The 285,604-nt window shown below is 39.4% G+C and overlaps 15 protein-coding genes, 1 long non-coding RNA gene, 1 other non-coding gene and 1 pseudogene across 37 annotated transcripts; 10 read left to right on the top strand and 8 right to left on the bottom strand.

Moving 5' to 3' along the window:
- Positions 1–4,856: 4,856 nt before the first annotated feature.
- Positions 4,857–11,677, top strand: LOC101175530 (visual system homeobox 2). Its single transcript, XM_004083874.5, has 5 exons — positions 4,857–5,384; positions 5,726–5,813; positions 6,325–6,448; positions 8,513–8,693; positions 9,440–11,677. Exons 1-5 carry the CDS (start codon positions 4,961–4,963, stop codon positions 9,736–9,738), a joined length of 1,116 nt encoding a protein of 371 aa, XP_004083922.1. The 5' UTR covers positions 4,857–4,960; the 3' UTR covers positions 9,739–11,677.
- Positions 11,678–15,708: 4,031 nt separating this feature from the next.
- Positions 15,709–31,343, top strand: acss1 (acyl-CoA synthetase short chain family member 1). Its single transcript, XM_023952971.2, has 14 exons — positions 15,709–16,180; positions 16,337–16,433; positions 16,958–17,157; positions 18,965–19,140; positions 19,362–19,514; positions 19,694–19,841; positions 21,927–22,064; positions 24,849–24,941; positions 29,869–29,981; positions 30,187–30,313; positions 30,399–30,526; positions 30,609–30,672; positions 30,756–30,877; positions 30,964–31,343. Exons 1-14 carry the CDS (start codon positions 15,847–15,849, stop codon positions 31,126–31,128), a joined length of 2,058 nt encoding a protein of 685 aa, XP_023808739.1. The 5' UTR covers positions 15,709–15,846; the 3' UTR covers positions 31,129–31,343.
- abcd4 (ATP-binding cassette, sub-family D (ALD), member 4) lies at positions 29,507–42,722 on the bottom strand. 2 transcript variants are annotated; one of them, XM_011491957.3, is made up of 19 exons: positions 42,329–42,722; positions 42,034–42,152; positions 41,675–41,802; positions 36,360–36,499; positions 36,138–36,254; positions 35,888–36,013; positions 35,462–35,512; positions 35,184–35,278; positions 34,961–35,082; positions 33,354–33,445; positions 33,180–33,269; positions 32,901–33,106; positions 32,679–32,770; positions 32,546–32,582; positions 32,416–32,465; positions 32,035–32,087; positions 31,878–31,954; positions 31,660–31,775; positions 29,507–31,580 (listed from the first exon to the last, which is right to left on the bottom strand). In XM_011491957.3, the coding sequence occupies exons 1-19, from the start codon at positions 42,364–42,366 to the stop codon at positions 31,479–31,481; spliced, it is 1,851 nt and encodes a 616-aa protein (XP_011490259.1). In that variant the 5' UTR covers positions 42,367–42,722; the 3' UTR covers positions 29,507–31,478. The 2 variants fall into 2 exon arrangements, with proteins under 2 accessions (XP_011490259.1, XP_011490258.1); XM_011491956.3 differs by having other exon boundaries at positions 32,901–33,109.
- Positions 42,723–42,866: 144 nt separating this feature from the next.
- On the bottom strand, positions 42,867–49,738 carry LOC101166766 (sphingosine-1-phosphate phosphatase 1). Its single transcript, XM_004083760.5, has 3 exons — positions 47,873–49,738; positions 45,638–45,727; positions 42,867–44,962 (listed from the first exon to the last, which is right to left on the bottom strand). Exons 1-3 carry the CDS (start codon positions 48,539–48,541, stop codon positions 44,411–44,413), a joined length of 1,311 nt encoding a protein of 436 aa, XP_004083808.1. The 5' UTR covers positions 48,542–49,738; the 3' UTR covers positions 42,867–44,410.
- On the top strand, positions 48,722–53,068 carry LOC101175043 (stathmin pseudogene; annotated as a pseudogene).
- Positions 53,069–53,623: 555 nt separating this feature from the next.
- Positions 53,624–70,628, top strand: LOC101174795 (voltage-gated delayed rectifier potassium channel KCNH5-like). Of its 2 annotated transcripts, XM_011491954.4 has the most exons (12): positions 53,637–53,795; positions 54,916–55,039; positions 55,804–55,910; positions 56,003–56,131; positions 57,721–57,836; positions 57,943–58,335; positions 58,597–58,689; positions 60,366–60,795; positions 65,440–65,639; positions 65,733–65,985; positions 66,064–66,260; positions 68,330–70,628. In XM_011491954.4, exons 1-12 carry the CDS (start codon positions 53,723–53,725, stop codon positions 69,353–69,355), a joined length of 3,141 nt encoding a protein of 1,046 aa, XP_011490256.1. In that variant the 5' UTR covers positions 53,637–53,722; the 3' UTR covers positions 69,356–70,628. The 2 variants fall into 2 exon arrangements, with proteins under 2 accessions (XP_078798941.1, XP_011490256.1); XM_078942815.1 differs by having other exon boundaries at positions 53,624–53,795; positions 65,440–65,985; positions 68,330–69,501.
- Positions 70,629–70,967: 339 nt separating this feature from the next.
- l3hypdh (trans-L-3-hydroxyproline dehydratase) lies at positions 70,968–75,815 on the top strand. 2 transcript variants are annotated; one of them, XM_004083759.5, is made up of 6 exons: positions 70,968–71,081; positions 71,939–72,422; positions 72,489–72,658; positions 72,764–72,886; positions 72,983–73,120; positions 75,406–75,815. In XM_004083759.5, exons 2-6 carry the CDS (start codon positions 71,939–71,941, stop codon positions 75,529–75,531), a joined length of 1,041 nt encoding a protein of 346 aa, XP_004083807.1. In that variant the 5' UTR covers positions 70,968–71,081; the 3' UTR covers positions 75,532–75,815. The 2 variants fall into 2 exon arrangements, with proteins under 2 accessions (XP_004083807.1, XP_078798942.1); XM_078942816.1 differs by having other exon boundaries at positions 71,055–71,177.
- Positions 75,816–124,295, bottom strand: daam1b (dishevelled associated activator of morphogenesis 1b). 4 transcript variants are annotated; one of them, XM_023952725.2, is made up of 26 exons: positions 124,113–124,295; positions 97,837–98,147; positions 93,051–93,140; positions 88,721–88,792; positions 88,556–88,650; positions 87,210–87,543; positions 87,027–87,137; positions 86,826–86,929; positions 86,122–86,188; positions 85,924–86,041; positions 84,911–85,049; positions 84,708–84,766; positions 84,417–84,604; positions 82,414–82,719; positions 82,233–82,340; positions 81,730–81,759; positions 81,493–81,590; positions 80,804–80,888; positions 80,585–80,691; positions 80,017–80,105; positions 79,762–79,930; positions 79,201–79,308; positions 78,818–78,878; positions 78,603–78,737; positions 76,821–76,991; positions 75,816–76,736 (listed from the first exon to the last, which is right to left on the bottom strand). In XM_023952725.2, the coding sequence occupies exons 2-26, from the start codon at positions 98,032–98,034 to the stop codon at positions 76,524–76,526; spliced, it is 3,255 nt and encodes a 1,084-aa protein (XP_023808493.1). In that variant the 5' UTR covers positions 98,035–98,147; positions 124,113–124,295; the 3' UTR covers positions 75,816–76,523. The 4 variants fall into 4 exon arrangements, with proteins under 4 accessions (XP_023808493.1, XP_023808494.1, XP_023808495.1 ...); XM_023952726.2 differs by lacking the exon at positions 124,113–124,295 and adding an exon at positions 108,424–108,780; XM_023952727.2 differs by lacking the exon at positions 81,730–81,759.
- Positions 124,296–125,584: 1,289 nt separating this feature from the next.
- Positions 125,585–152,795, bottom strand: ppp1r13bb (protein phosphatase 1, regulatory subunit 13Bb). Of its 8 annotated transcripts, none has more exons than XM_078942809.1 (19): positions 152,439–152,795; positions 152,072–152,224; positions 143,876–144,023; positions 142,248–142,367; positions 141,575–141,645; positions 137,723–137,824; positions 136,686–136,851; positions 136,358–136,557; positions 135,940–136,080; positions 135,017–135,209; positions 133,585–133,713; positions 132,670–132,803; positions 132,124–132,574; positions 131,268–132,040; positions 131,049–131,186; positions 129,759–129,892; positions 129,511–129,677; positions 129,229–129,428; positions 125,585–128,166 (listed from the first exon to the last, which is right to left on the bottom strand). In XM_078942809.1, the coding sequence occupies exons 2-19, from the start codon at positions 152,078–152,080 to the stop codon at positions 128,125–128,127; spliced, it is 3,318 nt and encodes a 1,105-aa protein (XP_078798935.1). In that variant the 5' UTR covers positions 152,081–152,224; positions 152,439–152,795; the 3' UTR covers positions 125,585–128,124. The 8 variants fall into 8 exon arrangements, with proteins under 8 accessions (XP_078798935.1, XP_011490254.1, XP_011490255.1 ...); XM_011491952.4 differs by having other exon boundaries at positions 135,916–136,080; XM_011491953.4 differs by having other exon boundaries at positions 136,677–136,851.
- Positions 152,796–154,380: 1,585 nt separating this feature from the next.
- LOC101174317 (adenosine 5'-monophosphoramidase HINT3) lies at positions 154,381–159,960 on the bottom strand. 2 transcript variants are annotated; one of them, XM_011491950.4, is made up of 5 exons: positions 159,802–159,960; positions 158,933–159,050; positions 157,625–157,694; positions 156,131–156,257; positions 154,381–155,983 (listed from the first exon to the last, which is right to left on the bottom strand). In XM_011491950.4, exons 1-5 carry the CDS (start codon positions 159,892–159,894, stop codon positions 155,957–155,959), a joined length of 435 nt encoding a protein of 144 aa, XP_011490252.1. In that variant the 5' UTR covers positions 159,895–159,960; the 3' UTR covers positions 154,381–155,956. The 2 variants fall into 2 exon arrangements, with proteins under 2 accessions (XP_011490252.1, XP_011490250.1); XM_011491948.4 differs by having other exon boundaries at positions 155,739–155,969.
- A 1,607-nt stretch (positions 159,961–161,567) lies between these two features.
- On the bottom strand, positions 161,568–177,546 carry ncoa7b (nuclear receptor coactivator 7b). 4 transcript variants are annotated; one of them, XM_011491945.4, is made up of 17 exons: positions 177,375–177,546; positions 176,544–176,701; positions 172,698–172,810; positions 170,026–170,096; positions 169,842–169,949; positions 169,660–169,761; positions 169,430–169,555; positions 168,626–168,810; positions 168,223–168,377; positions 165,939–166,499; positions 165,698–165,869; positions 165,467–165,614; positions 165,148–165,273; positions 164,908–165,060; positions 163,260–163,355; positions 163,109–163,182; positions 161,568–163,010 (listed from the first exon to the last, which is right to left on the bottom strand). In XM_011491945.4, the coding sequence occupies exons 2-17, from the start codon at positions 176,579–176,581 to the stop codon at positions 162,875–162,877; spliced, it is 2,364 nt and encodes a 787-aa protein (XP_011490247.1). In that variant the 5' UTR covers positions 176,582–176,701; positions 177,375–177,546; the 3' UTR covers positions 161,568–162,874. The 4 variants fall into 4 exon arrangements, with proteins under 4 accessions (XP_011490247.1, XP_078798944.1, XP_011490248.1 ...); XM_078942818.1 differs by having other exon boundaries at positions 168,223–168,344; positions 177,375–177,514; XM_011491946.4 differs by having other exon boundaries at positions 168,223–168,344; positions 177,005–177,430.
- Positions 177,547–177,622: 76 nt separating this feature from the next.
- On the top strand, positions 177,623–177,694 carry trnae-cuc (transfer RNA glutamic acid (anticodon CUC)). The gene has a single exon. It is a non-coding gene; the product is annotated as a tRNA-Glu (tRNA).
- Positions 177,695–192,125: 14,431 nt separating this feature from the next.
- Positions 192,126–200,617, top strand: gata4 (GATA binding protein 4). Of its 2 annotated transcripts, none has more exons than XM_023952821.2 (6): positions 192,126–193,793; positions 197,386–197,567; positions 197,651–197,776; positions 198,777–198,858; positions 199,010–199,152; positions 199,262–200,617. In XM_023952821.2, exons 1-6 carry the CDS (start codon positions 193,271–193,273, stop codon positions 199,385–199,387), a joined length of 1,182 nt encoding a protein of 393 aa, XP_023808589.1. In that variant the 5' UTR covers positions 192,126–193,270; the 3' UTR covers positions 199,388–200,617. The 2 variants fall into 2 exon arrangements, with proteins under 2 accessions (XP_023808589.1, XP_004083805.2); XM_004083757.5 differs by having other exon boundaries at positions 197,386–197,552.
- A 352-nt stretch (positions 200,618–200,969) lies between these two features.
- Positions 200,970–203,946, bottom strand: LOC105357213 (uncharacterized). The gene is made up of 3 exons (XM_011491942.4): positions 203,805–203,946; positions 203,559–203,648; positions 200,970–202,200 (listed from the first exon to the last, which is right to left on the bottom strand). The coding sequence occupies exons 1-3, from the start codon at positions 203,816–203,818 to the stop codon at positions 201,078–201,080; spliced, it is 1,227 nt and encodes a 408-aa protein (XP_011490244.1). The 5' UTR covers positions 203,819–203,946; the 3' UTR covers positions 200,970–201,077.
- A 2,203-nt stretch (positions 203,947–206,149) lies between these two features.
- On the top strand, positions 206,150–211,028 carry fdft1 (farnesyl-diphosphate farnesyltransferase 1). Of its 2 annotated transcripts, XM_004083756.5 has the most exons (8): positions 206,150–206,380; positions 208,150–208,247; positions 208,517–208,700; positions 208,776–208,904; positions 209,181–209,372; positions 209,452–209,628; positions 209,891–210,043; positions 210,123–211,028. In XM_004083756.5, the coding sequence occupies exons 1-8, from the start codon at positions 206,282–206,284 to the stop codon at positions 210,327–210,329; spliced, it is 1,239 nt and encodes a 412-aa protein (XP_004083804.1). In that variant the 5' UTR covers positions 206,150–206,281; the 3' UTR covers positions 210,330–211,028. The 2 variants fall into 2 exon arrangements, with proteins under 2 accessions (XP_004083804.1, XP_078798945.1); XM_078942819.1 differs by lacking the exon at positions 206,150–206,380 and having other exon boundaries at positions 207,397–208,247.
- A 3,482-nt stretch (positions 211,029–214,510) lies between these two features.
- prkg3 (protein kinase cGMP-dependent 3) lies at positions 214,511–237,654 on the top strand. Its single transcript, XM_078943240.1, has 33 exons — positions 214,511–214,572; positions 214,709–214,839; positions 214,930–215,015; positions 215,114–215,228; positions 215,315–215,430; positions 215,853–215,938; positions 216,013–216,156; positions 216,230–216,346; positions 216,434–216,562; positions 216,941–217,012; positions 224,556–224,629; positions 225,137–225,302; positions 227,343–227,432; positions 228,428–228,503; positions 228,614–228,729; positions 228,818–228,985; positions 229,054–229,167; positions 229,626–229,731; positions 229,852–229,915; positions 231,211–231,288; positions 231,369–231,457; positions 231,805–231,870; positions 231,995–232,042; positions 232,117–232,158; positions 232,243–232,354; positions 232,734–232,870; positions 232,955–233,044; positions 233,269–233,410; positions 233,990–234,153; positions 234,373–234,489; positions 234,652–234,714; positions 235,511–235,586; positions 237,428–237,654. Exons 2-33 carry the CDS (start codon positions 214,717–214,719, stop codon positions 237,512–237,514), a joined length of 3,273 nt encoding a protein of 1,090 aa, XP_078799366.1. The 5' UTR covers positions 214,511–214,572; positions 214,709–214,716; the 3' UTR covers positions 237,515–237,654.
- Positions 221,832–222,431, top strand: LOC105357212 (uncharacterized). Its single transcript, XR_911238.4, has 2 exons — positions 221,832–222,115; positions 222,192–222,431. It is a non-coding gene; the product is annotated as an uncharacterized LOC105357212 (long non-coding RNA).
- Positions 237,655–252,504: 14,850 nt separating the features above from the next.
- On the bottom strand, positions 252,505–274,884 carry kcnk2b (potassium channel, subfamily K, member 2b). 2 transcript variants are annotated; one of them, XM_011491938.4, is made up of 7 exons: positions 274,501–274,884; positions 273,709–274,022; positions 267,808–267,925; positions 265,514–265,692; positions 262,384–262,594; positions 258,902–259,044; positions 252,505–255,786 (listed from the first exon to the last, which is right to left on the bottom strand). In XM_011491938.4, coding segments are annotated over exons 1-7 (1,323 nt in total). In that variant the 5' UTR covers positions 274,502–274,884; the 3' UTR covers positions 252,505–255,429. The 2 variants fall into 2 exon arrangements, with proteins under 2 accessions (XP_011490240.1, XP_004083802.2); XM_004083754.5 differs by having other exon boundaries at positions 252,802–255,786; positions 265,532–265,692; positions 274,501–274,829.
- Positions 274,885–285,604: the final 10,720 nt, after the last annotated feature.

The following is a 285,604-nucleotide window of genomic DNA, read 5'->3' on the forward strand; positions in this document are numbered from 1 at the left end:
CACAGAGAGGGAGTTATGAAATGTTGAACCCTTTGGGAACCACCTGCCATCACACCCCAGGACATATGGAGCAATGTAAATGTGTTTGGTCAAACGCGTTTCAGTGTGTTGAAATGCAGCGTGCTCGTGGTTTTTAGCAGTGCAAATACATCCAAAACTGTGTGTGAATTTCATGAAGGAAAACTTTTATATAAAGAGTGCAAACTTTTTGGTCACTTAAACCTTTTTTCACAACTTTTGTTGTTTTTTTGTCAATTTTTAGACAGATTTTGGACTTTAACATGCAAAAACAAACTTGAATTTAAACCGCTTTTGGATTTTGACAGTTTTTTTAAGAATCTTGACTTTCCTTTGAACAAAAGTTATACATTCAAATACATGTCTTAATTTCCCAATTTTTAAAATCAAGTTTTAGTACAAAAATGTTTTTCTAGGAATCTCTTTATGCTCTCTTTCTCTTTTTTCTCTCTCTCTCTCTCTCTCTCTCTCTCTCTCTCTCTATTTTTTAGGTACTCAGAAAAAAGGGCAAATGTTGTGGTAATGAAATTGGTACAACCTGAAAACCAAAGGTTTTGAAGGTATATAGAAAAAATAGATGTGAAGTGATAGTCATGAGGTACAAGGAAACCAGAAATAACCAAAAATAGTCTGCAAATGACGGAACTTCTTGTGCTCTTTTTCATCCAGAGGTGCAGATGTTTGATTTCTGTAGTTTTTCTGATGCTGCTGCTGATTTTTAGAATAAAAAAAAGTGAACTTGTGGGTTGGTTTGCCATCTTGTAGGCCCCTCCAGGACGTCACCCACAGGGTTGGATGTTTGGGGAGGGGAGCAGCTCGACCCCTGTCCACCTCTCCACTGTCTGGGACGGCACTCTGCAGGAGTCCAGCAATAGGCTGTCTTCATGTCTGCTGGTGTTACCCATGTGAATCAAAAAAGACAATTAGGGGCTTATTAGGGTCCTGGGTAGATGCACCTCACGGGGCATCCACTCGCCAGCTTGGCCCCGGCTCTAGGCCGCTGCCGTAGCTCAAAACAGTCAGGGGCATTGTCTCAACTAATTATACTGAAAGTAGTGGCTCCTTTTTGTGTTGCTGCTGCCATGCCTGTCCAGTTCCCCTCTCCTGCCTAACTGCTCGTCCCTGTCCACCATGGAAGTTTGCTAATTAGACAAGAAATGGGCCCAAGTAATTATGTCAATTCTTGTTAGGAACCGCCGCCATGAGGAATATTATTTTGTCAAAGTTTTGGTGTTGGGGCCCTTTCTCCCACATTTCCCACAGTGTTTTCCTCATTACGCCAATAACACATCTGCACACACAATAGGGGAATGTAGCAGCAACAAACTTCAGAGCATAAATAGATGCACTCATACAGAAATGGAGACTAAAGAATGGCAACAGCATGAAATTATTGCCCTAATTAATGCTTTGTGCACAGAGAGCAAACTGTTGAGTTACCGGTGGCGCTTTGTTAGGATTGTGAGAGCTTTTTTGTTTCTTCACCCTAATGGGATGTTTTGATCAACGGCTGTTTGGTGACCCAGCTCCTCTTCTTAAATGCCGTGCTCTGGGAAACGGCAATTAGCTAGATTAGGAGAGCCATTTCTGGAGCCTTCAACAAAGACAAAGATGGAGCAGAGAGAGACGAGCCGGGTCAGGAACAGGCGATCCGGATCCATTCCTTCATGCAGATTGAGCTGGATCACTTATCCATTACCAGATGAAGCTGCTTTTATTTCTATGCTGCATTTGAATTTGGAAATTTGTTGTTGCGTGTTTGAAGTTTCACTCATTTATTAAATGATATTGACAGAAAACCGAGGGGAAATTGACCATTTGGGGCTAACAGTGGAGAATAAAAAGCACAACTGTAATGTGTGAGTCAAAATAAATCTCTTAAAAAGTTTGATCAAAAGACCTAATGTTCAATGTGTTTACAGTATCTTTACGAAGCAACAGTTTATATTTGTTTTATTTCTTTTGGACATGTTCATCTAAATTAAATAGAACCCAAAATAAGTGAAAATGTTCCAAACAATAAATCACAAATTATAGAAGGTATACTCTGACTTTTGGTTGATCAAATCCATCATTTTCAAAGTAAAGTCATGTAGTTTTAGATTTGAATGTTTAAACTGTTGCTACAGAATATGCTGATGGGAATCAAGAATTTAAATGGACTTTTTCTTCTAAGTATGTGTACCTTAGTGTAGCCTACAGCAGATAGATGCACAAAACAAAAGTTTTCCCCCTTAAACATATTGGTTCGTATAGATTGGTTGAATAATTAATGTAACAATTATGAGAAGTTTGGTGATTTCTTCCTAAAAAAAGATTTCAGATTTTCAGCAACAATTTTTTTTATTTCTTAAGAATCACACGAAAGAGAGGCTGATATGGAAACCTTTTTCTGTTTTTTTTTAAATTCAGGATTCAAACTGCTTTTATTTAATCCAGATCTCTTCTTAAAAGCAAAATAGTTGCCTAGAAAAGTGTCCTGCTTTTCAAACAACTATGTCATTTTAAAGGATTATAAGTTTTTGCTTTTTTATTGTCCCTCTCATGAGAACTTCTCCCAATTGACCTCTTCTGTGGTGAAATGCCTTTGATCTTAAATGTTATAATCATCAGGGAAATTGAGGCAATAACCTCAGTGCCTAACAACAGTGATTGTCCTCTTGTGTTTTGCTCATGTATAAAATGAAATAAAAATATTACCTGTAATATTCATGTGATGGAGAGACAAAGATCTCCATCTAACATCTAAAATGAAATAAAACCAAATTTTTGTATTAAAACGTTAAAAAAATCTTGACACTCTTTCCTGTTTAAATAAAAAAACACAATTTCCCGGATGTTTCTGTCCTCTGCAATTAAAAATTATGTTTGAATTTAATATTTACTTTAAAACGTTTTGTAAGAACCTTTTTAGAGAACATGTGGCTTCTTGTTTTGTTGGACAGACCTTTCTGTCTTTCCTTCTTCTTTCAGTTACCAAACTGTCCTCACATTTAAATCAGCATGAGTTTGGTGGAAGTCATGATCATGAGATGAACCCTGATCTGCTGATATTTATCCTAACAGCCTCTGATGAATACAAGTATTCTGATCTTTATTGATACAAGCAGCATCAGGGAAAGTGCTTTAGATTAAGAAGACGGATACAAAAAGAGAAAATAACAACTGAACAAGTCAAAAATATAAGTGAAAAATGACAGCATAAAATACAAAGAGCAAACAAAATATTAAATAAAAAGAGTAAAAGAAAAGAAGATGTTAAAAATAAAATAACTTCCGTCCTGAACCAAAGTGATACATGAAATTTAACTCTAATAAAGCCTGTCTTTATTTGGCTGATATTCCGTCTATATTTGGCTGATATTCTGTCTTTTTTTCATTAATGTGCTGATTTGGCCAATAATTAACTCCATAGATTTGCTTTTTGAGCGGATCCGCAGGTCTGTTGCGGCCAAACTGTCCCTCAGGACATTTGTTGATGTATTTATTCATCTGCGCACATGTCCCATTCATGTCCGCGCGCCTCCGCTTTTACGCAGCGCGTCCTCTCATCTCCATAAAGGCTCCTCCGCCCATTTTCCCGCAGATGTCCAGAAGCGTGCCGCGCATTATCTCCGAACCAATGAAGGTTCGCGCAGAAGGACTGATTAGGAAAAAAAAACGAAAGTTGAAGAAATCCCTTCTGCAGTTCAGATGCTGTAATTTCAGTTTTAATCTCTGGATGTTTATAGAAATGTCTGTCTTTTTCCCAATCGACAGAATACCTTTATACATCTCCTTTTTTCTCCCTGTCATGCTCCAAACTTCCCCTCCTGGCTGATGGATGAATCTGTCTGCGTCGTGAGCCGCGTTTCCGCGTGCATTCTCGTGTTTAATTGCCACCCCAGTGTGTCCTAAATAGCTTACCCTAACTGGGACACTGTATGATGTTTATCATGTGACCACCAGAGAATAATAAAAATCCCTTTAAGACCAAACAGATGCACAGACATGCTCACAAAGACAAAACGTTTGTAATTAGAATATGCAAATGAGGGGATGGAGTCTGGAAGCCGATCAATACGTTCACTCATACTAATAATGGAAGAAATAATTAATGAGCTGTAAGTTTACATATTTATTTACAGTTATTTTACACAATCAACAGTTTTGAAAACAAACTGATGACATTTAATGCAATTTTACTTAAAAAAAGTCACTTTTTAAAATTCTTAGTATACTGACCAAAAATGAAATAACTTGAACAATTTATTACATGCTTTTTTTACTTATTTTCAAAAAATGTAAAGAGAAATACATTAATTTAACAGATTGTCTGTTTTGTGTAAGTTAAAAGTGTAAAACCTTTTAGTTTAAAGAATTTTAAGCAGATTGTTTAAAAACAGACATCGAGTGGATCCATCAGAATTGAGCGGAGCTTGAGGGGTGAAGACATAGTTTGACAACTATACAGGATTTTATTTTATTTTGCTCCTGATTCACTGTGATTTGAATAAAGAAATATTCAGAAAAGCAGTTTTAACCTTAAATTATAATTTTTATGTTCTACATTATGAGAAAAAACAAGAACACCTTAAAAACACCAAAAACACAGTTTTCATTGGAGTGGGTTTTTTTTAAATTGTCTTATTTGGTGGAACAAAATTTCAAAAGGTATTATCATTATTGAACTCAATGAAGTTAGAACTTTAAAAATCCACTGGAGGAGAAACACCGGCGCAAAGATGTTGCTGCTTTCTGCAAACATAGTAGAAAATCTGGCATAATGAGGACATCAGAGGACGTTTATTGGCTCTCCTCTCGCCTGTGATTGGCTGCCGCCTGTTGCCTGCTGCATAAAAAGCGCTGCAGCGAGGAAAAGCATCAAATAAGTCGGACTGGATCGTTTTATTTTTCTGGAGAGACAGGAAGATTATTTCAATAAATAAAGAACTGAAGGAGCATGACGGGCAAAGAGGAGGCCGTCCTTTCAGACTCTGAAAATAAGCAGAGAGTTGCTCCACTCAGTTTTCACGCCGGATCGCAGCTGCAGCCCCCTGTCTGGAAGATGGCCCCCACGGCGCAGCGACGCACCGGCTTCGGCATCCAGGAGCTGCTCGGCCTCAACAAGGAACCGCCGACGGTCACGCCTCGGCGGCCGCTGGAGGCTTTGCCGCCGAGGGCGCACGTCCTGGCCCACAAATCGGCTATCGGACACGCGGGCCTCGGAATGGGTTTGCTGGGCCCGGAGGGGGTGCACCCTTTTTACAGCCAGCCTGCGTTTTTGGAGGTGCTGTCCAAGGCGCAAAACGTGCACCTGCAACCGCTGCACACCGCGACGCACGTGGACGCGCAGATGGACGCGCAGCACTCAGGTGCGAGTTCAGGTGAGTTGTTTTTTTCTTTTTATCATTAACAATTAGTTAATTAAATATTTTCTTTTACTTTATGATTCTGTTTGAAAAAAAAACTAGCCATTCAGACTTGTTGCAAGTACAAGGCTTTGTTTGTGGAAAAAAAACACAAAAAACATTTTTACCCAATTGTTTTAAGAAATTCGTTGTAATAATTTTAGGGCAAACAATTTTGCAATACATAATTACTAAAATAAATAATTATAATGTGTATTTGTTTATTTTAACATTTTCCCATTAATTTTTTCCAATTTTATTATTGTAAAAAAGAAAAAGAATAAAAATTAGGTATGTATTATTATTTTTTTCCACAGATTCAGATGATTTGAGCTCCTCTGGTGATCAGAAATTTTCTTCATCCTCCATGAGTCAAAGCAAGAAAAGAAAGAAAAGGAGACACAGGTGACTGTCACAATAATAATGTTTTTCATGCTCCTTATAATTGGAAACTTTTATGTTTTTGTGTTTTTTCTAGTTTGGTTATTCATGTATGATTGCAATTTTTGTTGAAAAATCAACTGTAAATTTTTTCTTTTGCAAAATTGTTTTTTATTTTCAATTTGAGATTTTTATTTTTACAAAATTGTCATTTGATTAAAAAAATCACAATACGTTTTTGTTTTACTATGAAAAAAATATCTTTAGTCTTTAAATGCATGAATATAACTAATCAATTGGCTTATTGTTAAATACAAAATGGGGCAAAAATACATTAAAAAAAAGAAACTAAGTCAAATGTGCCATTGTTAGTCTATTTTTGAAAATACATAAATGTGTGTTTTATTAAGAAAAATAAGATTTGTTTTGTTAACAACTAAAAAGGGCTTGAATGACCAAAAAGAATGAAGGAAACAGTGATTTTAAAAAAAGGAAAACAAGCAAAAGATGCCTTCAATTCTGTTATTTTTTTCAGGACCATTTTTACATCGTATCAGCTGGAGGAGCTGGAGAAAGCTTTTAACGAAGCTCATTATCCAGATGTGTACGCTCGAGAAATGCTCTCCATAAAGACGGAGCTGCCAGAGGACAGGATACAGGTGCGAACAGATGTCATTGTCTCCATACAGCATTTTACCACCTTGACTCTCATCATCCCAACACCTTAAGAATCCTGTCTTGTTCAGCTCAAAGCAGCAAACACTTTCAGTTTCAGGTGGTTCACTGCAGCAGCCAAACAAACGTGTTCTTCGCAGGGAGGGGCAGGCCTGAAATGAAATGAAAACTGCATATAAATTAATTAGCAGAGGCCTGCAGCTGGGCAAAGGGGTGCGCCTGAGCATTTTAATTTCCCGTGATATTTGAGCGCCTGCCTCCCATCGACCAGGTCTGGAAATTAACTTGTTTTTCAATCAGCCTCTTTGCCCCCCTCCACAGGTCACCTCTCACAGGAAGCAAAAGACAGGCACGAGTCATGCACACTCACACTCTGGCTGTGTGGGGAAAAGGCTTGATTGCTCATCTGGGGCTCATCTTTTTATGAAATAGAGGTTATAGTCAGATCTACCTGAATAGCTTTTGAGGACTGGCTTTGGTCCGGTTTAATTCCAGCTCTGCAGAACACAGACACACATTTCTTTTTATATTTTTGCAAGGCCATAGATACGTTTGGCAGGATTCTATGTTTTATGTTCTATGTCTCACCTTGGAACAAATGATTTTAGTCCCCATGTTCACAGGAAGGCCTTGTATTACGGTGTGCTGTCAAGCTTCAGTCCCCACAAAAACAAAAAGGCCTCCCTACAGGAGTCCTTCCAGTACAAATTTCCATGGATGATTGTTTTCTCTATTTTTCTATATTCACAAAACCATCACCAAGCAGTGGAAATCAATTTCCCGCTAAGGAACCAGAGGCCTCATCCTCACACTAACACATGCTGAGGCTAGATGAAGCAAGGTTGCTTTGACACTACGGGGGTTCTGTGGAACTGCTTTAGTTGGGCAGAACTGCTAATAATCAGATTTGGTTTGCTTTCTAACAGGAGAGAATCAAATTCTGAAAGGTACCAAAAATATTGCAGTTCCAGCAGACACTCAATTGGGGGTGCTATAGCCTGAAATGAGCTCTGACCAGGACAGAAAAGAATACAGAAAATTACACTGTTGTGCTTGTCTGCACCTCCTTCATGATTTCTGCTTCTTCAGATTCAAGCCTTACAACCTATGAAAATGCATGGTGAAAGTTCACTTGTTTGGTGTGAACTATAGCATAAGACTACCAAAGTGCTGAACTGTCAGAGGAAACGAGCACTGTTGGAAATCACAAGGACTAAGCCTACCACTCTTAAAGTGGCTTTAGAAAGGCTGAAAGCAGACTTACAAAAAATGTGTCCGCAAATATAAGAGGTTAGGTAAAATCTGCGATTAAAAATTATGTTTTTGGGGTGTTTAACATGTTCTTATGGCTTTTTTCTGATGATGGAGAACATATGTATAAAATAGTTAGTATAAAATGGCGTTTCTGAATATTTCTTTACTCAAATGGTTGTGAATCAGGAGCAGACGCAAAATTCCTGTTTGAAAATGAGTATATTTTCGATGTGGAAAATACCACGATACACAAGCTTCCTGCTCCGCTCCATTCTGATGCATTTACTTGCAGACAAATAAATCCATGTACGTCTTAATTTTCCTCATCTGAGCTGGAATCTGGATCAAAACTGTACTGCTAGCTCCAAGTTTTTTTTTGTTGATAGCTTGGGGGTGTGAGGGGCTGTAGGCTAGTGGAAGAGCGTGTAAACAGATAGCTCAGTTATGGGTGATGGGAAGGGGGCCAACAGTCCCACCCACAACTCAGGTGAATTTCTAATGAACTACTGCCGCTCTGCAGAAACTATGCACTAGAAAATAACAGTTTCTTATATATTGACTTAAAAACGCAATCATATTCAAAAGACCACTGGGAACACTTTTACAATACATCAAAAGATGATCAGAGTGGGACTTTAAGGATAAACTACTTTAAAAATGTTCAAAAGCCTTTCAACCAGCTGCTGTCTTTCTTTATTATTATCCTGGAAACCCAATTTTTTTAAAAACAGAATAACTAAAGATGGATCCTCACGTTAAACACATGTTCGACACATATGATGGTTTGTTTGCAGGTTTGGTTTCAGAATCGCAGAGCCAAGTGGAGGAAGAGGGAGAAGTGCTGGGGACGCAGCAGCGTCATGGCAGAGTATGGCCTGTATGGAGCCATGGTCCGTCACTCCATCCCGCTGCCAGAATCCATCCTCAAGTCGGCCAAGGAGGGAGTCACGGACTCTTATGCTCCGTGGTTACTGGGTACAGTAAGATCCGTTGTTGCAGGACAATTTAGTTTTGAACAGAGAAAGACATGTAGAGTGTCTACACAAAAACAATGCATTTCTGTATTGTTTAGGCTTTATATTAAAAACATTAACCCCCTAATCGTGGAAAACCTATAGTTCTTATATTATTAAACTGGAATCTTTGACAGTATATTCAATACAGCTCATCTTTTAGCATGTCATTCCATAAATTCCTAAATAATTGCTGCTGCTTTTTGGGGTTTTGAAGCCTTCATTTAATCTATTCCCCGACTCCTCACAAATAAACTAAAACTTTTTTTTTTCTCCATAACAACATGTTGTTTTCCAAATTGGATTATAAAACCATACTCATAAATAAGTGATAAGCTCAGAAATACAAAAACTATAAGGTGGTGTACTTGCTTACAGTTTTGGTAAGCTTTGATCAATTCTGCAGTTTCTGGTTGAAAAAGAGAAAACACTTGTAAGTTTATGCTGATTCCAGGTAGGAGGAGGCTCAAAAAGAGCATCTGTCAATAAAATGTAGGAGTCGATAAAGTGATAATCCCACATCAGTACAGATTAACTTGGGTGTTCTCTCTGAACTCATGTCAATTGATTAGTTTAGATCAATACAGTAACTCCGATTGAATATTAGGTTGGATTCTGTTGTACCCCCACACTTGTTTTAGCATCAAGCTCATCACATGACAAGATTTCAATGTTTTCGGCTGAAGTTCTTCTCTATTTTTCTATCAGGTATGCACAAGAAGTCAGTAGAAACATCTCAGCCATCCACAGGGAAGCCCTGCAGTCTCACCCCACCACCAGTGCAGGAGCTTGACAAAACAGTCCATGCTGAGAAGCAGAAACAGAGCAAACACACCAGCTCTCCAATATCTAAAGAGGAACTGCGGGAAAACAGTATTGCTGTTCTGCGAGCAAAGGCGCTGGAACACAACGCCAAGATGCTGGGGAGCGTTTCTGAGAAAACAGATGACCACGCAATGCAGAAAGAGGAGGCTGAGGATGAGCAGGCTGAGGAAAAGAGCACTTAAAAAAAGATTGAAAGATACAGACTGACTTTAAAACCCTGCAGAGACCAGCTGTCTCCAAAGTCCTTTCATTTGGTTAATCTGATACTGCTCAAGCACTTGACTGTAAAGCTACGTTCCCACCGCCCCTCGACAACACATGTTCAATTTTCCCACTTTCAATGAAAAAATCTATGTAAACACACATTTGGGGCTTCTTTGTGCAAAACTCTTGCGTTCTACCACAGTTTTCAGGCTGCACGTACTAACCACATGGCCATTGAACGTAAGTTGCTGGTCAAACTTTGCTCAGTCAGGGACTCAGATTTGGTAGTGACGTATGGGTGGCGTACCTTTTACTCCACAGAAGTTCCAACCCTTAGAAAATCGATCATGGAGGAAAAATTTACAACTGTGGTTTGTGCAGCTGAAAGAAAAAGCCTGGAGCAAGATTCACAAGATTTGCACCGTTTCAACATACCTCTTATAAACGTAGGTGGAGGACATGCACTAGTAAAAAGTAGAAAAAGAAGAAGAAGCCCCTTCCTGCTTGTCCAACGTGAATACCAAGAGCAGAACGAGGGTATAAGCGCCTCCATTTACCGTGTTCTTGAATGTGCGTCACATGCCCGGTGTGTCCGTAGTTTAAAAGTTTTGCAGCTACTCATATTTTTATTTGAGGAGAAACTTGCTTTTTGACTCAGTAAATAGAGCTCATGAAATGTAGGGCTGTGTTTACATTTTCTCATTTTATTGAATCCAATTTTTAATTACAAGATGCAATGATAACTCATAAAATTGAGATTTTCCCTTCATGACTTTTCTTGTACTTCTGCAATGGAAAACTGCCTCGATGTTAGTTTTCGTTCCACCTTGGTTCCATATAAACCACAAAGTATATCAGAATTATTATTTCAATACCCAAGCATTTGGTTTAAAAGGCCACTATCATGCTTTTCTTAAGCCTTTCAGAGTAAACTGCATACATGTGATCATATATTACCTTTGGCACACTGAAGAATGAATTTCTTTATGAAATATTCGTTTTTTTCACAGCTCATTTTCCTACCTGGAAGTAAGATGGCTTGATCTCTTGGCCACCGCTTTCGCTCCATGTGGCTGCTGCCCATGTCATGATGTCAATCTAGAGGCTGTCTCAGCAGAGTGTCTGCGTTTTGCCCACAAAAACAAACAACATCCGAACTTTTACAAAGATGGATGTGCTCATAGTGCATATAAAAGGAAAGGGTTTTAGGCGATCACCGCTAGCTCTGTGGAGAAAGTAGGTGTTTGTGTTAGCCTGGTGCTGGCAGCGCAGACGCTCCCTGGAAGGGGCTGTTTTCACTTTCAAACACATGAATATGAGCTCCTGCTCTTTTTCATGGGTTGGGAGGGGCTGGTGCTCAGAAAACAGGTATTTAGAGAAATACTCAGAGACACATGGATGGAGCAAAATACCATTTTGGGGTTGTTTTCCGTGATAAATTAACATAATGCTACATTTTAAATCTCAAAACGTTTAAGAAACTAAATGAAGGCAGCTGGCTGCAATGTGCTGCCATGATTGAATGTGCTTGTAATGAAAAAGTTCTCCTTTTGTGGTGTTGGACCAAAGTTTTGTTCTGATTGAGTCAGATCAAAACTTTGGTCTTTCTTGGGTAGAATTTAAGGACAAAAACAATGCAGACATGCTTTTAAAGACAAAGTATGGAGTCTAAAAGCATCTCTGAAGACTTCTCAAAAGCTGAAGAAAGTTTCCTTTCACCGTTGAATCTTTGATGACAGCTGGCTCCTGCATTAGTTGCCAATGAAAACTGTTGGTACCAAATCCTTTAAAAACTGGCGGCGAAGCGGCTTGACCTGTCATGTAAAATATGTATAGGTGTTTAACACAAACTATTACATGTTTTTCTCTGTATGAATGTAACTGTAGTCAAATTAAAAGTTACTTTTATTTAAAACTCAACTGGTTTGGTGAAAATGTTTTGTCCTAACATGCACTGTAAATTATAAGTAAAAGCAAGTGATGTATAATTTATGATCCATTGAATTCATTTGGAGGTTGGCCCACCCTCTGCTGTACAGCTTCAACTGTTCTTGAAGGCTATCCCCAGGTCCAGGAGTTTGATTATAAAGATGTTTGACTGGTCTTTCAGTACCATGTTAGTGAGATCAGAGAATGATTTCGGACAGAAGGACTGGATTGCAGTCTTTGCTCGTATTCATCCAAAAATAGTTCCATTGGTTCAATGATGGATCTGTGCAGGGGAGCAAAGTTCATCCACATCAAACAGTCTCATACATGTTTTTATGGACCTTCTCTGTGCACAGACATCTTAAGAGACAAAAAGGTAGTTCTCAAAATGCTCCTATAAGGTTTGGAGCTTGGACTGGTCCAAACTCCTACCCATCTTAGTTAGAATGTGTGCTGCAAGCAGCACTGTTTATTTCCTCTGTCAGTTGCAAGACGATTCAGAACTTGCACCAACATGGAACCAAGTTTGTGGTCTATCATGTTGAGAGCAACAAATACTTCAGGTCCAGAGTTGCTAGAATCTTTGTCCCAATCCAGTCCTAACCCAAGTGGTCATGTAAGACCAGTACCCTGTAGTTTGCAATGCATTGGCCAAAAATTTACATCATGATGCACTCTGATTTGTTATGTGCTCACAGCACAATCGCACCATGCTTACGGCCAAAAGACTATCCAGAACAGCTGCACTGGACAAGCATTCAGTGCCTTGCATGGAATGAATGATGTACTGTAAAGGTCCTTAGGGGACAAGCCATGTTCCTGAAAAACGAGCCCACACTGTAATCACCCCTTCACCAAACTTTAGATTTGTCCCAATCCAGTCAGACATGTTCTCTTGGCAACCACCAAATTCAGACTTGTCTGTCAGATTCCTAGATGGAGAATCATGATTCTTCACTCCAGAAAAGTCATCCTCACTGCTTTGGAGTTCATTAGTGTGCTGTACTGTCGTGTGCCTTGTACTGCACTTGATGATGTAAAGTTTGAATGCAGCTGCTTGGCCATAAAAACCCATTCTACACTGTTTTTGAGCTGATATCAGACAACACAAACTTTGGAGTCTGACTCTGCAGAAAGTTGGTGACCTCTATGCACTACTTGCCTCAGCATTTGATGACTGTGCTGTCAGTTTACGTGGCTGAATATCTATCATTCCCACTCATTTCCTCTTGGTGTAAAGAACTGACTCTGGAATATTTGGCTGTGTAGAAATTTCACAATGGGACTTGATGCACAAAAGGCATATTCATCATGGAACCAGGCTGGAATTCACTATGCTCCAGAGGGTAGACGCTTTGGTAACCAAAGTATGGCACAAGATTTGAAACTGAGATTTTGAAAGATGCAGGTTGAATCAGTGATACATCTGAGGAACAGACCTTACTGAGACTAAAGATCAAAGGAAATTTGAAATGAAATTTTACCCAAATCTGGTGCTAAACTAACGGTTACGAAAAGATATTGCAAATAGAAGCCCAAACCTAAATGTTTACAGAAAAGTGGCACAATTTATAATAAAAAATGACTATTGTTACTCTTCCAAGGAATTTCATCTCTTGTTTTTTTTACCAGAATAAAGTATGAAGAAATGTACACATTCAGTGAAATAATCTGTTAATTTCATACAAAAACAATTTTGCAGCCATAATTCTATCAATCATTAAATTAGAACTTTTTTTATCTTATCTATAAGGACACAACACAATCAACTGTTGAATATTTCCTTATTCAACGCCAAGTTTTTTCTTTTTCAAGGCATTGATTTACAAAATGCCTTTTTAAAAAGTGGGACTAAGACTAACTACAACCATGACATACTGATAAATCTACTAATAATAAGAGGTTTGGCAGAATTTGGTATTGTTTGCCAAAACTATAAAAAAAAGTTATTTTTATCATCTTTAAATGATTTATCTGTAATTGCAAATAGGCAGGACCGGTCTAAAAATATGAAAAACATTTAACCATAAAAGAGCAGGGCTTTAACTGCATTCAGCTGTCAACCTAATAAACACATTACATTGGTGTAATTGCAGGATAATTACATACTAATAAAAAAAGTGTCTCACATGCAAACAGAAATATCCAAAGGCAATCCTGCAGCTGTGTCACAATCTAACAGCCAGAATATCATTTCTCAAATCAAATGGTAACTTAAAGCTCTTTAATCAAATGTTTTTCACGTAAGCTTTCCTATCAGTCAGAGATCCACTCTTCAAATCCACCGTCTGAATTTATATGAGTGAATTGTTCAAAAACAAGTTCCCTTTCTTCAGAAAGGCGTGGAAATGGTCCCCACGCCCTTCCTGGGTTAATGTTCGAGCCGCAGAGATAATGCAATGGTTTTCATGTGAGTCAAAGCTGCCGCAGTATATCCTAAACTTGAGGAGAGGACTATTGTGGTGCGCGATTCTCCAAAACAACTTTAATTCGGATATAAAAATTGTTGAAAATACCAAAATAACTGTCAAAAATACATTACACGATTGTGCTTTAATAACACATTTTATGGCACAACTAGGGTATAAAGGTTACATAAGAGAAAACCATTCAATAAAAACCACACTGAAAACAATTTATTTGACAACATATGGAATGCCATAAGTGCCATAGTTTTGTAAAAGTCAGTTTAAAGCAACAGTTATAAAATACAATAAAATATTATGTGGTCATGTGTGTTAGATGTGCCATACTGTTTATTGTAATTATCATTTTAATTAATACCTTTAAATATAATATCATAAATGTATAACTTCAGCAGTGTCCAATCATGCTTTCTTTCTTTAGTTAAAAGACTGTTTAAGTACTTACTAACCCATAATAGTCAACGTTGTTGTTTTTAGTGCCCAAACACGTAGGCATGTGCGAATGAGTATCTTAGCCACCGGAGATTTCTTCTTAACCAGCAATCAGATCTGTGCACGAGGCTGCAGACTTTCTCTTTGAATAAACATTGCTTGATCGGTAGGTAGCATAAATTTGAACGCATCTAGTAATAACATAGTATATACATTTGTCTTTGTCTTTAATAAACCTCTTTTCAGATTTTTAAGTTAAGTTAGTTGGTGTCTAATTTTGATACTAGACGATTTTTATTGTTGTATTCTCCACCTCCTGCAAGTTTCACGAAACAATAAAAGTTAGCAGGTACTGCTTTTTTCGTTCCCAAGCTTCTGTGTCCAAGCATTGAATGCTGAAACATGAGGTCATGTGACCGGTTTGTCCACAAACATACAGGAGCAGATGTGGTTCAATGATGTGGTCTTTTTAATAAATAACTGTTTAATTATTGTTGTATTATTTAAAAAAAATCAATCATGACTTTTTAAAAATATTTCATGGTATTTTTACCGTTTAGTTTAATATTTTTGTAGACTTGTAGGCATTGTTTTCATTTTTTCAGACTTTCTCTTTATATCGTTGAGTTAAATTGTAAAAAAAAAAATCTAGTGTAAGTAAGATGTCTGCGATAAAAGGTGTTTTTTAAAGCGAAATAATTTAATAAACATTAGTTGTCATGCTGAAGATGTCAGTGTTTACTCTGCCTCACAGCATCTGTGTAGCTTCTAATTGAACTGTACCCTTTTCATGATTATATTCCTAATTAACTATTATTTAATAATAAGGAAATAAAAATTGATAAGTCCTATCGACCAGCTCTGCAATGATGCCTCCCTTTCTTGGATTGGATAAGAATTGAGAAAGTTATGACAATCTCATCTTTGATTTTAGTCACAAAAATTTGGTTGTCTTCATTATATTTTAGGAATTAAATTACGCCCTACATGTGATCACTTAAAATACCATCGGAAAGGTTTCAGTAAGCACTTTCCAGTGACATAAAGATTAGGCCAATCCAATGAATTTTAAAATTTTAGTTAAAGAGTTGTGTTTTAAGACATTGTGTTTAGTTTAGGGGGAGAAAAATCGAGCACGCTCGGCGTTCCATAGACTTTGTTACCGCCCTTTAACGCATCACTCCTTCCAGCTCTTCCTCTCAGACTTTTCAAGATTTTGACCCAAAACACGCGCAAAGCATCTGACCCAAACTTTTTCCTGGGCGGAAATGGTTTGTGCACATGATCTGAACGCTGCAGATGACTTTCACTAGCGCGATCATGTGGCTTCCGTCCAGATTCTCTTTCAAGTTTTCAGTTTCTGCCTTGAGACGTGGCGTCCCGCCGTCTTATCCCCATGTTGTGCGTCGAGGCGGCTGCAACACCGCGGCGTTCATGCCGGAGGCTGCGGGCTTCGAGGGAGTGTCAGGCCGCGCTGCGTTGCAGGAGTTCTCGGTCTCCAACAGCGAGGACTTCTGGGCAGCTGTGGCCCGCCACAGGCTGAGCTGGATGCAGCCTTTCCACACGGTGCAGGACTGTGACCTGAGCCGAGGCAGGATCAAGTGGTTCCAGGGAGGAATGTTGAACGTGTCGGGTGAGCTTACCCCCATTTTTTGTGAATCGTTCATGAGAGGACAGGGTCGTCTAGGGACAAGGAGCGATAGATGTAATCAATCGTCCAGAGCAGGACCCTGAACGCATCGCGCGGTGATGGGGGGGGCTCTGAACTGTGTTTACGCGTCACCCGCAGTGAACTGTTTGGACCGCCAGGTGCACATCCGTCCAGAGAGGGTGGCGTTGATCTGGGAGAGGGATGAGAGGGGGTCAGAGGTCAGGTACACCTACAGGTGAGTGCCTCCCCTGCAGGTGAGCAGGTCGGGGTTTCCATCAGTAGATTTATCGTGGGTGTGCTGAGAATTGGGGTGTCATTTTCCACCAAGTCCTTAACCCTTGTGCTATCTTATGGGGTCCAGATGACCCGATCCTTACATTGATGTGTTCTCCCTATCACGACAAAGGTGGATAAAGGTGGAAAGATTTCATGTAATCCATGGACACCAGTGAAGATCACAAATCATTAAAGAAAAAAGGTTCAGAGCACTGTCTAGTGGGTCTAGATGACCCAACTCCCGATGTTAAAGTGCCTAGGATAGTACAAGGGCTAAAAGTAAAAGTCTTTTATATTCATTTTTAACTGTTCTTTGTGGGTCTTTGTTGGAGGAGAGTGTTATTCTTTGGTCATTTTTATTTCTTTACTTTATTAAGGAATTTTCACAAGTGACCACGTTTGGGGGCAATTCCCAGCATCTGAGCCCCCCCACGCCCTGGCCATGGCTTTATCAGACCTTGGTTGATGGTTATGCATTCACAGAGAACTCCTGGAGATGACCTGTCGCGTGGGCAACCTGCTGAAGCGTCATGGAGTCCGGAAGGGGGACTGCGTCACCATCTACATGCCAACCTGTCCTTTGGCTGTGGCGTCCATGTTGGCCTGCGCCCGCATTGGTGCAGCGCACAACGTGGTGTTCGCAGGCTTCAGTGCAGACGCCCTTGCAGAGCGGATCAGAGATGGTGAGATTTTTTTATTTACACAACAAATGTTGGAGCTGCAGTTTGATCTCAACCACAGGGGGATATGTTCCTTTTCTAGAGGCAAAACATGAAGTGTTTTTACTTCAGGAAATGTGAAATATGAAACTGTAGATTTTAGGCCCATTAGGGACCATTGATTAAATATGAATTGAATCAGTTTTGTCTTATATTCCCGTACCTGAAGAGACATAATATACTGTTTTCTTTATGTTCTGGGATTTGCTACTAACCACTGATGCTCAGAAGTCTATTTTTTGTGCAAATTCAAGTATATTCAACTTAAGTTTCATTGTTTAATCAGTGTTTTGTTAGCTTTTTTGAGCCAAGGTACAGGTTTTCCTTGACACATTGTTTACTTACAACGCACACCAACAACCAAAAATGTAAAAAATGAGAAACTCTGTAGTCTGTGTTGGTGAACCATATTTCCTCGATCTCGCATGGATATTTTTGTAATAATTAAGACACAAAAAGCTTAAAGTTGCACCTGTTTTCCTAAAAGTTGCAATAGTTTTCAGTAATATATTTCAACTAAATTAGTTAAAAGGTAGTGGTTTTACCGTTCATCTTATCGAAATGCAAGTTTATGTTACGTAAAAAAAATAGAAACAATAATCATTATTATTTATTTTAACGTCTGTGCAGGAGTAACTGTAATTTTTGATCAAGTTAGCTAAATAACAGTTTCAATTCTAGTAATGTGTACTGGAGACATAATCTCTGACATCACACATTAGATTCTGCTAAATATTTAGTAAAAATGACTCTTAATGTGGGGTTGGAACATTAACAGGAGTTTGTTGACCACTTCAACAATGTTTCCAAACACCCTAACTTAAATTACAAGGTTCCTAACTGAGAAGACTAAATGCAACTACAGTCCAAGTAATCTCTGGTATCCAAGTATCTTTTTAGTTTGGTTTTATCTAACATTACTTAATACCTATCAAGGTTACCATCACATGAATAGTAAACATGTTCAGGTCCACACACGTGTGCCATGTGGCTCATATTACCACATTCATAAACATAATTTCAATAGAAAAATGAGGTAATCTTTACTTATCATATGATTCTTTCTAATTAAATCTCTGTCTGCCTTTTATTATATTTACCAAATGTTTCCTTTAAAAAACACATTTAGGTCAGTTTATTCCCATCTGTCACTCTACACGTTATCACAAGTGTTTCCTTAAAGTTTTTTGTTTTTAACAATTTTTCAGACCTATGAGACAAGGCCCATTTTAAAGAGACTGCTAACAGTACAAAAAAAGTTTACTGGAGTTATTGGAAAATTCCAGAGGTTTTGATGAGGCAGATGTTATTTTCCTTCATCTCAACAATCAGCTGAGGCTGCAGTCAGTGACTCAGCCCCTCCCACAGACAGATGAATCAGTTCTTACACACATTTCTGCAGTCTGGCTTGCAGCTGGGGGTAAAGAAGAGGAATTTTGGTGTATTTTCTCTGAATATTTATATCAATCTAATTAGACTTTTTTGAACATTTTATGAAAAAATAAAAACAACAACTGCAAGTCTGAACTGCCAAAGTTGAACAGACTGGAGAGTAAAATGATGAATCAGCTTCAGGTCCAAATTTTTTTTCAAGATAAGAAAAAACAAAGAACAAACATTATTTTGTAACAGTAATGATAAATTCATGTATATTATAAAAGGGGAAAAGTTGCCACAGCTGCTAAATGTAACTATTACCCAGGTTTCGTGGTATTTGATGCACACATCAACGATGAAGAATCTTTTTTAGTTTAATCTTTATCATTTGCAGCCCAGTCCAGTATTGTCATCACTATGAACCAGGGGGTCAGGGGGGGCAAAGTCACAGAGCTGAAGAAGACTGTGGATACGGCGGTGCAAAGCTGTCCGACAGTGCGGCACGTGTTTGTTGCCATGAGAACAGAAACGTTGGTGCCCATGACAGACAGAGACGTCCTCATGGATGAGGTGAGAAGGGTTCCATGTTCAAAAAAAAAAAAAAAAAATGTGTTAAGATTGATCTGAAGTTGTCATTTTCAGATGTCGCATAGGATCATTTTGACCCACAAAGGCTTCTAGAAGCCTCTTTGAATGATTTAGTGTCATTGAGACAGTCATACCATGAGCGAAGGATGAAAAATCTCAGTGTTGATCAGATTTGTGTGTTTGGAACTGACCTCACACTGCAGGAGATGCTGAAGGAGGACGTGGTGTGTGAACCAGCAGCCATGAACAGCGAGGATGTCTTGTTCTTGCTGTACACGTCAGGCAGCACGGGGAAGCCCAAAGGCCTCGTTCACACTCAGGCTGGATACCTGCTGTACGCCGCTCTCACCCAGCGGGTAAAACTCCTCTTTTTGCACAGACATTCTACTAAAGGGTCAAAATATTGTAATTCGTTCAATCAGGAAACGCCTTCGCCCAACAGTAGCTGGGACAGGCTCCAGCAACCCCATGACCCCTAAAGAGATTCAGCGGGTTCAGAAGTCTGAGATAAGTTTTGTTGTGTTTATCTCACCAGTATGTCTTCAGCTATCATGATGGGGATGTGTTCGGCTGTGTGGCAGACATCGGCTGGATAACAGGACACAGTTACATTGTCTATGGACCTCTGGCCAATGGGGCAACTACAGTCCTGTTTGAGAGCACCCCTGTTTACCCTGACCCAGGTATGACCTTTAAAGGCCTGAATACTACATGCAACCACTTTATTTCTGTTAAAATACAACAAAAATCATCTGATGGCTGTAGTTGATTACTCATTAAGCTCAAGACTTGAGCAGGTAAGCTGTCCTGTTAATCATCAAACCTCAGTGGACGGACCACCAGCAGGTGTTCAGGTCTTTAGGGTTTCTTCATTTTCCTGTTCGGAAGCGTTGTGTTAAAACAGAATAAAGCGAGATGACCTGAGGAGCGGCCTTTTCTGCACATGGACCTGAACCTAATTCAGAAAATATTGGCAAATATTTGGAACTATGATGGGAAAAGAGATTATACTTGTTCTTGGAAAACTTTAACGCAGTTGTTAGTTTTCCCATGAGCCCCTGTCACAGCCAGTTTACTCGAGGTCAAACCAACCCTATATGACTTTAAGGAGCCATTTCTGCACATATTCGCCCAATTCTTTGCTCAGAATGTAGGATAAGACTTAAAGCATAACCTATGACCATCTATTTAAACCACCATTAAAAAGTATTAATATAGTTTGGGTTTATTGAACTGAAATGGAAAAAATGGTTCAAATAATTGTAAATAAATTCCTTTGGTTTGCTTTTCTCTTTTTTCTGTGTGGCGCCTCAAGAAAGTAAAGTAGGAGAAGGTCAAAAGGTTAGGAGCAGTACTTTGCATTTATTGAATTTAGCATGGAAAGACGGGCAAAAGTTCCTTCATAACAAAAGAGATCAAGGAAACAGCGGCTTAAAGTCATTCCTGCTAGAGGTGGACCAGCAAAGAGGGGACTTTGTACCGTTTTAGGGTTTTACACCCTCTTCAGGTTCACATGAACATCCCCTGTTAGTTTTACAACTCTGGAAAAATAATCTGCTTGAAACTTAGCTGTGATAAAGATCTGCTCATCTTCATAACCCTATGACTCCAAAATGTAAAATAAAACTTTCACCAAATGTTTTATTGTTTCTAGAAGGTAAATTGTCTAAATATTAGGATCAGCAACAATCAGATAATTTTCTTATCCATAAATTCCTATTTCTGAGAGGAGGAGGCAGAAGGTTCCAGGGAAGATTAGAGCTTTAATAACATGAGCTAAAACTACAAAACAAAACCACTGCAACAGGCAGGCAAAACTCGAAATCTACAACCACACATGAGCTCAGGGAATAACATAATATGGACCAGCACAGGAGGAAGGGAATGACAAAACTTAAATACATACAGGACAGACGAGACACAGGTGAAACCAATCAGGAAAGATGGGGACCAAAGCAAAACTCGAAACAACAACAACAACACAACAGGAACACCTACACAATAAAACAGGAAGTTAAATTCAGAACGCCACAGAACAAAAAACAACTAGAACACAAAAGCAAAGAACCTAAAACCGTGACGGTAAACTGTTTATACATAAACAGTTTATCACACAACCATATCTGGTGTTGTGCAAGTTACTTCCAAACTGTAATATACTCCAGCTCACTTGTTAATGTAATGTTAAAGTTATCCCTTACTTTGCAATGTTACTCTCTCAGGACTTGTAAAATGACTTTTGCTTTGCTTGAAGTTACAAAATACCGATTTGTTGTTTTTTTCTCACGAGGATTGAACATTTTAATACACTTAAAAGCTGAAAAAGTAGATTTTGCATGATATAGGCCCTTTAAGCATAAAGAGACCAACCACACCCAGAGAAACATTAAAACCGCTGTTGTTTGGAGCCTTTTTTTAAATCTGTTGGTCTTGCTGTTTTGAACAATTACTTCTTGGTTGGTTAGTTTGATGTAAAGTACAAGATACTGAACCAATAATGAAAACATTTGACCCCAAATTCATTAGTAATGCTTTAGACTCCTCTATTAAAGATGAAATCATATATTAGTGTAACACATGACTTTTGTCACATGACTCTTGAGTTCAAACTGAATTAGAATCTCAGTGGAGGGTCAGCAGTGCAGGTAGAGGTTAACCTCTCTTGGTTTCTGACTCCAACCCTTGTTTTAGGAACTCAAGCCTCACCAGATAACTGCAGTGACTTTCACAATGCTCCCCTCCTGACATAAAATGTGTTTCAACTGCAGGAAGATACTGGGAAACGGTGGAGAGGCTGAAGATCAACCAGTTCTACGGGGCCCCCACTGCCATCCGCCTCCTTCTCAAATATGGAGACCAGTGGGTGAACAAATATGACCGCTCCTCCCTCAAGACTCTGGGATCTGGTATGTGAAACCTGATGCTGCAAAAACTGACCGGTTAACATGTTTCTGTAAATTCCAGCAAGAAAAACACAAGTTTACGGTGGTGACACAAAAAAAAACCCTCAACAACCAGAAGTTCATGTCAATTATGGTCATCCAATAATCTGTGACAGCTGTGTCAAGTGTGAGAGGTTCTTTGAATGGGTTTTAGTGGGGATTCATCAGAAGTTCCTAAATGGACACAGCAGGAAACAGTTAAATTTAACACATTTTTGTGTCAGTTGTTGTCTTTAAAAATCAAATGCAAATGTTTCTTCATTTTCTGAGGTGGTCTTCTTAAAGGCTCACTCCCGATCTATTGTAAAAATGTTCCCAGTGGTCTTTTAATGATAATTATGCTGTTTTTAGCCAACATACAGAAAACTGTTGTTTTCTAGGACAGTTTTTGCAGAGCGTAGAGTTTATTAGCTTAGAGCCCCTCACACCCCGCAACTGACATTATCTGTGTGACAAAATGTTTATTATTAAGCAAACATGTTTATTATTAAGCATATTGCTTATTATTATTAGCAATATTGGAGCTATCCAGCCGTACAGTTTTGAGACAAATTCCAGTTCGGATGAGGAAAACAAAGACGTACATGGATCTATTTTTCTGCAAGTGGATCCATCAGAACGGAGCGGAGCAGGGAGCTTGAGGCCCAGAAATTGTAGTTTGTACATTACAACTACAAGCTTTTTCCACCATCATTATTTGTATAGCACCTTTCAAGATAAAAATCACAAAGTGCATTACAGTAAGTAACACCAAATATAAAAAAGAATTATGAAAAAGCAATTTTAAGAAGATAGGTTTTTAACTGCTTTTTAAAGAAAAACTGAGTCGTAAGATCTACTCCTGATTCACAACGATTTGAATAAAGAAATTCTCAGAAATGTTATTTTAAACTTAATTCTCTTTATAAATGTCCTCCATCATTTGAAAAAGGCCACAAGAACACCAAAAACCCAATTTTCTTGGGTGGGTCTTTAAAGCTGCCTTCAGCTTGGAGGGGCTGCAGCAAAGCAGGATGCTGTCACTAAGGTCACCCTTGTCATTTGTTCTATTTATTCAAATCATTGGTAATTGGGAGCAGTTGAAAAAATGCCTGTAGCAGTGACGTAGGTGCTACAGTCATTGGGCAGCAAACTCCCTGCTCCTCTCCACACTGATACATACACCTATAGACAAATAGATCCATGATTTTCTTTGTTTTCCTTGTCTGAGCTGGAATTGAGATCTAAACTGTACAACTGACAGCTATGATATTGCTCAACATTGTTGTTTCTAGCCCTTGTGCTATCCAAGTCACTTTACTATTGGGAGTGGGGTCATCTAGACCCACTAGACAGTGCTCTGAACCTTTTTTCTTCAATGATTTGTGATCTTCACTGGTGTCCATGGATTACATGAAATCCTCTCCACCCTTATCCACCTTTGTCATGGTAGGGAGAACACCTCAATGTAAGGGTGGGGTCATCTAAGACAGCACAAGGGTAAAGGGAGTCAACAAGGGGATGATGGGAAATGGGGAACAGCTCAGAAGTGAATTTCTGATGAACTACTGCTGCTCTGCAGAAATTATGTCCTAGAAAATGACAGATTTCTTAGAATTTGGCTGAAAACGGCACAATCATAATTAAAAGACCGCCTAGAAATGCTTTGATTATAGATCAAAAGACAACTGGAATGGCACTTTAAACATCAGAAATCATGACAAAATGAGTCTGTGAAAAGGTTTCTATGAACGCCTCTGAAGATAAGGAAGTCTAAAGTTATCAAATTGATCAAAACAAACCAACTATTGTTGCTTGAACTATGCTTCCCCCTTGAAATGTAAATCTAAATCATTAGATTCTAAAAAATGAGCGAGAAACAATCAAAGCAACCTTTATGAGCAGGCAAATTCCAGGCAGGGTTGTAAAGAGGGAATTCTAAAAGTCTTGGCTCTCAAACATGAGTCTGTTCATGGACATCTTCAAAGAACCTTTAAAAAAATATCTGAGTCTCATCGTCTTGTGTGATAGCTCCTATTGATGCCATTGGAGGGGTAGGTTTTAAGCCGATTCCTGCCCCGGAATGCTCCTTTTATTGTGTTGAAGAGTCACCGAGGGCATCTTGATCAGTGAGGGGTCAACACAGTTCAGAGGACCGTGCATTGTTGTCAGGCAAAAGCTGTGACAGGTAAATGTGGACACTCCCAGGACTCACAACCCTTGTGCTATCTTAGATGACCCCATCACAGCAGCTCAGGTTCACAGTCAAATCATATTCAAGTGAGAAAAAAATTACATTTTTATCCAATATAAACTCAACATTATTTCTAATTTTTGTAATCGAAGTTGTTCCTGGTCTTTTCATTTAGGTCTTTTTATTCTGATTCACTCTCTTATGTTAATTACCGTAAATTAGTTAAGCTGTTTAACCTCTTCAGACCTGGCGTCCACATATGTGGACATCACATTTTATTAGTGCAGTAGTTAATTCTGCTTTACTGGGGCCCTGTGACTATGTGTGGAAAGGGTTAGGTCAAATATTAGCTCAGGTCTTTAAATATGAAACCACATTTAAAAAAAAAAGAGCTTGACTGTCTTCTGGACTGACAGTAAGGATTCTTTGATCTCAGACCTCCTGTGAATCCTTAGGAAATATGGTTTTAATGCTCACTTTAAATAACAAAACACATTCTAAACATGTTACATATTAGTAATATGGCCCATTTCCTTCAACAAATTGATTTATTGAAGCTGTGACTGACTCTGCAGTTGGGGAGCCCATCAACACCGAAGCGTGGGAGTGGTACCATCGGGTCGTTGGGGAGGGACGATGTCCTGTGGTGGACACCTGGTGGCAAACTGGTATGTGTGAACACTATCAAGGATGGAGATCGGATTTTTTTTTCTGCCTCAGACGTCATCACCGTTTAACCCTTTCAATGCATGCTCTGTACTACAGAGTACATATTTTTAAACCATTAGAGTTAAAGTTCTCCCAAAGCTTTGGGCACAATTACAGATTAAAAGTTTCAAACACGTTAAAATAGTGGATGAAATTTGAATTTTAACAAGTGCCTCTTAAATAAGAATTAAATTTTAGTTTTTTTTCATCTACATTTGATTGAAGAAAACCTTTTGTTAGGTTTTAGGCAGTATTTTCATTTTACAACGGTTTCTGTGGAAGAACGTACACCTGTCCACTTCAGTGTAAATATAAAAGATATTTCATCTTCAAATACTTTTGAAACTCCACTCTGTTGTACTTGCAGGTTGATTTCACAGTGGTAACATTTTATTTTCTGTGGAAGGCTTTTGAACTAACTTTAAGTAGAAAATATTACAAGCAATGTACAGGATTTTTCCCTGACTAGAAAAAATACATATTTTATGCAGAAACTTTTTTTTGGCCTCAATTATGTAAAACCCCAGCAGTTTGTGAAACTGATCCAAGTTCCTCTTCAATAGGAAGTTCATGTCACATCTGCAACTGTCTTTAACTACAGAGTGTTGCGCAACCTCCATGTGTGCCTTCTCCACCCACACAACATTTAACCTATGATGCTTACATAAGGTATTGTTTACCACAGACTGTAAATAATAAAGTTTTTTTTATGCTAAAGCTTAGTGCCAGAGCTTCCTACACACTTCCTTTTTATGCAAAAAAAGTGGCACTTGGAAGGATTCAAAGAGCAGGATGCAGATCAACACAATCCTAAAGAAAAGCTGGCTTCCATTTTGATAACTTCTGACTTGGCAGCATGAGAAAATTGAAATAATCCATGGCACAGCAGTAGATGACAAATGGTAACAGGTTGTAAATCAGCTGATTTTGCTAATAACATCAATTTGAGGATGACGAATGGAACAGACCGACATTGTGTTTTGTCCCTCATCCATCCTAATCAGCTTGAGCAATAACCAAATGCAAAGCCATGGTAATTACCATACAAATGGCAAAACTCTATAATTAATTGATGATGATTGAACATCAGAGCATCATGAGCTTGAGAATTACAGACACAGATATGACCCAAATACCCTACTTCAGCAAAAAGGATTATGCTGGTCGGTTATTTTTTGCTTTCAATTAGGACTAAGTGGCATTATTCATACATGCCATTTGGTTGATCTGGAAGCGAGTAGCCTGTTGAGAGAGGAAAAAGTCGATTTTGATCTGCTGCTGGAATGCAGCCCGAGAACTAACTAACCCAGGGCAGCAGAGGTCAGAGGAATGCATGGAAATCATACAAAACAAGAACTCAACGAAAAAGATAAATTATTCTCTTTCATTTAGACAATACTGAATATTAAATTTATTGGAATAACAAGTATTAAGCGTATGACTGATTATTTCTGGGAGTGTGTGTCGAATCCATGTCCCACAGTCGCCGTTGAGATCAGCAGGATGTCTGTCCCTAATGCTATTGTGAGATTGTCTGTTGTGTCCTACTTTATAATGGGTTCCCTCAGTTCTGTCCAGCCTCGGCGCCACCAGCATCACCAAGCGGATTACAGGGGTCCTCCAGGCCTTTCCAGACCTAATAGCATTTGATTCATTTACTACTGCTGTAATACCACAGAGTACATCTGGAGCAACGAGCAGGGCTTATGCTGCATTCAAAAACACAAGGCAGCTCAGTATTTTTTTTAATCAATCAAAAATTCATACAAAGGCTTATTAAGTGCTTACGGTTGTTTGGACCACTTTGCCAAAAAAAAAGCATAGAGATGGCAAAATGGGGTTAAACGTATAGCAGTTTTTACAAAACATATAAAGGTAAAAATAATGCTTGAATATATTTGCATGTACATTTACAGTGGGGCAAAAAAGTATTTAGTCAGCCACCGATTGTGCAACTTCTCCCACTTAAAAAGACGAGAGAGGCCTGTAATTTTCCTCATAGGTGGACCTCAACTATGAGAGACAAAATGAGATGGAATGTGAATGATTTGTTATTTAGCATTAGTTGGCAATGACAGCAGTCAAACATTTTCTATAAGTCTTCACAAGGTTTTCACAAACGGTATTTTGGCCCATTCATCCATGCAGATCTCCTCTAGAGCAGTGATGTTTTGGGGCTGTTCCTGGGCAACACAGACACTCAACTCCCTCCAAAGATTTTCTATGGGATTGAGATCTGGAGACTAGCTAAGCCACTCCAGGACCCTGAAATGCTTCTTATGAAATCACTCCTTCGTTATCCGGGCGTTTGTGTTTGGGATGGTTATCATGCTGAAAGACCCAGCCATGTTTCATCTTCAATGTCTTTGCTGATGGAGGGAGGTTTTCACTCAAAATCTGACGATACATGGCCCCATTCATTCTTCCTTTACATGAATTGTCCCTTTGCTGAAAAACAGTCCCAAAGCATGATGCTTCCACCCCCATGCTATACACTAGCTATGGTGTCCTTTGGATGCAACTCAGCATTCTTTCTCCTCCAAACACAATGAGTAGAGTTCTTACAAAATTTTTTTATTTTGGTTTTATCTGACCATAGGACAATCTCCCAATCCTCTTCTGGATCATCCAAATACTCTAGTTAACCTTAGACGGGCCTGCACATGTACTGGCTTTAACAGGGGGACACGTCTGGCTCTGCAGGATTTGAGTGGTGTAGTGCAGGGGTTCCCAACATTTATTGCGCCACGGACTGGTTTAATGTCTGGCAATATTCTCACGGACCGGAATATTACATGTGGCGGACACACATTGAAGTAAAGCTACAATAGAGGCAGTGACACGTGGTAAGATGTGCACTGTGCTTTTATTTTGACACGCAAAGCATTGTACATCGCACAGGTGTCATCATCCCCTCCGCTTCCCACACTCATGATGCTAAACAGAAATAAACACAACAGGAAGAAATAACTGCGGGTGAAACAACATAACTGCCAGATGAAAGGACCCGTAGGCAAAAAGAAACACCCGTGCTAAACCCTATTTTGACCAAAGGGGATTGATTTAATTCCCTGTGATGCCAGTTCTGACAGTAACCCCTGCAGCCTGTGGAACTCCGAAAGCAGACCAAACGTGCACGTGACCGACACTACAGTACAACAAAATAATATGACTTGCATGAAAACTGTGGTATTTTCTTAACATAACAATAAACACGAATTATGACATGAGCAACGTCCTCTCTGCCCACAACACTCCCTGGTCGCTATTATTATAAAATTTAAACATGCCTTCAAAATAAGTTGGGATAAATCCATATTTTAAGTAGAACACCTGATACTGTCTATTAAATGTAGCTTTCTTTTTTTTGGAAGTGGAAGGCTCCTCTTCTGTCTCCTGGCTGGGTCTTTTCCACTTGGCAAAGAAACTTTCCAGAGACGTTTGTTTTTATTCATTTTGCTAGTTCCTGGGTTTTATTTTAGTAACCTGTCACGTGACAGAGAAGAGCGAATAGGCCTGCGTTACAGATGGAACAGAGAATATTTCAGATTCCTAAATAAATAAAACGCAAGGAATGTAAGTTATTTTATTCTTTCTGTGCGGCCCGGTACCAAATGACCCACGGACTGGTACTGATCCGCGGCCCGGGGACCGCTGGTGTAGTGGTAGCCTTTGTTGCTTTGGTCCCGGCTCTCTGCAGTTCATTCACTAAATCCCCCCGTGTGATTCTGGGAGTTTTCCTCACCGATCTTGTGATCATTTTGACCCCACGGGGTGAGATCTTATACTGTAGATGGAGGGAGATTATTAGTGGTCTTGTTTGTCTTCCATGTCTAATAATTGATTTCTTCCCACCAAGCTGCTCATCCATTGCAGATTCAGTCTTCACAGCCTGGTGCAGGTCAACAATTTGGTTTCTGGTGTCCTTAGACAGCTCTTTGGTCTTGGCCATAGTGGAGTTTGGAGTGTGACTGTTTGAGGTTGTGGACAGGTGTGTTTTCTATAGATAACCAGTTCAAACAGGGTTATTAAAACAGGTAAAGAGTGGAGGACAGAAGATCCTTTTACAGAAGAAGTTACAGTCAGAAATCTTGCCCGTTTGTAGGTAACCAAATTCTTATTTTCCACCATAATTTACAAATAAATTCTTTAAAAATCAGCCTTTTTATTGGGAGGACTTTCACAATTGGTGGCTGACTAAATAATTTTTTTGCCCCACTGTATGTGCTTATGCATGCATGTTATTGGAATTATTAATGCCCAAATTAAACAGCATAGAGTTCAAATGAATTGAAAAAATTAGTCCACAAATTGATGAAAATAAAACTTTTAAACCCAGCCCTTTTAACAAAGTTATCTTTGTTCAATTTGAAAATACTCAGAAATTAATTTAATTTAAAACATACAGAACCTCTTATTTCATATCCTGTGCTTGCAAAAGCATTTCTTCCTTTGGATGTTTTGTCCTTTTTTGCCTGCATAATTCACTCATGGTCAATAAAATTAGTTCTTTCAAACAAAAAGGTTTTTGAAAAAAAGCCTTTAATGTCACAGTGAAAACTACATTTTTACAAAGTAATCGCAAAGAAAGAAAATACAGTTTATGTAATATTTGGAACCGATTAATAAAGACTTTCACATAAACTGTAAGGGTTCTTTGCGATAAATACAGAAACCCAAATATAGATTCCCAAGGAACACAATTAATTGTCTTTGGAAAAGTCTTAGTTTTTCATGTTTCCCTTTTTCCTACTGACTATAACTTGATCACAAAATTAGTTCATGCAAATAAATTAAAGCTGGAGAAGATGAACACATTTTTCTATGGCTCCTCGTTAAAAGATCTGCCTTTAACGACACTGTGCTCGTCTTTTTTTGGTGCTTTAGAAACAGGTGGCATCTGTATTGCCCCAAAGCCATCAGAACCAGATGAAGAGATTGTTCCAGGAATGGCCATGAGACCTTTCTTTGGGATAAAGCCAGTTCTCATGGACACTGAGGTGAGCCGCCTGACATTTTATGTGAGAGTTCCCTCAAGGTGAGGGTTAGATTAGGATTATAAAGCAGGAACCAGCTGCGCAAACTGTGCAGACAGCTGATCTCTCTAATGCGGTTGCAGGAGAGGATAATATGCATTGTTAGCTCCAATTGAACTACTTGTATCTCTGCTGTCTGCAACACATAGCCCTGTTTTTGTTCCTCCAGGGGAAGGTGCTGACCGCCAACAACACATCTGGAGCTCTGTGTATAGCGCAGCCTTGGCCTGGAATGGCTAGAACTATTCACAATAACCACGAGAGATTCATTGAAACTTACTGTCAGCCTTATCCTGGTATGATTTGGGTTTGGAAACATTTTTTCAGCTTTTTAACCATTAAAAGTAACCATTTTTCCTTCCTGTTTTGCATCTGATAAAGGTTACTTTTTCACGGGTGATGGTGCGTACCGTTCTCCAAAGGGATACTACCAGATCACAGGGCGTCTAGATGATGTCATCAATGTGAGCGGTCACAGAATTGGGACAGCTGAGATTGAAGACGTGGTTGTAAGTTAATAATGGAAAAGTACTACATCTTATTTTAAACCTACTCCACGTCATGAAAACCTAAACTTAATTTCTTTCACAGAATCAGTGTTCTGCTGTGGCAGAATCTGCGGTCATCGGATACTCGCATGACATCAAAGGACAAGGTTGGTACAGTTTGATCCAAAACGCTAACTTTATTTTGAAATGATCCATAAAAAAAAAAAAATCATCCATTCTCTATTTTTAGGAATTTATGCTTTTGTGGTGTTAAAGAAAAATATGAAGATTAAAGAGGAGGATTTGTACAAGCAGCTGAACAGCGTGGTGTCTGAAAAAATTGCCAAGTACGCTTGTCCGGACTTCATTTTGGTAAATCCACCCCCTTAATTCGGGAGAGGAAATGCCAATGTTTGAGTCAAAGCACACCTGGTAAAAGTTGACTCTTTGTGTCACAGCTCGTCAAGCGTCTCCCTAAAACCCGCTCGGGAAAGATTATGCGCCGGGTGCTGCGCAAAGTTGTGGAGAGCGACCTGGACAGTTTGGGAGACCTGAGCACCCTGGATGATCCTGCAGCGGTTCAGGAGATCATCGAAGGCCACTCCAAGATCTCCATGAAGTGATGGTCACAGGAACAAGTTCTACTGAAGGATGTGAAAGTTACTCCCTTCTACACCGCTTGTGCCTTTGTTTTTTTTTATAGAAAAAAAAAAAGGTTTTTAACTGTGAAATATTTTAGTATTAATTACATATATTAAAACTTTATGTAAGTAATTGTTTAAAAACACAAATCAACACTTTTTTTGTAGAAATAAATCAAAAAATGTTCACATGTAAATTGAATTTGTGTCATTTTCTCTGTGATGGCGGCGGCATCATTGGCAGATTTTCCAGTTTTCATCCACAAACCAGGAACTGAAGGACTTGAATATTCTAGCAGATGAATTGAGAGGTTTTCTGCACGTTAGTGAGGTCAAACGTCTTCTTCAGTGTGGTCAGAGCTCCAGCCAGCTCCTTTTAACTTCGTTAACTCCCAGCGGCCTCCTCCGCACAGCCTCAGCTGCATGTCGTGGTACTGAGAAAACCAGCAACACATAATGGTTTCATGAAGCATCAAAGCGGTTAGGATGTTTCCTCCCAGGATGTTCACCAACCTTCTCCAAGCTGCTGCGGTGTCCAAGACTGACTAACGTCATCCCCAGCTGCTTACATGTCCGGTACAGCTGTGCCTCCGCGTCTTCAGTCAAAGCGCTGGTGGCCTCGTCTAAAACTGATCCAGGAGGTGAATGTTAGCACTGTGACGCATCATTCCAAAAATAAAGCTGTGCATTCCTGAGATCTTATGTTGTTGGTTTTCAAGAAAAGCACACACCAGCGTACTGCGGCTGCAGGTAGAAAAGCCGTGCAAAACAGAGGCGCTGCATTTCACCAGGAGACAGAACGTCATACCTACGGTGGAAAATTAAACGTTTCAGAAGACGCGCGATTGTTTCCACCACTTTGGTTGCATTAGGTTTAGTCCCCCCTACCAGTTCCAGTCCACGTCCTCATCCAGTCCCCCAGTCCGTTTCAGCAGACTAGACTAAATTACAGACATGACACGTGTATTATCACTATATACACTTTTTTGGACAGTATTTGAAGTCAAATTAATTTTGTTTCTAAAGCACCTTTCATGAAAAGAAAACAACTCAAGGTGCTGTGCATAAAAACAAACAAAACGCAAAAACACCAATCCCCGCTTATGCAATCAAATAATTATATAAGCCCCTCATAATAAAATCCACAAAAAGAAACAAAAGTAAAAGAGAAATGACTATAAAAAGCTAAAGAAGCATAACTCATCCCCAGCACCTCCCACCCCACACACCCCCAACCCCTGGGTCCCCCGGTATTTAAATGGTACCCACCACTCCGGCCAACTCCAAAAACCGTATGATTCTGTCATCATCCACCGACCCTGGAAGAAAACAAAACATTGCATCCTAGTGATGATAAACTAGCACACACCCTAATCACAGTTACTTCAAGTATTCTCACCTGATGCAGGGTAGTTGTCTTTAAGTGGGTAAATCACCTGTTGGAAAGAGACAGTACATGTACACTCGTTGGTTGAGAAGCTGCAGACTGTGTGAGGCTCAAATGTGGAGCGATAACGGCATTAAACAGTGACCTGCTCTCGCAGCGTGCCGTCTGTCAGGTAGGGTTTCTGCGGGAGGAAGAGGGTTCCCCTGGGCCCAAAACACGTGGTCATCTGAACCAAACCTGCGAGACAGAAGCAGCCAGGAAAGCCATCTCTAATCAGTTCTATTTCTTGTTTTATGGTGGGATAAAGTCTTTTAAAATCTCCAGTTTTCCAGAAATGAAAGCTGTAAAAACTGCTCCGTCATCTTACCGCTGTCTGCTTCCCAAAGGCGGTTCAGGATGCGTAGCAGTGACGTCTTCCCCGTTCCCGTGTTCCCCACGACCAGCAGATGGGTTCCTTGGCTGATTTTCATACTCAGATCTTCCACCAACAGCTGGTCTGAGTATGGCGATTTGTATGAGAGATGCTCCACAACGAAGGCTGTGTCCACGGGGCCTCCATGAACGTTAAAGTCACTGCTTAGGAAGAAACCATACGATTTTTTGTTCTGCAAAATGCATGGATTAAGGTAAACCTGCTGATGCAAACCTGTCAAAGTCGTAGCTCTGCCCTGACGTGGGGTCATAGTCACACTGCTTGTGCAGTATGTCATCCATCACCTCCCTCAGCTCCTCGATCCTGAACAAAACACGGATTCGGTGAGCTGGATGCAAGAGCATCATTAATCCTGCAGGTGGGGAGTTTAAGCATGCAGCCTCACACCTGTGGGTGTATCCGGCCACATCTGACAGAGTTGTTGACAGGTCTATTAGCTGTGTGAATCCATTTATCAGGTAGATGCAAACAAAGGCATTCTGCATACAAACGAGGGGACAGAAAACGAGACGCACATTTTGGAATACAGGATAAAATACAGCAAAAAGCAAACGGCAGCAAAAAATGACACACGGAAGGTTTATAGTGAATTCAGACATGAATCTGTAACAAAACTGCAACACTTCAGACGTGTAGAGGGAAAAAAAACAACTTTAAGCTTTTGCTACCACCTAGTGGCTAAAACAAGAACTTCATTTTCTACTATTACTACGAAATTCTAACATTTCACTTCCATCTTGGATATCCTTTAAATTGTTCTTACATTTAGTCACTCAAGTGCTGCACCTGATTTAAAAATAATAATGAACAATAAAATGAAGAAACCAAAAGTAGAAACAATTGAATCAAAGAGGGAATAAAATAAAATAAATGAAGTATGATAAAAATTATTATTTTTAATTAATGATATTTCTTTTCATTTTTATGCAGGTGATATTCAGCTTTATGTCTCTTTTAAACCCCAGGATTTTTTTAAAACAAAGATTTTACGCAGGTGTCTGAATTCAGTCAAGAGATGGATGAATGATAATTTTCTCCAACTTAATGAAGCCAAACCTGAGGTTGTAGTCTGTGCTCCTGACAGTTGCCTCCCCCAGATAGTCCAGGTCCACTTGCTTCCCTTATCAACCCTCTGTCAGGAGTCTTGGGGTAACTGACCCGGTTTTACCCCTTGACTCTCACGTCAGGTCACCTGTCCTTGTTTTTATCATCTTAAAAGTATTGCAAAGCTGAGTCCAATTGTGTCGCGTTCTGAGTTGGAGATGCTCATCCACGCTTTTATATCATCTCGTCTTGATTACTGCAACTCCATCTTCACATGTTTAAGCAAAAAATCTTTAGAACGGCTCCAGGTTGCTGCTGCAAGGCTTTTAACTAATTCATCCAAGTTTTCACACGTCACCAATCCAGCTGCACGGGCTCCCTATCAGTTACAGAGTGCATTTTAAAATCCTGGTTTTAACATACACAGCTCTTAATACCCAAGCGCCAGGTAACATAAACGACCTCCTGCAGCCGTATACTCCCAGCAGGTCCCTGAGGTCATGTGACCAGGGTCTGCTGGTTGTGAAGAGAACCCGGTTAAAAACTAAAGGGGACAGAGCCTTTGCAGCAGTGGCTCCATCCCTCTGGAACTCCCTACCTCTCAGCCTCAGATCTGCAGACTCAGTGTTTTCTTTTAAAAAACAGCTAAAAGCCTATCTTTTAAATTGACTTTTTCTTATTTTTTTTTATTTCTGTGTTTTACTATGTTTTATTGTGTTTTATCGTGTTTGTGTTTTATCGTCTTTAATTGTGAAGCACTTTGTGATTTTTATCTTGATAGGTGCTATACAAATTAAGTTTATTATTATTATTATTATTTGATAAGAGGGGGAAAAAGGACATTTAAGTAAAACACGTAAAATTCCATTTCAGAACCACAAAACAATTTGCTTTAAAGTGGAAAAAGATTTAAATAGAAAATAATTTGAAAAAAAAAAAAAACGTCCTACCTTACTTATAAGAGCACTAAGTTCACCTGGAGTGAGCCCGTCATAAATACCACTGAAGATGGGAATGGCGATGATGATGTAGCTGAGAAAACCTCCCAGGTAATCAAAGGTGTTCACCCCGACTGAGAAAAGGGAAATTACGGGTTGGGGCAGCTGATTTCACCAAAAAATAAAAAAATAAAAACAAAGGTAGTAAATGTCAGATGCAAGTGAGTTTTCTCACTGTACAGCCAAAGCTCTTTGTTTATGAGGCTCTTCTGCGTCCACAGCAGGGCCTGCAGCCTTCGGTCTGTCCGCATGTGCTCCACTTTACCGGCTCTGATGGAGAACAGCAGAATTTCTGCTATCTGCTCCAATTTCATGACAAGTTAAAAGAAAATACTTCATAGCGTCTAATTTCATTTATTTGTTGGAGTGATTACTCTTGGCATCTATACATTTATTTAACTCGTGTCTCTAGGCTAAAATGACCTTAGCATGTTTTTATATCTGCTAACTCACCTGAAAAAAGCTGCAGATTCTGCGTTGACACGGATTTGCATGTGTTTGAATCTGGCAATTCAAAGAAAAACAAATCGTTTTAATATTTCTTTACAAATGGCTTCAAATAAACTTTAAAGACCCGCTCCAATCATCTTTTGTTAAAGTGTTCCCATTAGTCTTTTAATTATGATTATGCCTGTTTGTGTATTTTCTGCATCACAAATGAGTTCTTTTTCCAAACATAACTTTACATCTGCTCCGGATTTACAATGATTTGAATAAACAAAAACTCAAATGCAGTTTTTAGCTTAATTTTCCTAATAAATGTCCTACATCATCCGAAAAATGCCACAAGAACATGTTAAAAACTTAAAAAACTCTCTTTTTCAATCGCAGCGGGTGCTTAAGATTTTCCTCCTGCAAAAAGAGTTCAATGGGAATTACCTGAAGTCTCCTTCCAGCTTTTCTTGCTCAAACAGAGTTGACACAATTGGGCCCATGAGGATTTTATTGGTAACAGTTCCAACTAGAAAGTATCCAAAGATGCTCGCAGGACCGATCCAGCCGGTGCTGCACAGACAGGAAACATCTATGTTACAGTCTCCAAACTCAACAAGAGAGAGTAAGAAAACATAAAAGCATCTGTACAAATAATAAAAGCGAGGGAGTTGTGTTTCATCCTGACATGTTTTACCTGTGAAAACACTGATAAGTGTAGTAGGACAGTGTGAACGGTGAGACGATGAGGCGACTTGCCATGCTGCTCATCTGTTTACACAGTCGCTCCGCATCCTGACTGATGCGCTGGTCTCTGCAGGTAACAACAAGCCAATGAGAGACTAATCCATAGGCAAATAATCAGAGATTCACATTTGTAGCTATGATCATATAAATGTAAAAAGTCTCTCTCTCTTACGGATTATCTATGTCCTCTCTGAGAACATTGAGAGTGTAGTAGACTCTGCCCTGGAAGTAGGCCGAGTGGAGGCTCTCAGTGAGCGTCTTTCTCCAGTTAACATACATCAGGTTGCAAATGTACTGATCCACACTTTTCAGCTGCAGGAAAGAAAAAAAGTGATTTTCAGAAGCTTTGATGAACTACGGTTTCAGACAGTTTTTCAAAACATTAGGAGATTCTTATACAGCAGCACTGATGGTGATGGGTGGGACGTGCAACATGGTTTGTAGTCAACGTTTTGTTTAATTCATTCTCAGCTTTAAAAATGATGTTTTATCACCATAAAAATAAAAGTTACATTTTCAAATCACCAAGTAGTATCTGCAGTTATCAGTGTACCAGATGTCATCTACAAAAATCTGAAATTATGCAACCCTTTTGGGATACTTTGTGAGAAACTTTATTTCGGTTATGTTAAACAAACAAACTTAAAAACATCAACATAAACATTGACACTGATCAATGTCAACATAAACATTAAAAATAATAATAATAATAATAAATAAATAAACATAACATAAACATTGAACAAAATTAACCGAAAAAGGTGTTGGGTGAAGCCAAGGCTTATTTCCCCAACCCTGAATACAAACATTACATCTACCTACAAACTGTTAGAACCTTAAATCAGAAAATAAAAAAGATGAAAAAACCAAAAACCAAAAACAAAACAAACACTTCTCAAAATGACCTCACAACCACCAAAGTCTCTCAGTCCAGAAGGTATTTTTGAAACATTTTAACTTTATACATTTTCTTAAAGTGCAGTATGGATTTTGCATTTTTCAGTTCGTCTGATAATAAATTCCACATGTTGACCCCCTGAACAAAAACACTATTTCTTAATGCGTTAGTTCTGACCACTTTCTTTTTAAACATATCTTTACCTCGAAAATCATAATTATCAACTTTTATTTCGAACAAACTCAGTATTTTGGCAGGTACACATTGTTTTTTAACTTTAAACATAAAAATTCCAGTAATAAGATAAACTAAATCATAAAATTTTATTGCCCTTAATTTAGGAAATATTTGTTTTGTGGATTGATTGTATGAAGAGTGGTTTACAATTCTAATTGCTTTTTTTTGCAGAATAAAAATAGGTTTTGTATTTGACTTGTAACTATGCCCCCAGATTTCTAAACAATAGGTCAAATAAGGAATCATGAAGGAACAATATAGAATATACAATGTAGCTGTGTTTAAAAAATATTTGACTTTATGTAGGATGGCTAATGATTTGGACAATTTAGAGAGAATATAAGTTATGTGTGGTTTCCATGATAATGTATGATTCAAGATTACTCCCAGAAATTTTATTTCATTTACTCTTTCAAGAACAACATCCTCAATTTTTAACTCAGAGATGTTTTCCCGTTTTCTATAGCCAAATATAATGTACTTGGTTTTATTTTGATTTAAAGACAGTTTGTTTGAATCAAACCATTGTTTGATTATGGATAATTCTTTTGTTATGTCTGAAAGAAGCTTTTCCAGGTTATCTCCAGATAAATACAAAGTAGTGTCGTCAGCATATAAAACACAATTTAACAAATCAGAAACTTTACAAAGGTCGTTTATGTATAAAATAAATAATATAGGACCCAATAGGGACCCCTGGGGTACTCCACATGTAACAGGACACATATCAGATTTTTCGTTATTGAAATAAACATACTGACATCTGTTAATAAGATAACTTTCTAACCAGGAATATGCTATTCCTCTAAAACCATATTTCTGTAACCTACTAAGTAACATAGTGTGATTTAATGTATCAAATGCTTTTTGAAGATCAACAAAAACGCCTACAGTAAATTTCTTCTTCTCTATCGAGGAAGAAATATGATCAACTAGATGCATTATCGCCATTGAAGTAGATCTACCAGCCCTAAAACCATATTGATCCTCATGCAATAAATTAAACTTTCCAATAAAATTATTCATTCTTTTAACAAAAAGTTTTTCTAATATCTTGGAGAATTGGGATAATAATGAAATTGGTCTGTAATTTGTAAATATATGGCGATCTCCATTTTTAAAAATGGGAATAATTTTTGCTATTTTCATGTTATTTGGAAAAATGCCCTCCCTAAAAGACATGTTAAATATATGAGTTAGTGGTTCAACAATGAACTCAATTGTGTTTTTAATTAATGACATATCAATGTCATTCCAATCTTTGGATCTTTTATTTTGAAATGTTCTTACAATTTCTAGTATTTCATTTGAACTAACCTCAGACAGAAACATTGAGAACTTGTTTGATTGGATACTAAGTTCTTTCAATTTCTTTATTGGCTCTTTTATTTCCATTGCAAGTTTATTTCCAACATTAGCAAAGTATTCATTTAATTCATTTGCAATAAGCATTGGGTTTCTGATCTGAATATCATTTTTTTTAAAATAACTTGGATACTCTTGTTTCTTATTGTTTTTTTTGGTTAATTTGTTTATTATTTTCCAAGTCTCTTGCATGTGTAATTTGTGTTGCTCAATTAAATTATGATAATACTGTTTTTTAGAATTTCTTATTATATTCACCAATTTATTTTTATAATTTTTATATGTATTTTCTGCTTCTTTACTTTTTTCTCTTACAAACTGTCTGTATAGTGCATTTTTCTTTTTACAAGCCTTTTCAATACCTTTGGTTATCCAAGGCTTTTCGTTATTTTTTTTATGACTAATTTTAATTTTTGGACAGTTTAAATTATAAAGCTCTATGTATCGATGCAGAAAGGCATCATAAGCCTCATTCACATTGGTAGAAGCATAGATTTCATTCCATGTTTGATTACATAGAGCCCTCCTAAATGAATCAATGTTATCAGAACTGCAACACCTTATCCATTTTCCCTGGGTCTGTGTATACATTTTCTTTGAAGACACATTTTTCAACACTGCAAACACAGGCAAGTGATCAGTAATATCACAAAACAGAAGGCCTCCCAAAATTTCTTTATCAGTTCTATTTGTGAATATGTTATCTAGCAACGTTGCTGATTCTGTGGTTATACGTGTAGGCTTATTAATTATTGGGCATAAACAGTTGCCATACATTGAGTTGATAAACTCTCTTGTTTGATTTAAACCAGTTGGATTGATTAAATCTATGTTAAAGTCACCACATACTATTTTTATTTTATTTGTGCCCATAGTATTTAAAACTTCAGACATTTTTTCATTGAAGTTGGCCATATTTGTTCCCGGTGGTCTATACACACAACTAATCCATATCTTTTTTGAAAGACCATCTTCTATTTCTACTGTGATACATTCCAGAACATTATCAATAGTGTAAGATAATTCATCGACAATTTTGCTATTTATTGTTTGTTCAATGTATAGAGCCACTCCTCCACCTTTTCTTTTATTTCTATTGGTAGTATAAAGCTCGTACCCCTCAAGGTTGACTTCCACCATCTTGTTATCATCAAGCCAAGTTTCTGATACAGCAATCACATTAAATCTTTTTAAAGATTTAAGAAACAATTCTATAGAAGAAAAATTCTTATATAAACTTCTGCTGTTGAAGTGAATAACTGATAAGCCTTCTTGAGTGTCCACATTGCTGTTAAACTGTTCCACTGTATAATAATTACAACTAATTTCAAGATCATTATAATAGTTTGAGTCCGGGTCAATGTCATTTTCAAAGTCATGCTTTGTGTTTTCAGATTGATCTTGGATGTATGAATCAGACTGATTTTCTGTACACAGCAATAAGTGATCCTTTGTAGCTGAGTTAACTTTGCAACTTGTTTTATTTTTCATTGTATTGTCTGTCATAATTATCAGGCATCCAGTCCAGTTTGAACAGTCCCAAACCCGATCCCAGCATACCTTCTTATTTCAGTCATTTGAAACGGTCCAGTTCTTTCATGTTCCTTATCATCATTGAGCGTGTAGATTCCACCCCGTTGGGTCTGATGTAAATTTTCCCATTCCTGGTCCAAGTTGCTTGAATTTTGTTTTGCTTCTTTAGCAGTCGAGCACATCTTGCTATTTCTGCATTTTTTTTTGTAAGACTTTCGTTTATGTAAACTCCAGAGCCTTTTAATTTTTTTGATTGTCTCAGTAGCTCAATTTTTTGCTTTACAGAGATTACCTGCACAACAACAGATGGTTTCATTTTAGGATTTTTGTTTGGAATCGTGTAGCAGCTGGAGATGTTTTGCTTTTCCAGAGTGATATTCTTTGTGTTCAGAAATTGCAGGAGTTGTTGTTCCAGTGACTTTAATTCCTCTGTAGGAGCGTCCTCACCTTCATTCACTCCAGATGCTACTTTGGCATAACTGCGATGTTTAGTTTCAAATCCAGTGATGATAACATCTTTGTTTTTTGCTAGTTGTTCCAGATCATCAATCCTTTGCTCCAGGAGTTCAATCTTGTGGTCTTTTTGAATAATTATTTCTTTCAGTTGCCTGATATCCTCAGGGAGATCCATGAGACTTTTTTGCTGAGTCACAACTTTACTTATCTCAGAACTCATAAAGGATAGTGATTTTTTAATTTCCTCCATCTCTTCTGACAATTTTTTGGTTGCCATTGTTTTTACAGTCCAAACTACTCACACGTGTCCAAGTTAGTAGATAGGTTTGGTGAGGCTGCTTTGTCTTGATGGTTCAGGTGTTCTTCAGGCTGAACAGGCCTGTGGATTGATTCCCCAATATTCCACCGAATATCCAGCTTTAACTCGGAATATTCTTCAGATATTTTAAGAGTTTGTAAATTAGGCACTTGAAGGCTGTAGATCAGTGTAATTCCATTGGATCATGTAGATTTTAGTATGATTGTAGAAGGCCATTTAGCAGCAGCAGGCAGCAGCAGCAGCCATCTTGTTTGGACGTGCAGGAGCTTTTAATTGCCTAATCAGAACCCAGTAATGGGTCAAATGCAGAGACCAAACATTTTTCAGAAAAAAAGGACTGTACCACCTTAAAATGCAAGTAAACTGTCACATAAGGCTACAAAATAAACATAATAAGCCAATTCCTTGAAACTACAGCTTTTGAAACAGTTTTTCAAAAATAAAATCTGGTAATAAATAAATTAAACATGGAAAAAAACACCAAAAACGTAATATTCTGAAACCAAATCTTTGAATTCTTAAATGTAAAGCTGCAATCTCTAGGTAAAACCCGATCAGGAGGGTGGAGGACCAGGCAAAGGATGTTACAAAAAAATCTAAAAAGTGGTAAATCCTCACAATTGAAACATGACTTCTAGAGTAAATCTAAAGGTTTTTTTTTTTATCCCTTTCAACTTACAGTGGAGTTAAGTATGATGAGCACCATGGATGCTCCCACCAGGCTCCTGAAGCCAGAGGAATCTTTGTCTGCCAGCACATTGTAGAAGTGACTGGGAAGGACGCCCACCTGGTAAATGATCAGCTGCTCTGATGACACAGAAAGAGTGTGTAGGCACAATGCAGTCCAGACCCGGTCTAGTAAAACAATGCAGAGCTGAAAGGTCAGCGAGAAAACGTCGACTCTGCCAGATTAAGACAGATCACAAAGGAATTGCTCAAGAAGAAACAGAGTGATGAGCTTAACATCATTGCAACATGTTTCCTCTTTTGTTTTCATCACTCTAACTCCCATGATGCATTTGCTTTTGTAACTTTTACCTGTCAGAGTGACTACGAGCAGTGTCCCAAACATCAGAACGCTCTGACTGGTCCATGATGGGAACAGAACCTTCTGGATGCTGCAGAACCTCTGCACAAACCTCCAGTCTAGTTTGGGTCTTTCAAGGAGAAAAAATAAGGGGAAAAAAATACATATTTAACAACTTCGAATTTGAAAAACTGTATTTATGTATTCAGTCACATTCAACTAAAAAAAATACGTTTCGTAGTAGGTATTTGTAGTCAAACACTGATAAAACTGTAAGGAAATTTTACCCTGGAGGTAAGTTTTTACCTTTTTGTCCCTTTTCCAGTTTTTTCCAGACGAGGCATCTCCTCCGGGGGACGATTATAATTCCCCTAAAAGTAAACTTTTACTACCCCTGTTGCTAATTCATACAGTCAAACTGTCAACGAGCAACCCCAGCAACTGAGGGGTTTGACCAGCAACTGTATCACGAGGGTCCTCCGAGTTGTAACATCCGTCAACAAGCAAAATAAGCTAGCTAAGTCAGCAAAATACAAATATGAATAACACGATCCTTGCTAGTTCCCTTAAAAATATATGAATAATATTTTTTGTTGAAAAGCTAATCATAACCTACAGATTTGTTTGCTGTATTTGAATGTAAGCTACCCTGAAGATATTTTTTTTAACCGGTTGCTGTCAAATACCGGACTTCCGGTTTATTTGCCCCGCCCCTTTTCAAAATAAAACTTCTGAATCCCGACATCCCTACCTAATTGAGATCCTCTGTGCTAGTCCAAAAACAATAAATGTCTTTTCTTATTTATTAATAATCTTAATTATGGAAACAGATAATACATATTAATTTCGTTTTTTAAGTGTTTTTATTTAACATAACAATTGAAACAACTTTTTTTCTTAGTAATATATATCAATTCAGCTAAGACTCCAAAAATGTTATTCATAGAGATTTCAAACAAAGATGTTATTTTATGATATAACACAAGTGGTATTTATTTGCAAGAAGAAAAAAAAAATAGTAAAAATATTTGTCATGTTTTGTACAAGGATAACAATAAATCAGAGCAATGATAAAGACTTATTTAACTTTTGGCCTCCCAAAAAGGAGAAAGGGTATTCTGAGTTTAATATTAATCAATACTGAAACACAAATCACACAGTCACTATAATCACAGACATCTTGTACGTTTTCAGGAGTACAAATGTTCATAAGAAAAACTCATTTACAGTGTTTAAATATTATCTCTAGCAACAATTTAGAACGAAAATAATTAAAGCAAAACAACAATTTATCAAATATAATTGTTTTTCTTAAATCTCTTTGTTCACAATACAATTTCAGAGTGCAGCCAACGTGGGATAGGAGACAGAGTGATGCTGAGTGTATACAAAAACAAAAATAACTGATCTGTTAGGCCAATTTTTTTTAAAATACACCTGATTGTTTTAATACATATGAAAGAAGATAAGTGGTTATACAATCTGTTACTTGTAGCAGAGAAATCTAACCAAAAAGTTTATTTTGGTGAACAGAAAAGTTCCGTTGATAAGTTCAAGCAATGCTTTTGTATTTGTAAAAGTTTAGTTTTCAGACCCTCTGCGGTAACTAGTGGATCTATTGACCCACATCGAGCCTCACATTTGACACAAACATTACTTTGGTTTAAACGGCGAACCTCAAATCCGAGACTGCAACCTCTCCAGGTCCCAGTCTGTGCAAAACAAATCACAGAACATCACTGCAATGGGATCCAGGTTTTGTCTTTCTCTGTTAAGTTTGGTTTTGATGTTTCAGAAATGCTAAGATGCATCTTTACAGAGTAAAATGTGTCTTTTGAGAAGCTTCCAAACATGCATTAGTTGGATTCACCTGCTGGCTGAGGTCTGTAGAGTCTGAGATGCAGCGTCCGTTTGACCGTTTTTTTCCTATTAAAATAAACGTTTCCCTTCCTACTATTTTGCACCTGAAGTAAATAAAACATGATTTTTTTTTTTTTCAAAAGCTTGGACAGATAACACCTTAACTGCCATGTTGCCTTTTCCACATGAAAATCCTGCACATTCTTCCTTTCCTGATACAGCTGGAATCTTCTTTTCCAATGCAGACAAGCTGATAAAACAAACCATAGAAGAACATCGGAATGGTGCCGTTCTCAGTCCTGCACTAATACATGATACTTTAGTGTATTCATAACACCACTTCTGTATGTGCAGAAGTCGTTGTCAAACTGTTTTCTGAAACTGGGCCGGCTTTGGCAAAGAAAATACAGAGATTGATGCATCTCGTTTAACGTCTGATTCCACTGTGATCATGCAAAAACTAAACTGTCTGTTTATCAAAAGTGGTAGCATGTTTCCAAGACACAGTGCACTTCAGGAAGACATGATTCATGCTAGGTTGAAGATGATAAAGAGCTGAGGCACAAAGAAGACACAACTGAAGCCCACCACGCTGTAGACAATGTAACGATACGGCAGCTCGACCCTCATCTGCTGCCGCGCTTGTCTGACCTCGTCCGCCGGAAACCCAAACAGCCGGCACAGGAAAGGAATGGTCACCGCCTTCATCATCATTCTGGTGAGGAGGAGGACGGCGACTCCGATGAGGAAACGCAGCAGGGAGCGCAGCACCAAGCCAGCACTGAGGGCCGGCAGAGTCAGAGGAAGTGAGGACAGCGGCGGGTCTTGCAGCAGACCCAGCTGATAGTTCATGTGGGAGGCCAGCGCAGCACCCGCCGCCGTGCCCAGAGCTTGAGCTGTGTCGCCCCGAGAGGTGCTCCACGAATCCAGAGAGAAGGCCACGAGTCCCAGGCTGACGTGCGACACGAGAACCACAAGCGGCGAATACTGTCCCATCATGTAGTAGCTGTCAATCTTGTGCAAGAGCGGACAGAAGAAGGCAAGAACCAGAAGGCTGTACAGGAAGCCAGTGATTACTTCCTGCAACAAAAACATGTGCATCTATGAAAACATCATTTCTGCATCAGTTTTCCGCCACATCATAAAAATTCAGAGGGAAAAAAAAAAAATCAGGTGAGTGGCTTGATTGCTAAGCTTGTGATCTGATTGGTCGGAGCGGATCATCCAGCGTGTCTGCCGAAAGCTGCGGTCAGGTCACACAATCTAATCTGGCGTTATCTTCTGTGACTTTTTACGGTCTTAATAAGAATGTGATATTCCAAGAAGCAAAAGCACTATCACCAGAGCAAACAAAAAAGGTAATATTCCATTGAAAATCATTTCTACGCAATCATAAATAAAGTGTGCGGTTAGGTTTGTATTCAAACATTTATCAAAAGATCCAAACTGGACCAACTTCATTTAACAAAATACCTTCAAGAAGCTGTTTTTATAAGGTAAATGACTTTTTTTTAATGAATCTCCTGGAGTGGATCAGCCACATCGGCTGATGGGAGCAGACTCCAAGACCTCCAGTGCAGGTCAGGTTGCACAAGCAAGGACTGCAGTTCAAGGCCATGAGCGCCTCTGAGCATCCAAAGGTGGACAGTAAATCCGCTGAGCTGCAATAGCGGAGCGACCGGCTGATATGTGGCAGAGGTCCGAGGCTCTAGGGGAGCTTAATTCGCTTTGATTTTGGTTTTAGAAGCTGCTTACCAGAATAGAGTGCATGCCCATGTAGACTCGGCTCACGCAGACTAAGACGCTCCAGCTCAGAGCCACGCTGAAGCCCAACAGGAAGGGGTACTGAGCGGAAAAAACATGGAGAAGTTTATCAGGAAGACACAATGCAGCTTTTAATCACCAAACAACATTTTTAAATATATGTGTAAAACAAAAACACTTTCAAATCAGTATTTTTAAATAATTTTTAAGACGTTCTTGGTTGAGTCTAAATTCTCTCCCTAATTCTCCTAACTACCCAAAAACTGTATAGTGCAGGACTATCTAGCCCTGGATTTTAAAAGCAATTCGGACACCATCCTCATTGCTTTTTTCCTTTAAATGTCAAATATGACGTCACCAATTTCTCAAAGTAAAAATCTAACAAATATAAACATTTTACGAAGACTATGTTCAAATCCAGTGTGTTCTGATGATGAAAGCTTGAAAGGTTTATTATGGAAATACTTTTTCTCATGAAAAATCTTTCTAGGGATGCATTGAGGTCTACATTCACCAATCTAGTGAACACTAGGGCACTGGATTCTGGAATTGTAGATTCGAACAGCTCTACAAAACGCACCAAGTAGTGAAGGAATTCAGACACAACCTTTCTGGACTGCACTTTGTCTCCACTATGGATCAAACTAAATGCTAGCATCAGCAGACTCCTCACAAAAACTGTTTAGTAAGTCTGTTTACTGATTGCCCCCTCAGCTTCTGCGGTCTTCCTCAAAACTCACTTAGTGAGTCACAGTTTCTCGTTTGTGCCTGGATGACAAACAGGAGTCCAACAGTCAGCGAGCTCCTTCTTCCTCAGGATCACTTCTTCCTTTACAAAGGAAGAAGTGACCTCTTCCTCTCTCTCTTTTAGCTTCCTTTAGTCGACCCTTCCTCCAATCCAACAACTTGTTTTCATTTCCTAACTGGTAAAACCCAAAAATTCCCTACCGACATGCTGCTTTTAGGCAGTCGGAATCGATCGAGACAGAAATAAGACTTTAAACTCTTCAGTATTTCAGATAATCTATGATTTACAACACTTCTATTTGAGTATGTTGCATTTTTCTGCAAAATGCACGTGTGGTTTAAAGTTCTCTATATGTAGGAGTGGAGGGGGAAAACGTTTCTCCGTTGCTGCATTTGTGTGACAGAATTTAGCAGCAAGACTTCCTTTAAAGAGGACATTCTCTTCCTGAGTCGCCCTTACTTCTTAGAAAGACAAAAACATTTTTAGTTTTTAAAGACCCAAAAGACAAAGCAGGGTGGTGCTCTCGGATAAAACCTGTCAAACCACCTAAACGGAGGAATGTTTGCTGTTCTGGTTGAACTCTATAGGAAGCAGGGCGAACTTTAATCCACATGCTCTTCCTGTTTTTAGTAAATGAAACATTCGAGTTCTGTGGGACTTTCTTTATGAGCAGTGATGTCTCTGTGTGGATTAAACCCCATTTTACCCACTGTAGATGCATTCAAATGTAAAACAAAACGCTCTTTAAACAGCTGGTTAGGCTGAAAAGATAATAAAATACATTCTTTATCATACAAGTCATTATTTGGGAGTCCTTTTTATGGGTTTTTTCATTTGAAAAATATTTAGGCATCAGATATAAATCGTATTTTTTTTTTGTTATTCCATTATTTCTTTTTTCTTTCTTCAGTCAAATTAATTTATTGCTGCAGTTTAAAATATAGATTTTTATGCAACAATTTACTGAAATAAAATGACCTGTTGTCCAGCGGTATAGCTTGTTTAAAGTGACATTTTTACCATTTAATAAGAAAAATGCTTTCAATGAAACACGTTTGCAAAGAAATTACTTTAATACACTTGCTTGAAAGAGTTTTTGAAGATTTAAGAAATTACAAATTGACTTTCGTTAACCGGGAATAACCCACACAGCGCCAAATTTGGCTTTTCCTTTCTTTAAGGGAATGTTGGGTTTGCATTACAGACAGATTTAAAATAAATTGGGTTTATGCGACATTGAAATAAAGCTGAAGCAGCAGTTCTTTCTAAAGCCTTTAAAGATGGATGGATGCCAAAAACAGGACAGGTTTATCTTGTGTTTTCGGAGGCCCCGTCTGCTAATGTTTGCCCTCAAGCTGCACCTACAGGTGGATTTGAATGCTTTATTCCATGCTTGTGATGCTTCAGGCCCCAATCAGGTCACAGACTAGAACCAGTCTGTTTTGGACCAGGTTTCTGTGAAGAAGAGGCTCCCTCACCTGCCATCGGCCGTAGGTCAGCATGAAGAGGCAGAAGGGGATGGCCGTCCCCGTCATGGCGTGAGTGGAGGGCATGCTGTACTCCGTGTTGTAGAAGACCTCCACCTTCACCACAGGCGGGGAAGCCGGCCGAGACCAGCGGACCATGTCTTTGGTGGACTGTCCCACAAACAGGTTCCAGGCCCATACCACGATGAGCCTCCTGCTCACCAGGGCATCAATGTTCCACAGGAGGAAGGGGAAGAAGATGATGAAGAACATCTCGTTGCCCAGCTCGGTCCCAAACGTGAACAGGTAGAAGAGGATCTTGTTGTGGATCAGGAACTCCTGACCCACATCCCCGGTCAGGGAGTTCCTCCGGAGGGGCTTGGCTCTGCTGGAGGTTCCCTCTGACAGGGCACCCGGCTTGCCGGGCTCGGCGCCCTGCAGACCGTTAACCTGCTGCACGGCGGCATCTTCTCCGGCTCCGGACCCAACTCCTTCATCTGAGCTTTGGTTCCTCCTCCTCAGTCCGGGACGGTCCGAGTCCGGACTTCCTCTGTCCGGCTTGGTCCGTTTCTCCGGAAACGTCCCCCTGACCCCGCAGAGATGTTGAAACCTGGCTACATGGCGGGGGTCCTGGAGATAATTACACATCTGCACGAACCTCTTCACGACCACGTCCGCCATTTCTATACAAGCACTTTTCTTACAAGCCTGCTTTAGGTCAGAAAACGCTCATCCTCGAGGAACTAGACAGCGGCGCGCACGAGGCAACATCTGTAATCTGCACTACAAACACAAACCTTGTATAGCAGCGAGCACGAAGCGCAAAGTCCGGCGCAGTTAACTATTACTCCGCCGCGCCAGATGCCGAATAACTGCGTCAGCCAGGCGGGCTCGGGGCCGTTATCGCCGCCTTCTTCGTCGATGATTCAATGTCCGCCGGTCAACGAGAAAGCACCGCCTCCTGCCGACCGAACGCAGTGCGCATGTCCAAACCCAGAACCAGCATCAGAATAAAACTTTATTGATACTACAAGGACCTCCATCTCAAACCGTCTGTTACTCTCAGTTCAGACATCTTTTTAATTGAAATATAATCATTGCAAATTCTTGTAGACACAACCATACAATGACGCAAGGCACAGCTTTCCAATAAAAACAAATGTATACATATTTGAAAATATATAAATATTTCCACATAAATAAAATTTCAAGGCAATGAACAAGCTGGACCTTAGATCAGTAACCATTCTGTAGCACATTTACAAATCTCACCAACAAAAGGATTTAAGTTCTGGATACATTTCAAGGAGGATTTCGGATTTCATTTTTAAAACACAGAAAATTCAGCCGTTCAATTTTTCCTTTTTTGTGACTATGATATTTCACCAAAATCAGGAGGATGTTCACTAATTTTGTTGTTTCATTTGATAACTTATTGTCATAAAACAAAATATTTTTTTCTGTGAATTGCATGAGGTTAATTTTCTGACTAAGCCAGTTATGAAAATCTTGCCAGAAGCTTTGGATCACTGGACATGAAAAAAACAGATGTTGGGTTGTTTCTGAGGCTGTATGAAAGACATCACAAGGATCAACTGGGTAAAAATTGTTTATTATTTTGAATTGCATTTCTTTCATCTTGGAGACTAAGGGCCATTATATGAATTTCCATTGTTGGGCACCCGATGTGACAGGTGTCTTAGTTATTTTATATTTAACTTTTCCATTAAAGTCATGGTATAATTGACCTTTAAAGGATTTGTTTAGATGTTTATTATCACTTTTTTCCCCTGTACGTTTTATTTCACCTATTACTAAATGTGTTAGTTTAACTTGAACGTTGGAAGACAATATTGTATTTTATTATTAAATGTGTCAAAGCAATTGGAATTTCTCTGCAGGTTTTTTAAATTCCTTGATTGAACATTTAATATCATATTTGCTTTTAGATTATGAACCTCCCAGAACAGCCTGCCTGAGGATGTGAGGGCCTCATCCACTGTTGAGGTTTTTAAAAAGAAATTAAATACTCATCTATTTAACGTAGCTTTTAATTAGATCTTATATGTGGTATCTTTACTCTTATATTTTAAATGCTATTTTATCACTTATTTATTTGTTTAATGGCTTTTAGTCCTTTTATATCTTAACTTGTTCTAATTTATATTTTAGACTTTTTTTATGCACTAAATCACCTTATCTTATTTTATTTTAATTAATATTTTTATATTTTACCTGTATTTATATTTTAACTTTCTTATTTTATTACTTTTACATTTTAGACTGTTTTTTTTAGACTGTTTATAAGTGTTTTCTCACCCTTAGCTGGGGTGTTCGTGTTCGGGCTCCAAGGGATTTTGACCGTGCTTGTCCTCTGGCATCTCTTGTTCCGGCTCCTCCGGGCTGCCGGGCCGGGTGTGCCCATGTTGGGTGCACTGGGCCTGGGGGTTGGGGGTCTCTGGGGCGGGAGGTGCTGGGGATGAGTTGTGCTAGTGCTGCATATATGCTGACACCCCGGCCAACAGGAGGACAGGGCGGACGGCGCCTTCTGGGTTCTCTTTTCTTAAGCTCTGTCATTTCTCTTTTACTTGTGCTTGTTTTTGTGTATTTTATTATGAGGGGCTTATTTAATTATTTTATTACATGTGTGGGGATTGGTTTTATTGTATTCTTGTTTGTTTTTATGGAAAGCACCTTGAGCTGTCTGTTTGACATGAAAGGTGCTTTATAAATAAAATTAATTTCAATTTGAATTTGAATATTTGTTTTTGAAGTCTCTTAATTGAAGAATTTCACCACTCGACTCAAGAATATCTCGTACAAAAATAATCTTGTGGTCAAACCAATTCTGATTAAACATTGTCTTCTTGTTTGTGGTCATTACTCTGTTGTTCCACAGGATGGCGCAATACCTCCCAAATTAAATTTCTTAATTAGTTGAGATTTTCTGATGTAATGGGTCTTATTTCTCCAAATAAATTTATAAATAATTGAGTTAATTTTTTGACATACTTTGGGTTCTCAGTCCATCTGTTTGCTTCAAAATAGCACTCTTACTCATTGCTTTATCATCATTTGTATTGAAGCAAACCACATGCTGATCAGTCCGCCACGTCTGGCTGCACTTTTCCTCCCAGGTCATTTATTTTCAACCAACTTCATATGAGAGCCTTTTAGAAAAGTGGAACTCAAAGGTTTGTCTATTTGCAAATACATTTTCATGTGATCGTGTGGACTGTATACAATTATTCAAGAATTTGAATGTTTTCACCCTGCATTCTTATTTTTAAGCATTTATTGTTATCTATTTCTGCTTGGTGACAATAAAGCTTTTGAATTTACTCTAAACATAAGAAATCAAGCTCATGTTATGCGTCTTCTTTAATCCAGAAATGACAGTGTAGTTGAAAACTATTGAGATAAAAGTGTGATTATTCTCATAAAAGTATTATTACAAAACTTTATATATATATATATATATATATATATATATATATATATATATATATATATATATATATATATATATATATATATATATATATATATATATATATATATATATATATATATATATATAAAACGTTCCTCTCACCCTCCGCGGGTGTTTTCTCCTCCAAGCTCGGGTCCTCTACCAGAGGCCTGGGAGCTTGAGGGTCCTGCAGTATCTTAGCTGTTCCTAGCACTGCGCTTTTCTGGACTGAGAGGTCTGAGGTCTTTCCAGGTATCTGTTGTAGCCACTCCTCCAGCTTGGGGGTTACTGCCCCGAGTGCTCCAATTACCACAGGCACCACTGTCACCTTCACTTTCCAGGCTTTCTCCAGTTCTTCTCTGAGTCCCTGGTATTTCTCCAGTTTCTCATGTTCCTTCTTCCTGATGTTCCCATCGCTTGGCACTGCCACATCCACCACAACGGCTTTCCTCTGTTCTTTATCCACCACTACAATGTCTGGTTGGTTCGCCATTACCATCCTATCAGTCTGGATCTGGAAGTCCCACAGGATCTTTGCCCTCTCATTTTCTACTACCTTCGGAGGTGTTTCCAATTTTGACCTTGGGGTTTCCAGTTCATATTCTGCACACATGTTCCTGTATATTATTCCAGCCACTTGATTGTGGCGCTCCATGTATGCTTTACCTGCCAGCATCTTACATCCTGCAGTTATGTGCTGGATCGTTTCAGGCGCCTCTTTGCACAGCCTACACCTTGGGTCTTGTCTGGTGTGGTAGATCTACACCTCGGGTCTTGTCTGGTGTGGTAGATCTGAGCCTCTATTGCTCTGGTGCTCAGGGCTTGTTCCTGAGCTGCCAGGATGAGCGCTTCAGTACTGTCCTGTAGACCAGCCCTTTCTAGCCATTGGTAGGACTTCTTGATATCAGCCACTTCAGTAATGGTCCGGTGGTACATCCCATGCAGGGGTTTGTCCTCCCAAGAGGATCTGTCCTCCAGCACTGTATCCTCTGCTCTCCATTGCCTGAGCCATTCACTGAGCACACTGTCAGTTGGGGCCTTGAGCTTGATGTACTCATGCATCTTGGATGTTTCATCCTGGATAGTGGCTTCTACGCTCACTAGTCCACGGCCTCTTCCCTCCTCAGGGTGCTGGATTTGGGATGGAACCCTCCATGCATGGTGAGAATCTTTCGTGTTTTAACATCCGTGGTCCTCAGTCCAGAAAAGAGCAGTGCTAGGAACAGCTAAGATACTGCAGGACCCTCAAGCTCCCAGGCCTCTGGTAGAGGACCCGAGCTTGGAGGAGAAAACACCCGCGGAGGGTGAGAGAGGCGTTTTTTTTGTATACATATGAGGGGGGGGTGTCTCCTCCCAAAAAGAAGGACATCTCCCTGGAGGAGATTCAGAGAAAGCTGGATGCCGCAGAGGGAAGACGCAAGAACCATGAAGCCGAGGTTCTGAAGCACCTAGCTGAGAAGCGAGAGCACGAAAAGGAGGTGCCACAGAAAGCAATGGAGAAGAACAACAACTTCAGCAAGATGGCAGAGGAGAAGCTCAACCAAAAGATGGAGGCCAACAAGAAGAACCGCAGCTGCCATCATGGCAGCCATTAACGAGAAGTTCATGGAGAAGGACAAGAAGTTGGAAGAGGTGCGAAAGAACAAGGAGACCAAAGATCAGAACTCGGAAGAGGGCATCTCAGAAAACTGAAGGCTGCGGATGGGGGGAGGGGGTGTACAGGGTTTTTTACGTATCCAAAGTGTGTGTGTGTGGGGGGGTGTAAACCCAGCATAACTAGCTGAAAAACATACTTTTTATTTATGTTTATCTAACTTTTTAAAAATATATTCCGTTAATGTTTAAAGTATGGCCAAAATCCGTAAAGCAGTTCACAGTTATATTTTGTATTTTCAAAATTACTGGCTAAAAATGTAACATTTACAACATGTGTACATTAAACATCCAGAGTGGAAGTTTCAATCTCTCATCCTTTCAGCATAAAGTCATGTCCGTTTCATTCTGCTGTGTCTGAAGGAAGACTATCCAACAGTCTTTTTCTCTGCCAGACTTCATTTCAAATGGCTCAAGCATGATGACAATATCAAAACTCACAGGCTTGTTGCCTGAAAGCCTTTCTTTAGTGAGAAAGTAGTTCTAAACTAATTGTATTTTATGCACTCCAAAGGATCGAAGTGTGTTTTTGGTTTTAAAATGGATTCAGGAACAAACGAACAAACAGAAGCCTTCTGATCTGGCGCTGAGGCTTTTATTTTTACAGCCTGTTTCCGGAGACGCTCTCTCGCGCAGCCCGCCTGCTGTGCTGCGCGCTGCTGCCTGCACACAGAGAGGCAGCTCCAGACGCACAGCAGCACCGCTCCGCTTCCAGTCTCTGTCCGGGAGCCCACATCATGCATGGAGGCAAGAGAGGACTGGTGGCTCCGCAGAACACCTTCCTGGAGAACATCGTCCGGCGCTCCAGCGGTGAAAATAACATCCATTTCAATTATTATCAACAGATGCATTTTAAAAAAATGTTTTTATTTATACTTATTATACTTAGTATAGCTTAATTTCACATATTTTTCAAAAAGTTAATGTATTATTGCTTTTGTATGAGTGTAAAACATTTTTTAAACCTGCATGTTATATGATGTGTGAGAAGCAGGTTGTTTCTTTTGTCTGTTATTTTAAATATAGGTTTTGATTTTCACTTTCCCAAAAAAATGTAAATGTGTGTATTTTTTAGAGGTTAACGCTGTTAAATTCATGTGCAAAGTAAACACCATACAGTAGTAGAAGAGATTATGGATTTTTTTAGTGCGGCACTCAGACAGTAAATATGAGAACATGCTTTTCCATACCTTTAACGATTGGATGATTGGAAGTTAATGTCGTTTTTGAACATTACATTTTGTGATTTTTATCTCCTCCTTGTGCATACATGTCTTAAAATGAGGAGTGCGAATTTGCTTTTTTCTGGAAAAAACACTGGCACATTTTGAACAGGATTTATCTAGAGAGACAAACGAAAAAATGCAAGGATTGCAAAAAAAAATAATTCAAAGACTAGACACCTTTGTCAGGCTCTTCTTAGAAAAATGAAAATTCTATGCAAAGAAAACAAAAAGTGCTTTCACTTAATGCTGTTTTCCATAAGAATAGACATGATGATGACATGCATGATCAGTCAATCAATGTTACTTTTCAGATAATCTTAATGCCTTTAATGTTGTGTTCAGTTGTAGACAAATGAAACATTTTTACTTTTACCCCTCCACGCCGTCTATAGTGTCTTAAATCTCGTAAAGCTGAGGAACTTTTCAGCTCCCCATCAATATTTAATTTGCATTAAAGGCGGACAATCCAGTGTCGAGTTGCTCCAAATAGTGATGACTTGGCTTGATGCCTCAGTTCGATGTGGCAATAAGCATATTGAGGTCAGGATTTTGTTTATTGTGATTTTTCATTTTACGGACTCCTATTAATAAGAATGCAGACACAGATGTTCCAACTGGTTTGCAGAAGGGTCACTTTTATATGTAAAGACGCGCCACAGCTCCATCCCCCGGTGGTGTCATCCTTCCCGTGTCTCTGCTCGCAGAAACCAGTTTCCTGTTGGGGAATGCACAGATTGTGGAGTGGCCGGTCGTATACAGCAATGATGGATTCTGCAAGCTGTCCGGATACCACAGAGCTGAGGTCATGCACAAGAGCAGCACATGCAAGTAAGAGGCCATCTGTGCCACGAGAAGACTGAATGTGAAGGTGCAGCGGATGCTTTTCTTCACATGGTCCAGTGGCACATTCATTTTGCATCAAGACTCTTTTATTGAAGCTTGATTGCGCAGATTGTTTTACATAATAAATGAGAGCCAAAGAGTTTAGAAATCTTTTAAGTCCTGACTACTTTTTAGGTGAAAGAAAAACATCTTCACATTTAGCCTCTATTGTCGACTTTAATTACCACTCCAATCATCCTCAGTTTTTGAGTCACATATTTTTTCTTTAATTCAATTCAATTTTCAATTCAATTTTATTTGTATAGCCCAAATTCACAACAACAGTCGTTTCATTGGGCTTCGTAAAGGTAATTGAAAAAGTTAAACATAAGATCAAAAGGATCATGAATACATAGAATTCAATAGGAAAATACTAAATTGAACTAACTAAACACTGACACATGACAAGTTAGTCATGTAGGGGTGGCTGTGGTGCAGAGGCAGAGCGGTTGACCTCTGAATGGGAGATCGCAGGTTTGATTCGCACTCTGTGCGCCTATGTGTTGAAGTGTCCTTGAGCAAGACACTGAAGTTACACATGGCTCCTGGTGGTTACAGCTTGGCGCCAGTGTGCGGCAGCGGTGTGTGAATGTGTGCGTGCATGGATGATGGGACTGTAAAGTGCTTTGGGCCTTCTAAGAAGGTAGTAAAGCATCATATAAATAAATACACGCCAATAACCATTTTAGCATGATGTTTTTGTCTTGCAGCTTTATGTTTGGTGACTTGACCGATGCAAAGACCATCGATAATATCAGACAAACCTTTGACAACTATGAGTCCAATTTCTACGAGGTACTTCTCTACACAAAGCACAGTAAGTCTGACTTCAAAGGTACTAATATCATTTTCTCCCCCTTTCGTCTGCCAATCTCACAACCAAAGTTCCGTTTTGTTTGTGTCCAACAGGAAAACCAATATGGCTTTACATGCAGATAGCTCCTATCAGAAATGAAAACGACAAGGTTGTGCTTTTTCTCTGCACCTTCAGAGACATCACACTTTTCAAGCAGCCCATTGAAGACGAATCAGCTAGAGGTAAAAAAAGAACTTCATCATGAACTATTACACAATGTTTTACTTTGGAACATCAGGGTCGATCTAAAAATAGCTTGATAATTTGATGTAAAGACAGTGGAGGGAAAGCGCGGCCAAAGCTCGAGTGCACATGGTTTAGCAGGCGGTTTCTTCTGTTAAGCAGAACTGTCCAGGTGTCGTGTTTACAGCTCAGTGCACACCTTTCTGAGGGTCTTTGCCGCGTCATGTCCCCAGAGGGTTCAAGAACCCACCGAGAGTCTTCAAGGATGTTCAACAGAAAGGCACACGTCTGAAAAAAGAGGACAGGTCTTTAAAAGAAGACAAAATCACCAAAAAGATGATTCTGGCATTGAGTTGCTCAAATGGAATAAATATATGTTGCAGTGGCTGTATGATACATGTATTATAAACACCACTAAATGATGATAGTTATGTCTCAACAATCTTAATTTCTGTTTTCAACTCACAACTGGAAATTTGGGTTAACAATTTGAAATTCAAACAAATCAAAGCTAAAAGATACACACATTACATGATCAGTTACTTTAATCCTAACAGAACGCTGAGTGCTGTTACAGTAAATGAGAGCTTTTTAAATGTCTGCTGCTGAAGGTCTTACTGGTTGGACAGGACCATGGGTACCGTGGTGCAGCATCTTTCCTATTTCTCAGAACAGGATCACCTATAGAGGAGCAGTTGCTGTTCAAAAACATTCAAGTATTGATATTTCCTTCTAAACATAAAAGCTGCCTATACCATTTACCCTAATGTCCCCTGGCTTGGAACCAAATGAAGTTTAATTTCCCTCCCCTTTAGCCCGGTGGACATTGCATCCGTGATTACAGACAAGAACGTCACATTTGGACTTGTCTGAGCACAGAACACTGTCCCACTCTGAAACAGTGCGTCTGAAATGAGTCTTTTCCCACAGGAACCAGCAACACTTCTGGATCAGATTTAAAAATGGGTTCCTTTCTGCTTGACAGAGCTTTAACTGTCATTTTCAGATGGCACAAAGGTTCGTGCTAACTCACAGAAGTTGGGCATTTCAGAATCATTTAGTGATGCCATTGGCACCAACATGCCCTTGAGTGATGGCGAGTTGTTTGAGACCACAGACATCCAAACTGTACCTGACGCACAGGGATTTCTCCAGTTCATTCTGTTCTGTAGATGGTAAACTTTGAGAGCTTCCACAGCTGGACATCAAGAAACATTGTTTTCAAATAATTCAGCAATTTTTCAAACTATTTTTCAGGTTAAAGACATTATGTCTAAATTAACTTTCCCTTTTGAAGATATTCCTTAATAACTAATAACATTACTGAATTGATATAATTAAAGCTAACTAGTTGTTAGTTGTTCCCCCTATTTTTGTCTTTTAAAAAATACTTGGTATTTTGGCCCATTTGTTGAACCTGTCCAACCATGGACAACTGTGGACAATCAGATTTGAACACATTTACTGTTTGTAGTTACGTTTTTTGATTAATATTTAGAAATCTTTCAGTTTTTATGCTATTAAAAAACAAACATCTGGCCAACTTTTCTAGACTTCAAGTTGTAAAACTATACTTCTTGTTGGATAGGATGGACAAAGTTTGCTAGGCTCACCAGGGCTCTGACCAACAATCGCAATCTGGTGCAGCAGCTGGCCCCGCTGAACAAGACCGAGGTCAGCCACAAGCCCTCCAGACTGGCTGAGGTGAGCAGGTCTGACTCAGAGCGTGTTTCCTGAAAGAGTAGAATAAGAAAAGGGTCTTTGAGATGATTCTGCTCTAAAGCTGTAAAATCTTTTCTCTTAACAAAAGGCTCTCCAGTTGGGATCGGACATTCTCCCACAGTACAAGCAGGAGGCCCCCAAGACTCCCCCTCACATCATACTCCACTACTGCACCTTCAAGACCACCTGGGACTGGATCATCCTCATCCTGACCTTCTACACCGCCATCATGGTGCCGTATAACGTTTCCTTCAGGACCAAGCAGAACAACCTGGCGTGGCTGGTGGTGGACAGTGTGGTGGACGTGATCTTCCTGGTTGACATTGTACTCAACTTTCACACCACCTTTGTGGGTCCAGCTGGGGAGGTCATATCAGACGCCAAGCAGATCCGGATGAATTACCTAAAGACGTGGTTCGTCATTGATCTGCTGTCTTGTTTGCCATACGACATCATCAACGCCTTTGAACATGTGGAAGAGGTGAGGGTGCATCAAGATCAATTTATGCATTACCGGAATTTATCACCATAACATTTTAAATTGCTTATTTTTAATGTCAAAAGCGCTAAAACCCAAAGCAAAAGTAATGAGAAATACAATACATGTACTTTTACTTATCAACAAGGGTTTATTTATCTAACACCTTTACCAAAGAATGTTAATGTGAGATTATTTCTAGAATTTGTCTAGCTTTAAATGTGATTTTCTGAACATTCGTCCACTTTGATGCTCTTCCTTCAGGATCCGGTCCCACATCCATCCCCAGGGAGTCATCTCCGTGATTTTACCCACTTTCACAGGAATTTTACTCGAGCTGAAGACTCTGTTCTCCCGGTAAGTCTCTTTTCCAAAGCCATAAAAATACATTTTCAGTGACTCAAATTCTGAGAAACTTCTCATTACTGTTATGATATGTGGCATGTGATGTGCATTCTTGACCACGCTGTTAGCCCACGTTGGGCAAGCAGGGAGGGACTTCTTCTTCTTCTATTTCTAATGTCTACTAGCACATGCCCACTACCTACAGTTGGAAAAAGCTTGGTGCCAATTGTCAAAGCAGTGCAAATCTGGCAAATGAAGGCTTTTTCGTTTACATTTATTCCAATATGAAAGACTTGGTGTCACATAAGTACAGTCGGGCAGAGTTATTCATTTCTCCTCCATGATCAGTTTTCAAACGGTTAGTACTTCCATAAATTATAACCTGGTTTAAACTTTTAATGGCCGTGCATTTTTCAGAGCCTGAAAACGGTTGTAGAAACTTGCAACAAGTAGCTCTTGAACATGACATTTTTGAATACGGAAGCCCAAAATGCGCATTTACAAGCATTTACATAGACATAGATTTAAGCTGGAAGTGGCCACTTGAACCTGCGTTGCAGAGGACGGCGTGAAACGTAGATGAACATATTTCCGTCAGATGTTAAAAGAATCTGCATCTAAAACCAGCAGGTTACATATGAATCTTTTAGCTACTTCCCACTGTTTAGAGGTCACTTCAAGTGAAATAATTGTCAGTTTGCCGTTCGGTTTTTGGCTGGATGAAGCTGCATTGTGGCTCTGCTGAATGGACAGACTCTGTACACCCTGGGTTTTGCATTTTACAAGAGCAAAAATGTCATCAGTTCTTCTTGGAAAATCCCTTTAATAGTGGAGAATCTTTGCTTTAGGTGCACTTTGCTGTCTCAGTGCCTTAGTGCTTCATGGCACTGATTCAATAAAACGTTGGAAACATTCCCCAAAGATTTTGGTCTAAACTGTCATTATAGTCTAATGTATTTGCTTCACTTTAACATCAAATTGGCTGGATAATGCTTTCATAGTTCGACTGGGCAATTTCAAAGTTAAGACTCATCAAAGCAGCAGTTGTGTGTTCTGGTCAGACATGAGTGGAACCCGCTGCGGTCTTTGGCTGAATAACAGTCATCCTAAATCTTCTGTATACTTTGGTTGATTCCGAATTGTCTTTCTTTTAGTTCGTTCTCTGTAAACCCAGGAGAAGATTAAGTAGAAGAATTTTTGCAGATCAGCAAAAAAAAAAAAAAAAAAAAGACATGGTTCCAAAAAGCATTTAAAGTCACTTAAACCTCAGCAAGCTTAATTCGGTTTATGTATTGGTTATTCCTCCTTAATGAACTGACATGTGATGAGTTGGCATATAAATGGAAGCGGTTCAAGGCTTATAACTCAAAATAGCTGCAATAAACTGCAGTTTCATTTATCTATTGTGTGTAAAAAAGGAGCACTGACCTCCTAGAACTACTGCTGGGACTTTTTCAGGACCAGAATCATGTTCAGCCAACTTCTGGCTGATATTTGGTTTTTGAATGGATGTAAAACTGCTGACAAGATTTTGCTTCAGACATAAAGGTGCGTTTGAAGACGGGAAACTACAAATTTTTGTCTTGTTTCAGTAAGACTACTGAATGGACAGAAACCTTTTGGACTGTATTTTGTTTTTTTGAAAAGGAACAGACCTAAATGAGCTTTCCCATTCCTCCACCCTGCAGGGTCTCAGCAGCCTCTTCAGCTCCCTGAAAGTGATCCGCCTGCTGCGTTTGGGTCGAGTGGCACGAAAGCTGGATCACTATCTGGAGTACGGAGCAGCCGTCCTGGTTCTGCTGGTGTGCGTCTTTGGACTGGTGGCCCACTGGCTCGCCTGCATCTGGTACAGCATCGGGGACCATGAGGTCATCGATGAAACCACCAACAACATCAAGACGGACAGCTGGCTCTACCAGCTGGCTCTGAGCATGGGAACCCCGTACCGATACAACGTCAGTGGAAGGGGCCAGTGGGAAGGCGGGCCCAGCAAAGACACCCTGTACATTTCTTCTCTCTACTTCACCATGACAAGTCTCACCACCATCGGGTTTGGCAACATCGCTCCAACCACAGACGGAGAGAAGATTTTCTCTGTGGCGATGATGATGGTGGGCTGTAAGTACTCATCCACCAAAAAGCTCCAGAATCTTCTTTACTCCTCAAACCCACTTTCCAATGATCTGCAGCTGAAGTGGAAACAAATCCAGTAGATCTGAAATTACATAAGAGCACAGCGGGCTCTTCATTTCTATTCTGGGTATAAATGATTGTCAGCAGAGCAGTACGTGGAGATGGCATTATGATGACATTGAGACTTTCTTGATGTATAAACAAGACGATGCAGAAGATAAAATCATTTGGATGAATTTACTGCCCGTGTTACGAAGCAGAGGAGGGCAGTTTGCTCCAACTCAACAACATAGAATACAGTTCAATTGCATATAGATAGATTGACAGATAGAACTTTAATTAATCCCACGACGGGAAATTTATGTCACTATAGCTTAAACACAAGATTGTAAAAAAAAAAAAAAAAAACAGATACCATGGTGAACTGAGATATAGAGATAAATTAGAACAGACCTTTTTAAAAATACAAATCAGCAATTAGAACTGTATTTAAAGCCTACACAATAAAAAAACATATTTGGGACAGTAAAGTTAATAGTTAATTATGCTTGACTGAGACATTTGATTACTTTGATCTGATCAAATGAAGTTGATCAGTTTGTTAAGGACATTCATCTGCTGTTTGACCACCGGGGGAAAGTCTACCAGCTGTCCCCAACTTACCCCCTTCCTTATATAATCTCTTATTAGGGTGATGGGGGTTCAGCCTGCGATGCACCCCTTGGGGGGAGGAGGGGACTTGGCAGTGTCCCCCCTCCCATGGTTGTCGTATGAAATAGGCCCCCCCCCCTCTCGTTTTTAATTGCACCTTAGACATGTACGACCCTTGGTAGGGGGGGTACTTGGACATTACTGCCAGCAAGCAGGAGATGTCCTCTCACTCAGTGCCCTACCTGCCAATTTTAACTGCACCCCCTTAGTACACACACCCTTTACCCCTCAAAATATACACTCCAATGCAAACACACATACATGCACACACACACCTTCACAAACACACACACATGCATTTCACAAGGAAGGTGGGACCTCGGACCATCTGTCCCCTACCCCATCCCCGGTAGGGGGTATTGGGCCATGTGTTCCCTGGGTGCTGGCTTACTAGGCCCGGCAGCCCTCTCTCCATGCAAGGAAGGGGATCCCTGAGTTCTCTGGCAAGACCAAGAGCTGGGGATCACATTATATCTTAGCCTGGGGGGTGTCCGTGTCCCTTTGGGTGGGTTCTGGTCCTTGCCCTTGAGCGCTGGGCCTCGCCAAATTTCCAACTGTGGGCGAGCCTGGTCGGGTCATGTTTGCAACACTTTTTGTGGACCCCCTGTTTCCCTGGGTGTCCTCCCCCTGGGCGGGGATGGCTGGCCTCTGCCTTGCTCTCTCCTGGACCAGCCGTGGGCCGGGTGGGTGGCTGCCCGTACCTGGGGTTGGGGGGATGCCCAGAACTCCTGGGTGGTGATGAAGTGCTCCTCTAGGGCTGTGGGCGCTCTTTTGGGGCGGGGTCCCGCGTTGGGCCCTCCTGGCGGGGGGGCTGCTCTCCTGGTTGGGCTGGAGCTTGCACTCTCTGTCCCCCCATGCCTCCCTGCTCTCTGGCTTTGGGGGCCCCCGAGTCGGTCCTGCTGGCCCTGGCCTGGGTGGTGGATGTGATCGCCCGGGGGGGGGGGCGGTTGTTCTCTATCTGCTGCTGTGCGGGTGTTGGGGGGTTCTGGCTGCCACTGCTGCTGTGGCAGGGGTCTTGGTGTGGGGATGGCTGGGCACTCTCCCTCCTTTTTACATTCCATCATCCATTTTAGAAGAACATAAACTTGAGCACAGGGGTTAGTTCACCTAGTTTGCGTGATTGAATGAAATGTTTCACACTAGTTGGTTTGAAGGCACAAGTATGCGTGTGTGAACAGTATTTGCATTGTGTACATGTTGACATGTGAACATTTTTGGAGCCAACAGGTATGTCTGTAACAGTTGAGTGTGTGTGGACAGGCCCCGCCCTTATAGACTTTTATAACATCTGAACCTCACTGTAATGAGTATAACCATCCAGAAACTCGTTGCGTTATGCTGCTTCATGGTTTTACCCTCCTACCCCCCCTTCTATAATCACCCTCCTACCCCCCCTCTCTAACATCCCTCCCTCTTCTTCCCTCCTTTCCGTCCGGTCCAACACAAACATTTTTCAAATATGATTAAAATGAATAAAGTTTGGCCTCAATTACAAAAGGGGTTTATTCAGACATACCTCTGGTTTGTCAGAAGATTCATAACCCCTCTTGTTAGAATAAAATATGTCCAACACAGGAGGCCTTCAGCTCTCATCTGTTTGCCCAACTGTTGGACAGGACAAGTAAAAAAAAAAAAAAAAAATTCACCTCTGAGTTGTGGGCGAGACTGTTAACTTGAAGCAACCCCACCCCCCTCTTCTCCTCCAAAGCAGGGAGTGTGTGGCCCGTCCAGTGTATTTCCCATGTAACAAATAAGCTCCTTTTCAAATGGCATTTTGTTGTTTCCTCCTGATTCACAGTGATTTAAATAAAGAACACACAGCACAGAAATGCAGTTTTAATCTTAATTTTTTTATTCATGCCCTCCATCATAAGAAAAATGCCAAAAGAATATGTTAAAAACAACAACAACATGATTTTCATAAGAGTGGGTCTGTAAGGAAAATATGTAAGCTGATCAATTTTAGGAAGACCTTTTGTCTAGTAAGATCAAGAGTCTGACTGACTGATGACTGATCTGATATTTTTACTCCTGAAATAAGGCAGAAATGGACATTTTGTTTTAGAAAATGTTAACCTCCTAATGAATCCACAGTAGCTCCTTTTGCTCTCTGTGCGTTTCACTTTTGGTTGCAGCCTGGAACCACCATGCTGATTTTAGGAGCGGGTTTACGTGATAACACAAAGTGACATGTTCAGTTCTCCTGTGTGTCTCTCACATCCAAGAAAAAAAATGTTTTCCACTGAGTTTTACCTAAATCACTTCTCTGTCATTTTTATAATTAGCACACATACTTTCAATTCAAGATCTAGATTGAATTTTGGACATTTTTTACCTTTAAACAAGGAATTCTTTTTTCCTTTTATGAACTTATTCCCACAGTTTTACAGTTTGCATGCACACTTTGAGCTGCACTTGACTCTAAACTGGATCAGTATGAAGCTTCAATAATGTCATTTGTTGCCTGAACTCAGAGGAGGAAGAGCTCAGCATGTACTTCCCAGTTGTGTAACATCACTGCAAGGCAGTACACACCGACTCATGCCACCCCTCCATAATGAAGTTTATGGTGGGGATGTGATCAGTTGTTGGCTCTGTTAGGTGAAGTTATACTGGTTGCATTCTTGATCATGGCGTCTCTCGTGTAAAGCAGCATGGAAAGTGATGCAGCAAATCCACAGAAACAGCCTCGCTCACAGGTTTGTGCTTCTGGAAGCAAACGCACACGGCTGTGATGATGCCACGATTGCAAACGCATCTCAGTTGCACTGCTGTGTCGGCTTGAATTTGTGATCCATAAATCTTTTGCTACAGATACACTAATTATGTGGCAGGGGAGGGCGATCGGAGCAGGGAGATTTGCCTGCAGGCTGCAGGGGGATAAGTGGACAATGAGCCATCACGTTAGATATGCGCGGTAACTTCCGTGATCCTGCTGTGGAGACATTTTCTCCTTGAGTGGGTTCTGTGAAACCTCACAACACGAGATCCTGACTGACTCTTTGAGGTCACTGCAGCGCAGACTCTGACTCTGGAAATGTCCCAGTAAAATTTTGTTAAAGGCATTTATTGTGTGACCATGGCTCTTAATGCTGAACAGAACACAGCATAAAACAAGAGATTTAAAGAGAATAAATAGAAACGAGTTAAAAATGACCATATATAATTATTAAATCTTAAGCTTAAAAAGATTTTTTTCTAAAATAAAGATAACCCATACCAAAATTAACAATTGAAAATAAATTTTAAAAAGAATTAAATACTGTTCTCTGGACTTTGTATTATAGATTTTATCACCATCAGCTTTCAAAAGAAACTTAAAGTAAAGTTGAAACAAAATAAGGATAAAGCTCAACTTAAATACATTTTTTGGAAAAAAGGTTTGCTGTTTGAAAAATCTTTTACACTAAATAAATCTTATTTAAAACCTACACTGATGAAAACTGTGTTCTTGTCTGTTTTATGATGATGGAGGACAGAAATTAAGAAAAATTTGCATTTCTGAATTTATCTTTTTTCAAATCTTTTTGAATCAGTAAAAAGATTGATTAAAAAAAAGAGCTTATTGTTGACGTACATACAGTAATACGCCAGGCGAGCCACAATCTTCTTGCTCCTCTGTGTGACAGGAATGGGAAACGGGGAGGGGTTGCTCTGTGCCAAAAGAATTAAAAGTTTGTAAATATGTAAAAAAATGTGATCAGATTTTAAAGAATTCCAATGTACAAAAACCAAAGTGTGTCACTTGTATGTTTATGACTTAAAAAACATGATTTTGTCCCTCTAGTTAAAAAAATTACATTTTATGCCTAATATTTCTTCTAAAAAAGCTCCTCCACCCACCGTTGCATTGTGATGTGCTCTTCTCTGCGGTTCAGCTGCTTTTTACTCGACGTTCTCCTTTGACTTCCTTCACAGCGCTGCTGTACGCCACCATCTTTGGAAACGTCACCACCATCTTCCAGCAGATGTACACCAACACCAACCGCTACCATGAGATGCTCAACAACGTGCGCGACTTCCTTAAGCTTTATCAGGTTCCCAAAGGTCTGAGCGAGAGGGTCATGGACTTCATCGTCTCCACCTGGGCCATGTCTAAGGGCATCGACACGGACAGGGTGAGGACCAGACTAAAAGAGGAGAAGATGAAACTTTTGGAACTCATTTTTATCCAAACAAGTGACTGGATTATCTTGACTAATCTCCTTCAGGTTCTGTCCATCTGTCCCAAAGACATGCGTGCGGACATCTGTGTTCACCTGAACAGGCAGGTGTTCAACGACCATCCTGCTTTTCGTCTGGCGAGCGACGGCTGTCTGCGCTCCTTAGCCGTGGAGTTTCAGACCACGCACTGCGCACCTGGAGACCTCATCTTCCACATTGGAGAGAGCGTGGATACGCTCTGCTTCGTCGTCTCCGGTTCACTCGAAGTCATCCAGGACGATGAGGTCATCGCCATCCTTGGTGAGCTCGTGGCGTTTCTTCCTGTTTCACTGTAGGAGGAGGAAATGTGAGCCTCGCTTGATGTTTGGTCCCATCCAGGTAAAGGGGATGTGTTTGGAGATGTGTTCTGGAGGGAGACGACGCTGGCTCGGTCCTGTGCAAACGTGCGATCGCTGACTTACTGCGACCTCCACGTCATCAAGAGGGAAGCTCTGATGAGGGTGCTGGACTTCTACACAGCGTTCGCCAACTCCTTTTCCCGCAACCTCATCCTGACCTGCAATCTACGAAAACGGGTACAAAGTTTTCATGTGCTGCTAAATCCAAGAAAGAAATGAAGGAGCAATCATTTGAATGTTCCCTTAACCCTTTTGCTATCTTAGATGACCCCACCCTTACTTTGACGTTTTCTTCTTACCATGACAAAGGAGGATAAAGGTGGAAAGATTTCATGTAATCCATGGACACCAGTGAAGATCACAAATCATTGAAGAAAAAAGGTTCAGAGCACTGTCTAGTGGGTCTAGATGACCCAAATCCCAACATTTAAGTGCCTATGATAGCACAAGGGTTACAAGAGTAGTACACTTTATTTTAGTTGGCAGACTTGAGTAGTATAAGTACAAGTCTTCTATAGACCATGTATGTGTAGCATAGGAGGTACACTGTACTAACTGAATACTACAAACTAAATTGGAACATCTGCGACAGACTGGCGGACTGTCCAGGATGTCCCCTGCCTTTGCCCACAAGTGGCTGGGATAGGCTCCAACACCCCCGTGACCCCGAAAGGGTTAAAAACAGCAGAAGATAAATGAAATAAGATGAATGAATAGATTGGAACATTTTAAGTATAGTATAGTATAGTATATAAAAAAAATAAACTTCAAGTATATTTGTAGTACACGTACGCTTAAATAGACTACTTTTTTGCAAGGGCTAAATGTATCTCACAGTCTAAAGGCCCCAGAATTCCTTTTTTGGTCAAATGGCAAGCTTGAACAATTTCATTAAAGCAATAAATGAAAACCCCATGTCAACCCCAAACTGGATGCACCTCTTAAAGTTCAACTCCGATCGTCTTTTGAACTAGTTTCAAAGTTTTCCTAGTGGTCTTTTCATTATGATTATGCTGTTTTTAGACAAAAAAAGATAATAAATACATACCTGTGTTGTTTTCTAGGAGATAGTTTCTGCAGAGCGGCAGAAGTTCATTACAAATTTACTGCTGAGTTGTGGGCAGGACTGTTGGCACGGAGCACCGCCGCCCCCCTCCCCATTACGGAGGGGAGCAGGGAGCTTGTGGTCCGCTCAGAGTATTTTCTTCGTCACAAATGAGCTATTTTTCAAACTACATTTTTTCATCTGCTCCTGATTCACAATGATTTGAATGAAGAAATACTCTGAAATGCAATTTTGAGCTGAATTTTCTTAATATATGTTATCCATCATGGGAAATGGTGCAAGAACACGTTAAAAACACCAAAAGCACCATTTTTATTGGAGTGGGTCTTTAATTCTGATCAGGAGACCACAGAACTTCTTGCATTTGAGTCATTTATCCAGCTGTTAGGACCTTTTAAAAGTCAGATTAACTGTTCCAAAGAGCCTCCAGACAATCGGCAGCAATTCTCCAAACAAGATTGATCATTGAACAACATTACACCAGTGCAGCCTAAAAAACAAAAAAAACAGAAGCTGGTGCAGCTTTCTGAAACATCAAATCTCTGGAACTTAGGTAGAAGATTGTTTTAACGTTGAAAACACAATGCAAACATAAATAATCACTGGAGAAATTAAGTTAACATGGGTTGGGCTTGGCGATCCCTCTATTGATAGTTGGTTTGGTCCAGTAAGCTTTATCCACAAGACTTTATGAAATCTGATTCCCATATTTTCCAGTCCAAGCAGATCAACTTGTCTTTTAGTGTCTCTGCTGTGTCTTATGGGAGGAAAGCATTTCTATAATCTATTCTGCTGAGTGTGTGGGATGTTTCATCTTCGATGCTGAGGTTAAGATGTAGACCTGCGTCTGCGCAAACTGAATTCCACTTTGAAGTTTTATGCTCCATTCAACCAAACAGACACTTTCTAAGGAAGAATTGAACTAAAGAAGGTAAGAAACTGACCAAATAAAAAATTAAAGATGTTTTCTGCAATGAAAAGTCCTTTTTGTGCTTATTTTACTTTTTTTAGAGTTTAAAAAGATGAATAACTGAACAAATTACACTATATTACCAAGAAGTATTGGCTCATCTGCCTAGACTCGCATATGAACTGAAGTACCATCCCATTCCTAACTCATAGAGTTAATATGATGTCGCTCCTCATTGTTTTGAGACACAGTGTTCTCTACACCTCGCAGGTCATCTTCAGGAAGATCGCAGATGTGAAGAGGGAGCAGGAGCGGCAGAAGAGCGAGGTGGCGCTCTCCATCCCCGAAGACCATCCTGTTCGCAAACTGTTCCAGAAGTTCCGACAGCAGAGAGACGCTCAGACGACAGAAGAGTCACACTTTGATCACAATTGCATCCAGGTGGAGGCGCAGCATCACACCCCCCCAGACTTGGACTCCAGCCGTCAGCAGCAGCCGGCAGACACTCCATCTTCAGAGGAACAGATTGATAAAAATGCTCAACAGACTTTTGAGCATCCTGAGAAGAACAAGCGAAGCTGCATCCAGGTCACTGTGGAGTCTAGACCCAGACAGTGTCAGCAGAGCGGTACGGGTGGAGCTCCGGCGGGAGGCAGCAGCAGAGGCGCCCGAGGCTGGGCCAGGTTTAAAGTGGCCACTCCTGCAGAAGCAACACATCCCGCTGTGGAGGAGGAGACACAGGAGCAAGAAGCTTCACAGACCTCAGAACAGTTTGAGCCTGTCAGCAAGAGCCAAGAAACAGAGGAGGGTCCACACACGGAGGGCCTGGAGGGTGGGAGCACTGCAGGAGAGGCGGGGGACCAAACAGGTTTCATGCACAAAACAGACTCCTGTGACAGCGGCATTACCAAGAGCGACCTGCGCATCGACCGAGCAGGAGACTTGAGGAGCTCGTTTGAGAGGAGCCCGATGGAGAAGAGTCCCCTGGAGAGGAGTCCGTTTGAGCACAATCCGGGTGTTTACACCGAGGTCTCCATCAGACAGGCCTTCATGCAGCCAGCCTCTGAACAAACTCTGCTCCAAGCATCACTGCATGAAGCCAAACTGGAGCTGAAGGGAGACATTAAAAGACTGAGCAGTCGGCTTTCACTCCTGGAGTCGCAGGTGAGCGAGATCCTCAGACTGCTGTCGGTGAAACGCAGACTTTCACTGCCTCCAGTTTCTGCCAGAGCAAGGATGAAAAGTCAAGACTGTGTTACGTCTTCCAGGCCGGTTTCACCCAAAACGGAATATTGACTTTAAAAAAAACTGACATCTTCCATTCTTCACGCTGCATGTCTTGCTGAACAGAAGTGACAATAAAGACTCTTGTGCATGCAGAAACAGGGATTTTGTAAAACTAAGTCAGCTATGCAACCTTTACTCAAAACGAAGAGCAAATAAACAAATGCACGAAAACGCTAACTTGAGTCGCTAATACAGGGTAGATGATACCCTACAAAAGGTGCTTTTTGAAAAATGTCACATCCTGAGAACAAACGTTGATTTGTTTTTCCTGCTTTATTGTGAAAATCTTTAGAATCAGGTAATGTTTGTGCCTTACTGAAGTAAACCACCAAAAATTACTCCTATCAACGAAATTAACTCTTTGTCATTGTAAATATTCATGGGTTTTGTCTTTTTTCTTGCAAAATTTGTTTTTCCCGAAATAAATAAACACTTCAGCAGGTAATTACAGCAAAGTTACTGTACTTTCCTCAGGTATATTTGTTTGTAACAGACGATTTAAATAATTTATTGCTGCATTTGTTTTCTGTGTGACTGAATATAGCTTAGTATATACCGTAAGGATGACAGCATGTGACTGGTAGTGGATTTATGTTACTTATAGTCGTCTTGCACGCATCCGAATGAACCGTCAGCTGTAAAACAAATAACTAAAACTGATACCCGCTTATCTTTTGTTGATGTGGCACATAATCAGAGATGGGTTGGAACGAGTTACTTAAGTAAAAACTGTACTCTAACATGTAGTTTTGCTGCATCAACGGAATGCCTTGTTGCTGCTGTGAAAACTGTATATATGTTCAAAACTTTATTTAAAAATATCTGGAACTAGCAGAATTTTTCATTAATTTATTTATTTATTGTTTACCTGATTCCATAAGCTTTAGATTTGAAATCAAATGTCTTTAAAGTGCGACTTTGTACTTCGGTAATTTATTTTTCTTGTTATTTTTTTACTTTTATTTGAGTAAATATACCATTTTCTTTTTTACTTGTATCCGAGTTATATTGTCTTTAGGAAAAGCTACTCATATTTGAGTACAGTTTTTTGGACGCTCAACCCAGATCTGTACATTGTTTTTGTTTTCTGCATGTGAAAATTATGACATGTTAACTGCATTTTTGCAAATGGGTATTAACACCATATTTCAAAAATAAATAACCTCCTTAAGAGGTGAGTTGTGTGAAAAATTCTTAACAGTGAAGAGACCAGAAATAATATAAATATAAAAAAGTGTTTTTAAATTAATGCTGTTAGAAAATAAAATTAATTTCAAATGTGCATAGGGTTTCAGTATTATGGAAGTTTTTCCTGATAAAGACTTCAATATGCAGTACTGCTGTTCTTAAAATTTGATTTTTTTGAGAAACTTGAAAGAGAAATCAGAACATTGGCTTTAAAGACTTTATAATACTCTGTAACCGGATTTTAAAAAAAATCATAGAAAAACCTGCAATCTCATTGTTTAAGGCTTATGTGGGAAAAATAAAGGTATTTAAAAACAAGATGATATGTTTAAACACATTTTGTGCACTTGTCATGATTTGTAAGCGCAGAAAAGAACCACAGTCATGGCGTCAACCAGCAGAAAGTTGCTTCTTGAACGCATCAAACTGAACTCCGAAACAGCAGGGGGCGCTAGGCTCATAGGTTGATCTCCACGTCTGGTGTCCCTGACTGAAAAACAACAAACACATTTTTTTAATCAAAAACATAGCATTTTCTCTCTTTCAGGTAATAAGTACACTGTTTTTTTTATGTTTTAAGCTTCTATAGAGAACAATTCTAAAATGTTTAAATATCCTTTTGAAATTTTAGCCGTGTTTGTTCGTAAGTAAAACTTGTTGTGTTTATTCAAAAACTAATATGTCCTAAATTAAAAATCTGTTTTTAATTTGGTTTTAAATATGAAAAGAAGTCTTGCTTTTCTTTATAACAAGAACTACAATCTAAAGTGAATCATGATGGATACTTTTTTTTTTTAATTCTTGTATATTTTGAAAAACTAAACCGATCATAAATGGATACACAGCAAACAAATCACACGTTACTTTGTGATAGATTAAAATAATTCAGTAAATTAGTTAAGTTCAGTATTTTCACTGATGCAAAAGAGCAACAGATCTGACATAAAAAAGTTGCTGTAGGATGGAAAAAATAAGATAAAAATAAATAAATCATCTAATAGTAACTCTTTTAAACCTATACTGATTTTAAACGTGATTGAAAACTAACCAGGTAAAAGAAAAGTTTACATAATCTCCTTCAAAATTTTCTTTTGTCTAAAGATGGAAAAAAAATGCAAAAATGTTAGGTTATTTTGGTTAAACTTCAAGATTTTAAATGACTCTAAAATACAAATTTATTCTGTAAATATTCATTTTAGTTTTCAGGTTTGCTGTAGTAAAACCGTTGTTCCACACGGGGGCGCTGTGTGATTTGATTTTTTTTCTTCTCCCCCCTGACATGGAAAAAATGAGTTTTTTAGTATTGGAGTTTGGGAAATATAGAAGCCGATAAAACAAACGATGACATTAGTGACATCACAGATCCTCCAGTGTTGATCTAAACCATCACATGTTTATGTTAAGATGGAGATGGAGGTGCAGTCCCCCCCTCACCAGGGAGGTGAGTTCTCTGTGGTGGACATGCACACAGGCGGAGAGCCATTACGGATCATCGTCAGTGGTTATCCTGAGGTCAAAGGTGACACCATCCTCTCCAAGCGCCGCTACGCCCGGGAGCACCTGGACCACCTGCGGAGGGCGCTAATGTTCGAGCCACGGGGTCACGCCGACATGTATGGGGCTCTGATTGTGGACAGCGAGACGCCCAAGGCCGACCTGGCTGTGCTGTTCATGCACAATGAGGGCTACAGCACCATGTGTGGACACGCCGTCATCGCTCTGGGCCGCTTCGCCGTGGACTACAAGCTGGTGAAGGAGCCACAGACGCCCGAGACGCAAGTGAACATCCTCTGCCCCTGCGGCCTGGTCCAGGCTTTTGTTGAATATTCTGATGGCAAAACTGGAAGAGTGAGATTCCTGAGCGTGCCTGCGTTTGTTTTTGCAGAAGGTGCATTTCTTTCTACAGAAGGTGGCCCTGAACGTTTCCATATTGTGACTGAAACCTTTGTGGCAGATGTGCCGGTGGAAGTGGAGGGCTTTGGTGAGCTGACGGTTGACATCAGCTATGGGGGAGCCTTTTACGCCTTCATCGATGCGCAGAGGTTTGGTCTGGATGTGACAAAGTCCAGGACTCGAGATTTAGTGGATGCGGCCACGGCGGTGACCAAAGCTGTTAAATCTCAGGTTGGACGCTTTCCGCTCCTAATCAGCCTCATGAAAAGCTGCAATTTTTACTTGTTTATGAGGTCAGTTTAACAAAAAGATCTAAGATCAGGTAATCTCCCTTAGGTAAAGTTGTATCATCCATGCAGTGAAGATCTGGCCTTCCTCTACGGCACAATCCTCACCGACGGCAAAGAGGAATACTCCCCCGAGCCTACAGCCAACATGTGCGTGTTTGCAGAGGCTCAGGTACGCCACTCAATCATCCAGGAGCGCTTTGGGAGGTTTGCCAGAGCGCCGCAAAGGAGCAAAAGTTAAAGCAAAGCGGTTTGCTGGTTTTCACAGGTGGACAGAAGCCCCACCGGATCGGGAGTCACAGCTCGTGTGGCTCTGCAGTATCACAAAGGTCTCATCCAGATGAACCAGACCCGAACCTTTCAGAGCGGAGCCACCGGATCCCAGTTCACAGGAAAAGCCGTCCAGGTAAACAGACTTTATGGAAGGTGTGCTTTCGCTTTAGCGCCCTCATCTGGACTAACATGAAAGTGTTACAGAGCCACAGAACGTCCAAAACTGACAGAGAGGAACAGACACTGCTGTTCATCTGACGAAAACTTCTGGATCGTCGACAAAAACAAGTCAAACATGGCTGTGGTAGTGTGATGGTACGGAGCCCTGGACATGACATTAGAAAAATGTATCCCTGGACCAACCGTGGGCCGGGTGGGTGGCTGCCTGGAGTGCGGAGCGGGTCTCCCTTGGGGGGTCCTGGCTCGTACCTGGGGTCGGGGCGGGGGGATGCCCGGAACTCCTGGGTGGTGGTGGGGTGCTCGTCTGGGGCTGTGGGCGTCCCTCTCCGGTGGGGCCCTGCGTTGGGCTCTTCCGGCGCGGCGGGGGGCTGCTTTCCTGGCTGGGCTGGGGCGGCGCTCTCTTTCCCTCTGCGCCTCCCTGCTCTCTGGCTCTGGGGGCCTCGCGGCGGTCCTGCTGGCCCTGGCCTGGGTGGCGGTCTTGGTCGCCCGGGGGGCGGTTGTTCCCTGCCTGTTCCCGTGTGGCGTTGGGGGAATTCCGGCTGCCGCTGCTGCTGCGGCGGGGGTATGGGTGTGGGGGTGGCTGGGCGCTCCTCCTCCTTCTTTTCACATTCCACCATCCATTTTAGAAGAACATAAACACTCACCTGAGCACAGGTGTTAGCTCACCTTTGCACTAATAGTTTGCATGATTGAATGACTGAAAGATTTCACACTAGTTGGTTTAAAGGCATAGGTATGCGTTCGTGAACACTATCTGTTTTGTGTACATGTTGACATGTGGACATTTTTGCGGCTAGCAGGTGTGTTTATAACACTTGAGTGTGTGTGAACAGGCCCCGCCCTTTTTGTACTACATTTGAACCGTACCGTAACGATAAACAACCAGTAAACCTGTCTGCTCTATGCTGCTTCATGGTCTTACCCCCCTTCCCCTCCTATTATCACCCTCCTACCCCCCCCTCTCTCTAACGTCCCTCTCTCTTCTTCCCCTCTTTCCTTTTCCGTCCGGTCCAACACCAAAGATTTTCAAACATGATTGAAATTAATAAAGTTTGGCCTCAATTACAAAAGGGGTTTATTCAGACATACCTTTGGTTTGTCAGAAGATTAATAACCCCTCTTGTTAAAATAAAATATGTCCAACACAAGAGGCCCTCAGCTCTCATCTGTTTGCCTAGCTGTTGGACAGGACAAGTTAAAAAAAAAAAAAAAAAAAAAAAAAAAAAAAATGTATACGTTTTTCACTCACAATTAATAATTTGTGAGTATTAATTAGAATTTTTTGGCCAAAAATTAGCCTTTTATTGTCATTTTGTACGCACAAATTAATATTTTAGTGTCAACAATTCCTACTAATTTGTGTGTACTAAATGCTAATTTTGATCACAAAATGCTAATTTGTACACAAAATATTCATTTTGTTTGCAAAATACTATTTGTACACACAGAATGCTAACTTGTGTTCGCAAAATACTAATTTGCACATACAAAATGCTAATGAAATGCAAATTTTTGGCAACAAAATACTGATTTGTGTTCACAAAATGCTCATTTTCTCTCCCCACAAAATGCTAATCTATTGCCACAAAATATTAATTTTTATTTACAAAATGCAAATTAAAAAAACTATTTGCCTACAAAATGCTAATCAAATGCTAATTTGTGGCCACAAAATGCTAACTTGCATTTACAAAATACTGATTGTACACAAAATGCTATTTTATGGCCACAAAATACTGAATTGTGGCTACAAAAAGGTGAGTTCTGAGCACAGAATGCTCATTTGTGGCCACAATATACTGATACATTTTTTAATTTGTGGTCACAAATTAGTAATTTGGGGGAACTAGTTTTTTTGAATGTCCAGTTCTCTGTATGATGGTGCGAGTCTGCAAGGATACTGATCTCCACCATAAAATCCTAAAGGAAAGAATTAAGCTCAAGGTGGGGCTGTCCCCTCAACACTTATGATCTAGGTCTGCACGGATCAACAACCAACTGGCCCTCTATCTTTTGTGTGTTGATGTGAAATTAAAAATTTGTTTTAAGTGTGTATGGGGGGCACTGACAAGAAAAAATTGTATGCTCTGCTTTCTCCATTAATTTTGGTAGCTACACAGATTTTACATTTTGCTCTTAAACTAGAGTTTTCAAAATGCAGATGTTCAAACTGTGTATAACCTTTTTTTCTTCTGTTTCGTTTGAACCGTTATTTCCCGTTGTCTTGTTTTTCCTCAGGAGGTCGAGTGTGGAGACTTTAAGGCCGTGGTGGTGGAAGTCTCAGGCAGAGCTTTTTACACTGGAGTGTCGCGGTTTGTGCAGGAAACGGAGGACCAGCTGACCACTGGTTTTCTGCTGAAGTGACACTTTAAACTCCTCAAACATGCACCTTCAGGAACTTAACCAGCTCAGAAAGTGTGTTAGAAATTGTTGAAAAACTTAATTCTTGGTCTTCTTAGTTTGGAGTGAGAACTTCATTTTTTTTTTTTGCCTAGCCCTAGTAGAAAAACGTGGTCTATTAATTCAAATATGTAGAGTTGCAGAGGATACTTTTGTCCACTAGATGGAGCCATACATTTAGTTTCAATGAGGAAAATCAAAGTTTTTCAATAAAAACAAAGGTGGAAGTTAAAAACTTTGAAAAAAAATCATAATCAATATCTCCTGTTTATTTTCAAAAGGTCATTTTACAGTGGAAGGCAGTATTTAAATTATAAAAGGGGGAGGAGTCTGAGGCCTTACATCCTCATAAAGTTTGGTTTGGATGCAGCCAGCGCGCAGAAAACTGTTCCAGCACATGAAAGCAGAGAACTCTTCAAAGGGAAAGGAGACCAACATGTTTCAGTACATGATTACTCTTGCTTAGTCATGTGCCACAAGCACACTCCATATTGCTGCCACAAAGGAAAATCATGAGTTAAGGCCAGCTCTTAACATGACAATGTTCAAATAAAACATTCAGGGATCGTGTATTTATACATTTATATACTTTAGTTGACTGCGACAGAGCAGCAGCGTCAGAGTTCAGGCGGGCGAAAGCGCTTCCTCTCATCCTATGAAATCAGTAAAACTAAACAAAAAAAGGCCCCTTCCTCCTTTTTGCTTCAAATGGTCCAGTTTGGTCCAGCCGGCGGTGCGTTCTGCCCTGCATAGATTCTGACGGAAGAACACCTGCATGGTGGCTTTTCTCCTCGACGCTCACGTCTGCTTTAGTCAGCTCTGGCTTTTTCCCGCACAACAAAACTACAAGGAAGAAGCGTCTATTGTGCTGTGGTTTATTCAAGCCGAGCCGAGCGCCGATGAGGAGGGTGGAGAGGAATGTGCGGGTCACTTTGACCCAGAGCGTAAGGGTTTTCTTAGATGTTGACTTTTGTAATGGTGCGCTCTCTGCCCGAGTCTGTGCTCTGGTTGTTGATCCGCTTGCGGTTCCGCTTCATTTTGGACAAGTCCTTGTCGAAGACCTCGCCCGATCGCAGCGCCGACACCAGGTCGTCGAACTCGCCCCCGTTGTCCTCTCCGTTTGCCTTCGCCTTACGAGCCTTCCTCTCCTTCTCCCGCTGCTCCCTCAGCTAACGACAAAACACACAACTTTTATCGTCTTCTGAGGGAAAAAGAAAAAAAAAACGCTTTGGTGTGAACTCTGATGTGTTTACCTGAGCCTCCATTTTGGCCCTGCGCTCCTCCTCTTCCTTCCGCTTCCGGATGTTCTCGTTTTCCTGCTGAGCCTCGGTGAACGACTGCAGGAACTGGTCAAAGATGCCGAAGAACTCGTCCGGCTGCATCTTGCTGGCGTCTTCGCCGAAGTGCTTGACTGCCCTCAGGAACTGCGGAGAGCAGAGTGGCAGCGAGAGGGGCGGCAGGATGAGATTTACAGCAGCACTCTCAGGTTTTTACTGAGACTCATTAGGTCGGACTTCTTTGAAATCAGAGCGGGGGGGTAGTGGCGGTCGGAGGCTTTGAAGCTCATCTAAACCCAGATATGACCGGCTACTGACTGCAGCACAGCTCTGAGACTGGAGCCTGAGCCCAAATGAAAGCAATGTGTTTGTTTTTACAGCGACTTTAACGAGGAGGAGGAGCAAAAAGAAGAAATGATCGGAAACTTCTTGTTTTTCAAGTGTTTTTAAACACTCAAATGAAGCACTTTGGATATTCAGAAGTGCTTATTAAATGACAAAAGAAAGAAAAGGTTCCAGTGATGAGCACAAAGGAATGAGGCTCAAACCTAACGGTGGGATAACCGCAGTGATTCACGGACACTAATGGCTGCCATGTGAGCTTCAGATTAAGCTCCAGATAAAACTACAACCAATGTCAGGTTATAAACCCTCCTTTGAGCAAATGCATCTTCAGGTTTCAGCAGGTTTAAAGGATTTTAAAAAACGTTTGAACGGTGGATGAATCTCATCAGGAGATGGCAGCGGTAAGGAAACCATCTCAGAGTGGGAGCATCAGCTTTCTGCCGTCACCTTTGACCTACGTTCACATCGCCCTCGCCAACGCTTGTTCAAGCGGCCACTTCCAATGAAAGCTCGACATCAGTGGTCCCCAACCACCGGGCCGCAGACTGGTACCGGGCCGCGGGACACTTTTGGCACCGGGACGCACAGAAGGAAAAAATAATTTCAATTTTATTGTTTTTGTTCGAAAAAAACGTTTTATTTTGAAAAGTGACCGGATTCTCTCTGTTACATCAGTCACACTAAACGCACGTCAAAATCGCGACACCAAACGTCACGTGATACACACCTGGCGTTGCACCTCAACCCCCCACCCCCCCACCCCCACGGTCCGCGGTAAACGTGCCTTGCGTTGTACCTTTCCGGATAAAAAGGTTGGGGACCACTGCTCTACATGAACACGTGTTTTGGGCTTACGCAATCAAAACTGTGGCATTCACACATAGCTACGCACATTTTGGAGCGCTACATGCAAAATGCGCTGCCATAGAACTTGGTCGAAAGTTAAACCAGGCCGAACTTTGACCAATCAGGGACTCTGATTTGATAGTGATGCGTGGATGACGTCTCTTTTAATACACGGAAGTGCCAACCATTGGAAAAAAATGATCGTGACGGAGAAATGAGTGACTGCGGTTTGTCATAAAGTCTGTCATAAATCAGAATAGAGCTGAGAAAGAAAAAGCCTGGAACAAGAATCACAAGATTTGCACCAAGCCTCTCCCAACGGTAGGTGGTGGACATGCACTAGTACAGTAGAAAAAGAAGCCCCTTCCTGCCTGTCCAGTGTGAACAACATTAGCTACATTTAAAAAATGCCAGTTCTTGAAATTTGAGTCTGCACTTTAACACATACATGCAAGTAGGCTGACCAGAAAAGGGTCAAGCAGGAGCTGAAGGTCAAATATTTCTACAACAATAGCTGAGAGGAAGTGTAAGTGGGCCTCAAACCCCACTGGTGACCTCCACACTCACCAGGTCTTTGGCCTCGTTCAGGGAGTCCTCCACATCGGAGAAGCTGAAGCTGGCCACCGTGATGAACTGGCTCACCACCGACACAAACTTGTCCTCGAGCTGCTGCTGCGGCAGCTTCTTCTGGTACTCCAGCTCCTGGGATCAGAAAAGGAGAAGAGGAGTCAGCGGCACGCCGAGTCGGGGAATCTGCTCTCATCGACGTCAAGCAAACTCACACTCTCAACGCTCTTCAAGCCGCTGCGCAGGTTTCCAATGTCTTTCTCTAGCTCTGTCATACTGCAGACAACCACAGCAAAGAGATGAATGAGACGGGAGATTTCAAAATGAAAGGATTTGATCCTCCAAACTCCTGAGACAGAAATAGAACCTGAACAGTTTTGGCGAAAATTTTCCGTAAGAAATTATCTCAGCACATGTGAAAGCAGCTGAGTGAGATAAAACATGCTCTGCATGTCTGCATCAGCTTTAGGGTATGGGGGTGGGGGGGCTGATGGAAGCACCTACTGCTTCTTCAAAGAAACATGCTTTAAAGAGTCTGACATCAGCACAAAGATGAGTCTCAAGGGGGGCAGAAACCGCCTCTTCGGGTGTCACGTACTTCACTTTGGCCGCCTCTGGAACACTCTTTAGATCCTCCTGGAACTGAAGCACCTTTGGATACTTCTTCTCCAGGATGGTGATCAGGTAGTGCAGCAGAGTGATGTTTCTGAGAGCAAACAACAGATGTTTTATCCACAACATGCTGCACATTTATGCTGCCATCATGGAACATCAGACATGGACAAACTTCATCAGCAATCAACAGACAACACCATTCTTCTGTCCAAGTCCTTATTTCTGTGTGCACCATGATTAGAGACAAAAACAGAATAAACATGACAAAGATTCTGCCCTTTTCTTATATCTTTGTCAGCAATTTGAAATTAAAGTTTGAGTTTTATAGAAAAAGATCTTAGATTTAGGGAAACATTAGGAATTCTTTATAAAAAAAGTGACAATATTGAGTAAAAAAAGTAACTTTTTTTGTGGGTTATGCAATATAAATCTGATTTTTTTCTGAGTTTTTGACCAATTTAGTTCTCTAAATTATGTTAATAATCTAAGAAATGTCAGAATTTCCCGCTGCACTTTGATGGCACAGCTGGGAAAATGATCTTACTTGTCAATACTGGACTTGGTATCAGCGATCTTGTTGAGTGAGGACACCTTGAAGCCGTAAGCGTTTCCCCTCTGACCCTTGTTCATGTAGTTTCCAAAGGCCAGCACCACCTCCAGCAGCTGCTTCAGGCTTTTACTGTTCAACATCTGCTTGGAGGCTTTAGTTAGAGCTGCAATACAAGAGAAATCAGCCCAAATGCTCCAAATGGTTTGGTCTGAATGTAGTAAAGATGAGGTGGGAAAAAAACTATTTTACCTTCAATTTTGGGTTTGATCTCCGCTATCCTCTCTGCAAACTTCTTTTTGAAGTACAGAGACTGTAACCTCTGCTGGTAATGGTTTATTCTGATCACAACAAATACATAAAATGAGGAAAATCACATGTTTAAGTAAAAAAAAAAAAAAAAAAGACACAAACAGATACTCTTAGAGTCAAAGCTAAAAAAAAAATCCTTCTCAACAGCTCATAAAGTTTATCTGCAGTGCTGAAGATGATTTCTTTTGGCAAAGTTTATAAAGCGCCGTCTGGAAAGAGTGAACATCTTGATGACATCTGTTCTTCGGACTGACGACAGTGCAGGAAATTGTTAAAAACACTGCAGACATTTGTTATTCTGCCTCAACCAGAGCAAAAAGAATCCATTACTGTTCGTTCAGCATTGTTGCTCTAAACCTTCACAAACTGAATTTAGACAGAGGGATTCGCACAGACGACTATTGTTTGCAGTGGAGGAGGACGTCATGTGCTGCTGCTCTGACAGAAACAAAGGCGATTGTCTGCATCTCAGCCGTTAAGTGTGTGGGACCACAGGTGAGTGGATTACCTGCTCATCTCATAGAGGAAGCGGTCAGGTTTGGCCATCCGGTCGAGCTCGTGTTTGTGTTCCTCCAGCAGATCCACGTCACTCTTCTCTGGAATGAACTTCAGCAGCTGGAGGAGGGGGGCATAAAATGCCATTCTTACATCAAAGAAGTCAGGATTCAGATGGTTTCTGCAGCAGGAAGAGGTCAACAGCTTCCGTTTGCAGCTTTGCATAGCGTACCTGCTCCAGCATGTCTTTAGGGAGATCCTCGTGCTCGTCCATGGTCAGAATGGCTCTCTTGATCTCCTCATTTGAAAGCCTAAGTCTGAGGTGGAAAACATTCAAAAATAAAATGTTTTTCAGAAAAACTTTGAAGCTGCATTCCCACCAAATGCGATTCCTGGGTCAGGCCAGTGGGCCTGGGCCTGTTTAGAGAGTTCAGAATTCAAATATCTGAACTTTGGCGAAGAAGACACGTGCCATGAACCAATCAGGGACTCAGATTTGGCACATGAATCCAGGTGGAGGAGAAACTGATTGTTCTCCTCCTCCTCATTTGTATGAAGACAATAATAAAAAGATCTTCTCATTTTAAATGTTTCCTTTCTAGGGCTGACGCCGGACAGCAGTTACCAGAAGAGTCTGAATGATCTCATGAACTCAGACATAGTTGCCAATGCTTTAAAATAAATCAACCTGATCTCTAAACATTATTGGAGTCTTCCATTCTTTATAAATGAGTTTACAGTAAAAGCGATGAGGCCAAAAGTATTTGATGGTAGCTCCTCCCACACGCTTTTCGTGGGCCAAGTTTCTGAACACAGTTTTGGACAAGCAGCTAATTTGATGCACGTTGTAAAAAAGAGATTTCCGACGCGAACTTGACACGGGAACGGCATCCGGCATGAACGCAGCCTGACAGATCTCACCGTGAGAGTAGGATGTTGCAGTTCTGAGCTCGACGGCCGTCAATCACCGACAGCTCTTTGACTTTCTTGGAGCCGAGTGTGTCCTCCTCCGCCTCTTTCTGTGGATCCACAGGTTAAATCAGACCGTTGATTTGAAAAGGAAACGCGCAGATATGAATCCGGAGACAAACACGGACACCAAAACTACACACGGGACACAAAAACACAAAGATTTATCAACGCGGTTGGTGAACTCACCTGTTTGCTGCTACTGATCACTAAGAAGTCCTAAAATGCAGGCAAGAAGCAGGAAGATGGAAGCACTCGTTAGAATAAGTAAAGCAGTTATGTGATTGCAGCCCATAAGAACTGACAGCAAATCAACCAGAACATTGGTGGTGACGGATGAATATGCGCTTCTTCTCACATGCGTCTCTGCCGTGTGTTACCGAGATGCAGAAAATAAATCACTATTTAAAAACAGAAAAAACAACACATGCTGATGATTCACTGATGTGATATTAGAGCTTCAAAGAAACACGCTTCCTACTTCTATCAGTTAAGCAGATAAAAAATGTAAAAGAAATAAGTGATTTTCAGCACAAACTCATGCAATTAAAAAAAAAAGGAACAAGAAAAAGTTCAATACAAATGTAAAAAGAACCAGAACATTCAGATCCAAAGTTCTGCAAACATGTGTGTCTTCCTGCTATCTAACTTTGATGCTTTAGATCTTCAAGTTTCTGCTCCCTCCTCCCTACCTGCTGCCTCTGATAGGCTGAGAACGTCTTCTCGATGTCCTCCAGATCCAGGATTTTGAAAACTTTGGCATCATCCACCTCCATCCACACAGTTCCCTCCAGTTTATTCTGTTCACAGTAAGATAAACGTTTCAACACAGACGTCTACATAACTGAGTTCCTGTGCGTTCGCCGCTCTCACCTCCGCCAACTTTGACCAGTTAAAGGACTTGAGCGGGTTGGATGGTTGAGGAAGGTTCTTCCTCTTCAGAGAGGGCCCCAGAGGCGCTCCAGGTGGTGGGGGTACGCCGCTCATCGGTGGGCAACCGGGAGGAGGAGGAGGGCCACCAGGGGGAGGGGGTGGGGGAGGAGGGGGCATCAGGCCACCAGGAGGCGGTGGCGGAGGGGGCACGCCTGCGAATGATGGCACGGGGGGAGGGAACAGAGGGCCACCGGGGGGGCCGGGAGGAAGAGGAGGCCCGCCTGGGACAACAGCTGCCGCCTGCCTCTGCACAAGTGAGACGGAGGGGAGGAGGAGATGTGAGAACGAAGTTCTGATGAAAGAAAACTTCCAGGTTGAAAAGAAAAACCTTGAAATAATTTTCTCCCCATCATTTTGGGTTTTTTTCCTGCAAAATAAACGAGTAGAACACATTTGCTCTCATCGGTTTTGCCATTAAAGTCCCACTCCAATGGTCTTGATCTGTTGTAAAAGCGTTCCCATGATGCCGTTTGCAGCTAAAAACCTGTCGTTTTCTAGGACATCGTTTCTGCAGAGCGGCTGGAGTTTCTTAGAAATTCACCTCTGAGTTGCCAGCTCAGACGAGGAAATCAAAGGCGTACATGGATCTAGTCGTCTGCAAGAGAACGCATCAGAATGGAGCGGAGAAGGGAGCTTGCGGCACACCCAGCGTTGTCTCCACGTCACTAATACGATCTTTTTCAAACTGCATTTTTTCCATCTGCTCCTGATTCACAGTGATTTGAAATGAAAAACACTCAGAAACAGCGATGTACCGATCAGTACTTTTTGGCCTCGATCCGATTCAGAGTTATTTGATTTTGATATCGATACTGATGCAGAGTCTCGATCCAAAACATTTGCAAAACATAAAAAATGTTATAAACTGATATAGGTTGTCTCTTATTCCATTTTATTACCTTCTCTTACCTTTTTACACTTTAAACAGAGCACTTCTGTGAAGCAGTTTGATCAAAGATAAATAATGCAACTATCAAGCAGAAAAAATGATTATCTGTAAATTAGTAAAAATAAGTGATAGGTTGTGTGAGAAAGTTTAGAAACTGTAGCCTTAGTTCATTTAGAACTATAAGTTTTTTTTTTTAAATGAATTATAACTCATGTTTACATGAAGAATTCTTATAAAGTAGAATGATTTTCTCCAACAATCTTAGTTGCAGTACGATGGTGAGGTAATATTGAGTCATGTAACAAAGTTTGGTGACTGCAGCTTTAGTATCTTCACAACATTTTGGTTCTCATCTCCATTAAAAATGAAAAGCATGGACTTTCTCCTATAATCATTGTAGCATAAATATGATGATGAGTTTTCATGACTGGGTCATATCAGTGTAAACATTTATTAGTTTTGATTGTTTTTGAAAGATTATACATTTAATTTTTTTCCAATCAGCTCTTCCAGGAGCTTACACTCTGCAGCGTCTCACTTCCGCCTCTCTGTCGGCAGCAGGAAAGCGCTGTTCTCATTAAAAACCAAATCATTTTTCTTTTAAATGCCTTTGTAGGTTGTTGTTTGCGTTGAAGTTAGTTTTAACCATTAATTAAAAGAGTTTTTGAGCCCCGACGTCTGAATCTGTGAATGTCTTTTTAACTTTCCTGAACTGTTTTCGTGTGCCTCCTGCTCAAACTGCTGCCATGTTCCGCTTTGTTTTACGGCGATTCGTTCCCGATATTCAAACATCTACAAAGGCATTTTTATAAAATAACAAAGTAATAAATTAATAAAAAAATAAATATTTAATCCTAATCGGGGATTTTGACAGAGTCTAAAGCTATGTGATCGGATCAGGACATCCCTACTCAAAAATGTCATTTTAATCTAAATTTTCTTTACATGTCCTCCATCATCAGAAAAATGCTACAAAAACATGTTAAAAACACCATCTTGATCAGATCTTTAAAAGGCAGAACAGTTTTTGACTAAAGATAAAGGACCGACATACTGTGCTGAGTTCATGCAGCCGTGCAGTGAGATCCGCCACTTGCTGTTTGACATTTTTGTGCTCGGTGCTCTCCTTCTCCAGCTTCTCTTTCATCTTGTTAAGGGTCTGCATCATGTCCTCCTTTTCCTGTGTCTTGGCGTCACATTCTCGCTCTTTCTTCTCAAACTTCTGCTGGAGCTCTTGGTGTTCTAGGATAAAAACCAACAAAAAAAAATCAGTGATCTTGTCATATTATTGTCATTTTAGAATCAATTCCTTTCAGGTATTTTTTACGGCCGATACAAGGCACACCTTTCCTCATTTTCTCAGCCTGCTCCTTCCACTGTTTGACCTCATTTTCATTAACCAGCCTGCAGAGAGGAGGACACATAATTATTCTCAGGCTGTTCCTGAAAGGTCGTTTTCCTTCACTTGAAAGAGATGCCACTTTTAAGCCCAAACTATAAAACACAAGGCTTTGAACTTGAAACTCCAGTGTGTTTAGGTGCACTCACATTCTGACCACGTTCTTCACGTTAAAGTTCTCCAGCGGCGCCACATCTGGGTCGTGACCTTTGTCGTTCTGCAGAACCATCTGCTGCACGATCCGGTCCAGCAGCAGCCAGTATTGTACCGTGTTTCCGCTCCTCTTGTCTGAAATGGACCATCAAAGATGTTTTCAGGGTCCACGTTTATGTGTTTGTACGAATCCTTGAGGTCCTTTTAGGTTTGAATGTCTACTCAAACACTGGAGATTCAAAGCCAAACTACATTTGACTCATTCTGAAACAATATTTTACATTCAATGTGTGTCCAAAGTCCTACAAAGTAAGATTTAATTTAATTTAATTTATGGGAACTGCTTTTGAAATTTACTTGTGGATTTTATTTAATAGCAGTTTAAGGTTTATACAAATTTAGGAGCAAAATGTTGATCCCATTGATAATTTAACACAACTAAAATTCAAGTCTGCACATCAAATGAATCCTTTACAGCCTTCTCAGCATTTTAAAGTCATTTTTATCATCATAAGAATCGTTTTGTGGAGCACATTTTCCTCTTTTATGGATTTTCTTTTGAATAGTCATTTAATATCTTGGAGCCTTTTAACTTTCTTTAAATACTTTGTAGGGATTAGCGTTTTAAATGAAGAGCTCTCATATTTAAACGATTCCGGGAAAAGGTTACAAAAAATTAACAAATAAAAGCAGCTTGGCAAACTGCAGTCTTGAATATGTTAATTCATGAAAGGAAAAAAAGTCCTTTTATGGAAATAAGAAGCATCGGAACCCGACTACAGATTGTAGTTTGGAAAAGAATGTGTTTAATTTCTGGACAAAGCAACTTTCTTATCTGTTTGGCAGGAAACCAGAAAATGTATGAATTTTGTGGGAGTCCGGCTCCTGCTTTATATTTAGAAATCGTATTTCACGGCAGAAGAAAAAAATGAAAGAGTTTTAAAAATATTTATTCTGGCTGTTCTGCTATTGTTGAACAGGGCTGGAAGTAAATGTGAAAAGGACTCACGCGGCATCAGCAGACAGTGATGCAGCACCGACATAAAGTGTGGGTATGCTTCATGGTGGTTCAGCTTCTTACGGATGAGCTCAAACACTTGTGTGGCGCTTTTTGTGTCTATGTGTACCTGCAGAGGAAGAGGACGGACACGTGATCACAGTTTGTTTTTTCATTCAAAAGCGCTGGAATTAGAGAGCATTCACTCACCGATTCAAAGCGCTTCGACAGAGCCAGCTCATCTTCGTTCCGCAGCATCTCAAAGAAATCTAAATGCCTGTGAGGGTCACAGGAAGTGGATTTGACAATCAAAACTAAAAAGTTCAGAAACTTTGAGACCTTTTAAACCTCCCAAACATGTAATGCTATATTCACACCGGGCTCAGAAACGACCACTTCCATTGAAGAGTCTATGTAAACACTCACATTCGTTTTTCAGGATTCTGCATCCAAAACTCTCACGTCCACGTGTCACTACGCACGTTTTTGAGACAGCTTTCGGGCTCTGTGTGCAAAACGCACGGCACCTGAGCTAGCATCAAAAGTTAACCCAGGTAAATTTTGACCAATTAGGGATTCGGATTTGGTAGTGACGTATGGGTAGCGCCGAATTTAATTCACAGTAGTGCCAACTATTTGAAAAGTCATCATGGAGGAGATATAACAAATTGCGGTTTGTGTCCGGCTAAAATTCTATGACACCAAGTTTTTAATATATCGGAATAGAGCTGTGAAAGAAAAACCCTGGAGCAAAATTCACCACTTTGGCATTTTACACCAGGCCTCTTCCAAATGAGAGTCCATTTGCTGGTATCAGGTAGCAACAGTCTGTGTGAAGGGCTCAGGAAAGTTGTAAAACTGAAGACCGTAGGAGCAGGTGAGGAAGAGGAGGCTCAATTGGAAGATCATCTTACCTGTCTAACGTAGAGTTTTCATGAGAGCGCAGCTTATCAATGACGGGCTGGATTCCCAACATGAGGAACTCGTATCGGAGGTGGATTCGGAATTCCAAACTAGTCTAGAAAAAGGAAAAGAACGAAAAATACGCAGATGACAACAAAGACCTTAGTTTGTTTAAAAACTGCAACCCAACATGTAGAGTGTTTAAATGTTACCTCTCCAGCTCCTTGGCTTAGCACAGCATTGATGAAGGACATGATGGCTGTTTTTAGGTTGACCTCGTCTCTGTATCGCCCCGTCTTCCGGTCCAAATCGTTTATTAGTGTCTGAGAAAAACCATGGTAACTTTAGGAAGAGTCACAAAGCCTGATCTGAGAAAAAGGCCGGCCCCCACCCACCTGAAAGCGAGTTCTTTCACAGGCAAAGTGTTGATAGTGCAGCATGGACTCCAGGATTTTTTTGTGCCCGCCTGGTACGAGGCACACAGCCCCCATTATTTCCAGCACTGCAACTTTAGTCTTGATGTTTTCTGTGGCCAAGCTCTGAGCGATGATGTTGATGCTCTCGGAGTGAGACAGGACGTGGGCACGGCCCTGAGAGTTGTTCATCAGAGCCTTGATGCAGCCGATCAGAGACGTGTGGATCTGGGATTCGGTGGTGTCGTAGTCCATGCTCTTCAGGAAGTTCAGGATACACGTGAGGCCGTCCAGGTCGATGAAACGAGTCACAAACCTGGGAGGAAGGCAGGAAGTGGGAGAGCGTTTGAGTTTGGAGACAACCCCAATGACTTTAACCCAGAAAAATGAAGCGTCCTGAGATGAAGCGATAACACTGTGGTTTTATTTTTTTATAAAAAAAAAAACCAAAAACATTCATCTGCATTGCAGCAGCCTTTCTCTATGGTTCAAAAAGGGCTTTTTCCTGCTCTTAAGGGAGGGACAAATAGAAGCAGAAGCAACGATAGCTGAAAAAGAAATAAAAGGCAGTAACCCCAGGATTTTGCAAAGTTGCGATCGCAGCAATTTCTCTGAGTTGAACCCTTTAACACCAGGGCATTAGCTCCAGTGTTTACATTCTTCAACCATTACGCAATTATGTATGTATTCTAGAGTGGATCAAGGGAGTCTTACGCTGATATGCAGCACTTTGCAGTAGTAATGTGTCGCATATCACTTTAAAGTCTATATAAAAACCTCTTTTCTCCACGTCAGACCATCAGCAGATTCATGTTGATCATGTGAACGGTCAAGGAGTTTTGGTAGATCAAAGGCGGTGTGTTATTTCGATATCATAGGCAAGTTCAAAGTTAGTTGGAGCCCAAACCATGTTGAGCTATAAATTAAACTGAATTGATATTATAACCCAAAAAACTAAAACTCTCTATGCTAATTACATTTTTGATTTGAACATGAAAAAACTAGAAGAGAGAGAACTTGTATTTCTCTAGTTAAAAATGAGCTTTTCAGCATGAATATAATGTTCCTCATGTGTCAGCTAAGCCTCCCATTAATATATAATTGCTCGACTTTTACAATTCTTTTTGCACAAACATGAATATAAAATTGCTTTATTTCAAATACATCACTGCTTAATGAGGAATTTCAATGCTGAGCATTTCCTGTGGGGTTACAAACTGGAAAAAAAACGATCGCAACTTCAGGTTTATGTGCTGCAACAGTCATTAAAATATATATATATATATATATCAAGCAGGATTCTGAAGGGATAGAGAAAAGGTCGTCACCTCATTGGCTGAGTCCTCAGAGCCGTCTTCAAGTTCTCTATGGTTTTGTTCCTCTCCTCTTCCTCCTCCTTTTCCAGAGCGAGGAGTGTGATTCTCTAATAGACAAAAACATACGCTTCACTGACAGTCCAGTCTATCCATCAATAAATAAATGGCACTACTTACAGCTGCCATTGAATTAAGCTGATCTATGTAGTACTCTGGCCAACTTGTTGCACCTTTGTTTTCCTCTTGTTCCTGTAAAAGATTTTGTAGAAAACAAATTTGAGACTTTAATCCGACATTCTCAACCAGATCTCCTACAGCCAAGATTCTGTCTGCTTTATCATACTGTGGGTCAGAACAGAAAGCTACGTTTCATGTAGTCTGCTGCACCAAAACGGAAAAGGAAATGCTTTATGTTGAGTCTGAACGGGTCAAATTCAAAACTTCAAACCCGATGCAGAACTTTCCCCTCCATCTTCTGCTTTTGATCATTTGTCAGATCAATAGTCTTTGCAAACACACAGGGAGAAGACAGAAATAGCTGTAGATGAAGCACAAACTTAAAGTAGGCCAGCGCTGACATTCAACCCGTTTTCTGCTGCAGCTCTTTAGGGGGTGGAAGTGCCAAGAAAGAAAAAAAAAAAAAAAAAAAAAAAAAAAAGAGAGCACAGCTGCTGGAGGAAAATCTGCAGATTAACAAATGATTGTTAAAACTCTGGATTAAGGACATGGCATGACATATGGCAACATTAATCTCCCGAGACGGTTTGCAGACATATAGAAATCATGTTTTAACACAGGAAATCAGAGAATGGAACTTGGCATTGAGCTTTAGATAAAAGGCTTCCTGGCTCTGAGTTTTAGTCCTGCACCATTAGGCACAAGTGAACAGAAACTAATGGGCCGTTGGTTGTCTACTGAACAGACTTGGCTGCTCTTTGACAAACTGTGAGCCTTGGCAGCTTTGCACAGACCGTGCACTGACAAGAAGGCCCTATCCTGCTGTTCCACTAATGATCCGTGCCAGTCTGACCAGGCGGCTGCTGGAAAGCGTCCAGGGTTTTAAAGCAGCAGAGAAGGGCCCAGTTTCCTTTTTTAGGAGGTCATCATTGCAGCTGGACGTCTCCTGAAGGCCTTGAATTTGTTTAAGGTACACATAAGCAAGAGAAAAGCTAGAAAGGAAAGTGCATTTTGCAAAATGAAATTGCATTTTGCAAAATGAAATTTCATTTTGCAAACATTCCGGAAATAAAAGATCAAAGTTGCAGGCAGAAGCAGGAATCCCAGTCGGTTTTAGGGGAACAGTCTGCTTGAAGGAGAAGCTAAATTACAACTCAGAGGTTGGGATGAAACATAAACCTAGGCTCAAAATGTACAAACAACGGCATGAAGAAATCTTGGCAGATGATGGAGCCTTGAGGGGCGCTGAGAAGAAGCAGGAGAAAGATTGAATCTGTGCAGGATGATTTCATTAGCTCAGGTGTCTGGCCAAAGCAAGCAGCTCCAGCTTTGATGGACTTATCTCTTCCACGCCCAGGCAGGCTTTGGAAGCCAAGTAGCGATTAGTGACAAAGAGCGCCCTCATCACTGCCCCACCGGTCACCCCACCGGCACGCGGACCCCCACCCATGACTCCTATACCGAAGCTGCACCTGTGGAAATGAAGCCTTCCTGTTTGCTTTGGACAAACGCACAGCTTCCTTTGCCTCTGTTCTCCACATGCACACCCTTCCCCTCGGAGCGCTCATGGCGAGTTTGTATCTGTCTGGGTGACAGCCAGAACCTGCTGCAGACTCAGCAATATTCATGAATATCTGTCTTTTCTCCCTCCTCCCTGCTGCAGGTCCACGCCGCACTAAAAGCTCACGGTAATCTAAATCTTTCCCCACAGACAGAAACATTCTTCTGTGATTCCATCAGAAACAGAAAAAAAAAATGGGTTTAAAAAATGCTGCTGTATGTGAAAGAACTACCTATAAGGCACGAAAACAGGAAACTCTTCACTTAAACTTTAAAGCAGTAATAAACTTTGACAAGATTTCAAAACAAAAGAGTCAAAAAAAACTCCCTTCCACAAAAACCCAACTTTTCAAACATACAGAGCCTTGAAACTGCAAATCATGCAACTCAAGGGTACTTTCTGTGCCGCAATGCTGACCTATATAAACCATCTTTCTCAAAAGACTAAATCCAGACTCTTCATCCTCCAGCTTGTTTCCACATGCAGGAAAAGATGAGCAAATCTAAGCGGTCTGTCTGCACACCAGCAGAGGCAGGATTTCCGGACAAATATGAGGGCACATTCAGTGTTGGGATGACTTTAAATGATCTAAACCAGAGGAGGCGTCTGTATTTTCCTGTGAGCTGAGGGTGAGTTCACACACAGAAAGGCAGCTGAAGCACCTTTTATTCCAAAGAAAGAGTGTAATGAAACGTGACGCGGCCACAAACCTGCACATCGTGGCTGCAGGTTTTGTCTGAAAGGGGAGGTGGAATATCTAAAAAAATAAACCACTCGCTTATGAAAACTGTGGTTTTGAGGAAATGCGTAGTTGTTTTGAGCAAAGGTGTAAACTCTGTATAACCAGTTATGACTAGGTATATTCTAGCTCCTTAAAGAAAATAATCATCCCCTAGTTGTGATTCGAAGGTTTTGAAACATATCATTCCATGTTGGAACTGTAGGACTCCGCCCATTCAATTTAGTTATCATGGCGGCTGCTTAAAGATGGCCCTTTTCAGAGAAAAATGAAGAAAAAGCTACTTTGAAAAAGCACAATATTTGACCCACTACCTACAAAAATGGAAAATAAAAAGGTACATTTTTGCAGTGACTTCACACCCCTGTAGATGGCGCCACCTATCCCCACGATTGAATTCACAGCAATTTATTCCTCGACTTGACATGACAATATGCCATTCCGTTTTCAGCTATAATGTGGATCATGCAGAGACATGTAGCACTAAAGTTACAGACACACTGGACACGTGACGTGTGTTCTTGAACAAACTAAACGCACATTCTTGAACGCGCATTTTTAGCCAATGGTGAACGACCAGGGAGGGGCATCTTCTTCTTCATCTACTGCTTACTGGCGCATGTCCGCCACCTACAGTCAGAAGAGGCTTGGTGTGAAATGTCAGAGCGGTGCCAATCTTGTGAATTTTGCTCCACACTTTTTCTTTCACAGCTCTATTCCAATTTATGACAGCTTTTGGTGTCAAAGAGTTTCAGCCAGATACAAACTACAATTATTAAATTCTCCTTCATGATTAATTTTCAACCGTTGGCACTCTGAAATAAAAGGGATGCCGCTCACAATCAAATCAGAGTCCCTCATTGGTCAAAGTTTAACCTCTTTTAACTTTTAACGCACATCCAATTGTCACTCGTTTTGCCCAAAAACAGTCTTAAAAATGTGCGTAGCTATGTGTGAACGTAAGAGTTTTGAACGTGGAAGCCCGAAACACGCATGTACGTAAGTTTATGCAGAGTATTTATTGGAACAGTCTACTTGAACGCACATTTTCCGTCTGAACATAGTGCAACAAGACCTTGTTAACAATGTGGCTGTGGCATGCAAAAACTTTGGTTGTCAAGGAAACTCACGAAATGTAGTTTTGTGAATCGTGACCAAACTTTACACATAATTATATGCAAGCAAAAAATATAATGGTTTCGTTGGGCCTCTAAACTTCAAAACGGTGGTTACTGTGTTTCAAAGGGTCAGTTTTCTCCAGTGTTTGCTGTTTGACTGCTTGTGGGCATAGGCATTAAGAAATGACGGGGCGGAGCTAACACGGCAGCAATCCAGCTAAGACGGAGCCAAGATGGTGGGCTTACAATCACAAAATAGATGTCAACTATTTCAAACAGAGCTTAAAATGATTACACTAGATTGAGAATACCTTTTAAAAAACCAAACCCTGCCAGACAATTACAGTTAGAAGCCGAGGGCGGTAAAAGGAAAGGGCTGCTCGGCTAAATTCAACATAATTTTTTGTTTATGAATAAGCAAGTTTTTTCCACAGGATGTGACCTGGAATCATCATCATCGTCACATTCCAACTTTTAAATAAAGATAATAATCACACTCAAGAGTGAAACTATGAAGCATGATGCATTTTTAAAACACTTTCTTACATAACTTTTAGTTAGGAAGCGTGTCAAAGTAAAAAGCAGTGTTTTCTTTGAAACAAAAGAAGTGGCAGGGCCAGGGCAGGGGTGGGGCAGGCCGTCCTTTGCTCCTAACAAGTATCTGTTACATGCTTTTGTACTTAAGCCATCCGTAGTTAAAACTTAAGAGCACAACAAATGAAAAGATAGTAGAGTGCATCTGGTCTCCACGTTCTGACAAGTCACATGAAAAATGTAGAAATAAATAATAACACTTTTAATCAGATCTTCTGCTTTGAGGACAGAGATTTGCCATGTTTATCTGCGAGTTTCAGTCAGCCAACTGTGAAATTTGGCCGACTGCGATGAAACCAACAGATGTGCATTGCTTACCTTTTTCTTGCTGCAGTAGATTTGCCATTTCTTCTCTGCAGGCAGAGCAAACATGGCTTCTCTGTGCTTCTCTGTGAGGTCAAGTTCATCCTGCAAAGAAAAAAAAATACATTTTATTGACTGAATAAATATGAAAAATACCCAACTATCCCTATAATCCCATTCACAGTATGAGAGTGTTCTTCACAAGATATCAAATTACAGAAAAATAAATTTAGCAATGTGAAGAAAGCGGTTTGGTTTCTGCCAAAAGAGGTTTCAACAGAAGTCTAGTTTTAGGTTCAGATATGTCGATAATCACTGGTTGGGATCATCATAAACGTTTGATTCCGAATTAACTCATAGGACTTCAAGGTTTTGTGCATGTGGATGAAAGACGAGGCATTTGACATGTGGCAGCAAACATCTGGAAACAACATGTGTGGTGCTGCGCGACCTTCAGAAGGGAACAGCAATGGGAAATGTTGGACTAAACAGAGAACATTTGAAAAACACCAAACACACAATACGAAAATCTGCGAGTTACTTTAGGAACGTCTGAGCATTCAACTTTTCCTCTAAATCAGCCTCATGTGAAGTAGATGATGAGATTCATGAGAAACCACTTAAATAATTTAGTGCGGAAGTACAACATAACTGGTCATTTGGAATAAAAGCTTAAACAGGGGCTGACTGTTTTTAAAATCATGTTTTGATGATAGATAAAGATTGAATGTAAGTGTTTTATGACATCATGAGACTCGACATTTGGAGCTTTATCTGCAAACAGCAATTTCAACATAAGGGATTCATTATGACTAAAGATCACATCACCTACAGTGGGGCAAAAAAAGTATTTAGTCAGCCACCAATTGTGCAAGTTCTCCCACCTAAAACATGAGAGAGGCCTGTAACTTTCATCATAGGTAGACTTCAACTACGAGAGACAAAATGAGAAAAAAAAATGCAGAAAATATCATTGTCTGATTTTGAACGAATTCATTTGTAAATTACTGTGGAAAATAAATATTTTGTCAATAACAAAAGCTCAACTGGTATTTTGGCCCATTCCTCCACACAGATCTCCTCTAGAGCAGTGATGTTTTGGGGCTGTTGCTGGGTAACACAGACTTTCAACTCCTTCCAAAGATTTTCTACGTGGTTGAGATCTGGAGACTAGCTAGGCCCCTCCAGGACCCTGAAATGCTTCTTATGAAACCAGTCTGTTATTCGGGCGTTTGTGTTTGGGATGGTTGTCATGCTGAAAGACCCAGCCATGTTCAATCTTCAATGTCTTTGCTGATGGAGGGAGATTTTCACTCAAAATCTGACCATACATGGCTCCATTCATTCTTTCCTTTACACGGTTTAGTCATCCTGGTCCCTTTGCTGAAAAACAGCCCCAAAGCATGATGCTTCCACCCCCATGCTGTACAGTAGGTATGGTGATCTTTGGATGCAACTCAGCATGCCTTCTCCTCCAAACCTGATGAGTAGAGTTCTTACAAAATGTTTTTATTTTGGTTTTATCTGACTTTAGGACATTCTCCCAATCCTCTTCTGGATCATCCAGATGATCTCTAGCAAACTTTAGACAGTCCTGCACATGTACTGGCTTTAGCAGGGGAACACGTCTGGATCCCTGGCGGCGTAGTGTGATACTGATGCCGTTGTTACTTTGGTCCCAGCTCTCTGCAGGTCATTCACTAGATCAGACAATGTGATTTTCTGGATTTTTTTCCTCATTTTGTCTCTCATAGTTGAAGTCTATGATCAAAATTACAGGCCTCTCTCGTGTTTTTAAGTGGGAGAACCTGTACAATCGGTGGCTGACTAAAAACTTTTTTGCCCCATTGTATAAGATTAAAAGAAGATTATGCTTCATTGGGATGATCAGCATTTTCCTTCTGACCAAATGGAGTCCATTCAAGATCTCTTTCTGCACTAAAGAGATCTAAATGCAGAAAAATAAGCTTCGTCTCAACTCAAAAGTTAGACAGGAATGATGATAATAAAGGAAACATTTACGTTTTTTTCCCTTCTATTCTGCTTTGCTTTTTCCTTACAAACCTGTACTCTGTTTATATGCACACAAACTATCTGATATCATCTGGTTTCCTCCTATATTCTGATAACTTATGGACAGAATTATCTGATGTCCTTGGTCAATGAATGCAGATTTCTGATAATAAGTCATTGGATGTAGATTTCTCCTAATGAGCCAAAACATCCGAGCATGTATGCAATTTATCCAATATATGGTATCTAGGGTAAATGGTGTATACTTATATAGTGCTTTACTACCTTCTTAAAAAGCCTGAAGTGCTTACAGTCAGTCTTATTCAAACCCACACACACCCACTAGCGCCAACCTATAACCACCAGGAGCAGTGTGGGGTTTAGAGTCTTGCCCAACTATGACACATGCGTGGACAGGGAGGGAACTGAACCAGCGATCTTCCAATCAGAGGTTGACTGCTCTACCTCTGCACCAAATATTTTGTAGTTTTGTATCTGCAAATGTGTAAACATGAATAAACAGAAGTAATAGACATCATATATAATAATTATGGGGGAAGTCAGATGAAACTGCAGAGCAGAGTTGCATTTCCAAGGCAATGGTTGTTTCTTCCTCGTGAAGTACAAATGAAGAACAGTAGTGGCTTATTGTTCAGTTTGCAGAAAGCCAATGGTACCAGGGACATATGATTGGTATAGTATAATGCATTCATTATAGGTTTATGAACACGCGACTGTATGTGTGGCCAAGAACACCAAGAATCGTCTGGTTGGTAAAGTTATGCCATCAATCCATCCATCTTTAGAATTTCCTGAATCCTTTTCAGGGTCACTGGAGTACACCTAAGTACAGGTCACCAGTCTGTTGCAGGACAACACATTCACATACTCACATGCAAACCTAGGGATAATTTAGAGATACCAATGAATCTATGAAGAAGGTTTTAGGAGTGTTCTACAGAAGACCCATCCATGCCCAAGCCATCATGCAAATTCCACACAGAAAGAACCCAACTAGTATTTGAACCAGGGCCTTCTTGATATGAGGTGAAAGGCGCTACAATCCAGCCTGAAGTTATGTCAGTTTTTCAAAATAAATCAGATAATGGACTTCTGTGGATAGTAGGATTCTTAATTGATCACATTTCCTTGATCATTATTTACAGTTTTGATTAGTTCCAGTAATCCAATTACGGTAGACTTGTACACAGGCTCATTGTGGCTAATTGCTGACAGGAAGAGCGCGTGGCTGTTTTTGTTTCTAAGGATAAAGGAGCAACAGAAAGCTTTTTTTCCCCTCACATTCTGCTTTCCGAATTATGTCTTTATAAAGAATGTTTGACAAAAACAAGCCATTAGCGGCTGAAGGGGACTTAAGCGGGTCTTGAATGAGACCTATTGATGTGCAAAAATGCCAAGATTACTGTAGCAGCCATGAGGGGGCCGATGAGGCCAGAAGATTCAGGAGGGTACGACAAATTACAAGTGACAAAGAGACAAAAAGGGAAGCAGCTTGACCCTGTTTACAGAATCATGCAAGCGTGAAGGCTTACAATAATACAGTTTATTCGTTAATGCGTTAACACACGGTGTTACAGTTAAGGAATCTATAAACAAGTTAACATCCTTTTTGAGATAAACAATTATGCTTCTTCTCATCTGTTCTTCAGCCTTTGTATGCAGGGAGTCCTTAAACTGAAAATTGAAAAGAGGTACACTAATATAACTAATATAATATATATATAATATAATATAAAACTAATATAATCACACAGTGGTGCAGAGGTAGAGCGGTCGACCTCTGATTTGAAGATCGCAAGTTCCCTGAAGTCCTGTGTTGAAGTGTCCTTAGGAAAGACACTGAACCCATGTTGCTTTTAGTGGTTATAGGTTGGTTCCAGTGTTCAGCAGTGGAGCCGCCATCAGTGTGTGAATGTCTGTGTGTTTCTGGATAAATGGGAGTGTGACTGTAAATATGCCATTTACCAAAACTTACCAATAGGCCTGCACAACAAGTCACAAATTTACCATCACGATACATCAGCCTTTGCAACATGCAAAAGACGCACACATGCTAAAACAATCTTATGGCACCTTGAAGTAATCGGTGGGACAACTTATGTTAGATGCCTGCCTTCTATGTAAACAAGGTTCTTTTTGAGTACAAGTTTAGTTTTTTTGACCTTTATTTACCGTATTTTATATATGGCGTAATGTCAATGAATGGTCTATTTTCAATCTCATCTCATAAATAAGGCAACAAACGGACAAAAAGGCAGACTTTATTAACTGTGTTTATAATAATTCCAGCACTTGTTTGTAACAGGCTACATATCAGCCACGTTAGCATAGATAGTCACAATACCTGGAACTTCCAACTTTGTTTACAACACAAAAAAATGCTGATACTGCTAAAACAGACATTAACCTAACTCTTTGAAACCGAACTCCCCCTTGTAACGTAAAAACAAAAACAGTCAGACACCGCTACACGTTAGTATATTTACAGTAACACCCAAACTTGTTTGCAACTCCTTCCAAAAAACAGGCGTCCGTCTTAAAAATCACTTTGACATCAGTAAACACAACCATAAAGAATCTGTAAATAAGCTGCACTGTCGTTTGATGAAAAAAATGAAGGCTTTTAGGTGCGTCTCATAGTGCGGGAAATACATAAAGTAAACATGGAAATATGTATTAGTTGTTTTGCTTTTAGTTCATGTATCGGAAGTTATTTCGTCATTGTAATATTGATCACTAATACCACACATCGTGCAGCCCTACTTACCACCAACTCTGAGAACATGCCATCCAGCTCATCGTACCCTGGCATGGGGAGTGCCGGCTCCAAGGACTGCAGTGCGAAGTCCTCTCGCAGCTTGTAGGTGATCTCTGGGTGATCACTGCTGTTAAAACAGCAAAACATGAAGGAGAGTCCTCCACGTCCGCTGCCCCCGCCGCCACTCCCACGCTTCCGGGGAGCCATGGCTGTCAGATGAGTGATCACTAGTCAGGTACAGAGCGAGGGAGGGAGGGAGGCTCCCTCAGGGCCTCTTTACAGCCTCCTTCGCCTCAGATTTGGGCCTCCGTCAGTGAGAGCTGGGAAGACAAAACAAGGACAGAGAGCACTTTAAATACCAACTAACACAAAAACAACTCTAAGAAGAGCATCCTCAAAGAAAGAAATAAAAGCATACTGCTTGGTCAATCATGGCAGAAAGGGCGTTACATTTTCCAGTGGTTTACTTTGGAAATATACTGAAATGAGTCCTAATTTTAGATCCAAATGGTGTGGAGGGAGGCTGCCTGCAAAGGTACCAAACTATGCACAGTGGGAATAATGTCAGTTTACATTACAGAGTCTGAACACCACCAAATGCAGACACTAACACTTTGTTTTCTGCAACAAAATCCCCAAATCCACTCTAGCTGGATGCCAACTCCTCTAAAATATGAGTTTTGCAAACCAAGAACCTTGACCCTCTGCCCCTGCAACAGTTAATGACATTAGGTAATTATTATGAAAGGAGAGTACAGCGAACCTCTTCATGAGCCAAACTGAAAGGCTCAATTATAGCCTTTACACAATAGAGTCTGGCCACGAGGGAAACCTGATTGAAATGAAGACTGCAATTTGCCTGGATTAGTACATTCAGCATCTGTCCGATGCCCTTCCTTCCTGTTAACACTTGGCTAATAAGAATGAAGATTATAACAAGGGTGTGTTCACAATGACAGCCGTATGCGACTGCATCCCTTTGGAAACTGGTTAATGTGGTGAAAGAGCCAACACAAGGTTCTTCATTCATGCTAGGTCACATCCACCTTCTCATATTTGAAAAAAAAGCTGAATTTCTGAAAAGAAATCGTAAAAAAAAATATATATATATATATTCAGAAAGTTGCTTTTTTACCATTTTTATTAAATCAGGAATGAACAAAGGTGCACCAATGTCCCAGTAAGGTGTTCAAATTCCAATTTCTCATCATGGATACAATTACACCCATCAGCTGTTCTAAATGATCAGCATTTCCAAAAAGGGTTGAGCACATTCCCCAGAAGATGCCTTCATGATATTTAAGATAACTGATATTTGAGAGTGCTGTGTGTCTCAGACTGATGGCTAAACATGCTTTATGTTTGTGGTTTTACATTTATTGCATTCCATGTACACAGAGTCTCATTGCTTTCTTATTTAATCAAAACAAACCTGCTGTCTGGCAAATGAGGATGTATATAAAGCATTTTGTCAGTGTGTCAACACTGCAGCTCTACAGTTGCCATGCACCCAGCCAGCTCTAAAAACCATGGATGCCGTGGTGACTAGTAGGAGTTTTGTATGGCTGCACTCATGTGATCTTTCACAGTGATTTGCTACGAACCAAAGCTGCACCCGGACAGAATCAATCATCATCAGCGAGGTGGATATCCACATTTATCCCAGCCAGGTAAACGTCCTCAACTGTAATCGAAATTTCCGGCTCAATGCTCTCATGGAGCTGATGCAACAAAGTGCAGCTGCACTTTCCAATGGCTACCTCGTCCTAAAATAGTCCAATGTGAGGGAAAGTTTGGAACTGGAGTTTTTTCTAATCCACCAGTTGTTGATGGTACACCCACCCGAAACAGCCAACTCAACAACAAAGACCAAACAAATACCAAAGTTTGAAAAATCTAAACAAAATCAAATTATTTATCACAGGAGTTTTTCTATTGGTCAAATGAAAATCAATATCATTGCTGGAAATATAAACCTGCCAGAAGTCTGACATTAATCATACCATGTAACAACCAGGCAATCTGCCAATCAGAACTAAATCTCTTTTAAATACTTTTCACCAACCACACAAAGGTGTTAAACTTTGCATGTGAGACGGAGCACACAGCAGCTCTGTCTTACTTACAACCATGACTTGTGTATTTATTTTGACACTTTCTCAGTGTTTCCAGATTGACTACCGGGGGCCTCAGCAGCAGCTGGTTGGCTTCATGCATCTTCATGCATGGAGTGGAGACATAACTGAAAGCCCCCTTTGACCATATTAGTCCAAAAACCTGCACATCTTTTCCATTAGCTAAAGCCGGCAGTAAAGTCTGTATAAACTTGTGAGCCAGAAGGAGACAAGGTTGGTCCCTATCCAGCTAGCGGAACCTCTGGATGCATCTCTGTGAGGTCATCTGAGAACAGGTTTGGGGATTTTTTTTGACTTTGGAGTAATTATTTAACCTGAACTGTTCTTTATCAGCCCCTGCAGGTCGTCTGTCAGACGGTCGAGGTTTCCAACAGAACAGAGGTTTGTTGCAGCAGGACGACATTCCTCTCAGTCAGGCGAGAGTTGTGACCCTGAACAACACTCACACCTTCCAGTGTCAACTGCTGGAACAGACTCTCATATCGTAGTCATGAATGTCCACTCCAACCATTTACAGTGACCTTTAGCTGTCCAAGCAGTTGAACAGGATTGATGATATTTTGTGTGAATTCGTTGATACCTGAGGATAATCCCATGCAACAGAAGTAGTTCTCACATGACCGTGAAACTCAAACACCTGGAGAAACATCAAGTCTTTTAAGAGCTTACATTAAAAGACAGATCGTTTTCACTCCTCCATTCATACACTTCTGGTGATAAGACTCCGCCTGCCTCCAGTCAAACACTTCTGCCTTTGTTTGAGGAGATTTACATCTTTAGACGGTCTTGTTGTTTCTTGACCATGTGGTCTTGTGGGTGACCTGGCAGCAGTCCAGACTGTAAAAAGAATCCCACTGTTTGTAAAGTGTGTGTCAGGCCATGGACAGTGCCTGTCCAAGAGCTCACCAATTAAACCAGTGCCAGTGTTCACTGGAGGAGACGCAGAAGAAGAAAATGACCAAAGGAAAACAAAAAAATGGGGATACGAAAATACAGATGACCTTAAACTTTAGCCTTTTTTTATTTTTACTTTTTTCCTCTGCCCAATATATCGGCTTGCAATAATTCCTTTTATTGGTCTAATGAATGACAACCCAAAGTTGTGATCTTTTTAAGTAGATTGAATTTAGTGCTAAATGCGATTCTAGCACTAAAAGCAACCTTAAAATGTAAAAATAAGTTTTCCTGAAGCAACCCTTAAAAAATAAAGGACATTCCAAAACATACAAAAGAAGAAAAGTTGTCAAAGTTCTCATGGCATATCAAAAAGAACAACAGTTGGTTTTAATAGTGGCATAGCAAAAGTCTTTATAGACACACTCCAATCATCTTTTGATCTGTTTTGAAAACGTTCCCAGTTAACTTTTAATTAGGATTATTCTGTTTTTAAGACAAAATCAAAAACCTGTGTCGTTTTCTAGGACATACTTTCTGCAGAGCGGTAGGAGTTCATTAAAAAAAGACACCTCTCCGAGTTATGGGCAGGACCGTTGGCGTGGAGCAACCATGCTCCCCCTTCTCTCCCCTGTTGCTGAGAGTTCTCTGTTCACATGCTCTCCTGCTCCTTACAGCCCCTCCTCAAACCCCGACCAAACATTACTGGTGCAATGAAAACACCAAAAACATAATTTTCATCTTTGGGTCTTTAACAAATGAAAACTTTATAAAAACATCCAATTCATTCTGTTTAAGTCCAAAACATTACAAAGACATTTCAAGGTACAAATAACAGCACAAGTTGGCATCGCAAGCGGGACTTTCAAGCTCGGACAGAGACTACAGTGGACAGCTGGACATTGCACACAGATGTGTGAAATAGCTTCAGCACCAGCTGGTGTCTCCTGGCTGTCTTTGACAATGAGATGCATTCCTAATGTGACATCTACACCACAGAAAATTGGTCAAAGTCAAAGGCTGAATTAGTTTTGGCAGCAGAAATGTGAGGGATGAAAAGTCAGAGCAGGAGTGTAACAGTGTGAAGTCTGTACTGGTTTAGAAAAGTGAAAAATTTAAATTTGCACGCAGGGCTGTGGGAACAAAATGATGTCATTTACTTCTCAAAATCCTGATTTTGGGGCTACTTTCCACTTGTCCTAAACACACAATACTTAACGGTTTTGTTTCTCATGGAGGTTTGAAAATAAATGCCAATTTGGGGATTTGGAAGGAATTTTTTAACTAAATTGAAATGATGCAGAAAGCAAACATATTACATGCTAAACTCAAATATCTAACATGGACAAACCTTTCTTTTGTATTGGGCCCATTTGATATTCGCTCAATCGCCACACAATCACACCCGTACTTTTCCAAAATTGTCGGAATATGCCAAGTGAGCTGACATTGTAATATTCACATGCCAAACAAGTACACCCAAAATTTTAACACAATTTCAATCTCATATTTAAACACAACACTTAATACTTTACAACTTCAACCTCAGTAGGGTCATCTTCAATTTAAAAAGTGACAGTCTTGATTTTGTTCTGGCTCCAGCCTTTGAAATCAGAAAGCCCCTAAACTGCACAGAAAAGTCATTTTATAAAACCAACTTGACTCCAATATTTCAGACAATGTTTGTGTTTAAAACAAGATGGTCAACATAACTTGTTCCTTTATTGCTCTGAAAATGTCATCAAATCTTCGGTAAAGTGATATGACTCAAGCATGACCAAAAAAAGAAAAATTAAACTAGGGGTGGGTTTTTTTAATGGTTTTCTAAACGAATTTTACCCTTCCCAGCACTAATGTTAGTCCAAAGTGACCAAAAAACAAAATGTTGTTGTGTCCACTCAGGATTTCATACCAGCAGCTAACGCAAGGTAAAAAACAACATAACATTAAAACAAATATGCTTTCAGACTGAACTGCAGAGGCTGGATTAAGCGGGCCATGGGCATTTGGTCGCAGCCAGTTTAATCTTCTTTTCTGATTTAGCACTCAGAGAATAACCGAGGCATACATTTCAACACTGCTTCACACAACAGTACGAGGACACAAATCGACTAAACTATAATGAATTATGACGGCTCTAGATCCCATTAAAAACGATTCCAAGGTATGCATTAAAACTAAGGTTGGATATCTCTTTCTGGAATCCATCCAGTTTAGATCAATGTCAGTCTTACATTTGTATTAAAAATCTAGTTTGCTTGGTTCTAAGAAAGAATTTCTAATAATGCAAAACTTCCAGTGACATCATTTTTGAATGACTAAAAAAAATGCAAGAAATGGCATAAAAATACATTTTGTGATTGATAATTATTGAAGAGGTAGAATGTGTTCACTATTACTAGTAAAGAGTTCTTGAAACTCCATCTAAAATGTCCTCAATAGGTTGATCATTTTAAAAATAGATCTTTTGCGCTTTAGCTGTAAATGACACACTGGTGGTACCACATTGTTTTGCACAGCTGGATATCTTTCTCAGCTCTTATTCTATTAATAGCTTAACGGTGGACTTTAAACATAATGAGCAGACAGTCGGACTTAGACAGTCATCGAGAAATATTAGGGCCATGACGGTGAAATAGACAAGCAGGTTAAAAGGAGATTAGAACCGATCGATTCTCATTGGTAGGCATGTTAAATGTTCGTGATGAGGGAGCATCAGGGTTAGAGTCGCCAAACAGTTTGACTTAAAGGCGTCTCTGCTTAAATGCATTTAAACTTCAAGTCCAAAACACGGCACATCGCCTCTGGAGTATTAGACTCAGATTACAGGATTAGCCTGTGTAAAGGCAGGATAACCGGAGACAAAGTATTTCTTACAACAGGAAATACATTTTTCTACATGACAAACAATTTAGATCTTTTAAAAGTCCCGTGGTGAACAGTTTGGGATTTTATAAACAAAGTTCTTTTAGAGCTTTTATTCTGATTTATGACTATACAGTACATACAAGTGTATTACGAAAATTCATTGCATTCTAGAAAAATGTTTTTTTAAACATTTATTTTTAAACAAAGATTTAAAAAAATCTGACAAGTTGTGTTATGGTCATCATAACTCTCAAATGCTGCGTCATCTTTGATATTTATTAGAGTTAAAAACGGCTCTGTACTTTGTTGCCACGGTGATGCTGCGTCTGCTCCGAAACAAAAATAGCCAATTCAATTAGTCTTGTTGGATAAAGTTGATGACTTTTTTTTTCAAATCTGTCTTTATTACACTAACTCATGATCTCCACTTCTCCTCACCATACAGACACATAAACCCCTTCATCTGGTCAATATGCCCTCTAAACCTGGAGGAACTGCAGGCTAGTTAATTCACAAAGTTTACTGTCACGCTACAACTGAGCGCTCAAACAACAACCTCAATTGTAATCTGGACTGTTGACATGCTCCGTTTCTCAAACAGCAACATTGTTTGTTGAACAAAGCCGGTGTTGATAGAGATGTTTGTCGGAGCAGAGTTGGAAAGATCAATAACTGGTAAGTTGAACTCAGTTCAACCCTTGAAAAACAAAACCTGAACCAAGGAACGTAGAATGTTATCATTAATGATGAGTAGTACTCATCATAGTACGTTCCAAAGTGGATCATCTTGATTAGGTTCCTCAATACATCCCAGTGTTAGATGCATCACATCCTCCACGACAAATTCCCAACTTGCTCCTGCTTTTTACAAATCCGTAAAGGAAAATATGAGTAAAGATTTAGGATTGGGGAGTATGTGGTCAAATGGCAGGGAGGAGAGAGATTAAGAATCAGGTTAAAGGCCTGTTGCTCTTTTCACAAAACAAGGCTGTCAAACTTGTTCTGTAAAGATAATCACCAAGCCACCCCCCTACTCGTGTTAACATTCTTCCACAGGTCAGGCCTTTGAGTGGAGGTTAGACTTGGGGCAATGATGGAGAGCACTTGATGCTCGGTTTAAACTTTACCAACCAGGAGGCAAAGACTCCCTTTACTTCAAACATCTAAAAGATAGAGATTTGTTAGGAAAATAGAAGAACATGAGTCACTTAAAGACCAACTCCAATGGAAATCATAGTTTTGGTGTTTTTAATTGTTTCTTGTAACTTTTTTCCCTATTGATGGAGGACATATGTAAAGCTAATGTTAGCTTGAGGGTGTGAAGGGGTTTAAGTTAGCAGGAGAGAGTGTAAACAGATGGATGTTGGGAAGTGGGAGCAGGCTTACTACTCAGAGGTGAATTTCTAATTAACTCCTTCCGTTCAGAACAATAGATTAGGCTAAAAACGGCATAATCATAATTAAAAGACCACGTGGAATGCTTAAAATAGAGCAAAAGATGATCAGAGTGGGACTTTAACTCTTTAAGTTGGGATTTTAGGGAGTCTGGCCCTCTAACAACTTTTATGACCAATTTTACAAAGCAACAATTAAATTTAGGTCAAATATTACTATGTTTTCCAAAGTGCCACTATAAAATAAATATGCACATTAAAGCAACTAACATTGCAATGAATGGAACATATAGCAATATGCATCAATAAATTGATCAGGGGATAAAATTGTTTACCTTTCCATAAAGAACTGAAATGCCACATATGTTTGATCTGAAACGAGATTTTTCTCCTTTCTGCATGGGAATCAGTTTTCTGCATTTGTGCTTTGTCCGTTGGCAGTTTCAATACAGTCGTACGTAACGCTTGGCAACACAGACATGCACACACCCCAAAAAAAAAAAAGTTAAAATTGAAAACCAAGCCCAAATTTGGACCGTCTTGCTAAATGTGGCATTTTATGGTGACCAGCGACAAATTCTGCCACATTTTCTGGTGCAAGACTTCAATAATTTGAAATCAGGGTGAAAAACCTTTCAGCATCAAAGGAGGCAAGTGAAGCATCTTTCGTTATGCAATTAATGCACAAGCTAAAGGGCCTATACCATGCAAAATCAACTTTTTGAGCTTTTAAGTATAATGTTAATTCCTCATGAAAAACAACCCCAAAGTGGTATTTTAATCCATTCACGCATTTCTGAATATTCCTCTAAAAATCTGCCCTCTGAGCACCATCCCCTCCCAACCCACAAAAACGTTCGGATCCTCACAATGTGACGTAGATAAGTGAGAACAGCCCCTTCCAGGAAGATTCTGCACTGCCAGCTCCGCCTCCAGGCTAACAGACACGTCCACTTTCTCCACTGAGCTAGCAGTGATCGGCAGAATGCTTTCATTTTATATGCACAATATGAACATCCATCTTTGCAAGTTTTGGATGTTTGTTTTTGTGGGAGAAACGCAGACACTCTGCTGAGGCCGCCTCTAGGTTGACGTCATGAAATGGGGAGAGAAAGGCGGAGCCTCAGACATCAAATCGTCTTACTCCTTTTTCTACTCGTCTTACTTCCGAGTAGAAAAAGGAGCTGGGAAAATAATTTGTTTAAGTTTAAGTGTAAGTTTAATTTGTTTAAATTAAACTTAATAATAACTATTTCTTTTAAAAGGCTGCTAGAAGTTGAAGCTGGGGTAACTATGGTGCACTGGGGTTCTGTCCTCTTTCCTTTTTTCCTTTTTTACTTCTACCCTTCCTCTCCTCCATTCTTGATCATAATTTATCATTTAGTTCTCCATGCCTCTGTTTGGTGCAGTGCGATTCATGTATTGTCCCTTTTTTCCTCTCCCCTCCTGGGGAGTGGGAGTGCTTCCAGACTCCAGTTGGCTCATCCGTGCTCCAGTTCCTGACCGTTTACCTCGCCTTTGCTCCTGCTCCTACACCTGGCTGTGGTTCCTGTCTCCGGCTCGACTCGCGCCTTTGACTGTCCCCACAACCATGGCTGGATGAAGCTCGTCTGCTGGACTTTTATATATGTAGTTGTAGATTTAGATAAGTTAATTCTTCTCTAAGATTTCTGGTAAATCGCCTGTCCGTCGTGGGGGAGGATCCCTCCTTCATGTGGGCACCCCTGAGGTTTCTTCGTTTTTTCCGGAATCCGGTTTTTTGGGGAGTTTTTCCTTACCGCGAAGGGGGGTCTAAGGGCAGGGATGCCAGTATAGCTTAGTCAGTTTGTTAGTTCATTTTAGTATTTTTCTATTGAACTCTTTGTATTCGTGATCCTTTTGATTTCATGTTTTACTTCGAAGCCCATCGAGACGACTGTTGTTGTGATTTTGGGCTATACAAATAAAATTGAATTGAATTGAATTGAATAACTAATATTTTATAAAAAATTGTTGTTTAGTGTGCCAGAGGTAATATAATTTCATATACATGGATAGTTTACTCTGAAATGCTTAAGAATGAGATGATATAGGCCCTTTAACTGTCTATCATTTAAAAACTGAAAATAAAAAGATACATGAAAGTTAAAAACAAACTAAAGAGCAAACAATCATTTGGATTTTAAAAGCATAAAGCGGCATTTATCACAATCTTCCATTAAAACAGTAAACATGTACTCAGCTGCTCCGTGTCCCCAAATACTGACGCAGCCCGACAGATTATCAATAAAGCGGCATGAAGAGCACTCTAATCTTTTCCAGGATACCCAGAACTGCTGCAGCTTGTCCTTTAAAAAAATCCCTGCCTCTTCTCCAGTTGCTATGGTAACCAGAGCGGTAGGTAACCAGTGGAAGCTGGTTGGGTGGGTGATTTGATGTAAGCCCCTTGCAATGCACATTACCCTCCTTTTAATCTGTTTTTATGAAAAAAAAGCAAAGAAAATAGGATTGTCTCTTTAATTCAGATGACAAAAACAAATACGTATTCAGGATTACAGGGTAAAAATCTAGATTACCGTCACAATCCTGCCCCCTCCTATAAAGGCTTGGTGCAACTCATGCGACATGCAGAAGCTGACCCAACTGCAAAAGCAGAGGAGAACCTGAGACGGATGAGCAGCGGCAGGAAATGAATGAAGGCGATGAGCTTCCACGCTCAAGGTGACTTTCCATTTCATTGACCTGCTTATTTGCACTCCGCCTCCATCGAGGAAAAGTATGCCATCCTATTCCACACACCCACTTGACACTGATAACAGGCTGCGTTCAATCAATCTGGAGAGAGGGGCTGGTGGGTGTGTGGGTGTGAGAGAGGACACATATTTCCACCAGCACCTCACCCCATCACTGCCGCAGACCGCTCATTACGGGGCATTCCCGGCATAGAAAGGACACCTCTCCCACCATGAAATCGGCCCCTAAGGCTCTATCCGAGCACCTTGTCATCCCCCACTCCTCCTCCTCCTCCCCGTCACCACAGCAACCCGCTTTTCTGCGCCAGCACCTCATAATTAGACAGACATGACACAATCACCTACGTACTGGCGAGAGGAATCCAGCTCGCCTTCTCAGAAGTGATAAAACAAGCCGGCGTCCTGCGACTCCCCTCAGCCTCAACAACTGACTGATAGCCTTTAACCATCTGCTGGTCACATGCAGGCAGACATTCCAGTCAGCAGATAGCCAGCTCCGGCTTCTGCGCCTCATTTTCCTTACATTCATGTGATTATAGGGTAGAAAAGACAGATTCACGGAGCTCGTCTTACCCCGTCCTGCAGTCAGCGTGCCTCTGCGGCTGCGCTTTGGGCATTCCCTTTATGGTGCGAGCTCACTGCAGTATCCAGACATCAGAAAACTACGCTCGTACGCAGAAAGCACATTTCAACCACACGGTTTGTGATCCGCGCCGGTCCAAAGTCCTCCAACTACGAGCAGTGCTTCACAGGGAAATCCCAGTTGGATGGAGGATGCTTGAGTAAAGAGGAGATAAACTCTCCATTCAAAGTGAAACTGATGTAGGTCTTGCAGAGAGCCAGCTGGCCGACGATTCTTTTCTCTGCAGAGCGCCGTGAGGGCAAAGGGGAAAGGCACAGATGTTACTGACTCCATACCACACCCCTTTTCAACACTCCCCGTCCTAATAGGATGCAGCCGAGCGGGGCCACCGCCCAGCTCACTCCCTCCCCCCCCCAGACAGGCTGAGGAGCTTGTTTGGAGAGGGTTTGTTTGGAAAGCTGCGGGAACGCAATAAGCTAAGGTGCAAAGAGACGGGGAGTGTGGCAAGGCTGCTGGACATTCAAAATAAAGTCAGAAGCAGAAAACATAAAGGAGCTCGCTGTGTTCAGAGACTATAGAGTCCCAATGATCACATGACAACAGAAAAAAAAGCTTCAGATAGCAGTTCCTGTATTAACAGACACTCCCACGTGATTTACAGCATCCTCCATGCACCTCGGCTAATTGCTGTCTAACCAAATCCAGCATCCAAAAACATTCCTCCATTACAACACCGGCTTTTTCCGCTTGATCTTGGCAGAACAATAAAGCTTTCAAACTGAAGCCTGCTCATAAAATAAAACATTTTCTAACTTCATAGTATGTTTTTCAAAAAGAAGACAGAAAAGTTTAGAGAGATTCAAAAAGGTCATAAACAAACAACCTCTGTCAGCTTAAAATCTTTTGGCAAAAGCTGGGATTGAAACAATTAGAAAAATACTTTTCTTTCAAATTAAAATAAATCATTCCATCATGAAATAAAAAGATCCAAAAGTTTGGTATTTCAATAGAGTTTGAATAAGAAATTAAAAACTCAAATGTCCTCACTCCAACAAACTGCATTAGTCAGCAGAGAATTGAGCTCTGATGTAATCTTAAAAGTCATCTCATGTACTTTGAAAATAATATTTAGCGCCACAACAAGTGGGGAAAAGCAGACATGTTGTCATAAAAGAACAGACGTCAGACCTGTGCGGTTTACCTATGCAGGTGTTAAAAAAGAGGAGCCGTCAGTCAGTCACTTCATCACAGAAGTAGACATTATTCTGTGTTTGGATCATCTGAAGGAACAGACATAGGAATTTGGTTTTGCTAAATCTCCTTTTGAGTGGAAAACAACGTTACATGAAAAATTCCATCAATTAAAATGTCTGGACGGGTCCTCAAGAGTGTGGCCTGCCCTTTAAGTTAAACTGTAAATGCAGCTGGATTTAATGTAAGTCTGGGCTCAGACACTGTCCAGCCAAAAGGAAGTCATAAATCAAAGCTAAGAGCAAAATATAAACCTTTTATTTTTTAACAGCTTTCAGAGACCAAAAGGTCAGGAAATGGTGCCCATCTTCATCTCCTAAATTCAAAAGGCCACTATTCACAGCAGTATGGGTTTTGGAAATTTCCATGAATCCTGGGTTTCAAAGGTTCAAAAAGCTAACGGCAGTCAGAAATGCCAGGATGGAACGCTGCCTGCAGCTTTAAGATTTCTGAACTCATTCCAGGTCACATGTTTTGGCTGGCTGAGGGAATAGTTTACAATGAAAAGGCACTGCAACTTTCCACATATAGGCGTGCGCACTGGATCCCCAGAACCGCTGTGGAGTGCTGCGTCTCTGCAGGGCTGGCATAACAGACGTGAGTGGGAAGCCTTGCAGTGAAGTCACGACTGCAGCAGTGGAGGCTGCTCAGTCCTGGAGAGCTGCCTCTGAAAAGGTTGTTCTGCAGCTGGAATAACAGGCAGGAACCCGTTCTCAGAGCCGTCCTCTCCAGGTTAGACCTTTGTCCTGTGTCAAAACCCATTTACACTGAAAGGTACAATACGGCCCACTAAAATCAAAATAAGCCAGCATTTCTGACAAATATGCTTTGATTCTGTCTACATTTAACTTTGAAAGTTTCATCTGAAAGCTGCTTTCTTTCTATTTTAATAGACAAAAGGGACATTAAATGTTGTTTGAACAATTTTAAGCTCTTGCAATTGCAGAAGAGAATCATTTACACTGTTGAAAAATAAAAACTTTTACAATAAAATAACTGCCAACTGAAGTTGTCAAATTTCACCATTAAAACTGCATCCACGTGGTAAAAATAAAGTATTGCTTTAATGGTATTATGGTAAAAAAACGGTTATTTTTATGGTTCTTCTTGGGCAATTGTAAATTTTACTGTAATAACAAATGTGTTTATCCTTAAAAGGTGCAATTAGAAAAGACAAACATGAACTCTTACAGTAAAAAACTGACAGCTGAGGTTGCCAGAATTTTGCGATCTAAAGACAATGGCAGTACTTTGATTCATTTTAAATGCTCCACCCAGGAAACAAAAAACTATAGGTGTGTTTTAGAGTGATCAGAATTATCAAGGAGCAGGGGCAATTGAGCTTGAAGGACTGCAATTACACAGAACCTCAGGGCCTTTTCCTGACAAACGGGGGTATTTTAGTGTGAAGACTAAGGGTTGAACCAAAGCCGCAGATTCATGGAAAACCCGATCTGCTGTTTGAGGACATGCAAAGGACAGGCTTCCTATTAGGACCTACGTGATATGAGCCAGCAGAACTAAAGTGCATCCACATGTTCCCCTCAGGGTGGGGCAAAAATAAATCCATAAGCTTCCAGCGGGCTGCCCTTTACTTATAAGAGAGCTCCATCATTCACGAATGAAATGACGAGATTAGAAAGAGTTTCAGTGGTCTCCAACCCACCCTTTAATTACTCCCCTGAATTAGGTCCGGTCGCAGAAGCCCACACAACCTTCTGGATCCAAATATAAAACCAAACAAATGTAAACATTGGAAGGCAGTCAAGGAAAACAATTCGGGGCTCAAATGTTGAGCAAAAACACCAGCAGGAAAAGAAGCATCTGCAAAAAATAAAAAAATAAACATTTGGAAAAAGGTAGAATTACAACAAAGACACTTCAACAGAAAACGCACAAGTGTTGTGCAGGTGTCATAAAAAATCAAACCAGCACATCCTGACTCATTTGTTTGCTGTGGCATATAAAAAAAATGTTTTTTTTCTTTTCTTTTCAAAGAATCACGTTCTATAAAGAAACGTTTAATCTTAAAGAAAACAAACAAAAAGCTGTTTGACTGAGAACAATTTATACACATACAGCCACCTCTTCTTCTGAAAGACCCACTCCGATGAAAATTGTCTTTTTGGTGTTATTAACATGTTCTGGTGGGATTTTTCTGATGATAGGGCACATATAGAAAAAAAATTCAGATTGAAACTGCGTTTGAGTGTTTATTTTTTAAAACGTGGGGAATCAGAAACAGATGACAAAAATGTAGACTGAAAAAGCTTGTAGTTGTTACAAACCAACTATAAAGCGGTGGGCCACAAGCTCCCTGCTCCACTCTGAAGACAAATAGATCCATGAGCGTCTTTGTTTTCCTCATCTGAGCTGGAATCTGGATCAAAACAGTAATACTGGATAGCTCTGATATTGCTCAACATTTTTGTTGTACTGCTAATGTTAGGTTGGTGGTGTGAGGGGCTGTAAGCTAGTGGGAGAGAGTATAAACAGATGGACGACTGGAAATGAGTGGGATTACTCCGCACCAACAGTCCCGCCCACAATTTGGAGGCAAATTTCTAATGAACTCCTGCCGCTCTGCAGAAACTTTTTCCTAAAAATGACATTAATCGTACTAAAAGAACAAAGAGAACAGTTTGAAAAGAGATCAAAAGATGGGTCTTTAAAGATGGATGTGTATACTGTGCATATAAAAGGAAAGTGTTTGACCCAATCACCGCTAGCTCAAAGGAAAGTGTGAACAATATAAATCAATATATATGATAACATATTTGATAACATACTACTGTTCTCACGCGTCACAATGTGACAACTCACTCGTTTTCGTGGACTGGGAGGGGCTGGTGCTCAAGAGCGCAAAATGACGCTTATTTATAAGGAGGAATGAACATTACAATACCATAAAGTTGATTTTGCATGATATAGGTCCTTTGAAAGAGTACGAAACCTTGGTTACACTTCAAAAACCAGCACACAAATACATTACAGACATCACAAGAACAAACAGACAAACTAAAGAGAGTATTACTAATCCAACATAATCCAATCTCTGTTCTGTCGGCTCAGAAAGTGACGTGAATGTGCATATTTGCGTCTTTACAGCCGTGCTGGGACGCATGAATGACTCCTCCGTTCAAAGGTGAAGTTTAAGGTGAGGCAAAGTTGGCACACAACCCATGGCTCTTTTGAAAGGCAAGACAGATGATATACAAGCTGCTTATCTGCTGTCATAATCTCAGAGCAGGAAAACAACACAAGGCAGGACGCCGAAGATGTCATAGTCCCAAAAAACTCAACATTATATTAGGTAAAGTAGAACAAAGAGAATAAAGAAAAAAAAGATGAGACCACTTCTTAACATGATTGACTGAACAGCTTTTGCTGCCGGGGATGTCTGAGCCCTCTCAAGTTGGTTTATTCATTAAAAAGCCAAACACTGGGAATGTCTGAATGATTTACCTATCAGAGTGAGGAATCACAAAATCATAGAACATTGGTCTTTTGGAGGACAAACTATGTCCCTATACAGCAATATGAAATACCTACACAACCCTTTATGGTCTTTCTGGGCTGCAACCATTGACTGTTAAAGAGAACCAGACGTGACCCAAAGCAAATGGTTCACTTCCTGCTCCAACGACATGAAGTCAATTCAGTTGCCATTTTTTTTCACGATACAGATGCTGCCATGTTGAAGCCAAGACGACTTTGATTAACAATGATTGGTCCGAGTCAGCCTGAGTCTACATCTCTATGGCAACTACTCTCACAAATCAAGAATGAGTATGTTAGAAGGCCACACCCCCATCACTTGAAAGCAGGCTCAAGAGATTGAAGGTTTGAAGTGAGACCACATACGTTTGTAGAGGCTTTGATTGGCCGGTTTATAACATGAATAAATTGCACTACAGAAAAGTTGACCGCGACTCCTGCTGCTTCATCATCGCGTGATCAAAAATCCCACACCGTCACACCTCTAGTTTATTGTGGGACACAAAAAAAATGCAACTTCTCCAGTACCGATAGCAGAACCGTTGAGGTCAGATCTTACGGATACTGCTGTCTTGAAGAATGTTGCCCCAGGGCTCGTTCAATACCGGGGCTCGGTACCCATCCCTAGGAAAGGGGCACGGTGGTGAACAATCACCGAAGCGGTCGCTTTGCATATAGCCAAAGACATGGTACCCATTAGGCCTGCACAATATACCGCAAATTTATCGTTATCGCGACATCAAGCTGTGCAATATGCCTACCGCAAAAGACGGCGAAAATCGCAATAAATGGTTACCTTGACCCTTGTGCTATCCTAGACACTTTACCATTGGGAGTTGGGTCATCTAGACCCACTAGACAGTGCTCTGAACCTCTTTTCTACAATGATTTGTGATCTTCACTGGTGTCCATGGATTACATGAAATCTTTCCACCTTTATCCACCTTTGTCATGGTAGGGAGAACACGTCAATGTAAGAGGGGGGTCATCTAAGATAGCACAAGGGTTAAATGTGCTAAAACAAACTCATGGCAGCTTGAAATATTGAATAAATGAAATAAATCCCTTTATGCATTTAACCAATAGGAAGGACACGTTTACGCTGTTGATCAATCAAATGAGCCCTTTTATGTTTGAGGTTTGCCTCCTATGTCGACAAGAGTCATTTGGAGTATAATTTTTATGCTGTTGCAGTGAAATGGAAATTATGTCTTTGGTTGGTTTGATATTTGTTTATATACCGCAAATTATATCGTTATCGCAATATTAATCACCAATATCGCATATCGCAAGTTTTCCTCATATCGTGCAGCCCTAGTACCCATATATACCGTGGACAAGACAGGGTTTATTAATTGAATAAAACCTTAGACCCCAGATATGAGCTGTTTTGTTAATCCTTTATAAAATGGTGCTACTCTCAAGGTGAATGTTGGTGTCCTTTTAGTCTAGACAACAAAGTGTGACTTAAAACACAACTGGGACTTTGATTCCAAGAGTGAGTTCATTTATTTATTATTCATCCAAGAAATGAGGGTTACTTTTTTCTTGTGTTAAATAATGATGAAATAATGATTAAATAAAAGCAAAATCTGCTTTAAGTTGTCTGCCGTTTGTACTTATTGCTTTCCTTAAGTGTGTGTGTGTGTGTGGGGGGGGGCTCGGGGGAAAAAAAAAACGGAAATCGCATTAAAAAAATAAAAACCTGAGATTTTATTTTTATGCCATATCGCCTAGCCCTAATGTTTATCTGTTAGTTGTTTTTGATTGTTTGTTTGTGAACATTAATTTCAGTGTCCATCAATTTCAAGGCTGAAGCAAAAATAATCTATAATCTAGATTTTTGGGGCCTTTTTTTTTTTTAGGATTCTAAATGACCATGGAACAGATCAGAAGGGGTAACGCTGTCACTTCCTCCTTAAAGCTGGTTAAAAAAGGAAAGTGGATCCAATGCAATTCACAGAGTAACCATTACATGGATGACTACTAAAACACGCATGACCCAGTGCACTTCAATGTAATTCAGACAAATTCAGGAATTTCTTCTTGAGGTCACTTTTATCCCATTTATAACATTACCTTTGTCATAACAATTTGTAGGGATGAATTTCACCTACAAAATACTGAATTTATTTAAATTAGCTTCACAGGATTAAAATTTAATTACCAATATGATTAAATATTATTTTCTTAATTTTCCAAAACAGAATAACTTTTCAAAAATCTATTAAAAAATAAAGACATGTGGAAGTTTTTTTCCATACAGTTAGTAAGTCATCAAAAAATAAGTATAACAAGTATTTTCCTGAAAGAAATTCAGGAAAATACTTTGAAGTAAAATCATTGTTGGATTATTGTTGGTGCCGGTTCTTGAGACTGAAAATGATATGTTGCAATTTCTGAAACCCCCTTAACATTTTTATGTTTTATGAAGACTAACAAATACAGTTTACAGAAATGATCATTTCTTGAAAAACAGTTAAGGCGCATGTCGCTGATGAGGTGAGATTGCATGGCTCTTTCAAAGTCTGCATCCCAGCAATGCAGTCATACAGGATGCGACAGAGTGGAAACCAGTTCATCTATGGCCTGCAGCATAGCAACAAAACCACTGAAAACCAAACCAATAAACTGAAAATGTGCATTTGTTCCCTTGTGTTGTGCAGATGGCATAAGAGGGGATTTTGAAGGGAAGTTCAACATATAAATACTTCTGCTTGCCTCTCTGCACATTGATATTAATAAAGTCCTGAAAGACATTCTCTAAAATACTTTTTTTCTCTGCAGCATGTTGGAACCTGAGCAAACTTTCTGCAGGGCAGGAAAGCCTTGGCACTGCAGGAAGAAGCACGCTGCGCTTTGGCACGGCCTACTGCTGGATCCCATGTCGGCCTGTTAATCAACACAACCTTTTTTGGCCTGGAGGGGGGCCGTGGGATCAATTGACGAAAAGCGAGCGAGTGAATTCAACAAAGTCGAACGCCGACTGCAGCTCGGAGCTTAACGTCTGCAAAAGAAGGGTATCCATCCAGGGTTCATACACTAATGTAAAGCTGCTCATCCTCTTCACAGTGAACATGTAGCAGGTGTCTGGATTCATAACATTTGTTGACTCAACTTGACCCATGTTTAAAATGATCATTTTATTTTTTTTGTCCTGTCCAGCAAATGAATAGACAGATTGCAGCCAAGTGCCTGTTGTGATGGACACACACTCCTTCAAGTGTGTTCATGTAAACCCCTTTTGTAACTGAAGCTGAAGTTTATGTATTGGAAGACTTGGGAGAAACCTGTTCCGAGTCAAAGAACCAAAAAGGATGTGTCGCATATTTTCCCAAACGCATAAGCTTTGAGTGTGTCCCTTTCAGAGTTAACTCTGGGCATCCGTGATCTCATCAGAGTGGAATTGCAGGAAATTCCTACAGAAATTGGACATTTTATCTGAATTAAAGCAGGTTTAAGCAATTTTGTGCATTAAGATTAAAGCAAGTTGACGAGATATAACGCAGGAAACGATGTGAAGTTCATCTTTTTATGATGCATGAAGGGGAACTGATGTCTGACATAAAGCTACCATGGAGACAGTTGGAAACTTGACATAAAGAAATGTAAAAGGCAAAAAACTCACAGACGCAGAGAAATGTTAGTGCTTCATCCCACTTTCTACCACTTTGGAAATAAATATGAAGACAAACGTTTGTGTGTGTGTGTGGAGGGGGGGTGTAAGAGGTGGCCCCAGGACTGAAACATGAATCCACCCTGGCCTAGTGAACGCCTCCTCCCACCCTCTCAAACCAACAACTTTAGTCATGGGACTCCCCCCTCACACGTGCACACACACTAACACACTCAAGCGCAGGCAGGACGGGACCCGCATGCTCCCTTTGTTCAGACTCCCTTCATAGCAGCACTCTCTGCATATCTTGTGGCTGAGAAACCACACTGATCAGTTTTGATTCCCCATTGTCATGGTAATGGAGGTTGTTTTTTTTTTTTTCCACTTTGCCGGGACGGCAGGGCCTTTCTATGTTAATAACTGAAAACATCCGCAACACTAGTTTGCCTGCTGAACAATGACATGAACTAAACACTTCCATCAAAAAACAAAAAAAAAAAACAAAGCAGAAGAATAAACACGGTCCAAAAGTGGACGCATCATCCAGTACAAAAAGTAAACATTTAGTGGGGTAAAAATTGCTACGACTACAGAATGTAAAAGAATAAACGGGTCTTTTTCCTCTTTTTCTTAGATCAGAATCGCCTGTCCTGCGTGAAACCTGAGGCGACCTTCAAGCTCACAAAATACTAGCATATCTATCCAATTCCTCATCTCTGACCACAGCACAAGAAGTGCCGGCTCTTATTGTAAAAACCCATCGTCCTAATCTAACTGTTATTCTTTTGCAGATGGACAAACTATAGCCTCTAGTAATGAAAGTGACTGATCATTCAAATGTGACCGTTTGACTCTTTTGTTAGATTATGAACACCTTTTCAAGGAATGTAAAGATAAAAAGTCAGGTTTGACTGAAAAGTCTCAGAAAGTAGCTCAGCCTGTACTGTGGTCCTCTCATGGGTACATGTTCAGATGGCTCACAATCCAGCTTGATAGGTCACCCAGATCCAAATATAGAAGCAAAAGATCTGAGGCCAAGGCGGATTTCTCTAGAGGAAGAGCCACTTCATGCTGAGAGACCAAAATGTTGCAGTTTACACCCAAATAAACCTCAAAAAAACAGTTCTTGGAGTCTGTGAGGCAAATTCAGCTGTTTCAATGAAGAAAAGCAGGAAAGAAGACCGTGAAAAATCCATTATCCACAAAGACGGCTGAAATCTGTCAGCTCACAGCAGCTGGACGCAGACTGAGAGCCTTTTAACCTTTGAACAATCTTGGGGGGGGGGGTCAAGATCCAGCGCATTGGAAATGGATACTCAGTGTGCAACCACGTATGTCTGCATTTAAAGCAGATCGTATCATGTCACCAATCACCATCTTTTCTAAATGAATGCTTTCTCCTAAACAGAGAGATAAAAAACATCAACACACATTCATGTAAATCTACAACTTTGAGGAGAGGCTGCTTAGCTGTGACAGCAAACCAGCCGTATCCTGACATGTCTCGTCGTGTTTGCAGCTCCTTAAAAAGATGAACTCTGATGGTTATTTGGGATTCTTAACATTTTTGCTGTTGTTTTTGAACTTTTTATTCAGAAATCTGTTTAGCTCATGACAGGATGTTTTTGGTTTCAGGTAAAGTTTTTTTTAACCTTTTAACAAAAGATGTTCAGAACAAGAATTTCTTCAAAAGTAGGTCTGAACATACAGATCTACAGGACGGTTTGCCATGAAGACCCTCCAAAAATGAAGCTGGCTCATGGGTGGGGTCAACAATGGCTGTCCAGGCCAGTTGTCCTAATAGTGCGAACAAGTGCAAAGATGGGCCAGACTGGGGGGTGGGTGTGGCATGGCAGGGGTGCCATGGTGACAGGGCGGGCCTCAACAGAGAAGGGATGCTAAATGAGGCCATTGTCCAGCCCAAGTGAAGCACACCACCCAAAGAATGGTACATTGAATCAGCTAACGGGCCCATTGTGGCGGCACTGCTGCCGGCCCACGTTCATCCACAAGATCCACCGCTCATCAGACGGACATGGTGTGATGTTACAACATGAAACACACACACTGGCTGGGAATGGCAGGAATGACTATGACCTACAGTTCAAGATCGCTAACCAGAAGAACAGCTGGATAAATCCACCTGGGATCTCCAGCTCCTGTAGGCTTGACGAGTGATGCAGCTAAGATCAGGAAAGAGGATGAAAACTGCCAAGTCAACAAGCCCTAACAAAGGTGTAGTGTTTTTCTACGTTTACACCAGGCATGTGACACCCGTTCAAGAACGTGACAAAAGGGCATTCTTGAACCCACATCTCGTGAATCTTGCTCTAGATGTTCTCTTTTACAGCTCTATTCCAACATGTGAAAGTGTCATAATTCCAGCCGGACACATACCGCAAATATTAATTTCTCCCACATGATCAACTTTCTAGCGTTAGCATTGCGTGGATTAAAAGGGACCCCATCCTGAGGCACTAACCAATCCCTGTCCATGATTAGTCAAAGTTCAACTAGTTCCATTTTCAACCTGCAATCAATCACTTTGTTTCGATCGAGTCCTGAACCTTACGCTTGGTCTGTACTCAGACTGGCATCAAGCTGCCCATTCTGTTACAGACCAAAGCTTGTAAACAAAACCACGTACTGCTTCATGTGCCGCTCCTACACTTGTTTGTGGATCCAACCTCTGGCTCGTCTCGCGCCCCCAGGCTTCCGCCCACTCATCTGGATGAAGCCTATCTGCTGGACTATTCAGACATGTAGTTGTAGAGTTAGATACGCTAATTCTTCTCTAAGAGTCCTGGTACAATCACCAGTCTGACATCCCTGAGGTTTCTTCTTTTTTTTTTTCCAGAATCCGTTTTTTTAAAGGGGTTTGTCCTTACCGAGAAGAAGGGTCTGAGGGCAGGGATGCCCAGTTTAGTTTAGTCTGTTTGGTTTAGCAATTACCTATTCAATTCTATGACTTTATGTTTTTATGATTCATGTTTATTACACAGTTACTGGTGTGAAGCCCATTGAGATGACTATTGATGTAATATTGGGCTATATAAATAAAACTGAACTGAATTGAATTAAAGATCTCGTCAGTCATTGGCCATGAACTACGAGGGCGGGTTAAAACAACAAGAGGAAGACTGACACACTGCGCTTTAAAATCCTTTTTAGGACAGTTAACATATTAACACCTTGTACATCAATGACCAGTTTGGGGAACAACACTTTTTACTTGTTACTTTGCTACGGCAGAGCCGTGCTGCAAGGCGGTTGCTGGCAAGCAGACGTGCCGTGTGTGCTTTAACTCAGAGGATGCTAGCAACTGCAGTGATGAGGAGACGTGAAATTGGGGGTACGCTAGGTGTTTACCACATATAGATTGTCGGAAGCAGTAATGTGTCATTAAAAATTGTTTTGATGAGTCTGCATTCATCCGACCACATTTCAATACGTTGTTGTGTCTCCTTGTTGTGGTGTTATGGCGTTATTTTAAGAGAAATCTGTTACAGAAACTACAAGGTAGCTTTTGGGGTCATGTTACAACACGCGTGCCGCATAACGAGACACAGAAAAGCATGTAGGAAGTGTTTTCAGCGCTGTAAAAAATAAACGTTTTAACAAATAAACAGTTGGACTCTTTTTTTCTGTTTGTTAACACGACAATCGTTGCTTTATATTTGTCCGTGGCTCATCTGTTGCTACATTCCTACTCTGTTTACATCAGCTACGGTGGCTGTTTTGGTTCAGTTGTCCCGCTCCGAGGACGGATTGTATTTAGACTGAGCAAAGCCAAGCTCAGTCTGATTGGAAACAAACCAAGACCACCTCCATAGATGGGTCAGAGAGCAGTTCCTGGTCCCGGATCAGGGTCCACTTGGATGTATTCAGACTGAAAATTTGCTCCGGATCATCGGGGGAAACAAACTATGGTTCACTTAAAGCGGACCAAATGTGTCCCAGTCTGAATAAACCCTGAAAGCCCATTCTGAACTCGTTTTTTTTTCCCCCAATGCTTTTCATCATCTGGGTTAAAACTGAATCCAAACAAAGAAGCAAGTGGGGCTGTGCTAGAGTGTAAAACAGTCAGCTGTCAATCAAAAAAGACGCACAAAGTCTTAAGTTTTCATGAAATTTTTTTAGCCTGGATTAGCTCAATTTAAAACCAGGCTCTAGAACAGCTCGGGTCAAGGGTGAAACTGGCAGGTCGTGGGTTCTAATCCATGGTCAGGTCATACCAAGGACTCCTAAAACTAGGAACCAATTCTTGAGAATGACTATTAAGTTGGCTGGAACTGTCGCTCATTGCAGAGGATGGGTCAAAAGAAAAGAACAAATTTCACCCCCCTAGGTGGGTGACAATTGATGGGCTTTAACTTAAAACTGTTCATTTCTGTGGTTAAAAAAAAAAAAAAAAAAAAAAAAAGACTACTGGTTACTTTAAACTTCGGCTAGCTTCAGTTACATTTCAATTTCAAACAACTTTCAATCTGGAAGTCAAGAGACACACAACCTTAAGGCCCGTACAAACCGGGACGAATATTCGCCAGGCGTTATTCGCCAGCGTTTTTCGCCACGTTTTTTGTGTTCACACCCAGGCGATTTTCGCTGACGATGAGCCGAGCAAACATGCAATTTCATTCCCTGACATTAGATGGTGCTTAATGTAAACAGAAATACTCCTGTACACAAGGTGGCGCTGCGCAACTTTACGCTTCTTAAAGTCGCTTTTCGCTCAGAAGAAGAGAGCAAGTATTTACACGCTTGTCAGAATCAAACAAAGAAAACATGAATATTTCAAGCACCAGTAGCTCCAACTGGTGCTTGGTTCGGGGATATTTTAAAATGTCCGTCATTATTTCTTCGCGGCAGTGTAGACGCTACTTGGCGTCTATCTTCTTCGCTGGTATGTGTGCTCAGAAAGGCAGTTTGATGTTTGAGCGCCACCAAGTTGTGTTTTACTGTAACTTCAGAAGTTCCAGACACGTGTGCAAAACCGCCATTCTCATTGGTCGAATAGATTTCGACGCAGCGCGTCAAACCAAAAAAACGAACCCGAGGCGTTTTTTAAAAAGTGACGCTTTGACGCGTGGCGTTTTTTCGAATCGGTGTGCACACTCACATTGGTGCCCTTTATTTAGTCACGAGGCGTTAAACGTCGGCGAAAATCGCGTGCGAAATTCATCCCGGTGTGAACCGGCCTTTACACCGTCACTGACGTGTGAGACTAGCAGCAGAAAAAGATATCAATCTGGAAAATTAAACCATTGAACCAGAGCAGAGCAGAGAAAAGGTCAAGCTGAGAAATCTAAAGGGAACATTTAATCCAAGTTGACTTCTGGTATGTTTACGGACTGGATTAGCTACCTTTTCAAAGTTTTTTCTCAGCAAATACCAACTTCAGTAAAATATAGACCCAAACACCAAAGGTTGAAACTGGTTAAACAAGATGCCAAGTTTTCAAATGAGAGTAATAATCAAAGCCCTCCCGATTTATCTTCTCAGAACAAAGCTCATGTTTTAAACACAGTTTTTACAATTAAACGATTTGACAGCATCGACTAATTCTTTTATTGATCCTTTGCTGGAAAACTCAGCATCACAGCTGCAGTCTTTGTACAAAAACAGCAATCGTAGACGTGTGCGGTTTAGCACCTGCCTCTGTATATTAACGCCACCACAACATTCGGAAACCTCAGTGACAGATGGTGGTCTTAAGGGCTCAGCTGTGTTACTGCCACTCCTCAATGACTTCCAGCACTGCAGGAATCACAGCTGTGATCCTCCCCCATGCTGTTGTCATTCTGCTTTTCTAGTATGAGCTGCTCTACAACACATCAGAAACAAAGCAGGTAAGATGGATATTCATTTATTGTGTAGACTAGCACTTTTAGGGATGTAGAATATTGAATCAATCCTTTTAATGATGTCAGGCATTCCTGAAAACAAAAAAACTGCAGCAGAACCCGGCTTAACTCGAGGAAATAATGTCTTCAGCTGTGTTTGAGATCTCTGAAAAGATAACAAGCCGAGCCACCAACCTGTTAAGGCGCAGGCAGAGGCTGGGATTTGCTCATGAGAAAAGCACGAAGACACAATAACACTTTAGACAGATAAACACACCCATTAGACACCCTGAACACTCTGGCATTCAGGCACTTAAGACGGTATGTCCAAACACAACATGAGTCATCCGAAAAAAGTAAATTATTTGCGTTTAAATCGGTACAAAAGGTGTAAATCGGATGCCTTTATTTTGAAAATACCAAAACACTATAGTCATCAGGCTGCAACCCATAAGCCAATATTTTTGGATGAACAAAGTTGCACCACATGCTAATTATCTGCACCCCTTACAGAAAAACAAGATACGCAATTCCAACGTCCAGGCGTGTCAGAGCCAATCTGGTCCCTGTCTGCACCTCCACACCATGGACCAAACAACGCCGCCGCCGTCAGACCTCAATATTTACAGTGAAAACACTCCTGCAGATCAGCAGCAGCTCATAACAAGCACACACAGGCCCCTTCGCCACTGCTGAGGGCCTTAATTCCTGGGAATGTGTAAGCCTTCTGATAAGATCCTCCAAAAAGTCCAGAAACAAACCAACTGCCGTCCATGTGTCACGATGACCCCAAGAAACTGAAATAATCCTGTGTGGGCAAACCTATTGTTTCCTGAATGAGGAAGTTAACATTTGAAATTGAACTGATAAAAAGATCATACATCCATGGCAAATAAAAGAAGAACTTTTAGAGGAACGCTGTTTTTTAATGAAAAGGTCGGTTTATGAATACATTACATGTAAATATTTATGTACGAACATTTATTTTGAAAATCTTTATCATCAGGGAAAGAATTCAACATGAAAATGAACTCAAATAGTAGCTTATTTGAGGGTTTATTCACATTATTTTTAAGAATCAGCTGTAAACAATTAATGAAAAAATAATGAGGTTTGAAATAAAACCAGTTGTGGTGATTTTCTCTTCTCGGACCCCTGGGGCTCCAGGTATAGTAGACAGACAGGTAAGGAAGGGTTCCACAAAAAAGTCCCCCCGAAAAAAAACAGTTTGCAAATATACATGCAAATCAGACCAATCAGCCGCTGCCCGGCGCCTTACAGCCCACGTCCCGATTAAAAGCAGAAACTTGCTGGCGGTTGGGCTCCATGAAACCGACAAAGCAAACAAAAAGCAGGAAAAAAAACACACAACACGGCCGCCTCACCGGCGCGGAGGTCAGCACCGACACCTCACCGGCCCGCTGAGGCTTCAGCCTGCTTTAACGTTCTTTTAGCAGGAAGAAGAACTCACCTCGACAAGTTTACATTTCTGTTCGTGTCCGTGGGTTCATCTGACACCGAAAGCAAAGCCGCGGAAAACATGCAGTGTCCGGACGGCTGGGAGACGATTCAGCGACTGGTCGGTCCGGGCTGCGCGTTAGGTCATCGCAGTACTTTGGCAAGTTATGCGCATGCGTCTTTTCTCTCCTTAGAACCAAGGCTTTCTGGGATTTGCAGTTTATTCAACAAGATTAGGTTATCGTTACAGGTTTGTGAAAGATTTAGCTTTAAATGACTTTCCTGATTTAGTTTTTATTTGTTGCGCTCGTCTTTATTCTCAACAAATATACAAAAACAGCAAACATCAGATTTGTTTTCAGGATAGTTAAAATAAACTAGTTAAATTAAATTAAAATATCTTTTGACATTTTGGTCATTGTTTTTTTGGTTTTTTTGTATTTTTGTTTTATGTTTTTCAGGTTTTCATTCATGATTTGAAAATAAATACATTTGTATGATTATATTGACATGATCTAATTGTTTAGCACGTTTCTGTCTAAAGGGATTGTATTGCAATATTATTAAAATTTTCCGCAAATTATAAATATAAGCTAAATGTAAAGGGGAAAAGGTGGTTGCGAATCCTAATTAGCATTATAAATAAGTGTATTTCTTTTTATTCAGAATACAAGTATAGAAATAAAGGTATCTCAGTTTCAAGCAATCTTGGCTTTCTCTATTTTTCCAGACATAAGCATTTAGTCAATGGACACAACCCAGCTGCGCCCTCTGCTGGCCAAAAATATAGCTATTCAATTCAGCCTGTAACGCTTTTTGTATTTAATTATTGGGAAAAGAAATTACGATTATAATTTGTTGTTTGCGTTAGGCATTAAATCGAAACTTTGACAATTGTTTCCTCCTATTATATTAGACACATCTAATATGTTTAAGAATCAGAAATGGATCTGAGCCTTTAATTTAACATCGGGATTGTTTGTTTTTCTTCAGGTCCATATTTTTATCATCTGCTGAACATTTTTGTTCCATTAAAAAGCTTAAAACCTGCAATACACAGGAATCTGACTCCACACTCCTTGTATAAATGAATAATTGCACGAAAGAATGGAAAAATCCAAACAAGTGCACATTTTAACCTACTTTTTGACTTTAAGATGTAACATAGTAATTCCAGAATATGGTTTTGTACTCGTAAACTTCTATTTCCAATAAACATGAAGTTAACCAACAAACTTAAGAAAATAAAAGCACCAATTTCAAAAAACAACCTCACACCTAAACGCAAAAAAATCAACTTTGTAATTATCTTTATAGAAACAAATTATTTAAAATTTAAACATTTAAAGGAAACATAGTTTAGCTATCTGTAATGCTGCAATATGGGGAACCTTTTAAGTGTGAAAAATGAACAGAACTGAAAGAAATGATCAGACACACAAATGAGTAATCTCCCACTTACAAACCAAAAAGCATCATCAAATGTTAAACAGAGCAAGTAGATTTTATTAATATTTCAGCAACGTAAAGCTTAAACAAATAGGATCATTTCTACAGTAGTACACCCTAAATTGAAGGTATTTATGGCACAACCAAAGGGGTTTAGCAGGTATGTTACATGAGGACAGCCCAGGCTCAGCTTCAATAAATAGCAGGGGGACAGAAACTTTATGTGGAAATGCTACACCAGGAGCTGAGATGAAGTGTGTTTCAGCAGCACTACGCTGGTCCTGAGATATTTTTTGTGGAAGTTGGTCAAACCTGTCCAAACTCAACTAAAACATAAGAGAACATGAAGAGAAATTAAGAGGAAAACAAAAAGTATTACAACTCAAATTGAATGTTAGCTCTGTCCAAAGAGACCGTTGGTAGATGTTGAAGTTTACTTGATTTTTAAATCCTAGAAATATGTCTGAATCGAGATGATAAAGGAATCCAAAATATTAAAAACTTGCATTCTTTACTTCCAAACGTTAAATAAATTAAATTACTTTAGTGTTCTTAAGTTTACTTTATTTTTTTCTATGCATTCCAGAGGAATCAGTTTTAACTCCTCAAACAAGCAAATCAAAAGTCACTTCTTTTTGGATATTATTTAAACGTTTTTATCATGAATTTATTTGTCTTTTTATGGTAACACTTGGGACATATTTAAATGCACAATATACAACCTCACAACATAACGGTCATCAGCAGCTCCAAAAACGGGAAGAAACTAAAACAAACACAAAACTATACCAGTAAGATCTGCAGCTTTAAAAACAATAAAATAATAGTAATAAATGTGTGCGCCACCATCCTGTTTCTAAAGTGAGTGAAGGAAGAGGCACTAGGAGAAAAAAATAAATCTGGAAAATCATCTTAAACTGATGTCTATCCGTTTAAATCATCTCTTTAAATCTGACATTGTGAATTACATCAAAATTTAAATCAAAGTAATTCCCAATTAGTGCAAATATTTAGGATTTCTGGATCTGATGAACCAGTAAAATTAGATCAGTCAGGAAATAAACCATGCCTGCCTTCTTTGTGTTTGTTTGCTTTTTTCCTGCATTTTTCAGCATTTCTGTATGGAAGTCCTAGAGTTCTCATAATATCCTATAAACCATAGGAAATCAGAAGAAGAAAAACTGATCAATAAATTATCTTAATAAATAAAAGGGCCATAAAATCATGAAATCTGTTTATTGCTATGAGAAATTCATTCATTTTCAACATTATGTGTAGGTGAAATAAATTTTTCCAAGGCTTTTCCAGTTCATTTCTCAGTTTTCGATTAAAATCAAATGTTAAAGAATTCAAAAAATATGAAATCGAGGAAACGGGAAGAAGGAGCTCGCATTTTGGCCCACCGTTTGACATTCCTTTACCATTCCATTCCGTAGATGCAAACAACAGCAAACCTCAGATTGTTTTAGGAAAATCAAATGAGACTTTTGAAACGGTTCGGAGGACCTGTCCGTCACATTCCAGGCCCCGCCTTCTATGCTTGAAATGACAAAAGGTAATTCTGTTAAACAATGTGTCGACTAAAGCGATTTTTTTTAAGTTTGTGAAATAACGTACAACTTATTTGTTATCTTTAACATCTTTTATGAGAATGAAATTGTAACTTTTTAAAAAATATGTAAATTTGAAATGTACAATTTTATGGACCTATTACATATTTATCCATAATTTACTTCCTTGTAAATATTTTTTCAAGTTGATTTATTTACTGAATTATAAATATTCAGGAGCTCCACATCCAACTCACCCTTTTAAATATGTGTTTTAACAGCATTAAAGGTAAACATTTATTGTTCGAAGGCTCACTCATTATGATTTTTTGGGGGTTTTTTTCACACAAAACTTCTGCGTCCAGATGACACCAAATAAAAGATTATATTCTGTAATAATAATGCATAGGCTGCTGATGTTTTTTCTTTGATTAAAAGAAATAGTTTAAAACTGTGCGTCTTAGTAACACTGAAGGTTGAACTGAAAATTGCAGTTTCCTTCTCCTGACAGAACTCTGCTCCTGTGAGCAATAATTCATGTTAGCAGCAAATCCACTGATTATCTCCCAGCTGAAGATTTCTGCTGCTGAATTGAAAATAGGATGCGTTCTTCTTTGGTGGTTGGGCTACAGTCCGTTTTTCTGCAGCCCATTCCCAAAACTTGGTTTTAGAATACTCAACAGCCAATAAATCCCGTCCTGCAGCTTCCCTCCCTCAGCTGAGCTTCCAGAGATGGTCCCATCTACCACCATGGAGATGACTGCAAAACAGCTGAGATGGGGGCTGATGCCTGTCTGAACAGTAACACAGTGATAGGAGTTGGAGGAGGGGGGAGGGCAGGGAGACTTTGAACATGTGTTGATTGATTTTTGTGAAGATGTGTCAGTATGGGGGAGTCTCTGTTGGGAAAGGTGGAGGTACAGCCATGGATGGGTGATGGAGCTCCAGGCTCCTCTGTTGTTCGCTGCTCTCAGCTGTGTCAAAAGTCCGGCTGTCAGCCTCTGGTCAGCAAGGGGGCGGCGGTCTCTATGCGAGGGAGCGCTGGCGAGGCTTGATTCTGGGATAAAGCTAAAAAAAAGAAGAAGAAAAAAATAGAATTGTAGTTGCAACCGCAGTTGTGGTTTTCATAAATTAAGCTTAAACGTCCTAAAAAATATTATGTAAATATGTATCATCTAATCCAAAAAAAAAGATGATATTCATGCAGATCATGCACATTATATTGGATGTAATATAACATGTAATTTGTTTTTTAGAGCTGAGAGTTTTTTTTGGTAAAACTATGATGTCTATAAAGACCCACTACAATGAAAATGATGTCATATGGTGTTTTTAACATGTTCTCGTGGCATTTTGCTAATGACAGATGACATATATGAAGAAAATAATCTTAAAATTGCCTTTCTGAGTATTACTTAATTCAGTAATTAATAATGAATCTGAGATGGAGACTACAAAGTAACCTCTACTAAATAAAACAAGTTTAGTGAGCAGCTGCTCTTTCAAATCTGGAACAATCAAGGTACTCTTTACGTTTTTCCATTTGTTTTCATTTTATTCATAAATTGTGCTGCTATTCTTTGAAACTTTTTTGCTTCGTAAAACATGTTTTCCTTTTTTCACTTAATTGAGTTAATAAAAAAAAAGATCTAGAACAAATAGGACTATGCAGATTTTTTGTTTTTTTTAAATTCCTTTTTGCTCACTTTTTCTTTCATTCTTCACAATAACAAAGATTAAAAATGTTGTTAGGTCAAATCTTTTTCAAGTCCACATAGAAACTACAATTCCCAGATCTCCACCTTTTGCATCACTAAAAAGCCTCAACAGTCCTCTGTAGATACCAAAAGGAGTTCATTTAGTATAATGCAGTGTTTGGGAGATATTCTGGCTTAGGAAAGTCCTCTACAGAGACCAACTCCGCCTTGCTGTTAGTTAGGAGGTTAAGAACGGTTGTGAATTGGTGTGTTTCCCATATAAAAACAGGAACAGAAAAAGAAAATGTGTTTTCTTTGAGAGCAAACACAGCAAAAATCTTACAATGATTCTGCTCATGCATCGAAGTCTGAGAGTTTTGGTCATTGGTCACTGTTTTTGTCAATGATTACAAAGATAACACTGAGTTGTTACCCCCAGCAGGTTGCGGGGCACATAGCCCTCTTTGTCTTCCAGCTGCGCCCACCACCAGTCTGTTTCGCTGTCGTCCTGCCGCCGGAGGATGGTGATGGCGTCCCCCTCCTTAAATGACAGCTCGTCCGGATTCTGGGCTGCATAGTCCCACAGAGTGTACACCGTCCCCCTGTTCATCACACCCAACTTCCCCTGAACACCTGCAGTCAGAAAATTGGATCAGAATCTTTATATTCTGCAGTAAAACCCGTTTTCTTTTCGTTCAATCCCTTTTCTCCTCACCATATAGAAACTGGGAACACTGGATGAAGCCCTCCTCCATTTCTTCACATTTATCCGCCGCCGTCTCAACATCGCTGATAGTGGTAGCAAAGATGGCGGCACCTGACTCGACTAGCATTTTGCAGAGGTGAACGCTGTTGCAGGAGGCTGCGCAGTGAAGAGGAGTCCTGCTCGAGCAAACACACAAACAGAGTTGAACTCGGCGCGGAAGAGGCCTTTTCTAGGTCCGTGTCGCAGCCAAGACTCACCATCCGTCGCTATCTGCAGCGTTGACGTTCACGCCGAAATCCAGCAGGAACTTGACGATGTGGTGGTGTCCAGCGCAGACGGCGTTGTGCAGCGGCGTGATGCCCTCGTCATTGGGAGTGCTGGGATTCTCAACCTGGAGGAAAAAAAAATCAGCTGCAAAGTTGAGCGACCTTGACAGGCAGGACCAATCCAGACCCAAATACAGCAAAAGTTTTGATGTATTTAACTTTAAACTGAATGAAACCTCAAACTAAAATGTTATCAACAACAAACACACCTGTTAAGCTTGTCACATTTTTAAATAAGCTAGTTTCAAAAGTGATGCTGCAAACATTTCTGAATATTTAGAGAGGAACTAATCGATATTAAAAGTGTATTATGGGTGGGATTATATACATTTCACTTCCTCCCACTTTTGTTTAACACACTAATTACACTTTTTTTGACAAACTTCACATTTAATGGATTCAATATTTCATATATTGATTGTATAAATGCAAAGAGGTCTATTTATGATTTACATGTGGGGATGTATCTAAATAGGCATCTCCTTCATTTTTTATTTTTCCAAACATGTACATACATTTATTTTGCCTTCTTTTAGTACTTTTAATTTTGATTGCCTGAAATAAGCCAATTCTAAATCGAAGGATCATGGTCACCATGGTTACCGCTGCAGTGCCTCAGACATCAGGCTTCTGAGTTTACAGAGTTTTGGTAATAAACCTGGTTTCTTTCTGGAAACAAGCAAGTTTGATGTATTTTTGTTGCTTTAATTATGCCCCAGATTGTTTCAGCAGCCAAACCTGTAGAGGATGAAGCTGCGTTTTTGTAAAAAGCTGTAGTAGCTAAGGATGCTAGCTTTAAACTGACAGTTGAGAACACGCTGGAAGGATTCCCTCATCTTAAGCCCTGAGGACACGGTGTCCGTAATGACAGACATAAATTCAGACTAGTCTGATTACAGAACACGGCTCCACCATCTAAAATATACCTCGGTCTACAGGAAATAACAGCTCTTTCATTTAGTAATGGCATTGCCAATGAGGGCCACTGCAGTGTCATCTGACACACAGAGACTCTTTCAGTTTGTCTGATTTGTTCTGATTTTATGCTCTAAAAAAAGAAACTTTTAAAGTCTTTGCAGTTTGATACTTAAATAATTTATGTTTTAAAGTATTCAAGCATAATTTTTGCACTTTTTTCCAGCTTCTGCAGTCTCTCCCCAACATTTAGTGGATATTTAGGGTAATATTATTCCTATTGTTCTTTAACCCGCCATGACAAACCTCATAGATGATCCTCTGGACCAGATCAAACTCTCCTTCTAATGAAGCATCAAGCAGCAAAGCCAAAGGATTGAACTTCACTCTGAAGCCGTGACCGGTGCGCTCAGAGTTGGGCTTCTTAAGGTTTGTGCGCTTTTCCTTGAGCAAAGGGGGACATCAGTTATAATTTGATTCTTTGAAAATGGATTAAAAAGGAAAAAACCTCTACGCAGTCCTTACCAGGGGTTGTGAGGCCGCCACGCCGCTCTCCTCAGGAGTGCTGACTTCAGGCACGGGGCTGGGCAAAGATACTTCAGAGCCTCCCATTGTGTTGTTGTTGTCATCCTCCGACCCCTCTGCTTCTGCAGAGTCGCCCTCTGGTTGCTGGGGTCCCTCCTCGTTGTCGTTGGTATCAGTGGTGGCGAACGGGGCCTCAGAGCCAGGCTCCTCCTCCCCCTGAGCCGGTGCTGCCAGAGTCTCAGGGAGGAGATTGCCGTTGTCGGTGTCAGCCCGAGAGACCCCTCCCAGATAACCAGGGGGATGAGCCGGTTGAAAAAACGGCGTTCCGCTGCCCGCACCGCTGCCTCCCCCTGAGACACTGCTCCCCTCGATGCCTCCTGCCAGAGTGTTGAATCTTTGGTATAGCAGTTTCTGAATGTTGGGTCCGCTTGGGCCTTCGGGTTCTGTGATGGAGCTGCGCTTCTTAAGCGGCCTTGGAGCGTTGGCCAGCTTCTTTCGGAGCACTTCGAGGTCTGCGTCACTTTGGTAGCGCAGAGGGGAGTGTACCATCGGCGTCAGCTTGGTGGGGCTGAGAGGTCGGGGGATATTCTCCACGCTGGGAGGAGGCGCTGATGGTTCCAGGGGCTGGAAGCTCTCCTGATCGTCAAGTTGTCCATCTAAAATGTCCTCACTGCCAGGCTGGACCTGGGGAAGTGTAAAGGCCCCCCCTGCTTGGACAAAAGGCAGGGGTGATGGAGGTGTGGAGCCGGATTGCAGAACAGGCTTCCCGTAGACTGGAACCACACACACAAAAAAAAAAGACTTAAAGCTTCTGCTCAGAACTTTTCCGTCAGGAGCTCATGGTTGAGGTTCTTACCTGCTTTCAGGGCAGGCTTGGGGGGCTGGCTCTTTGGTGCTGCCTGCTGGAGATACATGTGATAAATGGAGCTGGAGTTCACGGTAGGAGGACCTTTACGGGGAGACTGAGGCCGCGATCCTCTGTCTGGGATGAAGGGCCGCACGGCCACAGCGAGCGGAGCGTCCAGACGCTCACTCAGACCAGGAGGGAAAACTGGCACATTAGGCTGGAAGGTGGGGCTTGGTGGCACCGAGATGCGCTGCTGGATCTGCTGAGAGGAGGATCCCGTGGAGGCAGGGAGCCGGGGCCATGCGGGAGCGGCTGGATTCGGGAGAGGCCGAGGAGGAGGGGCATCTTTTCGGCGCTCCAAAGAGCTGGCTGTGCTTGCGGAGGTGAGATGGGATCCGTAGGGTGGGGGCTGTGGCTTACTTATAGCAGGAGAGGAAACTGCTGTTTTAGAGTCTAGCACCTTTGAAAAAGGAGAAAAACAGAGAGAATTCTTTTTATACAACAAGCCAAAACCTGTCAGATGCACTGAAAGGGTTTAAAGTTTTTTTTTTTTACCTTATCTGCACCTGGAGTGATGGGGGAGCCCGAGGGAGGGCTCTTGCCCTGGGTGTCTGTCCCTGAGTTCTGTCTCTCAGGAGGTTTCAGTGTTGTGCTGGTCTTGATAACAGCAGGCCAGCCAGGATCATTCACTGTGGCAGAAATGAGACAGAATGAACAAAAACAAAAAACAAAACAAAATAAACATTCCCAGAAATCAGAACAATTTACTAAAATAGATTCTTGGTGCAAAAAATGGACAGGATGAGAGGGAGGAATGGAAATAGAAAGATGAAACCAAAACTAAAGAAGTTTATGTATTGCATTTAATTATTGGTTAATAAATGGATAAAGATTTAGCCCGATAATGAATTACTTTATGCCCTGAAATCAAAGTTATTTCCATTCTGGGTGAAAGAAACTTTCTTAAGACAAATCCAGATCTTTACATGTCCACTTAAAGTCACGGCGCATGTAAAGAGAGAATGAGAAAGCTTCGGTTATTTCCAAAAAAAGAAAAGAAAATGGAGGCTGGGAATGTTATGGAATCAGAACAAAGCAACAGGATCAGGGCGGCTTTGCGCGTGAGAATTTCAGAGGCACTAAAGCCCGTGAACCCTCTCAAAAGTGTGTAAATAAGCACAGGATCAGCAGTGCTTCAGCAGCTGGTCACCGCGTCAGCTGTAATGGAGCGAGTAACTTTCCTGCGGCTGGCGGGCCAATCCACACAACACAGGAGACCAATGAAACAACAGAGCGGGCTGAAAAATCTGCACACGCTCACAGAGACTCCTCATAATTCTGCTGATTTAACAAGAGTTTGAAGAACTCTTGCATGTTTGTGGCAGTAACGCTGATGCATGCAGAGGATCCTGTGCAACAATCATGAGACGAGGTTCAGCAGGTCGTCCCCTTTGCTAGCGCAGCACTCACAGGAAGTGCCATCAGAGCCAGAAGAGGCTCCGGGGCCTGGGTGGGATTCTGGAAGGGACTGGGGTACCAGGTCTACAGCGATGTCCAAATCAGACACTTTCCACGGGCCTGGAGGCTTTCGCACACCGTCTGCCCCGGGGGGGAAGAGCGGCCCCCCATCCCCACCCACATTCAAATCAAGACGCATTACAGAGACACAAGAAAAGAGACAGGAGAGGGAAATGTGGGTCACACAACACAAGAAGAAGAGCGACATTAAGAGAAGACGGAAGCAAGATTCTGGCGCAGAAAGTTCAGGCAGAGGAGAGATTCAGATGCTCATGCAGGAAGTTCTGAAAAGGGCAGAGATTAATTCTCCAAAAGACGTCCACCTGAGGCAGATTTCTGAAAAAAATCACAACAAATGTCTATATTTAATCCAATTGGCAACTAACCATTTCGTCCACAATATTTCTTAAACTCTGTTTACATCTTTGTAACTCGGTGAACTAAAGAAAATGATATTTGAACTTAAAAACTACCTAGATTTCTGTAAGAGCTTTCCCTTCCTTCCATCAACAAGCACTTTGCAAATAACCAAGAGGTATTTGCAAAGTGCTTGACTATAGCAGTTTTTGAAAATGTGAACTAAATTACAGACTGCTTCAAATGGAGGTATATCATGATTTTCCTACAGTTTCAGTGCTAAATGTTGGAAAAAATCTGTTTCTCTCAGTGTTTTTGTTTGACAGACTCTTAAGGTAGCAGTTTCATTACAACCTCCAGAAAATCTTTAGGGAACCTGAAAGATCAGCTAGAAAACATACAATCCGAGCACATGGCTTAGACTTGTAGAGATCTGTTTTCTTTGAAACTATTTTTATTTTGATAAGTAGGCTGTAAGGTCAAGTTCAAATAACTTAACATACATGCATAGATTGTATTTTATGCACTTTTTTTTTATTTCCAAATGAAGACTCCAGTTCAAAGCCACCAGGGCTTCTGCTTCTAAAGTGGTTTGGTGCCATCTTCACACAGGGCTGGGAAACACGCGCAGGAGCGACCGCTTTCAATGAAACGTAAATGTAAAAATGTCAGTGCAGAAATGCTTGTTTCATGTTCAAAACGCTCATGGAGACGTCCCAAACACGTGCAAAAGTTAAACCAGCTGAACTTTGACTAATCAGGAACTCGGATTTGGTAATGAAGTATGGGTAGAGCTGTGAAAGAAAAAGCCTGGAGCAAGATTCCCTAGATTTGCACCCCATCAACATTTCACACCAAGCCTCTTCCAGCTGTGGAGGCATGCAATGGCATCGGTTAGCGACAGTCCAGCGTGAACACCATATGTTGAAAGCGTGTTCAATAACCCATGTTCAGCACACCACACATGCCCACAGTCTTGCATGTCTTGATACTTTAGACATACAGCATTTAAAAGGTTTGCACCAACCTGTTTTGGGGCGGCCAGAGTTAGTTTGGTTATTAACAACTAGTGTTTGGGGCTTCAGCGGGTCTGGGGGAATGCTGTAGCTTCCATCCTGTCGACTCGGTACAGGAACTTGGATGTATGGCCCCACAGCAGCAACCCGACCCATAGTAGCAGCAGCTGGCTGAGGGGAAGGCGGCCCGTTGGCTTTGTTCAGCTGTAGGATCAGACGGCAGGAAAAAAAAATCCCGCTCATTTAGCATAGATACAGACTCTAAGAAATCTAGAGGAAATGTAATTTATAACAAGACTAGGTCTTCTGTTATTTGTTTAAAGATCCACTCCAATGCTTCTCTTTCAAGTGCGCTTTTGCTTTTTTTGACACGTTCTTGCATCGTTTTTCTGATGGAGGCCATATATAAAGACAATTTAGCTAAAAATTGCATTTCTGAGTAGTTCTTTATTTAATGCTGTTTAAAACGGAGCTTATTTGTGATGTAGAACATTTATCGGGAGAGCCACAAGCTCCCAGGAGGGGTAGTTGCGTCCCACCAATGGTCCCGCCCACAATGTAGAGGCCAATTTCAAATGAACTCCTGCTGCTCTGCAGAAAATGACACTTTTTTGTCATTTTAACTAGAAATGGCATCATAATTAAAAGACTAAGAAAGCTTTAAAAAAGATCACACGGGGATCAGAGTGGGACTTTAAACTTGAAAGGGGTACAGTCACACAGCAGCATGGGCAACGTCTTTGTCATGGCCAGAATGATGCTATAATCCCAGTCTTATTGGTTTGAATAAATAAAGGCTTCTAAATGGATGCAGCCCCTGATGTCACTCCATTCCAAGCACATTTACAGACTTCCAACGCTGCCGTGTGAGAGTACAGTCAGGACATGCGTTCCATGTTCCTAGCCTTACAGGAAGGTTCTCTTTCTGACGTGCCTCAGCTTTTTTCTTGTAGAGGCGCTCCCTCAGCTCGCTGATGCGCTTGTCCATGAGCGTTACTTCCATGTTCCGCTTGTTGAGGAGCTCCTTCTGCTGCTGCAGCTTGCTGTTTTGTTCCTGGTTCAGTTTGTTCCGAATCTGTGGGAAATCGATGCAAACACAATCAACAGAGCTGCTGTGCTGAGGGGGGCAGAAAGAGTAGGGCAGGGGTGTCCAACGGCAGGCTGGAAGGGCCACTCTTGAGTTTCTCTTGCAAAAAAAAACACTCTAGCAGATTTCTATGAATAAAGATCCTTGATGAAGATAACCAATGATGAGTAGAACAGAAATGAGCAGAAAAACAAGTCTGACAGTGGCCTTCAAGATCCAGAATCCTCTTGGGTAAGGTTTACTGCAACAGCGCGCAGTTCATCACCTGAAGCTCTTGGAAGAGTTTACGGAGCTCCAGAGCTGCAGCACCAGTTACTTGGCCACCCAGACCAGTCTGCACGCCGTTGAGCTTTCCTCTCCGCAGGTCCTCCAGCTGCACGCTCAGCTGCTCCACCCTCAGCACCGCTGACTGCAACTCCGCCTGCTTCTCTTGGAACAAGCTGCTAACCTGCTCGATCTCTGCAGCTGCGCCAGACATACAGACGTGAACACAATCGGTTCACAAACAGCTGAAGTGGGAGAAATATAGGTGGCAGGCATGGAGAAACTCACAGAAATGGCAGAACTTTTCAAAGAATACATACACAAGTTACCATTGATGACCTTGCTGTAGTCCACCTGGCCTCTCATGGCGCGAATCTTCTTGAGCTTTGCCTCCTGGCTCTCTACTCGATCCTTCAGCCTCTGCAGCTTTTCGCTCTCGGACACGCTCTGCTGCTGGCGGCGCTCCTGCTGCTTCAGGTATCGCAAGCGTTGCTCCTTCAGAAAGTGACACAGATTGATCTTTGCTCAGGGACAGCATAGAGCACACGTGCAACCAAAGAAGATGTGTCCAAATAAAAAGGCTCTCTAAAGTCACTGAAATGCTTCATCGTTTGCAAAGCGGCGTGTTTGATTCGTGTGAGATTTGTCTGTCAAGACGGTCGAAAGTTGAGGAAAGGATCGGGTGACTTCATTTGTACCAAACTGAGAACTGCTCCAGTTTAGCTTCTAAAATGGGGAACGACCGGCCCGACATCCAAATGACTGCAGGGCTTGAAGTGAGCCTAATTTCCAGACACTGGATCTAAGGCAGAATCAGTCTTTATCTGGGGGTGTACTGTAAACGGCATCTCGGTTGACTGGTCAACAAACCACAAGCACTTAATTCAGAGGAGGTTATTGAATGAAAACAACACAGCAGAACTTTGAGGGAATGTTGGTTTCCAAATCGTACAATACAAAGCCAAGCTCTCACACAGAGGTGGATAATTCCTGGTGCAGGAATTATCCGCCTCCAGGTAATCCATCACAGAATGAGGGGAGTTTTTAAACAAAAGGCCTACTTTAGGCCTGAATACAACTGGCCATGTCATTAAAAATGTCCCAAAGTCAGTTAAGCATCAAAATGGTACAATATTAAAATCTGATTAGTGATATAAATAATTTATTATGTTTTTTAAATGTACAAGTTTTTTGTTGTACATATAAAATAATGGATTTCTAAAAAACTAATGGGGGGGAAACTGGTTTAATTTTTAATATTTTAATTTTAATGTAGGATTCTAATATAATAAATCAATAGGAAACAAAAACAGTTCACATAAATGAGCCTGGTTGTAATTAAATCAAAAGAACCAAAAATGGTTACCTTTGCCACCAGCATCTGCTGCTGGGCCTCGATCTGCTGCTGCTGTCTGGTCGCCATCTCCTGCAGCTCCGACAGCGTGAGCTCCACGCGCTGACTCCCCACCTACACAAACACACGCCGGTCAAGACTTCATATTCTGGGCAAAGAGGTCTTGATGTTGACACCCGCGGAGGCATCACAAGGACAGACATACAGCGGCGCAGCAGAGGGCGCGGGACCACGGTTTGTGACCCTGTGCTGGGTCATGCTGCCTTCCTACAAACACCGCTGTCGTGTTCAGTGTGGAAGAAAGAAAATGATGTGCCCAATGAGCTCAAATATCAGGAATCATTCCCTCTTGTTCTGTTTGCTTCTGACTGGGTCATGACTTGACATTTTGTTCCCCCTGAAGTGGGAGCGCCTCAGATGACACACTGTGGAATTAAAGTTTCCTTGAAAACATCATCGGGCAGCTTCCAGCCACAAAAGCTGAATTTGTATCCCTTCAGTTATCGGTCTTTCAGGTGATCTTTGATAAGAGAGCATATCAAAGATAAATCTGTAGGTCATTTACAGACTGACACTTTCAACAACTGTCCTTACATGAGCTGAAAACGATTACATAAGAAAGAAAAGGTTATGCAAGGAGCCGTTTGCAGAAACGATCTGACTTTAGCCCAAGACTTTTCAACAAATATCCCAACTGTGATGGGTATTAATGTGACCAAGGCCCATGGAGCGTTAGACAATAAATCACTGAACTGGAGAAAGACAGGTTCCTAGCAGATATTTAAAAAAAAAAAGCATTTATGTAAACAAAAACCGCCACAATTTAAGAGATTACTCATAAAATGTTGGTATTTTAACAATAAAAGTCATTGTTTTCTTATTCAAACAAATGATGAAACCAAAAAAAAAAGTATTTGCTTATAACCGAAAAAAACTCATCTATTTATTAAAATAAAAAATGATTTATTCTATATTTAAATGTTTAACCATTTAACCTGTTTAACTACTTTTATAAATAAAAATCTTACTTGCCATTCTTTTTTTTAAATTTCTTTTAGGGTTTTGCTTGAATTTTTTTTTAGTTTGAAAGAAGTTTTAACCCGTGATACCTGGATTTATTTCCAGCTATGAAAGTGTTTTGATTTGTATTGTCATCAATGGGCATCAAGGGGTTCATTTATTCTGTAAAGAACCTTATACGACTTTTGTTTGAACAGTTGCTTTATAAAATTAATCTAATTTGATTTGTTTTTAATCCCAAATACAACATTAATATGATGTTTAAAAGTTAAAAGAGGCTAAACTTTCAGCTCTACTCTTCAGGTGCTTCCAAGTCCCTTCCAACAAGTTATAGTCAAGTTTATTCTAAAATAAGTGGGTTATTCTTAAACAAATTTGTGAAATGACAATGATAGTGGTCCTGCACAACCAATTACAAGAAATCATCTTCTTGTAAAAACTACAAGTCTTTCTGTAATCAGACTTCCAAGTCAGTTTCAGAAAAAAAAGGATTCTGGAAATCTGTGTGGCAAAAAACTTAGCATGTTATTAGTTGTAATTTGCAGAGAAATATGAAGTTCTGGAAGTCAAAGCAAAGTTACAAAGCCATGAAAACAAACTGCAGCTTTCTTGTTATAATTTTTACTTCTAACAAACCAGCATACGGCTCAGACACGCGCTGACCTTTTGGCGTCTGGCGTCTGGATTACTCAGGCATTCATTACCTGGATGTCTACAATTCCAAGTGTGTGTGTGTTGGGGGGGGGGGGGGGGGGGGGGGGGGGGGGCAAGGGGTGACTCAACTGCACTGCACAGAGAAAGTGAGGGAAGCTACCGGCGCTCAGACTCTGCCACCCTCCAAAGTCCACGAGCAACACTCCATCAATGGCGATTCACCCGAGGGGGTCAAAGATCAAAAGTGAGCCGCAACCTTGCTAGAGACAAAAAGTCACATGAGGATTTAGCCCTCATTTGTCCATGAGTGAATAATCAGACACATTTTTATAAAATTAAGGTCATCAATATATAACAAATTACATTTCAAGACTTTTGTTTTTGCTCCCATCTTTTATGAAATGGTCTCAAAGATCGGAAACATTTTCTACAAACACAAAATAACGATTTTTTTCAAATATTGTTCACTAAATCGTCAAAGTCTGTGATAGTGATTACTTCTCCTTTACTGTAATAATTCCTCCCACCTCACAGGTCAACATGTTGCTTAGACATGATTATTGCACAGGTGTGCCTTAGAATGAGCACAATAAAAGGCCAATCTGTAACATTTAGTTGTATCACAGCACTATGGCACAGCTGTTGCATGTTTTGAGTCCACGACTCTACCATAAGCCGTGTCAGAGGATTTGGCAGTACATCCATCCAGCCTCATAGACCATGTGTAACCACACCGGCCCAGGACCTCCACACCCAGCAGGGTCGCCTCTGTGATGGTTTGGGAAACTATCGATTTGCATAACAAAGGATTTTTGCACAAACTGTCAGTAACCGTGTCAGAAAAGCTCATCTGCATGGTTTTCAGGTGTTAATGTTGTGGATGTGCACGGTGGCGGTGGAGTTATGATCCGGGCAGGCGTATGTTATGAACGAAGACCACAGGTGCATTTTTTCGATGACATATTGAATGGACGGAGATACCATGGCGAGAACCTGAGGCCCGTCGTCGTGCGTGAGAATGCACGGCCCTATGTTTCAAGGATCTACACACAATCCTTGGAAGCTGAAAACATCCCAGTTCCTGCATGGCCGGCATTCTCACCAAACATGTCACCCATTAAGCATGACTGGGATGCTCTGGATCAGCATATACAACAGCGTGCTCCAGTTTTGCCAATATCCAGCAACTTCACACCGCCATTGAAGAGGAGTGAACCAACATTTCACAGGCAACAATCCACAACCTGATCCACTATGTGCAAAGGAGATGTATTGCACTGCATGAGGCTAATGGCAGCTTCTGATTGGTCAAAGGTCACCTGTTGTTTGGCAAAGTTTTGCTAATTTGGCAAATTAGCAGGAGACTCACTCTGAAGGCCTGAAGCTGGCCGTCCACGAGACCCCATGATGTCGCCAGCAGGTGGCAGTAAAGAGTTTATTGTGTGCAGCCAAAACGTCAAAATGTTTAAAAAAAAAAACCTTGATACATCAAATAAGAAAAGACAGAAAAGTGACCAAATCTAATTAAAAACCCAAACATGTTGCCTCTTTATATCGATTATTTGATATACATTAAATATGACTGCAAACGTTTGAAAAGCTTGAGATGTCCAAAACGATTTCTGCATTCTCTCATATCCGCTTTGAAAAATAGTAAAAGGAAATTTGAAAAGTGCTCTAGTACCACACACCCCTAACATTCTGTTGCTAAACAAATCTCCCTCTCCGTCTCTTGCTCTGCTAGCTTTTGTCTTTCACCCCTAAGGTTCAATTAGTTACAATTCCTTGACCGCAACAATTGGGTGCAAAATCTGGGACAGATGGTCAGAGTTGCGCTGGAGGCGGCTCTTTTCTGCATCGTTCTTATCTCTCGGTACTCGCATCTCACAAGCACAGCGCTGCACACACCAACACTGAGGACAGCTAACATGGCTGCATGAAAAAAAGAAAGCAAAGCTGGAAGATGGCCGTCCTGCTTTTTTATCAGAAGCAAAAACCCATCAATGCTGCCTAACAGCCTGGAGTGGCACTCTAATTTACCGGAGTTTATCAGGAAAAAGGAAAGTTTCAATGTAAAGCTTGAGGAACAAATTTAGAGGAAAATAAATGACCAAAAGAAGAAAGGAAGAGTTTCTTTTAGGGGTGTTGGTCAAACGACAACCTCAGAGGCTAAAAGAAATAGTATCTCACCCCGTTCTCATTGTGCTTCTCTCCAGTGTTCCCACTTCTGCGGTTGGTTTGATCCTGGGTCTGTTGACTGCCTGCAGAGAGTCACAGGGCAAAACTAACACAAACATGCAATCCTACAGACACACAAAATTGTACAAAAGATGCAACTCTTTGCCCAAATTTGATATGCTGATTTTTTTTAGACATGTGTTGGATGATATTTATAACCAGCAAACTGACCTTTTAACATTAGTTTTCTTTGATTAAGGCCATAACTCCCAGTTTTTCTGACTTTCAAGTGAATCATATATTTAGGATGATAAATAATACAATACAAATGCACTGCTGCTTTACAAGCATGGCAAACAATAGATTTCTGTCTGTTTTCAAAAGATATAAACTACTGTAAAAGATTGCGGACGAGGTGATGACATCGTCTCTGTAAAGTTATGACAAGGTTTGCCATAATTATTCCTGTCAACATCTGCTGATGATTATTTTTATAAAGACATTGTTTCTATATCATCATACATCCCCAATAGAGATGTTTCAAATTGAACACTGAAGATTTGACTTGATTGGGTCAAACGGTGAGCCTACTTTTCTTTTCTCCAAAAAAACTAGCATCTATTCTTCACAGGAGTTCAATGATTGAAATGGAGAAGTGGCATGGAAACGAGACTGTACTGCCCACCTTGATCACTGCTGTCGGTCGGTGAATCTTCATGCCGCAGGAAAAACTTGACTTCTTGTTTCCGGGGCCCCCACTTCTGCAGATGTTCGTACATCATGTGCTCGAAGGGGATCGCTCGCTCTAAGAAGCAGAGGGACAGAACGCCGATTAGTCGGGACGAGGAGCAACACTTTCTCTTCATCCTAGGAGATCCAACTACTAGATATAACCTATAACCTATAACCTAGCATGTGCCAAAGTAACAGGCATAGAAATACCTAGATTTGACTTTAAAAAATAAGATATCGTTGGGTCTTTATTTATTTATTTATTTACCTACGCTGAAAAAAATTGTGTTTTTTCTGGTTTTATTAACATGTTCTTATGGCCTTTTTCTGATGATGGAGAACATAAATTAAGAACATTTTGATCTTAAAATTGAAGTTAAAATGAAAATGAATTAATAAAATGTGATCTATAACTCCTTAAAACATTATAATATAGTTTAATGTAGCTTTGCCAGTTTTTTTTTAAACTTTTATCAAAATGTTTTGATGTTGTTTTTGGATTTAAACATTTTTAAATCTTTGTTGTAGAACATGAAAACTGTTTAATTTCTATTTTTGTGATTGTTTTGTGGTAAAAACCAAAAAAAAAGGACAAAAAAAGCGCCTTCTCTGAATTAGCTGTTTTAACAAATTTCTGGTTCATTGGTGTATTTTTGTGTAATTTAATAAAAATATCAGTTAAAAAAGAAGCTGCAGTTGTACTAAAATGATGAATCTCAATCCCTGCCACAAATATAGTTTTCAGGATAAATTATAAAAAATTGTAAATCAGTTGCAAAAAATGCTCTAAAGGTTCAGACAACTAAGGGATAAGAGTTTTTTTTTAATTATTCACGTGAAAAATGAACGTTTTTTAGGGAATATTCTGCAATATCAAACAAAACTTGTCACACTTTTATAGAACGTTTTTTTCATTTTACTAACAATCTACTCTGGTGGTTCTTCAGATTTTTTAAGAACCCATTCCTTTCAGTAATGCAGAATGAAATCATCTGTTTGTTGGCATTAATCACCTAAAAAGCCCAGCATTTGTTTGGGCTTTTCGGGTGCGTTTGTGAAGAGAAGACCGTGGAAAAAGCCAGAAACAAAGCTTTTTCTGGGCGGCTGGCTGCATCATCAGCACTGTGCCGGTGAACAGGAGAGCGGGCCCTCGGTGAAAAATAAAAATGCTGATAGCCCCGGGTGTGTCAGTGCAGTGATGTGGTTGGGCACGAGTGGAATCTGTTGTGACAGTGCTGTGGAGCGCACCGGCATGCAGCCCTTCTCTGACCTTTGACTTTGAAAGCAATCATGTCATTTGTGTCTTTCTCTTCCTCTTTTTCAATCCGCATGAACTAAGCTTTAGAAAACCTTTAATAATGGAACAATTCCATACATTAAAAATAGTTCTATAAAATATAACTGTGCAGGAAAGGCAGTATCCAGACCAAGAAAAGGAGACTGACAATGAAAACAATGGTAATATTATGGACCCCCACCGCTCTGCTCCTGCTCAGAAGAAGTTGAGAACCTTCTGCCTTCGAGTTTTGGGCATCTGGATGCACATCAGGAGGTGCAAAAAAGCTTTCCTGCAGGTCTTACCGTTGCCTCTCCAGACCTCAGCCAGATGGCAGCCGCTCTCTCCAGGTTCTTTGCAGAACTCCACAACATCGCGGCACGTGGTCTCAGGCGTGATGGGGACCTCAGCCACAGCCTGCTCGCCATCACTGAGGTAGACTGTCAAAATCATCTGAAAGCGAGACACAAATGCAGATATTGCATCTATAGTGTGATGTAAAGGAGCTTGATGGAATCTCCTGATGATGAACCGGACAGTCCTGACCTTCAGACAGGAAGGTAAACAGCAATGCTTCGGTTAAGTCAGAATAAACAAAACATCCAACTCCTAATCATGTTAAACCGTGATGTCATTACAAGATTCTAAAGACGTTACCCAATAAATGAGCAAAAAGCAAATTACATAGAACTATTCCCAGAGTCCTGAGGATGAAGGATAAAGTGCAGCTTGATTTTAAGGTTTTCTTTGAGTGATCCTGCAAAAAACAGTCATGCTTTCAACAGAAAATGAATGCGGAAGGGACTACAGGTGGAAACTAGCAAACGTTGCTATAACCTCTTTTGTGCATTGCCCCCTGTTTAAATGAACTAAACCGGCAGATGGAAGCCTGGCGATTCACCAACATGAAATATCAATCCAGTGTTGCTGTGCTTCTTTCTGAAAAGAAAAAAAAAACTGTTTTCTCCATTCTTTTAAATAAACAAACAAATTTATAAGAAAGTATAACAGAAACTAGTAAAACATGTTATCTGCTGAATTTTACTACCTTAAACGTCATTAATGGAGCAAAGTACTTCCAACAAAGCTTGTGAAACAGAGCAAAAGTCTTTACATTTAAATATTTAAAATGTTTCCCTCCTTCAGCCCTCAAGCTGTGAGGCTTTCAGACACATTTCAGTCTCTTTGGCCTCTCAGTTATGTTTCATGTTCGTTCATCAAAACCTACAATATGTCAAGGCACAAGCTTACATTTCAAGAGGTGAACAGAGCAAAATCTCAAGAAAAAATTAATCAACACTCCCCTAAAGCCAGACAGTTTCAGCAAAAACGCCATTTTCAATAAAAGTGAAGCCCCAGCGGAAGCTGACTCGCTCATGTGAATGTTTCTGAGGAGCCTGAGAAGAAATAAAGCTTCCATTGGAATCTGAATGGAGAGTCTGCAGTGGAGTCCTCAGAGGGCAACGCTTACTGCACGCTACATCACACATTTCTGAACTACTGTAGTAACATGCGCCAAGATTGAATGAATCCTCAAACCTTTAGCAGAGAGACACAGAAGGAACTTTTGAGCTCACATCTCAGTCCCTCTGTGACGGATATGCTGCAAAGAATATTTTTTGTTCAATCTTAATTATTAAGGTATTATTAATTTATTTAAAAAAATTAAAATGTACATAAAATTAGGGCTGGACGATATGACGAAAACTCGCAAAATGCGATATTAATGATCAATTTTGCAATGATGATATAAGTTGCGATACATGAACAAATAGCAAAACAACCAAAAACATAATTTCCATTTCACTGCAACGACAACATAGAAGATGAACATCTAACATAAAAGGGTCCATCTGATGGGTCAATTGCATAAATGGATTTATTTGATTTGTTAAATACTTCAAGCTGCCATAAGATTGATTTAGCACATTTAAGGTTTCCATTTATTGCAATTTTTGCAGTCTAAATTTTCGATTTATTGTACAGGCCTACATAAAATGCATAGAAGCAAGTTTATCTTTACAGAAAAAAGGCAATATTTCATTTACATCTAAGTGGAATGATGCGTCTTGTCTAATTGATTTAAAAAAGGAATTAATGTAATTAAGGCGTTCAATTTACCCAATTAGTTTCATTTGGGGTGTCCACCAAAATAATGCATTTAATAAATGATTCAGGAGGCTTTTTTTTAACAGATTTGTATTAATTTTTTAAAAATCCCAGTACTTAAGACAGTGCACATGATGTTTATTTTATAGTTAGTTTGCTCAATTCAAGCATGCTTCTTTCTTTTACTCAAATGGACTATTTTTAAATGTTTTCAGACTCAAACACTACGCGTCTGCAGCTTTGCAAATGATGCAAGTGATTCCCAAGTGATGGGATGATTTTAATAGCATTAAGAAGTCATTTCAATCTCTATTTACCGTCTGCAGATTGACAAAACCCTGTTTGTTTCATATCCACTTTGGACTTTGTCCTTCATTTTGCTCGTATTCGGGCAATTTTTATCCCCCAACACAAATATTGATCACTTATGGTGCACTCTAATGAAATAAATTGTCAGATTACAGGAGTGCTGATGCGGAGAGTAAGTACGGAGAGAGCTAAAATGGGGAGAACTGACCGAGCCTGTTAGGCTTCCTTTTCTTGGCAGGACTCTCACTTTCATTTGAACAGGAAAGGCTTAAAATATGCAGCAGCGGAGAGAATCTGCAAGATGCTTTAATGGAACTTACGCCTCGTATACCTGAGCAAGTCATGTGCATGAACCAACCCTTTGGCATGACAGATCCTAACTTATTAGCAGTATACGGGTACGCTGCAGGACAGCAAGGATGAGAAAATGCTAGTGAATCATCAAAACTGAATACGATGCATGTGTAAAAGCGGGGCAGCAGGAGTTGGGCAAACCCAGAAATGACTATGATTTTGCATAAACACAGATTACCATCACATCCACTCATTTTGCTTGAGCGTTGACCATCAAATTTCCTTTGAAAGCACAATTTGAGGTTTAAATGAAAACTGTCTGTGTGCAGAAGCGCGCAGCTTTGGTGCATTTATTGCCAATGCCGCTTCTGTCACGTATAATTTGCCGTTGCTCACTGATGTACCTATAAATTATGACTCCAGGAAGTTCTCTGAGACAAAGTGACCCACACTTTCTGATGGTGCAATCACAACACATTGACATTTTTGGCTGTGCCAGAAAGAAATAATTCTTTCATGTAAATACATCACTATGAGCAACTGAGGCATCAGGAAACCTTGTGCACACTTTTCTGAAAGCCTTTTTTTTCTAAGCAATCAGGAGAAAAATACATTTTAAAATAAAAGTTTTTTAGCCTTTTTTAACAAAATATAGACAACTCCAGCAGACAGCAGCAATCAGAAGATCACATTTTTTAAAACATTTATGTTTGCTGACTGTTTTTCTCCAAGTTAGAAGAAGCTTTAAAGATCAAGCCTTACGAAAAACTCAAGGTTTCTTTGAAAATGATCACACATGAACTTAAAGATGTAGCAAAACAACACAAATCAATAAATGATGTGGACACAGAGATGCTTCAATTAAAACTACACCAAGGAATACCAACCGCCCTCACTAACGCGCGTCTGCCCAAACTCTTGCTTTTCCTGATTGCCCTCCGTCTCCTCTTGATCTCCTTCTTTGGGGGTCGGTGGTGCTCCTTAGCCCAGATGGGTTTCTCCTTGGAGAGGCTAACGAGGCCGCGTAAGACCACAGTCACAAACCTCTTCATCATTGCACCGCGGCTTCTGTGGTCACAACACGGGATCTTTACGCCATTCCAAACAGAGCTCTAAAGCCGACAGTGGTACACGCATCAGAAAAGTGCTGCAGAAGAGACTTGAGAGAAGAAAAAAAGAAAAAAACGCTTGCTGGATGTGTCGCTCTGGGAGGGATGGAGAGAGGGAGGAAGGAAAGAGGGAGTACGATACACAGCAGAGAAAGTAGGAGGGCAAAGTGATTCCTTTTGTACGCGAGGGGAATTACTGCCGATGGGGACGGATTGAGCCCTGACATTACTATCATATACCTAAAAAATTGAAAGTGTTGAAGAAGAAACTGAAAAAGCATTTTGGTGGATTGCTTTTTCATTTTAATTTTGAGTCAAAAAATGCAGCTTCATTCTGAAAATGAAAAAGCATTTCTGGTTTTGACTTTTATTTTTAATTATCCTACAGAATCGCTTCCATAGGAAAGAAGTATTAGTATCGGTACTAGTGACCATTTAGAGTTGTGGTTCACAGAGACCAGTTAGACCAGAGGTGGGCACTGAGGGCCGCAGTCCTGCATGTTTTCCAGCATACCCTGCTCTGGCATGTTCTGATTGGCTGGACACACCTGAACCAGGTAATCAGCCATGAGTAGGGCAAGAGTATCTGGAAATCATGCAGACACACCGGCCCTCGAGGCCTGGAATTGCCCACCCCTGAGTTAGACTCTCTTAATTAACCTGTCACCTGAACTGAAGACCCCTGTTTGAAGTAATCACCTGTAGAAAAGACATATGTCCACAGAATCAGTCCATCAGTCAGAGTCCAAACTCTCCAATGTGGGAAAGACGAAAGAGCTTTCAGTGGATTTGAGGGAGAAGTTTCTACAGCTGCACAAGACCAGAATGGACTACAAACCATCAGCAAGAAGCTGGAGGTTAAGGTGACAACTGTTGGTTTAATTGGGACAACATACAGGAACATGACCATCAACCCACCTGTAGGTCTGAGGCACCAAACCAGATCTGACCTGGTGGGATTTCTATGATCATAACAACAGTGAGAAATTGACCTAAAACAATACGACTGGAGGTAGTTGATGATCTCAAAGCAGCCAAGAAAACCATTGGCAATACTTTACACTGCAATGGTTTAACATCTTGCAGAGCTCACAAAGTGCCCTGCTTCAGAAGACACATGTGCAGACCTGCCTGAAGTCTGAACACCTTAATGATTTAGAGAGGGATTGGGATTGGGAGCTGTGGTCAAAGGAGACCAACATTGAGCTCTTTGGCATCAACTCAACTCATCATGTTTGGAGGAAGAGGAATGCTGTCTATGATCCCAAGAATACCACCCCCACTGTCAACATGGAGGTGGAAACATTACGGTTTGTGGTGCTGTTCTGCACAGGACTACCTCAACGTGTGGATGGACGGAGCCATGTACCATTGAATCCTGACTGAGAACCTCCTTACCTCCATCAGGAGGCTTAAAATGTGTTATGGATGGATCTTCCAACAGGATAATGACCCAAAACATAAACCCAAGCCAACCAAAGAATGGCTGAAGAAGAAGCACATTAACATGGAGTGGTCCAGTCAGTCTCCAGACCTCAATCCTAAAGAAAAGCTATGGAGAGAGCTGAAACTCAGAGTTGCTAAGCAACAAAATCTGAACGATTTCCGATAATCATTAAGAAAAATGGACCAAAATTCCTCCTGATCTGTGCAGAAACCCTCTGATTAACTACAAGAAACCTCTGACCTCAGTGCTGCCAACAAGGGTTTTACCACAAAGTACAGTCCTTTTGACAAAAGGGATCAAATAATTATTTCGTTAAGTGAAATTCTGATAAATGTGTATAAATTCTCTAAACTCAAATTCTTGACTTTCCATCTCTCACTGTTCAAATGAACCTACCATTAGGATAACAGATTGTAAGTTTCCTTTTGGGTGGGCAGACCTACAAAATCAGCAATTATTTTCTCCACTGCTCTGTTTCTGACCGCTACTTTTACACCACTTTGTCAAAAAGTAAAAGATGGAGCTTTTACTTCATAATGGGGAACCATTGCCATCCGATCATGACACAAAACCATGAAAAAAAAAAAAGATTTCTACAGACATAAGGCCTGGTTCGCTCTTAATGTTGAGTATTCCACTTTCAAGTTGACTTCATCGTTTTTGGGTCTTCTTAAAGCTGCTGCTTCTGCTGTGTTTCAGAAATATATTGATATGCCGTACGAATTATGTGGATAAAGCTGAGCGGAGGCTTTCTGCCAGCATCTAAATCCAGTAAATCTACGCTGGCAAGCAAACGTTATCAAGTCATCCTCATCATTGTTGTCCATGGCTTTAGAGAGTGATGCTGAAGCTTTCTTGTCCCGTCAAACACTTTAACAATCATTCCCTCTTTAACTGTGAACCTCTCAGAAATTGGATTAAGCAGGAGAACAGCTTTAAACTGTCAGATTAGATTCTCCTAAAGTTAGTTTAGAAAAAAACATAAAATCAACAGAACAGACATTTAAATCCACTCAATGCAGAGCAAACATAATACTTTCTAATTTGCACATAAAACAGATGCACAAAAAAATCGGTATTTTTAAATAAAATAAATGAAAAACCCTGAGCATCACTTTGAGAACAAAACATTTAGCTCACTTTTGAACACGAGGCATCTCCACTAATGTTACATCTGGTTTCTGCATAAGCATCAAGTCTGGTCTCTCTAGTTTAACAAGTAGGACATCTCTGACATTTAGCAGAGGAAAGTATTTGCTCTTGTTTTGAAAAGCCTGAAAGAAAATACATCCCTCTGAGAAAAGAAAAAAAAAACAACATTTAGAAGGAGATGTGTGACTTAAAGCTGCCTTTAGAAAGGGGAATTAATAATTAATAGCTCCATGTCTAAAAAGTAGGGGGCGGGACTTAAACATGTATCATGTTTTACATCGTATTTGGACAATTCAAGTGGAACCTGTAAAATGTCAATTCTAAAAGATGAAGACGTGACAAAGTAAGCTGTAGTGGACTGCTTCCTTGGTTTGAGCTTCTGTGCATCCAGAAAACGGGAGGGCGAACATAAAATGCAATGTTTACTTTCGCTGTAAGTCACGCTCTGCCCAGTCTGCACCGTGTGAGCTTAATGCCACTTGACAATCCACTCGGCTCAAAAGTTCTCCTTAACAACAGAGCATTAGTGGACTCAGCCACACAGACCCAGATCTGCCACGGTCTCATTGGCTGCTGGAGTCACGCGAGAACCCAGAGCTTCTACGCTTCACTGGCTCTTTGAATCCGATAGTGTCACAGGATGCAACATAGTGACTAAGGACTCTGAGAAAGACACCAGCCTCTCTGGGGTTGGACTGCAGGGCTTTAGGACACAAAGCAAGTCTTTAAACTATTTTGATAGAATGAAAAAAAAAGAAAATGGAACCACTGTCATTCAACTTATTGAACTAGCTGTAAACATAACTTCTACTTAAGTTCAGGCGCCTCTCCCTGACAGCCCGAAAGAAAGTTTCCCACAATTCATCACAACTCCTAAGATAACAAAAGAGGTTTCCAACAAAGCACAATAACTACAGTTTCCACTGAGGCATTGAGCCCAGCACAGTCACGACAATGACATACATTTAAAAAAAACCTCAAAGAAACATGAATATTGACCGACTGAACATTGCCGAACGTATCAACACGTACTGCAGGTTTGCTTGAGGGAACTCTCCTAAAATTGATAAGGATTCTTTACACCTTCACTTCCACATGAAAAAAACAGGTTTGTTAAAGAGTAGTTGTAATAAAATAAACACTACTGTACATAAATAACTTTTATATGTATTGCTTTATTATAATTTACAAAGCAAGAAAATGCCAATAGAGGATTTATGGATTCAATCTACTTAAAAATGTTTAAAAATAATAATGAAATTGAAACATTAATCTGTTTGCACATAGATTTAAAGTGTGACCATATTCATCTAGAAGATTCCATAAATATTGTTTTAAAAAAAGGAGACATAAGAATTAAAACCACAAACAGACACTTAAAGAGCAACACTCACTATGTTGAAATCAGTTACTGAGCTCAGCTTAAAGAATATCTATCTATCTATCTATCTCTTTCTTTCTTTCTATCTATAATTTACATTTTTCTTAACAGAAAAGGACAAAAATGAAAAAATCCAGATCTATTTAAGGGACAGATTCATAAATTGATTATAAAATAAAGATAAATGATGCCATCTTGACATTTTAACTGCTCCTCAGTGTAAATAGATGTATTTACATGTCACATTGAATCAACTAAATACTTTTGTTAAAACCTTCATGAATTGCTTTAAAGTCAGTGTGAAGAAGTGAACCAACATACCCGTATTTCTTTTAAAATAAATCCCTCTAATCTACATGTTTGAGTCACTAATCAGATTTCTATGAAAGTTTGTTTGCACATAGATATTTATGGCACCTGTTGCTAACATCATACAACGAAACCCCTCAGGAAAAAGTCTTTATTTTATTTTATTTCCTTTTTTACATCCCTGCGGCTCCTGGATGATGATTCATACAAGGAAGACCACATTCTGTTTCCTCCATTTTTTAAATTCTTCTACAATTTGCCCTTAAAGGGGTTTTTATTAACTTAAAAAGAAAATCTGGAAGTTTTCAACTTGCATGTGTTAAAAATGCAGAAGATTATCTTTTTTTTATGATTCTTTTTTTTGTAAGGATGCAGAGATGTTTGAACTCACCGGCATCATAGTGGCAGTTCCGGCGGATCAAACCCCGCGTGCATCAGCCTTTGGACTCCTGAAAGCCTCCTCTCTTCAGCTGAACCACTGCAGGACCGAGCCCCTCCTCCCTAATTATGGCCTTTTATGACTCCAATGTGACCAATCTGTGGACTAAATAAAAGAAATAGACTTTTACTGACAGTCGTTAAAGGGCGGGCTAGCCTCAAACAAGGTGCGGCGCAAACTGGGATTTAAATGGTCCAGGCGTGGCTCCGTGCTACAAACAACATGATGGTTAGCCAATCAATGCTAGCTCGCATGTTGACCACAACAAACTAGACTGTACTAATGCGTGTTAGGACACTCTGTTCACATTCATACACACCAACGTCAGAAATGATCCATCACTTCATCGAATAAATCTGAGCTTAGCTGCTGTCAAAGGCCAGCTGTCAGTCAGCCAACAAGCGTTATCTCCGGATGTTAGCTGCTTCAGATGCGGCCATAGGACGGTGGGTTTCTCGAATCCTCTCCTACTGCCACTCCGTCCGCTTGCATAGGCAAAGTCTGCTTAAAACCAATCACAACAAACAGCAGTCCGTTCAGATTATCCAAGCCGCAGTTTCACCCGAAAACCGTAAACCTCCGCTTGCACGCTAGCATTGCTAGCCGAGGAAAATACAAAACGCTGAAGCGACAGGGGCGGGGCTTCACCTCGGCAGCGACGTCAAACGTCAAGAGTGAAACGTGACCAAGAACAAGGAATGCGCATGCGCTGAAAGCAGGGCATGAGTTTGTGGGAAAAAAGTAATAAATAAAACAAGAAGTTGCAAACGATAAATAAACACACAAATAAGCAAAGATATTTAAAAGAAAAGTGTATTTGTGCACAAACACTTAAAGAAGCTTAAATAGACAACAGTGCTGTGCTTTTAACATTTTTACAACCAAAAACATTTTCAACTTTTGTTTCATTGCTATTTTTCAAGTAGTTAATTCTGCTGTTATAAAATTTTAAATTTATATTAAATCAATTTTTTAACCACTGTTTAACCCATGGATCTCCAATCTTGAACACTGACAAAGCCAATTGGTCCTGTTTCTGTTAGACCCCAGTCTGACCAAGAGCCACAAAGTCCCACTTCACCATTTAGAGAAATACATTATATGTTTTCGCGGCCTTTCGTATATAAAAAATAGCTTTTAAACATTTGCAATCATGGAGTTACAACAGTGTTAACTTTTGTATATGTAACTATTTTATTTGACTTCTACCAGCACCACATAAAAGTTTATTTCAAAATAAACTGCATCCTGTGTTAAAAAGGATCCTTCTGCAACAACAGAGTCAAGTCAAACAATATGTTTTCTATCATGTCTTTGGTGCATCTTCCTCCTTTTTCCCCTTTTACTACTGAAGGTAAACATGACAACATTGATGAAGAATCCAATTTTTCTATATAATTATATACTTTAGGAAGTTTGCCTCTAGACACTTGTGCAGCAAATGATCAAAATGCTTGCTTTAAGCTTATTCCAATAATAAACCACAACTAAGATTTATAAACTAAAACAAATTTACCAAACCCATTATGTACTCAAACTGTAACATTTTTCTTCAAACCCAAAGAGCCACAATGGAGGGACGAAAGAGCTGCATCCTAAAAACATCCTGCATGTGGAGAAACTCATTTCCATTCAGTTTAGCAATGACATCAAATAGCCTCTAACACGTTTTTATTTTCACTTCAAGATCAAATCCAGTTAGCCCCGTTCTCCTGATTACATTCACACTGACTGAACAAACAGAAATATAGCACTTTTATAAACAATTCCTGTGTTCTTTTAAAGACTTTCATAAAAAGATTTTTAAGGAAACATATATATTTGAAAGTGACACTATGACAGCATCAGAACTGTAAACACACTGCTGACATCATGTGACTGAAAAACAAACGAGTGCTGCTTTGAAAAATATTTTTAAGATTTTCGAATAATTTACAATCAAAAGCTTAATTCAACTGAAATATCAAATGTATAAAAGAGAAAATGTCTGCATTTCTTTCACTTTAGATAATTATTTGTCAACTGTTGGGAGGTAGTTCTTTTTTTTCTCCTTTTAAATAACTAAATTTTAAGTGTGGCATGAATAATAATTTTAAAAATTTGAGTCAAGATAAATAAATTGATTGTGTTTTTGGACATTTCATGTTTTTTTACATGTCTTCCCCATTTTTCAACTATGCATGCATGTACAGTATGCATATATATATGTATATATATATATAGTTTCAGTTTTTTAGACAGAACAAAAAAACAGTCAAGAGTAGGGTCAGATAAATAGTTTAATTATCAAAATTATCCTTTTTTCATAAAACAAGTTAAATAACTATACAGCACATTACAGATTTTATGCGTGTGAATATTCACTCACATACAGGTGAAAACATTTATAAAAAGATTGAACTCAAACCTAATTTAGACCATTGAATAAATCCTCAGAAAAGGGAATAAAGTGCTCCAGTTATAAAATAGCAAAAAATAAAGCTATTGTGTGAAGTTTCTCCCAGAGGCCTCTTGGTGAACTGGGTGGAGCTCCCTCCTTTGCTGTGCAGGATGGAGCACTCTGCCGTGAATTGAACAGTCAATAAAAACAGAAGGCAGACTATCCAACCTCCAATATATATATTTGGAGACATTTTTTGTACTGTCCATAAAATTTGCCCTTTTGGAAAGTTTTGTTGTCAATTTTATTGTTTTGATTGATTGATTAATTGATTTATTTCAAGCATTGTAGTCAAAGCAATAAAGAATTTATACATATTGATCAAACTCATTACAGAAATGATGACATGCATAGATTAAAAAGACAGAAAATACAACAAAACAAAAAAGTCACTTATATCACATTTGCTTAATTAAAAACAGTGATCATTAACTAAAGCTAAGGATCACTGTTTTTCATTGCTTGAAAAGGAGTGGGAAGAAGCAAACTTATATGATCCCACCCCTATTCATGTTATAGTTTTACATAGTTTTGTAATCCGGTTCTGATCCGATAGATTATTTTCAAGTAACAAAATCCAGTGCCTAATAATGATTGTTTATCTTCAGAAAACATTCATCCATGCCGTCAGTAAACAGTAACGGTAACCATTATATAATAATTATTGATTATCATTAGAATACATTATCACAATAAACAGGTATTTATTGCTACACATTGCAGATCAAGTCAAGAAAATCAATAGTTTATTGATTGTAATTCAAACATTTCAGTAATCATTAATGTTTATTACAATGTAATACTCATTGGTTGTAATTATAGGAGCTTTGATTATTTTACCTCAATAAAGTTAATGTATTTGGAATTATTCTAACAGCTGTTGATCCTTAACTCCTCTTATCTTCATATCCTGAAATCAGAGTTTCTTTATACCTTTTTTGAATATTTGGATATTTATTGACAAAACTAACTGTGATCTACAGCAAATAATTCAAACTTCATACTAAAGCACACATAGTTGATCAGGAATCATTTGAAAATAAATGATCATGACAGTGATTCATTTAGACTACATGGAATTTACATGAGTTTGTAAAAAATACATGCATTGGACTTTGGTGTTTGATAGAATAAATCACAACATTTGGAAGATTATTTCCTGAAATACACTGCATCAAATATAATTTAAATAAAATCTGTATAACATCATGGGAAAACAAATAAATTTTTCAAGGCACATACATCTTTGGAAGAGTCATGCAGTACATTTACCACATTCACTTGAAACAAAAACCTCCTTTTGTCTCAAAGATACCTTCTTTTTTAGCATAATCCCAAACATTTTTTTAAACCACACCTGCTCGTGGCATTTCGGGCAGTTTTCAGTAGTTTCTTCCTTAAAGATTCCACCTGCAATAGGGAGACTTTTATTTTGATGGAGTTGAGGAAAGCAGACGATGAGAGAAGTTAGATAAAGAAGAAGAAGATAAACTTTTATTGTCTTCACCATTTTTCTGATAAAAAAAACAACAAAAAGCCAAAACACAGTAAATTAGACCATTAGTACTCACAGTGACAAAAAAATCGGTCTCTGGTGTGAATTTATACTCAAAGCAGGTTGAGATTTGTCGGACGGGGGCTAATACATGGAGGTGAAGGTGGCCCACTGAGATGAAGGGTGGCTGATGGAAACCCAGCCTACAGAAAAGAAAATTGAGTTTATTTAAAATAAACGGTCAAGAGTGCTGTTGCACCTTGATTATGAATCAAAGCACTTTAAAGTCACAGTCCCATTCACCTATACACACATTCCCACAATGATCGTGGTTTAGTATCTGTGGGTTTAGTATCTTGCCCAGTGACACTTCAAATAATCGGCAATTAAGGTGGGAACCGAACTTGCGACCTTTTGGTATGGGCTCGACCATTCAACCTCTGTCCCATATTACTTTTAATCGTCTTTTAATCTTTTGTCGTAATTTAGACATTTAGTGGAAAAAAAATATAACATCTTTGATCAAAGGTCGAGTTTATTCAACATTTATATAAATTTAAAAGAAGCCCCTCACACTATATATATAAAAATATACATATAATTCTGCCTAGCAACTGAATCATGTGTGATCCCTTCCTTTTTTAACTTTATTATTGTTATTGATATGATTTTTTTCAGCAATTTTAAGCTCATAAAAGCCATTTCCAACTGTAATGTTTATAAACATTTTTTTCTTTTTATGAGTAATTTATTTTCTTTTATGTAAAGCCCTTTATGCTTCAACGAGAATAAAAAGCGCTAAACAAATAAAAATAGTTTTGAAGTTTGAGGATTAATATACTTTCTTCTGCCAATTCACTTTTCACAGCCTTGATTGCATTTAAAGCCACCAAGCTAGTGGGGCTGTGGCTCAGAGCTAATGCTAAATAATAAATAACACTAAAGCATCATAAATGATGCAGTTGCTGGGCAGAATACTGAATTTTAATTTAGTCAAATGCAGTCATCAAGTCTTAACTGCTGAACATTTCAATTTCTATTAAGGAACCCCTTTTATTTTTGTTGGTCTGAAATATTCCAAAAATATGAACAAGGATTTTTTCTTTTTTTTTAATTATAAAAATGTATTTAAAGCAAATAAAAGTGAAAGAGCCAAACATCTGCTGAGCTGTCAATTGTATGACTGGTTTTTAAACTGAAAATGTCATAACATTTTTGCCTTTTAATATGTGTATATTTTCTGATATGTATGTGTTTATTTTCGATACGCTACAAACAGTTCTGTATTTTAGAAAAAAAACAAAAAAAAAGCATAAAATGTTCCATAAGAGGATCTGACCAAGTGTCAATGTTTTTCAGTATTTGTACAAATATTAAGTACAGTGATCATGAGCTAATTGCTCTCTCTCTGAACTGAGCAACACTATGAGATTGTCACATTTGAAACATCCTGGTCTAGGTTTATGTTTTTCCACGTGAGCAAAGATGTGAAAAACCAGCACACCAAAGCATCAACTTCCCCCATTGGTGTTTTTATATTTTTAAACATTTTCCCTCCCTTTTTTCATACCTCACGTCCTCCATGTTGGTAATCCCTTGTTCTCTGAGTACATCTTTTCCCATGGATGTCATCCTGTCAACTGTTGGTTACATAACACGCTTTTGCTGAAACATTTATTTGGGCAAAAGTAAAACATTCTCTGACAGGAGAGGTTTAAAAAAAACATGAGTACAAAAGAAGTTAACAGCAGCAAATGCGGTGCCTTATGTTGCAGAGCCAATCCACACTAACCGGTCACTTTATTAGGTACACCTCACTAGTTCCAGGTTGGACCTCTTTCGTCTTCAGAACTTCCTTAATTCTTGATGGCATAGATTTAACAAGGTACTGGAAACATTCCTCAGTATTGAGTTTGGTCCATTTTGAAATGACAGCATCACACAGTTGCTGCAGATTTGTCGGCTGTACATCCATGATGCCAATCTCCTGTTCCACCACATCCCAAAGGTTCTCTATTGGGTTGAGATCTGGTGACTGTGGAGGTCATCCGAGTCCAGAACTCAATGTCATGTTCAAGAAACCAGTCTGAGATGAATCCAGCTTTATGACACGGAACACCGTCCTGCTGGAAGTACCATCAGAACGCGATGGTCAGAAAGGGGTAGACATGGTCAGCAGCAATACTCGGGTAGGCTGTGGTGTTGGAATCATGGTCAGTTGGTACTAAAGGGGTCCAAAGTGTGCCAAGAAAATATCCTCTACACCATTACACCACCATCACCAATGTTTTTTTTCAATCTTCTATGGTCCAGTTTTGGTGAGTTTGTGTGAATTGTAGCCTCAGTTTCCTGTTCTTAGCTGACAGGAGTGACACCTGGTGTGGTCTTCTGCTGCTGTAGTCCATCTTCCTCAAGGTTAGACGTGTTGTGCTTCCAGATATGCTCTTCTGCAGACCTCAGTTGTCTTTTTATCAGCTGGAACCAGTTTTGTTATTCTCCTCTGACCTCTGGCATAGGACGCATTGGCATAGTTTCTCTTTTTCGGACCCTAGAGATGGTTGTGGGTGAAAACCCTAGTAAACCCAGCAGTTTCTGAAATTCTCAGACCAGCCCGTCTGGCACCAACAACCATGCCACGGTCAAAGTCACTTCAGTCACCTTTCTTCTCCATTCAGATGTTTGGTTTGACCAGCAGTAGATCTTCTTGTCGATGTCTACATGCGCAAATGCCTTGAGTTGCTGCCATGTGATTGGCTGATTTGAAATCAGAGTTAACGAGCAGTTGGAGGAGCAGGTGTCCCTAATAAAGTGGCCAGTGAGTGAACGCTGTGGTACAGAGAGGAGAGAGAACTGATGCTGACTCATGTTTTTGACTGACCGAGGTGGATGTGCTCCCCGCTCAGCGAGCGGCAGCTGTGAATGTGCGCTCTGGGAATAACCAGGTAGTGATGAGGAGCAGCAGGCCAGATGTCTCTGAAACACACCAGCTTCTTATCCTGCAGAAACAGATGAGAGGACAATCCAGAAACTCAAAAACAACCTCCCTTTATGGAACATCCCACTTTTAAGCCAGGTGTTTTTCTTTCTATTGAGGTTTAAATTAAACAACTCGTGTTATAGAACAAAACTTGAAGGTTTAATCACATTATTTAGTGATGGTAAATGATAACTTTTTTTATACACAATGTAAAAGTTTTACACTGTGTGTAAAACAAGTATTTATTATTTTTAGTTTTCGATCAAATGAATAAATAATTTACCCCACCAGAATTTCATTGTGAATAAAGAATTCTTAGCGGTTGTTATTGCCAAAAGTACCGCGGTCAAGTGAGCCCCCACCTGTGGAAGTGCGGTCTCGCTAGCCGTCACTGACTTTACCGCATGCGCGTTTACACTGTAGTTTACGGTACACACGCCCAGCGAGCGGAAAAGTCGGTATATAAAGCGCTAATATCACCCATGTCACAGTTACCCATTATCAAACAATATTTACTGTGCTCAGAAATCAATGAGAGCTATTGCGAGCCCTATATTGTTATTTGATGTGATGAAATACAATCAGACAGATTCTAAAAGTGAGATTTAACTGACAAGAGTGTTTTGTTGAACATGTCATGAAATTGAATCAAACAGAAATGAAGATAATCCACGTCAAAGGGCACATCTCTGGTCATGTCATGTCAGGGAGCGTTTTCTTTATGTAAAGAAGTAAGTTTTCTTTAAGTTAAGGACATGAATGACTCCTACCTGTTTAATGACTTCAGTTTCTTCGTCTTGATTCTTGGCTATGAGGCAAAAGATGCAGGTTTCATCGTATTTTTCGGATTCATCGCTCGCCATAATTTTCCGAAGCCGCTTCCGGCATTTTGGGAAATCCAACAAAGATCGTCTACGTGAACTGTGACAATCACTCTGGCAGTTTTTGTGCGCACTTTTAAATCCGTTTTAAGTTTGGTTCTTAAAATCATTGTGGTCAATTAAACATCTATTTTTGTCATTTCTTAAAAAACGGATTGCAGGAGGAGATGTGTGTAGAAATGTGAAGATCCCTTAAAAATAAATATTAAGTCATTAATCGGTGTGTGTTTACATATATTTGAGGTATGGTTATTTAATATTGCTATATAAAGGCAGTCTAAAAGGTTTTAGCCTCTTAAAAAGCTATTTTGAAACAAATCCGACAGATACTTTATTATTCAAAGAGAGTGAGACATCTTGCTTCTCTTTTGGAGAGGAGGAGGGAGCGGCTGCTAAAAAAAGAACTTTACAACTTAACTGTCTTCGCTTCAAATCATTACGTCAGTATTTGACCGGAAGCTGCTGCTGAATTTAAGGTAAATAATAGTTCCAATAATAGCTCCAAGATTAAAGAAAAAAAAAATGACAAGTAAAAAAATCTTAAAGATAAATGTTATAGATGAAATGAGAAATTGTTAGGAATTCTTCAACTTTGGAATTTAGTTAGAATTCAGACAAAAAGGGTCAGAATTCCAACATTTAAGTCATTGCTGTATTCATAATTTTTTTAAAAATGAAAACTAGAAAATTGAAACCCGAATTATAAGTGTATTATTATTATCATTAATTATTATTATCATCAATAATAACAATAAGAAAGTAATCAAAATCATGATCAGAGGTAAAATTTTTATTTAAAAAAAAAACAAAAAACGATTGAGGATTCCAAAAGATAAAAGTTTTCCAACTTTCCAAGTAATATTTTGAGAAAAATTAAAAACCTTTGAAAAAGAGTATAAATTCTAGAATTGAAATAACTGTGGAATTCTTGGATAAAAAAACGTTTTATTCGAAAGAAATTCAGATTTTTAAAAAGGAATTTAAAGGGAAAAGTTATGATTTGATGACATTTTTATTATTTTGTGACGAGTAAAAGGTTAGAATTCTGGAAAAAGCTTATATTCTAAAATAAAGATCAAAATTTTAATAGAAAAAAAAGGCTAGCATATGAATTAATAAGCAGAATTTTGAGGTCAGGCAGAATTCTGGGTAAAAATATACAACTTTAAATGAAAGAATCCACGGGGAAATTCTTCTTTCTCTCTCGGCTTTTCCCATCAGGGGTCGCCACAGCGAATCATCCTTTTCCACCTCACTCTAATGGACATCTTCTACCTTAACATTAGCCAACTTCATGTCCTCTGTTAAGACATCCATATATCCAAAAATTCTCAGATTAATAAACGTAAATTAAATAATTATTAAGGACATCAAAACAATGAAAAAAGATAAAATTGATGAAGGTCAGATGTGAGGGAAATGCGAATTAGAAAAAAAAATCTAGTTTCCCAAGAAAAAAAAAGGTAATGTTCAAACTTTAAGGCCAGTAATAGAATTTTTTTAAATTTTCTGAATATGATAGGGATCTTGAAAAACCGCAGACTCTTTTTCCCTTCTTTTTGTTGTTGTCCAAACCGTTTGATAGTTGCTTTCTGTTATATTTCTGTTATATTATAATATTACAAGCCGAGGTTTAAAAGATCACCAAAACACTGTTATGCTTGTAGATATATAACATTTATTTAAGTTTAAATGTATTCGCAACAACGCAATAAATAGATCCTTGGTGTCATCACATGAAAAATAATACTTATCAGCATTCACAGTTACAACAGTAAACACTTAAAAGAAATGGTCTCATAGTCACATGAAGCAGTACGGGCATCTCTAAACAAAAAGTCATGACGCACATTTCCCATCATGCTCCCGCCAGCTGCAACCACAAAAACAACTCAAATGAACAACTTCAGTTAGTGGATGTAGAGTTAGTGAAGTATCAAAGTGCAAAAACATCCTCCCCTCTACATCCTTTAGTGAGTGAAGGAGCAGCTGCCGAGAGGATGGCAGAGTTTTTCCTCCTGCAGTCATTTAACCTTAAAAGAAAAGCGTTTCCACTGAGAGCCGCGTTCTGTAGTGCAAAGTAAAGTAAGAAGAAACCTCTACTGGCTGGAAATGAACGGCAGAAGAGAATAAAATTAAATTCACAACAAATTTTGTCCAGAAATTGGTATTTATATTTAAAGAAATGCATCTATAAAATTTGAAAAAATAAACTCACACAAAAGGATTATTTTTGTAAAAATTCAATGTACAAATAAAATAAAAAAATAAAGAGCTTTCCAACAAATAAAGCTCAAAAACAAACATTTGGTCACTGAAAATTTAAGCGCATTACTATCGAAAGTGATTGGCTATGAACAATACGGGAATCGTTCTCATCCTCTGAATCTCCAACTCTAAGACCAGGACAGACTTTAGGGAAGGAGATCCCTCTGCTGTAAACACTTCATTTAATAGCCAAGGATCTAGAACCACGTCTGGTCAAGTCTTAAGTTTATGGTGACAAAAAAAAAAAAAATCTTTCTTCTGTGCATACAAATGATTGGAAAATTATAATAGTTTCTGCAAAGATACAACCAAAAAACAAAGGGAATCTCCTGACACAGACCTGAAACCAGCACTTTGCAGAGTAACAGTAATGTTTAGGCCCCTCTGGAGTTCATGGTGGATAGGTAGTCTGCATGCTCGGGAGGCTGGAGCAACCGTCTGTTGTCTCAGGCCATTGACAAACTGACACCTGTTCTATTACTCCCTAGTTGAAGCTAGGATGAGCTGGCACCCCCACCTACCCGCAGGTCAGTCCAACCTGTAAAGGTCTCAGCTCCACAAGCTATTTCTGGACTTGTCTCGCAGAACCTCCAGTGTCGTTTGTGGGCGGCTATGGTTGTGGTACATGATACAATTTAGGGGGTGTTTTAAGGTTTTGTGGATCAGAGAGCAAGTGCAGAGGGAGCAGGTGGAGCTACTCAAAGGCCCAGACCTCTAGACTGTGGATGCTGAAATCCTGCTGGAAGGACAGTGGTTGGTTGTTAAAGGTGGCGCATCTGGTAGTGGTGCCTCGGAACAGATCAGCATCCAACCAGAGTCCCAGGTGACCTCTGCATAGGGGGAACAAAGAAACAAGGACACCGCTTAAAAAACTCCCCAAGACATAAATAAATTAGCGGCCACGTGACAAATAATCAGATGTACACACCCTCCACCTCCCATGTGAAGAGAGTCAATGTCGCCTTTCACAAAGTAAGAGTTCTCCCCCGTCCACCGGTACACCTGGAATAAAAACACCTGCTTTCAAAAACCGCCCCATGGTTTTGGCTACTGGCATAGCTCTCACTCTGAGCACAAACTTTTAATTCAGGGCAGAAGCTGTAGAGGAACGTCTCTCCAGTGCCGTAGCAGTGCTCGCTCACTCTAAAGGGATGAGTGGAAAATCCGCCAAATATCTGGAAAAAAGGGGGACATCACATTTTATCTTTCCATCAATACATAATCGTTCAATTTTTGTGTGTGAAAGCGCTGAATTCTGTTTATTTTCAAATTTCATGTTTTTCTTTTTTAAGACCACAAGAGGGCGCCAAAGTCAATTTAAAAAAAACATTTGTTGTGAGTGACGGAGGATCCAGGAGACAGGGTTAGATGGAGGAAGCTGATTCACTGTGGCCGACAAGGAAAGCCGAAAGGAAAAGAAACAAAAGTTCTAAATGATTTTTTTGGTTTAAATAAACATTCTGCTCTTACGGCTTTTATAGTAAACAGTATCTATGTATATGATAATTTATTACATATGGAACACAAAAAAAAAACAATTTTTAGAAATTAAATATTACGGTAGTTATTTTCCTGAGTTCCTTTCCAGCCCGAAAGAAAGACGACTCGATCCCTTTTGCTCCGTGTGGGTCCATTTTATGACATCATCCTAGAGTCGGCCATTACAGCGTGTCTGCGTTTCTCCCACGAAAACAAACAACTTACAAACTTTTGCAAAGATGGATGTTCATATAGAAGGAAAGAGTTTTAGCCGATCACTGCTAGTTTTGTGAGAAATGAACCTTTGAAAAGCTCAAATAATTGATTTTGCATGGAATAGGCCTTTAAAGACCCACTGCAATAAAAACGGTTTGTGGTGTTTTTAAAAAAAAAAGAAATTAGGTTTAAAATTGCATTTCTAAATATTTCTTGATGCAAATCATGGTAAATAATATGGAAGCGTATTATATTTAGTTAATATAAAAAAAGGATGATCTCTGCTGTAATTTTTTCATGCATTTAAAAAAATCAAAACAAAACAAAATAAGAGATTTTTGTTTGATTTTTTTTTTATTTTTAGAAAAACTCCAAACAGGCTGGATTCTAATCTCATCTGCTCATGAAAACTGTAAGATTAACTGCAAATAGAATTTGAAAAGCCACAATGTGTCTGTGTCATAGACATGATCTGCTTTTACAAAAAAACGCTTTTTTGTAAAAGATCAAAAGATGTTTGGAGTGAGACTTTAAACGGTTTTCTTACGGAAAACTTAAAACTACCTAACTAAAAAAAAATGTAACAAAATTATTTGGTTTTTTTTATTCTTTCGCTTATTTTTACAAAATTAAATATTAAACCTGAATTTTAGGCATAGACATATTTTTTTTCATATGTTAGAAGTTTGCATTTCAAATGTAAAACAACTTTTAAAAAGTTTCAAAAGTAATTTACATATTTTGTATTAAGAATTTGATCTTGCTGACAATTCAAGAATGTAATTTACTTATTTAAATGGATGATGCATATTTTTACATATTTAAGTTAAATGAACTTTTTTGCAGCTGTTTTCATTAAAAGATGCAAAAAATAAAGAGTTTTGAATTGTTATCTTGTTCTGTTTACATTGCTTTTCTCTATTAAAGTACTAAAGTAAAATGTTTTTGGTTCATGACATGATTTCGTTTGAAAATGTCATTTGAACATTTTGGTGTTATTTGAATAATGAGAGAGAAAAAAGCCATGGTTACCTGATAATCCATGTCTTTGATGACCAGCAGCACCGGGCTGTCCACATCTGCAACGTTCCTGTACAGAGTCTTTAAACTGCTGCCATGTTTTTCAGTGCTGTAGACCAGTCTCCACGGGTATCCCTGCACGCGAGCAGGCAGGCTACAAGCCAGCTGGAAACAAAAACGGATCAAATACTAAATCCTTGTTTCATAACGTCCGGTTGCTTCCTAACAGCTGGGAATCTGCTGCCTCCTCACCTTCTCGATGTGCGTGTCCTCCAGCAGCTGGCTGCTGTCCATGAGCATGGGCAGCGCATCCGCAGACAGGTCCCTGTCGCAGCTGCCAAAGCTCTGTCGGCGCTTTGCCTCATCAATGGTAATAATCTGCGTTTACATTGGGAATTTATTCCTTCACCGTAATGTAACCAAAAACACCAGTCTCGCTGAAATGTAGCGCCACTTTTTTATTTAAAACGTTATCAGAAAAAAAAACCCAACAGAGCAGAAATGAGATAAATGTTTTACCCTTGAAGCAACAAGGCAAAGCTTCACAACATCCTGTGATGGGTTTCCTCACCTCCCAGCTGCAGGATGCGGGGTCACTGAAGAAGTCGTCGATCATGTCCAGCTCATCCTTCTCCACCACCACAAAGCCCTGCTCTCGAGCCTCTTTACCGTAAACATCGGGAGACCACTGAACAAAAAAGGAGTACAGATCCTGCGCCCTGGAGCACGCACGGATACAAGGGTCACAGGTTGGCTCCGTCACTCTGGGTGAACTTTTGGGTGATCTTCGTCATCGTCTCACCTCTCCTGTGGAACAGCAAACCAGTACTCGGGCTGCCTTCCCCAGCTCCCGAGGGAGTGGGCCGGACTCGAAGTTCTGCCCGTGGCAAAAGACTTCCTCATGGGTTTCCCAACTTTGAAGCAGAGGAACATGGGTGGGTTCTTGCTCCTCTCCTCAGATGAGAAAAGCATATCTGCACACAAAAGACCAATGAAGACATGAAGACCAATCTACCTGCTTGATCATGTGACTCTCCACGCACCTTGTATTGGAGCCTGGATCTTCTCCAGTAGCCAGGACCTCATCTCTGAGTTGTCGTTTTTCTTCGGGTTCTCATCCTCACAGAGTTTCTCCCCCTCTTTCGGTCCATGAGAGCTTCGCCTCGGCCTTCCCTGAATCCCAGAGGATTCCTGAAGAGTCAACTTCCTGATGATTTTATCATCTACCCTGTTCAGCGGATCCTCTTGTCCTTTTAATTGAATGTCTTTGGTTAGTGTTGTTCCCTCATGAATCTCAGGTTTATCATCCTGTTTCTCAGTCTCCAAGGTGGAATGCGTCGACTCTCCATCCTCGATGGAGCTGTTCTGAGCTACACCTTCGTCCTCCTCCTCATCAGGCTTCCCTTTTGTTTGTCCGAGCATCAGCTTGTCCTCCAGGTTCGAACAGCTTGATCTGGACCCCTCATCCAGATCTCTGCTGGCAGCGTTGAGCGTGGTGGAGGGCGGCCCCTCAGCCTCTTCTGTGCTCCCGTTGACGGTGGGCTCCAGCTCTGTGAATCCTTCATCTGAAGGAGACTTCTCCGTCTGGTCCCCCACTGTGCTCCCTACGATCAAAAATGATTGTGGTTTCAAACCAAGGCTGATTTGACGAAAACTTCATCATAACCTCTGGAGAAGTTTTAATAATACAGCGGTTTAAAAAATACATGAGGTATGGAAGAAATATATCGAAAGATTCTGAATTCATGGTGGTGGGAAAGGAAATGTGTCTTCAAGATCTTCAATTACAAGTTAGAAATTCAGTAAACAGCTAAAAAAAACAACTAAACTTTACGGCTCCACAGTTGGTCATGAACAAAATCGTGTACAAACCTGCAGTTCTGTATTCATAACAGGGACAGATTTTATGTCAAGGTTTTTCACAAACAGGGGTCTGCAACCTGAGGCTCTGGAGCCACATGGGTCTCTTTCACACCTCCATTGCAGCTCTCCGGTTAAAGAAATATAAACAGCTTTTACTTTTAAAAAGAAACTTTAAAGTAAAAAGCAAGTGAGTAATACAGTAAAAAAAGGTAACAAATTCAAATTTTATTCAGCTTGTTGGGCAGTCGGTATTACTCTGCAAGGTTCCTGACTACGGTAGCCCAAATTCTCCAATAATCTTGTAATTAGTATACTAAAACTTTTTGTAGCTTTTTAATTTTTGTTCCACAAAGATCAATTTGAGGTTACTAAGCCCAAATATAACAAGGGTTACTTAAATTTCCTTTAGATTCATGAATGTCTGACACCGCAAACAGCAAAATAAACAGTTTTTTTAATCAATGCTGAAATTACATTACCTACATGTTGCACTGAGATGATCCTTTTTATTTTGAAAGGGAACGTGTCAAAAGTTATAAACAATTTAGAAAAAGGGCTCATTTCAATTTGTTTGTTTTTGTGCCCAAAAAAGGAAAAAAACAACAGTTCATTTATTATTATCATGACAGTAGCAACTACATAAATACAAATCAGTGTTTTAGGTGAAATAAGACTTTGTGGCTCCATCAGGTTAAAGGTTGCAGACCCCTGTTCTAGGACATCCTGGTTAAAGAGGGGACCTTAGAACACAACTTTCATGATTGTGCCTTTTTTTTTAAACTAAACTTAAATATGTTGTCAAAAGACATTTTTTGATTTATTATTTTAATCATTGAGGCAACCTGACATCACAGTTTATTGAGCTGTGATAGGTCAAGCAAGTCACATAGGATGGGATTGTCTAAACATTTACTCTAAAGTCTGTGTGTTTGCCTTAAGGGAAAACATTTCCGCTTGTGCATTTTCTTTTGGCTGTGATAGACAGCAAATTGTTTTATGTTCCAAAATAATATTCATACCAGATGGCAGAGAGTGCAGTTTTTTTTTAACGTAACAATCTGAATCTGTGTGAATCACATCTGTGTTCCTAAAAAAACGGTGTAACCATATATCTATATATAATAAATATGGGATTTAAATCATAACACTGTTATAGAATTTTTCCTGCCAAAGGGTTAGAATTGAATAACTTTGTTCTAAAAGATGTTCATACCAAGCAGCAGTGGATGCAGTTTATTTTCCACAAACAGAAAAATGACTGTTACAAAATGTATTCTTACATTTTTTTTTATGGCTTTATTGTGTGTTAGCTAGACTAATGGCCAATAATAAAGATGACCTATTCGAGAAAACAAATTTTATGCTGGTTTAAAAGTAAAATAAAGTTTTATTTTAAAACAGTATGACATAGCATGGAAAAACTTTTCTTACGACAAAATAAATTACATTTATGTTAGGTTTTACCCGTTTCAGAGAGAGTAGCTTCAATGTCATCCAAGACTATTGGTCGATGTGGAACCAGAGCTTCGTATCGGCTGAACGGGTTGAGCTCTTGCTCAGACGGCAGCTGCTCCCACTCACCAGGCCTGTACACAGGACACAGATCCTGGGGTAGGTCTCTGCCACGTCACGGGCGCCACACACAGACAAAGATGGAGAACCAAACAAAAACGACAAAGAAAACGTGCAACAGAAATTAACAAAACATACGGCTTCAAACATGACAAATGTGGGGGAAAAAAGCAACTAAGCAGCAAACGAGCTTAAATGAAAAACTGACATGAAAAGGAGTCAATGGATAATAATAAAAGTGAAATAAAAGTTCAAATGAGGAGAAATGGCAGTGAACAGTGTGGGGAGCTCTTACGAAGGCAGAGCGTCTTTGAGCTTCATACGCGACACGTCGTCGTACAACGCCACAGAAACCATCTCCTCCATGGGGCAGATGAGGCCGTACTCCTCGCAGCCATTCTCGATCACCAGCGGGTCTGACTTGTGAGGGTCAAACATGATGTTGTTGGGGGTCACAATCAAGACACCGCCAACCACACCCTGAAAACAAGCCAGAAAGCTTTTTCTCCCACTGAAACACAGACACGTGCTAAAGAAAATAACTGTTTTCATTCTATTTCTGATAACATTCTCTTCTTTTTGGAACTAAAGATAAATAACTATTACTGTTCAACTGTCTTATTTTCACTAAGACAACAGTTTATTTTTTCCTAAATGAAAGAAATTGTTAAAACCCAACTTATAAAAAGTTTTTTTGCCCCTTAATATCTAAAATCTTTGCCTCTCATCTGCTGAATAAAAAGAAATAATTATCTTTGTATATACTTCTACTTCTGCAATTAGTTTTCAACCTTTTAGAAGCCATTGGTCACATACATTTAAATAAAAACTGAATTAATTTAGATAAAAGGAATAAAAACAGCAGCATTTAGCTTTTTTAGGAACTAAGATGGCAATTCCGACATTCCTCTACCAAATTTAACAGATGCTATTTAATCTAAGCTAAAGTTTTTTTTATAATAAAATAGAAAATGACACAAAATGTCCCCTAAAACAAGACGGAGTGTTGAAAACACATGGCATGAAGTGATAGATGCTCATCTGATGCCATCTTGGGAATAAAAACGCTGGGGTAAAGAGCAGAATCGTAGCGTCGTACCATGCCGTCGGTGAAGTATTTGCAGCTCATCTTGATGAATTTAACCGTCGCCGGGCTCTCGTCCTCAGAGTTCGGGGAGAGCTTACGGCAGATGGATTTTGCTGACCTGCAGCCTTGAGTTTCATCCTAAAACCAAACGAGTCGTTGCAAAAAAAACGTACACATCACAGAGAAGATAGACTACATCCTAAGGTTTGATCAGAGGTTTTGGTGGATTTGGTTTTACTTACATGGGATACCTTGTCAGAAAGGCCGTTAGTAAGCGAGGGGTCAGAGGAAGTGGGAGACTTGGGGTCGGATTCTGATCGGCTGATATCTGGAACAAAGAGTTTCTGAAACATGGAAGAGAGCCAGCGGTGAGCCGATTCCAGACAAGAGGAGCCACGTGGAGGCAGAGTGCCGAGACCCTCACCTGTCCAGGGAAGACGCTGGGGGAAAAGAGCTTGTTCAGCTGCACCAGCTTGTTCGGGGTGATGTTAAACTTCAGTGCGATGCTGTTGAGGGAATCATTCGGACCCACCTGCAACCAGAAATATTTTTCTCCTAAAATAATCAGATGGCTGTTTAGAGGATGTGGTCAGTGTTGTGTTACTCACCGTATACTCCACCGTCCCTGGTGGCCTCTTCTTCTGCAGCTTTGACTGACTGTTAATTTTACACCCATCGCCTGCAGATGCAAAGATGGAAGAGGGCTGAACTCCAAAACCAAGGAAAACTTCACTTCTACTTCACAAAAATACTTTTTTCAAGACCAGAATGACGTATTTTAAATTGGAAAGTGATAACTGTGCAAAAATAATCAGAGTAGACAAGTAAAGTATAATGGGGGGGGGTGGTATTATACAAGTTTGCTTTCTCTTTCTTCTTATTAAAGAATCATTTAAACTCTTTTTGACAAACTTCACATTAAACGGATTCAGTGTGATGCATGTATAGATAATTGTGTGTGGATGTATAGATATGCCTTTCTTTTACTTTTCATTTTTTAATTTCCATGAAATCAAGACAAACCGTCTTAAGTTTAGTATATCTATGTATGGATGTATATCTCCTTTGTTTCTCTTCCTTTGCACTTTTTTGTTTGACAGCTTGAAATGTATCGATTCCAACCACATTCGATAGTAAGTCAGTCCAACAATTAATTTTTTGACTTTATCAACAAATTCAAAAATTGTGTCCACAATATAAACTTTTAGATTTCAATGTCAAACACTTCAAATCAACAAGTTGAGGTAATAATCTGAATTAGAGTCAAAATTTCAACATATCAAATGTACCTAATTCTACATTTCAAACTGTTTGTATTTGTACAGACAAAAGAAAAATGTGTGCGTGCGTTTGTGTGTGTGTGTCAACCTTTGGAATGGCTCTAATGTGCGTTTGATATGAAGTCCCCATAAAATCAGTTAAAAACGCGCAACAAATAGGAAATGGCAGTGAGTCACCACAAAGAGAGGACTGGTATATTACATAACCTACCTAACGTAACTTTTAATCAATTATTTTTTATGATTTAAAAATGTATGCTGCTAATATCTGGGTTATTCGAAAAGAATTTCCATCTAACCTCTACACAGCTTATTAGGTGGAAAGTAATTTTGTATATTTCTGACCTTTTCATTTTAAATAAATACTTTGTCATTATGCTTTATACTTATATTATTATTTCAGTTATTATACTTGTTAAAGAAATAGAACTTGTCCCTTTATCACTTCACCTACAACCAACCTTTTCATGTAAACTGTGGCTTGATTTACTATAAACACGCTGCAACACTGACGCTTGTAGAGGAAACTCCAGGGTCAGCATTTTCTGAGGACATTAGTGCAGCTCGGACTGCCTCGTCATGCCGCCATGACGAGGCGTAGAACCTGTTTACTGCAGGTGCGTCTGCTCCGAGCATGCTCAGTTCATCCTCTGCACTTTGCCCACAACCTTAGACTCCATTAGTGACAGCAGCGTTTCATAAATACAGGCTGCAGCTCTTCCATTTACACTGCTGGCTGAAGGAGGTCTATCATCAGTTTGGTGAGCATGCATGCTAGCAGCAGAGAGTCAGCTGCAAATTTAAAGGTTTATGCAAACGGTGCGTCAAAGAAAAGAAGTTCTGCATCAACCTGAATATTTACAGCTGACTTCAGGTCTTATTTTATTATCTAGATCATTTTTGTAGCTGAAAACCTTCAAAAGTGAGCAATAAATTCAAATAATTTGTTGTGGCTTTTAGTCCTTAAGAGTGTTTATTTCAATCTGCACTCTAATTTAATTTCATGCACAAGTCACACATCCGAAATATTAAAGACCCACTCCGAAGAAAATTGTGTTTTTAAAATGTTGTTGTGGCATCTTTCAGGTGGAGGTCAAATAAAAAGAGGATTAAGATTTTTATTTCATTTCTAAAAAAAAAATGCCGTCTGGGGAAAGAAAAGAATGAAAGAACAAATGGGGGGGGGGGGGGGGGGGGCAAGGTTGCTTCTTGCCACAGTCCCACCCACAACTCAGGTGCAACTTTCTAATGAACTCCTGCTGCTCTGCAGAAAATATGTCCTAGAAAACCACACAGTTTTTTTTGTTTTGGGCTAAAGACCCCATAGTAATAATAATGATAATAATAGTAATACTAATGATAAAACACTGGGAACACTTTTAAAACAGATTAAAGTTGATCAGACTGAGACTTCAAATTGTGAACAGTTAGTTGATGGCAGGATAAAGATGTTCATAATATGCTGAAATGCACGTTTTTACTGTCATCAACAGACAGACTTATTTCGTTCAGGGACAGGTTGTGTAACTTCCTGCTTGAAACTGCTGATGTTGCTTCATTACAAATGATTCCTGGATCATGTCAATAGTGTCTCTCAACCGCAAAATAATAATTGCCACTGACCACAAATCATGAATTTTGTAAACCTGCAGCAAAAACACAACACGGAACATCATAACGGCGCTTATATCAAAGCTTCTTTGACTTAATTAAATGTTTAATTCAACAAATTAACACCATTTTCACAGAATTAAGTCAAGTTCTAGTGTTTGCAGTGTTTGCATCAGTTTTAATTCATTAGACTATCTAATCAAAGTGGCCTTTTAATAATGCATACCCCCATACATTAATCTAAAAGCACTTGCAGAAGTCTGTTAAACAAAGAAGTCTGTGCAGACTTTGCTGCAGTCTTCTGTGCATCCAATTATTAGGAGTTTCATAACTGCGAACAGCTAAAGCCAACATTTATATGATTTTTTTCATGCAGAATTAAGCCAAACCTGCTGGCAGCTTTGCTGTTACTGTCTGTGGGTCCTTCTTCTTGTTGGGATCACTGAAGAGTGCTGGGGTTCGCTCATTTGGACTCTTCTCCAATTGGCTCTGCCGTTTCCGCCTGACGAACACCAGAAAAATGGTTAATTCTGACTCATTAAAGGAGAAAAGGGAAAATTTTGTTACCAGTTACTTGGATACTCAGTACATCTTGGTGCTTACTTTTGTTTATCTGTGTACTTAAAACTGACTTGATTTTGTATCTTATACATCTTCAATAAAGTTTTGAAGAAAAAAAAACATATTAGTGTTAAAGAATCTCCATGTCATCACAAAATGTTTCAACTTGAAGATGTTCCATTTAATTCCACCCTATTTTTTGTGTTTCTATAAATGTACATCAAACCATTGTGCAGTAAATAACACATCTCATACTTTACAGTTATGCATGAAACTTTGAAGGACTAATCAAAGTTGTCGTCTCCCTCATTATTATCATTAAAGTTCAGTATTGACGGGTTTGTTGAAAAAATTAGAAGATGCTGCATTTTGATGCAATGGAGCTGAAAGGCCCATATGATTAATGCAACCAACTTTTAGAAAAAGTGGAGAATGCTGCTCTGCAAAGCTCTGAAATGAGCAGAAGCAGCTTCACGACTGTTGATGTGCTTTAATGGAAAGTAGAGACTGGATCGATAATCCTGCAGACAGGATTCCCCTCCCACACATCTCATTTAAACTGAAGCAGCTTGTATCCCAGCAAACACTCACATATTTGTCAGTAGATTCTCAAAATTCCTCCTTTATTGAGCTTCTTTAATTGTGGAACCATTTCTATCGGGTTCACGTCCACCCAGAGCAAATGTTTGGAAAAACTAAAACAGGTTTTGTCAATTCAGAGCTGAATACAGGCAGAGAAGCAACATGATTTGACTTTTTAAAGATCACAAAGGCAATATAAAACAAAATAACTTTAAGACAGCTGCTCAAAGTATGGGTACTAATAAAATAAAAATTTGTTTTGTTTTTCATTTTCATTTTAAACTAGAACAAAACGAAAAACTTTTTTCCCCCCTTCATTTAATAAAATATTGCTTTTAAAAATCCAAAATGTTTATAGTTTCTGCGTTTCATTGTGCCTGAGTAGTTGTACAAGTTTTCGTTTTTTTATTAAACTACAATCTCAACACTGCAAAAACAATAACGCCTTATTAAAGTTTTACGGTGACCGAAGGCCTGCGCTTCATTGTGACCTTTGCTCTGTTTGTCAGGAAGTGAAGCAGAAGGAGGAGGAGACAGCAGCAGCTGCATCGACTGATAAGACTTCTCCTCCACTCACACAAGTTCATTCTGAGGCCAAAAAATAAGCAAAAGCAGCCAAACTTCACAGCTGTTTGTCAGAGATGCAAAAGGAATAAAAGTTTTTCTTTTTAATAAAACACTTAACCTAAAGGAAAAAAAATAGGGCAAACAACTGTATAACATGATAGACAGATAACATGGGTATTAAAAACAAGAATATTTTATGGCTGACTGAACACCAAAAAGGCAAGTTAAAAATTAAAGTTAATTTAGATTTCATTGCAGAATTAATAGTCAGCTGCAATCCTATACTTAGTAGATTTGAGTTTTATTTCTGAAAACAATCTGAATATACAGAATTCCCTATTTGATTTGATTAAATGTTACTTTCCTCCAATCTCTCACAAAGAACAATTCCTTTTGTATAATTTGTGATTTATGCTAAACACAGATAAAACAGTAAAATACTAATTTAAAAAATACCCTTAAAAAGATTTTTTATCAGTATAACATACAGAAAAAAAAGGCGAGTCCATTTTATTTAATTTGGTCACCTACATTTACCAAAAGACAAATACAGTTGAAAAAAATTGCTGACAGGAGTCGTCTGAACCAAACCGGTTTATAACTGCCAACTAAAAATCTTTTGGTTTGCTTTCTTTGGTAACTTTTTGCAATAATTAGATTAAAATTATTAGGAACAAATGCACTGTCTGACCTGTGTTGGAAAAACAAATGAGAACAAAAAAAGGAAATATTCCCCTCTCAAAAGACTTTGATCAGTTCGACCACGCTGCTCTGTGAAACGCCCCACATTTTCCTCTGACTGCATGAATCCACTTTCCATTTACTCCCTGATCCTTTCCTAAAAAAAAAAAAACTCTGCTGCCACAAATCTAGCTTCATCAAGAACATGGAGTTCTGACACATTACTCTGATTAAACGTGAGGCATTTTCTGATAGGGATGTAAATGATACAGGTATGTATCAGAAAAAAAATGGATCGAGCACAACGGACAAGATGCTAAAAAAGGTATTAAATCAATCAGGAAGTAAAATTTGGTATCTTTTCCAAGCACTGCAAACAATATCTGAACACAATGACATGTTTTTTTTCCAAACAACTAAGAACAAAATAGTCAAAACAGAAAAAAAGATGATGTTAAGACATTTTCGTAAATAGTTTTAAATGTCAAATTTATAATAAAGATCTATCCAATTAGGCTGCATTGTATCGCCACAAAGTTCGTTGAATCTTTCATGTTTCATTTGTATGGAGCATCAGTACATGCTTGAATCATGTGAGAGGAAAAGATCCACACCCCCCACACCCCTAATTCCTGAGTCACTTCAAACATCGGCAGAAAATGTTTTTCAACTTAAAAAACATGTCCTACTTCACTTGTATTTAAGTATATTTTACTTATATTTTATTTTTGGGGATTTCAATCAGAAATCCCCAAATTAATTTGACAAATTATGTAGAGAATCTGAAGAAAAAAGGGGGATTTAAACAAATGAATTTATTTCCATGTAAGTAACAGACAACATGTGGAAAATGAGCTTAAAAAAACAAAATAGAAATTATATTTTCTAAAAAAAAAAAAAAAAAAAAAAAAAAAAATCCAAACACAAGAGTGAAGTCAGATTAATTTAAGATTTGTTTTAGCTTAAAAAAAAGACAAAAAAAGGAGCTATTTTGTGTAAAATGAAAATTTTAAAGTCCCTCTTCAATCATCTATTGATCTATTGTAAAAGTGTTCCCAGGGGTCATTTAATTATGATTATGCCGTTTTTAGCCAAAGGATTTTTTAAAAATCCTGGATCGTTTGAGGGCATAGTTTCAACAGAGCGGCAGAAGTTCTTTAGAAACTCCCCCCTAAGTTCTAGGGAGGACTGTTGGCGCAGAGCAGCCCCACCCCCACTTCCCATCACCCATCACGTTCTCTTACAGATATCCCCTCACAGACAGACACAGATCTGTTTGTCTGTGAGTGGATGCATCAGAATAAAGTGGAGCCCGCTAAAGCCGGCATGTCAGCGTCTGTGTCACAGCTTTTTCAAAGGGCGTTTTTTTTCTTCTGCTATTGATTCAAAAAAAGTTTATTAAAGAAAAGCAATGTAAAGATTAATATTCTTTATATATGTCCTCCATCATAAGAAAATGCCACAAGAACATGTTAAAAACACAACTTTCCTTGGAGTGGGGTCTTTAAACACAAATAACAATAGGAAAAGGCAGAAAATGTTTAGTCTAAATGAGTCGGATTTTTTCCCCCTCATTTTACTTAATATGATTTAATTCAAGCAAACAAAAAGGATTTTTAAAATGAAACCTTTAATTATCTTCTATTCTCTGCTTTCACTTGTGCACATTTGTCAATGGCACCAAAGGTTACTCGGGAAGGAAGTCATTGATCCATAATATTAATATGGAAATGGCTTGTTGCACAAACCCAGCATGATTAAATCAGTCTAAACTCCTGGAAACTACATGCATAGATTCAAAATCAATCAAATATTAGTGATGCACGTGCAATGTCTCTTCTTACCAGGCAAAATAGCCCAGCTTCCTCTCTCTTTTGTCCATCAGGCCAGCTACCTAAATCTGCATGCGGTTACAGCTGCTGCATCCATGCAAACATCCACACGAGACTGGATCCAAGTCACCAGGCACAACTCTGCAGGAGCCGCACACGTCCCGGTTTCCCTGCGAAACGGAGGAGAAAACACCCGAGTCAACAACACACGCAGGCTGCGGTTTGAATCCGAAGAGGAGCAGGCGGTAATGAGCGTGTCAGGGCAAAAGGCTGGAACCCACAATCTCTGTTCAGAATTAAACCTGCTGTGTTAGGATGGATATGGACGGAGTCTGTTAGCAACAGCAAGAGAACACAGCACGTGAAACAAAAGGTGAACGCGCGGAATCAGCCATAAAGGTCGCAACTTAAATGGTTATATAACAGTGGAATCCACAAACACGAGACGAGAGCAGCGTCTAACGAATCCTTACCTTTCATGGACCAGCCTTCCAGCCCCTATTTTACAGGAAACAACTCCACAAAAAGACGACGAGGTAAAGCAAAGCCCAAAGCGTCAGAGCTCACGCCAGATTGGAGCAAACAAAGGCTCGCTGAACAAGGTCCAGTCTCCTTCCTGCTGACCAGCTGATGCTAACGATGCTAGCAAGCTACTTTGTTTACAGTACAGACGGCAGCAACCTGCCTGGCGCTGACAGGAGCATTTTCCGTAGCCCCGCTGTCTTAAGGCGCTAGCCTGTGAATGAAACCTAGTCCGAACGAGGTACCAGTTATCAGGTTGCAGCACAAACGAATGCTAAATGTTACTAATAAGCGGTAACTGAAAGTGGTCATTTAGCATACCTTTTAAGCATCCCTGAACAACAACACGAGCAAAAATAAAGACTCCTCCCTTTTCTGGCGCCCCCTGCTGGTATGTGCAAGGTGACAGTTCACCGGTCTTTGTTCTTTTTTAATCGAAGTTGTGATGTCTTCGGGCAGTAAAACTATACTTTGCCTTTAAAAAACAAAAAAAGTATTTTGACTGAGAATATAGAATATATACACTAAGTGTAGAGATTAAAATGGAGCACGCCCTGATGTACTTAGCGTCCCTGGTGGTCTAGTGGTTAGGATTCGGCGCTCTCACCGCCGCGGCCCGGGTTCGATTCCCGGTCAGGGAACTAAGTGTTTTATAATTTTTCTGTTGACCCAATTGCATTTCACAGTGCTATAACGATTTTCAACTGGAGTAATGTCTAGATTGGTTGTTCTTTGGGCAACTTTTTCACTATTACAAAAGTACATTCCTTTAATGCAGCAAGAGATTAAAAAAAAGCTAAAACGAGACGGATACTTTATGCAGAGCAACATTACATTACTGTTTGTGTGACAAAAACAGAAGCAATTGAAGTCACTGATTGAACATTGAAATACAGCCATGATTTTTTTTTTCTTTGCTATTGCAGCCACCAGATGGCAACAGCTCCTAACAAATTATTATTAGGAGAAAGAAAGGACAGCAAACTTTACCAATCTTTACACTGAAACTGACTTCAAGATTTATATTAGCTTTGTTTTATTAGATGTATTTTTTATTTCCCTACTTTACTATCAAAGTTATCCGAAAATAATAACAAATAATAAGGATATGATAAAAAGCTATTTGTGCTGATAATTGAAAAATGTTAGTGTGACCAAAGTCTTGCATCGATACTTGTTAAACTTCTTTAAAAATATATATTTAACAGTGAATTAAAGTCAAATACCTTTTATGTCTAAAGAGTGCATTTAGATATTGTAGCTGTATGGAAAGAGACCAGGCAGCGGGCCCTCTGATTGGCCCGTCTATGAGTTAACCAGTTCCTGGCTGGCTGTGTATCTTGGCAGTTATTTTGACAGGCGCTATCATTGTGAGAGAGGAGATAAGCTGTTTTAGGGATCGCCATGGCGCCGGTATGTCCCTCCTCTGGCCTGTTCAGACTCTTGTTGACCCCCCGTCTGCCCCCCTCCTATGCTTGCCCTTCAGGAGCAAAATATTGTTGAGGAGGTGGTTTGGTCAGGAGAGGGGTTTGTGCTGGCAGAGACCCTGCGCTTCTGTGGATCATTGTTCCAGTTTTGGACTATCAAAAGCCTTCTGTGACTCAGACTAGAGCAGGTCAAATTTGGACTGTTCGGCCTTTGATTTTTAGTCTTTCTGGCTTAAATTTATCTTTTTATAGCTTCATTCTTTTCAGATGTGTTCCATGTATTTTGCTTTTTCCATTTCTAGAGCCACAGGTAAATAAAGCAAATGTGCATCAACACATTTCTGTTTCCTTACTCTGTTCCTCAGATGACACAAACTTTTTCCATATTATATTTTTTGTGGTTACCTCATTAACCCAGTGAAGCATGTGTAGCCAGATTTTATATATAAGTAATAAATCCTTCAGAGTTTTTTTTTTTTTTTTTACTATACTGAGCCCAGGCTTAAAGATAACACTATCTGTTTATTATCACACTCTGCCCATGTCCGGTGCCGCAGTTCTGCAGTCAAACAACCACAAACGCTAAAAATCCTTTCTTGTTTTGTTCCTGCCTACCTTGTTTTGGTAGGTTTTGAACAAATATAGATGATATCTTAGCTGTATCTTCCCAAAATGACACAGGTCAGGCCTTGGATTGATTTGTAATCATTTTTGCTTAGACATCACTATTTAAGCTTAGGCTACCATCACTGATAACTTCAAGTACACTCTGGCAGCTAGAAGAAGCAAAACCTAAACACGGCAAAAGGATATGTCACACAAATGATAACTGATAGGGGATTATTGGGTCATAATTCATTATAATGAGCAGAAAGTAGAAATGCAGCTAAATTCAAGAAACGGCGCGTTTTATCCGTGAATTAACAGAAGGATTTAAGCAATCAGGACAAAAAAAGTACTCATTAAACAGTCATGAAGATAAAAAGGAGTTTAAATCAAATGCTTTTGGAGTTAAGGGTATCCCCGGTGAAAAATACCATTCTTTGACAGTTTTACTGAAAATATTATATAACCAATAAGTTATGTACAGCAGATTTGACCTATTTTATCAATTTTTACATATTTATTACTAAAATGAAGAATTCTAATGAAGATTTCACATCCAAAATATCTCAAAACACAAAGTTGTGGTTTATTTTCAGTCATCCATCTAATATGATAAAATCTTTGCACCTTGCTAAACAAAATATGATGTAGACTGTTTTGTGAACGTGCGAATACTGTTAAACCAAAACAACATGAACCTCTATCCATTTTCTTAATCCCCTTCAGGGTATACATCAGAGCCCAACCAAGCTTAACATTAACATTTAGGACAAATAACAAAAAAAAGTACTTTGCAGTCCACAAAAAACATAATCTTAAACTTTTATTCAGGTTTTTAAAAACAATAGTTAGATTCTCCATTTCTGGATATCCCTTAAAAGCTCAGGAGGCCATCAGACTTGACTATAGGTTCAGTTCATCAAATTCATTTTTTTTTTATTCACCATAAACAAATAGCTTGATTTGATTGTCTGTTGCTGATCTGATTACTAAGCTTTTATTTTAAATGTTCTTGTGAATTTGAACATAATACTACAAGAAACTGTTGCTGTGTAGTTTGGAAGAAGTCCTTTTAGCTTACAGACTCACTTTGAATCAAATTTTGTGTTTTTAACATGTTCTTGTACTATCTTTCTGATGATGGATAACTTAATAGAGAAAGAAAAATTGCATTTCGTAGTAGTTCTTTATTCAAATCACTGAATCAGTAGCAAATGGCATTTGAAAAAGATTGTATTTGTTACGTAGTAAATATGCTGGGCGGGCCACAATCTCTTTTCTGATGCATCCACTTGCAGACAAATAGATTCATGTACATCTTTGTTTTTTCTTCGTCTGAGCTGGAATCTGGATCAAAACTGGACGACTGGATAGCTCCAATTGCTCTGCGGCAAAGATCCCGCCCACAAATCAGAGGTGAATTTCTGATGAAGTCCTAAAAACAACATTATCATAATTAAAAGACCACGGGATGCTTTAAAAACAGATCAAAACATGATCCAAGTGGGTATTAATTAAAATTTTAAGTTGAAAGCCTAAACTTTAAAACATAAAACTAGAGTTTTATTCCTGCGTTCATGAAAACACTTCCTCTTGTCAAACATAAACAGTTTTGTTTTTCACAATGATGTCGCCATGCAGCTGCCGTACACATCCGGGCTGCGTCAAACAGAACTGCATCTTCCAAAAGGCAGATTTTCTGAAAATGTTTGGTGTCCTGATAGCAATGTAGAGCAAAGAAACAATGAACGTTTCAGTTTATCTTCCTATTTTCTGCTTCTGAATTGTCAAAACTTTGACCATATGCTGCCAATCAATGTTGCAAACAATGTTTGAAGTAAAATGTTCTAATTTGTGAGGTTAACTACTTAAGTTTGGACTAAAAACAGTTTTGTGAGAGGCATCTGTTACTGACAGCACAGATATCTTCAAATTCTTGAAATATTTGCAGATGAAGCAGTAACAGTTAGATATGACAGAAATGCTGGGCTCTCTCTCGGTGGTCCCAGGCTGACTGAAAGTCCAGCTTCTCGGTTACTAAGAGGTTAATGATCCTCAGACTCGCACATGCTGGCAGGAGACTGAACCAGATGAAAGCTGGAAATGGCTCCACACTGTATCCACTGTCACAAGTGTCCGTCTGCAGAGTCAGCTGAGGTACTGCAGCCGTGACTTTTGACCAGAGATCCTGGGAGGGGGTTATCGAAGTTGGAGTTTTGGATGCGGCTACGGTGCAGGAGCCACACCTCAACCAAGAGGATGACCAAGGAAAAACCATTACCAAAAAAAGTGCACCCTTCTGTCATGAGAGTTGTCAGATCATGCGGCTTTGGTCGGGGAGCAAAGGGGGCATGGATGTTTACCTTCCTTATCTGCCATGTTGTAACAAATAGAGGAACACACACATGCAAGAAAGAAAGCTCACCTTAGATAAATTGAAAAGAAATGCTCCAGACTGTGAAGCGTTTTTGATCGTGATGTTCTCTGACACAAACGTGCTGAGCCACGCCAGCTCATAAAGAAACCCCGAGTAAAGATCATGACCCATGACTTAACATCGCTAATAAATCTGTGTCAGCACTCCTTAACTCTCCTCTGATCTCGTCTGCCATAAAAAGAGGCCGTCCTCTACAGTAATAATCCTTTTTTTTTTGCAAGAAAAAGAGCTGCAATAAACATTTGATTTCATGCATCATTTGAGAAATGAAGCACCTAGAATGTATTAAAGAAAAAGGGACCTATGTGTTTGTGGAGTTTGAAGAGCACTTTCACAAGTGTGTGTCTCTGTGTGCTCGTACGTGCACTCCTACTCTCTTACTCAGGGCAGGCCAAGCCAGCGCCACATCAGTCCATCATCGCAGATATGGCTTGTGGTCAGATAGCAGGTCTGGCGGTGCACAAGACATTTTGTCCACTCTGTCATGTTTACCTAAAATGATAAGCTTTGATGGATTCTCCTCGAGCTATAGACGCCACGGTGCGCAGACACACAATGCAGTTCACACGTGCATGTTTGTGAACACGGCAAGGAGAAAAAAGAAGAAGCCGGTTTTGTGACTTTTGAGCATGCTTTTAGTCCCAGAAACACGGACAAAAGAATGAATCTACTGAAAAGGCTGAAAATCTCTGGTTTGGAGGCAGAATTTAGTTGACAACGTAATGAGACCAAGTCTCATCATTGTTTGCTCTGTTGGTCAGTGGGCACAAATTTTCCACCCATCTGGTTTTCTTAAGCTTGGTGTGCAGCCAGATCTCAGTCCGGCCCACCGCAACTGTGCTGGACCAATTACAAAAGCGAATGAGTCCTGCTCTTATCGTGTCACCTCGAGGGCAGAGAGTGAGTCGGTCCACAGTCATTTAAACTGAAATAAACAAAAATGACCCATAACGTCATGTTTTCAGTCAGAGATTTCTTTTGATTTCTTTTCTTAAGTTTATCCATTTGTCACTGACTCGGTTGCTGCTCATATTCAATTTGGCTGGACTAAATACCGAACATCTGTTGATTTCCATCACCTCCATTTCTTTCCCCAAGAAAGAAAAAACTCTTTGATACTTTCCATAACACTAAACTATCTTCTCTTTTGTCTTGTTCAAATTAAAGATAACACACTGTCCTTACTCTCAGCCACCTGCTGATAGAGTAATCTGAGTACTTCAGAGAGAGTACAGTTCTTTACCTTCCTGGCGACTTGCATTTCAAATTGTTCAGATTAAAGGCTTACTTCATTCACCTATTTTAAAAGTGTTCCCAGTGGTCTTTTAATTATGATCATGCCCAAATCAAAAACCTGTGTTGTTTTCCAGGATATAGTTTCAGTAGAGTTGATAAAAAGAAATAAGAAATTTCCCTCTGAGTTATGGGCAGGACTATCAGTCATCCCTTTGTTTACATGCTCTCCTGCTAGCTCACAGCCCCTCACACACCTACCTAACATTAGTGGAGCGAAAAAAATGGCGACCAATATCAGAGCTATCCAGCCAGTCGTACAGTTTTAATTCACATGCTATGTCTGATGAGGAAAACAAAGATGTACATGGATCTATTTGTCTGCCAGTGGATAAATCAGAATGGAGCAGAGCAGGGAGCTTGTGGTCCACAACAAGCTCTTCCCAACAGCATTCGTTTGTCTATACCTTTTGGGGTCATGGGGATGCCAGAGCTTGTTCTGGTGATTGTTGGGCGAAAGCAGGGTACACCCTGGACGGGTCGCCAGTCTAGGGCACACTATTACACTCCCACATGCAAACCTAGGGAAACTCTGGAGCAGGGGTGCCCAAATCCAGGCCTCAAGGCCCAGTGTCCTACATGTTTTGCAACCAACCTACCATTGACACTACTTATTGGCTAAACACACCTGATCCAGGGAATCAACACCTGATAAGCCAGGATTTCTGGAAAACCAGCAGGAGGCCCGGCCCTCATGGCCTAGATTTGGGCACCCCTGCTCTCGAGTAACCAACTAACCTATGAAGCATGGTTTTGGACTGTAGGATGAAGCCAAAGTGCCCGGAGAAAACTCACACATGCACAGGGAGAACATGCAAACACCTCACAGAAATCTGGGATTAGAACCGGGGACTTCTCGCTGTGAACCCCTGCAGCCTTACAATGTGCCAAATCTGTCTTTTTAAAAGTGTGAGCACGTTTAGATTTAGATTTACCATTCTGATGTGGTATTTAGTTACTACATTTAGATTTAAATGTCAGATTTAACATCTAGATTTAGATTTATCAACAATATTGAAAACAATGCTTAATTTGACATTTATCTTGAATATTTACATTTCTATTCAACCTTCAAAGTAAATATTTAAATTTAAGATGTAATATTTCGTTTTCATAATTAATATTTATGTTTACCTTTATATTTAGCATTTAAATCAGCATTCTTTTAAATGTGTTTGTATAAAGGATGGCACAGTGGTTACCTTAACCGTGTGAAGGCCTTGGTTCAAGTCCAGGCTGGGACCTTTCAGTGTAGTTTGCATTTTCTCCTCCTGCATGAATGGGTCCTCTAGCTCTGGCCTCCCAGGTTACCTCCTCAGTCAAAAAACAGGCCAATGTTGCTCTAAATTGCCCTTAAGTGTTCAGTGTGTACCCCACCTCCAACAGCCATTGGGTGGCCTTCTGCATACTGTGACCCGGAAAGGGTCCAGAAGACGGATGGTTGTGCACTGCTCAAAAAAACAAAAGGGGCACTATGGAAACACATCTTTTACCTGAACAAATGAAATTTTCTTTTGAGAAAGTTTTGAAATTCTTTACATAGTTGCTGACAACACAAAACAACAAAGGTTATTAATGGAAATTAAATGTAATTAAAAGTCTATGGAGGTCCCTCCATTGACAGACACACTAAACTTTCCTGCCACAGCTCGCATTGATGTGCCGTCCTGGATGAGTTCCACTATCTGGGTCACTTGTGTGGGTCGTCTCATGGTACCACTGAAATGAGAACATTGTCAGCATTTAAGGACACCAAACATCAGCCAGAAAACATCAGGAAGGAGAGGTTGTCTGTGGTCACCACTTGCAGAACCACTCCTTTACTGGAGGTGTTTTACCGATCGCCTTTTATTTCCACCTGCCATCTATTCCACTTGCACTTAGTGTAGTAAATTCTGCCATATAAGTAAAAAAGAAAAAAATGCAGCAAATATTAGAGAAGCTAGCTTAAAACTGACAAAACTGTCAGCTAATATTTACTTACTTAACTTTTACATGCAGTGGCCTATAGAAACAGTGAAAATTGTTGTTTGCTGCTAACTGTTGTGTACATTGTTGCTGCTTTGTAACACAGAAAAAAGCAGTTGTTGTTATCTGGCATTCACATTTTCACACGATCTGCCTGTGATTAATAAACTGAATGAGAACATTAGCACCAAATGGGCAGATTGTTTTGACCAACTGCAGCTAATCTAATATACTCTCCACATTTTACAAAAAAGTAAACCAAAAAAAACATGGCAACAATCATGAAAAAGTCTGAGAATGTTTCACTATTAAACAGCTGCTATAAAGAGGTGCAGGCATTGGTACATTATAAATGAAGGACTAATTTTCCTCTTTATTCTCTTATTTCCATCCAGGTCAGAGCTCATTTTGGCTAATACTGCTTCCCAATGTGCAACTGCATCATTTTTTTTCCTCACAAATCCTGCATAACTCCCAAAATAATAAGGTTTACTAGGAGTTAAGCTAAGGACTGCCTGTATCCAAAGACGTTTACATGCTGAAAACAAAAAAAAAACACTATTTTACTATGACTTTTTTCTCCTTCTATCCTAAGCTTTACTTAGCTTTAAGTAGGAACAAAGCTTGTCCTAAACTACCGGTAAGTGTGAATCTTTCTGAGGGTAAATGACAGTAGGCAAAGAGGAAGAGAAGAGTGGCTCTGGAAACAAAGGCCTCCTTCTTTTGGATTTTTATTTAAAATCTCACCCCTCCCTTCACTTCTTCAAGGTCACTGGTTTCTTTCTCCTCCCCTCCTGCCAGAGGTCAGAGACAGAAAGACAAAAACATGCTCACAAATCCAGGACTGACCGACTGTAACGGTTACAAATATTCCCCGCCTCGACCAGGACGACAAGCTGATAAGTGTGTCTCCACTCCCCATCCGACAGATCCATCTCTGAAAACATCTGTGACATGCGGGGAAACGTGGAAATAAAAGTGTGAGCTCGCTGCAGATTGATGGCTCCACTTACTCCCGTCACTGTAACGGAGCCAAAACTAAATTAAACTGAGGAAACCGGGAAGGATGACGCGGTTTTTGTGTAAAAATAATGTGGAGATGAACTTAACAAGGTTTAGATGACCACGGATATGCCTGTTTGTGTAAGTGTGTGCATGTTTTGGGAGGGCTGCACCTGCAGCTGATGATGTGAATCTTCATCTGTATTTGGCCACATTGCTCTCACTCCCCTAAACACATTTCAGTTTGCACCTGTTGACCTGCAGATTTTTGGGATGTTTTACCTTTTTCATTCCACCTCAAAGGCATAAAAACACTGATAAATGCATTGTAATGTAGTGCGGACATTAGCAGATGGCCAAAAATGTCCCTCTTTTTGAGTGCAAGCTCCCACATTTCGTTCTTGATGTTGAAGCTTAGCTGACATGAATGTTGAAGTTCCTCAAATGACTAGCAGAAGCAAGTTTCAACTGAAATGGAAAGTGATTGGTTTGAGTCTATCTGGGTCAACGTTTCTATAGCCACTCACCAATCAGGAATGAGCTTGTTGGAAGACCCCCACCTCTACCACTTGAAAGCGGGCAACAAAAAATCTGTCAGTGAAACGTTTAAAGCGTTTGACGTGAGACCATCTATTTGTATTAAGGTATCTGATTGGTCAATTTGAATCCAATCCAATTTGAATCAACTTGAATAAGTTGCACAACAGAAAAACAATATCGTGAAAAAATTGAGGATTATAAAGAACATGTTCAAAAAAAGGTTGGCTGCACGGTGGAGCAGTGGTTAGAAGGCCCCCGGTTCAAGTCCTGGCTGGGGGACCTGAAACAGAACATCAATGGGGGACCTTTCTGTGTGGAGTTTGCATGTTCTCCCCGTGCATGCGTGGGTTCTCTCCAGGGTCTCCGGCTTCCTCCCACCGTCCAAAAACATGCTTCATAGTCATACACTAAATTATCCATAGGTGTAAGTGTGAATGGGTGTGTGATTGTGGCCCTGTGACAGACTGTTGAACTGTCCAGGGTGTCCCCAGGTGGCCGGGATAAGCTCAGGCAGCTCTGTGACCCCAAAAGGGATAAAACAGCATAAATGAATGAATGTTCAAAAAAAGTTACCAGAGCAAGAATGGTTATTCTGGCAAAAAGGATTGCTAAGAAACAGCTGTTATTTCTAAGTCTATGGGATTTTGGCTTCATCGCATTAGCGAGTATTTCCTGTTTGGAACGCCAGGGGGGAGGAGCTACTCAATCCATTCTCATATACAGTCAATAGTGTAAACCCACAATTCTTACTTTACTTTGAGCCGCTTTTGGAAGTGCCGAAGTTGGGCGGAGTAAATCTCCAGTCAATACGGCTGCGCCACTTTAGGGTTTTAATTTTGTCATCAGAATTTTGTTGTTGACTTCAGAGATAATTGATCCAGTTGATGCGTGTCTTTGAAGGAGCGGTACTTTAAATAACGCCACTCAGGTGACGTTTGGGTCCAATGGGAGCCACGCCTTCATGCACCACACCTGAAAATAATCAGAAAAAAATAAACACAAAGATCCACAAAACACAGAAGTCCCACTCTGATTCAAAAATACAACACACAAAACAGAACAAAAAGAAATCCAAAGCAAATACAGCCATAGGCGTAGCATGTGAGTAAAAAAAATGGTACTGAAAATTAAATAACTGGTTGAAAATGTCAGATTTGGCATAAAACTTAATGAATCAGTCAACAAAACATATCCATCCATCGATCCATCCATCCATCCATCCATCCATCCATCCATCCATCCATCCATCCATCCAGGCAGGACACATGAACACACATGAACAGGTACCCAGTCTGTTGAAGACATAATCATAAAACATAAGCATGCACGATGGTGCTGAATTGAGTAGCCCCACCCTTAATCCGCCCTTTCTGATGATGATAGCTGTATCTTGCATGAGTGAAGAGCTTGACACAAGGGGGGCACAAACAACACCGACTGACAGTCTCTATTCCCAAAAGTTTCAGCTCAACACTCCTCCAGGGGATGGATCAAATGCAAGGAACACATGTTACGCACCTAGGTGTGTGATAACTAATGGGACTTCAAATTTAAGTTTAATTTTTAAAAGGCGCTGCCAACAACATCATTCAGCCTTGGATGCACTTAAAATACATGCGGGCAACGCAGCAATGTGCCATCTTCTCTTCTCCCGCACCTCAGATTGTGCACGCTGGGCAGGGCAAATCAGGGAGCTTGCACTTTCTGTCTTGGACCGTTGTGACATCACAACTGCTCATAAATTCAAACTGAGTGTCTTTGCGACGGTTTTATTGACAGCAATTTAAAAAGGAGAAATACTCAGAAAAGCAAAAATGAAGTAATTTTTTATTACATTTGTTCTCTTTCACAATAAAAATGCCACACGTACATTGAAGGGGGACTTAAATATTACTTATGGTTTTTGGGCACAGATGTGAAGCATTGAAGGAACCCCTGGACATGAAATTTTGCTACTTCAAGGACTTGGGACGTCTTGTTTGTGTAGACCAGAACATCAGAAAGAAGATCCCTGTGGGCTGTTCATGAAGAAAGAAAATTTGTTTTTGTAAATTGGCTGCATATCTTTGTGTTCTGGCGGTGGACGTGCGGGGCCACCGGGTCGAGCTGGGCTGGGCCCGCGGTTCCCACAGCCTGTGCGGAGGCTGTCTCTACCACGCTATCAACCTCCGTCTCCGGCCCCCCGGCACCAGCAGGCCCCCTGACGTAAGCCTGATAACGGGGCTCCTCGGCGAGCTGAACATGTTTGAGAGGGCAGGGTGTGTGTGTGTATGTGTGTGTGTGTGTGTGTGTGTGTGGGAGGAGGGGTGAGGTGGAAGGAGATGGGCCTGCAGGGAGGGAGGAATGGGGTTAGTCCAGCAGAGCCTGCCGCTGGATAAGACCATCACACAGATAAGAGAGCAGAGAGGAGCCTCTTTTGTTTTCCTCTGCTCCTTCTTTCTGGTGGCAGCTTCCTTCTCATCCTTTCCGACACTTTCTGTCATCTTCATTTGTCAAATGTAGAACTTTGTTTGCAGCCACTTGAACAGAAATTTGCAGTTATTTTGGAATGGTGTGACCTCCGAGAAACTCCACAAATCTTATTTCCCCATCCTAACACCCCTGATATCTCCTCAGCCACCTTCATGTGAACTTCGACTGAACCCATCGGCTTCCATTGTTTTGATGACGTCACCTCACCTTTGCCTAACCTGGATCTTACCCCCAGTTTGCCCCTCATATACAAACAACCAGCGGTCGCTTCACCTGCTGCATCACACAGCACCCATAGCCCATCTATGTGCATATTAAGCAGCATGAGTGTGTGTGTTTGCTGTTTAGACCATTACTAGTCAGTGGACTTTGGCCACAGCTTATCGCAGGGTGAGGTCCGAGTATCCCTCGGTACAGGCTGCTAAAAATACACCCGTAATGCTCGCACACTTTCAGAACTGAGAGTTTTTTTTGCTGGTTGTCCAACGCGATCAGTCACCAAAAGAACCATCATTTCCATAATGGTAACTCTTAGTAGGCCAATTGTAAACATTCACCTTTCAGTATTCAAGAAACACAAAAAATAATTCCCAAATCATGAAGGGGCATTGATGCCTGAACTCCTCTGGACTTTATTTGAGTGTTTGTGTTTACCTGAAGTCCACATCAGCACTAGAGGCTGTCCAGCAGGAGAACCTGCAGCTGGGGGGTTAATAATTTATTCAAAAACACTCTCCTGGTCAATAGTGTGTGTGGGAGAGAGACATGATTGTGTTTCTGATGTCCAGGTGACTTATAGAGAAAACTCGTGACCCTCTGACCTTACCTGCACAAACACACTTAATCCACAAGATAATCTGGAATAACAATTCAAATCCTCAAACACAATTCTGTAAAAAAGCACGATTCTGTAAAAAAATAAAAATAAATACAATGTAGCTAAATTGCAGAAAATTTTATTTTATAACCTGAAATAAATAATTTTGAATATGTGTAAAATGAACTAAAAAAACAAGCAAGAAAGTGGAGTAGCATTTTAAATGTTTAACTGTTAAATATTTCTTGAAAGGCAGCTAGTTGAGCAGAACTAAACTGTGATCGTAGGTTGCAGAAAACATCTTGTTCAGAGTTCCAGAATTCACACAATGCAAAATCAGTCAAAGGGGACCCTTTATGTTGGTTTTCCAATGATGCTGTCCATTTAAATGTTGGTTTATTCAGTTGTCATTTTATAAAACCTTTTCACATTTCACTAGATTAAAATAGTCCAGCTAACATGCACTAACTCAATCTAAACAGGTTTGAAAAGAAGGAAATTGATGACTAATTCAAATAAATACCTAATGAGTTACGTAAAAAGAAAATGTGAACACAAATGTATTTGATCATATACACAAATAAATAAATAATTAAATTAAGTCAAAAGGAAATTAATTAATTACTTCATGCTGTATAACTATACAAATTACACTTTTAACATATGAATACAATTTTAATAATTTAATTTAATAATTTAGCATTTTAAATTTTGTAAAAAAAATAATTCAAACTTTTACATTTTTCTTTTGACAAAAAACACTCTCCAGTTTCATGTTTTGTGTTGTTTTTTGTTGTGTTTGTTCTAGAATTAACATCTAAAGGCAACATTGATTCACAAACTTGACAGTTTTTCCTAAAATGAGTAAATTAAAGCAAAGCCTTTCATCCCAGCCTGAATCTGGGTCTATTTAGGGGTAAGTGCAGCTATTTGGAAGTCATCAAGAGAGATCTGAAGTCTTTATGAACCCATTTGAGCTGGTATTGATTTCCACTGTTCCTCTGTTATCATCATCACATGAGTGAACATGAGTCTGATCAGATAAAAGAAAACAAACAGGTGACATCAGCAGGAACAGACACTCACAGGATGGAAGGCCTTTTCTGGCAAACTTAGCTTTTCTGCTTACTTTGCACAGGAACAAAACTAGTGACGAATACTCTCAAGAACATCTGAGTGACGGCGGTGTGTGAGTGTGTGTGTGCATTGAACTGAGCTCACATGGTTCCTTCAACCAACAGCTTTTCCTGCTTCTTCATTTGAAGTCCTCTTCCTGGAGCCAGGAGTCTACAAGCATCTGCAAGTGTGTGTAGGCTTGTGTTTATGTGTCTGTGTGTGAGGAAAAGGGGCCATGCTAAGTCACCGACCCCGAATGATTGCTGCTCCAGCCAAGACGGGGACAGTTTTCCTGTGTGCCGGAGCCCACAGTCCTCTGCAGGAGCACATGCCAGCATCTATCTGCTCCCTCAGCAACACCTCCTCATCCACACATCATTGCAAACACACCGTTTGCATGGGCTCTGGCCTCTGTCACTGTCAGTGCTGCAGCCTGGCACAAAACCCTTTGGCGTTCGCAGACATGGACTCTGCTCTACAGTCTTCCACTGCATCGTTTTCTTCCTCGGGAACTGAATGTTCACCAGTGTACATTAACTGGACTGGAGCCATAAACATGAATCACACCTGACCAGCAGACCAACATGGACACACCTTGATATTATTAACCAACGACCGATGGTCATTATCTGGCTGCTGATGCACATAGTTCCCTGTTTTTCGAGGCAAACAGGTTTGAATACCCTGCTACAGATGAGAGAAGAATGAATAAAGATAGATAGATAGATAGATAGATAGATAGATAGATAGATAGATAGATAGATAGATAGATAGATAGATAGATAGATAGATAGATAGATAGATAGATAGATAGATAGATAGATAGATAGATAGATAGATAGATAGATAGATAGATCGATAGAATAAAAATGTATCATATTATAAGTAATCAATTAATTTTGTAATCATTTGATCAAGTTTTGCCCATTTCCTTAACTTTGGTTATATGGTGAAAATATTTATCTTAACCTCATCTGTATTTTGATAAAATTAACTCAATTTTCTTGACTAAAATAAAAATATTGTGACGACATGAAGAGTTATACTAAAGAAACAGTAAAAAAAATGAATAGTTTAAAAATCCTGAAATGTCAATTTTTACTTCTTGAAGGTTTGAATCAGTCTGAATGCCTCACAAGAGTAACTGCTTTGAAAATCAATTTAGGCTAAAGGGGATTTTTCAGGTCTGTCTCTTTTCTCATGTTTTAAGCAAAATATGTAATGTACACAATCGAAATAAAAACAATAGCTCTTATTTATAATAAATTATTAGAAATTTCGTTTATTTTTTTTATGAGTTTTCAGTCTTTAGTCAATCCTCCTGACACTAAAAGCAGATTTCTGTGCCGTCATACAAACGTAAGCGCGCGCGTGAAGCAATGTTTCGATTTTTCTGATTTTTTTTTCCTCTCTGTGTAATTTCTTCCCCCTTCACGAGTGACATTATTAACTAAAACGTCTCTTCATTGGCCGGAGTGAGAGCTTCATAACTCACGCGGGGCTGTCAGTGGGAAGTGGTCGCACAATGAAAAGGCCTCGCGTGTTTACATTTTTGGTGTCGATGACAGGTATAAATCTGTCCACGCAGCGACAGCCGCCGCCACACTTCCAACCATTTGTCACCGGGAGAGGAAAAAACTAATATTTTGTTCTGCCTGCTCCAAAACTGCACGACAATTTCAAACTCTGAAAGATGAGTCGACGGTAATAAAACATTTAAAACTATGAAATATCCTAAATAATAGCGCGCAAAGTCATCATTTTGGTAAAAGACTATTTTTTTACATTTAAATTCCAGTTTGAATATTAAGACAGAAAATGTTTTTTTCTTTTTGGTCCACTCAAACCAAAGCCTTTTATAGATTAGTTTTAAAAAGCAGACATTGCATTTAATCAGCGGCTGATGTTGAATCTATTGAGCGCGGCCTCTGCGGGGCCTAAACAGAAAACTCATTTGAAGTTTCAATAAAGGTTTTAATGCGTGAGGAACAGGACAAATACGTTCCTCTCCAAAATGCGCTTAATTCATACAGGACAAAGGAACAAACTCTGAAAAGTAGATGAGGAAAAGGGTTTTACGCACGGGCCTTAACGCATGCGTCCGTGCGTAAAAGGGCAACGGTGGGGATAGAAAATACATTAATTAAAAAGAAATAAACTGAACAAACAATAACATTAAAATGAAATTGAAATTATTTATTTTAAAATATAGCATTTAAAGTACAACAAAAATGTGTGTGTGTGTGTGTGTGTGTGTGTGAAGGGGGGGTGGAGGGGTGGGGGGGGGGAAGATAACAGCTGGATCTTGATTAGAGCCAACAGTCTCTCACTCCTCCTCCTCTCTCGCGCACAGTCTCTCGTGGATTCGTAGTTTTTCTCAAAAACTTTCCTGAATGTGGCTTTATTTGACCCGGCAGCAGATCGGCAGATCAGATGTGAAGCGCGTCTAGAGGCGCTCCCGGACCAGCATGCAGTGATTTTACCTGCATCCGCTCTTTATCTCTTCATCCACGCGGATGCGCAGCTACGCGGTGAGGATATGTACCAAGGCATTATGACCACCAACCATGGACCCCCCTCCTACGAAACCGGATTCCTCCACAACGCCACGGCAGGCACCTCTCCGGTTTACGTGCCCACGACACGGGTCGTTACCCCCATGATCTCGGCGCTGCCGTACCTGCAGACGCCCGGAGCGTCGCAGCAGGGCAGTCCGGTGTCAAGCCACTCAGCCTGGGCACAGCCAGGCGCAGACTCGGTGCCTTCTTACAACCACACCCCCGTTTCGCCTCGCTTCACCTTCTCCACCAGCCCGCCGCTGTCCTCCGGGATGGCGACGGCCCGCGAGACAGCAGTGTCCTACTCCAGTCCTCTGAACATCTCTGCAAACGGCAGGGAGCACTACAGCGCCCGCAGCCTCAGCGGCTCCTACCACAGCCCCTACCCGGCCTACATGAGCCCAAATGTGGGCGGCACGTGGCCGGCGTCCCCCTTCGACAGTCCGGTCCTGCACGGCCTTCAAGCCGGCGCGTCTCCGAGCGCAACGCGGCACCCAAACATAGGTGAGTGGAGCGTTCCATTTTATGACAATAAAGCAATTGTGCGTCAAAAATATAAACGTAGAAAAGTTGATATTTTAGTACGTGAAGGTTGGTTTAAAGCTAAAGAGAACGGTTTGATAGAATCAGTAAAGGCTCAGTTTTAGAGCTGGAAGGAAAATGAAATTATTCTGCCTCAGAGAAACACACTTGGGAACTTTCAAAATTAATCAAAGAGCCTGAAATATAATTAAATTCTGTTTGATTTTGATCTAACAGACAGGAATTCTATATGTAGCCTATAAATAAATACAAATACTATATTTCATCAATGTGCATTTAATGTGCATTTTACAGCTTTTAACTCAATGTTTTTGATCAATCATGAAAAATGATTTAAATGTATCGGTTTAAATATGGAAGTATCTTATATTAAAGCTCAATTAACTGTTTTTGGTGACAGATCGGATTATTCCAGTCTCGGATGAGATGCTTCTAGAGTTTATTTTTTTATCACATCTGTGTTTGGTGGGGCTCGTTCCCTGCAGGAGACTGCTGCGTACTCTGAACCGTACAGTGATTTCACAACGAGCTGTTTTCCATCGGCTGTCAGTTTTCCATTGGCTGCAGGTCCCGTCTTTGTGTTTGTTTGACCTGTTTTCTGTTGCTGCGGGATGAATCGGTTTCCTTTTGTGACCTTTAATCCGTTTCTCCCTCATTCTTAGTTATAATTCAAATGAGCTCACAGCTGATTAGATCGCCTCTTCTGAACTGCTGTCAGTTATTAAGCAGGTGAGCAGTGATTATTTGAAGGACCCCCCCCCCCCCCCCCCCCCCTTCAGAATTGAACGAGAAAAGATCAACTGTGCGGCAGATAACAGCATCGATCCAGTCTGGCCTCTTCATGTCATTACAGTCACTCATCTCTTTAAAAAAATTCCTACACCTCTATTGTTTACGGGAGGTTTCCGCCACTGTTGGGCAATCCCTACAAATTCAATCAAAGCTTGATGAAGAGGAAGATGAAGAGGCGTTCACTGCAGAGGAAACCTGCAGCGACCGACGATAAGAAGTGAAATGTCTACCAGTGGGTTTTCCAATTAAATAGGAGTATCTTTTTAATCTGCAATGATTAACAAGATTATTCTTTAAAAACGTTATTTTTAAGAATGGGTTTTATTGATTTCTTGGAAATTATTTCAGATAGGATATTAAAATGGCTCAACAAAATGACATGTTTTAACTAAAAACGTTTTATTTCATTTCTAATGTAGCAGCAATAAAGACTTAAAAGCTAAAAATCGCTTTAAATATTTTTTGTTTTATTTAAGAAATGGTTTCCTATTAAAATTTGCATCAAATCCATGACATCTTGAAATAAAAGCAAATTTAATTACATGAATTATTTAAAAAGATTTTTAAAATAGATGGATTAAAACAAGATTTAGTATTGAATGAAGTGTAAAGTGCCACAATTGTCAATTTACTTTTAACAAACAAGGCAATATAAATAAAAAGAAAAAAAAGGATGAAAAACAGTAACTTTTTTCGATTATTTAATAATAATTTCATTTGAAACCAGGAGTAGTCGTTAAATCAAAAAATAAAAAAAGGCTTAGAGGATCATTTAATTTACTGAAATGCTTTATACTAGAACCCTCACTGAGTTGATTATTAGAAAATACTTAGAATAAAAAAAGTCATGTGATGATTGTAAAATAAAATATCTAAAACTAAAAACTGAACACATTGTTTTGAGAAATGGATACAGATACAATGGTGTAAGTAACACATTATAATTTACTGGATTTTCACATTCCTGAAAGAATTGAAATGCTGGATGATGACAGCAGTTCTCTTGTCTGTCAGTCTTTTACTTTCATTTGACATTTGCCCTTCTCTGCATGGATGTTTTGCAGCTTCGCTCTGATAAAACCCCACACTGACACATGTGGAAAAAACACAACCCTCCATTTAGATAGAGCTGGGCGCTGCAGCTTCTCCTCTGTGGTGTCTTGTTTGCTGCATTGTGTTGGCTACAACTGCTGCACGGCTCAAGGTTGGCTCTCAACCTTGGGAGACGCTCACAAATGCTCTCGCCTTTTGCGGATAGCCTTGTCCACCTATAGTGGAGTGTTCATACACAGCAAAGTTTGCACTGAAAGCTCAAAATGTATGAAGATGAGAGCCGGCTAAGAAAAGGCAAAATCTGGGTCCAGTGGTGACTTTTATGTTCAGTCTATTTGGGGTTGGAATAAACATTTTAAACTGAAATCATTTTTTATCTCAGAACTTTTTTTTCTTCTAAATTTAAGATCAACTTAAGATTTTGGAAAAAAAACATGTTTAAAAAAAGTCTAATTTCTCAGATTCAGATGATTTTTTTATTAAAAACAATTCGGATTTTTATCACAGAGTTGTGTTTTTTTCACTCAAAATTTTAATATTGAAATGTAAAACATCTACAATTTGAGAGAATTATATGGAATATTTGACTTTTGATTGAGAAAAGTCAGTGTCAAACACTAACGTGTCAAATGTTCTGTAAAAAAATCTGAAAATACTTAGGCAGCTAAAAGGTCTTTTTATTTTCTATCAAATAAGAAATATTTACTTTTTAATTTATTTTCTCCTCCTTTAACATAAAGGAGGAAATTCCCCCCAAAATGTCAACATCTCAAGAAAATTATAAGTCACTGAGAATTAAGTTTTAAGAATAAAGTCAAACATTTAATTTGAAAAAAATCTGACATTTTCATTTTTTTCAGTTTTCCTTCCTAAAAACAACAATAATAATAAACAAAAAATAGAGCTTAAGTAAGGAGTTTCAATGTTTAAAAAAAATGAAATTGTTGTAGTTTTTACTAGTTTTCTCAATGAACATTTTAGTATTAAGTTAACAAATCTGTAATAATAAATAAGTGTTTTTTTAGGAAACAAAAATCTGCGTTTTGGAAATAAAATAGATGATTAAAATCATAGCTCTGAAAAATATTAAAGAAAAATGACCTTCAACATGTCATATTTAACTTTAAAAAGAGCATCATAATAAACACATTTACATTGCTTAACATTGTGGGATTAAAGCATGGAACTGAAATGAGGAATCTACCACCAATCTCAGTTTTTTTTTCTGTGACCCTGGTATGTAAATGTTTTATTACAGCCATGATTATTTCTTTGGTTCATTGAGGCCCTCTGGTCACACACGAGGACCGTGAGGAAAACAAGCGGTCACATCGCACTGGGGGACTGACGTGTGCTTTCCTGGATATGAGTGGCTTTAGCAGATCCTCAGTCATGTGGCAGATGAGAAGACGATTATTTATCAGACAATATGTCTGAAAAAGAAAAAGCTGTGACAGATATCTGAGTTTGGTGGAGCTCCATGCCATCTCTATTTCCAGCAGACTTTAATCTGAGGGGAGCTGAGAGATAAGCGGGGATTCCAGGCTGCTGCTGGGCTCTCAGGGGCTGCAGTCGCCTCCTCTGCTGGTTGGAGGCAAATCCCTGGAATGACAAGTTTTCTTGAAGATTGTTCAAGTTGACAGAATGTACACCTGTGATCAAATTTAGGATTTAAAGTAACGGTACTATCTCTGTCATCTCCTGTCAGATTTGTTTGATGACTTCGCTGAGGGGCGAGAATGCGTGAACTGCGGCGCGATGTCAACTCCTCTCTGGAGGCGGGATGGTACTGGCCACTACCTGTGTAATGCTTGTGGACTGTACCACAAGATGAACGGCATCAACAGGCCTCTCATCAAACCCCAGAGGCGGCTGGTGAGGGAATCAGTGGTATAATCTGCTCATTAGAATGGGATCTTTCATGTAAAAAAAAACAAAAACAAAAAAACTATTCTTTGTGTTTGATCCGGCAGTCAGCTTCGAGGAGGGTGGGTCTGTCCTGCACCAACTGTCACACCACAACCACCACCCTGTGGAGGCGAAACGCAGAAGGGGAGCCTGTCTGCAATGCCTGCGGCCTCTACATGAAACTTCACGGGGTGAGAGGCAGAAAGATGTGCTCTTAGTCTCTAAAAATAAATCACGCAAGATAAAACAAATATATATCTGATACTGGATATACTAATAGACCCAATAAAAAAGAATTATAGTGTGTCTAATAATTTCGCTATTGATAATGAATGCCTCAAAAAAGTTGGACTTTTACTCCGTCAGCTATAATGTTTTTAAGATTTCCAGTCAAATGGACACACTACATTTGAATCTAGACTCAAACATTTTACTAAAGTATGATTTGTATTAAGTAACACCTTAAATATAGTTATGAACTGTACTTGAAATATAATACAATATAATATAATATAATACAATACAATACAATACAATACTATACAATATAATATAATATAATATAATATAATATAATATAATATAATATAATATAATATAATATAATATAATATAATATAATATAATATAATATAATATAATATTGTATATATTGAATTAGCCTACATCTGTACCTTTTATTATTTGCTGATTTAGCTTTGAGCATCAGCCAGATGTAGTTAGTTCAGTCATATCCTAATGTTGTTAAGTTTCTCCTGATCAACTCTAAACAAGTTCTAACAATGTTGCTAAACCCTTTTTTTGGTCTAAATTACAATAAAAAATAAAATCACATAGACAACAAATTAAAAGACATTTTGTTATTGGGTGATTGTTTGGTGAGACATTTTGAACAGTTTTTAGTCAACATAAAAATTTACAAGTACTGTATTCTGTTTAATCTCTTTTTGTATTTTATTTCATTTTTTAAATAGGTTAGTTAATTTGAACAAACTATTGACAATAATTTGTGTAAAATTAATTAAAAATACAGTAAAATGTCTGAAAATGCTCCTTTACATATATGAATAAGTATTTCATTTAGTATTTAATTTAGTTAAGTGTTTCCTTTATTGTCCTATAAAGTCTTCTACCTTCACCAATGGCAGAAACAAAAATCACTCCTTGTTTCTTGTTTTTTGTGTGTGTCAGGTCCCTCGACCTCTCGCGATGAAGAAAGACGGGATCCAGACTCGTAAACGCAAACCTAAGAACCTCAACAAGACCCAAAGTGGTATACCTCAAACAAACCATCACCATTCTGAAAACAGGCTTTCTATGTTAGATGAAGAAGTAGCTTCATGAAACAAGCAATAAAAAAGTGTTTCTTTTCATTCACTCGTGTGTAGGCATGGACTCATGTTAGATTCTCTTTGTGCTTTTAGGAACTCCGGGCAGTGATGGGACTCCAGTTACAACGAGCAGCACTCCCCGCTCCTCCTCCTCCTCCACCACAGAGGAACCTCGGCAGATAAAAACAGAGCCGGAGAACCACAACGCGTATGCACACCACAACACACACGCACAGGTGAGCTGCTGCCTCAGCATGCAGGGAAACTACAGAGGGTCGTCATGGAAACGGGACATAGATATTTTCTGGTGAAAAAAATTCCTCCTCCTCTTCTGTTTTTGTACAGATTTCTGCTCTACCAGCCTACATGGCAGCTCAGGGAGGTGCTATCCCTCACAAGATGTCCCCTGGGGGGCACAGCGGGTCCTCCAGCTCCAAAGCAGAACAATGGAACAACCTCATCCTGGCTTAGAGGACCTACAGACCAGAAAATCTTAAAATAAAATACTACCTATGTACAGCTTTCAGATGAACCTTTGATCTAACCGGTGTGATGATCATGACCAGATGTGGGAGATCTTCTGCACACGTTCTGTGCACAATCTGAGCCGATGTCTGAGAAGTGACACAATGACGCACAACACTCTTTCCTTCATTGTGATGTGCGGCAGTAGACATTTCCATGGACTCAAACGCAGCAGCAAGTCCGATGAAAGGGTCCCTTCATAATCATACACCATCGTCTCTGTACAAAATGCAGTGACACCACAAAACAATAAATGTACATAAGAGTTGTTGTTTGTGGTGCTTCTAAAGCTTTTCTCTGGAACAAATGCATGCCTTGCAATGAAGTTAGAAAGCCAAAAGAGACTCGTGAGTTGAGTGGTGGTGTAAAGTTGAAAAAGAAAAGCTTAAATTTCTGGACTTTTGCACAAGATCCTAACAATATTACTTTGCCTTTGGATTATTGTCTCGCGATTAATTGCTTTAACTCATCCTGCAAATCTCATCATAACTACCTTTGTTGCAGAATGTAACACAACTCACCTAAAAAGTTCAGACATGTTAGCAATTGTTTGACAACTTTAGCTGCAACACATGAAATTATCTTTATTCTCTGGGCCCCAGAAAGTTAATTTAAGCAAGATTTAATTCACTTTATAATGGTTTTATTTTTTTCCATGTTCTCTCTGACTGAGTCATAACCATTTGGATGAAGTTTAACAGCAGATCTTAGACTAGCTGTCCGTCACTCCTCACTCCCCAGTTATACCTCAGAAAGCTTATCTCCCACTCCCTCGTGGCCCATTGTTTCTAATCTCTCTGGGCTTTTGTCCAAAAGATTTAAATCTAATAAATACATGACAGCGTTGAGATAAGTTACAAAGTACAACACATGATAAACTACCTTTGGAGCATAACCACCGCTGAAGGAGAACTGCAGGCGCACAGCTCCCTCTGTTGGTTCCAGATCAGACCTGCATCCTCTGAAGAAGCTGGTATTTATTTGCACACCTGAGCGGTGTGTGTTAGTATTTTCAATTTACTTGGAAGTATCTGGCATATATATTAAGAAATAAGAAAATATATGTGCTACTATAGAAAAAGTTTCACTCCTGCGTAATCATGTAAAAACTCATTTGTGATACAATGTAAGCAAAAGGCTAAAAGAAATAAAGACAGCCTTTGGGCACAGCGGAAACCTGTTTCTTTTGTTTTAAATGCACACATTTTAATTTACTCAACAGCTTTCTGTCTGACAATTTATTCTTTTACCTTCCCATTCTGCTTGATCCAAACACAATTTCAGACTTCATCCTCCTTAGTATTGATCTGTTGCTTTGATTATGAAAGTAGCAAAACTATTATTCTGTGACCAAAAACAAACCTTCCTTAGAACTGGTTCTATTTCCTTTTACTGTGCTTTCTTGGAGAATATAATACTGAGATGATTTAGGATCTGCAACAATGACAAACATTAATTAATGGATGCGAAAGAATGTGGGAAAAGGAAAGGGAAGGGAAAAGACACCCAGTATATTCCAAGCACTAAATGTTAGTTTTTAGATACTTTTATTGAAATATCTCTATTTGTAACCTTGAGTGTCAACTATGATTGCCTTTAAAAATAATACACTAATACAAGTAGAGTTTTCTTTGTTCTATAATTGCAATTTTCCAATTTTCAGGAACTTTTCGGACACTTCTTGAATATCCTTTATACAAAGCCAAACTGTGCACTGATTGAAGTCTTCAATCAGAGTTTCCCTGACAAACTCAGCATACTTTCCCTGGACCATCTTCATCCAGCACTCCTGAAACTTCAGTCTGAGATCGGCCCGCAGGGCGTCGCACACGTGTGAGCTGAAAGCATATTTGAGCACAAACGCTCTCCCTTTTTCTGAGTAACCCTCTAAACTGTCATTTTTTTCTGAAAGCAGAACTCGTGCAGTATCGACCAATGAGCTAACTTCCTCCATCAGCAGTTTTCTCTCTTCCTCTGGTTTGCCAGCAGCAACGGAGTGCATATTTTTGAAGTAGCTTTTCCAGTCCGGCCCTTGCTCTGTGATTACCGGGAAGCTTTCTGGTCCAGGTTTGAGCAGGTTTTTGGTAACAGAAAACATGGTTTCACATAAAGGATCAAGCTCAGGGATCTTTCCAGTTACTTCACAGTAGTTCTTATAATCTGTACTTTGGTTTATACACTCCACCTGGCTGCAGCTGACATCCCTGAACAGGGTTTCTTTAGATCCTTTGAATCCCCAAGATCTCTTGAAGCCAATGTGAGTCTTCACTCCATACATGTTCCACCACTCGTGCGCCTTCTGAACCAGGTTCAACATGCATGGATTTGTGTTCCTTACCAGACAGGGGCTGTTGAGGGTGAATATAAACACCTTGGAGTTTTCAGAAACATCCTCTGACTCCAAAAGTTCCTGGGTTTGCCTAATAACGACATCCTCGCTGTGCTCTCTGTTGTTGTAGTTGGGGTAATAAGGTCCGTACATGATGACTTCCTCTTGCTTTTCAAGAACTGCCCATGAATGCTGTTTATCCTCTATGCTGCATTCATCTGTGATGTCTCGATGAAAGGATATGAATTTCCCATTGACCGAGTCCTCCAGGACAATGTCACCGACAGCTTGCTTGGATTTCAGATGGTCTAAAACTTTCTTCACAGAGTTTGGTGTGTCCGTCCAGGGTGACATCTGCTTGACGATCTTTGTGGTTTCATTCGGGTAACTGGTCTTTTTCCTTGCACAGGCTTCATACATGTTGGTGGGACTACAACATGTCCCGAAAAAAAAAGAAAAAAAAGAAAAATAGAGACAGAAATTTAGTGACTTAGCACATAATCAAAAGAAAAAAAAAGCTACAAATGTGCCACAAAAGGTGAAGCACATTAACCCTATATAACCCTTTGTTTCATATTTGATACACACATTTCTCAGACCCCTAACTCTCATTAACATAAAAAGCCAATTATTTATAACTTGGTCCATGTTTTCTGCCTTGTAGTTCTTCATCATTTCGCTAGGGGCAGTAGAAGAACTTTTCCAGTTCATTTCACAGTGACTGCTTCTGTGAAAAATCAGACATTTTTGGCTTTGGAACTTTATGGATAATAACTAATCTATTGTTATTTCTTTCCTTGAATGACTACTTGCTGTATCGAAAGACTCAAATTTGTTGAAAATAATACTATATAATACAGTTACACCATGTTAAAATGTGTGTATCAAGTTTGAGACAGTGCGGAAAAAAGTGAATTTTCTCCTGAACTCTAATTTCCATGTCTCCTTAAAAAATTACATTGCAAAATTAGTTTTGTGGAGTTTAAAGGGTTTAAAAGGCATCTTAATTCCAAAAATGTTGAATGTTTTGTCAATTCTTCAATGCAGTGGGCTTTACAGGGTTAAATAAAAGTATCAGAAAACAGCACAGTTTTAAATTTAGGCGAACGTGTAAAGTTAAATAGGTCAAAATATTGGGAAGATTCCTTCCTCCACGTGCAGGGTAGCAGTAGAAATCACCAAAAATAAAGTGATATTATCCCAGCAATCACAAAATCGGACCATGCAATCCTCCCAAGAGGCAGAATCATTTGTAGAATATCAAACAAGTATAGTCATTTTGAAACACTTGCCACGATATTTTCTCTTCTGTTTGTTTCGTGACTACAAGTGAAAAAAACGACAAGACCTCTGGGAAAACGTGCTACAGTCAGGTTATGAATAAAAGTGGAGCTGCTTCTGCTTGTCATGTTTGACAGAAACCTAAAAGAGACTGGAGTCGTTTTTTAAGCATAAAACACTTTTTGTTTTGTGGTTGTATTATGCTAAACCAGCGGAGTTTAAATTTTAAACCAAAGTGTGGAGAAAGGCTAAACTCTACCTTTTTCAGTTAATTGGACATTAACTTAAATTTATGTGAAGTACTAAAATACTTTAATCCCAAATGCCCTCATATTACTGTACAAAACCATCTTTTTGGTTCATATATAAATAAAACTGCAGCTGAAATGTGAAAAATTATCATGAAAAAATATTTTCTTTTTAAACTAAGAAACATTTTACTTTCAAGTCACCAGGAGAGTCATCTGAACTTTCCATCTTCTTGTTCTGTACTGCTTCTGTACTTACATTAGCCTGACGTGCTGTGTTGTTCTGTCTGTGAAACATTTCTTCCCGTACTGCGGGGTCTCCTCACAGCCATCAGGCAGTGGCCGCTTACTGCAAAGTTTGGATAAAACACACACACACACGTCAAACGAAACCACAAAGACGTATAGAAAAAACCTGCTGAGACAAACTATTGGGACACGAGTCCAACAGACATGAACTGTACAAAGAATGATTTCATTTATTATAAAAACTAAACATACTCACACGGGATAATCCATTTAGTCTTGTTGCACCTTGCGCTAAGCCCTGCTTTCACTAGGTGCTACCAGCCAAACTGTGGTAACTGAAGGCATGTCAAAGTATGTGGATGAAACTCGGGCTATTTTTCTGTCAAAACCATCTGGGATTTTGACACGTGAGCACCAAGCTCCACCTCCAAAAATCTGGCAGCACTTGGAATCCAAACCTTCAACACCACTGTTCCAGCCCTGTCTGATAAGTCATTGAATTTGTATTTTTTCCAGTTTAAAACATACCCGCTTTTCACTTATTCTAAAAGGGATACATAGAGACAGCCTTTTAAAAAATCAAGATGAAAAGAACAAGATTAACTCTACCTGTCACACTGATTAATGGAGGCTGGCTAAAGTTCAGCTATGAGCCCTTAAGGAAAATTCACAAATATTTTTTTTTTTTTACACAGAAAATATTCTTAGAACTGCTCCAGTTCTGCCTTTTCCCCCATAATTCCAAGCACTGACTGTAACCATGTTCCAACAGACTGCAGGAGTAAAATGATCCACTTTACCTTGTGAACAGTCCAGTGCACATTTGCAGGCTGAACTGATATAAACTCTCAAAGGGAAAGAGGAAGCTGATTAAATCTTTCAACACCTGAGGAAAAGATAAACAGCTTGAAGCCTTTTGCCTTTCTGCTTGATTAAATTGAGATTTTTTTGAATTGTACAGACTTGCGCTGACTGAAAAAACTTTGCACTCTAAACAGCAACACGTCAAGAAACCTGTTAGACTAGATCTAAGAGCGGCTTTGTTCCAAGTGCCGAATTCGGATTTTACATTTAATTTAATTATTAAGTAAAAAAGTCAATATAAACTACTTAATTATTATTCATCATTAGAATTTTTTTTTTTTAATTTGATTCCACAAAGCCGTTTAGAAAATGTCCTGCTTTTCTTTTTGTTAACATTTCAGCATTTCCCATTAGGGGTCGCCACAGCAAAGCAGCTTTCACTGATCCGCACATTTGGTTTGGCAGAGATTTTTTACCCTGGATGTCCTTCCTTCCTGACACAACCCTGTCTTTTATCCAGGCTGGGGACTAGCACAGGGAGATCCAGACTTGGGACCCCTTGTTAGGCAGCAGCGTGAAAGGTCTTGCCTAAGGACCCACACTGGATAAAGCTCATCAATCAAACCCTGGTTTCCCATTTGCCAGTCCTAGACGCAGCCAACGGATCCATATTTTAGATCTGTTTAACATTTTTTAAAATCATTTTAGACTGAATCATGTTTTTTTTCTTAAAAAAATCTGTCTCGCAACTGTCTTGTGACAGTTTTGTTGGCAGCTTGAACGTCATGACAGTAATTGGGTCTTCAGGCAAGCCACCACAACATACCAGAGGTCTGACAAAACTGGTAAGCCACTTGGAAAAGAATTTTGGCTTTATGACTAAAAGTTATTGTGTAAAAGTCTCAATTCTGTCATTATTAAATTGAGTAAAATCTGTTGCCACCTCTGTGAGGATGAAATGCTACACTGTAAAGTAGAGATGCACAAAATGAGGACTACTCTATAGGTCAAAAATACCTTTTTTACTCACAAAGTGAAACTTTTTTTTTTTCGTTTAAAATTTTGTTGAAGACAACATCAGGTGTTTTTGCATCTGATGTTGCATTTTATGTGGTCAAAATGCAAAAATGTACTATTAGTTTGAGTGTCAAAGCAATTATTTTCTCTTAACTTTATGTACTTAACTTTAAACTTTATGAGTCAGACCTTAAAAAGACAAACAGATGCATGCCTGTGCATGCTGCATGCTGGAGAATGCAGCATGCATTTTTGTTTTCGTTTTTGTTTTCTTAATGCCGAAAAACAATAGTTCATTTCATTCATATTTGTCATAATGGTAACAATAACATAAGTACAAAATAGTGTCTTATTTATCCAAAGGGTGAGATAAGACTTTGTGGCTCCTGTTGGGTTTTGGTCAATGAGATCAAATATGTAAGTGTTGAAAGTTATAGGCTCCTGACCAAAACACTTATTAATGTTATTTATTTTAATGTAAATATACTTTTGCCAGGCCAAAATAATTTTGCATGTTAGGAGGGGCAAATCTGGCCTGAAACTTGATAAAACCAAGAGAATAATCATGAACACCCCTTTAAAAAAAAGCACCATTATCCTCTAACACCTGCTGGGTTTTACGCCTTCTCCTGGGAGGACAGTAGAAATTTCACTCCGCATGCATGTGGCGGCTAATCGACCGACCAATCAGAAACCGCCGTCGAGTGACACTCCATCGGGGCGGAGCATCACGCCAGAAGTTTCGGCTCCCTATAGGACCCTGAAGTCTCGACCCGTGACTCATCAGCCAATCAACGACGTCGCTCGATCTGACGAGTGTGTGGCCAAAACCGCATTCTTAATGGTGGCGTGATGGAGAGCATCTCCCCTGCTTGATCGTTCTCATTTCAGCGGCTGAACATCTGCGCCAGAATGGACATCTTGAAGTCTCTGGGACATCCGGAGGAGATTTTTAACCTTTTCCGGTTTAAAATGGGGGGATGTAGAGCTGTCATGCCGAAGTTGGATTATGTGAGTAAAAATGTGTTTTGGACATGGAAGTGAGAATCAAAACTACAGTATTCGGGTTTTTACATCATGTGGAGCCGGTTGTCATTCCGCGTGACGGAAACGCAGCAGCATCACGGGAAACCACGTCTCTGCGCGGTCTGCGTGGCAGTGGATGGGACTGAACATCCACCTGATTAGATCTGTTCTTCCATGCGCGTTGGCTCGCACAAACAAACCATCAGAGATTACCATTGACTTGGTTTGCATTTGCATAATGAGCTTGAAGGGGATGCAGTGCGCCTGTTTCACGGTTAATCCCTGGGTTTTAACACCACTGTGACCCAGAGACAGAGAGAGAGACTCTCCATTTACTGCTGACAGGGCTGCAGAGGTTGCTGGGAAAACTGAACTTAAATGCCTTTAGATGCAAAAACCTGCAAAACTCCAAAACCTGTGGAGGATCTTGACCTCAAACCACTTGCAGGCTTGGGTCAAACATGAGCAGACTCTACAATCCTGCAAGATAAAATGTAAGATAACTGTAACCAAAGTTTGCTCAGTCATGACTAATATGAAAACAAACAAAAACTCTTTTAGAATAAGAAAAATGTGAACTATTCTGCAGGTTTTAAATGATACTTTTAGTAACCAGAATCACAATATTTCAAATCAGAAAGCTTTGGGCAGAAATTGTGTTTTTCCAAACGTTTTTAAACATCTTTAACCTTCACAGAACAAATCAGAGATTGCAGATGAGACCAAATTTTCTTAAATTTACCTGAAATTATTTATATGTTTTACATAGAATAGTTTAGACGCTTGAATAGCTTTTTTATTAATAAGTAAACATTTAATATAAATATAATAAATAAACAATACTAGATTATAAAAAAAGAATAATATTATTTTTTATAAATACATGTAAACAAGCGTTTTATTTATTAAACATTTCATACCAGAGTGCAATAACCATACCTTACCAGTAGGTGTCAGCAAAACCTTTTTCTTTTAGTGTTTATTTTCCTCTGCGTGCGTGAGGGGGTGTGGGTGTTTATTAAAGATTAAAGTAAAACATGGTCTAGATTTAAAATATTAAATACATATTTGATCTATTCCTACTAAGCCAAACATATTGGCGGTTTGCGTTTTAAATTGGGAAATGATTTTACTCATAATGCGCAATAGTGTTAAAACAATTTTGTGTTGAATATGATGCATAAAGGCGGACACCGATGTGCCCAAACACGCTACGTTCCCTCACTCAGAGATCATGAGGAAACAGTCGCAGAGTCGCAGCTGCCGTTGTTTTGGCTGGAGGTGGGAGGAGTTTTTCGGATCAAAACAGCAGATCTACAAACGCCCTGCACCCTTTCTGCGTGACGCAGCGCACATGCGCGTTGGTTTGTAGATCCGCTGAGCGTCTGGGTTTACCAAAGAGGTTTTTCTGCACGCGCGACCCCACAGCTAGCGTGTCCTCTACATGGACTTCGCGGTTAAAGCTCCTCCACCAGCGTGGTGTCCACATGGGCAGTGTCGTCTCCTAACTGCGGGGTTGCTCTTCCTGTCGGGGCTTTCGCATGGCCGGAGCCTGCTGCAAGTGCCCGGTTACTCTGTCCGTCTTTAAGCGCTCTCTCTCGGTGGGGCCGCGGGGCTGCGGGTCCCCTCCCCGGCCCCTCCTTCAGGTCCGGAGGCTCCGTGAGCGGGGCCTGCAGGAGGCCGCCCGGCCCTGCAGCGCCCTCAGACCCGCGGGCTTTCACCGACAAACGGCCCTCCTTTGTCTGCCCTGCCAGGACTCCATGAGCCAGACTTTGCGGACGTGCTACGTTTATCTGAACCAGACCAGCCGGAGCTTCGCGGCTGTGATCCAGGCGCTGGACGGGGAGCTGAGGTGAGTTTGGAGGCGTGTCTGCTACATGCATGGTTGGACAGAAATGTCCACACTGTTGCTTAACTTATGCTGCAAAACTGCTTTTTTGCATGTTTTCATCGTCTTAAAAGATTTTTTTTGTCCATTGCATTTTGAAATCCTTTTCAAAATTCTGAAATATCAAAATTTAGTATCCGTCCTCTCCAGGAATAGTGTTCCTGTCAGAGCTGCAGTCTGAAAAGGGCACATCCCCTTTTTCATCTTTTTTTGCATTTGTCTTCATGGTGCAGACATGCGGTTTGCATCTTCTACCTGGTGCTGCGGGCGCTGGACACTGTGGAGGATGACATGACCATCCCCCTGGACAAGAAGGTGCCCATGCTGACTCATTTTCACACCTATCTGTACCAAGAGGATTGGTGCTTCACTGAGAGTCAGGAGAAGGATCGACAGGTTCTTGCAGACTTCCCTACGGTCAGTGTCCTCATGAGGACGGAAGGTTTCTGCATTTAAGCTATGTGTCAGTAACTGTGCATCCTATCAATCCAGATATCTCTGGAGTTCCGAAACCTCGCTCTGGTATACAGAGAGGTCATCTCGGATATCTGTCACCATATGGGAGTCGGGATGGCCGAGTTTCTGGAGAAGAAGGTGGGATCCATGAAGGAGTGGGACCAGGTAAAGTTTGTTCCGTTGTTTTAGGAACAGTATCAGTTTTTTTCCTGTCTGGGTGGTTTTTACATGCTGTGAAGGCTTTGTTTTCTCTTCAAACTAGAAAGCAGTATCACTGCAAACATGGTCAGTTTATTGCTGAGAACTAACAAAGCTTTATCAGCTGCTTTGCCTTTTTATCAAGTCTTGGCACCCTGGAAGAATTCTACCGATTATTGGAAATCTAATCTGCAGCGGTGTGTGTCGTAAGGGTTGTTCAGACTTGTGCCCTGTTTTCTGCAGTACTGCCACTACGTTGCCGGTCTAGTCGGCATCGGTTTGTCTCGGCTCTTCTCAGCCTCCCAGCTGGAGGATCCGGAAGTTGGGCAGGACACAGAGCTGGCCAACTCTATGGGCCTGTTCCTCCAGAAGACCAACATCATCAGAGACTATCTTGAAGACACAAAAGAGGGTCGGGCCTTCTGGCCCCAAGAGGTAAACCCCAATAGGATTTCTGTTTGGAAAGCTCATGTGGGGGTCAGTGTGTTCATTAGCAGTTTGTGTTGCCGTGCAGGCGTGGAGTCAGTTTGCAGGCCGCCTGGAGGATCTCGCTCAGCCAGACAAGCTGGAGTCAGCTCTGTCCTGTCTCAACCTTCTGGTCACCGACGCTCTGCGGCACGTGCCCGACGTCATCGCCTACCTGTCTCGCCTGCACAACCAGAGTGTCTTTAACTTCTGTGCCATTCCACAGGTGACGTTTCATTGCTTTTCATCCATGCTGAAGAGATTTTAGGAAACGCCTTCACTGCACATAATATCCCAAATCTTACTCTTATTGCATGCAAATCAATCTGCAACTAATAAAACTTCATGACTGTTTGTTTTTGTGTTTTTTTTTTCCTTTTTTTGACTGATATCCCCTTATATGACATTTATGAATTCAATGGGGACCTCCAAATCAGAGCATCACTTGTAATGTTTTGATGTCAAGATGCAATTCTTCTGCCCACCAGGTGATGGCAATAGCTACTCTTTCATCGTGCTACAACAACCCCATGGTGTTTCAGGGAGTGGTGAAGATCAGAAAGGGGCAGGCTGTCACTCTCATGATGGAAGCGACTAACATGCAAGCTGTGCAGACCATCATCTTTCAGTATAGTCAGGAGGTGGGTGTGGTTTCTGTCCCGTTTTTCTGGCCCTTTTTTGTTTTTCTACTGCACTTCGGATGGTTCTCTTTCCCGACAGATCCTGCAGAAGGTCTCCCTCACTGACCCATCCAGAGACAAGACTCTGCACATTCTGGCTGTCATCCAGGGAAAGTCCACCATGTCCCAGTCCAGGACCCACCACCTGTCTCCAATGTACCTGTCTGCTGCCATGCTGCTGGCTGTGCTCAGCTGGCAGTACATCAGTACCGCTGCAGCCCAGGCGCAGGGCACAGGAGACGTGTAGGGGGCAGTTTCTTACTCGTCCTTGCAGGAGCCCACAGACTGAAGAGCAGACGCGTCCTCTGCTGATTACCTCTGATTCATGGAAATGCACTAATTTTAAGGATTCACTTTGGCTGTGAAAACCTTTATCTGTGGTGGTGGGGTGGGGGTGTAGTAGTCTGGTTACACGTGGCTTTTAGATCATGACGAAAATGAAGAAACAGCCACCAAACGTCAGTTTGCTTTAGGTTTCTCTTCCTTTACGTCAATTGTCTCTGGTTTCATTTCTCTGATTAGAAATCAGCAAACCTAACCATCCTTTTATTGAGTCTCAGTAGATTTTTTTCAACACTTAGACCACATGAGAGTAAACTGAGAGTAAACTGTGCAATAAACTAGTTTTATCAAGATAAAGAGGAAAACAGAGCGATGAATTAAAGTTAAAACCTGTTAGCTAAGTGTCCTTAAGTCTGCTTCCAGAGTAGGAAGGCTAGTTAAGAGTAACTTTGTACAGAGCCAAAGAAAAGCTGCAAACATTGCTATGTAATATTTTAATTTGTACATATTTGAAATAATAAAAAGATAGAGTGATTGTTTTAAACTCTTTTTTTTGTTTAGTTTTGAGATTTGTGTGTAATCTGCTGAAGTCTGTGTTAAAAGTTGAATACCATTTCAATTTTATTTTTAAATAAATTAGACCACAATGATTTATTTAAACAAATGACACTTTATGACTGGTTGTTTTTGTAGGTTTTTATCCTCCTTTGAGGTACTGCTATTTGCCATTTATTAATTCAATAGGGACTCCAAGCCACAGCAAAACAGCTTCATTTCTGCAGCACCTTTCAGATACAAAAGCAATTCGAACGGCAGACAGAACACCATTGAAATAAAAGATTTTTTTTGCATTAAACACACTGCACTTTAGATTGTTTTCATATATGCAATGTTCTTAATTTATTGTTTAGGGTGGGGTCCCCATCAATTTATTCTAAAATAAAGCATAGTTGAAAATGTATACATTTTTTTTACCATCTAAAATTTGTAACAAAGTGGAAGAGTTTTGTAACCACAGCAACTCAGCCACGAAGTGGTAGGCAACATGTTTAACAAATAATTAACTTATAAATGTATTAGAGCTGATAGAGCTGAACCTCAAGGCGGTTCCACCCTAAATATTGTCCGTATTCCTCCACCAGCATCAATTTACTCTCAATATAGACACTATATTACCAAAAGTATTGGTTCACCCATCCAAATGATCAGAATCAGGTGTTCTAATGACTTAGCCTGGTCACAGGTGTAACAAAGCAAGCAGTCAGCCATGCAGACAGTTTTTACTAACATTTGTGGAAGAATGGGCCCCTCTCAGTAGCTCAGTGGATTCCAGGGTGGAACGACACAACCTCGACACAACTGGGCTCAGATCAACTCTCATCTGCTCAGATCATTTTAGTTTGAAATAGTGACATCTGCTGGTTGTCTGTTATTAATACTGTTATTATCTACTATGAATTGGATGAATTGAATTGGAACAACAAATTATGATATTAATCGAATTGTTGTTCAAATAAATCATTACATTCCTAAGCTCAAATATAAGCTAATTTTGTATGGGGTTAAGCAAGTGAGAAGACCTACTAAAGCAGGACAAGAGAAATAAGGTTAACAAAAATGACATGGTTTGTAGGTTGCTTGAAAAGGGAAAAAAAAACACAATTCAACTTGCAATTTGATCATGGAATTTGAAATTTCATTTTGCAATTGACAATTCAATAGTCAATTTAGACTTGGAATATGAAAATATATTTACAGAATACATACAGAATTTATCCATCCAGATTGAGACAGATGAATACAGACGTTTAACGGCAAAAAAGTATTTGGTCAGCCACCAATTGTGCAAGTTCTCCCACTTAATAAGATGAGAGAGGCCTGCAATTTTCATGATAGATTTACCTCACCTATGAGAGAAAAAATTAACAAAAAATCCAGAAAATCACATTGTTTGACTTAATTTATTTCTAAATTATGGTGGAAAACAAGTAAACTTAATGCTTTGTTATATACCATTAGTTGACAATGACAGCAGTCAAGTGTTTTCTGTAAGTCTTCACAAGGTTTTCACAAACTGTTGCTGGTATTTTGGCCCATTCCTCCACACAGATCTCCTCTAGAGCAGTGTTTTTCAACCAGTGTGCCACGGCACACTAGTGTGCCGTGGGAGATGGTCAAGTGTGCCGTGGAAAATTGCCCTCATTAACTGATCTAAAAACATTAACCATCTCCAGGAAATCAGCTCTTTGTTCATCCAAACAGGTCCTGATAAAACACTGAGTAGTTAGGAATATAAACGATCATAAAATACTTTTTTCGTTGTGTTTATTTGATTCTATTAAAGACATTTTGATAAGAATGACGGTAATGCGAAATAGCTGCAGCTATAACTGTGTAAGGAAAAGTCCCGCAGCTTTTACTGTCTCCACGACTCCACCAATCATTCTTGAAGGCTTTATCACATGTCATCAGTCTGACCAATCAGAAGTGGTTAAAGTCTCCACTTCCTTGTTCCAATTTAGCTCATAACTCAGTCAGTTCCGACAAAAACACCAGCTAAAGCTCGTCTTTAGCAGTGTAACTTTCCACAGAATCCGGTATCAGACCGTGGAACAAGTGAACAAAACCATGAAGCTCAGAGACGCGAGTCTTTCTGCCGTTTTGTCGCAGTTTTCACACTACATCTCCCATGATGCATTGGCTTAAAGGGACAGCGTCTTGAAAACACAACGAACATACAGTTTGTATGTAACTTAACTTTTATTACATATTTTAGAAAAACATCTGCAACTTCCTGCTTTTTCTGCCACAATTATCACAAAAATGCACGTCAGATTGCCGGGGGGGGGGGGGGGGGGGGGGGGCTGTAGATCAAAACAGACTATGAGTTTCTGCTTTTTTTTTTTTTTTTTGGGATGCTGGTGTGCTGCGGGATTTTTGTTAAAGTTAAAGGTTAAAGTGTGCCGTGGCTCAAAAAAAGGTTGAAAAACACTGCTCTAGAGCAGCAATGATTCAGGGCTGTTGCTGGGTAATACAGACTTTCAACTCCCTCCAAAGATTTTCTATGGGATTGAGATCTGGAGACTAGCTAGGCCACTCCAGGACCCTGAAATGCTTCTTATGAAATCACTCCTTTGTTACCTGGGCGTTTGTGTTTGGGATGGTTATCACGCTGAAAGACCCAGCCATGTTTCATCTTCATTGTCTTTGCTGATGGAGGGAGGCTTTCACTCAAAATCTGACCATACATGGCCCCATTCATTCTTTCCTTTACACGGTTTAGTCGTCCTGGTCCCTTTGCTGAAAACAGCCCCAAAGCATGACGCTTCCACCCCCATGCTGTACAGTAGGTATGGTGATCTTTGGATGCAACTCAGCATTCTTTCTCCTCAAAACACGACACGTAGAGTTCTTACCAAAAAGTTCTATTTTGGTTTCATCTGATTTTAGGACATTCTCCCAATCCTCTTCTGGATCATCCAAATGCTCTCTAGCAAACTTTAGACAGTCCTGCACATGTACCGGCCTTAGCAGGGGAACACGTCTGGCCCTGCAGGATTTGAGTCCCTGTCTGCATAGTTTGTTACTGATGGTAGCCGTTGTTACTTTGGTCCCAGCTCTCTGCAGGTCATTCACTAAATCCCCCGTGTGGTTCTGGAATATGTCCTCACCATTCTTGTGATCATCCTTTGTGATCTTTCCTCATGGGGTGAGATCTGTGTCCAGCTTCATACACCAAAGCAGTTTTAACCCCTTTGAATATGGATCCAACTGCAGACACTCAGTCCACAGACCAAACATTAACAACAGACAGAGCTGAAACCAAACACGCCATTCTTTCAGTAAACATTAGCCAGGATTCAATTAACACTTCTGAGAAAGACTTCTTTGCAAATCCAGAAAACAGCAGAAATCAAGTGACTGTAATCCGCAAATCAAACTGCTTAGTGGACATGAAGCTGGTGTAGGAAATGGTAAAAAGAAAAAAGTATATTCTTTGTTATCGCTAAAATATAATCATATTTATGCCCTTTTTTTTCTGTAGAAAACACGGGTGAGCCAACCTTTGGAACATTGTAGTCATATGAGATGTGCAATGACTTTACTGCATCCACATGTGATTTCTTAACCTCATATAAATACAGTGAGAAAATCTGTTCAGTCAGAAAAACGATACTGCAAGGAAGAGTCAGCTGAACCATCGTCAGGTAAAAGTTGGAATTTAGTTGACAGATTTTATTCCTCTTTAATAGTCTTTAATAGTCAATCATCAGCAATAGCAATGTTTATTAAGTGATATAATCAAATGTCCAGCTGCCGTTTTTGTGTTTTTTGTATCATCAGTTTGAAGAATGTGTCCTCTGTTCCTGCTCTTCCTGGGGGTGCTGCTCCCTGCTGGATGGGCGCGCCCCCAACTTCCTCTTCTCTCTTTAGAGATGATTGACTTTGTTAACAAACTCAACACCACCTGGACAGTCAGTATTGTAATTTACAATTTTTCTAAAAAGTCTGCTGTCTTGAGCATTTGCTATAAATGGTACATTTTCTCTTAAATTATCCTCCAGGCCGGCCAGAACTTCCACAACAAGGACAGCAGCTTTGTGAAAGGACTGTGTGGGACCATCCTAAAGGGACCCAAGCTGCCAGAATTGTAGGTGTAGACGTTTGTTTATGAGTGTGTGTGCTCCTCACATGTCCAAAATGCTGACTGTCAGCAGGTTCATCTTATCTGCATTCTGTCTGGTCCAGGGCTCATGATGTTGAAGGCATTAAGCTTCCAGACAGCTTCGACCCACGTGAGCAGTGGCCCAACTGTCCCACACTCAAGCAGATCAGAGACCAGGGCAACTGTGGCTCCTGCTGGGTAAAGTGGACCGATTCCACAGATTCATGAATGAGAACATCAGTCGGCTACACGCTCGAGCCCTTTTCCTTTTCTTTTGTGGACAGGCCTTTGGAGCAGCCGAAGCAATTTCTGATAGAATCTGTATCCAAAGTGGTGGCAAGATCTCACTAGAGATCTCTGCAGAAGATCTGCTGACCTGTTGTGATGAGTGTGGCATGGGGTGAGCCTCAGAGACAAATTTCACTTTAACTTAATTTAATTGAAAGAAGAGGTTTGGTAAAATAGATCTTCCTTTTATGAGTCACAATTTCCGAAATTCCCTAATTCCGAATCACATGTAGGCTGTAATACTTGCTTATTCAAAGATTTGATAATATTAATACATTGTTGACAAATTCATGCTTTTTTGTCTTTAAAAGGAACTGAATAACACAATGAAAAAGCCTTGACGTCATTAAAATATCATTAAAGATTTTTTTTAATGTGAAGGCCTCTTTTGTTTGGAGGTTTCTGTGAAACACTTTGTGTTGCTTATTCTTTATTACTAAAGTTTGAGTTCAAAGCCATCCATTTGTCATAAAAATATATTCTACATGTTTCATGAAGTCTAATCAAACAAGTGATGCAAAATGTGTGTTGCAGCTGTTTTGGTGGTTTTCCTTCTGCTGCTTGGGAGTTTTGGACAAACAAAGGACTTGTGACAGGAGGCTTGTTTGACTCCAAAGTCGGTGAGTTCCTCACACGCAGGTTCATGCCGTTTCTGCTGAAACATCCACTCTCAGACCTTGCTCATGTCCTGCAGGCTGCAGGCCCTACACCCTCGCCCCCTGCGAACACCATGTGAATGGAAGCCGTCCTCCTTGTCAGGGTGAAGTGGAGACTCCCAAGTGTGTGACGCAGTGCAACAATGGATACTCACTGTCATACCCAAAGGACAAACACTTCGGTACGGGCACACGGAGCAGCTTTTCTTTAACGCCAGTTTGTGCTCTTGACCTCATTGGCGTCGCCCTCTTTAGGCCAACGCTCGTACAGCATTCCATCTCAGCAGGAGCAGATCATGACTGAGCTGTACAAGAACGGGCCCGTGGAGGCAGCCTTCAGTGTTTATGCAGATTTCCTGCTGTATAAGAATGGTAAGAAAAACCTGCAGTTTTGTTGTTATTTTTAAAACCTGCAGCTACATTCTCCCAAGTAATTGAATGTTTTTGTCCCTTCCTCAGGTGTGTACCAACATGTGACAGGAGACATGCTAGGAGGTCATGCTGTTAAGATCCTGGGCTGGGGGGAGGAGAATGGGACTCCCTACTGGCTGGTTGCAAACTCCTGGAACAGTGACTGGGGCGACAAAGGTAATACTTCTTCAACATGGCGACCTCAGAGACACTTCTTGGCTTGTTGGACTTAACAGATTCACAAACTTACAAGAGTGACTTTCTGTTCCTTTGTCTATGGGATGTTTAAAAATTCTTTGTTTTTAGACTTTTTTAATTTCATGGTTAGTACTTTATTTAGCTCTAACATGAAATGTTTCCTGTTTTTGTTTTTTTTTTGCGATGTAACGGCTTTTCCTCTAATGATGTTCAAATTTTAAAAAGTTCTTCTAAATTGTAAAGGTACCCAAAAATAAGGGACTCTTCTACTGTACTTTTGTAAGAGAAAACATCAGTTATTTTGGTTCTGTACCGACAAAGAGGCCTTAAAACAAATCTGTCTTCTGTTTCATGCAGGTTTCTTCAAAATCAAGCGTGGAAACGACGAATGTGGAATAGAGTCAGAGATGGTCGCTGGGGCTCCACTCAGCTAAAAAGGAAGAAAATCAGTTGATGGTTTATGGTTAATTGCAGCAAATCAACAGAAATAATCAAACAAAACACATGTAAATATTAGGGGTGTAATGGTTTATTTTAACAACGATTCGATTGAATTTGATGTTTGCGGTTGCCGATTCGATTCACCTCCAGTTAAGGTTCATTTTAAACAATCCAATTTGATCCAATTCACAGACCTAAATTGATCCAGGACATCTTTAGCCAAAACGTCAACCAGTGTAACTCAGAGAGAAATACCTGGTACTGAACAGTGCAGGGGACGTTTGCCAAATTCCTTGTATTTCTTCAAGACAATCAAGTTTAAATTAGTTATGTGTTCAAACAAACAAGTAAACAAGAATGAAAGTCAAATCCGTTCACATTTTAGTTTCCTAAAGTTCAGCCCACTGATGTTTTTTCCACATCCATATAATCCAAAGGGAACATTCTTAGAACAATCTAGTACACTGTATGGTCACATCATTATAGTCCACGCATTGGACTGGAATGATGGATTGATCCGTTTTTGTTGCATTACATGTGTGTTGTCTGCTGTGGGTCATTTTTACAGTATAGTAAATAAACCTATCATGCCTCAATCCAAATTGTATTTTTTTAATATCAATTTGATTATCGATTTATCTAATTTTGAAAAGATTTTTTTAAATGGTATGGTTCAATTCGAATTTGCCTCAGATCGATCTGGTTGAATTATAGAAATAAAAAATCCATTAATTGATTAATCGTTACGCCTCTATCAACTATTGAGTGTCTTAAACTGTTGGCAGACCTATTGGAAAATACATTTAAGTTTAGGAGTCTTTACCATTACTATCAATAAATAATTATGCTGCCATATTTGTCTAAGTAAAGTCAAACCACAACAATAATCTCATTAAATCATGTGGGCTTCAAAATATCATGTCTCACATTTTTCATGTGTTGAAATAAAAATGCCACCTTTAATTTATGATACACTGAACATCAACTATTTGTTTTATTCACATCTACAATAAGTACGTAAAATCTAAGCAAAAGTAAATGACTCACAAAACTTGGTCAAACACATCACATTTTTTTCTTTTTTTAAACATAGGCCTATATGTCAAATTGCAACATTAACTAAAACTTTTTAAGAGAGCAGTAGCTGCACAGATGTTTTCTGGACAATTTTCTGAGTCGAAATGTAAAAAGATTTAGAAAAGAAGACGTAAAAAATATGGTTAACATTTAAAAGTGATCACACCAATGATAAAGCTGAAGTAACCGCTTACAATGTGCTATATATCTCTCATTCCAAGCATAACAGTCACTGTTTTGAGTGTAATACTTAAAACATTATGTGCCCAAAAAGTTATTTTGCACCTCAAACTCAAAATTGTTTGCTAACAAAAATATTTTACTCTTGAAACTTAAAAAATATGTGCAGGGGCCTCAAAAGCAGCCGCCAGTGAAAATTCACCGCCTATGAGTTAAGCAGTCGCTGCTTGTTTTTTTGATGAGGAACAAAAATGTATTACTTTACAGCCCAAAATCAAATTTTTGATGTAATAATAAGTTCATGTTCACTTTGGGAAATATTCTTCTCCTTTGGGTGAATTGTTTTTATGCTCCTCTACTGTCCGCACCTGACACTGACTGACATGGACATGAAGGTTGATGCTGATTGGTCAGAAATTCTTGCAATCAGCTCGAAGACTGATTAGCTGCCTATTTGTTGACTATTGCTGACTATTGTAGCATAATTGTAATGTTGCGCCCTGCTATTTTCGAGTGCAGAAGAGAGAGACTCTCTTTTGAGCAAAAATTGTTTTGATTGCACATTATGGCGTTTCATCACTGCCATAAAGTAAAAGGGCGTAAAGACAAATGAGCAGTCGTATTTAGGGAATGAGTGAAGAACCTTACAACCGCGCAGGCGCAATTCTAACCGTGCCACCCCGCATCTTACAACTGCACGCCTGCAATCCTCACTTCCCCTTTACGACCTCACCAGGATTTTGCGTTGGCAGGGGTTCTCAAATTCTCTGTAGCACCTTTCAGGAATTTAAACATTTTTTAAAAAGTTTTTCCTAAAATGCCTGAACTTGTTTTCCATTCAGTTTCCTTAATGCTTAGATGAGAACTTTAACTGAATTGTGAATAACTGGATGCAAAAATAAGAATCTAAATTTTTGGAATATAAACTTAACAAATTACAAACATTTGAAGATTATGGTTTGAAAACACACAGAAAGAGGTGAGAAAACTTTGCAAGAAGTTCATAAGACATTTGTGTAATTTTTTTTATTTTTTATTGTGATTCCAAGTGAGAATTGCTGCTAACTAGTTTATTTTTTGTCACAGCGTTTGTATTTAATTTCCGAACTGCTGCAGATCATTGGAATGTAAATTTAACCCTTGTGCTTTCCTAGGCACTTAAACATTGGGAGTTGGGTCATCTAGACCCACTAGACAGTGCTCTGAACCTTTTTTCTTCAGTGATTTGTGATCTTCACTGGTGTCCATGGATTACATGAAATATTTCCACGTTTATCCACCTTTGTCATGGTAGGGAGAACACGTCAATGTAAGGGGGGGTCATCTAAGATAGCACAAGGGTTAATGAAGCCTCAGTCAGTTGAAAGAGCCCAAAAACACACCATGTCTTCTCGTGAACAGCCCTATGCTTTAAAATGATCGCACTGTTCGCACCAATGAGTTATATCACTAGAGGAGACACGCCCGCTTTAGAAGCCTGGCCGACGGTGGCGGAGCGCGACGCCATCTTGGTGAGGTCGACGACGCCCACATGACATTGATTTCTATTGATTTTAGTGGTGTCTAAGTAGCTTTTATAAACTGTATATATTTTTAGATTTAAATATATTTATACATATATATGAATATATTATATTTTATGTATATAATATATATATAGATACATCATTTGTTGTTGTTAAAGAAGAGAAACAATCAGCCTTAAAAGCTCAAACTTGAATGAAAATGCATTGTTGCAGGACTTCTTACAAATAAAAAAATTATTAGAAAGAATTTTTAAAATTAATTTCTAAACTTTTAGAAGTTTTAGACCTCTTTGACATGTAATTTAAACTATTTAGAAAAATCCAACAATAGGGAAATAATAATAATAATAAATCAATAGTAAGTCAATACAAACAATAAATAACAATAAATAAATAAGTCAATAAATAATAATAAAAACAATTATATTATTATTAATAATAGTAATAATAGTAATAATAATAATAATATTAATAATAATATTTAAAAGAAGTCCAAAAGTGAACAATAGATTTACCCTAAAAAAAACAGTCTGGCCTCTTATCAAAATCTGTTTTCACAAATGTTTTGAACAGCCAGACTGTATTACTAGTTGGTAACCACAGTGATCCATCTGGGTTAGCTCTTTTTATTGCTAAGATCCACTTTTTCCTAAAGTCTGAATCCGTTGGAAACCTGCAAGAAAAAAGTTCAGTCACTGAGTCAGAAATGTATAAATCTGTATAAATAGCCTAGTATGCTGTATACAGGTTTAGCAAAATAAAATGTACATTTATATAGACAGCAAATTACACGTACATCATGCAGCATGTTGATAATAGCCCTGCAGCATCATACCTGTCAACATCATGTGTTCTATTAATGAAGCCCCTGCAGCCTTAAAAGAAAAAAAATTAAAAAACTTACCTGTGAAATGATATACCTTCCTCCATCATGGACTCATTTATCTGATTTTGGCCGTTGAAACCCAAACAATGAACTGGTATTATGCAAAAAATGTGTTCACATGCATTCACTGCAGCAGTAACTTGACCTCACCAAGATGGCGGTGCTCTCCTCCCATGAGGAACCACGTGATGTCTCCTCTAGTGATATAACTCATTGGTTCGCACACCTACCCCACAAAGAGTTCACACACACAGACGTCCATGAACGTGTCAGCAGCAGCTGTAGTAACACCCTCTATACACCAGAAGGCGCTGTAGCTGCAGATGAAGCATAAAGAGAACCAATGACTTCTATCGCTAGGGGAGACATCACGTGGTTCCTCATGGGAGGCGAGCACCGCCATCTTGGTGAGGTCAAGTCACTGCTGCAGTGCATGCATTTGAACACATTTTTTGTAAAATGCCACTTCATTGTGCGGGTTTCAACTGCCAAAATTGGAGAAATGAGTCCATGAAGGAGAAAGGCATAACATTTCACAGGTAGGTACTATAATTCTTTTCTTTCTTCATTAATAGTACACATGTTTTTTTAATAGTAAACATGTTGACATGTATGATGCTGCAGGGCTATTATCAACATGCTGCATGATGTACGTGTAATTTGCTGTCGACATAAATGTAAACTTTTGTTTCTTAAACCTATATACTGTATACTAGGACTAGGCTATTATAGTATATAGATTTATACATTTCTGACTCAGTGACTGAACTTTTCTTGTAGATTTCTAATGGATTCAGACTTCAGGAAAAAGTGGGCCTTAGCTGTCACAAGAGCTAACCCAGATGGATCACTGTGGTTACCAACTAACAATACAGTCTGGCTATGTTCAAAACATTTTGTGGAAACAGATTTTGATAAGAGGCCAGACTGTTCGCTTGAAACCCGACACCATACCATCTGTGTTACACAAATTGATCACTCACATGAATCAGTAAATCTATTGTTTTTCTGTTTTTTATTGTTGATTTTATTATTAATTTATTATTATTATTATTATTGACTTATTATTTATATAAGGTTATTATTTATTATTATTTTCATTGATTTACTATTGACTTATTGTTGGGCTTTTATAAATAATTTAAATTACATGTCAAAGAGGTCTAAAACTTCTACATGTTTAAAAATTATTTTCAAAGATTCTTTGTAATAATTTTTTTATTTGTAAGAAGTCCTGCAACTATGCGTTTCATTTCATTTAAGTTTTAAGGCGGACTGTGGTGCCTCTGGCAGCTCTCCTCTCCCACCCCTCTCTGCTCTGGTCCTGAGGACTCCCAGCTGTTTCCACTCAACTCGTCTATCCACAGCCTTCATGAGGAGATCCAGATCCAGCATTCATCGCCAGTTCGTTGCTGCTCCATGGTGCCTAGTCTGGTCTTTATGGTTTGCTCTCAAAACTCTTGTCTCAAGCTAATCCCTGCCTACGCCTTGCATCCAGGGAACAAACCCTCCACGAGTGTAAACCTGGGAACCACCCTTTAAAACCTTCGGACCTCCTCGTTCAAGCCATTATCCTGTTCATGCCTAACCTCCAGCACAGCCCTTGCAGTAAGACCTCCAGCCACGCCACGACTTCAAGCCTGAATTCCGGTTTCTCGCCTAGCTACTCACCTGCAGTCACCAGCCATCACCGCCTACGGATCCACGTCCTGCAAAAATAAATCACCTTACTCACTTACACTTACCTTACTCTCTCCTGTTTTCCTTCCGGGTTCCAGCATCTGGGTCTTTTTTCGTTTCTTGCAAAACCTGACACTAACTGTTTCTCTTATTTAAGAACAATATATATATATATTGAATAAATATATAGATACATGAATATATATAAATTATATAAAAGCTACTTAGATGCCACTAAAGGCTATAGAAATCATTGCCATGTGGGTGCCGACGACCTCGCCAAGATGGCGTTGCAGCCCGCCACCGTCGGCCAGGCTTCCCAAGTGAGCGTGTCTCCTCTAGCGATATAACTCATTGAAGAGAACTCATGCTAATGACTGGGGGAAAAAAATCTGTTATTTCTTCTTTTTCTTTTAAAAAACCTTAGGATGTAATCAGAAAGGACAAAATAATCAAATTTACTCGCTCAAAATGAGTAAATATGAATGTAGAAATTCACACATGAAATAAGCATAAATAAAAAAGTGACAGAAATCGAACAGCAGAGCAGAGCTTTTGTCTAAAAACAGGAGAAGCATAAATATCTCCTTCATCTAACAATCAAGTCTTTACCAAATGCACAGAAAAATATTGAGATACTTGTTAAATTGTTTGGTATTTGGCAGCTTTGCTGTTGTAGAACACAAGATGGTATAAAGAATCTTTACCGAACAAGAAAACTCAGAGCACTGCAAGGCAAGCCTTTAAAGTTAAATACTGACGCTTTCGCCATTTAAAACTGTAGCTTAAATGTAAAAGACTACAAAGACAATTTGCCAAAATCTTTTGTAGTTGGTTTTAGCACAAAGTTTTAATTGATCTAAACTTGATGAGTTTTGTTTAAAATATCTGTTTTGTATCTTATGATCTGCCTGTTGTTTGCCTTTTTTTGAAGCTCATAACAGATGAAGATGTGGAAATAGAGGGAAATGTTTTACCTTTCATTTGCCTCTGAGGTTTCATTGAAATGTTCTGGTAATCAAAGCCTTTCAATGTTAAAAAATAAACGGCAATTGCAGGCGACAGTTCTTCAAAGTTTCCATGTTTTGGACATTTTTAAGCTTAAAGTCTTGTTTATTTACTCATCTTTTTTCTTACCTCATCGAACAAAGAACAAAGGTTTTGAAATGTAATTTAATTAACAAAAAATTGTTTTCAAGTGATGGGGTTTGAATTTTAGAGGACAATTTAGAAAGCTAAAAGCTTCTCTTTAATCTTTCAAATTGAGTTTATAAAGTCATCGAGTCAGTAAGATGATAAGAAAAGTGACACTAAATATAAATGAAAAGAAAATCCTATTTGGTTCCTTTTGAATGTAAAAAGCATCTATGGATGTGTCAAGTTAGAGCTGCACAAAAACCCGTAGGATTTTGTGTGGAAACTAACGTGTTTTCAATTTAAATCTTCTAAAAATGGAGGCAAATTGTGGCACATTTGGGGTTCCATACAGGAAATAAGCTTGACTTTAATTTCAACAAAGAAGGATTTACCTTTGAAGAGCTCTTATTTTAATGCACTAAGTTTGGCAGTTCTTGTTAGAATTAAACAGATTAAGCACATTTTTGTAATTTATGTTATTTTTAGCTGAGACTAGCGTGCCACTGTTCAGTTTTGAGGTTACACCTGTAAAATGATGCTTGTTAAAACCCATTTTACGCAAATATTTCAGACAAATGTATTTTACCTGTGACTGATAGGGGTGCTAAATGTCTCAAAAATGAATGTTTTCTTGAACCTAGCAGTGTTTTGTGAGGTAGTAACATGCACTTTGACATTTTCTGTTTTAAAAAGTTCTATTGAATAAACTGGTGTTATCCCCTCCATTAGCTATGTCATTTGTGTTGTGTGTTATTAAAGCCATTTTAATTTCTAGGCCTTCATATTTTAGTGTACTCAGAATTACATGTAATCCCAGCTGGGACATGTTTGGAAAAATGCATGCATGCGAATCCTGATGGAAATGTCAGAACTCATGCACTGCCTGCCACCACTCTCTCCTCTGCTCCCACATATCCAAAGCCTTTTATCTCAGCGTCCCGCAGTCATTATTGTCACTGATTAATCAGAGAGATATTAATAATTAACTGTGAACAATATGGGCCCACACCCTCTGACACAATGCTTACCCTGAAACCTCATTTAGATGCATTCAGGAGCCTGGAAAAACTCCTGTGTGGAAAAATAGAAACAAGCGGGCAGTTTCCGACTCTGGCAGATGTAATCTGTGAGCTGCCTTAGTTCACTTTACATGAATTCCCACCACTGCTGGGAGTCTGACTCTCCGAAGAGGTTTGTGTGAAATGCAAATACCTTTATTTGTTTGCAGAAACATAAAAGAAATGACAGAATCATCAAACACGGAGCTGGGATGTTTCTTCCCCTCTGAGGCAGACAGTTTTATACAGTTTTGCCCTAAAAAAAATTAAAAATCTTCACAAAAACAACATGAAAAAAATTGTATGAGAAAAATCAAAGACAGAAAAATTGTTTTTTGGCCCGCATGTTTTCTCTCTCTCACTTGTACTTCAGCTTTTTTCCATCTCATTCACCTCACTGCTACCTGGTGTGATGGGCGGAGCTTCAGGTTACAGTGGACGATTCAACGCTAGAGCAGCTGAGATTGACAGATACAGCAAAGGAAGGAAGAGGAAAGACTGAGAGGGCAGGGAACTCGAGTAAAAGACAGATTTGGCGATGTAAGCTTTAGAATCAGAGGTGGAATAGTGGAGAGGCTGTAAACTGCTCACTTTGGTCAGGTGTGTTCAGTCTGTACAGCGTCTGGGTTCACGAGGTCACAGGAGGGAGACTTTTTTGAAAAGCTTGAGCAGTTTTGGGGTTTTTGATCCAACCGGCCTTCATTGGCTGGACAGTTGCTCATCTTCACCTGCAGGTAAGTTTATTCTAGGTTTCTTCCTACTTTATTAAAACATATTAAAAACTTTACATTTTTTATTTTATTTTACTTGAACTCTTGTCCTGAATAATTTATTTAAAAAAGCTTAAAATTGCTTTATATGTGTGACCGTTTTTTGTGGATTATTCAAAATACATTAAAAACTGTAACTAAAAAGTAGGAAAAACAGATTGAAATATTTGTAACTACATTTAACAATTGTTTTGTGATAATTGAGACAAAGTATTAAAGTATTGTTTGCATGGTAAATTAGCTACATGCATTGTGAAATGAATGTTTATACTATAAATGGCTGAAGTAAGTATGAGAAATATAAAAATTAGCCTTTATTTTCATATACGTCACAGCACAAGACAATTTAGGAAAACTACAAAAAAATGACAAAATATGGCAGAACACTTTGATAATTCAAACGTACTTTTTAAAATATAACAGATATAAAAAACATGTTGACCATTTTTTAAATTAGGTCAATTTACATTAAAAAGTAATACATTCTTGTAAATTGTCTTAGAATATCAGTTCCCAGACAGACTGCAGTTAAAGTCTGAGGGCTAAATCTGTGTAACGATATGCTGTAACGAATGGAAAGTATGGTTTTAAAGAAAAACTTAAATGCTTCAGCTATTTTAAAATGTTTTAAGACAGATTTAACGAAACTTTATTATATGCATTCATCCTTTTTTACATTTTTCTTAAATTGTTATTTTAAGTTATATCCTTTAATTTGATAATAGATTAAATGTTACAAGTTAAAGGGGAGATGGAGAGAGCATCTCAGATCACTCTGGATGTTTCTAAAAACAGGGTGTCTTTTGAGGGTTCAGCTGTTATGAGCTACGAATATGAATTATAGATAAAGCAGTAGGAGGTTGACAGTTAGCTGTTTGAATATTTCTAATGATAAGCAGCATGGTCTGCAGCAGAAACTTAAACTGATTCATTTCTGAGTCTTAAACTTCACACATCTGTGTTGTTTACAGTTGTAAACTGATTGGAGTCGCCATTTTAGTCTCCGTTTTAGTTACACTCAGGTCGGAGTCTGTGAGGAGCGGTTTGTTGACCAGCACGCACTTAAGTTTATCAGTCAGCTTGTCCCGCTTGTTGCAAAATACCTCCTAGAAAGTCCCCAAACTCTGTTTTTGCGGAGCTTAACTGTTTATTGTATTTTAATGCAAATTAAAGTTAATGAAACACCCAAACCAGGGTCTGGTGAGAGGCTGCATGCAGGGGTGTGTTTGTTCAAGGCTGGCCTGTTGACACTCAGCTCTGCAGCTGCATGCTTTTCTGCTTGTTCTTATCATGTAAATGCTCCCTAAATGGTGAATCAGTGCTGGAAATGGAGCATTTTGCAGTCTGGGGCTCCAGTCATCTATCTTGACTTGATGTCCCGGTTTTTCTTTATTGCTCGAAGGCTTTATGATTTCCCTTTCATGTTGTACGCAATCTTAAAGCTGTCCAATGTCCAGGGTGAGACTGCAATTAGAGGTCATGTGACATTTGAAATGATTACATGCTAACAGCTTTTCCTAGTCAGACAGACATGGACACGAATGAATCTTTTTTTTTAGATGTTCTAATCATGTCACCAGACTAGTTGTGTTTCAAAATGTTGTCATGCCAAGTCTGCACACAGGAAAATATGCAGAAACATTATGTTGAATATTTTGCAGAAGCTTTGTTCTAAAAGAAGTTTAAAAATGTGGCGGAAAGCTGAAACAGTTGAAAGCGCACGCACAAACTTTGTTGGCTTGTTCCAAGAAAACATACACAATAACTTTTATTACAGAAACTGACCATCTGTCTGTGCAAGTTTCAAGGTTAGATTAGACTTTATTATACAATTTCTTTAATCTTGGTTCCATCATGCATTAAACAACCATCATAAATGTTTCTGAAAAGTGTCAAGATGTGCTGCAAAAGCGACTATTTATGTTGCTTTTGAATGGATTCACAACCTAAAGTTAACGTCAGATTGACATGCGACATTGCTGTGTTTGTTACTTTTTCTTGTAGTCATGGAGAAGCAAATAGCTGATCTACAGCTGCAGCTGGAGAAGCAGTGTCTTATCAACCAAGAACTGCAGAGGCAGAACAAGGAGCTGGGTGAGTACAACAGTTGCAGAATCGGCTTATCTTCAAAATGCACACAGCCTCACTTATGTGTGAGATGTGTTTTTAGTCACAATTATACCAAAGGCTGGAAAGTCCTCTGCTCCTTTCTGGATTACTGCTCTGACTTACAAAGTCTACGTATGACCAATAAAACATGTAAATGATTCTGAAGTTGCTCAGAGGCTCGCAGAAGCATTGTTGGAAAGCTCCACCCGTCAGGGAGGTGCGGGTGCAGCACACAAACACAGGAAAGACTTGAGTATGAGCAGCAGGATGGAACTGAATAAGGTTTTTGTTTCAACTCAAAGTATACAAACAAAATGTAGAATGTGTTACTGATTTTAAAAGCTGATGCTTTTGTTAAGCACGGATGCAAATCTGCTTAAAACATTAATCTGAGGCGCTGCTAGAAAGTTACAAAGAATATAAATTTGTCTGCTACCAAGTAGCAGTGGCGCCTTTAAAAAATAGTGGGCCACCCTTATTGCGCCTCTAGAGAACAATATGTTCACCCAAAGCAAACCATACAACTATCTTCAATCAATTAAACGTTAAAAAAAAAAACGCAAAAAGGTTGTGAAATTTCTTCTGCAGAGAAACTGCTCTTCACATCTCGACCTGTGGGGGCAGTAGTGTGCCAAAAGGCAACCTGCTGTAAAAGCAGAGAAACAGTAGAAGAAGAAACACTGCAACTTAAAAGGCAAGATTTGGTTTCAACATCAACCATAAACCAGAACTAAAGGACAACTTTACAAATACAAAAACATCTTTATAATTTGTTTTAAATAACTTTTTATAATCTCCAAGAAACAATACTTATAACAACTGGAATGGAAGTGAGATTAAAACTATGCACTAATGGGGGCGTAGTTTTTTGACTGATGGTTAACAGACAAATCCTCAGTTCATGCAGGCCACTAAATGTTTGAATTTAAAGTTTGTCTACAGGAATTGAGTTTACTTCGGCTCCTCTTTTAATTCCACAGAGCAGCGTCTGCAAGAGAAAGAAAACCTTTTGCAAAATCTGCAAAGTCAATATCAGGATCTTGGTATGAAGCCAACGCTCACACAAAAACACCTACTTCCCTCACTGCAGCATGTAAATTTACCTTTAATAGAGATCCATCTTATTTGTTCTTCTCTGTTTGCTCTCAGCAGACTTTCCCTCTCAGAGCAGTAATGAACCTGAACCCGAGTTCAGGAAAAGTCGTGTGGCCGTCATCGCCTCTGAACCGATTCCTGAAAACCTGGAAATTACAAGCAGCCCTGTCAAGAAATCTGCCAGGTTTTAAGCCCTTAATGCAGAAAAAAATGAAGTTTCTTATTAAATCATGTGCTCCTGTGAGTCCTATAAACAATGCTCTGTTTCGCCCTCAGTGAAACAGCTCTGATTATCAAAGCCATCCAAAAGAACGACTTCCTGAGCCGCCTTGATGAAGAGCAAATCGCCATGATGGTGGACCTTTTAAGAGCTTCCAACTTCAAACCTGGGGAGGAAGTCATTATAGAAGGCTGTGAAGGAGACAGCATGTACATAGTGGCAGGTGGGAGTCAGCTCTAGAGTGTGCTCCCCATGAAGTTGAGGATTTGAAAAAAGGACCTCTCTTCTCAGCTGGTGAGCTCATCGTCACCCAGGCAGGACAGGACCTCCGAACTCTGAGCATCGGGGATGTTTTTGGAGAACTGGCCATCCTTTACAACTGCAAACGGACAGCCACAGTTAAAGGTCAGACAGTCATGGAGGTACTTGGAGATTTAAATTATTCAGTTTTTCATGCAGTGCCAATCACCTTTATGTGAGCAGCATATGCTACACTAAATGTTTCTCTGAAGTACTCTAAAAGCTTTAATCAAGATCTGCAACATCCTTAGCAACACTTCACAGACAATACTCAACTATGCTTCTTTAATATGCTAGGAGCAGCGCCTACTTCTGATCAGAATGATTGGTTTTTCCAACATAAATGGAACTGCTTAAAAATTAAAGGTTTTAACTGTAAACCTTTTACTTCCTGTATGCAGCTTCATTTAAAGAAAATTAATTTGAAGCAACAGTTCTGCAAACATATTGCCAATTTCAGAAAACAGATTTATTGTTAAATTAATTGGAGTTTGAAAACGTAAAGTAAAAAAAAAGTGTCAAAATGTTGACATGTTGGTCTGATCCTGTCACTCATGTGGCAGCAAAAACTCAGGTGCGTCTTTGGTGCATGGAGCGACAGACGTACAGAACCATCATTACCAACAAGTCCAAGAAGAGACGAGGGCAGCTGATGGGCTTCCTGAAGACGTGAGTTCACACCCTTTCTAATCCTGTTATAGCAGAAATCCAGAAAAATATTTGAACACATTTAAATTTGAGGTCTTTGTTTCAGATTAAGGTGTTAATGATGAACTCTTCTGTTGTCAGGTCTCGAACTCTTAAAAACTTAAATGACGTGCAGTTGTCCAAAATCATTGATTCCATGGAAGAGGTGAGGAGCTTTTAACTTCATTTTTTTTAGTTTACCTAAATTTAGGAAAAGTTGGGACATTTTTTAAAACATAAGATAAGAAAATAAAAATTAAACGAGTCAATAGTTTCATTACAACCAAATGTTGACAACGAAACAATACAAAATATGGAGAAATCTCTGTGTGTCGGGGACAATTTGGATACTCATTATCTTTAGGCATTCAGATGACACTGCATCTCTCATAGCAACACTGTGTCAGTGTTAAATGATCCAGAGACACTTCCAGATATCTCAGTGGATAACCAAATCTTTTGGAATAAAGAAAGTAAGTCAATGTTGTGGTTTCTTTGTGTGGAAAAAAGTTTTGTTTCCTGTGGATCAAGACTAATTTAAATTGAAATAGTGGTCTGTGATCAGACATGTCCAGATGTTCTTGTAGGTTTTTAACAGCTGCTATGTCCTCCAGGAATATCACCTGCAACCAATTCCCTTGAATCAGAAAAACTCCCCTACTTACTTTGGTCCAGACGGCCAGGCCACTCTAGACTGTAGACGTACATTTTTAATACGGGGAAATCCAAATCTCAAGTTTGGTGGTAAAATTATATCAATGGAGTTCCCATAACTTTCAGAAAAAGGTTATAGCAAAAATGCCTTGTTACTGACAAGGGATTTCTTCCGTCGGGTCCCTATTGACTACATATTGAAGTCTATCAGCAATTTTTATTGGATCTATCATGTTTAGTTAAAGTCACCAAAGCCCCAGCATCAAAAGTTTATGAATTTTCCAGTTTTTGGACTTACTCTTCAGAAATAGTAATTTTGATGAATTCCAAACACTATTTATGCTAAACCGACAAAGTTTAAGCAGTGTCACAGACTGCTGCTTTTAGAGCGGTATCCAAACCGGCCTGCTGCTCTCCATTAAAAACTTCTCATTAAAAAGAGAATCTGGAGCATCATCCCAGTAAAAATACATCAAGGATGACAAGCAACTGTTAAACCTGAATCAGTCAAAAATTGGGATTAAATTTAAATCCAGAATCTCAGAACGTCAGAGTCCATATCGATTTAAACTGTTCTATGACAGAAAAGAAATGCAGAACCACGGTAGCTGTTCTGCTGTGAAACAATTCTCAGCAGCACAGCATTTAGCTTATGTGGTGTGTAAAGAGGATTTTTTTTATTTAATAACTATCCCCCTCGTGTGACTTGAAAGATTTTTAGTTTTCCTTTTTAATGAAATTCATTCAGACTTTCATTAAAAGGAATATTTAGGTATATTTTAGAATTTGTTCTCCTGTTATTTGTAGGTGAAGTATCAAGACAAAGAAGTTATCGTTCGCGAAGGAGCAGAGGCAAACTCATTCTACATCATCCTCAAAGGAGAGGTACTTGGTTGTCAGGATTCCTGCTCTCTGTTCTACTGCTTAGTCTGATCCTGAGGGGGTCTGTACATTTGCACCCTCAGGTTTTGGTGACCAAAAATGTGAATGGATATCAGAAGCAGATCCGCAGGATGGGGAAAGGGGAGCACTTTGGGGAGCAGGCCCTCATACGGTAACCGTGGAAACACATTTGAAAGAGCCTGCAAAGCCAATCCACCGCTCTCCACTATTCTCGCCTGCAGTCGTCGTGGCACTTTTGCTTGCAAAACCTGCCAATTAAGTGTGATGAGCGATTTTCTGTTTTAGAAAAAAAATAATGTACGACAGTTGCAGGATCCTGTTTTCTGGTAAAAGCACATCTGTCAGTTTTTCGGTGACAAACCGGTTTTGACTGCTTTAAAAACAAGCTGAATAAAAATAATTACTTTCTTTTTTTTAAACTATGACAAATAAAATAAGTGTAATACAAAACCATTTTATTTACGCTTTCATTTATACTTTTTGTTTGTCCGCCTTCAGCGAGGTCTTGAGAACAGCCACCTGTACTGCTGATGGACCCGTTACCTGCCTCTCCATCGACAAGGAGTAAGTCTGACCAAACAATGAAAGGTGCCATTAAATTAAAGTAAAACTCAGACTTTTTCTGCTCTTTTTGTGTGCTGCTTCTGTTGACTCCCGCAGAGTGGGAATAACTATGCCATTTTTTCAGGGTTTTTGAAGAGACCATCCCTGTTGAATACCTGGAACTGTTTGACGAGTATGTTTGCCACAACGCACCTCATTTAAATTAAAGCGAATTGTAAAAAATTGAGTTTACTTTTCTACTTTCAGCTCCAAGGTGATGCAAGAAGCAGAAACTCCTGCAAAGTCATTGTGAGTGGCTTTTGACTGGTTTATATTTGTTGATTACATGTCATAAAATTAGATAAAAAGTAAGGAAATGTGTGCTTTTATCAGGCCCAGCTCCACCCTGAGGTTTAAGGATCTGGTTCCTGTTTTATACCAGGAAGGGCGCTTTCAAGGAGATCCCGTCACTCTTGGAGTTGGAGGTTTTGGCCGTGTGGAGCTGGTAAATCTGGCTTTTCATGCAAATCTAAACCAGGAACTTTAATCTCTTTTAATTTATTTTGAAAAGTTCCGCTGCACATTTCAAAATATGTGTACAACAGTGTACGGAGCCCAGGGCAGGATGACATTAAAAAAGTAATAATAAATTCTTCCCTCTAATTTGTGTGCACAAAATGCTTGTTCATTATAATTTTTTATGTCATATCCAGGGCTCCATAATAACCAACAGAACATTTTGGGTAAAACAAAAAGCTGATGTGAAAGCTTTATTGTTTTTGGCTCAGATGAGATTTCTCTATTAGGAAAGCTATGTGTCGTTCTGTTTAAAACTGCACTTCCAGAACCCGAGCACAAATAATGATCATTTCTGTTATTCCTAGATGACCACAATAAAGCATGGAAAATATTACGCCATGAAGCGAGTAAGCAAGAAGCAGATTGTTGCCAAGAGACAAGAGGAGCACATGCTGTTTGAAAAGAAGATTCTCAAAGCCATTCAGTGCGACTTCATCGTCAGGTATCAAAGATGGCAAACTCCCAAGTCTACCATTTAATGCAATCATGTCTTAAAAAGGTGTTTGTTTTTTCCTGTTGATTCTAGACTTTATTCAACCTTCAAAGACACAAGATACATTTACATGGTCATGGATTTCTGCAGTGGAGGAGAAATTTGGACCAAACTGAAAGAAGTGTGAGTAGAAAGTGGGATGGGATGAGTTATTCAGATATTTTATGATTAAAAGCAATTTATTTACCCCAAAAAAAAGAAAATAAAAATTGCGACTCTGATACTCTGATTTTTGCAGAATAAAGGACAAATGTTTAAGCTTTTAAATACAAAGTGATATATTTGCTTGAATGCTCCAAGAGTGGATATTTTTTTTAAAGAAAAACGTTGTCTATTCTCACTCCTAGAGGGCGCTTTGATGAGCCTATAGCCGTGTTCTGCACCGCCTGTGTGGTGGAGGCCTACGCCTACCTGCACAAGAAGAACATCATGTACAGAGACTTGAAGCCAGAGAACCTGATGCTGGACCAAAGAGGGTACATCAAACTAGTGAGTGTCGCTCTGAAGAACTGGTTCTGAATTCATAATATGTTTAAACTCATATCAGGTGGAGAATGATAGATTTTTGCCTGAACAAAAATTGGTACCTGCTGTGCATATGATGCCTTTCCCCCCAGGTTGACAGAAAAATTTGAAATCAAAACAAAGTACACATAGTGGGGATATCTAGTTTTTATTCATAGAGTGAGCCGCATTCAACCCTCTCGCCTCATTTAAAATCTGTCAAGCTTCTGTGCAAACATAAATCTGAGGACAAACGACAACTGCTGAACCGTGTTATTACTATGTGTGGGAGAGTATAGCACACACATACACACAACTAAAACAGAATATTTGAATGTTTTTGAGTTCTCGCATTTCTGTTTGTTTCTTGGCCAGATATCTAGTTAATATTTTAGTCTGCCTTGCTTGAGTTTATAACGGAAGAACCAGTATTTTAAACAGATTGCAGGTAATTCACTGACCACATTTCTATTCCAGTGCTAATTCCTGATAGAAGTTAGTAGAAACATGAAACCACGTGGTTTCTTTTCCACTTTCCATAAGTAGGATTCCATCTGTTCACAGGTCGACTTTGGTTTTGCAAAAGAGTTGATGCGTGGAGATAAAACGTACTCTTTTGTTGGCACGCCTGAGTACATGGCTCCAGAGATCATCAAGAACCAGGGACACGACTTTGCTGTAGACTTTTGGTCTCTTGGCATTCTGATCTTTGAGCTGCTGGCGGGAAGGTAAGAGTGTCTTTTACTTTATTCACCATAAGCTAAAAAATCTAAGAGTCTTTAAGTACTAAGCATTTAGTAGGAAACCAGCAGATGGCAGCAGATAATTGTGGTTGACGTCTGCAGGGTTTAGTACTTAGATAGATATAAAGGTTTGACAAAAAGTTTTGCTTTAAACCTTAAAATAAACGATAGCAGTATCTCCAATATATTTATTTTTATTTCCAGCCCTCCCTTTTCAAGTTCAGAACCTCAGAAGATCTATGCCAAAATTCTGGATGGTGAGCTCAAGTATCCTCCTTACATGAATGAAGCAGCAAAGTCCATCATCAGTAAACTGTGCAGGTAAGAAGGAAAACACATCATGTTGGAAAGGTTTTTTTCCAGAGCAGAGTGTGTATTTCCGAGCGTATCTGCGTTTTAAAACATTTTTTTAGGATGTTTTGAAATTCTTTTCTTTCGTGAAGAACATTTTTTATCTTCTCTGTGATGAATGTGTTTTTGCAGACCTCGGCCGGGTCAGAGGCTAGGAAACACCAAGAATGGAATCAAAGAAGTGCGGCATCACAGGTCCGATCATTGTAACCAAAAAAGAAGTAGTATTAAAGACCCGCTCTGATCATCTTTTGGTCTATTTTCAAAGTTTTCCTAGTGGTCTTTTAAATATGATGATGCAGATTTGAACCTAAATCAAAAGAACTGTGTTGTTTTCTGGGACATATTTTCTACAGAGTGGCAGGAGTTCATTAGAAATCTACCTCTAAGTTGAGTTGTGGGTGGGACTGTTGGCGGGGTGCGTAGAAGTAGGACTCCGCTGATATCCCTCTGTTTACTCTCCAGCTAGCTTACAGACATTCACAACCCCAAGATAGCAGTACCGGTGCAACAATAATGGCAAACAATATCTGAGCTATCCATTCGTACAGTTTAGATCCAGATTCCAGCTCAGACGAGGAAAATAAAGATGTTCATGGATCCATTTGTCTGCAAGTGGATTCATCACAATGGAGTAGAACACAGAGTTTACGGCCCACCCATTTCAGTTGCTGCGTCACAAAAAAGCTTTTTTAAACCTAATTTTTATCTGCTCCTGATTCACAACGATTTGAATAAAGAAATGCTCAGAAAAGCTTAATTTAAGCTTAATTGTCTTATATGTCCTCCATTATCAAAAAATGTCACAAGAACCTGTTAAAAAAAACACCAAAAACCTTTTTTTTATTTGAGTGGGTCTTTACATTTTTAAGGTTTACAAAACCAAAGGTTTTGTAAGTACACTATTTTTTATGCTTTCTTATTCTAACGGTTTATTTCTTGACCTTTTGTTTATTCCACTCTCGGATCTGTAACCTGCATTTCCCTTCAGGTGGTTCGGCAACATGAACTGGCATAAACTTCGCCTGGGTCAGCTGGAGGCCCCCACAGTTCGACTCATACGGAAGGCAAGCGAAAGCGTCTTTGTGTTTTTACTCTCCCTTAAATGTAAAAAACCCCACATTGTCTTTGACCGTTTCTTTTGAAAAAACATGGCTGTACTTTTTTAGAAAGTCAACCTCAGACACAGTCCTTTAAAATCACTCATTCAAATATTATGATAGATGTAATAAAAAAAAAACAAGAGGTAAAGAATAAAGAGAAAGAAAAACAACATTAATACTCAGCAGCATCACAACAGTCACATAAACAACAACAAAGTACAGCTATTTTATTATTTCTCCATCCTTTTCTCTCATTTTTGCTCAGTCACATGTTCAGTCATTGAAAAACATCATTTTCCAATGAAAATGTTGTTTTTGTTGTATTTTACAGATTATTTGGCATTTTTTTGATGGTGGAAACATATAAAGAAAATTAAGCTGTGACTTTAAAAAAAGATTATTTTGTATTTGATTTCAGTTATTTCTTGTCAAGGCTTGTTTATATGCAGTTCATTCTAAATATCCCAGATCATTTTAATAACACTTATTTGTCTGAACAGTATTTTATTGATAGTCTAAGTCAGTGACCAGCAGTTTATTAAAGGGCTTTATGGAGAAGTTCCCTTACTGAGCAAGCAGTGGGCGACTGCTGAGAGAAAAACCCTCGTCAAAGGATGAAAAGGAAGAAACTACCAGCAGGAAGGCAAACTATCTGCTGGGATCGGTTTGGATCTAAGAAGACGAAAAAAGAGGCAAAACTTGTTTTGTGTCAGGCTCTGCAGTGTACCCTCTGTTTTTGATGCAAACACAGTTTAGGTCAACATGATTTTTAGTAGATTTGACTAAATTAAAGGGGTGTTTCAAACATCTTCCTGCTCAATATCCGATGATGAGCAGGAATGAGAGTTTCTTCTTTCACTTTTGGCTTCTCCCATCAGGGAAACAACCCTCCCTTGAGGATTGAGTTGCATGGTTAACTTTGCAATGTTTTTATGCTGGATGCCCTTCCTGATGCAAACCTCTCAATCAAACTGGGCTTGGGACTGGCACAGCAGCAGAGAAGGGAATACGGAGCAGCCTGGATTTGAACCCAGGTTTCATGGATGGAAGGCACTGCAAACCAGCACGAGCTAAACTGGCCCCCCCAGCAGGAGTGAGGACTTAAGAGGGCTGAAAAGCAGGGGCGCAGGTTGTTCCTCGTTTTTCCTGTTTTATGTTATTATTATCTATTGCACACACCAGTGGCCTGCAGCAGGCAGGGTAGGGTCGTGTCACTGTCAGCAAGGATTAGTCAATTGCAGTGTTTGTGGAATTACTGTGGTTCAAAATATAACTGAAAAACATTTTCAGTCCTCAAAAATCGTTATTTTTCATAAATAAGAAGTGTCATGGTGGATAAGAACCAGATAATTTCTTAGATTCCCTAAAAGTCATTAATTATAAAGAAAGTAAACTTAAAATCCCACTCCAATTATTCTTTGATCTATTTTCATTGCGTTCCAAGTGTTCTTTTAATTATGATTATGACATTTTTAGCCAAAATCCAAAAAACGGTAGTTTTCCAGGACATTGTTTCTGTAGTGACGGTATTTCAGTAGAAATCTACCTCCGAGTTGTGGGCGAGACTGTTGGCGCAGCCCAACTCCGCCCCCCTTCCCCTCTCCGTTGCAGAGTGGAGCATGCAGTCTGTGGAAATACTGATACATTTTCTTTCTATCTTTCCACCATCATTAGAAAAATGCTACAAGAACACCTTAAAAAACACAATTTTTTCTTGAAGTGGGTCTTTAAACCTCAGCTATTGAATAAAAAAATAACTGTACCAGCTGAAAATGACTAAACTTCCCCTTTGTCATCTTTTTAAGGGTCCGTGTTACATCAACTTTGACCGATTCCCTGTGGACCACACAAAGGCAGACGAAGACTTCTCTGGTTGGGATCGTGACTTCTAATTATTTTTATTATTTTTTTAATTTGAAAAATCAAAGGCTGGAAATCTTATTTTTGACATTGTTCAACTTACACAATGCAGCCATAAAAACTAATTTAGTACACTTTTGTTTAATAAAAATGACAAAGCTGCTACAAACAACCTGTTTTATAGAGTTGACCTTTTTTATGTTGTTATACTGACAAAGAGTCTTCTTCTGGGATTATCATCATCTGACTCATTTCTTAGTCCGATGAAATTACCGAACTTGATAAAAGAACCTAATAAGGTAACAGTTCACTTACAGAATAACAATTTGGTAAACTCAAATTCAGTAAATTTTGGCAGAATTTAACTAAGTACAACTGAAGCATTTAGATATTCAACGTGCAAAATTATAAATTAGTTATTTATATCAGTAAATGTTACCTATTTAGTGTTATATCAGGGATAAAGTAACAACCATAAAATATGGTCTTTAGTAAGGCTTGTTGTGATTCTGGTGTCCTAAATGTTTTACAACAAAACAATGAGGAATTTTGGTACAGAAAAACCCAATAATGGAATGGGTAACTTTGTGTTTTTACTGTTTATCTGGATCAATAATTCTTAAATAATATTCAGTTGTTATCTTGTAAAGATGACTCGTATTTCATTTAAGATTTTTAGTCGAGTTCTTTAAACTCTCCAGTTATTACTCATTTGAATCTTGACCATCACAATGGAAATCTGTGAGTGATTTATTAAAAAGAAATCCTCTGATTTATGTTTGTAAGACCTGTGTGTGAAAATAAACACACTTTTTACTTCTCAAGTCTTCCAGCCTGTAGCAGAAATTACAACGTTTGGAGATTACATTTGTGACTGCGAATGAAACACCAGGTAATTATTAATTATTTGGGCTGTTATCAGTGAGAAAAACAGCCCAACGTTATCAGATCCGATCGAACCTGCATGAAGGGTTTAGCTCATGCCTTTGACAATGGCTGCAGCTGATTGTTTGGCTCTGTAGGTGTGCAGCTGTCTGGTCTGGCAGCAGGTTTTAAGGCAGAGGAAAGGGTCATCCTGTTCCCTCCTGTTAATGCATGTTTTGTGCCTGCCTAGAGTAGTTTTCCACATTAGAGAGCACAACATCACATGAAAGTAAACACGCCTTTTAGTGGGAAAAGACACACTACCAGATGTTTCCTCCTTGCAGAAAAAAACGTCTTGAATTTAATTTGAAGAGAGCAGTGACAGAAATGAGTCAGAGGAAACACAATATGCTTTTTTTTTTAAAGCGTTCAACCGTTTCTTCCTGCTGCTCTGCATAAAGGATCATGATTTTTTTTGTTCAACCAGCCTTTGCGTGATGTTTAAACCCCCCCACTTCCCTCAGGTTTTAGCTAGGTTACTGTGAGAGAAGACAAGTGCAAAACTGTTGGTTTCTTTGGGATCCTGTGATGGACTACATGCACTTTGCCAGAAATCAAACCCCTTCTCAGTGTATGAAGCATTTTTACATACATAGTTTTCAAAATAATAGTGACAGAAAAAAAAAAAAGTGTCACAATTCTTTGAATGAACAAAAAAAACGTATGTAAAAAAAGTCGTGTTCATAAAAATCTGCCAAGAAATTAAGAAAATCAGAATTTGTTGAAAAACATTACAAAAGGCACTTAACCCTTGTGCTATCTTAGATGACCCCACCCTTGCATTGACATGTTCTCCCTACCATGACAAAGGTGGATAAAGGTGGAAAGATGTCATGTAATCCATGGACACCAGTGAAGATCACAAATCATTGAAGAAAAAAGGTTCAGAGCACTGTCTAGTGGGTCTAGATGACCCAACTCCCCAATGTCAAAGTACCTAGGATAGCACAAGGGTTAATGAGGCTTTGAGGCTGTGTCTACATTGAATTAACTTTAAAACCTGAAATTATTTCCAGTTTTGGGAAAAGCAAAGCAAAAATTAAGTTGCGCTTTTTTTTTTTCAAGTAAATGCTAAATAAAGGTAATTTAGGAGCCAAAATTGTTCAATGCAAATTTTTATCAATAGGGGTCAACAGCATAAACTTAAGATATTTTAACACAACAACAAAATGAGGAGCCTGAATGTGCCATAAACCCAAAATGCAATGACACACGTTTTAAATGTAAACCACAGACTTAAATACTTTAACTAATTAATTAACTAAACAGAAACTGCTGTGGCTAATTAGAAACTTAAACCTGGTGTGAACATGTAAGTATCCAGACAAAAACACGAGCTAATTAGCCTAAAAAAAGTAACTTACATAAAAAGTGTTTTTATCTTATTGATTAGCCTTAAAGAGCCACTTGGATCATCTTCTGATCTGTTGTAAAAGCGTTCCCTACAAAGGCTTCTGTCGTATCACCAGGTGGTTGTTTCACTGGAATCTCCTTCTCCCATCACCTCTGGTCTCTGATTCACCCCATGACATTTTTGATTCTGTGACAGGAAGAAGTGCCTTTGACCGGTTGTGCCTTCTCCTTCGAAGAAATACTTTAAATTGATCTGCTTTTTCATCCTCCAGCCCACCTGACAATTGGTACCACACTTCCATTGTTTATCATCTGTGCTGTCCATATGTTAGGCCTCAAATAATGCACACTGTCTTCATGGAAATAGATTTCTGGTTGAAAGGAAAGATGCACTACAGTTTGATGGAGAGATTTTCTCTGACCAAAATCAAAGTGACCCAAAAACAATAAGGGGCATCTAAAAAATAAAAAGGAAATGAGGAAATGAGCTTTGTTGCTTTTTAAAATCTTCTTAAGCTTAGGAAACAGTTTTATCACCGTTTCTGAATGACAAATTTTCACCCACTGTGATAAAAATGTGCCTGAATTTAAGCAGGCATGAAAAGGTTTGATTTTATTGAAAACCAATTGAAAACAGTCAACACTAAAAAAAAATATTTAAAGACGAAAAGTATGAGTAATTAGAAATAATTCTGGTTTTCAAACATAGAGCAAAGGAGAATTTCTGTGTGAGAAGCGTTTACTGTCAGATCTCATCTGGTTGTGTTTTCTCCTAGGAGGTGTCTAGAATTAATTACTTGGCACCGTTGAGTGATACATTAGTTTGTCTGTTGTTTTTTCACGTGCGTTTCACATTTTTCATCTACAATGTCACCATTTTGATGTACATCAATGCTTATTTCATGCATCGTTTAATCCTTACCAGTTTATTTCAACTTTTTGAGTGTTTTCTCAAATGGGGAGAAAATGGGGAATCTCTTATAAAACTAGCTCAATTCTTGACTGACAAGAAATAACTCTTTAAAGACCCACACAGATAAAAACCATGTTTTTGGTGTATTTAAGATGTTCTTCCAGCATTTTTCTGATGTCTAAAATGTCTAAAATAGGATCTCTGACTATTTCTTTGTTTCAAATTGTTGTGAATCAGGAGCAGAAGAAAAATGCTGTTAGAGCGTATTTGTGACATAGAAATTACACAGGGCGGACCACACGCTTCCTCCTCTAAACTCTCATCAACAGGGAGGGTAAGGGGGGCGGGGTTACTGGCCAGCAGTCCTCCCCAAAACTCATAGGTGAATTTTTAATTCACTACTGCCGCTCTGCAGAAACTATGTCCTTGAAAACGGCACAGGTTATTTGATTTTGGCTAAAAACTGCATAATAGTAATTAAAAGACACTGGGAACACTTTTAAAATAGATCAAAAGAGCTGGCAAGGAACGATCACTAACATGTGAATTTCTTTGTTTCAAAGCCTTTTGCCTTTGTTAATGCAGCATAATTTTAAGGTCTTAGAGCTTTTTGTGGTTAGGGAGCAGCAGTGGTGATTAGAAACGATCACTTTGGAGAAGTGTGGGCTGTTGTTCGTCTATGTTTGCCCCCCTGCCGTCGGGGGTTTCATTTGGCCTGAAAGGGCTGGAGAAGCCTGCAGCACACTCAGAATACATATTTGACAACCCTTTATTTTATTGGTTGTGTGTAATGTCAGAAGTATTTTCTTGTTTTTTGTTACATTTTGAGTACCCAAAAGCAGAATATGGCCTCGTGACTGAAGCTTAAAGAATTTGATGAGTGATCTATGAAGGTACGTTCACACCATCCTCTGCAACGTGGATTCAAGCAGCCAATAAAAAGTCTTTGTATATGCCGGTTTTGGGCTTCCACATTCAAAACTTTCCTGTTCACGGGTAGCTACACATGTTTTGTTGTAATACATAATTAGAACAGATAAGACATTTAATTATGACAACAAAAAGCAGCAACCATCACGTTTAATGCTCTGTAGCTATCAACCGGTCAATTGTGATTGACGTAATGAGCACCCCTGCTCTAAAGTGTCCATAGGTGTGCATGGGTGTGTGAGTATATTCAACAGATTGGCACCGTGATCAGGGTGTACCCCACCTACGCCCAACAGATGCTCCAACAGCTCTATGACCCTGAAAGGGATTCAGCAGGTTCAGAGGATGGATGGATAGTTTAGCTGAGTGTGTCCCAATCTAAACCTAGTGATTGCTTTATCTTTCATTTTATTGCGTCTTGTGTTCCTGTAAAAAAAAATTCCCTGAATATAACTAATTGAAATACTTGAAAAAAGCTTGGAGGCTGTGTTAAACTTACTAACCTTGTTCCTTATTACTCTCAGACTTAATGAACAGACACAAGACAACTGGGATGATTGGCAACTGAAAATTCTTTTGATTGTGACTTTGTCCCAAAACATTACAAAACACAACCTGAGCACAAAGCATTTCTTAATCCAGAAAAACTAAAAGTATTTCAGGGATTGGGATCCAGCAAATGGCATCAGTGTCCCTCTAATATTTAGTCTCCAACTATACACTCTTTATAGTTTATAGTTTTTAAAATGTGAGGTTTTGCAGCATTTATACACAAGTACAAGATAGTTATTGCTTTTGGAGGACTTTTGTGCTGATAATCCCAGCAGGTCTTGAATCATCGCAGGTTTTACTTTTCTCACAGCATTGTTTTCAACACGATGGAAAGCAATAAAACTAAAATAGAAGTTGTAAGCCAAAATAGATGGAACGACACATTTGAAGGTTCCTGTCTTCACTTCTGTCCTTTGTTTTGGCGTGACCGGACACTGACGTGTTCTGTTTTTGCACAGACTAACTTCTTTTTCCTCTGAGAGTTCCTCTTTTCTCATCTCTCTAATATCATCTCTTTCCATAAAAGCATCTGTAAGGATACATGTGCTTTGAAGCCTGTTTAACTTGCTGATGGCTATAAAGATAGTACTCTAGTTACTCTATAGCTATGAGTATTTTATGGCGTTGTTGCCCCAAACATGCAAACAGCTCACTAACTCAAAGTATAGGAAAACATATAAAACAATTTAGCATTTCTAGATTTATTATGAGCCTCTACACACACAACAGAGTTATAAAAAGGGAGATATTTGAGCTAAATTCAGTTGCCATACACATAATAATGTGTTGTTCAAGGCAGTGAGATAAAACCCTGAGGGGTTCAAACTGAATTCTTTTGGCTCATATTCATGATTTGTGCTTACAATAGGCCCTCTGCTGTGCAAAATTTATTTTGTTAGTGCACAAACATAAAGTCTTGAGTCATAAAAATGCAATGCTGTGCAACTTATTTTAAGGTAAATCACAGCTCATGAGTAAACACAACAGCCTGTGAGTGAAATAGCAAAAATAAAACTTGAAAGGTAATTTTTAAGTTTCTGTGTGCCCATACACAAACACGTTCTGATTTTTGATCAGGTAATGTGAGATTTTCTCCTGTTTTCTTTTATCAAAAGGTTCCGTCCTTCAACTGAAAGAAGTAAATCATTATTTTATCGCGCTGCACTTTTTATCCAGCATCTCTCCCAGCTGCTGCAATGGATTTGATTTATTTTGAAACTTGACGGGAATGTACAGCGTTCACTTTCTGATGTCCATTATGAATCTTTAATGGGATTCTTACCACCAGTCAGAGAGGTGAGAAGCTTCTCTCAGAGCGAATCTGCAGGATGTGGTTCACCCCTGCTCTTGAAGCTGCTTGTGGATTCAGAGAGCAAAGCACGAAGCACACCGGGGTCAAGATTTTATCAGACATCGATTTTCTGTTTGAGACTGATGAGGTCAGTCCTGCAGATTTCATAAGCGATTGCACTCTAGTGTGTTATTACTGAGGCTAATTAAATCTCCTTGCACTCCGGTGATGATACATCATTTTTCCTATCATACTCTTATCATATAACAAGTTCTTATCTGGAAGAGTTCATGAGTATTTTTCACATTCTAATAAAAAATGTCAATAAAAGAGGTTTTTTAAAAATCAAATTACAATTTTCCATGTCTGTGTACTCTTCATGTTTCTGCATGCCTGTATGTTAAATTGAACATAAAAAGAATGAATTGTTTTTTACACCAAATACATCTTATTCTGTGTTTTGGGTTAAACATGTGTTGGGGAAAATGGCTTTGATTTATTAGAGTAAAGCTTTTTGACACAATTTTTAAAAAAATGGGAAGCTTAGAAACACATGTTGTTTTAAAGTTGTGGATCCCGTCAAACATTACACAACAAAAACCGTCCCCTTAGACATGAGTCGAAATTTCTCAACATGTGTTTAAATTACTAAAAAAATCAGCAATGGGGTAAGAAAAATAGCTGTACCAAGAATTCTATTTTGCTGTAAAAAAACTTTCTTGATAGAATATTTTTCTTGCAAGACAGAAAATAAGAGAAGGGTCTTTTTACTTTCTCGAGATTCAGTGTTTGCAGTGCAGCTGTAAGTATGAGGACAATGTTTTACTTTTTACATATTCTCTTTCACATCTCAATCATGAAGCTCTCCTCTGCCACAGTGAGTTTTTTTAATCTCTACATCTCAGAATACGTTTCACACCAAAATGACAAAAGAAATTTACCCTGAGACAAGTTCAGGTGGATATCTAAATAATTTATTATAACAATTTCTCCTCTGCTATCAATAAATAACACAAATTAAGAAGAGCTCAAAATAAAAACAGAAATATGTAATGTCTGAAAATGCAAATGTAGAAAAAATGCATTTGATCATTTATTATAACCCCAGAGGAGCAGCACATTGAAGGGGATATTTTATTGTCTACTTTTATCTTTTTTCCCTTTGACTTTCATGCACAATCAATTCACAAAGTCTCCTTTGAAAAAAGCTACATTTTATTTCCAACATGAGAGCCTACAAATGTTTTTCATCAGCTCTGTGAGGAGCTAAAGAACTTGAAGCAAAAAATTTTCAGATCAACTTCTGAAGTCCAGCTGCTCTGAAGAACCGAATCTCGTGAGGACATCAAAGGAACAGCTTTTGTTAGATGTTTTAAAGTCAGAAAAACCAGATTAAGATAGTTTGAACAAAAAAACATGTTGGACGTGGAGATGGAGGAAAAAAGACCTGAAGTTAGTTTGAGCACGAAAAGACACAGAGGACAAGGGTTAGCTAGAAGCAGATGGAAAAGAAGATGAAGATAAAAAGGATGTCATGACCTGTAATGGAAGACCCAAAATGCAGGAGACCAGGCATGGTGACAGACAATAAAAGATTTGATAAACAGACGGAAAAAGACAAAACCCATGGAGCAACAAAAAGGTGACACAACAGAACAGATGACCTAAGAAGGATAAACTAAAACCTAAATCTTTAATAGGCTGAGGGCAATTAACTAAAATGATGACAACTGTGGATCCTGGAACAAGTGTGACTGAGCACAACCCGAAAATGACCAAAAACCAAACAAAACCCTTACAAAGGACAGCACATTAGTTCATTTCAAGGATACTTGATCCCTCTGTCATCTCTGCTGTGCTGTCATATCAAAGATATGTTTAAAGGGCCTATACCATGCCATTCTTCATTGGGGCGACAGTGGCTCAGGTGGTTGAGCGGGTCGTCCAATAATCAAAGGGTTGGCAGTTCGATCCCCGCTCCCACCAGCCAAAATGTCGTTGTGTCCTTGGGCAAGACACTTCACCCTCCTTGCCTCCAGTGTGGCTCCACTAGTATGTGAATGTGCATGTGTGATCCCAGTGATGGTCAGAGGGGCCATAGGCGTGAACTGGCAGCCACGCCTCTGTCAGTCTGCCCCAGGGCAGCTGTGGCTACAACCGTAGCTTACCATCACCAAGTATGAATGAGGAGTGAATGAATAATGGACACAATGTAGTGGGTGTCTTAAAAAGCTCAGATAAATCCAATCCATTATAATTATTCTTAAGCCTTCTATAGTAAAATATATTCGTATATATGATAATGTGTTTCCCATTGGCACACAAAAGAACACGTTTTTTATTCAATATTAGTTCTTTTTCACCCATATTAGGATGACTCGTTCTCTGAGGCTCCGCCTTTCTCTCCTTGTGGATGCTGGGTATTTCATGAACTCAACCTAGATTGGGCCTGAGCAGCAACATCCAAACTTTTACAAAGATGAAAGTTCAAATTGAGCATATAAAAAAGAACGCGTTTTTGCCGATCAGCACTAACTCTGTGGAGATAGTGGGTGTGTGTGTTAGCCTGGAGGCGGAGCTGACAGTGCAGACTCTTCCTTGAAGGAGCTGTTCTCACCAGTCTACATCACAGTGTGTGGACCCGCTCGCTTTCGTGGGTTGGGAGGGGCTGGTGCTGAGAACGCACGTTTTTATAGAAATTGCATGAACAGATCACAATAACGCTTTTGGGATTTCTTTTCATGAGGAATGAACATCATAAAACACTTTTGATTTAGCATGATTTAGGCCCACAGTTTAGATTCAGTTTAGATTCTTGAACAGAGACGCTCGCAGGTTTCAAGTTCCCGTCATATTTGCAGAATTCAAGCCTTCAACTAACAAAATAAATTACAATCTCAATCTCAATAGATTTCTTACTCAATTAATCATAATTATGTGAATTTTGTCTATTTTAGCAATATTTGTTAAAGGACAGCATATCTAAATATATCTTTTCATGCTTCTCATGGTCTACAGAGGCAATAAAGGTCAGGATATCATTTATCCTCCCAGCAGGAGAGGATATCCTATCTGCAATCGGCTGGACACGACAGGAAAATACCGTCCGATTCAGGGAAAGGTCAAAGTTTAACTTGTAATATTTTGGTTTAAAAAGTAATCAAAAGATTAAATTCATAAAACAGATTTTCTTTAAGGTTTTTTGTTGCATTAATGCAAAAAGATAAAAATTGTGGCTCTCCCTTAAAAGACAGAAAATCAACTTCAAAGTGTTTGGTAAACCTGAAAGATAAAAGAGTAAATTGGCACAACAGTCTTTCTAAGCAACTCTACACCAATCAATACTTTTGTGTACTCAGTAGGACTTCAGCCGTCGAGCTTAATACACTCAAAAATTCCGTCTAAAATGGTTTTCAAATAAATCCACAGCCTTAGCTCCCCCTCAGCATGCTACCACCCTGCTGCTCTGAACTGAGACGCTGCTGTTTGTGGCTGACTCACCGCGTTTCTCTTATGTCACTGCAGACAGAATCTCTAATGGGCCGAACGGTTTCCATCCAGGCTGTCGCTGCAGCAGACTTGTTGCAGAATTTCCGAAAAAAGCTCTGGTTTCTGGGTGTGAAGCAGTTAAATCGCTATCAAAAACTTTCCAGCATTGTGTTGTAATCATTTCAGGATGTTTTTAATGCTCTGATGATAGCCAATACCTACAAACTCAAACCATCCCCATCGTTTCCTATTAATTACTCTGAATATGATGTTTTTTTCTAGTCAAATAAAAACATACTTCAAACACTCGTCTTGCACAACTCAAGATTACAGAATAAGTGAGGTGTCAGGGCAGTGACTCATGCATGGTGACCCTCTTTGTCTGTGATGTTCTTGTGAGCCGTGAAGAACATTTTGTCATTAGTGACTCAGAGATGTGGTGCTGCATTATCAGTTCACACATCGGCAGCACTTTTGCATCACAGCTGCATGCAAACATGCAATAACTTTGCAGGGATTGAGGAACTTTTCCTCATTCCAGCTGCTGCTCCAGTAGATTTGTCTTAGAAGATTCAGGTGTGTTGAAGTTTTTCCTGCAAAAACCCAAATATTAGCTCATTTTTTGGTCGGATTTCTTAGGAAACTCAGTGACTTCTTACAACGGAGTTTTGGGGCCACCAAAATAATTAAATAAATACATTTACGAGAAAAAAAACTCGCAAATTTACAAGATTAAAATCGAAGTGAGCATACAATGCAACAAGTGAATGCCAAACAGCAGCAGCTAGCAGACCAACTAAATAGTTTAAGAGGCATGCTGAATGTTTACTGATAACGTTTCAAAAGTTTGGAAGATCATTTGTTTGATTTAGGATTTATGAATGTTTTATTTATTGATTAGCGGCTTGCAGGATCTTTGCAGCCCGTTGATGAAGACATCCTTTCTTCCTCCACCAATGACAAGATCTCTAAGTCTGTGTGACGCTTCCACCTGAGGAGGCATATTTTTTGCCATTTTCAATGTTCTTATGCTAATATAACTAACTATTTCCATTCATCTTTCACGAGACGTTTCATCTGGAGGATGGAACGTGTGTAACTCTGTTTTCCCTCCGCTTTGGAGTTTCTTGTACGCCTGACAGGTTCATGACAGGTTTTTCCTGTAGATTTACGAGATACAACGTAGTAAATGTACAAGGTTTTTCTCGTAATTTAACAGTTATGACTTTTTCCCCCATAAATTTACGACTTAAAAGTCGTAATAAAAAAAAAATAATAATTTCTTTGTAAACTGGCTCTAAAACTCTGTTGTAACTTTTTCACAAGTTTCACTGCAATTTTTGTTACATAAACATCTTCAACATGACACATTTTGTACTCATTTTAAGAGCAGATTATATTAGACAATAAAAATTCACTAAACTCTGTATGTAGAAAAGGGAGAACATGAAAACATGAAAACAGCTGGGATTTCTTTTTTTTTTTTCTTTTTGCTGTAAGGTAAAAAGCTAACCACTATACCACAATGCTACCTTTCTGTTGCAGGATAACAAGTAATCAGAAAGTTCTACATTGAAAGAAGCAGCAAACATTTCTACCAAAGTCTAATTAGGATTAAAGGTCTCAGAAACTAGCATCAAAACAACAATCCAACACAAATATTTCTGTTTAGATTTTGAACTCATACAACTGAAAAAAAAATATTGGTAAAGGGTTTCATCTATTGTCAGAGTGGAATATCATTAGAATGAGCTTAAAATACATTTTTTTGAGCTTCTGCTGCACTGCAGAGTCTAGTTGCTGTTCAGAGGCAACAATTTAAAGTAAAGAATTGCATTACCATGTTTAGATTAGAAAAAAAGTGGATTCTACACCAATGTTGTCATCTTCGTATTTGACAGTAAAAAGAGAAAAAGGATAACAGCAACCACAGTCTCAGTAATAGAAACATATTTGACTTGGCCTTTCTATTTATATCTAGTAAATGTAAAAAAAGAAAGTTGTATTAGGTATATATTAGACACCGGGGATCAAGTCTCTGGTGGGAAGACACTACCCAAATGGCTTGTTTACATTTCGCAAGGCATGATGGGACCACGAGGCAATTAGTTATGGGAGATCTAAATGGCAATATGCAATTGACCTCTGTGAATTGATGTTTATCAGATGCATAGTTTATATCTATAGCTGTAAGCTTTGAAATAGCCGGGATTTAGATATCTAAAAGTGTGTAAGCGCTAAGCAGATTAACCATGCATTGCTTTTCATAATAATTTATTGTTGGGAAAAAAAGCTGAATTTGTTAAAACAAAGTGAGTATTTCTTTTTAATTAATTTACCAAATGATTTTATAGACATGTTTAAAGCAGTATACAAGTGTAAGGGTCTATTATTTGCTGAATTGTTAGAAGTTTGAACCTTTAAGGTGAAAAATTTCATCTCTGAAGCAGCACAGTTTTAAAAGGTTTGCAGGTTTTTCCATTCTTTTGCAATGACCAAAAGACAGTGCAATGTGTGAGAACAACACATGTATTAGTATGAATCTCCTAAAAAGGAGCTAAATACTTGATTACCAGTACGGTTAAAGGAGCTAAAGGCAGTGAGGATTTTAAAGTGGCTGTCAAGGAATGTTTTTACCATTAATGCAAATGTTAATTTGATAACAAAAAAGTTCAACATTTCAACATTAATGACTTTGCTTTAGTTTTGCACTTTTGGACAAAGAAGACAGGTGAGATTCAAAAGAATTCTCTTCATAAAAAATGCTTTATTCCAATTTTTCAGCAACCTGTCATGATGTGAAGTCACAAAGCAGCACAAACATAATTTCATACAGCAAACTAACACTCCTCGATGCAGCTCCAGGGACAATTTGTCACCTCCATTGTTTAAAAATCCATTTACAGTGGCATGCAAAACTCCCTGTTTTGAGTAAAATGCACGTGTTGAACGGTTTAGGCATTAAAATGTCATTAAAAAGTCATGCAAACGCTGCAGGCTGCATGGAACTGTAAAAAACAGCCACTGAAGAGCTAGTGATAACACGGTTATCTACCATGAAGATCATTATGACCAGAAGTGACATAAAGTCATGTTTGAACGGCATAAAATATACATAACCCTGTTTTCTAATAACCTCACTCCTCTCCAACACTTACAGATAAAAGACAAATGCGCTTACATTTAGAATGAGGCTGACAAAGATATAATCAGCATGTTTGAACTGGGAGTCGGATGTGAGTCGATGACTTAATTAGTAACTGTCACTCAGGGAGAGCATGAAGATGCCTTCAAGATGCTTGTGTAGGTGGAAAGGGAAAGGGGTTCCTAAGAATTGCCCTCACTCTTGCATAAATGTTTCCCCATGTGGCATGACATGTTATGTAACACTTGACTGACAGCTTCACTTCCTGCAGAACTGATAGGCTGCCAATCACACTTTGTTTCCAGGCAGCTAAGCGTTCTCTTTTCCCCTCTGATTTTCAGACAGGAAAAAAAGTGGCATCACGAGATTTTAAAGGTAACAGGGAATCTGAGTCTGTTTTATTGCTAAAAAAACAGCTGTAACCCTTGTGCTATCCGAGACACTTTAACATTGGGAGTTGGGTCATCTAGACCCACTAGACCAGGGGTCGGGAACCTATGGCTCGCGAGCCATATATGGCTCTTTTGATGGTCACATGTGGCTCGCAGACAAATCTTTAATTATAGTTTTTTTTTTTTCATTAGACCAGTCCTTCTCGGGCGCGATGCGATGCAAGAGGCGCGCAGTAGTAGCGGTGCTTGGAGAGAGAAATCTGCGCCAGCGCTATCAGTTACTATTATCTATTATTTCACAGAGTTTGTACCAGCTGGAAACCTGTGAATTGACGCGCCTAAAACTACGCGCTCCCGTCTCTGAGAAAGAGCGCGCAGATGCGGGGACGGGATGTGTGAGGGAGAAAGCAGAGGGTGGGGCTGAGGTGTTGTGGGGACAGGCAGCAGGTGAATCGCGCAGGGATTGTAAAAACGTAAAACCCGCTTCCCGTCACTCACTGCAGCGTGTGAGTGTGTGTTTGGCTCCGCGTCTGCATGTGATAAGAATGTCTCACATCTACAGAACATTCAGACCTACGATCACGTTTAAAGTCTCAACGCCTGAACGAAGCAGAAACTCACCACGTATCAACCAGACTAGACCATCAGCAAAACTACCACGAGAAATACTCATCATTTATTAGCAACAGAATAACAATGTTATTAAAAAGAATCCACAGACTTATTGTACTTTAAAAATGTTGAAATTAAATCAAATGCACACATTCATTTGTGTATTTAGTTTTAAACAAATTGTCGCGGACTGAGTTGGATGGCTGTTGGGCCGCGTTAAAAGTTCTGGAGTTCATTGAACGCGTCAAGCAGAGATCTGATTGGCCCTAAGTTCTGTCGCTCAGCCTGTTGTTAGGTAGTTTGGACCAATGGGGTTCAGCTATGGGCCGAATAAGGAAATGGGAGGGCTGCAGCGGGAGCAGGGGAATATAAAGTTGGGAGAAGCGCTCTCGTGTCGGCGGGAGAGATTCAGGAGTTGCTGAATTAATTGAACGGCGTTTGTTGCGGTCTGCAGTAACCAGAATAAAGAACTTTAAAAGAGGTTAAGTCTCCGTGCCTCAGTGTGGGGAAGGGACACTACATTATTGTATGGCTCTTTCGAAATTACATTTCAAAATATGTGGCATTTATGGCTCTCTTGGCCAAAAAGGTTCCCGACCCCTGCACTAGACAGTGCGCTGAACCTTTTTTCTTCAATGATTTGTGATCTTCACTGGTGTCCATGGATTACATTAAATCTTTCCACCTTTATCCACCTTTGTCATGGTAGGGAGAACACGTCAAAGTAAGGGTGGGGTCATCTAAGATAGCACAAGGGTTAACATAAGAACAACAAATAAACATGTAATTTAGGGAGTTTGGGTGTATGCAGTTGACTGAATATTTACAATAAAAGAGAAAGTGTTTTTGTTGTTAAAATAAGGGATTTACCCATCTGATCTAATTACCGTAGTCACATGACAGCTGGCTGTAACCGTGATATAACCTTTGAAATGCATAAATATTTGGTGTAGTGGTTTCCACTGTAATTAGAACATACAGAACTGCACAGATTTGATGAAATGCTGCGTAAAAACTGCTTTAAAACAACAAAAGTCTTATTTATTTTTATCAATTAACAAAATGCAGTAAAAGAACAAAAGAAAAATCTAAATGGATTAAAGTTTGATTTGACCACCTTTTGTCTTCAAAACAGCACCAATTCAATCAGATTTATTTTATCGGTCCAGAGCACCTTCTGCCATTTCTTTGCACCTTAGCTTTTATTTTTTCCCTGCATGATTGAGTTGTTTGGTCTTGTTTCCACCTTGGAGGTTTGGCTTTAAGGTTGCAACACTTCCACCAGGACCACTACTCTGGACAGACTTCTCCAGACAGTAGATGCACATGTCATAATAATCTTAATAATCTGACTGTAAAACTCATGATTTTAACTTTTTATTATTGTTATCCTGTTCATCTTAATGTTATTTTATTTCTAATTTTTTGTTTTAACAGTATGTTTTTATTGTGATGGTGTCTTTCTGCCCAGGTCTCCCTTAAATAATATATCCTATCTCAGTGGGACTTCCTGGTAAAATTAAGTTTAAATAAATTAAAAAATAAAAACAAAAAAGATGGTTTTTTTCATCTGTTTGGATTTCGAGATAATAAGCTTGATGTGTTTTTAATCAACTGTACTGAGTTTCCTGTGTACCTGTCTATAATCCCTGTTTTTGTCTATTAGGAATTGAAGCTGGTTTAAAGGCAAAAGGGACCAAATACTGATTTCATTTAGGTTTTTTCTTTTATTCACTCAATTTTATTTATAAATTAATAACATTAATAAAGCAACCATAATTAGTTCTATTCCTGAAAGCATTCTTTGTTCACAGCATTATCTTCACATGCTTAAACCTTTGGGCAGTACTGTGTATTCTGCTGCAAAAGTGCGTTAAATAATTTAACACAATTTAAATCCTTCAGCTTCAGCAACATTATGTATATTTAATGTATGCTTAGTGGAGAGATGACTCCAGTCAAAAAAAAAAACAGCATCTTTTTTCTTGTCCCACATTAAAGCAGAAATGGCAATTTTGCTTCACCTTTAAGAAAAAGAAAAGGCGAAACTGAGCAGCTTAAGTGTGGTCATGGGACTTTAGAAAGTCATTTGGTTAAACAGGAAATCAGTTTACGCATGCTCTGGTAACCTGATTTCACACCTCCAACACTTTACTTTTAAAGGTTGCTTTATGCTCAGGCATAAGTGAGGCACTGACTTTTTTCAGGCAACTAACATCACATTCTCCCATAGTTGCTGTAAAACAGCAGCGGTGTAGTCAAATTCAAAGGGATCATGGTTAATCTGAAGGGTGGATTGCTGAGTCAGAGTGAACACTTCATTGGTGTTTCCAACGAGGTGAAATTCATATGAATAAATTTCCTGGTTTAATCAAATCAATCTCTTATAACCAGGTCTTTTTGATCACCTACGTGGTTTTTGAAGGGGTTATATCATGCAAAATCCATTTTCCCCTTCACTCTTAGTATTCCGCTAAAAACCTGTGCTCTGAGCCCCAGCCCCTCCCAATCCATGAAAACAAGTGGGTCCTCACATTGTGACATAACAAAGTGAGAACAGGAAGAGTCTGCCTCCAGGCTAACACACACACACCCACGTGCGTTTTATCGCTGATCGGCTAAAACGCTTTCCTTTTATAAGCACAATATGCACATCCATCTTTGCAAAAGTTTGGATGTTGTTTGTTTTCGTTGACAGACTACCGAGGCCCATTATAGGTTGACGTCATGAAATGGGCGGTACCCATAACTAGCGAAAGGCGGAGCCTCAGAGATCGAGTCGTCTTACTTCTGGGTTGTAAAAGAATTAAAAGAGAAAACTAATAAAACTAAAATTTAATGTGTACAAAAGGTAATATATTTTCAATTACACGGATATTATTTACTATAAAAGCCTAAAGCATAGCATGATAGAGGCCCTTTAAAACTAAACTTCCAGTTTACATGATAATCATGTTATCTGAGAAAAAGCCGTTAGTAACCTGACTACATGAGAACTAATCAGAAACAAAAATGTAATGAGTTTCTGTGAATTTTGAGAAGTTTTATTTATAACTTAAACATGATTTTACTCTGGAACTTGTTTTTATTTCCTGCTGCAACAGGATCTGACACTGAAAGAAACCTTTTACATAACAGATGCTGAATATAATAAAAGCAACAGGAGTGTTTAAGGCCCTAAGCATGCACCATAAACAACAAGCAGATTTTTACTTTGTGTAAGAAGCAATCCTCCTAATTAATTTATTTCAATCACATTTAGCCACAGAGGGGCTTTGTTTAGAGTAATGCATCTATTCCTATGTGCTTCAGTCACCTCTACAGAGTTGAGTGTTGGCAGTTGAACACAAAGAGTGAAAAGGTTTCTGGTGGTGTACATTCAGTACTGGCAAAATATGAAAGACCTTAACATTCATATGCAGAAAATAATGTTCTGTGTTCCAGTTTCATGGGAAAAAGTGCAGGAGATTTAAAAATAAATCACTCAGCATGCTCCAATCAGACTGAAGATCGGGATCTTTCCTTTGGTTGAAGGTGGAGTAGGGTGGAGCGGTGCAGCACTCATCTCAGTTTGTCCACTCGTGTCTCATGCATACTAAATACTCTTCTTAAAACGGAGGAGGGCTTGGGAGCGTTAAATAACATGCTAAAAACATTATCACAACTGAGCTTCAGAAAAAGCTTCTCAGCTGTTTAGAAGTCGTTGCTGTTCAGTGTTCACTGGGATTTTCAATAAGGCACTGGTGGATTATTACTTGAGATGAAATCTAAAAACATTCATTGCTTCAGTGAGGGACGACAGACCGGTGAATGCAAGGCATACGGATCCATACAATGTAAGAAAATGACAGAAGAAAACAGGACAAAAAAAAGACTTTTCCTCCGGCACAAGACTCCCAGTCTGTAGAGGATTCTCTTAGTAGAAACCCAAACAGCTGTTAACAAAGACGCATCTATTGCTTCCTATATCCGAATGCACACGTGTTTTTCATGCGGAAAGGATGCGGGCCTTTGTTTCCTTCCCGCCTCAGATACAATCTTTTGTTCCAGCCAGGGAAAAACATTCTTCAGCTTGGCTCAGTGACAAGGCTGCCAATCAGACTGGCAGGGAAACAGAAATATTTCTTTTTTAATTTATGTATATAGTCCTTTCTTTGTGACTGTGTGGGACAGACCGGCGCACGGTTGCGCACAGCTTGAGGATTGATCTGTGCTTGAGAAAAACAATCTCCGTAATGAGCGCAGACGGGCACGGCGTGGGTGACGCTCAATCGATTAGCACAGGCGCATGTTTGTGTTTCCAATACCAATCAGTTCTGTTAGAATAAAAAAAAACTTTCTGCTTCTCATTTGAGGTTTTCAACAATGGCAACTTCCTGCCGGTCGGCGTAGTCTGGGCTGAGCCCGTTCAAGAACAGGCTGCCGTTCCGGGTCAGGGCGCCGGGAACGGGACTGAGCGAGAGAGTCAGGTTAGGGTAGGCATCTCTGTCCTCACAAAGGTTGGCTGACAACGTTCTCTTGCCAGGAGTGATTTCAGGGTTGAGGGACGTGTTCATTCCCAGCTCGGATGACAGCTTGCGCTTGATGGATGCCGCTCGCTGAAACCTGTCATAAATGTCGACGCTGAGCCGCCTGCGGGTCTCTTTGAACTCAGCGGATACATTGGCTGTCCACTCGGCAGCGTGTGCACGAAACTCTCCAACCTGCAGAGCAACAAGGAATATTGTCACCAAAAGCAACCACGGCAAAGTGTTCCTTTTAATCTATAGTTTGTTATCTGCCCTGCCAAACACAGAGTCTGACCAGCTCTCAGTCATGCAGAGTGTCGTGAAAGGGTTGTTAAAGTGCCCCTCCAGTCCTCTTTTGATCTGTTGTAAAAGAATTCCCAGTGGTCTTATAAATACATGTGTGACGTTTCCGGCTAAATCCAAAAACCTGTGTCGTTTTAGGACATAGTTTCTACAGAGCGGCAGTGGTTGATTAGAAATTTAACTCTGACCATCATCCATTCGTCTACACTCTCTCCCGCTAGCTTACAGCCCCTAACACCCCCAACCTCACATTACCAGTGTAACAAAAATACAAAGCAATTTTGGAGCTATCCAGCCGTACAGTTTTGAGAAAGATACCAGCTTGGACCAGGAAAAAAAAGATATACATGAATCTAGTCGTCCACAAGTGAGAATGGTTTAGAGCAGGGAGCGGGTGACTAGCTTCTACGTCCCACCTACAAGCTTTTTCCAACTAAAATTTTCACTTTGAGGCAATTTAACTCTGAATTTTATTTATATATGTCCTCCATCATCATGCTAGAAGTATGCTAAATGCCACAAGAACATCTTAAAAGCATCTAAAACAGGATTTTCATCTAAGTGGGTCTTTAAGCCTTATGAGGAACGATTGACCAATTATCAAAGAAATTGTAAGTTAATTCATTTCCTTAGACATGTATCGAGCAGCTCTTTCCTGAAGCACTCCGACACATTAACGAAGCACACAAATGAACTTCATAACCTTCACCGAGTGGTTGCAGTTAATGGTCACTTTGTCAGAAATGTCAACAGGATATGTGAAAATCAAAAATAAATGTATAACCGAGGAGAACAGATGACTGTCCCGTGTAATTACTGTAATCACAGCAGATGCTGAATGTTTGCCAGGCAGAAAACAGATGTCTGCGATAAAAGTCATCTTTTGATGCATCATTTGAATCCTTTGAGTTCCCGTTTTTCTAGTTGAACCTTGTGTGAACCGCTTCCTCCCCAGCAAAAACATTTGTGGGCTGTTTATTGTATTCATGTTTGCAGAAACGCTTCACCTTCAGAATGAATTAGACCTCCTTCACCAGGCTGAGTTATTCTTCTTTGAGGTGAAGGTGGGGAAGTCCTTGAGTCTTAATGCATAGCACATGTGAGAGCACATGGAGAAACAATACTCATCTCCATCCTTGCTCTTTGCTCACTGTCACCCCGCCTCCTGCACCACCAGCCCTCTCGATGAAAACCTTTTCTTAGTAATTTAATTCTCTGCAGAGCTTAGCCTCCACAGCTGTGCACTTAAAAATGACTGCAACCTTCTCTTTCCTATGTCACTGAACAAAGAACTAAAATCGGTGGCTGCCCCCAGCCCTTTGAATGTAAGTGATGTCAGTAGAGCAGTTTATTTTTCACTTGGCACTAACAGGTATCCTTAAGGAGATGGTGTTTACTTCAAACGGCAATGCCAGCCTGGATGCTCATCACTTTAGATTTATGTCTTTAGGAGTGAACCTGAAAACCTGGAGGTCAGTTTGGTCTGTTGCCATGAGCACATCTTTGAACTTACTGCATTTGTCCCCCAGCTTGTAATATTTTATTTATGCTCATTTGGTAAACAACGTATTAGAGTAACTGCTGTAAAAAAATAAGTGTGTTTAATGGATTTAAAGTGATGCATCTTTCGCTAAATGATTTAGTTTTTCAGCTAAAGATTTAGCCTGAACATTGTGTACAAAAAATGCTATCAAAAGATCCAAATGAGCCTTTTAATTAAATTGGGGTGTGATTTAGCCAATTATGAGGAGGAGATTTGAATAATCAAATGTCAATGAATGTCTGATAGGTCAGGACGCCCCAGGAGGTGGTTCAGCTGGTCGCAAAACGTTAGTTGTCACAGAATTCAGCAAGGGAAAATGGGTTATGCAACACTTTTTAGATACTTCAGGATGCTTCAGATGTGTGGTTTTAGCTGTGAGAGACAACTGTCCTTTGTTACCAAGAGTCCTTTCTTTATTTCATACTGCAGTGGATGCAGTTTATTTTCCTAAATAGAGAAACAGCTGTGGAAGGATTTGTTTGAACTATTTTACAGAAGTCAACTTTGTGAACAATTCTAGTACAGTGGTCCCTTGCAATAATGCGGTTCACCTTTCGTGGTCTTGCACTGGTTATGTGGGTACTCTGAGTACTGATTGGCTGTTGACGTTGTCAATCAATCTCCTCCGTGATTGATTGTACAGAATGTGTACAACTTGCCAAATCCACATAAATTTTGAATCGCGAGGAGATCTTTATTTTCATTCTATAATCTTAGACTTATTTTTCTACAAAGGTTTAAACTTTAAGTCTGTCTGATAAAAGTGTATTAAGTGTGTAGTGAGGGGTTTTATGGCTTTAAAACATCTATAATCCTACTTTGAGGATTTCACCTATCGCTGCTTATTTTTAGAACGCAACTAAAAGATGTCGATAATTTTGTCCAGAAAGCTGCTTCTTTAATGAGGTGTTAGCCAGGAATCTGCTGAAAATATACACAACACAATGGGTGCCAATGGGTGTGTTTCAGCCATCACTGAGCATTGTCGTAAATGTACAATGATGAAATAGGTTATGCTTTGTTTTAAAACTGTTCTATATTTTTCTTATAGAAGACAAACCAACCAGCTGAATAGCACTGTAAATAATTGACTGGTATGAAATTGTCGAAGGAAAAGATGGTTGTCTACATGAAAGATAATGTTAAACTCTGAGTAGACAATCAATCAGAGGAGACAGTGTGTCAGCAGGGGCGGAGCAACACAAGAAATAGCTTGTTACATATTGAGGGCAGTGCAAGTGGATTTATTGTTATACATTTATACAGTAAAGATTAATCAGCACGACATGGCCTCCAATAAGATATAAGTCAAGGGCTGTGTTTCCACATTAGATAAACCATGAACTTTGCTGTCAGTTGCCTTGTTATCTTTGACCTTCTGAAACTACCCCCTTTGTTTCTGTGCAGTTTTCCAGTCCCCTGCTTGTGTTTACATTGTGACATTGGAAATGATCTTTTTCTTACCTCCTCTTTAGTTTTCTTTGAGATGACCCTAAACCAGTCTCCAATCATACTGAGCACAGCAGCAAAGTATGCCAAACCGACCAGGATCCAGAACCACACCACAGGTTTGTAGTAGTTGAGGTATTCTAGGCTCTCTGACCCACCTGCAGAAAAAAAACATAGAACAAAACAACAAAGGTTTTATGAGTCGGACAGAGAGCTGGTCTATGACAGCTTCAAAAGTAAGCTTTCCTGCTCCTTTATTTTTATATTGATAAACATTTCTTTCTTTCTTAACATCCTCAAAATGTGTAGAAGATGTCTCTATTGTCCTTTAGACATAATGGCATCCAAACCTTTCAAAGAGGTCCATCTTACAGCAGAATTGTGTCACGTACTGTAGTAAGGGAACAGTTCTATTGTTTTCTATTAACAGCTGTCTCATTTCATACAGGGTTCTAGGTAGGAATACATTTGCTGTTATCAAGCTTCTTTAAAAAAAAAGAAGCTCTATCCGTGTTTTTGATTTATCTTCAAATTTTTCTTTTTTATCATTTTTATGCAAGATTTTTTAAAGTTTTTTTTTTAAATGGCTGCACTCAGTTGTTAGAAAATCTTATTTTAGAAAACAATTCTATCTGGTTTTAGATCAAAACACACTACTGAGTCTACACTCCTGAAAAAGCCAAATTAGTTTTATCTCCAAAAAGCCTGTTCAGCTGGTCCTGATGCCGGATATTATGGCAGTGTTTGACAGTGTAGATCATTCTATATTTATCAGATATCTATCTCAGCCGACCGTCCCCTCGTGGCTTAAGTCATATCTTTCTTGCAGAACCTTTAAAGTAACACTTAATGATTTTTCTTTCACTACAGCTATTCTCATCTCTGGGGTCCAACAAGGCTCTATTTTTGGCCCAGTGCTGTTTTTCTGTATTTGTTGCCATTAGGTTTTAAGTTATTAAGTATTTACAAACAATGAGTGCTATCACTTTTATACTGATTATCTACAGCTTTTTCTGATGTTTTTTCTAAATGTTCCTAATGCTCTTCACTTTTTTAAAAACACACTCCAATTTAATTAGGTGTTTTTGGCGTTTTAACATGTTCTTGTGGCATTTTTGTCACGATGGAGGACATATATTTAGAAAATTAAGATTAATAGTATCCCCAGTGTTGATATCGATATCAGCGATACTAGCACTGTAATAAAATCAAAACCCAAATTCCCAGTATCCCACTGCTTGAGAGGACGTGTTGGAGTGAGTATTGAGTTAAAGTTTGCTGCAAAAAAAGTCCAAAGAACTGCCAAAAGACTTATATACATATACATATATATATATATATATATATATATATATATATATATATATATATATATATATATACATATACATATACATATATATATATATATACATATACATATACATATATATATATATATATATATATATATATATATATATATATATATATATATATATATATATATATATATATATATATATATATATATATATATATATATATATATATATATATATGCTGCCCAGAGTGTGTTGTGTTCCCTAATGATGATCCATTAGGTTGTTTTTTTTAAAACAGCAGTCCTAGCTAATTAGTTTACTGTAACTCAGGGGGACTGCTGGAGGTAATGTAATCTATAATCATTAGGCCTGCAGAGTGAAGTTTCATTTAGCAGCTCTGTGTTCCAGATTTTTGCAATCTGTTCAGTTGTTTGCCAAGTGGGTTCAGTCAAACACAGAGTCCAACCTGAACATATGCTAGTTACTCCCACGCTATTCTCTTTTTTCCTGCTTATACCCCTTGTGAATCAAGTAAATAAAACAAATGCATTTAATGTAGCTTTAAAAATGTAGTGGAATTATTATTTAATGTTTTGGGTAACTATTTCACAATTTTACACTGGTAACAATTTTTCTTGGAACTTACTTTAAAAAATAAAATGTATACTTGAATTCCTTCAAGGGGTTTAGTGATTCATGACCTTAATTTAATTAATCAAAATATGATTGTCTCAGATCAATCTCTCTGAGACAAATTGGTAATCAAATTGACCTATACCGCTATAAAATATTTTCAAAATGAAAAAAAAAATCAATTTTGATCTATATTGGAAAATACCATTTGGATGAGACTTGGTAGGTATATTTTACTATAATGTAAGAACGACCAGGTACCATCACAGCGGACAACATACATGTGATGCAGCAAAAACTGATCAGTCCATCATTCCACTCCAATGTGTGGAAACACTTTAGCAAGTTTAGCAAAGTCACATGACCATACAGTGTTGTTGAATATTCTGAAAAATGTTCCCTTTGAATTATTTGGATGTGGGAAAACAACAATGGACTGAACTGTAGGAAACTAAAATGTGAATGGATTTGACATTCATTCATTCTTGTTTACTTGTTTGTTTGGGACACATATTTCATTTACACTTTATTATCTTGCAAAAAACACAAGGAATCTGGAAAACTTCACCTGCACTGTTCTCTGATGCTTCGTTCCGGGTATGTGTATACCCCATTTGGGTTTTCAAACGTGCTTTAAGCATACGGTGTTCACACAGGTCCTTCGCTACCCAATACTAGCTCATGTACTCACAGTTGCAAGAGGCTTGGTGAGAAATGTCGAAGTGGTGCAAATCTCACGAATCTCGTAAATCTTGCTCCAGGTTTTTTTCTTTCAAAGCTCTATTCCGTTATATGAAAGACTTGGTGTCAAATGGTTAGTACTTCTGTGTTTTGAAAATAACAATTTCCATTGGTCACTACCAAATCTCAGTACTCAACTGATCAAAGTTCTACTGGCTTAACTTTTTACATGTGCTGAATTGCCATGTAATTTATTCCAAGTGTCCAAAAAAACTAACTTTAAAACTTGTGTAGCGATGCATGAACGCCAGGGTTTTAAATACCGAAGTCCGTAACACATTTACATACATTTTTATATACTTTTCATTGAAAGTGGTCGCTCGAACACACGTTCAAGTCAAAAGTCACACTAGCTGAATTTTTAGCTAAAGATGTCCTGGATAGATTTTAGGTCAGTGAATTTGGATTTAATTGGATCTCATTCTAAATGAACCAATATAGATAGATTATGAGTCGTATGGTCAATCACAAATTATGTTAAGAATCCAATAAAATGAGTCCTTACACCCCTAATTCCCACTGATTGAAATAAATCCTATTAAATACTCATCAACAACATTTCATTAATTACTTTCTTGCAGCAAAGATTAGATTTAACTCATAATTGCTTTGTAGAGTAAGAGAAATAAAGGAAAAAGCATCACAAACGAAGAATGAACTACAGAAGAAAATTACAGCAGTGGGAGGATTATTACCACCCAGCAAATGTCTGAGTCAAGCTGGCTGAAGAATCACTCGGCTAAAAATACACTCATTCTTATCCGGGTGGCAGACGTGCAAATCACAGCCAACCATGAATTAACATGAAATGTGACATACCCTCAGTCAGGTGACCTTTTTCTCCTGCGACAAAGTCTCCAAAACCGATGGTGGTGAGCGTGATGACGACAAAGTAGATGGATTCGAGGGTGCTCCAGCCTTCGATGTGCTTGAAGATGACAGCAGGCAGGGCCACGAAAATGAGGCACCCGAACAGGATGAAGAGCAGCGTGGAGATGACTCGGATTTTCGTCTGGCTGACTTTCCACTTCTGAAGGAACAATTATGGAGAGAAGGGAACAGACTGAAAAACAAGAGTCAAATGGATCTTGTCATTTGAAGTTGCTGACAAAGCAGAGGTGGGCGATAGCTTAAAACAATTGATTAAATTAACTGAAACATGCCTTAGTTAAACAAAAACACAGAATATTTATGTTTTAAACATGTAAAGCTGAAACATGAAGAAGTTTTCTATCAACTATGATTTGGTATGATATTATGAATTAAACTAACAAACCCAAATAATGACACTAGATAACTGTATTTGCACTGCAAGTCTCTCCAGAGTACCAGTTGCAGCAGCAAAAAAAAGCACAATAAAGAAGAGAAAAAGTCATCTATAAGTCACACCCCAGGCCAAACTATATAAAAAAAAGATGCCATGCTACGAAAGATGCGGTATATGTACATATTGTTATAACAAAAGGCAGATGAGATCAAAAGATCATAAGTAACTGAAAAGCATTTAATTACATTTCCTGCTGAAAAGTTAACAAAAAGAGAAGCTGCGATGATTAAAAACTCAATCCAGGTGAGTCCATGACAGGAACAGAACCAGATAAATGATTTAATTACTTAAAAAAACAAATAGAAAATTTACATTATGAACGCTAACCATTAAAACAGTTCATTAATGACACTAAAAGATGTGGAGAAAGGCTTACATAGTCTTAAAACATTACAAATGCTCATTAATGTAATGTGACGGATAGAAACATTAAACCTAAAAATACAACAGGTTGCAAAACAGCAGAAAAACAGTCTAATAGCTTATTCAAGTACATGAAGTACAAAATGAATGAAAATAGAGACAATTTGATGAAGAAAGTAGAATATAGCTAAAATATTTTTGAGTGATTGGGTTGACTTACTTAAAAATGTTAAAAAGACAAAAAACGGTCGAGCTTTGATAAAGGTACCAGTATCATGTCATCAGCCCTAAAATCATGGATAGAAATCCTTTAGAAACTCTAAATCAGTCAGAATTAATTTTTAACAATTTTATCCACAATCATATAAAAACACTTAAGCAGAGCCTAATCTCTGCTAAACTGTTTAAGCTGCACACAACCTTTCCAGCTGAAAGTTTGGAGATCTTGGTTCTAAGAGTCTTTAAAGATTTGAAAGCTTTTCCCATTCATTTTCAGTAAATGTTCAAAAGCTATTAAACTGAGTTTCCATCCTGCAATGGCTGCAGTAGCTGAAAGCTTGCTGAAGATTTTATGAACACAATTTCAGTTTTGTTTGAGAGAAAGTGTCTCAGCATTTATCCAATCAAGTAAGTGTAACTAAAATTCAAAGCAGAAGGGCTAAAAGGGCATATTCTATTCTTTTTCTGTTTTGCTCTATAGAGTTGTTGTATAGTTGGTGTCCTGAACAGTTACAGCCTGAAGAGTAGCTCAGTCTACTGTAACTGTGGAAATGTCAAGTCCATTTGAGCTCTTGAGTTGCTTTTCTGCCATAGTTGTCTCATCTTGGAAAATAAATTCCGCATGCAGCTCATGTCTGTGCAGCCTTTCCACTCGAGGTGACGGCTCTCAGCTGGTTTGCTGTGCATCATGCCCTTTCCCCTTCAGTTACATAAGCCCGGAGCAGAGTGTGTCTGAAGGTGGAACTATAAAGAGCCAACAGAACACAGATCAGTAGATTGGGAAGCTCTTTTTGTGATGTACAAAATACAAGGAGAATGTAACAATATAAAATGGAAAAAGCTAAAAACAAAGCTTTAAATTTTTTCTAGGGGAACAATAAAGCTGTTCTGGATCTGGTTCTATTGTTTCAGATGAGACTTCAGCACCTCTTGCTCTCCAAGGAGCAGCAAAGACAAGAGCAAATTCAGATCTTAATGGATTTCTGCAGGAACAAAGCAGTTGTCCATGCTGTTATAATGAAACTGCAACACTAAAACTGGAGACTTTTGTTTCAGCTTTGTCAACATTTAATGAAAACTAAATATCTAAATGAATAGATAACTTGCTATTCTTCCTCCAAGATCAAATAATAAACTCTAGATTTACAGTTAGGTCTTTTTTGATTACAAACGAGCACACATATGGAGTCCCACAGGGTTTAATTCTTGAATCCTTCATTTTTTATGCATGATCCTTCAAATCAAGTACATAACTTGAAAGTGCATCTGCGATAGCACTCTGAATTCTGTAAGGTTACATGTTGCATCCTTTTCCAATGTTGTCATTTCACTTATCCTTACTGCTTCACAGATTATTGTTCCTCACGCATATTTACATCATTCGATTTGATTCAGCTGCTGTTTGGAGCAGCAGAACCAACCAAACAAAGCAGACAAGCACAGTGGCCTTGAGTTGGAGTTTCCACCATGAGATTAGGAGACTGACTGTCAGGTTCCAGTGCCTCCCTGCGGTGTCTAAGCATTAAGAGGCGCTAAAGCCAAATGCTGTTTTCAAGGCCAAAACACAAAATTCATTCAATTCAGGCGTGAAGCCCAAACACAGTCATGAGAAAATGTGCCAGAGCAGCCGTCTGAGGAGCTCCAGCATGCTTGGCATCATTAGATTATCAAGCAAGCTGTCTGCATGGAGGAGGTTAAGGGGTGGTCACAGTTCAATGTACCAGAGTGACACTGAGGGTCAGTCCAGTAACACCTCCCCCTGCTGGGTCCTATTTAAATATAGAAGCGTTTAAAGTACTTATGCAGATGGAAGCAGCTTTAATGAGTCCAAATGGGCTCAGATAATTCAGACTTTTAATATTGCATTTCTTTGTTTTTACAGTTTTTACTAAATAATGCTACCAAATATGTTGGGGTCACTGTGAAATAGACATAAAAGTACATTTAAAAAATAAAGTTATTCATGCTTAGATTATGGGTCAGTTTCATTTTTACATGAAACCTTCTTTCTGTGACTGATGGAGAAAAAGGTAAACTCACGTAAAAGACGTGTCTCACCACAATCATCTTCTCCACTTTGGCGATGCCCTTCCCAAAAATGGTGCCCAACTGGTCTCCAACTCCAGCTAGCAGGAACCCAAAAAGAGGTATTCCAAGTAGGGCGTAAATGATACAGAAGATCCGTCCTCCTTCTGTGTGAGGAGAGATGTTCCCAAATCCTGAGGGAAACCAAAAATAAATAAAAAACTTCTCAGGTAATGTTCAACAAAAGGTTTTTACAGATTCTCTGCCCATCCCTCTGGTAGTGTGAACTCCATGAACCAAACTTTTTTTTTTTGACAGACAAGAAAACTTTTACATAGCCTGTCTTGTGCTGTATTATTAATGCCAAAGGCTTGGAAGAATTTCAATAAATTTCAGGCATGAAGGAGAAATCCTTGAAAAGACCCAGACTCATTTAAAATTTATTTTCCCCGACCTCTTCCTGAAGCAGCTCTCGCACGAAAGCAGAGAGGTAAGGCGTTGTCGGTTTTTGTTTCAGTTTTACACAGTATACGTTCACAGCCTCGAATACTGAAACTTGCACCATCTATGGTTGCTGTGATATAGATTTATGCACAAAAAAGTCCACAAAAATCACAAATGTATCTTTTTTTTTTTGTCCTGTCGCACAGCTGCAAGCAGATGAGAGCTGAAGGCCTCTTGTGTTGGTCATATTTTACTGTTACAACATGGGGTTATGAATCTTCTGACACACGAAGTGTATATTTGAATAAACCCCTTTTGTATTCAAGGCTAAACTTTATTCATATTAACTATATTTGTAACAGTTTTTTTTTGTTGGACCGGACGGTTTTTACTTCGTCCAAGCTGCAGAAAGGCTTTTATTGATTTATCCTTCATCTTTGAAAAGAGTTTTTAACACCTATTAGCTGACTTTGGAATAATTTCCAAGCAGAAAATCATGTATTTGAAGCATTTAAAAAGTACCAGTTTCCTGATTTAAAGTCAGCTCAAATTTTATTACAAAGTTATTTGTAGTCATATTGGGTTTTATCTGGAAAAATATATAATAATATATATAATAAATATAATAATTTACACTTGCTCGGCTTTTAATTACTTTGTGTCCTTCAGGGAGTTTCACCTCACCTGAACATCGTCTGCTTGAATAATTCATACGATTTTCTTAAAGAGGGCCCAGTTTCACCTTCATCATTCTAAAATTGAGTAGGTTATGTAATATTCACCCGCAGTGTAGCAACAGGCTGACTCTTTCTAAGGAGAATGTCTTTCATATGGACGAAAAACTATAAAATGCTGTAAATATGCTTTTTTGTGCTGATTTAAATGTAGTAACTATAGGAGAGAGAGGCTTCAGGAATCCCAAAGGAACAAGTCAGTGTTGCAGCTCTTCAGCCAGGAAACAGCAGGAGATGCAGCAGAAGCTTGAAAGTTATCTCGCATTATTTCCCAAATTTAAAGAAGCTTTATTTACTTCAGCACAGCCATATAACGACTTTTGTGTATACAAACGTCATGTTTCAGCAATGTAAAAGGTTTGAGTTTGGTAAAAGCTATAATTAAACTCTGGAAACCTGAAATACAATGGAACAGATGACATGATCTGGTTTTTTGGGCGCCTCTAACAGTTTCTAGAGTTCTAATTGGCAGAAAAAATGACAAATATGAAAGAATGATTAAAAGAAGCTGGGGAAGAGTTGGAGCAGCCCGTGGAGCTTAAACATCCACACGCTCTGCGTGAACATGACGACCTGAAGGGCAGGATCACTGCATTTCATAAACAGGTTCATTAAAATGTTAGGCTTTGGGAATTTCTCATTAGAGGGGTCGCTCTGACAGCATGTCGCAGAAGTGAAACGCAGCTCATCATGGAGCCGCAGAGCAGACACGAAGAGCCGTCAAGGTCCGATTGGAAAAGGCAGATGAGCTGTCAGAACGTACAGTATGTGTGAGTGTGCGGCGGGTGTTCTCTTTTTGCTGTTAAGTGGGCTCTTACAGCTGCAGATGACAGATGGAAAGAGAAAAAGAAAGGAAGGGTTTTGGGGTTTTTAGGCAGTCACTTTTTAATATGGAAAAAAATAGATTTCTATTCAAATTTTTTCACCTTATCCCTCCTATCTGTTTTTATGAATGATTTTGAAGCAGCTTTCACAATTTATATTCTTTTTAGCATAAGTGCAATTTTATGCAAGACTTATCCTTGAAATCGCATTTGTCCCCAAAGACAACGTTGCCGCCATCACGTTTCATAACAACTCATAAATCTCATTTTTAATCTAAATATTGAAATCTGTTATGAAGCTTCTCACCAATTGTAGTGATAACAGTCCCAGCAAAGAAGAAAGAGGAACTGAGGTCCCACAGACTGGTCTGGAGTGACAGATTTCCCGTTGGAGTCACTCCTGCTCGCACCGCTGAAACCACTTGCTGCAGCAAGAAGAAGAAAAAGAGGATCCCTGCATATGATTAGAGAGTCCCCCAGTGAGCATTTTGTAAAACATGGACTGAGAAACTTAAAAAAAATACAATTGATGCAAGTCGAATTCTGGATGTCCTTTGAAAATGATCTTTCAAAGGACATCCAGTTAAAAGGGGAGTGAAATGATGAGAATCTGTCATTTTCAGATGAAGCACATAGACTTCATGGTCCAGTCTTTCAGTTAAAAAAAGATTTTTTTTTATTGATTCATATTACAAAGACTTGTATATTTAAGTGTTCATTAGTTTTGATTAAAGCTTTCAACGTGAAGCTATTTTAAATTTTTCTGGAGGGCTTGGAAGAAGAGTAAATATGTTTTATGGCTAAAGATAAGAAAACATAACTGAAAAAAAATAAAAGAAAAAAAGCAAAGGTAACTATATAATTTCTCCTGCTTTTAAAGATTTTATTAAAACAAATAATAAGTTAGCTTGTTTTGTGGTGCAATCTCTAACAGCATTTAATGTGTTTTTTGTTTCATGATTAAAAGGCTCTAATTGACTCAAAAGCAAAAGACAAAAAGATCAACTTAAGGATTTATCAAAAGGTTGTTTAAAGTGGAAATCTCAGAAGAACACGGGTATTCTCAATATTAATGTCTGAGTTTTAAATAAGTGTTAATAAACGGCAAACTTTATTGATCAGAGATAATTACATTCAACCATAGAAAAATCTTAAATCTTCCTATGTAACTTGTTAAACCTTTCTACAGAACAGCAGGTCAGTGTGAAACTACAACACAGATGAGTGTATTTACAGAGAAACCAAATGAAAACATTCAAAAGAAGCATCTCAGTGTTTTTGCTTTTGTGTGCAAAAATCATTTGATTTGATTTGAAATGGTTTATTTCAAGCTATCAAAGCAAGAATAATATACAAAACAATACAATCATCAATTTGGAATTACATAAAAGAACTTGCTGACCTTCTGTTCTGTATTTGCACCAAAATTGACCCACAAAATCCTGTTTGTATTTGACAGCATTCAAAAACGTTAAGACAGAGTTTCTCCTTTGTCTTCCTCTGTCTTGTTGCCTGATCCTCTGCTTGTGTGAGTGCACGTTTGTTTGCACACATAATTGAGTAAAAGCGAGCGGATGCCACTTCTTCCAAAATCACTAAAGCATTAAAGCTTTTAAAAACAGGCAGACGTGTTCGGATTTGTGAAGGAACATAAAGCAGCTCTTATGTTTGTGATGGAAACAGCACCTTAATTCGGTTGACGGTTTGACCCAGAGGCAACTAACTCTACTCAGATTATTATTAATCTAGTCATTATTGTTTTAAGGGTACCAATATATTTGCTAAATTGCAGGTAAAACACACAGGGAAACGTTTAAGAGCAAATTAAGCCGTAATAATCTATATAGGTACTCCTGATTTACAATAATATGATTTGTTGACTTTAAATTTCTTGGAACTCCTTAAAGCTGCTGTGAGGCTCACAAATTTTATGACCCTTCCCCTTCAGGTTCCGTTTGCAAACAGACCTCTTCAGGAGCTGCAATCTTGTCTCTAAAGACCTGCAGTGCTTTTCTTCTGTGCACTACATTGTTGTTCAGATGAAGGACGTCCAAATGTCCACCTTAGAGGCTTTCAGCCACTCAAAGGTTGTTATTTGTTCTGACCTTGCCGACTCACATATTTATCGTTGGTGCACCTGTTGGTTAATTGTCTTTATTTTGTTGCAAACATAGAATTAAATATTTGCTTATAGGAGTCTGTTTGCTTAAAGGGTTTTGAGCCTCCAGATTTCATAACTCAGCTGGTCACATTTCACCCTGACAGGAGGTCGTTATCTAACCGTCGATTGATGACTGCAGCAAAGCATCATGGTGTTTAAACACTAACTCAGCATCTTGACGCCACATAACTGTCATGTGGTACAATCCCTTATGGAGCAGAGCAAAGCTCATTTGCACAGAAATGACTGGAATAGCATGATACCTAGCAATAAATAAAATATATTTCTGTAAAAGTTGTTTTGTAGATACACCAACAGGTTATTTATTTATTTTTTGTCAGAAATGAAGCATCATCAGACAAACACAATCATTTTAACTCTCTTTCTTCCATGCAGCATTAAAAATGTATACAAAAATGCTTCTAGTCAAACATGTCATCCATAAATAAAAAAAAAACAAAATATGTGTATATAATCATATAAATATTCACATTTGTCTATGTGACTCCTTTTTAGTTGAAGTGAAAATGCACGATTGGAGTGTCTAACATTTTAATCTTTTTAATGAATATTTTTTTTATATTTTTTTCTCTGTCTCTATCCCCAACAAAGATAAAAAGACAAAAACTGTAAACTATTGTTAATTACATTTTTTTATCCTTGCAGATATCAATATCCTGCAATTTATTGCACCTGTCAGAGTTTGTAGAGGAAAGTAACCAAAATAAAGGGAGCCAGGGGGTCTAAATAATCAATGATCATTAAAGAAAACCTAGAGTAAATTCAACAGAGTTAGACGGGCTTGAGGCCTCAGCAGGAACAGACTACAGACCAAAGAACCAAAAATGTAACTGAAAATTGTGTTACAGATAAACAGGTGACAGATGTGGAGGTTAAAGTCCCACTCCGATCCTCTTTTGATCTATTGTAAAAGTTCTTCCGGTGTATTTTTTATATTTGACGTGCCATTTTTAGCAAAAATCCAAAAACCCATCGTTTTCTCTGACATAGTTTCTGCAGAGCAGCAGGAGCTCATTAGAAATTCACCTCTGAATTGTGGGCAGGACTGTTGATCTTTCCCTCCCCATTGATGAAAGCTCCCTGATTATAGGCCGTCCCACTAGCTTACAGCCCCTTACAACCTGAATTTTCTACATCACAACAACAATCTTTTTACAATCTCAAACCTGTATGTCGTAAAGAAGCTCATAAAAACATTACAAAAGTGCTTACCGGGAAAACTATAAATCTTTGTTGATAGACTTTCTGCATATCCTCACACCAACAGAAATACATCCTCCACTTTAGCCTCGATGTCTTTTACCAATGCAATTAGTCATCTCGTTGTTATTTGTTCTGATAATGACCAAACCTGCACCAACAGTGAAATATGTACCAACCATATCAATATGCAATAATAATCTCCAATCCTCATCCTTAAATAACCCCAAAGATTTCTTCCTGCTGATCTACTCCGATGAATTATTGATTATTCAACCTAGACATTATGAATTCAAGCAGTCTGAGGTCTTGAGTGACTCTCTTTCACCATTTTATATTGATTTGGTTGCATAATTTCTCAAATTGAGTTTGTTTTGTGGCAACACTCATTTCAGGTTTTTGAAAGTAAAAGCTTTGGTTTTCATCTTTCAACAGATTGTTATACTTTGATTCACAAGGTTTGGAGAAAAAGGGGGAAAAAATCGATTTGACTCTATGGTTTAACAAAAAGAAAAAAGAAAAAAAGTAGACTCGGGCCCACAAGAACATGTTTTTAACATCAAAGGAACAAAGTTGGTTTGTTTTTGGAACTTTTCCAACTCAAACTGATTTCAAATCAGCTTTTTGAGAGCCAAGCCAAAGAAAAAAAAGATCCAATATGAGTCAAGCTTTCAGTAAACACAATGAGCTGATGCTAAAACTGTCAGAAAGGATGAAAAGCTTCTGCTTAAACTGTGATCCATCAAACTGTGCAGCCAACAGCCTCATCTTTGTTTGAGTTGCGTCTGTCTCACGATCATCAGTTAGTTTTTTACTGTCTTCGTTGCATCTCTTTGCCCACCCCCCTCCGAGGAGGGGTTTCTCCTTTCTTGCCACCCCCCTGTCAAGTACCTCATCCAAAACTTAAGCAATAGGACTTCACGGAATCTCCTTCCTGACTTAGTTCTTGTAAAATACATGCTTTGTGTCATAAATGATAGATGTTTTTGCACTTCCAAAAGTAAACTTTCATCATCCATGACGAAAACAGACGCTGGTCTGTGGTCCGCGCTGTTAACATGTGTTATTGCGTGGGCATGTCAACTTAAATTTAAAATAACGTTTTTTTTTAGTTTTTTTTTAAAGTATACACTGGAAGTTTATATTTTGCAATCAGAACTTTTTTCCGTTTCTCCGGCTTTTTGCATCGAAATTGACGTGTCAATGGACTGGAACTAGAACTTCTGTGTAAAGCTAGAGTTGCGTTGCAGAGGGATGGACGCCAGATGCAGACATGATGGAGATGATGGAAACAATTCGAATAATAAATTAACATTAAATTTTTCGGGTCAACTCCATCAGCCTTTAGACGCTTTAGAGAATAAGTCATAGCAGTCAAAAATGCACGATTAAGAAGAAAAAATCATTTATAAGTGGAAAAAGATCATTAAATATTTGGGAGACATTTATTTAACAAAATACTGGAACAAAAATGGACAATTCATCTGAAAGGATAAATCAAAATAGATTTCAATAATAGACTGAATATCTGCAGGGTTCACTATTGTAACACAGATGTTTATTCAGCATCATCGAACACAGGAGGAATCTAGTACATTAGCGTACATATGGACAATTATTCAGACAACCATAGCATAAAAACATGCTAACAACTCCACAAACTCTTTATATCACTTCAAATCACTAAATCCATTAAATTTTTCATCCTCTGGGTTCCTTTGGAACAATCCTGGCAAGTCCAGCATAAGACTAAGCAACGCTTCTTCTTCTGCGTTCTTCTCAGTAGCAAATACTGATACACAAACCTAGAGTGCCCTCTAGTGGTTGTTGTTATCTTTTTTATTCCAATATTATTCACACTTGAGTATAAGTCGCACCTCCGGCCAAACTATGCAAAACAAAATCCAACTCTTACTCTGAAATTATGTTTAGCAATATTTTGAAACGTACTGCTCCAAAGTGGCACGTGTTTTGTAGAACATGGCTTTTTTTCTCAAAGCTGCTGAGACAGCCTGCTGCCGTCCACGTTTTTCTATTTACCATTGATCATTCAAAATAATTTTTTTAACAAAGTCTCTTCAATTTCTCATGATTGAAGGCAATGCTATGTGTCTTAGCTAAGACCAAAGACGATCGGCAACTCTTCAACAGCTGGAAACCCAAATCAGGACCAAATTTAATATAAAAAAATCCAGAACCTCAATTCTCAGACAGCTGTTTGAAAAGAGGAGGTGCTGCACCATGGTGACCATGCAGCTGTGCAAATAATCTGAGACCAGCAGTAGCATCACTGTTGAAGTGAGCTTGTTCAATGGATAAAATGAGCAAATATCTCACATTTAACATTTATTTTGCCTTTTGTGTAAACAATATTTTCTTATCAGGCTTTTTAGTTTTTTATGTCATTCATTTTTAAAAAATGTTTTTCAAGATTTTTCTAAACAAAAAAGGCTCAGTGAGAAAACCTTTGAACAGTATTTATTGTGGTATGTTTCTATTTCCCTTCTATTCTTCCTCCAGTGCTTCAAGCACTGAAGTATACAAGAGAAAAAATAAAAGCTCAGACATGGTGTGAAATAAAAACCAAGTCCCCATCAAATGTTGGCAACAGCTTTCATATCAGAAGATAAAAGCTTTTGTAAAACATGATTCGATACAGACTAAAAAGAAAAAAGAGGTTCAATTAAAATCAGAGCGTGGTAAGTATTCACTTTCACCAGCGGAGACTGAACTGAATCAATTCTTAAAGGCCTTCTTTCTGCAGACAAATGACATTCTGTCAATGAAGAAGTCAAAACAGAAAAACACAGTCATGTGTTCGCCTACCTTCACCAGATCCTCCAGCTCTGAAGCATTTACGCAGGAATGCAAGTCCAGGAACTTCAGTTTTTCCTCAAGAATGGCGAGTTTCTGAAAGTTTTCCTGGGGTTGCTCCAGCGCTCTGAACACCGTCGCCCCGATGATGAGGTACAGCACCACCAGGAAGAAGATGGCAGACACAGTTTTCCACCTCATGACTGTGGTCCGGGTGTCGCACTCATCCTCTGGTGTGTTCAGAACCACGGGCTTTGCTGAGAAGGACAGGCGGGGCTTGGAGTTGTGGGCTGCAGTCTTTGGGTCAAGAAGGTCAGGTGCAGCCACTGTGAGGATGAAGGCAGTTAATGTCTGTGTGCTCTTCATCACCAAAGAACCTTAAAATCTCTTGGAGTTGAACATGACCAAGTCAAACAACAAACTAATAATCTCCCAACATCTGCAGCTTCTGATGTGCAGCTTTTGCATCCTCATGTCCAGCTCAACGATTATTAGGTGTGCATCCACAGCGGCTGGATGAATTTTCCTCAATAAATATGTACCACAATTTGACACAATCTCTTTTCCAAACAGCTTGAGAGAGATGGGATTACATAACTACTCCAATAGGTCCTTTAGGACCAGGTTTAGTACAGAAAAACCAACTTCATCAGCAAGCAAGTAAATGATGTTTTTTATGTTTAAAGAAGTGTCAGAGATCTTCACTGAAGTGATCTAACTTCCAGAAAAAATTAATTCACACATCTAACACTAAAATCCTGCACTTTTCTTTTTTCTTTTTCCCACAACTTGTTTTCCACTTACTTCTTCTGAACCATCTCGTCTGTCGCTGCGTCCTTTCAGGCTCTTTCTAGAGAAGAAAGAAAGCAGATGGAGGCTCTAGTCTATCGGGGTCGATCTGCGCCTCCTGAGTGTGTCTCCACCGAAGGACGAGTTTGGGGTCCACATGGCTCGAGAGAACCCCCCGCCCCCCTCGCCCCCCCTTCAAGGTCCTCAGAGACAATCCACGCAGCGCGTCACGATCCGACAAAGGAGAAACCAGGCGCGCTCAAAGGGAGCAAACGGGGGACAGGAGGAGCAAAGCGCATCGGCGGAGTCCATCCAAGCGTCACGCCGCGCGGCGTGTTACGTGTGGAGCAGCAGAGGTCCTTCACCAGAGTAAGACGAGGAGGAGGGATGCGCTGCAGCACGGAGAGAGAGATGCTGCTCCTCCTCGTGCGTCCAGAGCTGCCTCAAAGGCGCTGAAGTTGGCTTTCGATTCAGAGGCAAAGGGGAAATCCCAGTGGCGGAGCTAGAACATTTTACATGGGGTTGTGGGAGGGGGGCAGAAGACTTTGGAAGGGGGGGAAATGAGAACAGCAAATGAAAGGATTAAAAATATATTTTTTTGTTTCTTAATTTTGTCAACAATGTTACTGCAGCGACCAACATTCATCTGTTCTGTGTTGCTATCCTCACCCAGCCCGCAAGGCCAAGTGGGCCCCATATGGTTTAAATGTGGGCAGAAAATGGTGGCCCCACCTTTGTTTGCCCACATTGGCTTTAGTGGGCACAGTGCTGTCCATCTGACAGCTGGCTAGTGCTGCCCAGACGCTCCGCTGCCCACTGGACAGCTCAGTTGTACACTGGGCAGCTGACTAACTTAGCGAGCCAGTCAACTGAGTGTCCACTTAAGCCAGGGGTCGGGAACCTATGGCTCGCGAGCCATATTTGGCTCTTTTGATGGTCACATGTGGCTCGCAGACAAATCTTTAATTTTACTTTTTTTCATTAGACCAGTCCTTTTCGGGCGCGATGCGATGCCAGAGGCGCGCAGTAGTAGCAGTGCTTGGAGAAAAAACTATCAGTTTACTATTATCTATTTCACAGAGTTTGTACCACCCGGAAACCTGTGAATTGCCGTGCCTAAAACTGCGCGCTCCCGTCTCTGAGAAAGAGCGCGCAGATGCGGGGACGGGATGTGTGAGGAAGAAAGCAGAGGGTGGGGGTGAGGGGTTGTGGGGACAGGCAGCAGGTGAATCGCGCAGGGATTGTAAAAACGTAAAACCCACTGCCCGTCACTCACTGCAGCGTGTGAGTGTGTGTTTGGCTCCACGTCTGTCTCACATCTACAGAACATTCATACTAACCTACGATCCCGTTTAAAGTCTCAACGCCTGCATGAAGCAGAAACTCACCACGTATCAACCAGACTAGACCATCAGCAAAACTACCACGAGAAATACTCATCATTTATTTGCAACAGCATAACAATGTTATTAAAAAGAATCCACAGACTTATTGTACTTTAAAAATGTTGAAATTACATCAAATGCACACATTCATTTGTATATTTAGTTTTAAAAATATTGTCGCGGACTGAGTTTAACTTGGCTGTCGGGCCGCGTTAAAAGTTCTGGGGTTCATTGAAGGCATCAAGCAGAGATCTGATTGGCTCTCAGTTCTGTCGCTCAGCCTGTTGTTAGGTAATTTGGACCAATGGGGTTCAGCTATGGGCCGAATAAGGAAAATGGGAGGGGCTGGAGCGGGAGCAGGTGAATATAAAGTTGGGAGAAGCGCTCTCTCTCGTCTCGGCAGGAGAGATTCAGGAGTTGCTGAATTAATTGAACGGCGTTTGTTGCGGTCTACAGTAACCAGAATAAAGAACTTTAAAAGAGGTTAAGTCTCCGTGCATCAGTGTGGGAAAGAGACACAACATTATTGTATGGCTCTTTCGAAATTACATTTAAAAATATTTGGCGTTTATGGCTCTCTCGGCCAAAAAGGTTCCCGACCCCTGACTTAAGCCAATGTGGGCAAACACAGGTGGGGGCTCCATGGAAACTGCGGACAAACCCATTCGGGGCCCACATTTCCTGCTCACTTTTAAAACAAATGGGGCCCATTTGGCCGTTAGCGTTAAGTGATTCTGTTTTGTTCTGTGTTTACATTGGTACTCCATTTAGTTTGATGAATGTGTTTGGAAGAGAAAAACTGGAACTCGGTGTACAGAGAGAAAGATGTCGATATCGCTTACACATTTTTTTTAGAAATATTTAGCTTACTTTACAATAAGAACTGTCCAGTTTATAAATTCAAGAACAAATTTGCCAAATGCCCTTGGTTAACCACCGGTCTACAAAATGCTTGTAAAAAGAAAAATAACCTCTATGAAAAATTCTTAAAACAGAGGACAAGAGAAACTGAACAAAGATGTAAGTCATATAAAAATAAACTAACTGAAATGACACAGCACAGTAAAAAAGTGTACTTCAATAATCTACTGAATGAAAATAAAAACAACGTAAAGCGAGTTTGGGAAATATTAAATAACATCATTAAAAATGGGACAAAAAAACGAACATATCCAGATTACTTTACAGATGAGAAGGGTCAAAGCTATAACACCAATGAAGCAGCAAACGGCCTCAATAACTAATGTGTAAACGTGGGTCCAGAGTTGGCAGCAGAAATTCCAAAATGCAAAACCAGCAAAGACAATAATCCACCCATCGACAGGATCCCACACTCAATCTTTCTCTCTGATGTTAACGAAAATGAGCTGATATCAATTGTAAATAAATTCAAGTGTAATAAGTCAAAAGATTGTGAGGATATAGATATGAAGGTGGTGAAAAAATTAATTAATAGTATCTCTAAGCCTCTAACATACATAACTCATCATTACGAACTGGGAGATTCCCAAACCAAATGAAAATTGCAAAAGTGATTCCTATCTATAAGAGCGGAGACAAACACCAGTTTATAAACTATTGACCTGTTTCTCTTCTTCCACAATTCTCAAAAATTTTAGAAAAAATATTCAATGCTAAATCAGTTACATTTATTGATAAACATAACATTATAAATGAAAACCAATATGGTTTTAGAGAAAACAGATCAACCTTATTGGCTATCATTGATGCTGTGGAGGAAATCACAAATGCTCTCGACAAAAATAAATATGCAGCTGGAATTTTCATTGACTTAAAAAAAGCATTAGACACTCTCAATCATCCAGTTTATCATCCTACTTGATAAACTGGAAGTGTATGGGATAAGAGGACCAGCACTAACTTGGGTCAAAAGCTATTTAACGGGAAGAAAACAATTTTTCAAGATTGACGAATTTACATCAAAAACCAAAAACATAAGTTGTGGTGTCCCACAAGGATCAATTCTGGGCCTGCTGCTATTCAATATTTACATAAATGATATATTCAATGTTTCAAAGCTTATGAAACTCATATTATTTGCTGATGACACGAACATAAGAAAACGAAGGAGGCTACAAACTGAGGGAATGTTGGAACTTCAAGATCAAATTGATAAGAAGCACAAAGAAAAGTTTCTGTGTGTCGGTGTGTGGCACTAAACTTTTGAACGGGTTAAGTAATGAGCTAAAAAAATGTCCAAATATCCAAATATTCCAGAAAATGTATAAATAAACTCTGATTTCACAATATGAAGATAAGAGGATTTAAGGATCAACAGGTGTTTGAATAATTCCAAATACTTGTGTGAACATGACTGTGGTGAAATAATCAAAGCTCTTTTAATTAAACACCTAAGAGTGTTACATTATAATGTGCAATAATGATTACTGAAAGGTTTGAATTACAATCAATAAGCTATTGATTTTCTTTACTCGATCTGCAATGTGAAGTAATAATTACTGGTTTAATGTGAGCATGTGTCCTAATGATAATCAATGATTATTACAACGGTTAATCGTTACTGTTTACTGAAATCATGAATGAATGTTTTCTGAAGATAATCAATCATTATTAGATTAGACACTGGATTTTATTACTTGAAAAGAATCTATCGGATCAGAATCGGATTACAAAACTATGTAAAACTATCAAATGATTGAACTCAGTTGGGGTGGGATTATATAAGCTTGCTTCTTCCCACTCCTTTTCAAGCAATAAATCAAGCTCTACTTGACTTTAGTTAATGATCACTGTATTTAATTAAGCAAATGTGATTTAAGTGACGTTTTTGTTTTGTTTTATTTTCTGTCCTTTTAATCTATGCATTTCATCATTTCTGTAATGAGTTTGATAAATATATGTAATTTCTTTATTGCTTTGACTACAAAGCTTGAAATAAATCAATAAATCAAATCAAATCAAATCAAATCAAAGCCTTCACATTCAGAAACAGCTGTCTCCGACTTTTCATTACGTTCAGCCGGACGTTACACTGGTGTCAGAAGTCAAGCACGGGATTTTGCGGCTAGCTGGGTAAAGCTAATCCTGCGTGCGACATGGCCGTGCAGCGGGACAGGACCCGCGTTTGCCCGCAAAATAAAGGAGGACAAGGAGTATGGTGATTATGCGACTTGTCCTGGACGTGAAGCAGATTTTTTCTCCAAAGGCAGAATGAGTACGAAATTAACCTGAAAGAGGCAGGCAGGAGGCTGGCTTCAGAGGCTGGACTCGGTACACATGAAGCCCATAATGGCGCAGGCGCGAAAACGCTTTAGTGCCCTGAATCCAAATGTCAACAAAGATGGCGGCACTCTGTGCAACCACCTACAAAAGAAGACGCCTAATTACTCCGCTAAAGCCGACTGGGAAACCTTCTATGCCCAATTTGAAGTGTTAGCTCGGGCCGCGGGCTGGTCAGAGGACATTAAAGTGCTCCAGCTGGCCCTGTGCCTCACGGAGGAGGCCTCTCAGTGTCTGTTGCTGCTTAGTCCAGAAGAACGGGGTGACTTCAGGGCTTTGGTTGGAGCTCTGCAGCAACGTTTTGGACAGTTTAACCAGCCTGCTGTTTTGCACTCGGAGCTGGGAAAGCCAGCAGAGAGTGACAGATGATTTGCTACGGGTTTTGACCTCTGACATTGAAGCATAAGAGTGGCCTACCCTCACATTGCAGCTGCAGTCCAGTTTAGATGCAACTGGGCCATCCTAGTACCCTTCAAGAAGCCTTGGAGATAGGGCTGGAGAGAGAATTGGTTGGAGCTGCCGTGGAGAATAGTGATATTGGCTACAACCCGTCGCAAGGGCTGCGCAAAAGAAGACCCAGAGCCAGAGAAGCCAGTGTGAGTCCATGAGCTCACGGAACTGATCCGGGCTGTGGCTGTGCAGACTCCGCAAAGTAGCAACCGCCCTCGGCACGGTGCTCCTGTCTGCTGGGTGTGTGTGGCCAGAAGGGGCACATCAGCATGCAGTGCCCCAAGTGTGCTGACCATCAGGGAAACGGCCCAGGGTCCGTGTAGGACGGACGACACAGACCCATTCTTACATTTCCCGTGTGTGCACGGAAATTGAATGGGGGGACAGCGTCAGGGCAAGTCTTCCGTTTCAGGCTGTGTTTGTGGCGGACAGCAACCATTTAAGCTACGTTAAAGGCTTCACATTGGGAAAAAGCCGTCTCCGACTTTTCATTATCTCTAGCCGGACGTTACACTACCAAAATTGACCCAAATATTAAGGGGCATGACGGGGGCAAAGCTTTTTGCTGAGGGAGGCAGGTGCCTCTCCTTGCCCCCTGTAGCTCTGCCCCTGGGAAATCTGTTTATCACTTTGAAATTGGTCTTTTTTTAATCAGTATTTATACATTTTATCCTGACCTTTCCCTTAATTCCTGCTGTCAATTAGAAGGCTATTTCTCCAAAATGCACAAGATTTTGACTCAGAAACCATTATCTATTCATCCATCCATTATATGATGAATATTTTTTACATTTAATCGATATGCAGAAAGTAATGGATTGGTTGCATAATTTAAATGTTTTGGTTTTCATGATCGCCGCCTCTGCACAAGGACGTTTCTAGCAAACATAGTCAAAGTTTTTCTATTAAAGATAATGTAACCAGTCCGCTTCATCATAATCTGCAAACTATGTGACACTGATGTACACTTTTTTACAAAGTATTCACTAATCTTTTACTTGCGCATAAATAAAAGTGGCATCTCATTCATAACCCAAACATATTAAAATATGCCCCACACTTGCAGCTGCAGCTTCCAGTCTTCTGAAATCTTCCAGAAACACGTGAGAATATTCACATTCACTTTATGTTGGCTTTAGTTTTTGTTAGCTGGCTGTTCAGAGGAGGGTTGTATTTTTCCATCTCACATGATATGATCCGCATCTCAATACAAGGACCACAAATCAATAGATTTAACTAACTTTGTGGCAATACAATGCAGTCCCATTTTATTAACTTAAATGGATACAATCTTAATCAATATTATTAATTTGGCATTAAAACTATAAATTAAAATGCCTTTTAAAACTGATTGTTTTAAGCAACAAAGAAAAAAACTTATAGGACAGAACAGCTTCAAACATTTAAGATCTGACATTTTAGGTCTTTCAGACTGTTTCATTCTTTGTGGTTAAAAAATTGTGTCTTTAATTTGTTCAGATATTGTGTGGAGTGATGTGAATGAAGTGTTTTCGTATGTTTAGTAAACACAACACACATCGCTGACTTGGTAGAAGCGAGATTGTGATTGTTTGTCTTTTTGTTCGCATCACGCGTCCATAAAAAGACAAAAGGCAGTAGAAACACAACAGGAAGAGAAACGGACAAGTTCGACAGAAATCGATTATTCACTTCCCGACCGATTCTATACCTTTACAATCTTGTTTGTATCTGTGATTTTCAACCAAAACTGCTGTTACTTCCCGTGCTCCATCGAGTTTCCGACTGGTGTCTGTATCCTATACATCCCTGATGTTCAGAGGTGGAGGCCTATCATCTTACCTGCACAAAAACACAGGTGAGCTGGAGCTGGAGTCTGTCGCGGCAACTGTTGGACAAAGGTGGGGTACACCTTGAACAGGTCGCCAGTCTGTTGTTGGACACCAAAAACACCAAAAACAGTATTTTAATCAGAGTCAGAGTTCTTAAGTTAAGAAGCATCTTTAATCGCATTCAGCTTCATTCTGATGTTTATTCAATAAGCTGTCCTCCTTAAAGGTGCTCCACTAATCAAAACATTTTATGTTGTTTTTATCCAAGATAAATTAACTGAATCCACTGAAGCTTGCGTCTACAGACCCCATTCAATGAAAATTGTTGTGTTTTTGGTGTTTTTAACAGGTTCTTGTAGCATATATAGAAAATGTAATTGTGGTAAAACAGGGTGCGGATGAAAAAATATCATTTGAAAAAGCCTGTAGTTGTTACATAAAATCTACACTGAGTGTGCCAAAAGCTCCCTGCCCTGCTCCCTTCTGATGAATCCACTTGCAGACTAACAGATGTACGTCCTAGTTGTCCTTGTCTGAGCTGGAATCTGGATCAAAACTGTTCGGCTGGATATCCCCGATATTGTTTTCCATTTTTGTTGCACTGGTAATGTTAGGTTGGACGTGTGAGGGGCTGTAAGCTAGTGGGAGAGAGTGTGAACAAAGGGATGATGGGAAATGAAAGTAGGCTTACTCCCTGCAAACTCAGAGGTGACTTTCTGATGAACTAATGCTGCTCTGCAGAAACTATGTCCTAGAAAACAACACAGTTTTCTTTTTCGGCTAAAAAATGGCTAAATAAAAGAAAAATAACTCTTTTATAATAGAGAAAAGATTATCTGAGTGGGATTTCAAATTTCAACTGAAGCAACAGGCAGTAAATCCATTGACTTCCACAACCAAAAACACTCTTCTCCAACGTTTTCATAAATCCAAGAAGGTAGCATGTTTCTTTTACTAAGCAGAACAGCAGAGATACTTTCAAATTTCACTAAGCGCATGCTGCTGCTGCTGTAGCGCCCTCCTGTGGCCTGCTTAAGAAATAAGAATTTAACATTTTAACATTTGAGAGGATGTGAATGTTCTCTCATAGGAACAAAAGATCCAAAACTTTAACCTGCATTTCTTTGAAGTATTCGTGTTTGGATGGGAAAATATGCTTTGGTTAGATCTTTTTTTGTCATAAGCCCCTGATAATAATGATGCCAGGGTTACTTCAGCCTTCCTTTTGGTCTCTAATTGAATCTTTTCTGCCCTCAGCACTGCAAATGTTCTGTGAGTCACCGGCTGCAGCCAAGGCTCAAAGCACAATCAATTCACCCACATTTTAAAGACTTTAGATTTTTTCCTCCCACTATAATTTAAAGCTCTTTTTCGAGCACTTGTTCTTTTCAGTTTAGAACACCATGGGCTCATTTATGATCATTGAGAAAAGCTTTTTGCTGCACCGCTAATGTCAGGTTAATGAGGAGCTGTGAGCTAGCAGGTGTAAACACAAGAATGTCGGGAAGTGGGGACAGGCTTACTTCTTTGTCCACACCCTAAAGGTGAATTTCTAATGAACTCCTGCTACTCTACAGAAACTATGTCCTAGAAAATGAGACAGGTTTCTTTCATTTTGCCTAAAAATTGCATAAAAGTAATTAAAAGACCACTGGAAACACTCTTACAAAAGATGATTTGGAGTTGGACTTTTAGTCCTAGTGGTCTGAAAGGCCTCAACAGAACAAAGCATTTTGCTTAAACTCACAGAAAGAGCAGAAACCAGCATTTTTTTTATTTACTCAAAAGCACCTTGTAGAGGTTACAAACATTTCTCCTCATTCATTAAAAGTCTATTCATCCTTGCACTGCCTTTTTTGTCTTGTGAGCAGGTTTTTTGCTGCCTTGGGGTAACAATGAAGAACTTTGTCCTTGTTGCATTGATTTGGTGATTTTTCAACTGAACCCCTGAGGCTCTTTCAAACCTTTTTACTATTAGAAAGATTCAGTCAGATAAACAAAGTTGTAAAAAAAATATTTTTCTTTTTTTTCAAACAGTTAATTGGCTTAATTAGACTTAAGGGCCTTATTTATTCAAGCAGTGTTCGGGGTTTTTAACAGGACAAACAGGAAAGAGTTGAAAAGCCTAAAAGGATCATATTCATTTTTTTTCTGTTTGTCTTGTGTTTCTTAACTCCTGAACTGAATTGGTTCAGGAGTTAAGAAACACAAGACAATTTACAGCAGTACAGCATTGTTGTTTTTTTGTTTTGTAGGCATGTCGCTGCTGACAAACGAGTGCACTGGACTCCAGCCCCAAAACAGAAATGCAAATCTACAAAGGAAACAAGAATGAAAAGCTTTTGGTGACATTTGCACTTAGTTGACTTATCTATTTCTTTCTTTATTTATTTATCTATTTATCTATTTATATGTAATAGTTGGGGTTGCAGCTTTAACAAAATAGTTTCATCAGCCTGTTTGTAGTGTGTTCCTTCCACTGTTTCCACCTCTTTCTTTTTCTGATCATCTCCTCATTTTTCTTCAAATAGCTTTGAACCCATAAAGTCGTCTGTCTCCTACCAGAATGAGATTAACTTGTTAGGACATCTGTGTGTTTTAAATGGGCAGCTGCTCGTTCACTGACATCAAATTCCTGCATAAAGTATAGCAATGCTCTCCATTTACTTTTCTTGTGCTTTTGTTGCAACAGATAAAAACAAAAGCAACTGAATTATTTGTGTTTGATTCATGTTTTAGTATCTAAAAGTCTCTTTCTTTCCTTGAAACATTCATAGGAACTTTTTTTAGTGCCTCTAAGCTCTATATTGTTCTTTGTTATGAATCCGTTTACCTCTTCTTCACACATCATCATCAATGTCGAGTTAAGACCATTTATTTGTCTTTTCTCTGAAAAAGAATTATACTCCTTATTCCCATTATCGTCCTAAAGATTTGCATGGAATAGATGGAGCATACTTTTAGGCTACAATCAGAAATTTTTCCATGACATTGTTGTGTTAATGGACCATATTACTATGGCCATTTTCACTAATGGCACTGCAAAATGATAATGATGCTCCTTTAGAGTTTACCCTTCATCTGCAGGTTTTTACAAAAGGCTTTCTCAGGGAAAATTGGAGATGGAAAGTCTGAATGGTTTCAAGTCATCGTTTTGCATTATCCTCAAAACTCCACATACACGATAACGGCGTACATTTTTAGTAGATTAATGCTTACAATCTGTGTACCTCAAAAAATGTTATTTCATCAGCCTTTGTTATGTTTTTACTGATGCAAAGTTTTCCAAAACAATAAAACCGTGAAGGAAACAATGCTGGCAAAAATCCAAGACAAGATCCTGTGAAGCATCAGCAAACAAGAAATGCTTGAAGATTCATTTCATTATGCTTCTGTATAGGAACCATTTGCACTTGTCTGCAAGCTTGCATTGTAGAGACTCAGGGGATTAGCTAGTTAAAAATGAGTTTAATCTCTGCTCTCAACTCTGCTGATTCTACTCGAGTTGGCTCTACTGACTTTGCACTTTGTTCACCCTGCAAAAAAAAAACCAAAATCAATTGTTTCCTATTCAAAGAATTTGTAGCGTTTGAGGTCATTTCTTTGGCAACTTCCACTTGTGCAGAAATGTCGATCAATCAACTCCTCATCAAAAAAGTTAATTTAAAAAAATGATTTAAAAAAAAAAGACTTTCAATGTTAAAAAGTTTGTGTAAAGACAGCTGCATTAGCATCGTCGCCTGTCAGGCTTCAATGAATCCAATTAGTTGAAGTCTTTTTCTGGGCAGAGTTTTCATATCAGTCAGTGATTAAGTAGACGCTTATGTGGAAAAGCTTCCATATCTTGAGTTGGCCTCAGGCATCTCTGCCCGAGAGAGCCAAGCAGTCAGATGGAGTCAGCAGAGTTGAGGCAGATGCTCAAGGCAGTTTGGTTTTACACAAGGAGACTGCAGCTGTTTCAGTGACAGGAATGAGCAGTGTGACTGATTGAGTTTCTGCGAGTGTTTTGAAAAAAAAAAAAAGAACAGGCAAAAGAAGTTCATGAAGTGTCAGAGTCAGAGCGAGGAGCTGCAATGCCTGCAAGACCTCATGGAGTTTGTACTGCAGTTGCCACAGTAACGGTTCATCTGTAAAATGCAACATTTGACTGCATGTTCTGGATTTTTGCAGTTGTTCAGTTTAATCAGCAGCCATGTAACGTGCAATCCTTAC

The sequence above is a fragment of the Oryzias latipes genome, chromosome 24, assembly GCF_053564925.1.
Source record: "Oryzias latipes strain Hd-rR chromosome 24, Olatipes_Hd-rR_3.1".
In the NCBI taxonomy this organism is placed as follows: domain Eukaryota; kingdom Metazoa; phylum Chordata; class Actinopteri; order Beloniformes; family Adrianichthyidae; genus Oryzias; species Oryzias latipes.

Coding starts and splice junctions, on each gene's coding strand:
- LOC101175530 (XM_004083874.5), top strand. CDS start 4,961: ATGACGGGCAAAGAGGAGGCCGTCCTTTCAGACTCTGAAAATAAGCAG. Junction 5,814..6,324: donor AGAAAGAAAAGGAGACACAG/GTGACTGTCACA, acceptor TATTTTTTTCAG/GACCATTTTTACATCGTATC. Junction 6,449..8,512: donor TGCCAGAGGACAGGATACAG/GTGCGAACAGAT, acceptor GTTTGTTTGCAG/GTTTGGTTTCAGAATCGCAG.
- acss1 (XM_023952971.2), top strand. CDS start 15,847: ATGACTTTCACTAGCGCGATCATGTGGCTTCCGTCCAGATTCTCTTTC. Junction 19,141..19,361: donor GAGACGTCCTCATGGATGAG/GTGAGAAGGGTT, acceptor CTCACACTGCAG/GAGATGCTGAAGGAGGACGT. Junction 22,065..24,848: donor CCTCAAGACTCTGGGATCTG/GTATGTGAAACC, acceptor CTGACTCTGCAG/TTGGGGAGCCCATCAACACC.
- abcd4 (XM_011491956.3), bottom strand. CDS start 42,366: ATGCCTCGTCTGGAAAAAACTGGAAAAGGGACAAAAAG. Junction 42,153..42,328: donor ACTGGAAAAGGGACAAAAAG/GTAAAAACTTAC, acceptor TCTCCTTGAAAG/ACCCAAACTAGACTGGAGGT. Junction 31,955..32,034: donor GAGGACGTGGACTGGAACTG/GTAGGGGGGACT, acceptor TTTCCACCGTAG/GTATGACGTTCTGTCTCCTG.
- LOC101166766 (XM_004083760.5), bottom strand. CDS start 48,541: ATGGCGGACGTGGTCGTGAAGAGGTTCGTGCAGATGTGTAATTATCTC. Junction 45,728..47,872: donor TGACCTACGGCCGATGGCAG/GTGAGGGAGCCT, acceptor TTTTCCGCTCAG/TACCCCTTCCTGTTGGGCTT. Junction 44,963..45,637: donor TGGGCATGCACTCTATTCTG/GTAAGCAGCTTC, acceptor TTTTTGTTGCAG/GAAGTAATCACTGGCTTCCT.
- LOC101174795 (XM_078942815.1), top strand. CDS start 53,723: ATGCATGGAGGCAAGAGAGGACTGGTGGCTCCGCAGAACACCTTCCTG. Junction 56,132..57,720: donor TGAAGACGAATCAGCTAGAG/GTAAAAAAAGAA, acceptor CTTGTTGGATAG/GATGGACAAAGTTTGCTAGG. Junction 57,837..57,942: donor AGCCCTCCAGACTGGCTGAG/GTGAGCAGGTCT, acceptor TCTTAACAAAAG/GCTCTCCAGTTGGGATCGGA.
- l3hypdh (XM_004083759.5), top strand. CDS start 71,939: ATGGAGATGGAGGTGCAGTCCCCCCCTCACCAGGGAGGTGAGTTCTCT. Junction 72,659..72,763: donor CCAAAGCTGTTAAATCTCAG/GTTGGACGCTTT, acceptor AATCTCCCTTAG/GTAAAGTTGTATCATCCATG. Junction 73,121..75,405: donor TCACAGGAAAAGCCGTCCAG/GTAAACAGACTT, acceptor GTTTTTCCTCAG/GAGGTCGAGTGTGGAGACTT.
- daam1b (XM_023952725.2), bottom strand. CDS start 98,034: ATGGCTCCCCGGAAGCGTGGGAGTGGCGGCGGGGGCAGCGGACGTGGA. Junction 87,544..88,555: donor CTGAGGACTCAGCCAATGAG/GTGACGACCTTT, acceptor CCTTCCTCCCAG/GTTTGTGACTCGTTTCATCG. Junction 86,189..86,825: donor GAAAACTCTACGTTAGACAG/GTAAGATGATCT, acceptor TGACCCTCACAG/GCATTTAGATTTCTTTGAGA.
- ppp1r13bb (XM_011491951.4), bottom strand. Junction 136,852..137,722: donor AGCAGATGCTGGTGGCAAAG/GTAACCATTTTT, acceptor CACTTTCTGAAG/GAGCAACGCTTGCGATACCT. Junction 129,678..129,758: donor GCTGCAGATAGCGACGGATG/GTGAGTCTTGGC, acceptor TTGCTCGAGCAG/GACTCCTCTTCACTGCGCAG.
- LOC101174317 (XM_011491948.4), bottom strand. CDS start 159,894: ATGGCGAGCGATGAATCCGAAAAATACGATGAAACCTGCATCTTTTGC. Junction 159,051..159,801: donor AAACTGAAGTCATTAAACAG/GTAGGAGTCATT, acceptor CTGTTTCTGCAG/GATAAGAAGCTGGTGTGTTT. Junction 155,970..156,130: donor AGACCGATTTTTTTGTCACT/GTGAGTACTAAT, acceptor TCCCTATTGCAG/GTGGAATCTTTAAGGAAGAA.
- ncoa7b (XM_011491945.4), bottom strand. CDS start 176,581: ATGGACAAAAGAGAGAGGAAGCTGGGCTATTTTGCCTG. Junction 169,762..169,841: donor CCAGCGTCTTCCCTGGACAG/GTGAGGGTCTCG, acceptor TCCATGTTTCAG/AAACTCTTTGTTCCAGATAT. Junction 165,870..165,938: donor GATCCAGGCTCCAATACAAG/GTGCGTGGAGAG, acceptor TTTTGTGTGCAG/ATATGCTTTTCTCATCTGAG.
- gata4 (XM_023952821.2), top strand. CDS start 193,271: ATGTACCAAGGCATTATGACCACCAACCATGGACCCCCCTCCTACGAA. Junction 197,568..197,650: donor GGCTGGTGAGGGAATCAGTG/GTATAATCTGCT, acceptor TTGATCCGGCAG/TCAGCTTCGAGGAGGGTGGG. Junction 197,777..198,776: donor TCTACATGAAACTTCACGGG/GTGAGAGGCAGA, acceptor TGTGTGTGTCAG/GTCCCTCGACCTCTCGCGAT.
- LOC105357213 (XM_011491942.4), bottom strand. Junction 202,201..203,558: donor ACACAGCACGTCAGGCTAAT/GTAAGTACAGAA, acceptor GACATGTTGTAG/TCCCACCAACATGTATGAAG.
- fdft1 (XM_078942819.1), top strand. CDS start 207,937: ATGGCCGGAGCCTGCTGCAAGTGCCCGGTTACTCTGTCCGTCTTTAAG. Junction 208,905..209,180: donor CCATGAAGGAGTGGGACCAG/GTAAAGTTTGTT, acceptor TGTTTTCTGCAG/TACTGCCACTACGTTGCCGG. Junction 210,044..210,122: donor TCTTTCAGTATAGTCAGGAG/GTGGGTGTGGTT, acceptor CTTTCCCGACAG/ATCCTGCAGAAGGTCTCCCT.
- prkg3 (XM_078943240.1), top strand. CDS start 214,717: ATGTGTCCTCTGTTCCTGCTCTTCCTGGGGGTGCTGCTCCCTGCTGGA. Junction 215,939..216,012: donor CTTGTTTGACTCCAAAGTCG/GTGAGTTCCTCA, acceptor CATGTCCTGCAG/GCTGCAGGCCCTACACCCTC. Junction 229,168..229,625: donor ACGGACAGCCACAGTTAAAG/GTCAGACAGTCA, acceptor CTCATGTGGCAG/CAAAAACTCAGGTGCGTCTT.
- kcnk2b (XM_011491938.4), bottom strand. Junction 259,045..262,383: donor AAAAGGTCACCTGACTGAGG/GTATGTCACATT, acceptor TTTTTTCTGCAG/GTGGGTCAGAGAGCCTAGAA. Junction 255,787..258,901: donor CAAAGAAAACTAAAGAGGAG/GTAAGAAAAAGA, acceptor GTTGCTCTGCAG/GTTGGAGAGTTTCGTGCACA.